The sequence below is a fragment of the Protopterus annectens genome, chromosome 9.part0 (assembly GCF_019279795.1).
Source record: "Protopterus annectens isolate FY-2018-M chromosome 9.part0, PAN1.0, whole genome shotgun sequence".
In the NCBI taxonomy this organism is placed as follows: domain Eukaryota; kingdom Metazoa; phylum Chordata; order Ceratodontiformes; family Protopteridae; genus Protopterus; species Protopterus annectens.
In genome coordinates, this window is record NC_056743.1 from 1,653,743,711 (window position 1) to 1,654,032,068 (window position 288,358).

Genomic DNA, 288,358 nt, shown 5'->3' on the forward strand with positions numbered 1-288,358 from the left:
GTGTTGTACTCTTTAATGGGTCTAATGAGTGATGAGTAGAGGGGAACAATGACCTCTTTTTTTCTGGATGAGAAACCTTTTGTGATGAGGTGTGTCACATAGAAGGATTTCCTGACTACTGTGGCGATGTGATTATCAAAGGAGAGACTACTGTCCACCTGTGTCCCAAGGTCTCTTATCACACTTTCGGTGTTAAGTATACTATGTTGTAGTTCATGGGTACAGAGTTTTTACCAAAGGGGATGACAATGCATTTTTTGGCATTGAGCTTGAGGCCATGGCTTTGACACCAGTCATCTGTCTCAGTGAGGCCCTTTTGTAGGATGTCAACATCGTTAGGTGTTTCGATTATCTCTCCTAGTTTGCAGTCATCTGCGAACTTCGTTAGCCAAAGACCTTCTGGTTAGCCTGTACTTCAAAGAAGTAGATACCAAACAGGAGAGGACCCAGGACTGAACCCTGTGGTACTCCACTTGTCACTGGTCTGAAGTCGGATTTGGAGTCTGCTACTTTCACAGTGTGGATTCTGTCAGTGAGCCAGTTGGCAACCCATCTTGTGACATAGGGATTTATAATTCCAGAGTGGGGGGATGGTGTCAAAAGCCTTGGCATGATCTAGATAGGCTGTGTGAACCACCTTACCCTTGACTACGGCTTTGGTGACTGTTTCAAAGAAGTCTATCAGGTTTAGGAGACATGATCTGCCTTTTACAGACTCAAACTGGGTGAGATCCAGAGTTTGAAGATTACCAATGTCTTTGTTTATAAGTTTCATGATGATACATTCCATGGCCTTGCAGACCAGGTTCGTCAGGCTAATGGGGCAGTAGTTCCCGGGGTCCGTGGTGGCTCCCCCCTTGTGGAGTGGGATAACCGTTGCTGTGTGCCATTCAGCAGGCACAAAGCCTGAGGTGAGACTATGATTGAACATGGTACTTAGATGGGGTGCCAGTTCGTTCTGTAGTTCCTGTAGAACGCAGCGTGGGATGTTGTCTGGTCCCATGGATGCTGTGTTCTTGGCTTTGGAGAGTGTGGTTTTTACCTGTGCAGCCGTGATTACAGGAACTTTGCATTCTTCCGGTATAGAGATGGGCTCTTTAGAGGGTGAGAGGGGGGTAAAGTTAGCACTCAACCTATCTGCCAGGATGTTGGCAATATCAGTTGGGTCTGTATATTCAGTGCCATTGTGCTGTAACTCAGAGCAGATCTGAGTGTTGCCATTGAGATTCTTGACATAGCTATAGAATGCTTTGTGGTTGTCTTTAGAATCAGTGGCGATTTTGTTTTCGTAACTAGCTTTGGAGGATTTTGTCAGGGATCGCAGCTTCTTACTGTGGCTGCCCAGGGAGCTCCTCCACTCATGGGATTTTACTCTCTTTTGCAAGAGTTTCTTTCTTCTGTTGTACAGTTTGTTTATGGCAGGGGACCACCAGATTGGCTTCCTTTTTTTGGAGGATAGCGTCTTGGTTCTGTTTGGGATAGCACGATCCATGCACTCATGTAAGTGCTTATAAAGTGCGATTGTGTAGGATTCAGTAGTCGTATCTGTATTGTCCATCTGCATGGGTGTCATGAAGTTCACCACTTCTGTCTTAAGAAGCATGAAGTTGGCTTTGGAGAAATTTTTTACCATGGTTTCCTTAATGGGGGGTGGAGGCAGGTTGTAGATATCTAGGGTAATTAGCTTATGGTCGGATAGGACCAATGAGGCGTTGACTTCAGGTGTGGAACACCGGTCACTCATATTGGTAATGACTACATCTAGGATATTGTTGCCCCTGGTGGGGGTGTGGAAAAGGTGATCCAGGGCATTGGAGTTTATGAATTCCAGAAAGCGTTAAGCGAAGGAGTTAGTACATGAGTAGTTTTCCCAGTTAATGGTGGGGTAGTTGAAATCGCCCATTATTAGGGTGTTTGGTTGAACCCTTATATTTTCCAGTACATCAAGAAAAGAGGAGTGGGAATCCTGGGGCATGGTGGGTGATCTGTAGCAAGCTACAATTTGGATTGCAGTTTTGCCCAGAGTTAGTTGTACTTGGATAACCTCGGCTGCATTATGCTGAGCAACTAGCTTGGAGGTGTGGATATCCTTAACGAATATGGACACACCTCCGCCTTTGGTGTTCCGGTCCAGGTTACATGGCCGAAAAGTGTGGTATGAGTTATAGCCTGGTAGTGCAGGGGTGCTCTCTGGAGCCTTGAACCAGGTCTCAGTCACTGCACAGATATTGATGTTCTCCATTTTAAGGAGTGTCTCGAGTGAGTGCATTTTGAGATTTAGACTTCTAGCATTGAGTAGCATCACCCTCAATTTTTGCTTGCCTGTTCCTGTTACGGTGGTGAATTTGTCATTTGAACCTTGCCTGAAAAAGGCACTATAGGGGCGGCAAGAACCTTAGCCAGTATCTAGAATCCCAGGGGTGACAGGTGCAGGCCATCTCTGGCCATCTTCCTATGCTAATGATCCATGAGGGTATTCAGATGCCTAGCCTTACTTTCCCAATAAGTTACTAGCCCTAGTATTTCAATATAATTATCCCAGTGCCCCTTGTATTGTTATTATTATTATTATTATTATTATTATTAATTATTATTATTATTATTATTATTATTATTATTATTACTATGAATAACCCAGGTGCAGAAAGACATTTATGAATTACAACTGTCCATAAGGAACAAGGGTACTAATCTAGCTATAAATTCCATCCATGTTTCCCATTTATCCCCAGTATTCTGCCTTTGTTGTGAGTCTGGCAGTGACAATTCTAATGTAGAAATTGTATTCTTTAATTCTACAAAGGTATACCATGAGGGTGGGAGAGCAGTTTTCCGGTGCTTAGTAATACATGTTTTTGTTATAAGCAGTAGCAACTTCAATAGCCTAAAGTAAAGGGAACCATACAGCTTATCAATAAAGCTTACCCACAAAATAATCTACTTTAGTGATCATTAGCAGGTTGGTCACATCTTGTCAGATCTACCCTGCAAAGCCTTCTTACAGCCTATAAATGAGAGGCAATCTCAAAATACATGGAGCCACTCAACTAATTTGCCTGAGAAATACCTCCAACAGATGAGTGACATGTTAGGATATACCCTAGTTAATTTTGTAGCTGTATAAACACACTTAAACACACACTGCCCACTGAACAATTTAATTTTTTTGCAATCGAGTGGGGTTCCTCAGAATCATCGGACATTTATTTCTATTTCAGTATTCAAATGATGTCCCCATGAAAGTGTCTCTCTCTCTCTATATATATATATCCTGGAGGTAATATGGATTTTGCAAATCAGAGTATTAGACCCCTTACTACAATATCATGGGTCTCAAAAGTTTATGGCCCAGTTGACCCATTTTGGCCAAATTTGGTCTGCCACAGTATACAACTTCTTATTTCTGTGGAAAACCAAATTTGGCGCTGACATGTTTGCAAGAAAGAGATGGGCATTTGATAACTGTTCCAGTGGATGTAACCGATGCACAATTCTAGATCACTGTTAATGGATTTGACCACACTCCCCAGTGCTGAGAGCCACATATTGGAATGATGTCCACACTCAATTAATGTTTTTTTTTATAATTCTGAATCTCTCATTAACAGCCTTAAATAACTGCAGCTGTGTCTGTAAAGTAGGGTAAAAGCTTTGACTTCCTTTTTGAATTGCAACATCTCATAGATACATACTTGTGCCCAAAGGCAGTAAGCAAGAATTGTGTACCTCCTGGCCTTCTTTTTGGATTCACCAGCTTCCCAAAAACCTTCATCCTGGTGGCATAATTTTCCAAATCTGACTCCCACCACAGAGGGGAAGAATCAAATGCTGCATTGCACTCTGAGATTTTCTCAATGTCTCCCAAGCTAGATTGCATTTTACAAAAAAAAAAAAAAAATGCACAGATGCGGGTAAAAGAATAGTCAGTGTGTCAGCACATACAATGTTATGCCCATACCTCCTTGAGTAATATTGATACATGAACACCTCCAGTCACGGCAGCAACATTTTTTCTTTTCTAGCATACAGTCATTTGCACTGGATAAGGAGTCCAACAAAAAAGAACCCACGGAAATATCCAAATGTGCAATATGGTGATTATGCACTAAGAAAAGGGTCATTGATTAAACATCTCTCAGAAGGGGCATACCTCATCCTGATTTTACTAGAATGTATCTTATATATTCAGAAAGAGATCCAAAATAATGTAATTCCTGAAATAAGAGGTAAAGGGTTCTTCTGAGTTGGTATAATATACTAGTAAGTCATCTTCATACAGGGAAAATGTATATGTCATCCTATTTATCTGAAATCCTGCAATTTCTGATTGCTTAAGATGAACCACTTGCAGCTTGAAATATATAGCAAGTAATATGGGAACAGGGGCATCCATGGTCTGTACCTCTTACATATATGTCAGTTCTTACAAGAATCTGTAGACTTTCAATCTGGCTATAAAATATAGCATCTAAAACATAGAGACAAAACTTGAGGGGCATATTAAATAACACAGCAAATCCCAAAGATAGGCCCAACAAATTCAATCAAATGCATTATCAGCATCTAAACATGCCAAGAACAATGTCTGTTTAGAATAAGAGGCTCTATCTCATGTCAGATTAAACTATTAATAATAGACCTACTTTGCACAAATCTTGTCTAATCTAAATGTATGATTTTGAGGTGAAGTCTGAAAGCCTGTTGGCAAGAATTATATGGAACAACTTGGGTCAGGTTTTAATATGGAAACAGGCCTATAGGAAGAATGAGCTGATTGTTTTTTTTCTGCTTTAGGATCACAGTTATGACTACTTCCCTCCAGGAGTTTGGGGTGGGTGAGGTTAATACTGGTTACAACTTCTTCTTGATCTCCTTCAAATATTTCTAAAGGTAAGCCATTAGAGCTAGGTGCTTTCCTGGATGCCAGCTTAGATAACTCAGTGAATATTTCCTACCTAGAAACCAGTAACATTAATGAGTCTGTATCCTCCTGGCTCAAGAGAGGGCAGCACCGTGGTGCAGCAGATAGTGTTTTCGCCTCACAGCAAGAGGTTCTCCAGTTTGATTCTTGGCTGGGGTGTCTTCTGTTCAGAGTCTGTATGTCCTCTTTGTGCTTGCATGGCTGTCCTCCAGGTCCTCCAGTTTCCTCCCACATTCAAAGGACATTCAGTCAGTGGATTAGACACTCTAAATTGGCCATAGGTGTGAGTGTGTGGTGTGGAAAAACTACTGTACCAAGACTAGACAGCAGGTGGTGTAAACCTTGTCTCTCTAGATGATTGTCACTGTTGAGGTGACACCCCAACCCCATATGCAAAAATGGGGAAAAATGAATTGTGGATGGATGGATCCTCCAGGCTCAAGAGAGACAGTGGCATGGATGTAAGATAATTACTAATGGCTTCGCATTGAAGCTAGGTCTCTAACTGCTCTATGTACAGGAAGTTATAGTAATGGATGAATGCAGTAGTGATATCTGGGTGAGGAATACAATGTTTAGTAGTCTGAGGGTTCTTAACCTTCTGGATCTGCCTGTCAGCTACATGTTTATATAACCTTAGGGCTAGATATTTAGCACTGATAAGAGGCAAATCAAAGTCCTTCAACCTGGGGGCCCTTCTAGCAGAATCAGTCTTAAATAATTGTAAGGAATTTATTTGTAGCTTGATTGCCCAACATTTATCCTCAAGACATAAAGTTCCCCTGTCCACATTCCCCCGTAGTTAGTGCAACTCCTACTGGAGGTTTACCATCTTTGAATTAAAACTGTCTTAATGACCTTCCATGTAGTTTCTTGGAGAGTTAGTCAGATGGCACTTAAAATATGCCTATCTTCCTGGGTGGGTAATCTCTTAAGGGGCTCAGGTGAGTCACCTCCTCATAAAATAAGATTTTCAGCATATCAGCCAATGTATCTCCCTTACAAACCAAATTAATTAGCTTCCAGATTTTCCTGCCATTCATGCATGTACTCTGAAATCTTAACATAATAGCAGCATGATCTGAGACACATATTGGGGAGACAGATATTGTCACCAGGAAATGAGCATGCTCCTATGTAACCTTGTCTATTCTGAATGACACCTTAAAAAAGAATAACATGAGTAGGTCTGAAGGCATTTTTAATAAAGTGTGAGTGTCCACCTTGCCAAATAAGACCATGTACCTGTTAAATGGCTTGCTGGCTGGAAACAGCTAAGATTTCTTAGGTCTTGCTGAAACTTCATGAACAGACATTACCAGGTTCCAGTCCCCTGACCAAAACTTCATGGACAAACATTACCAGGTTCCAGTCCTCTGACCAAATTGTCATCCCTGTTTCATGGATAGCCAACCCATTATGAGGTAAGCCACTTCCGTCAGCTGGGTCCTTAGTGCAAATATGCATTAACTAATGAAAATTCCACACCTGTGAGCATTCATTTGATTACTATATACTGACTGTGGCCATCACTTAAGATGCCTATAAATTGTCTAGCAGTTGGCTTAGAGGATTGTAGAGCTATTAATAAGCTGTTTTCTGTGCCCAGGGGTGTAAGGTTTGATTCTCTCAATCTCCATTGCCTATCTGTGTGACTCTGAGCAAGTCCCTTAACCACACCCTGCTCCCAGGCTGAGTCTGAAAAAGGTCCATGGAGATCAATGCTCTACCCTACAAAACAAGTACAACTAAATAAGACATCATTCTTATCATCCAATGGTTAACAAGAACATTGCCCATCAGAGTATATAAGTCTAAAGACTGCATAGTCATCTTCAGGTAAATTTCTTGTATACAAATAAAATTATTGTAATATTATGTATATAAGTACAATCTCAGCTCTTCTTCTGTTTATTTACCAGCCTATTTACATTCCAAGAAATATTTCAGACAAAACAAAATAAGAAAGCACTAATGAAAAGCACTGCATATTTATGACTTACCCTTTGTATTAATAAGCATACAATAATAAGAAGACTGCTGCTAAATAGGACATCAAAAGGATATAGATCTATTCCCTCCTGCAGCACTGACCTGCTTGCCCAAGGAAAATAAAGAAGAAAAATAATTTAACCTGAACTTACAGGTCATACCCATATTAATGAACTATGTTTGCATTTAATTAGAGATTCTTAAGACAGAGGGCAATGTACACCACACTTAAAAGTATGAAAAGGAAACACACTTTATATCTGTACAACAATAATCAACTGAGTAACCCCGAGAACCCCTGTCAAAGCTCACCTGTAATATATTACTGAAAATAAATAAATAAATAAATCATCATCATCATCATCATCTTTCGGCTTTTCCCGTTAGGGGTCGCCACAGCGGATCATCTCTTTCCATTTCTTCCTATCCTCTGCATCTTGCTCTGTCACACCAACCACCTGCATGTCTTCTCTACCACGTCCATAAACCTTAGCTTAGGCCTTCCTCTTTTCCTCTTACCTGGCAGCTCCATCCTTAGCATCTTTTTCCCAATATACCCATCATCCCTCCTCAGCACATGTCCAAACTAACGCAATCTCGTCTCTCTTGCTTTGTCTCCAAACTGTCCAACATGAGCTGACCCTCTAATATACTGATTCCTAATCCTATCAATCCTAGTCACACCGAGTGCAAATCTTAACATCTTTAACTCTGCCACATCCAGCTCTGACTCCTGCCTTTTGGTCAATGCCACTGTCTCCAACCCATATAACATAGCTGGTCTCACTACCCTCTTGTACAATCTTACTGGTACCCGTCTGTCACAAATCACTCCTGACACTCTTCTCCACCCGTTCCACCCTGCCTGTACTCTCTTCTTCACCTCTCTTCCACATTCACCATTACTCTGAACTGTTGATCCCAAGTACTTAAATTCGTCCAACTTTACCAACCCTACTCCCTGCATCCTCACCATTCCTCTACCCTCCCTCTCATTTACACACATATATTCTGTCTTAGCCCTGCTGACCTTCATTCCTCTGCTCTCTAGAGCATATCTCCACCTCTCCAGAGTCTCCTCAACCTGATTCCTACTCTCACTACAGATCACAATGTCATCTGCAAACATCATAGTCCACGGGGCCTCCTGTCTGATCTCATCTGTCAACCTGTCCATCACCACTGCAAATAAGAAAGGACTCAGAGCTGATCCTTGATGTAATCCCACCTCCACCTTAAATGGATCTGTCACTCCCACTGCAGTTCTCACCACTGTCACACTACCCTCGTACATATCATGTACCACTCTTACATACTTCTCTGCCACTCCCGACTTCCTCATACAATACCACAACTCTTCTCTAGGCATCCTGTTATATGCTTTCTCCAAGTCTACAAAGACACAATGCAACTCCTTCTGACCTTCTCTGTATTTCTCCAATAACACTCTCAGAGCAAACATCGCATCTGTAGTGCTCTTGCCTGGCATGAAACCATACTGCTGATCACTAATCATCACCTCCCTTATTAACCTAGCTTCTACTACTCTTTCCCATAACTTCAAGCTGTGACTGATCAATTTTATCCTTCTGTAGTTACAGCAGCTCTGCACATCACCCTTATTCTTAAAGATAGGTACCAAAACACTTTTTCTCCACTCCTCAGGCATCCTCTGACTTTCCAAAATGTCATTAAACAATCTAGTTAAAAATTCCACTGCCATTTCTCCTAAGCACCTCCATGCTTCCATTGGGATGTCATCTGGGCCAACAGCCTTTCCATTCTTCATCCTCTTCATAGCTGTCCTTACTTCCTCCTTGCTAATCTGTTTCACTTCCTGATTCACTATCCCCACATCATCCAACCTTTTCTCTCTCTCATTCTCTTCATTCATCAGCCTCTCAAAATACTCTTTCCATCTACTCAACACACTCTCCTCTCTTGTGAGTATCTTTCCCTCACTATCCTTTATTACCCTTACTTGCTGCACATCTTTCCCAGCTCTGTCCTATGTCTAGCCAATTGGTACAGGTCCTTTTCTCCCTCTTTAGTGTCCAATCTCTCATACAACTCTCCATACGCCTTATCCTTAGCTTTCGCCACCTCTCTCTTTGCCATACGCCTCATCTCCTTATACTCATGTCTACTTTCTTCATCTCTTTGACAATCCCACTTCTTCTTCATCAGCCTCTTCCTCTGTATATTCTCCTGTACTTCCTCATTCCACCACCAGGTCTCCTTGTCCTCCTTCCTCTGTCCAGATATCACACCAAGCACCTTTCTAGCAGTCTCCCTTACTAGTTCTGCTGTAGTTACCCAGCTATTCGGTAACTCTCCACTGCCTCCCAGTGCCTGTCTTAACTCTTCCCTAAACTCCACTTCACAATCACCCTTTTTTAACTTCTACCATTTAATCCTTGGCACTGCGTTCACACTCCTCCTCCTCTTCTTGATCACCAACGTCATCCTGCAGACCACCATTCTATGCTGCTTAACTACACTTTCCCCTGCCACCACTTTACAGTCTCCAATCTCCTTCAGTCTGGCACTCCTACATAGGATATAATCCACCTGTGTGCATCTTCCTCCACTCTTGTATGTCACCCTATACTCCTCCGTCTTCTTAAAATACATATTCACCACAGCCATGTCCATCCTTTTCGCAAAATCCACAATCATCTGACCTTCTGCATTCCTCTCCTTAACACCATACCTACCCATCACTTCCTCATCCCCTCTGTTCACTTCACCAACATGCCCATTAAAGTCCACTCCAATCACTAGTCTCTCACCCTTGGGTACACTGACCACAACTTCATCCAACTCACTCCAAAATTTCTCTTTCTCATCAATCGCACACCCAACTTGTGGAGCATATGCACTAACAACATTCATCATTACACCATCAGTTTCGAGCTTCATAAACATCACTCTGTCAGACACTCTCTTCACGTCTAAAACACTCTTGGCATATTGTTCCTTTAGTATAACCCCTACCCCATTTCTCCTGCCATCCACACCATGATAGAACAATTTGAACCCGTTTCCTAAACACCTGGCCTTACTTCCCTTCCATCTGGTCTCTTGCACGCACAATATATCAACCTTCCTTCTCTCCATCATATCAGCTAGCTCTCTTCCTATACCAGTCATACTGCCAACATTCAAAGTTCCTACCCTCACTGCTACACTCCTAACCTTCCTCCTCTCTTCCTGCCTTCGGGCATGCCTTTGCCCTACTCTTCTCCTTCGGCCAACAGTAGCCCAATTTCCACCAGCACCCTGTTGGCTAACAGTACTGGTGGCGGTCGTTGTTAACCCAGGCCTCGACCGATCCGGTATGGAAATATGAAATTTTTGCACCATAAGTGGTGTGGCAGAATCTTTATGCCGGATGCCCTTCCTGACGCAACCCTCTCCATTTATCCGGGCTTGGGACGGCACAAAGAAATGCACTGGCTTGTGCATCCCCAGTGGCTGGGTTAAATAAATAAATAAATACATAACTCACCTTATTACAGACACTAAAAGTTAACAGACTAATATGTCAACAATCTTGTGACCCAGTAGTAAATATAATGCTGAAACATTTAATCCTATGACTTAAACATAAATAGAGAAAATGGCCCAGAGTCATGAATGGTTACACAAAGTGCAGCTATTGTGTATGGCAAACTGCACACATGAAAGCAAACTATTTGGGAGCTGGACAGTTTGACCCCAATGCAATTGGATACACTTTCATGTCAAAATTCACGTTTATTGTCTATTAGAGTATTTATTGGACAGTTTGACCCTGGACTATTTGACCCCAATTAAATTTAATAACACTATTTTAATACGTAATATTTTAATTGAGGATTTTAGATAGGAATTTAATCCATTATTTAACATTTTAATATGCAAATGTTAATTTATTTAACATATTATTTAATATCTAAATATAATTAATTTAATTAACAATAGTTTTTAACATGTTAACAATGAAATCAATCATGAATTTTACGTAGAAAGTTAACATATTGAACTAGTGTATTTGAAAACTTACTCAGTGTATCTGACATTTTATTCAGTTTTATGCATCTAATTGTTATTAAAGCTGGTTTTATTCTCCAGAGTGTTTCATTTTTTTTTACTTTGCTAATGTGAGTTCTATATGATTGTATCAGGTTATAAACCAATAATGTGAATAATATTTTATTCTGTCTAATGACGGGTTATTTTCTGCACACTTGTGTATGATTGTCATATGTTTTCACTATTCTTCGTGAGTGTTACTGTTATAAAGCCTTGTTAACTAGGGTATAACAGTAGTATCAAACTGTATTCAAAGTGTTACAGATCTAGATATAGAATGTGTTAATGTTGGGGTCAAAACTTCCTGTACCCGGCTCTACACTAATTATAGAGCTGCTTACAGCTGTGTATTTAATGTAGAGCCTCAAAACAAGGTCAAACAGCAGAATATCCTTATGAAAGCATAAATAGATGAATTACATGATAATTAACCAATTCAACAAAACAGAGTTATTGGGTCTATATTAGAACACCGAACTTTCAAAATTTTGAGTGTTCTAATATCGAACCCTATTAATTGAAAATTTAAAACATCGAACATACAGAACAGCAATTTTTTTCCTAGGGAAAACATTTGCTGTTCCAAAACACATACACACAACACAAGCACACCAAATAAACAGAAATCCACACACATACACCTAAACTCTTACACCTAACCCTACACTAAACTATACATACACCACTAACTATCCACTTACCTTAACCCAAACCCTAACCCTAAGGTCCGTCACTATCGCACAGTCACCTCTCCCACGCCCTAACTCACCTACCCCGTCCTAACCCTCACTTCCACACAATTGCACACTTACCTGACCCACGCCCTAACCCTAACTCACCTAAATCACCCTAACCCTCACGTCCACACAATCGCACACTTACCTGAACCCAACCCATAACTTTCCACCACAGCGCTGAAAATACTGAAGCAACAGAAACAGACAAACAAATTCTTTCCCTAGGAAAAAATGTGTTTTTCTGTTTCTTCAATATTTTCAGCATTCGCTGAAACAGGTCGATATTAGATCACTCGAAATTTTGAAAGTTCGGTGTAATAATATAGACCCGAGTTATTCAGGAACCTAGAAAGCAGTTGTGTGCACTCCTTGGATTACAACCAAGATTACAAAACAAATGTTAGGGGTTGCTGCTGCTGCCATCATTAGCCTGTATGCACAACAGGCTTTAATTCAAGGTGCTGCTGCAGCTGCCAGACCTCACCAAAGAAGAAAAAAGGTGTTTAGACCCTATGTGACTTACCATGGACTGCATGACACAGAAACTATAGAGTGGTACCAGGTGGACAGGGAAATACTAGTGGAAATATGCAACCACTGCCACCCTCACCTGATGTCCTAGGGAAATCGTGAAGAGCCCATCCCAGTAGGAACAAAGGTATGTGTAGTTTTACATATACCAGCTGAAGATACTTTCCACAGACCCACATTAGTATATTATGGGTGTCACAGACCTCAGCTACCAGAATATTAAATCAGTTTCTAATCGAAATGCTACAACATGCAGGGGAACATATCTGTTTCCCATGAAAACCAGAGGAGAGAGCAAGAACCATGCAGGAGTTTTATGAACTAGCACACTTCCCTGAAGCTTTGGTGGTCATAGTTTACACACACATAGTAATGAAACTCCTCAGACAGTGAACAGGGAAGGACATACAATTACAGGAAATGATACCATGCTATAAACATTCAAATTGTTTGTAATGGCCAAGGGATGATCTACAACGTCTGTGCAGTTATCCCAGGCAGGTTTCATAACTCACAGATGTGGCACACGTGTGAAATAGACACAAGGTTTGCTAGGGGTGACCTTCCACAAAGACATCTAGTGGGGGATGCAGGTTATGGCTCATGACACCTGTAAGAAACCCACACAACCCCAGAAAGCAAGGATACAATGATGCCTGTGCTCAAAACTAAGAAAACTAAGAATATCCTAGAATGTGTATTTGGTTTGATCCAATCAAGGTTCAGGTGTCTTGACACCCCAGGATGTGCCCTGCAATGTGATCCAGCAGCATCTGCAGAAATATTCACAGTTTGTTCCATGTTGCACAATATCATTCTCAGTAAACAGCTTCCACAAGGACAACTAGGGACAGGACCACAGTTCCCAAAACAACAAGCATGGCCAGCAGTTCCAGCATATACAGATGAGAGATCTGAGGGAGAAACACCAGTCACATATGTTGCAAGCAGTTGCAGACATGCACAATATGCCATGGCTCTAGCTAAGAGGCAAATGATAGAATATACACACACACAATGACTACCAAATGAAAAACTATGAACCTAACTGCATACTCATATTAAAACTGGTGCCTGCAAAACTTTACAACCTTCACTTAGTCATTTTATGATTGTGTTCTGCTAGCATCAAACAGAGACAACTCCCAAAGACACACTTTATATATGCAGTATTAACAAGGTAAGTCTGGAATCTGTATAGGAAAAAAAAAATAGAGTTCTATACTGTAACTGATTACTGCACTAATCAAATTCTCATATGTCCCTAAGGTGATATGTGCCTCAGATATACAATAATCTCAGTAATAATTTATGAGTAATGTTTTCATATACAACCGCATTAATAAGAGCAGTACCAGAAATGCACTGATGGTCCACAATTACAGCAGCAATCATTCACAACTGATTATTAAAGATGATTAAAAACATTTATTCTACAATAATGTTTCATTAAAAGAATGTTCTGAGCAGCCATTACCTGTCCACTCTGTGCATTAGATATATATGCAACCCAAAGTTGTAAAGAAATGGGTGGGGGAATATAAGGGCAAATCTGACACCAAAGAGGTGAGTGTGCACAAGTAAAACAAAAATGTATTACTTAAGTATCCAGTTTGCAGGCTCGTAGTGAGATATGTGCAGCAGTCAACTGCACTGCTTAGATAAGTAGTATGTGTGTGTGTGTGTGTGTTTGTGTGTGTGTGTGTGTGTGTGTGTGTGTGTGTGTGTGTGTGTGTGTGTGTGTGTGTGTGTGTGTGTGTGTGTGTGTGTGTGTGTGTGTGTGTGTGTGTGTGTGTGTGTGTGTGTGTGTGTGTGTGTGTGTGCACGTGTGTGAGGTGGAATGGGTATTTGTTGAATGTATGTGTGTCTGCATGAGTACAATCAAACAATGTGCTAGCACTATATCCTGGCATCTTGGGCAAGTGTGAACTGTGTATGGTAGACTAATCGTTCCAGTGTCATTGTCCATGATCATGAGAACTACCTCTGCCAAGAATTGTACTGCTAATTCCATGTCCCTGGCTAGAATTTGGGGTTCTACCTGAATATGAGTGGTATCTGCTGGAGGAGTTGTCATTACAACTACATCTTGGACCATAACCATGTGGTCTACTATATCTGGTTGTGTATGCTGCAATCACTGATTGAGCAGTAGTAGTAGTACCACTGCAGAAGTGGGATCTTGCATGGCCACACCAGCTAACACTGGATGATGTGTTGGCTCTATGGCAACATGGATGCCAATCCTCATCCAGCAGACATTCCATTACAGACACTGCCCGATCCAGTGCATCACTCATCCTGCCCAAAGTGTCACCCACACAGTTCAGATAGTCCAGCATGCCAGAATGCACAGGGTTTAGTACTTGCATCGTCTCTTCTGAGACCCTTGTGGAACATGCCTGTGCCTCCATGATGGCCTTACTTGTATGTCGTGTTGCACCTACTATGCACCAAAATCAGGAGGAGGGTAGACAGCTGGCCTCCTCTCTGCACCTGTACCAGCCTGTCTGTTTGGCATTTCTTCCTCGTGATGGCTATGGGGAGAATCAACAGGTTCTGCAACTAGAGTACCCACACTATGCTGATCAACTGTGTCACCCTCAAATTGTCCTATATCTGAGGTTTTTGTGTCAGTGGTATGTGTAGGCATACTGACTGTGTCTGAAATAGGGGCAGAAGATGTTGGATGCACAACGTCAATGTCAGACTGAACCTCTGTACCCTTAAACTGTGCCTGTTCATCACTGCCATCATCATCACAGGCCACTAATACTCTGACATCAAGCATTAAGTGTTCCACAGTGTCATCGGCAGGCTCATCTATGATAATAAGTAAGCAACAAAACAAAGAGAGAAATAGAATAAACAATGATCAAAACTATATTATATTAATCAATGAAAACAAATGTCTTTCAGCTACACCTACATCTACCTTTTCTATAATAATAAGATTACAGAAGATATGCTTACCATATGCAAGTGGTCACAAAAAAAGAGAACCAGATGTGCCTAAATATAAAAAAAGGAGTTGAAACTCTGTTTATGAGCATCACAAAGCAAACGACACAAAAAAAACAGAAAACTATTCCCTTTACTGTTGCAAAATAGACATTTCCCATACAAAACTTTACTGTCCAGTTGACTTTTCCACCCCATACTCTCCTTCTTTTATCCCATTCTTCTCTCTTACTCTCTCTATTTATATACATATAACATATGACATACATATCTAAAATGACAATTATTTAATTATGTTGCATATCTGAAAGTTCTGCTGTTGACAAACTTGGGTTGTCTTCCACATCAGCTCAGACATCAATGATTCTGTGTGAACCCTGTGCTGATCTGCCTGGCTCTCTGACAGAGGACAGGAACTCCTCTGTTTCAGTCAGTGGTGGCTCGGTAACAGTACCACTCCACCATACCAATACATTTGTGGGCAACTGGAGATGCCCGACATCTGGCTGCTGCGATGATCCTATGTCTTAAGTTGTAATACAAAGGTCTATGACCCCCAACCACATTAACATTATTGAACACATGCTCCCAGATATAGTCACAGGTGGACTTGTCACCCTTGCCTCTCTCTAAGAGGAGTGGCCTATGGTGACATAGTGTCGGAATGATCACATAATTTTCAGCATCAGTATATGATAGTTTTTGGGTTCTGGTGTCTTGGTTGCCATAGCCCCGTATGAGAGGAATCATAAAAGTAAAAAAAAATACATACATAAACTAAAAATGATTGTTAATAAATCAAAAATATCTATCAATATATCCATCCATCATACACAAAATACATGGAAAAAGTAAGGCTCCATACCCGTACACACAACTTAATACAGATCCCCCCAACCACAAAACAAAGAAAGGAATTGATAATAAATTGCTAAGAGACAAACATTTCTGTAAGTCTGTATTAAATTGCAGAATTAACAAAAATAATGCACACCTGTCAAGGAAAAATGGATAACAATGTTGTATGATATTGACTTCTGTGGACGACAGCCAGGTATACATCACAGACTTAACACAATTCTATGTAATAATAATGATGCAGATACCCGTGACCTTGCCAGTAAGTAATACAACTGTTTTCTGCATTAACTGTTCAGCTTCCCAGATTAAAAAAATATAAACAAACAAACAAATTAAATTAAATTAAATAAATAAATAAATAAATAAATAAATAAATAAATAAATAAGGGTCAAGAAGTTACTGATATCCATGAGTATGTCAACAGCAAACAAGAATAATGAACAGTAAACCAATAGCTGTTTTGTGAAATGCAATCTATCATTATGGATAAAATATATCAAGTTGTTAAAAACATCAACCTGCCTTTGCAGCAAGTCATTTGATAAAGTTTTGAAAGTGAGCAGCAGTACCAAGCTCTCTGTATTCAAGCAGTCTCCCCTACTACAAGTTTGTTCCCTACATGATTACCTTTTAATGGTGCTGATTCAGTCCTCTCATCGCTGTGAGCATGTAAATGAGGTGTGAGCTCATAAGCATTTATGAATTCCACAATCTGCACTTAGTGAATGGCAGATAAACAAGATATAAGGACATACCCTGGCAGTGTAAGGATGAGAACTGAGAAGTTTTACCTGCAAAGGGCTTGAAAGTGTGAATGATTAGTCTGACAGCAGGAACAATCAAGAGTTCACAGTCAGTTCACTTTGATGTACACATACATAGGGTGTGTCAAGGAGAAGGGACTTATAAGAAAGTCTGTGAGTACATAGAGTGACCTAAGAGAGCAGCATTCCTAACATGTCTGAATTGTTTATGACCACAGTTTGTAGCTCTGAATTCATTGTATCCACAGTTCTAAGAAATTATATTACTCATTGAAACGTATATCAACTGCAAGGTAAATCACATAGCAGTTTTGTTAGAGAAGCACAGATAAGGAATGATGTTCACAAAATAAAGAGGAGAAAAGAGCAGCAATGTTGTAATGTTTTTGTATTGTGTGAGGAAAGATTACCTTAAATGTTGTCAATATCATAGATATCCACATAAGTGACTGCACATTTCACAGGATAGTTTTCAGAACTTGCTTCTGTTGCACCTGTAATTTCAATTGATATTATTTTACATTGTGAGTTTATGTAACTTCATTTTTTCTTCAGAATACCTGTACGTGTCTGTGGCACATACGGATAATAATCTCAACTATGTTGTGGAGTCCTGGGGTTCATATCTACAGGGGGTGCTGTTTCTGTGAACAAAATAAAGTTTAAGGAGCAAGTGTTCATGTTGCAAGACAACAAAGTTGAGAAAAACTTCAGAACTGTACATTTTAACTACTTATTTCATAGTATTTACTGTATTTAAGTTTTTTTTTTCTTTTCATTGTTTGCATGACATTTGCCATTGTGCACTCTTTTTTTTTTCAAAATATTTTATTAAGTTTTCCAAGAAAAGTAAAAGACAACAAATGACAGAGGTCCATAGCAATGAGCTAGAGTTCACTTCCCAAGGAAAAACGTAAACATTTTAATTTGGTTTGCCTTCCATAGCGGAAAGGAGCCTGGTGCCATCAGCAGTCTGCATAGTGCTCAGTGAAGAAAATGCACCTGTCAGGTAACTTGCTCTTTGGAACAAGTTGTAAGTGAAGAGAGTTTAGACAAAGAAGACAAGTGATGCAGAGTACGGATCCGTTTAAGTGAGTATTTTACATAGGGGGTCTGAATACATATTTATTTTGTTATATTATTGTTGTATTGTTTGAAAGTCGACTATGCCCACTATTACTAACATGTGAGCTGTTGTTTGTCCCCTTTTCCTTTATCTGGAATTACCTACAGTCCTGTACCAGAAATTAAAGTTCTGATTTTGCAAGGAGATGTGAGAAGGATAAATATGTCACTGACACAAAGACTAACTCTCCTCAGAGAGCATGCGGTAAATATGCATCAGGTCTGAGTGCAAGGCCAGTAAGAATTGTCAGTCCATCACTGTATATCATTTTAAGCAGGCATAACTTAACTTTGATGTTGTTGTTGTTGTATCTTTCGGCTTTTCCCGGTAAGGGGTTGCCACACCAGAACTCTGGTCCACTAATGATTGACAGTAGATTTTTATGTACCGAGTTGCCAGCCCTGATGCACAACCTTCAATGAAGGTACACCCATTCATGCATGTCTCCACACAGAAAATGCTTTAGCTGAGAATCGAACAGAAAAACTGTAGATCAGTTGGTTTAATGATCTGGTTATGCTATGTATGTGTTGGTTGGCCATAGCAACTGCAGGTGGGCGTGTTCTACTCACTGCAGTTAACACAGCGTTGTAACATTCCAGTGGCAGTTAATAAAGAAGCTGTTAAACTGAAAACAGGTCTCCTCGCTCATTTCAACATGGTGTCAGAAGTTGCTCGCCAATGAGCATTTTTTCATCATTTTTTCTCGTTCAAGAAAAAAAAAAAAAAAAAAAAAAGAGGTACGCGTTACAAGTGGCTAATGGGCTAACAGAGCATGGCGGAAGGATTTCGCAGACCAGACCCACTCGTCTTCGATGGAGACGTTGCTGAAAATTGGCGCATATTTGAAAGGGAGTATGACATCTTTATTGAGGTGGCCCACTCAGATAAACCAGACAAAACGAAAGCTTATATCCTCCTCAATCTAGCAGGGGCAGAAGCCATCGAAAGGGAATGCTCGTTTGTCTATGCCACAGAAATTAGGGTGCCACCCGCAAGAGATGGGCAGGACGGAGCCATTATTCATCCAGCAGAGTCCAGAGAGGACCCCAACTGTTTAAAAAAGAAATTTCGGGAAATGTGCAACCCACAATATAATAAAATAATGGAGAGACACAAGTGTCATTCCCGAAATCTGAGACAAGGTGAGACTACTGAGTCTTTTATTAGTGATTTAAAGATTAAAGCCAAAAGTTGTCATTTTGGAGATTTAACAGATGAGTTAATCTGTGACAGGATTGTTTGTGGCATAAATAATGACAGTATAAGGAAAGCCCTTTTACGTGACAGTGACTTGACCCTATCCAAAGCCATTTCTATCTGTCGTGTTTATGAAATGACTGAGGAGAATACTAGGGCTCTTGCCAAACAGCCAGCCGCAACGGTGGATGCACTGCAGCCAGGCTCCACAGATGGCGTCCCAGGACAAATTATAAGCCTGTAAGTGGGCAGGATGTAAAACTCATCAGGAACTGCAACAATTGTGGAGGCAACCACGCTGCACAGCGAGACAAATGTCCTGCGTTTGGCCAGCAATGCCACAAATGTCAAAAATGGAACCACTACAAAAAATGTTGCAGATCCAAGCCTCAACATGAACATCCTAAAAGGAAAAGTTTTGTTAAAGAATACCATAACAAACAACCTGTGCATCAGCTAGAGCTGGAGCCGGACATCAACACTGATGACACGTTCTATGTAGATGGTGTCGAGCCCATTGCAGTTGTGGACAATGTAAATACCCAAGTAGAGTACCAGGATGAAGGATTTGTCACCCTGTATGTACGAGATAAGCCTATTAAAATGAAAATCGACATGGGGGCAAAATGTAATGTGATGGCAAAAAGCACTTTTCTCCAGCTGTATGAGGGACAGATTTTGACATGCAATAAAACAATAAACCTAGTGGCCTACGGAGGCAGCAAGATTGAAACAGCCGGTTCTGCTACACTTTCTCTGTCACTGGATGGACAACAACACTTACTACCGTTCTTCCTTGTGGATCATGATGTTGTGCCACTGCTGGGGTTTCGAGCATGTGTACATCTAGGACTTGTCACACTGAGCCCTCATGTCCACCAGGTCAGTACAGAGCCTGACACTGATTTTACAAAAAAATGTCCGTGAACAGTATGATGATGTGGTCAACAACGAGCTTGGAGAATTTCCAATAATATATTCCATGACTCTAGATCCTGAGGTGCAGCCCGTCATCCGGCCAGCGCACCGCATTCCTATAGCTATGCAAGCCCGTGTTAAGTCAGAACTTGAAAACATGGCCAACAAAGGAGTCATTACAGCGGTCTCTGAGCCCACAGACTGGGTTTCATCAATGGTGGTAGCACACAAGAAAGACAAAGAGGAGATAAGGCTGTGCATTAATCCTAAAGACTTAAACACGGCTTTAAAGAGACCCCATTACCCAATGAGCAGTGTTGAGGAAGTTGCCACCCAAATGGCAGGTGCGACTCTGTTCTCAGTGCTTGATGCGAAGAGCTTGTTTTGGCAGATAAAGCTTGACCATAAGTCATCAATGCTAACTACATTTAGCACACCCTTTGGGAGCTACAGGTTTCTATGCATGCCTTTTGGTATCAATTCAGCAAGTGAGGTTTTCCAACGCTCAATGGAGCAACTATTCGCTGACTACCCTTGTGCCATCATAGTTGACGACATCATTGTGGGAGGTTGTGATGCTGCAGAACACGACACGAACCTAAGAGAGATCAGACTCCGACTAAACCCCCACAAATGTAAGTTCCGTCTGGATCAAGTTTGTTACGTGGGACACATGTTCACAAAAGAAGGTCTCAGGGCCGACCCCACAAAGACGGAAGCTATCACAAATATGCGAGTTCCCCAAAATTCCCTGGCTGTACAGCATTTCCTTGGTATGGTAAATTACCTGGGAAAATTTATCCCAAATCTCAGCAGCATTGCAGCACTGCTAAGGCACCTAATACACAAGGATACCATCTGGTGTTGGCTCCCACAACATCAACATAGGTTCATAGGTTCATAGGTTCATACTAGGCTATCTGCCCAAGGGCATTTATAAGCCTAGCCCATAGTTATGTGGCTTTCGCCACCCCTTTAGTTTGAATAAAAACTATGCCTATCATTTTGCTGTGCCTCTGTCAAGCAGTGACACTGAAGTAATCCCTGGGGTATATCTGCAATCTCCCATCCATTGGTCAGGATTCCTCTTGAACAAGGCCAGAGAGGTGCTCTGCCTCACATGTACCGGGATTTTGTTCCACAGCATAGGGAGTCTCTGGGTGATGAATCTGTCCCTCCAGCACGTTCTATTTATAACCGTGTCAAGGTTTAAGTCTCCCGCCCTTGTGGTTCTGAGGGATCTAGATTTTTTGAGGTGAAGCATATTCATCAAATCTGGGTTTGACATGGCCTTATATGTCAGGCACAGGTCACCTTTGAGCAAGCGGTATGAGACTGAATAGAGCTGGAGTTCTTACAGTCGGGCAGCATAAGACATATTTTTGAGACCCTTTATCCTTTTGGTGAGGAACTTTTGGGGCCTTTCAAGCTGCAGCAGGTGTCTGGTCAGATACATTCCGAACGGGGCATTGTACTCAATCATAGGTCTAATGAGTGATGAGTACAGGGGGACGATGACCTCCCTTGATCTAGATGTGAATCCCTTCATGATCAGGTGGGTGATATAGAAGGTTTTCCTAACTACTTTAGCAACATGAGTGTCAAACGAAAGGCTACTGTCAACCTGGGTCCCCAGATCCCTGATGACTTTTTCTGTGCTCAGTGGATTGCCACCTATATGGTAGCTAGGGGTAACCTTGTTTTTCCCGAAGGGTATGACTATGCATTTTTTGGCGTTTAACTTCAGGTCATGGCTCTGGCACCAGTTATCCATTTCTGTGAGGCCCTTCTGGAGGATATCTGTGTCAGATGTGTTTTCGACTATGGCGCCCAGTTTGCAGTCATCTGCAAACTTTGTCAGCCATAATCCTCCTGTGTTTGCTTGTACTTCAGAAAAGTAGATGCCGAACAAGAGTGGACCCAGGACAGAGCCCTGTGGGACAACACTTGTGACAGGCTTTGAGTCTGACATGGCTCCAGCAACTCTGACCCTGTGGGTTCTGTCACTTAGCCAGTTTGCAACCCATCTTGTGATGTATGGGTTTACATTCAAGCTGATGAGTTTTTCGATGATACCTGAGTGGGGTATTGTGTCGAAGGCCTTTGCCATGTCGAGGTAGGCTGTATGGACTGCCTTTCCCTCATCAATGGCCTTGGTGACTGTCTCAAAAAAGTCAACCAAGTTTAAGAGGCAGGATCTGCCTTTGACAAAGCCAAACTGGGTTGGATCCAAAGTCTGCAAGTTCCCTATGTCTTTATTTATGAGTTCCATTATGATCCTCTCCATGGCTTTGCAGATAAGGCTTGTCAAGCTAATGGGGTGGTAATTTCCAGGGTCTGTGGCGGCACCGCCCTTATGAAGTGGGACCACAGTCGCCGTGCGCCACTCCTTGGGTACGTATCCTGAGGTGAGGCTAAGATTAAACAGCTGTCCTAACTGTGGGTTTAATTCCTCATTGAGTTTGTGAAGCACACAGCCGGGGACACCATCCGGTCCCATGGATGCTGTGTTTTTTGCCTTAGTGAGGGCAGTTCTCACCTGGGCGTTGGAGATGTTTGGGGGGCTACAATCCTCTGGAATAGATATCTCTCCTTTTGGGGGGGGGAGAAGTTTGCACTGAACCTGTCAGCCAGTATGTTGGCAATGTGTGTAGGTTCAGTAATTTTCACATCATTTTGAACTAATTCTGAGCATATCTGGGAGTTTCCTCCTAGGTTTCTAACATAGCTAAAGAAGGCCTTATGATTCCCTTTAGAGTCCTTGGCGATTTTTCTCTCAAAATTTGCCTTGGATGATTTTATGAGAGCTCTTAGTTTTTTACTTATAATGATCAAAGGTGTCTTGCCTTTCAAGGATTTTGCTCTATCTTGTAGTAGCTTCCTACTTTTGTTGTAGAGCTTGTTTATGGCTGGGGTCCACCAGACTGGACGCTTGCCTTTGGTACAGAGAGTCTTAGTTTTGTTTGGGATTGCCTGATCCATGCAGTCCTGTAGGTGCTGGTAGAAGGCATTTGTAAGTGATTCAGCGGTTTGAGTAATGTTTACCACTGGCTCAGGGGCCTTAAAGGAGACCACACTAGTTTTTAGAAGTGTGAAATCGGCTTTTGAGAAGTTTTTCACTGTGGTCTTTTTTGTTTCAGGTGGGGGCGGGATGAGGACCTCCAGCGAGATTAGTTTATGATCTGATCTCACCAGTGAGGGGTATACTTCGGTGTTGAACATTTTGATCCCATGTTCGTGATGATGAGATCAAGTATGTTTTCTCCTCTTGTGGGGATGGTGACTAGTTGTTCCATGGCATTTGAGTTTATGAACTCCAGGAATCTTTGGGTTAGAGTGTTCGGGCTTGAGTAGTGTTCCCAGTCTATATTAGGGTAGTTGAAGTCACCTAGTATGATGGTGTTTGGAGAAACATTTATCCCCTCCAATGTTTTCAGGAAGGCCATGTGAGGTTCCTGAGTTTGACAGGGTGGCCTGTAACATGCTACAAATTGCAGAGCAGTCTTGCCTATGGTTAATTGCACCTGGATGGTCTCCGATGCATCGTGCGTTGCCACCAACCTTGAGGTGTGGGTGTCCTTTATCAATATGGACACCCCCCCTATTTTCTTGGTGTTGTCCGGATTTTGGGGCCAGAACGCATGATATGAGGTGAAACCTGTTAGTGCTGGGGTGCTCTCAGGAGTCTTGAACCAGGTTTCTGTCACAGCACAGACATCGATGTTCTCCATATTGAGAAGGGCCTCGAGTGCGTGCATCTTGAGATTGAGACTTCTGGCATTGAGCAGCATTACCCTTAGTTTTTTTTCCTTTTTGGTGTTCTAGGGTGGTAGGTTTAGAATTTGAGCCTTGCCTAAAAAAGGCACTATGGGGGTGGCAAGAGCCTTTGCCAATATCCGGAAGCCCAGGGGTGACAGGTGCAAGCCGTCCCTTGCGAAGCAGCGTGGCTTGTCCAGTATGTCATCCCAGGCAGACAGACATTGATCCCCTTTGAATGACACCAGAATTTAAGCCAATTATTAAAGCTGATCATCTTATCACTGTATTGTGGCATCATTCTAGGTGAAGGTAGGATACTGCTCAAGGTCAGGGTCATACCTGCCTGGGCTACATAATCAGAGAGCTCCTCGATGTCCCTTTTCATGTAGTCCAAGGAGGTACGCCTCAGGTCGCTGACACCAGCGTGGACAATGACTGAGTCGTACTTGTACCTGCTGTTGAGAGACCTGAGTGCTTGCGTTATGTGGCGGATTCTAGCGCCCGACAGGCAGCTTACTGTGACCTTCTCTTTACTCAGTCTGGTGAGCGGGACGTCAGTGTGTCTGACTATGGAATCACCAATGACAAGTGTGTCTGGCATTTTGTTTGGCCTTAAGGGCTGTGACTGTTTGACACTCTGACTGTGTGGTCTATGTGTTGCATGTGTTGGGTCGTGAGGTGGTAGTTATTTGGGTGTCTGCTTTGGTGGCCTCTGCTGTTTTGGTAAATTTTTGATCAGAGCCTCCGAGTATGTCTTTGTGTGAGTATGTGTATGATTTGAAGTTGTGATGGTACCATGTGTGACTGGGTATGTATTGTGTGTGGTTACCTTCTCCTCCTGTCTGGTCTTGCCAGTCCTATGTTGAGAGAGCTCAGCCTCCAGTTTGGCCGTATAGTTGCATCTCTCGCATGTATTTGTGTTTTGTGGGAGAAGGAGAGGATTGTCTGTGTACATGAGGCAATTGTAACATTGCCTCAATATTCCCAGGTTCACCAGTTGAGCTGGAAACAAGCATTCGAACATCTCAAATCATGCCTAGCCAGCTCACCAGTCCTGTCGTATTTTGATGTAAAGAAGACAGTGACATTAACCTGTGATGCTTCACGTTATGGACTGGGGGCTGCATGTCTGCAAAGTGGTAAGCCAGTAGCATACGCATCTCGCATGCTCACCGATACCGAGACACGCTATGCACAAATCGAGAAAGAATTGTTGTCAGTTGTGTTTGCGTGTACCAAGTTTAGAGACTACATATATGGAAAACCCATGGTAATTGAAACAGACCATCAGCCCCTTGTTACAATCCTAAAGTAGCCAATCCACACTGCCCCAGCTCACCTACAGAGGATGTTACTGCAATTACAAGCTTATGACCTAACGCTTGTTTACAAGAGGGGTAAGCACATGTACCTTGCGGATACTCTGTCACGAGCCCCAAGCAACAGTGTTTCCCAAACTCAAAGTGCAAATAACAACTTCGAGGTGATGTCTGTCAGCTACATCTCTACAGCCAGGCTGGAGGAGCTACGAGCCCACACGGCAAGGGACCAGGTCCTGTAAACTCTAAGCACAGCGATTCAGTATGGCTGGCCCAACAAAGACTGCCAGGTTCCACCGTCTGTGCGTCCATTCTTCCCATATAGAGAAGAGTTGATAGTGGAGAATGGTGTTGTCATTAAAGGTCACAGGACGGTCATCCCCGACTCCCTACAACAAGAATATATTAATATTATGCACAGAGGTCACCCAGGCTTAGAAGCCACAAAGCGCAGAGCAAGAGGCACTGTATTTTGGCCAGCAATGAACAAAGACATCGAAAGAGAGCTGCTCTCCTGCTCTGTATGTTACAGTACCCGACCACACCAACAGAAGGAACCTCTACAACTACATCCGGTTCCTGCCCTGCCTTGGTCTATGGTCGCCAGGGATATGTTTGAATGGCATGGACAACAATACATGGTGCTGGTTGACTCCTATTCAGGGTGGTTTGAAATTGACCTTCTCCGGGACACATCTTCAGCAGCGGTGATCACAAAACTGAAAAGACATTTCTCCATCCACGGAGTACCTCACACCCTGATTTCTGACAATGCAAGACAATACACCAGTCAGCGTATTAAAGTGTTTGCCCAGCGGTGGGACTTTGTCCACATAACCAGCAGCCTAGAGTACCCCCAGTCCAACAGATTGGCTGAAAGGGCTGTCCGCAGTGCCAAGCTACTGATGGAAAGGTCTCACAGAGACGGGACAGACGTTTTCCTCAACCTACTGAACATCAGAAATGTCCCACGTGACAAAACGCTGGGATCACCCGCAGAACGTCTAATGTCCAGGCAGACTCACTCAACTTTTCCTGTCAGCACCCATCTGCTGGAACCGGCCCCAAAGGATGTGGAACAGGTCAATGTGCAACTTAAAAAGAAAAGGCTCATTCAGAAGCAGTACTACGACTCAACAAGCCGCCCATTATCACCACTCAGAGAGGGTCAAGTGGTCAGGTTGCAGGCAATTAAGGGACACAACCGCCTGGGCACAGTGAAGGAGGTATGCAGTGAGCCACGCTCATACGTCATCAAATCTAATGGTGGCATCTACAGGAGAAATCGTCGCCACATCCTACCTGTTGGTGAACCGCCACCACCTCGACAGATCGATCCTGACGATGGTTGTTCCCATCCAGCTGACCGTGCAACACCAGACACTCCTTCCCTCGCTCCACAGCCCCGGCAGGCACTTCAACCAATGCCTGCGCATACTCAGCATTCCAGTGTGCAGCAAGTTCCTGTAGCTTGCTCTCCCACCAAGAAGACACACAGTGATACCCCCTATGTGACACGCTCAGGTCACATTTGTAAGCCTAACCCCAAATACTGTTCTTAAGAGAAGAAAAAAAAAAAAAAAAAAAAAAGGGATGTGATGTATTAATGCATTGTATTTTGGTTCTTACTTATCTAGTATTCAGTTGCCATGTTAGATAGCCAGTGGTGAAAGCTGAACGTTTTGTTCCATACTGTCTGTTTTACTAGCTCATCATTCATTATTTAAGTTTGAGTCATTGTGGTTCAACTTTGCAATTCACAGCATAAGTTGGTTTTCATACAAAGGAGTAACTAAAAGGAGAGGATGTAGATCAGTTGGTTTAATGATCTGGTTATGCTATGTATGTGTTGGTTGGCCATAGCAACTGCAGGTGGGCGTGTTCTACTCACTGCAGTTAACACAGCGTTGTAACATTCCAGTGGGCAGTTAATAAAGAAGCTGTTAAACTGAAAACAGGTCTCCCCGCTCATTTCAACAAAAACGTCTTACTGTGAGGCGACAATGCTACCGCAGCACCACCACCTCAGTATCATAACTTAACTTTGATATGAAGCATATATGCCTACAACAATAGTTTTGGTTATTGCATTAGGTAATAAGTACATAAGCATGATGATTTATGTAGTGAAATAAAATAGCAATAAAACATGCCATTTATCTAATTCTCTTTTTTGTCTCCTCCACAACATCTCTTTTTCTCTCTTTTTCATATATATATATATATATTTTAATACATCAGCATAGGGAGGTAGATGAATCAAACCACCACAGGTAGCTGCAATGGCAGAGCCACAGGCTGCACCGGCAACCAGCAGATCTGCATTACAACCTATCAGTGTTGCCTCCACAACTCCAGCACTACCTGCTGCTCTTGTTGCAGTGCAGCCTTCAGGAGCAGTAGTGGTGTAGGTGGCAGATTTTTCACCTCTTAGGAGGGCAGGGCTGGTGAAGGACATAATGAAGAGGGTATCTGTGCCCATATTGGTAGGGCTGTAAAGCTCCTGCTCCATATTGCCAAAATGATACCACTTCCGGCACGGACCCAGGCAGCTGACACAGAAGATGGTGATGACAGTTCTGAGGGTGAAGACTAGAGTCTCACTGTTCATAAGTTGGATGTGGATGTGTCTCCAAGTCCTCTACCTATCCCTAATCATGGTGTTCCTAAACCCTTTGTGACCATTACCATCCCTGACTGTCTTGTATGTCCTGTATATCTACACCAGCTACTTAAGCTACCCAAACTACCTGACCCTCTCATTCCTAATCACCTTCCCCAACATTCCTCTCTCTCCAAGAAAAAAAAAAGTTCCATACATAGCTCTCCACTTTGCCTGTGTGCCTTCATGACCCACTTAATTTGATCTCACAACATGATTCTGGAGTGGTGAATCTCCATAGTCATGAAATAGTCTGTACAATACTACATTTATGTTCTGAAGAAGTAGACAGCTATGGTGTTCTCTCACATACTCCTGCAAATTCCTGTATTCTTTCCCCTGTGTCTTACCATCTGCTTCCACAGCCATTTTCACCACTTTCCCATCAATCCCTGGTCAAAAAATAGAATCACACACATCACACATGGCCAGAAATGGCCCATCAAAAAGTCTGCACTTCAGCATTTACACAGAAGTTGTCATCAAGCATCACTAATTAGTGATGGTGAATACCGTTTAACTTCGATTTTAATTTTAATTGCACTAGCAATATTCACTTTGCACAATAGGAATGCAAAGTTAAGACACTACTTTGAAACAGTTACTCTAGCAGTGCTGGATGCCCATAGGGAAGTACTAAGCTAACTGTATTGCAGGGTCATTTCAAGCATAGCCAATAACCCAAGGTCATAATCAGACCCCATACTTCTGTCTGTGAGGTGAAAACCTTAACCACATTGTCAAATGATGTAATAAACTGGCAGTTTCTGAGTGGTGTGGTGAGATAATTACCTTGCCTGTAGAATGATGTTTGTGCATAGTGCAATAGGTTTCATTGCAGTGGTATGCCAAATTATTATTTCCTGGCATTGTATATGCCTATCATATGTTTACCTTAAAATGTGTGCATTTATCTCCACTTACAACAATTCATTAACATACCACATGAATAGTGCAGCAAGAAAATATTTGTAAAAACATTCCATCATCAGCAGGGAGACTGAGTAACACATCCATATCTTACTTATGTAGACAGAATCATGTTGTAAATCCTGTTTCTACTCTCCTGTGTTTCACCCTATAGCAAGCACTTCATTGCACAGAGCATGATATATAAATAATGAGGGAAAAATTAAGAGTAACATACCATAATGATTCTCCTAAATATACCATAAACAAACCCTTTGCTGTTTCTTTCTCTCCATTTCTCTCTCTCTCTCTCTCTCTATCGCTCTGTTCACCTGCTTCAGTACGTTTTCACTGTGCCTTTAAGTGTGTGATTTAAAGTGGGTGAATTAAGAGTTCATTTGTGGTGTGATGAGATAATGCTCAGATCTACATGCTGATTTTTGCATATTTTAACCATCCAATCCACACATAAATTATTGACTGTTTTTAATACACTGTTTTATGTGTAGCTGTTGCCTACATATTGTTTACAGTAACTATTATCATGCTTCTGTCATAATTTACTTAGTCCTAGACTCCCTCTCCTCCCTCTGTGTCTCTTCCCCCTTCCGTGTCATCAGTCTGTCTCATCAGTATTTGTGTAATGCCTGGCACTTGTAACTTAGGGTGAATGAAGGTGCACAGCTTTTGGCCTAATCTAGTGAGTTTTTGCCTTCAGCCACCTTGCCATAGTGCCATTTATGCTGCTGTGCTTGGCTATGTACAGTCTGGCTAATTTTCTCTTTAACAGGCTGAAGAGTTGAATTTATACTAAATATGATGTTCTAATTACAACTATTGTTAGGAAATATTCTGCCCAAATATACCTACCTTCATGACAGATGTGTAAATGATGACACATAACACTGTAACATTACACATTTCTGCTCTGCATTGCATAATTTATGATGCTGCTGCCAGTTATATAAATTTTATGTAATGTTAAAATTGTCATTACTGTGATCACTGCCTCCATGTTTCTATCTGTTCCCACTCCTGCATCATCACTTTTTACAGTTTCTTATTTATTATGCTAATGGATGTAATATACACATTACAGGATTTTGCAATAGTTATAGCTGTACGTTGTGAAAGAGCAGTGCCTATGGGGCTTGGTCAGATAATACTCAGGTCTGCAGATTTGTTTTGGAATACTGTCAGGGTTCAAATTCAGATGTCTGCCAAAGTGATTTTTAAATGTTTTGCATGACTCTTTTGGATGTTAGTGTTGGCTACACATTTTCTTAACTCACCATTATCCTGCTGTTGTATAAATGTACTTGCTCCTTATTGGGAATACTGTCTTGTACAGTTCTTGCCTGAATAATTATGATAATAGACCAAACAGTAACACTAAACAAATATGTGCAGAAATAAACCACAAACTAATCTCTTAGCATGTCTGTATGTGTATTCTTGTCACCAGCTCTCCACCTCTTCTCACGCTTCTGTGTCATCAAATAAACCTCTTTGATTCAAAAGTGTTGCCATTAGCCATGTTTCCACCAACAATGACATGGTTTCTTAAATCATTATATGAATTCTATGGGTGTGTCAAGTGTTTCACGAGGCACAGTGGGACACAGGTTTGGGCAAAATGTAGGTTCACTTGCAACACTACCTTCATTGTTTATTTAGCTACATGAAAAACATGCAATTGTTTCTATGCAGGTAAGAAAGTTCTCAAAAAGAATTTATGAACATGTGTCGGCCATCAAAAGAAGGATCCCACAAATGCCTTAGGTAAACATTCAATGACTTGTCTTAATTTTAAGAATTTTTTTTGTTGTTGATTATGTTATACCCAGTGATTTTTGTGGAGATATTAATTGTCTCTCAGAGGTGAGGTAATTAAACTGGCAGATATTTTGCAGGCTTACAAATTATCAAGTTTAAATGGGAACATTAATATAAAGTGTTTGCTTAAATTTAAGCAATAGTTTTTAGATTTATAAATATTTAATTTGTCATTTGTTGCTCATATTATATGTGGATTAATTAGGTATTGTTTTCAACATGCACAGTTCGTAAAACATTTTATTTCACAGATATAACTTTAGCAATTATGGCTGTTTAAATCATGTCACATGATTAGTGATAGATTTAAGGGACGTTCTCCATTTTGTTTTTCTCTCTAATGAAATTCATGATTTAATTTCAATGAAAGCACTCTGCTGAAACTTTAGTCCCAAATTGTTTGTTCTTTGATTACTTTTTCTTTTGGTGCCACTTCAGCTGATTGTAGTTTCTTCAAGCTCATAATTTCAGTAATCAGAATATCTGCTTATATAAAAGGAAAATAAATAAAAGGTTTCAAACTCTAGATCCTTTCTGAACTGAATCTGTACTTAGAAACAAATAACACCATTGGGGTTAATATAGTTATGATCTGAAACTCTTTGAAAGTTTATATTTTTAGTAAAATTCTAGTTTGGGATAAGCAGAAAACAAAAGAATGGGAATTGGAACTATTAAACATTCAATCAAAACTTCAAGAGACTAAAGCTAAATGAGGTTTGGAACAGACCATTTTGTCCTGGTACAACTTCAAGTGGGGCTAGATACATAGATTAGCAGGAATTAAAAGAATAAGGGGAGGATATGGTTAAATGGGATGGAGGGATGTTTAGGAGGAAATGAGGTAAAGGTAGGGAGGGGCTTAGAGGGTTTCTGTCAAGTGTAACTGAGGTAGGAGTCAGGTTTTTGGTGTGAACTTGCTGTAGCAAGTAATATGTCCAAGACGACCAGTAGGGTTTTTGGATCATCAGGTAGGCTTTGGGTTAAGTTTGTGGGCACTGAGGAGCTAGTGGTGGGTATGTATAGGGTTGGAGGTCCATGTATCTGTGTTATGGTTGCTATAGGATGTTAAGGGCTTAAAAGCTGTGGGTAAATGCCTTAGGGTGTGCATGGATATCTATCTAACTTTATACATATGTATTAAAATATAAACTAAAAAAAAAAAAACTTTGTGGTTTGTTGGCTGCTTTCATTTTTCCTGTTTTTTTGTCACAAGCTGGTTGAGGGTCATAGTTTTTTCCCATGAACAGGTCACCAGACAAGAGGAATTGGTTGTTTGCACTAAGTACATAAGATGGTGACTGGAGGTTTTCTCATTGTGTGACCTGCTGTTGGGGTTGTTGCAAGTGAGCCTTGGCTGTTAAGGGTACGTTTTGAGTTGTTTGCCTTGGGGGGTTGGGGACTTGGGTAGATGCCTCGTGGCCGGGCCAAATGGGCACCCTTTTCACAGTTCAGCATCGTGTGGTCAGTGGGGTATGGTCTGGGACTGCAGGACACTCTATTGCATGTGTATATGGTGATTGGTAGCACTGGGTGAGGAGTGGAGATGTTTACTGGCCGTAATTCTTGCTGTTAATCTGGAGATGTGTGTTCTTAAGTAAAAGTAACAAGTGAACATCTAACCCTGTAAGTTAAATGGGAGACTGCAATTATGCTGAGGTTCTTAATGCATGTTCTGGCATGGATCTTCTGTAACCCAGTGTTGTTCTGGATTGTTTTTTGCGTTGCCACCTTTTTGGATACCTGCAGTAAGGTTTGAGATGTGCACAAAGAATGGAGGAGTCCGTACATGCAATAAATTGACAGATGTTGTGTGTCTGAAGGGAATGATGCAGGGCAGGTTCTTGCTTGGGCTATTCAACTGTGTGATTTATGTGGGGTATACAGATGTTGACTCATGGTGTGCTGGAACAGGGAAAGTTACTTTGCGACCCACGAATGCTGTTTCTGGAGCATGCGCTCTTAGGAGCAGAGGAGCTGGTATAGCGTTGCTTTCAATTTACACTGATTTCACAATCCCGTCCCTTTGTGGTAGTGACAGATAATTTATAACTTCATTTTCTTCTGTTGAACTGGAGTGGGTTCTCACTTCTAAGTATGCCCAGAATACACTTGAAGAGGGGTTCCGTGGGCATAATTTCGAACAGACTGTTATTGAATATGTTTTCAACTGTACATAGATTTTGTAGAGTGGGTAGGACTGCTCTTAGACGTATGTTATCAATTTTTAAGATGGTATGTCAACATTCCTCGGGAAACCAAAAGTGGGAACAGGCATGTGCAGTTTCAACTAATAGCTACAGCTACAGTCTGCCTTGTCCTGGGAAGTATATCTTGGTAAACGGTCATCAGCACCACATACTAACTAGGTAATGACACAACACCCATTTCTGAGGCAACCTAGGAGCGCTAATATTTACAAAATAACTAGGAAAGAAACATGGAGTACCAGGTGGAAGTTTCTTTCTCAAGGCCCCATCCTTAATTCCTGTACAATTGGTGAATATCATTGGTTCATTAGTGTATGTTGTGAGTATACTGTCTGATCATATTTTATATGCTGTATTGGCTTTGTACTTTGAATTGATTTCTATTGCCATGTCATTTTTTACTTTATATGGATGTCTTATACATCTGTACTGTTCAAAAAAAAAAATTGAGACGGAGACAGAGAAAAGGGCTTGACTACAGCCGGAGTGGGGAGGGCATTTCTTAGTGCAGCCATTGGTGGTAGACAGTCGTTATCTCAGCTCCTGTTCTTAATCATGATTTCTCCACAGAGTGGAGGGAATGCTCAGTGACTATTGAGCTTGCTTCTTTATTAACTTTCTTAGTACTTGAAGCAATATTTGACAGTTTCCTTATTTATAGCCATCTATCTCAGTTTTGTTGGTGACTTTCCCCTTTTTTCTTGCAGCAACATTTGACGGGGAGGCTTAAGGTTGTGGGCTGCACTGCAGCATCGTATGAGTATGGGTTCATGGACAGATTGTCCACGCTGTTAATTTAAAGGGCCATTTGCTGGTATTTATTAGGTGTGGGAGGAGATTCTGAGCAGGTGAGTTTGCAGTGTGTTTTGTTTTAGCCAGGGCTGCTGTTTTTTTTTTTTTTTTTTTTTTTTTTCAGGACTGAGCACATTTGCGAGGAAGAGCATGGCATTTGAGTAACAGCATTACCATGTAGGTGAGTAGGGCATTTCATGGTTGGGAGGAGCTTTATTATTCATGATGGCAATACGAGGACTGAGTTGACTGCATGAGGATTGGCATTTCAGTTTCAGACTTCATGGGTGGTGTTACTTTAGAAAATGTGTAGTATCTGAAGCACACCTCTCAACTACCCAGATTTTTGCAGAATGTTCAGATTGTTGGCTCACATTGTTGGTCTGTTCCTCATAAAAATTGTATTTTTCTTTTAAATCAATGGGATGATCTGAGGATTTATGACAGTAAATAATGATATACATTTCAGTTTCAGACTTCATATCCTTCAGGAAAGGTACGCTAAAACAAACCATGTTAGTCTAGCAACTTTCTAAGTTTATAAGAGCAATATTTAAAATATGTCCCTATTTTTGGTCCATTGTCCCCCCATTTTGGCAGGCTTTGTCCAGATTTCTTGCACTAAGAGTTTGAGAGGAATGATCTGAAAAGTATTCTGTTCATACAACAAAGATGCAGATTTTGGTGGCAGCCTCTTGTAGTAACAGACCTTTTGTATAACATCTGGTATGTGGACTGGTAGGCCTAGTGCTAGGAAGCTAGGATGCAATGTAACTTTACTTTGAAATGGTTTTGTTAGGGAGTGAATTACAGTGGGAGTACAGTGGGTATGGGGTGGGTTTATAATGTCTTGGTACCATAAGGTTAATACAAAACAGGTTGCATCTTTTAGTTTATTTCCCTGGTGTGTGGTAAAGTAAAGGATGGTGGAGGGGCGCTGTGCAGTGATACACCTTCATTGTGTATAAAATATTAATCTAGCACAGCTGTATTATGTTTTTGGCTTAATGTTTACTGCTATATGACTGGTGGGCATGTAGTGTGGTTAAACGGAGTCTGCCTTTTTTAGCACCAGTGTATGTCATTGTAGCCAGAATCAGGATTTCAATTATCTAAATCGATTCACAGATGGGTTGTGGGTATTTCCATATTATTTTGTTTATAAAAGCCATAGGGATTTTCAGGTTTTAAAATGATGCCAGGAGCCTTGCTCCAGCTTTTGTCTCATGTTTGGGTTCATTTTCATGATGTTCTGATTGGCAGGGAAATTACTGGCAAATCATGAAGGATTAAGATTTGAGGGTGGTTGCAGATGTGTGAGGCTTCCTACTCCTTTAAGTTGGTGCAATTGTTGAAGAAGTACATGGTCACTTTTGTTTGGATGTTTGTATGGGGAGGGTGATATACCATTAGGAAACCTACGTAGAATATTCTATAGGTATGAAAAGTGTACTAGTTGGTTTTCCAACAGAGTAGCTGATGCATGGAACAGACTATCGAGGTACATTAAGCAAGTACCTGTTTAAGTATTTCAAATACAGCATGGATACTTATGGGAACAAGGTTTGGTATATTGGCAAGGTAGGAGGGCTGAATTGCCTGTGCTTGAGCAATCGTAGGTATGTATGGCTCATGCACTCTTTCCCTCTACTTATGGTGAGCAAACATTTCAACTGCCAGAGGTGTCCGAATTGATGAGTGGTTGGGTGGGCACAAGGAGGTCAGAGTTGGGCGAGCAGTGGTCAGTGCCTTGATGAAGTGGTTTTGAAAGGTATGTATTTTATTGCATGGTTTTGACTGTTGGAGTGGTGCACCATGGGGTGTAAGGGGGAGTATGTTTGGGGCTAGATGATGTGGGGGGTTGTTTATAATGATTTTTGGGTTTACAGGTTAGGTAGAATTCTAACAATCATAGGAGCATAGAAAGCTATGAGGTTAATGGTGTAGGATGGTGTAGGTTAGCCAAGATTGATAGTTGTTTCCATGTACTGCTCTTATTGTCCTTTGAGGGATGTGGGTAGTACTCCAGGGTGAGCTTAGTCACTCAGCCAGTTTGTTTGGTACTGGGATAAGGAGGTGTTTGTTATTATTGTATATACAAAGTAATGTTGTGTCAAGGTCTTTGGGGGTAGAGGGATAGGGTTGGTCATGGGGATTAGCATTTTGTGCCACACTTTGTGGTTTTAACTTTCTCTGTCCCAATTACTGGGTAACAATTTTGTTGAGAAACCTCATGGGATGGTTAAAGTGTTAAGTTTATTTATAGAAGAGGCCTTTTGAGGACATGAATTGTTTTATTTCACATGGGTATCAGTCGTATTATGAAAAGTTTGTGCTAGGAAGAAACTTTATGATTTTTTTTTTTTTTTTTTTGCTAAGACATCGTTAAGTTGCATGGGGGGTTTTGCATTCAGTAATGCAAGCATTTCAGACAGTTGATGGAAGAGCTATGCCTTTGGTGGTACATGATGTCATTAAATAATGATTTTTTTGTGTGTGGAGTATTTACAGTTTTTCTTTACAGATCACACAGAGGTCGCAGATGAGGGAGTGCTGAGCGGGTATTATTTGGTGGTCTGAAGGAATGTGCACTTGACAGGTGAGGGCAGATGCTGAGGAATGTATCAGCTGATGGAGCATTCGGAAATGAGGTCGTGGATTTCTAGCAGTGCGGTTGTATATGGTGTTTCTTTTGTTCATTGTTGTGTTTTTTCTTTCCCACAGCTATAAGGTAATGTGTGTTGTGGGAAATGTTTTTGTTATCTTATCTTGTGCAGGAAGCATCAGGGTTGAATTTCACACTGTCTTATTGGTATTTGGTGTTTTCCTTTGAATGGGTCAGGTGGGCAGATTACCATGGCAGCATACCATGGTTACTGTTGAAGGAGATATTAGATGAGCGGAGGCATGTCAGATGATGGTTAGGATTACATGATTGTGACAGGATTAAGGGTATTATTATAGGACAGTTTTGGGTAAAGGGGATTTTATCTTAGTCGGGATTAACGGGTTGCATTGAATAATTTGAAGTAGGCTGGTGAGCTAGGTGGTGCATTGTCGACAGATGGACTTAGCTTTGAGTTACTACAGTTTTACGGGAGGTAGGGTTGGATTATTTTACCCCATTTTGGACAGGGAGGGCTAGTCACTGACCTGGTGTGTCTGGTGCCAGTGGGTATTTCAAGTTGGTGTACATTGTATTTGGTTAGTTTTGTTGGCTTGTTTTATGGTTTGTGGTGCATTTGGGGTCATAAAGGTAAAGGCCTTGTATGGTGGTGTAAGCAGTTTGTCTACATGGGTATTGGTGTGTCAGTTAGATTACTATTAAAGGGGATTTTAATGTATTTTTAGGTGGCTATTATTTCATTGGGCAGTAAACGTGCTGCAATACATCGTGATGGTATGCTACTACCTTTACATGGTTTCAAGTGAAAATGGGCTTAGAGTTTGCTTGTTTAGTTTGGGTATGGATTCTGAGAGTAATTAAAAAAATGTTAGTGGTATGGTAATTGGGTTACAAGAGTATGGGTATTTTAGACTTTGAGTTTGTGGTTATTTTAGCATTGGAGATGGATCGATGGTTTGTTAACTGCTTAGGTAACTGAATATTTTGTTGGTGATGGGGATTGAGGGGTGACGGCATGGAGACAGTCTGGTTAGGCAAGACTGGGTGCATCAAATGATGTTTGGCTTTATGCCTTTAATGGGGTTTAGGTTGTGGGAAATTTGGTTGGTGAGAGGGGGAACAGCCTGGTCAGGTTGGTGGGTAGAGAAGAGGGGCAGGTTTGCCCTCTTCTGTTCCCTCTCTGGTGTTGGATGTGCAATTCAGTAAGTTGGGAAGGAAAGTGAGCAGTTGCTCTTTTGAATAAGCTAATAAGCAAGCAGAGCTGCTTATCTGCATGGTGGTGTAGTTCAATAAATTGAAACTGACCAGGGTTACACTGCCTTGTTGATGCAAAGATAAGTAAGCAAGTGGGGGATGCTGCTTATCAAGGTTGAGTGGTCACACTGCCCTTATGGTTATTTTATGTTTTCCTTTCATGAATGTTATTACCACCTGTGTCTTGGTTTTGGTTGAAATTTATAATTATTGATTAACAATCATGTTTATGGAAGTTTAAATAAGGTCGTCAAATGTTATTCGGTGTTGTGTGTTTATTGAAATGGACCAAGACAAATATAAAACAAATGATAAGTCTGTAGCAAAAGTAATAATAAATCTAAATAAGAGATACATGGATATTTTATCACATAAAACAACCATAGCTTTGGGAAAATTAAAAGTAGTCTTTTATGCTATGACTCCCAAACATATGTACAAGTTAACTAAAAGAGGCAAAACACAAGAAAAAAATACATCTTAGAAATAAAAGATATTAATAACAAAAAGTCATACACAGACATTGAGAACATCTTTGATGTTTTCAGAAATCATCACATATCTTTAAATCAAAAATCTGAAAATGAAGACATTGTCCCAAATCTAGATTTTTATTTTTCTTATTTTTAAAGATGTCCTCTGAACTAAAAAGAAATTGCACAAGGAGATTCATTTTAAAAAAATCTTGGACAAAATCAAACAATTTAAACTTAATAAAGCTCCAAGTCTGGATGGACTAATAATAGAAACATTTAAACTATTCCCCCAATCTATTATCTATCTTTTCCATGAAACCCTTTTAGAAGTTCATGTGCATGAGATAACCCCCCCCTCATGAAAATATTCACTGATCACAGTCAAACTAAAATAAAATGAAAATCCTTAACTCTGTTCTTCATACAGACTCATATCACTTCTAAATGTTGATTATGACTTTTTCATGTTTGTCCTTTCAGGTAGATTAAAAAAAAAACAATATTGTGAATCATTAATTTAGGCCAAACTGTATTTGTATATTAAAGACAAACTCATAACAATATTAAATGTTTATTAACCCTTACAGATTTTGTAAATAACAAAAACAAAGATGTTCTTATTAATCTAGACATTGAAAAAAGTTTGATTTTTTTAATTGCAATTATTTATTTAAAGGCTTAGAATAATTTGATTTTCCTTTTCAATTAATCTCTCTTATTAAACATATTTATGAAGATAACAAAGCTACACCAAATTAGGGCCTTTCACATCTGAATCCATTTCACTGACTAAGGTTACTAAATAGGGTTGTTACCTTGCTCCTATTTTATTTGCTATAGCCATTGAATTTCTAGCAATTTTAATTTTAAACAACAAAATATCAAATGTATAGACATGTTGGAAAATTATACTTCAAAATTATTCTATTTGCCATTGCTGTCCTACTAACTCTTCTCAATTCAAGATCAACTCTTGAAGGCTTAGATTTTATCATGAATCTATTGCAGTCATACTTAGGTCTACACTTTAATAATCTAAAATCAAATGATATATTTCTAAACAAAAAAGGATATTACAAACACAAAAATATATCATAGGTGAACAAGTCACTTCTTTTTAATATTTGGGAATAACTATAATAAATACCATTGAAATAATAAGAACTACAGATTATAAAGCATTTTAAAACTAATCCCAAGCCTAACTAATAAATGGAACAAAACTAGACTATCCTAGGATGATAGATTGCAATTTAAAAAAATTATTCTCTCTCCTAAACTATTATATATATAATACAGGCTTTAACCTTATATTCTAATAAGTTGCTTTCTAAAGATATTAATAAACAATTATTAAAATTCCTGAGGTTTCCAAACAAACCTAGGGTAGCCCTGAAACATCATATTAAACCTTGGAAATTAAGAGGTATTGACTTTCTTGATGTAGATACCTATGTTATAACAACAATTTTTAAAACTATCTAAAATTGGATTGATCTTAATTATAACTCAAATCAAAAAAATATTAAATTTTTACTTACTTAATATTAATGATGACTTAACATGAACTAATAGTATAAATCAAGGAAATTGTTGGCATTATCTTTGTAACAACATACAATATAAGTCTCTATCCCTGTCATCCTTTTGTTTTATGAACCATATCTTAATTTTTTTTAGAAATATCATACTTGCGCAAAATAGACTTGAAACTTTGAAATGAGACTATAATTACATTTAGTTTAACCACATCTTTCTTTAATAAAGTTTCAACACATAAATTTGACTTCTGAGAGACCAACGATTTTTCTTCCTGGCATCAGTGTTTTAAAAGTTCAAAAGTAAAAGATTTTCAACAGCTTTTAAATTATTATGTTTTGGATCCTCAAGTTTTGTTACTTTTACAGAATATTAAAAATACAAATCAAGACAAATGCTTATTTCTTGCTCATTCATGTCATAAAGGAAACCAAAAATTAATTAAAAATGTCTATAATATATTATACAACAAATCTGAGGTAGAAATCATTATATCCAAATTATATAAACTTATGTTAGAGTACAAAATTAATTTAAATGAAAAACGTTGGCAACATATAACATTGGATCTTAACTCTTTGATTAATAAAGAGCAGAAATCCCAAATATTAAATTATATTAAAATACACCTTGGTCTTAATATTGACATATCTTTACTGTGAAATTATTTATACAGATCTTTCTTAACTCCAAACAGAATGACCACAATAAATAAAAACAGCATCCTTAAATATTGAGATGTACCAAGATTTGTAATGCAGAATAGATGCATATAATTTTTGATTGTCCTTTGAAACATTTTTGGAATTCCATACATTTTCACGATAGCTTTATGGTTTGATTCTTTTCTTTAACTAGGTTTTCAGTTTTATTTAACTCATTCACTCCTGTGGAGCTCGGAAATTTGTACTGTAACTTCCAATGGATGGAGCCTAAGTTTTTTCATAGAATCAAATTATGTCCTCACATTTCAAACAAATGTTCCTATCTCTGGAACCATAAGGATTACAAAAGAAGTATAAATTTCAAACTCTTCAACACAAACTATTTTTATAGTGTTAGTATTCTTTAGGTTCTGGGTCTTAAAACAAAGTTTATAAGTCTCAGTAAACACAGTAACTATTAAATTTGTAATATTTTGTAAGCAACTTACAATATCTCAGCAACCACTCAAGTTGCACACATACTGTCAGCATAATTTTATTCATTTACCAGAGAGCTTTCATATAAGGATAAGGATTTCTGTCTGTGTAACATGGTTGTTGAGATATTTAAAACGTGAAAATTATATCTATATAAATTAATACAATAAAACCAAAAGTTAATATTTTTTGAAGAAAGCCATGTGACAACATCATTCTAAAAACATGTTTTCTTCTCTCTCTCTCTCTTGATATATATATATATATATATATATATATATATATATATATATATATATATATATATATATGGGTCTACTGTATAAGTTCAAAAATACACTTCTTTGAACTCACACAGTAGACTCTGGGTTTTGCAAAAGTGCACTTAATTGAAAGTGCACGTTTGCAAAACCGGTTTCAGCGAATGGGCTACTACTGACTTTAGTGCAGTTGTTACGGACTTTAGGGTTAGGGTGTGGGTCATGGTAAGGGGATAGCTAGTAGGGCTATCCCCTTACCCATGCCCTAACCCTAAGGTCCGTGACTACTGCACCACAATGGAGGATAGCCCTCCACTGTGGTGCGAACACGACCTTAGGTTAGGTGGGTCATGGTAAGGGGATAGCCCTACTAGCTATCCCCTTACCATGACCCACGCCCTAACCCTAAGGTCAGTAACTACCACACTACAGTGGAGGACATAGCATGTTTTCCTGCTGTCCTCCACTGTGGTGCGATCTGTTCATTGAAGCTGAGTTCACAAAAGTGCACTTTTGAATAAGTGCACTTTCGAGTAACTGAGCTGTCTACTGTTCTTTTTGGAATACATGGTATTTGATGAAAAGCAGTAGACCCATATATGGGTCTACTGTATAATTTGAAAATACACTTCTTCGAACTCACACAGTAGACCCTGGGTTACGCGAAAGTGCACTTAATCGAAAGTGCACTTTTGCAAAACCCACTTCAGCGAGTGGGCTACTACTGACTATAGTGCAGTAGTTATGGTCCTTAGGGTTAGGGTGCAGGTCATGGTAAGGGGATAGCTATTAGGGCTATCCCCTTACCATGACCCGTGCCCTAACCCTAAGGTCCGTGACTACCGCACCAGAGTGGAGGATAGCCCTCCACTGTGATGTGTTAGTCATGGACCTTAGGGTTAGGGCATGGGTCATGGTAAGGGGATAGCCCTACTAGCTATCCCCTTCGCATGACCCATGCCCTAACCCTAAGGTCCATAACTACTGCACCACAGTGGAGGACATAGCATGTTTTCCTGCTGTCCTCCACTGTGGTGCGATCCATTCATTGAAACTGAGTTCGCAAAAGTGCACTTTTGAATAAGTGCACTTTCGTGTAACTGAGCGGTCTACTGCTCTTTTTCGAATATGTGGTATTCAATGAAAAGCAGTAGTCCCATATATATATATATATATATATATATATATATATATATATATATATATTAGGAATAGAATACTAAAAGAAACAATGTAAACAATATTTGTAAATTTTGCATTTTATCATGTATAAGATGAAAAGTTATAATTTTGCAGCTCACAGCTTCAATACACTAGATATCGATATATTGTCATTAAATCCTATGGGGTAGGAAGGCAGGGTCTAACTATGACATTGTCCAGCACAAAAAAAAAAACTAAAAACCTAAAGTCTCACATATCAGGCAATATGTATGAAATATGTGTTCTATCTTTTTTTTTTTATAGCAGTGTCATGTGTGAGCTTATACATTCACCTCCTTAGTGTTCTTTTAGTTTTTCCTGTGTAAAAGGAGGTATACAACAAATAGTTAGCCACTTGTATAAAAACAGTACTTCCACAATTAAAATGTTTAATAGAGGTGTATGTTTTCTTTTTGGGAGCAATAGTAATTTTGCTGCCTTCTAAAATATACTTGCACTACTGGCAAAATATGCATTTGTATGTTCCTTGCTTTTTCAGTTGTAATGATATGTTCTACCCCTTTTTCAAAGACTTGGCCTCTTCTATATTAAAAGTGGTCAATCACTCAAATGTCCGGCCACCTCTGGAAATTAGGAAAGTATGTTACAATTTTAACCAGAATGTGTTTTTTATCCATCCATGGTCAGATTAGTATTTTAATATCATGGTCTTCTCATAATTTGCATCCTAAGTCTTTTCAGGAAAAGCATATTTCTTCCCTTGTCCAAAGCTGGTATATATTTTGGGCCTCATGCAGAAGGTTTCTAAAAGGCAGGATAATCATGATCTAAAAACATAACATATACTTTATTGCTTTTTTCGATAAAGGTACCCTAATCAGAAGTCATATGTGGCAGTGTAACATACTGGCCCTTCACCAAATGTCTTTTTTGAAAGTGTTAAGTGGTTACTGTCAAAATGAATAATTAGAGAAAGTTGGCTTAGAGTACAGATTGGAATATTCATTTGGGAATTATTCCATTGGTAATGGCTTATGAGTGCCACATCCTACATTCTGACACAACAGTGGCACTGTTTGCCTGTTTGCCTGCTCCTTAAGATACCTCTGAACTGCTTCACATTTCGTTGCATGTTCCAACTTTAGCTTCCCAAATAAATATGCTCCACTTATACGAGCTGAGTTAAGAGAGTTATGAATTGTTTTTATTCATTGTCACAGTTATAGAGCCAGTGAAAGTGAAAGACACTTCATGCAGCTTGTCATGATCAAATCAGATCAACAGCAGATGCATCTTTATGATTACAGAGCTGTCTATTTTTTTTTTCATTTGCATATTGTTTTTGATAAATATTGATTCACGATTGATTCTTTTGATTTGGAAAGATGTAGCACTAGTAATACTGTTTCTAAAGTTATCTGAATACAAATGACAGAAAGAATAAAATAGGACTCTTAGGAAAGGCACATTGTCTACAGTGTCATCAGATCAGGCTGAAAAAGATCTGAGCTCAAACCAATATGGTATGTCACACGAAGAGTTATGTTCAGCTTTGTATTATCATTAAGATATCATGTCCATAAGTTACTGACATTAGTAAAAATCTTGCCAGGTATGCTGAAGTGACTTAATCCTCTTTTGTGGTATCAGTGCAAAAACTGATACACAGAGATGAATTTATACTGATTAAAATTGTAAGCCTTTGAACTTCAGGTTGCATTGAAAAGCAGTGACATTAATTTTCCATGTGTCTGAAAAACTACTAGCAAATCACAAATTTAGATTCTTTGAGAATTAAAAAATGTTTTTTCACAGAATTTGCCATTTTATGCCAGGCATCCAATTCTTTTGAGAAATATTTCTGCTCATATTTATTATGTATATTATCAGCTTTGATTATTGACTGCACTTTGCATATAATCTGTTTCAGTTTTCAATGTATATTGATACAGGAAGAAATTGTAATTAAATCACCTTAATGGTTGGAAATTACATTTAAAAACACATCTATAATTATTGGATTTCATCTCTTGAAAATGGAATTTCATTTTTTTGAAAACTGAAAATCAGTGATCATGTGGAAAATTTATGAAAGTTAAGAGAAAAACAGGATTCTGACATTTTGCATTATAATACATTGCAGAATTGATGTTAACATTGTGAATGCCCTAACTAGTATTACTGTTAACATGATTTTTTCCCTGAATACATTGTGTCATCTTCATGTTCATAGAATTCACTGTTCATTGGATATTTTAATTTATTTAGCTTATGGATACTTAACTTCATTTTTTTAACAAGATATCCAGGAACCTAAAGATTTGTAGGCTAATTAAGTGTAGCACATTCCATACTACCTATATCTGAATAATGCTTATTGTGTAACACAGTCAAAAGTGTCTATCAGAATTTTGTATATTAAAGGGAAAATACACAAAGACTTTTTTTTTTATCAGCAATGCCTGTAGTGATCCCAATGGTTACTGCTTCTATTTGTGAGACATGTTATTGCAAGTCCTGCAGTTATATCAACTAGACAGCAAATCAGGAGTACAGCAAATCTTGAAACTTGACATACTCCTTTTTAAAATGTGATGACTGTTTTGTTGTGTTAAGCATGAAAATGTGCAAATAGAACTTGTGGCAGTGTAGTAAGCATATACGTCTGGTGCAACTTTTTCTTTCTGCATTGCTAGTACCTTACAAAGTTCTTAATTGTATAGATTGAGCACCCTAAAAGAACAAACGTATGCATTATACACCCAATGGCATGAGTGCTATGATTCTGGACCCGCTGCTAGGATTGTTGTTGGTTCCCTGATATGATGTTGAAAGTTGAGAAGTTGAAGGGGATGCTTATTAATGTGTAAGGTTTCTTTTCAAACCATTTCAATTTATAATAAATTTCATACCCAAATTACTTCAATCCTGTCATTTATTTTTTCTCAGACTTTCTGAACAAGAAAACAAACATAGCCAGCATTCTTTTATGCACAAAGTTCCTATGAATCAAGTCCCTACCACAGGATGCTGACCCTTTAAATGACTTAAGGCATAGACATGGGATAATTCACTTTTAAATTATTTTTTTTTTACAAAGAACATACCATAAAACAGTTGTTTAGTTTATATTTACTGTTAATTCATTTGTTACCTATTCACATTTAAACAACAAACTTTAAAATAGTTAGCCCTTTGCAGACAAATGCTAGCTATGTGAACCAAGGTCCAGTTAATAATATGTAAGCATTTGCACTGAGTTATTTATTTCTGTTTGAACATACTCAAAGGTTGATGCTTAACTGAAACTTGCTTTAAATTCAGCCTGCCTTTATTATACCTAGAATGTTTTCACTTTGCAATCCCTGAAAAAAAGAAATATGTAAAATTTTACTTTGCTATGAATAAATATCTTACCCCATACCCTAAGTCTCAGTTAATGAAATTCAGTCATATAGAGAGAGCAATGATACATCATTATTCTTTGCATCTCTTAAATAAAGAACTTCAGACATCAAGGTTGCCTTTGATTTTCGGGTCCAACTGTTATTAGAATGTAGGTGCTTCTACATACAAACAAACATAAAAAGTGAAATTTTGATCCCTATAAACCCAGTATATCTAAGTTGCTCTGTGATTTTTTATCTTTAATATAGTGTCATGAATTTGCAAAATATCATGAGTTTAAATGTGTAAACTAATCAAACAGAGTAGCAAAGCCATGTTCATGAGAGGCAACAGCTGTTCCTGAAAGACTCAGCTTTATGTTGCAACATCCAAATGCCACCAAAGGGAAACCTCAAATTTACAGCTCATTATAAAACTTGGAGAATATTCTTGTTATTGCATCACATCTTCCCTCTCACTATCTGCATGCATGAACATCAGCCAGGATAGATCCACTTAGACATGGGTAAACCAGTAAAATGATGTCTAAGCCCTTATGACATAGATGGACATGAAAACTGACGAAGGTCTAAGAAGTGCCAGGTTTTCACCCATCATTATAACATGGTCTCAAGAAGACAGTTGAAAGGCAAAAAAAATCAAGAGAATCTAAAAGCATTTCCTCTACCTATTTTGCTAACTCAGGTAAAATAAGGGAATACGTGAATAACAACTGGAGAATTATACTTTGAAGTAAAGGTTTTTCTTCTGTAATTGGCACAAAACCAAAGTTTATATATAAAACAACTTATAATCTTAAGAATGTATTTGAGAGGGCACAAATAACAGATATTAAAAGTAGGTGTGGAATGTTTAAATGCCATAACTGCAAATACTTTAGATATATAAATGAAGGATCGAGTGTAGTTCTGAAACACCCACAACAGCAGATTTGGGGGAAAAAAAATTACCTGTAATTCATATTTAGTAGTTTACCTTGCAACATGTTAGTCATTTGACAATTTTTATATAGGAAAAACAACTAGAAAAATATCAAAGAGGATTTATAAGCATACTTTAGCCATCAAAAGTAAAGATTTTAGTAATGTATTAGGAAAACATGCTTTTTCTTGTCCAAATTTTTGAAAATTCTCTTTTTTTATTGACCATGTTGCCTACAAAGTAGGTATCTAAAGAACAGCTTGAAGTAAAGGAAGTCAACTGGCAAATAATGCTGGAAGCAGATACAAGTCCAGCCCAGGATTTAATAAAATCTAAATAGGCACAGTGTAGCACCTACATGGAATGTATCCATGTACACGGCCACTGTTCCCCTCAGCAGCACGCCACGATAGTGATGATGTACTGCCATGGGAGAGAGAGAAGGAACATGGATATTGAATCAGTGTAGAGAGAGGTGTAACAGCTACCTATGGCTGCTGATGAGTGTGAGATTCCCAGTAATGCTCCCCACCAGTGTTGTAATGTTGTAAAGTATGTCAACTGTCTAATAAGTCATTTTTATGATGTGTTATTTTTTTTTTATATTTTTATCATTTTTTTTCTAATGCATGTTTGTGCACCACGTGTGGAGCACAGCAATGCCAAGCTGTGCTCACATATAGGCAGCTGATACCTGGAAGACATCTAAAAATAGAAAACAGATGTCATTAATTATCATAATTAAATTTATTCTTTTTTGTTTTTCATTTGCATTTGCATGGCTCTGCGTGGAGCACAGTAGAGCTGAGCAGAGCTCATACATACATGACAGACAACTGCCAGACATCTAAAAGTAAAAACCTGATATAATTAATTATTTATTTATAGCTGTGTTTACGTATTTTGAGCAGCGTGGTGCTCAGCAATGCTAACAGGTAATCTAGTAGTATAGATGATGGTCTACTAGTTTTGATCGCATCCAACTGGCTCCATGGGTAGAATTACAATTTTATGTGTAGTAGGCCCTGGGTATGAGACCATAACAAGCAAAATATGTCTGTAAATGAATGTACAGTATTGTGAATTTTGGCACTACTGTGCTATGCTACACACTGCTCATTCAAGAAAAGCCGTGCATAAACATGCTAACTGCTGCCAATGTTTGTGCGGTGCTAAGCCTTGCTAAAATCATGGTTCTGTGAGTTTTCATACTATTTTGGCTTTGCTTAACTGGTTTGCATGCTGCTAAGTGATGCAGTGCTTTTTTGAAGATTGCTGAATGACATGTAAGGGCGGGAAAACAGCATATATTAAGGACAATAGGCGGGAAGTCTGCAACAGTCATTGAAGTTCAATCAACTATTGGTATGGCAGGCGATGTTGGCAAAGGTATGCACTTTCAGGTGCAGAGGTGGTGGATTCAGGAGTCCAGTGTCATTGTTGGAATCCTTATTAAAAAACATGCACCCCAGCTGATGCAGGGCAGATTCCAGGGTGGAGGCCTGAGACCATTTGGCCAGGGAAATCACCAGTGTTACTGGTATCCCCTGCACAGGTGAGCAGTGTCATCACCATTTGGATGACCTCAAAAGGAGGATGGACAGCAGGGTCCAGAAAGTTTGAGCTGGGATTGCTGCACAAGAATGTAAGTATATATTTCTCTGTCTAACCAAAATGCAATCTGAATGTCTGCAAAACAGGTATGCATAATGGTGTGCTTCTCTCCCAACAGCTGCAGCTGACAGGGTTCCCAATGTTAACTCCCATGCAAGGTTCCTGGCCAAGTTGCACCTTGAGCATGGAAGTACAGATTTAGTATGCCAACTGAGTGCAATAAGCAAGAAAGGGTAAAGCATTTACTGCAATAAAGTATACACAAGAAAAAAACTGTACTGCAATAAATGGGAATGTAGAACTGTAGTGCAATAAATAGGCAACTGGAGCTGTAGAGCTGTAGTGCAATAAATGAACAATAAAATTGTATTTCAATAATGCATTAGCAATACCAATCACAGTAAGCAAAATGGTGTTCAGCAGGATTGTGTTGTCCAAACCATTGCAGTACAGCTGTATGCATTGATTGTCTATTGTAAGGTTGCTGCAGTCAAGTGTTACACTGTAATAGCTGAAGACAACAAATCTAATGGCCTGTAAAATGTATTGCTCAACTCAGAACTGTCCATGGCTGTCTGCAGGCCAATATCCATCACATAGTGCCCTCTCTTTCTCAGAGATCAGGTAATAAAGATATATGCTATATTTACAAATAATCTTCACAAAGCCACTCCTCTAGCAAACCTGGTTCAATATGCTGACGACTCCACTTTAATCTACTCTGCTCCTGCCCTCCAACAACTTCACATCAAGACCTAAGAAGCTTTTACATCCATCAAAACCTGGCTAACAAACTCCCAGCTAATACTGAATCCTAAAAAGACCCAACTTATGCTCTTCTATCCTTCCAAAGCAGCAGTGCCTGCTCCCCATTCTCTATTTCTGCATCAGATAATACCCCTATCTCCCCCTGTCACACAAACAAAATTACTAGGGGTCATTATTGACAATAATATGAAATTTGACAAACACACAGCTCATAAAATAACCAAAGTCAACAAAAAATCTAGGTACTCTTTGCAGATGTAAAAACTTCCTAACAAGCAACATTAAAGCTACTCTAGCTCATACCCATCTTCTCTCTACCTTACTGTATGCTTCTCCTGTCCTACTTAATCTAAACAAGAGTGATTTAAACAAGCTATCAGTATGCTACAAGAAAATAGCAAAATTTGCCACACGGTCCTCCTACCCCATGCACCACTGCCAAGCCCTAAAATAGCTTTACTGACTAGAAATCTCTAACACCTTAGCTCTAAACAAACTTCTTCTAGCTCACCAAATACTGTACCAACTTGGCAAAACTCCAGCCTTACAAGACCTGATCACCCTCTACTCCAATAACCGAGAACATAGATCCACTAACAAGACACTAATTGCAATATCCAAAAACCATTACAGCTGTGGTGATTCCCTGTATTTTAGAAACATTGCCAAGACTAGGAACTCCCTACCACTGCAAATCAGGGTACAACCTAACAAAACCATCTTCAGAAAACAACTTTTTTCCCACCTAAATATTTCCTGGAAATGCAAACGCCTAGCATATGGCGGACATATTTTAACACCTTTCTCCTACCCACTATCCAACCTTTTCTTTAAAACTTCCACAGATGCACTGTATTTATTATTGCATGTTACCTAACAACTCATGGCCACCTACTCCCCACTGTCCCATTTATACCCACTAACTGTCCCCTAGACTAAGTTGAAAAGCTTTCCCTTAAAATGTCAATGAACCTCATATAAACTGGTTAGTATTTTGAGTTTTTCCTTTCTTCTCTTATCTTCATTACATCTTCAAGATTATCTCTACTAAACATACCGTATGAACAACAATAATATGTTACTGCCTGCTATACTTTTAATTTCATGTCTAAACCACTATACCTATGTAAAATTCTTATGCAATCATATGTTATTATCTGCTATACTTTATAACTGCATCTGTAAACCACAATGCTCATGTGAATATTTCATGTATAGTATGTTAGCAGTTGTTTCTGGAGCTTTTGTCCCAGGGCCTACACTGAAATGCATGCATGTATTTCTGTCACTGCATCTGTTATAACACTGTATTAGTACTAGAATGCCAGAGGAATGTTCTGCAATTTGTATTGCTCAATTCATACTATAGTTCCAGGTGATCTCCAGGTAAGTATTTGTCACTCAATAGTCAGCATTTCTGCAGTAAGGTGCTGCAGTCAATTATTACATTATTTACATATGTTACCTGCAGTCACAGCTATTGGGTTCTACTCCCATGCCTGCCAACTAAGGCATGACAGCTGTCTAGTTTACTTACTGTACACAAACATGCCACTCAAGTGTCAAGATTTCTTGTAATGTAAATAAAACTGCCTAGTCCATCTGTCACATGATTAGCAGAACAATTGGAATCCAATGTATTACCAAATCCATTTACAAAACACTTGGGTAATTATTTAAGTCTACATTATGTGAAACTGTTCTGTGTAGTGGTGTACCTGCATTTGTTACTGCTTGCCCCATACTGACCCATGCTAAAAAGCTAGAGAGGTATGTACATGCTACATCAGTTATAGGAGAATTGTAGTAACTGTACTCAAATTCAGACCTGACACTACACACCTGTAGAGTATATACTTCAGTGTATTGAGGGATATAATCTGCAATGTCAGTAATGGATTTTTTCTCTCTCTCTCCCTGCCCCTTAGCTTCATTTATTTATTACTGTAATTTATCATTATGATTTAACTCATTCACTCCAAATGAGCTCAGAAAGTGTGCACTGTTAACTTCCAGTGGGCGGAGCCTAAGATTTTGTCAGAATCAAATTATGTTCTCATATTTCAAACAAATGTTCATATCTCTGGAACCATACGGGTTATGAAAGAAGTATAAATGGTAAACCCTTCAGCCCAAACTATTTTTATAGTGGTAGCATTCTTTAGGTTATAGGTCTTAAACTGAATGTTATAAGTCACAGTAAACACAGTAACTGTTATGTTTCAATAGTTTGTAAACAACTTACAATATCTCAGCAACCACTCAAGTTACACACATACTGTCAGCATCATTTTATTCATCTAGCTGAGAGCTTTCACATGAGGCTAAGGAGCTCTGTCTATTTTACTTGGATGGTCAGATATTTAGAAAATTGTGAAAATGATATCTATATAAATTAATACCATAAAAACAACAGGTAATCTCTCTTTACTTGCACTAGACAGAGGTCAAATATTAAGGCATTTGAGTTTGTCATTGTGTAAGCTTTAAGATGAAATATTTTAAAACCATGTACATAGCATGATCTTGGAATTGTAGATGTAAATATGAACAAGCAATATTTGACGCCTAGATAGCCAGTAGGAGTGAACTACAGATGCACCTGGAGGCATCATTAAGATGCAATGAGTTAATATAAACATATTTTGTTACACTAACTATATTTTGGAAAAATCTGTTTCATTATTGATATGTTTTATTATGATCTAATAATAACATATTTTGTTAAACTAACAATATATTGGAAAATGTGGTTGATTATTACTATGTTTTATTATGATGCAATATTAACATATTTGTTAAGCTAACTGTTTTGTTGGCCCTGTGGTTTACTATTTATTGGCATGCTGTTACCATACTAACTGTTATGCTACATAATGTTGTATTGCATATGTTATACATTAATATGTATTTGGATGAATATATATGGTGTCCGGATTTGCTAATACTAACATTGGTTTGCTTATTACTAACAGTAACATATTGATATACCTTATTTCCCAAAGCACTTTAAGAAAGGCAGGTTCCAGCTGATCCTGATAACTTTCATCAACTGGCCATGTCACTGGGTCCCAGCACATCTTGGACCCAGACCAGTGGTGCGCCCTCTGCTGCTCCTGCACTTCCTGTGGTGTTGGGTAGAGCCACCTCAGGGGATGGGCCCTGGCCCCACTCTGGAATCAGTGGCAGAGGGAGTGTTGCCACCCATGCAGAGCTGCTGGTCTTGATGTGCAGGATAATCCACAGTGGCTTGACAAACCAGTTATGTTGTCCTCACCCCTCTTTCTGGGGTTTGATGATCCAAATTCATCTACAAATTCTGTCAAAGTAATAGTTGTTGCTGAACAGGAAATGGATAGGTATGGTTCTTTTCTACACCCTTCCTGCACATCCCTGCCTGCCTTTTAGTATCTCCCCTTTTTTATTTTCTTTTTAATTTTTTAGTGCAGAGCTACGAGATGCACACAGCTTTGCTAAGCTCAGCTTAACAAAGTGTTTCCAACATTGTAAGACACAGGTACAAAGTAAATGCATCTGCCATGTTTCAAACCTGAGCCCGTCACACCTGCAACACATTGCATTAACCCACAATGCCCCACAACTCTTACTTAAAACAGGTAGTTTAAACAAAACATAGTGATTGCCAGTTACAATCATTAGGTATGTTTCAGGAGAGCTGCATGCTGTGCTGCACCATGCAAAGTGGAATAAAAAGTAATGGAAAAAATGGGAGTGTACCTTGGACTCTTGTGGAATATTACACCACTAAACAGCCAAACACATGATAGTGGGAGGATGTAACTGAGAAGCATGATGCCAGGTAAATGGGCCCTTTTATCAGCAACATGTGGAAAGTCACCTGCTAAGGCATTCATGGCAAAATACATATTCAGCTGGGACTCTGGTGCAGAAATACATCCATATAAAGCCATGCACATATCGATGGCTGTAGTAAATGTATGTCACACCCTGTATCTGTGCACATATATCTTGCAAATACACCCAATATAGAAAAGACTCAGTAGCTCAGTTGGTTAAATGCCTTCCATATAGTACATTTTGCCACACACAGTCTTGGGTTCAAATCCAATGTTGCGTTACATTTCAATTACATTATTGTGAAGACAGCAATTAAAGAAGGACTCGTGCACTCATGATCCACACAAATAATTGCAAAATAAATAACTGCTTTTCTCTGCTGGAAGTCACAAGCCTGCAGGTAGGGACACACATCCCATATCCATATAGCATTAGTATATGTCTCCTAGTACTCTGTTATTGACACAGTTGCCTAACATACGTACCTTAAACACATGCAGTAAATGGAGTGCTAGGGGTACTCTCACCCTGGCTCTGCTTCTACAACAAGGCTGACCCAGCTGACACAGATACACCTATAGCTTGTTGTCCACCAAAGTGTTCACATTGACTGCCTATGTCTATTACCTGCATCAGCAGTTGCACCCTGTGGTACACACAGCTCTATGTAAAGATTTCTGCTACAGACCTACCTTCTGTGACGATATAGTCTCCTCATCTCAATAATGTCTATTTCACCAGCAAGGAAAGGGGAAGTGCTCTACACGAAGACCTTATATAATGCACAGTGGTTGCATGTCATTGGCTAATGATACTGGAACTCAACTGTTTTGGCTGCAATTAGCACATCAGAGTGACAGATTGGATCAGAGGCTACCTGCTAATGAGCAGCATGTTAAAATGCAAGCAGCTGACAAATGGCACTCATTTTCTATGAGACTTCCTTCACACAGAATGCACCTTTGTGAAACATAGTACACATTTCAACAGAGGAGTACTGCACTCCACCAGGTATGTAACTGTTTTTTTTGTGTAACAGGATTCAGATGGGATGATAAATGTATGGAGAATAGCGAGTACAGCAGTAAGCCTGTCTTAGACCTGTGGTAATGATGTCATTGGTATGCTGCTGTCTTACACATACAGGGGGCATACAATATATCAGTCGCATTGTCTTTTGTCATTGTGGCACACTGGTGTTGTTGGGCATCTCAATATAGTGGTCATAACTGCACATGGCTATTTGTCTTCACTGGTCTTCTGGCATATTAATGGGTTGCTGGCCTTAGGGGACACACCATAGTGGACCAGAGTTTTGATTATATGATCATACAGCAGAATCGCTCATGGCATACAGGGAACTATCTCAGTAATGATACTATCTTGGTTGTATTCACACACATAGTATGTTGTCACACTGTGGGGTATGACATGTGTAAGCAAGCAGTGGATAGTGCCAGAAATTTTGTTATGGCTGTATCTGTACATAGTTGACCTCCCATGTATTTGATTCTATAATGAGTTTTCCTTGAGGTGTGTGTCAGGACTAATGTATTTCAGAAGGCTTGCCCCATTCTCAGGTGCAGTGAATGAACTTATACTTTAAAGACTACAGCAACATCATCACATTCTCCTATCCAGGGGGAGGCATAACAGGGAACAGGGGGCTGCACTGTGGGCAGACCTTTCAAGGGATGTGAATGAGACTGGTGACCAGGACAGGACACATGAGCAGGATTGACACCGTGCTATGGACATGGCAAATGCTGCACAATGAAGGGCAGCTGATTTAGCCAGTGATCATGCCATCACCGGTGGAAGGCCTGCAATGGAACAACTCATGGCCACTGAGGAATTCCTGGCAAACCTTGGGACACCCGACAGCTCCCAGGCATCTATCACACCATACATTGTGGAGGTGGGTGCCACAGTGTCCATAGCAGAGGAGAGTGCAGGTATGCTTACTGTGATCACCATTGTTATACTGTAGCAGTCATTCTGTCAGGCTGTGCATATCTTTACGTGGGTGTCAGGTCTTATGTGCTGTGGGGGATTAGCCCAGTTGTACACTCATAGTCAGAATGTCAGCAATATATCAAGTAACACAGTAGCTACTGTACATGTGAGATATACACAGGTATTACCTTGTTGTGCTTCAACATGTTGTGGTACTGAAATTACCTCACCCTCACCTTTTACATGTCTGTCAGGAGTTGTCCTACTTCTGGTAAGCTTGATAGTGTTTTGTTATGGGATAAGCATATACTATTAAAAGTAAGGGCCAGGATAATACCCTGTGTACTGTAATGTTGTGTATAACCAGAGTAGAATGTTTGTATGTTCCAGTCTGGAACAGTTACCTAAATTTCCTAGTATGGGTAATCACAGGAGTGTAGTTGAATGAGCAGAAACTTTTTTTCAGTTGTAGATCAGAGTGAATAAGCCTCCTGGTGTACATGAGGCAATCAATCCAACATGCCTTGTACATACCCGAAGGTCAATGGTACATACCTTAGGCAATGAAACCTGTATTTGTATATATTTATTAAGATAGGTGTACTGGGTTTTATGTGCTGTGTTATCAGGTATAGTGCCATATTGCATACCTAAAAGGTACATTGTACTGGCCAAGTGTCATGTGTTTTTACCTGATGTGCTTGTTATAAAGGCCTTGAGTCAAATGTGTATTTTGTTATGAGTAAGTCTGTTGTGCATAAAAATGGAGGTGAGAGAATGTGAGAGTAGTAATGCAGTTGTGGATCCTCATTATTATTACTCTTTTTGGATTTTCCATATATAATAGTGGAAGTAGTAATGTACTGCTTTTGTCTTAGTTTTCACAGGTGACTGGAGGGTTAGAGTCTCTTCCCCACAACACCTGATATCAGTGTCTCTTCAGACTCTGATGATGATGGAGGCCACAGTGAGGCACAGGTGGGGCTGTCAGAGGCTAAATCTGACCCAGAGGTTGACATCGCTCTTTTGTCCCCATTATCACCGCACACAGTCAGTATGCACACACATACCCAGTCCCCAAAGGCCTCATATATGGGACAGTCAAAAAGTGGAGACATTGAATAGACCAGTGTTGCAGCTATGGCATCAGTGAGTGTAGAAACTGACCATAGACAGAGTTCTGGAGAGGTCCCACAGAGGCAGATTGACAGGAGTGCTCATAGGAGGACTGTGGTCTGTCCACCACCTGTTGACGGTGTCACATCACCGGCCATTCAGCACATGTTTCAGACCATCATGGAGGCACAGGCATGTTCTGAATGGAACACCAGATGTAGGGTTAGTGTTATGGATGCAGCACAAGCTAACATCTGTGACTGCCTCCCCTGCATTGTGGACACCCTGGATTGATTCACTGATGCAGTGCACAGAGATTGGGCTAATACAGTGTCTGTTTTGGACCACATATTCTCTTTGCTGGAACATGTGGTTTGAGTTGGACATTTGACTCGTGGACATAGGCCAGCAACACCATCTGCTGTGAGTCCATGATGTTGTGCACAGTTATGATCCTGTAGTGGCAGTACATCCAGTGCTACATAGGGACTGTGCTGTCCACACCACAATGTGGCAGGCCATGGGCATGTGGATCTGGGCAGTCCTGTGGGGGACAAAGTCCCAGCAGATGCAGTCACTGTCAGATACTAGCAGCACATCTGACCTTGGGCATGATGGTGCCAGTGCAACTCCTGGCAGAGCAAGTTCCCAAGTTCCTGGTCAGAGATTTTGAGCTGTCAACTCTACCATGTATGGTGCATTGCTGTCCAACATACACACATGTAGGACTAGCACTGAACTTGACCATGTACATGCACACACTCACACACCACTGTCACACGCAGGTCACATACAGACACACATGGCACATCTCCATGCCCCATCTATCTCACCCCCTTCCTGACTTACATGCATGCTGTCAACCATTTGGGCCAGCCTCGGCCTCTGGCACCCCCCACACATCACAGTGTGCAAATAATTGCAAGAGCTGTATGCCACATCCCTGTCATCTCTCCCACAAATGCAAGGGAATGAAGCTATGTGTCTGATGCACAGGGGGACTATATTACTTGACATGTACCTGCGTAATGCAATATTGTTTTACATTCTACTTATAGTGGTCACCAACATATACTGTATGCTGGCATGTGTCATGAGTACACAACATACTTTTGTGGACCTTATGTTGTATGATGTTGCACTGGTGGTATTGTTACACAGTGACAGGTATGTCACAGACCTGTGTATGTTTCTGTTGCAGGAGTCTGAGGGGATAACCTATAGACATATGGCAGCAGGAAAGCTGCACAGCATAGCATGTCAGCACAGCTGAAATATGACTTCAGCAAGGTACAGCAGTATATGTGCATGGCTCCATAGGTTTACATTTGTATGACAGTTTAGCAAAGACAATGGCAGTGGTCAGTGTATTCAAGCATTCATAATTTGTGATAAGGTCTGCTACAGGGCAAGGTGTGAACTTTCTGTAGTGCATATGCTGCCTATCAGTAGGGAGCATAGTAGATGGATTACTGACTATAACAACATTAACCTACTATGTGATGTTAGTACTACATGCTTGAGGGAAACATTTGTCTAGCAGACATAAACACACCCTTGAAATAGATCCTGCCTAATGGTACACAGTGCACCTCAGTGCACCTCAGCACATGCTGTCTGTTTGATTGGGTGGGCGTCTGTCATCTCAACACACAGCATCTGCCTGAGTCCCTATTGGACTGGGGCAATATGTGCTGGCCTTTTACCGAGGGGTATTCAGATATATCTGATTGCAAGAGCTGTATGGCAATTATGCTAGATTAAGTTCACATTTGCTATGCCCCAATAAAATGATGTATACTGCTGTAACAGCCTAACACACAAATATGGTCACATTCAGGTTAGCACCACTTCCACTCACTTATATACAGGACATGCCAAGGCACACACATACTGCAAGTTGACTGTATGTAGATTAGAACACTTACCTATGTACTGGTACACAATATATATCACAGTACCCGATGCATGCAGCACAACTCATGTCTGCTAGTACTATCATATAATGCTTGTTGATATAAGCAAGCCTTGTTGTGGTCAGTCATTTTGGGAACCACATCATCTGCTACAAATAAAATGATACAAAACCCTACTAATGTCTACTTTAAATAGGTTATAATAGATATGCCATATGGATACACACATGCACCATGTTGGGCATAGTCAGATAAGAAGCCCTACCTATCTAGGCTTAAACACTATAGATCACATGCACCATGACTTAAGTCTTGTTGCTACATTGTCAGCTGGTAGACGTAAGGTGGCTGACATCATCAGACCTTGTAGAATAGGTTTAGGCTTATACACTATAGATCACACTACTTAACACACGCGCCATGGATTAGGTCTTGTTACTACACTGTCAGCTGGTAGTCTTAAGAAGGCTGACATCATTAGGCCTTGTAGTATAGGACAGTGTAGATGCCAGCTGCATGTTATGCGCCCAAAAAGTGCATAACCATTGTAGATGGATAGCTCTTAAGGGCATTTCTATTATTTTACAGGGGTATACACACACCCAACACATGTACCAAGTAGCCTGCAGTGAGATTAGAACCCCTAGCTATCTAGTATTATGCACTACAAATCACAGTATTTATCGCACATGCCACAGCTGAACATTTGTCAGGTGGTAGTCTTAAGGTGGCTGACATCATCAGGCCTTGTAGAATAGGGCAGTGTAGAGGCCAGCTGCAAATTACTGATGCATAACAATTGTAAGTGGCTAGCTATGTCCTTTGTTTTGCAGGGTATATATATATATATATATATATATATATATATATATATATATATATATATATACATATATATATATATATATATATATATATATATATATATATATATATATACATATATATATATATATATATATATATATATATATATATACATATACATATATATATATATATATATATATATATATGTATATATATGTATATATACACATATCCATACACACACACATGCACCTCACACACACACACACATACACACACACACACACACACACACACACACACGCACACAGGCACGCACACACACACACACACACACACACACACACACACACACACACACACACACACACACACACACACACACACCAAGTGGGCTGAGATTAGAACCCCTACTTATCCAGGCTTTTACACTATAGATCATGCTACTTATCGCACAAGCCACAGATTTAGTCTATTATCTATGTGATTGCAAGCACAGTAATTGTGCATTACACAAACTAAGCTTGTGATGAACAGCATATGTGGAATGCAGAGTGTTATAGGTATGTACTGTTATCTGCATCTAGTATCCTGGCAGTGAGATAACTCTAGTTATGTGTGTGCAGTTGCCAGTATGGCCATATGTGGCTGCTTGCAGTTAGATAGGTAACACTGTGGGCATGGACAATGTGCCCTGTCCATACTTACATTGATACAATTATACACTACACCACCTGCTCACCTGTGTCTGTCTCTGTTGTGTCATCCAGCAGGCATAGGGGTCTGTAGGTAAGTGGATTATGTACTGTCACTCCCTTATTTTGGGTCCTTTGCACAACATTGTGGCATTGTGATAGTGCAGTTTACTGACCATTATTAGAATATGTCAGACAATGCAGACATCCACACACATATTTCTGTATATAACAAGGATGTTTACATAAATTTAGGTGTGTGTGTGTGAGTGTGTGTGTGTGTGGGTGTGTGTGTGCGTGTGATATGTATATATGTTCTGTAGATATATGTATATGGGGGGAGTCTATGTATCATTTTGCTATATATATATATATATATATATATATATATATATATATTTGACACTATATAATAATAGATATACTATGCATGTGAAAGACAGTTACTGACAGATGGATATGTATACGTTTGTGTCTGTATGTATAGGCATTTATACATAATAGGTCATTTCAATGAAGGGCCAACAGAATTGTACTCATTTTTACTAAGTGTATGGGCATGCCTAGTGGGACTGTCAGTGCTTATAATGTGATTCCAGGCCACATCTACCTGTAATTCAGTCAGTGTGTTACATATATTAGCATCCACCCCTGTTTCTGAAGTACTGCACTTCACTCAAAATGTCCACAGCATTCTTTAGCTGTCTGCTGTACTAAATATGTGACTGGGGGTTGGTAATGTTACACCACCAACAGACTGACAGTCTACATACCTCTTAACTGTCCTGATTTTCACATAATGTCCAAAGTTTTGTCTCATATATTTGGTCTGTTCCTCACACATTTGTGGATTTCTGGTGCTATACTGAATGTTGGCATCAATACATTCTACTAACTACAAACACACAGTTGTGTGTCAGTCTTTGTATCCATAGGAATATATGTACTACTGCAACACCTTTACTTCCAGCAAGGTTTATGTGACCAATATTTAGACTCTGTCCCTATGTTTGGGCCTTTGTCCCCCCAATCCTTTTGGTTTGTCCAAATTTCTTGCACTACGAGGTTGGAAGGTATGGCATTCTGTGAAAACACCAACATACTATTACCTCACATGGAAAAGATATGAGCAATTCAAGGTTAGAGCCATAGATATCATCACCCATGCTAGCTTTCCTAGTCCAATAAGCCTGGTATCCAGGAACTGGTAGAGCATCCTGGATGTGGATGCCTGTGAGACCCCCATCATGTCTCCAGTTGGTCTTTGGAAGGTACCTGTAGCTATTATCCTAAGGGCTACACATACCTTTATTTCCACTGGGATGGGTTTCCTTCTGTTAACTCTGGGCCAGTGAGTTTTTGTAGTATGTCCCTGTCCACTTTTTAGCACTCTACAATCTCCAGCTCATGTAGCTCTTGGAAGGTTGCCCATGGCCTGAACACTCTCCTCCTTCTCTGCCTAGCCCTAGTGTTAGCAGGAGCAGCAGCAGCACTGACTTCAGCATCTAACACATATACATGTACCAGACCTGCAGCAGCCCGTAACATTCTCTCAGTTAACATTCCCAAGTCTGTACTCCAGTGCAGAGTATGGGGGTAAAATCAGATTGTAGGGTGTATGCATACTTTATATTGCTCTACTGTAAGTACTGCCTGTGCGATTGGCTACATATGATGCAGTGCACCTGCCTAATATATCATTGACATCAATTAATGGCCCTAGTCGATGTTAAGCAACAATCAAAACTAATTAATACATCATTGGCCTTTTTGGATACTCTGAACACTGCAGAGCACCATGCAAACACAAGCCTCATAAATATACACTGCTAAGAAATCTGCACCACCCCCAAACTTCCACACTCAGAACAGCAGTGCACCACACAAACAAGTGGAAACACGTGCCTCATAGGTAAACAAAGCTTAGATGTCAGTGCACATACCCCCCTAGACTTCCACACTCAATATGATGTTGCACCACGCAAACAGACACAGCTAAACTCCAATCAGCTTAGAAGTTTAATGGACACAGCCTCTCTTGATGTCAGCTACCTCCTCTGTGGACATCAACATAGCTCTTTGCCTACGTGGAGGGGATATTCAGTATCTCCACCTCATTTGAATAGGGATCCATGCTCACAACCTAGATACTACACGCTTCCATGCCCTTCCTTGCCAGCAACAGCACCAGTGCCCCATTGTAGTTACTGCACACAGGGTCATGTAATACATTTCTATCTCTTGATATTAATATTTGATTTTTCCATTTTTTGTTTTTGTTTTTTTTTTTAATAAGGCATGTTTGCACACTGTGGCATGCTGGGCATACATGGTAAGATTATTAAAAAAATAATTTAGTGTAACTTTTGGAATACACAGAGGATAGTTTTGCTCATATCTGTGTGTGCTATGCCAGTCTGACTATCTACTTACATTTTTACAGCCCCTTTTGTCTGTCTACAGTGCACACTGACACTGGGTCTGCAAAGCTGCCTATCTGTTTGCTGCATCACTCTACCTTCCTCATTTACATGAGATCACCTGCTTATTGAGGTGATTGGTATGCCATGGAAGCTTCCATGTTGGTGCGCTCGTGCTCGATGCTCAGCAACACTTAATGAATCTAAGCATGTTCATGCCCATGTTAGCAACAGGGAGCGATACCTACAAAGAAAAAAATGTGTAGGCTTTATTAACCCCCCCCCCCCGGTTTAAATGAAAACATTAATATCAAATATTTATTAAAATCACAAAGAATTTAATAGAATTAACAGTCTGTGTGTCACAAAATTTTATCATATGGTTTTAAAACTTATAAATAAAAGGTTTGTTTATTATGTAGTGTTTTTAAGTGCTGGAGTTAATTGATTAAATTGATCACATGTTCAAAATTTAGAGTATATACATTGTTTTTTTAAACATGTATTAGCTCTGATGAAGTTCTATTAAAAGAATGAAAGGGCTTACTCTATAAATGTTTCTGTGTATTTTTAGAGTACAAATTAGCCATGATAGTGCTTAAATGACTATTAAGTCCACGCATTTTCTTTTAAAGTTTTTTTTATCTTCACTATTGTAACTGCTGTCTTGGACTCTTTGTTAATCAACCAGTATGTCCTCTTAACTTGGTCCATCTTTTCTATTTCAATGGTAAAAATCCTGAAAATGACACCATGACAAAAATGTTAAAATATAAACCGAGCTTTAATCATAAAAAACAAAAACAAAAACAAATAAAACAAGTAGGCCTAAGTACAATTAGCGCTTTCAGCAGAACTCACCTTCTTCAGATCTTAGTGTAGAAAGGTCTCTATTGGTTAAAATAGAAATAATTAACCAATCCCTTTTTTCACTGGTAGACACACTTAAAAGTTTAGCAAATGATACATGAATATCCCTCGGATTTATTAAACTTCCGTTCAGGACTAGCTTATTCCTGCATGGTAGCAACCATTTAGGAGCAGGACGGCAGCTCACCATGCATATTAATAAGGCATGCTGCCCGAGCTCCTAGGCTTACACGGAGCATGTAAAAGTGCAGGGGGCATGTCTGAGAGCAGCACTCTCAGAAGAAACATGCCCCTGCAATGTAGAACAGTAAAAAGGGGTATGCAATGAGGAAGACCGCTCATAGGTGTCCGCATATCTCCACCAACAGTCCCCCATGTGTATAACAGCAACAGAATGTAGTAATAAAATGAAGAAACCCTAATTTTTTTTTTAATCTGATTGAAGCTAACCGTAGGTGTGCAGGTGTGTCCATCGCGTAGTTACAGTTAAAGCAGCTTTAAAGGCTGAAGAAGATAACAAGGAAGATATATGCAAATGAAGCAACACAGCAATATTGTAGTGGCAGAGCATTTGCCTAACGAGCAGGCATTCCCAGTTCGAGTCCCACTGCAGCACATTCTATTTTACATGGCAAAGCATGTTCTGACCAATATTTTTGTTGCATAACCCACTAAATAACATATATTTATGAACTGGAGTACTGCAGTAAATGCACATGTGAGGTGACAGTATCATAATGAATAAGGCACTAGTAAGCAGGTCTAAGCACAAATAAGCAGTAGTAAGCATAATTAAGCATTAGTTAGCGGACGTAAGCCCATTTGCACGGCAGTAAGCAATGCCTACACTGGCTAAGCAATTATAAAGCTAATTCTCTGTAAGCAGATGTAACGGCAGGTTAGCAGTGCTTACCATTGTGCAAACCCACTTACAACTGCTCAAAAGAGCCTTAATCACTCTATATCCAATGGCCCTTGTTCTTCCCTTCAACAAAATAAACAGCCAAGCAGGTACTGAACACAGCACCCTATACACCATAGTCCCAGTAGTTATCCACCAAGCCATCACAGAAGTACAGAAGAATGAGGTAGTAGTAAACATGTCCTCACCATAGTATAACCAAACTGAATCTGTGAAAGGCATCAGTATACAGTCATATATGTCATAACCCACTACATAACATAAATATGCAAACTGGAGTACAGCAGTAAGCCCAGAAGTGAGGTATAATAGTTATAGAGTGTTGAAGTTCCCAATAAAATATAAGGACCCCACAGAGTTTAAGTACACATCAATCAGGGATACCAGGCATACATATAATGTGTAATGAATAATAACACAATGCCAAAAAGGCAATATAATCAAGGTCTAATGTAAGCAATGCTAAACATTGCATGGGCCAGCATAGGAGGTATGAGCAATGTGTACACCAGCAAACTCTTTGTGCTCAGTGGTATACCCCTTTAAACAATGCCAACCTTAGGTAAGCAGGTTTGCCCATAGCGTAGCCTTTTCAAAACTGACCAATCACAGGAAAGTGTGGGAAATCAGCCCAACTTCAACCCAAGAGGCAGTAATATATCTCATAACTGGTTCTAGCTTCCCCTTGCAGGCAATATGGCAGTAAGAGGAGAAGGAGTGCGCTTCCATTCACAGTTCTGATGCATCCATGCACAGAGACTGCTGCAGTGCCAGTACCAGGGTTCCCAATATAAGGTAGAGGCCTGGGACCATCTCAGCCACAACCTCACCAGTGCTACTGGCATACCCCAAACTGGGGAGCAGGTCAGGCACCACTATGCTGACCTGAAGCAGTGGAAGGGGGACCTCTTGGAGGAGTGGCTCCAAGAGGCAAGAGCATCAAGGGATATACCAGATGTGTGTAAGTATCACCCCAGTATGTGTGTCATAAGTGCCAGCTCAGGCATATCATGAATAGGTACGGCTAAATATGCCTCTTATGTCCCCCACAGCTGTAACGGAGTGGGTCACGAACCAGGAGGTCCACATCTGCCACCTGGCGCGGTTGCGATGCAAGGCAGGTCAGTAATACTCATGCTTTTGCTGTCATATGAAATAAAAATAAAAGTAGTAGTAAATTAATTGCTAGTATAAAACCTGTATTGTTCAAGGCAAGTAATGAATACACTAGAGAATATGGCAGGAAGAGTCTCATATTGTTTGTATGGCAATAAAGGTGTAATATCCTGACAAAACAAGTCTAACTGCTGGACTGCATGTGTATATTCTGGTATCATATGGTAAAGGAGATTTGCAATCATGTAAAAGTACTGTAGTGTTAAGCACTGTTACCCACACCATGCCCCATAAATTGAATGTATATGACAGGTGTAATCCTCAGAGGCCATTAAGTACAACTGAGAGACACATGTGAACTGTTGAGTTTTTAGCACACACAGCCTTGGTTCAAATCCTGCCAGTGGTAGTAGTCTGCATACAGAATCATACCCCACAACTGTACAGATATGTCCAGAATGTCTATTAAAGTGTCCCGTATCTATTGCCTATCAAATTGTCCCCCTGGGAAATCAGTGGGATGATCCAGATGTATAGGCAGCAAACAGGAAATACAACTGATTGACACACATCTATGACAACAAACATGGCAAACTAGCAACTCCCCAATACCTTATGTGACTAAGAAGCTACGTATATCGCATTTACACCTCAACTTGTTAAGCTGCGGTCAGAATGTGTACAGCAACAGAGTGAGATGTATGTGCATAATAGTAATGTGGAACCTGGTACTGTGTGTGGGAACATTCAGGTAGTGCTAATAAACATTCATCCCACAGGTCCTTCAGATACCAACACTGTGCCCAGAAATACAAGAATGATATCCAGTTGCTCTGAATAATGAGGTATTACACATCACTGCCACTCACACTGTCCTACAACATATAACTGTCTAGGAAATCTGTATAAGAGTGTTGTTATACATGGTCAGAATGCATAAGCAAAGGGGATCAATAAGACAGAAAGCAGATTGGAGATATACAGCAATATCAATATAGCAGGCACAACTGTGATGGACAGAGTGTAAGTAGTAGCAGATACAGCCATGATCTGAATCCTGGGAGTGGAATGAGTCTGCATACAGATTCATACCCCACAACTGTACACACGATGCCAGAATGTCCAGTATATGTGCACATATCTGCTGCCCATCCCCCTGTCACCCTGGTAAGTATGTGGGATGATCTCAGATGTGCAGCCAGCAAACAGGGAATGCAAGTGATTGTCAACCACTATGAGAACACACCTGTCATTGTAGCAACTCCCAAAACTGTTAGGAAAGTAATATTTCAAGTATGTCCTATCTACACTCCCATGTTGTCAAGCTGTGACCAGAGTGTGTACAGTAACAGAGTGAGATGTATGTGCATAATACTAATGTGTAATCTGGAACCTTGAGTGGCAACAGTCTGGTAGTGCTAACAAAGATTGCTCCCACAGGTACGTTGGATAGGAACACTGTGCTGAGAAATACAGACCGATATAACCTGTACTGGTACTGTCCACCCTGGTATTGTAGGGGATTGTGAGTGTTGCAGTTTCTCTGAATAATAAAGTATCACTGGTCACAGTCACCCACACTGTGCTACATAATATAACTGTGTAGGAAAGAATGTATATGTGTATGTCAGGTCACTTAAGGTGAAAGAGGGCAATAGTCTAGATATGTCCAGGCACACCAGCATGTGGTCAACACAAGGCCAGAGTCTGTGCAGAAAGAGTTGGATAGCATAGTGCAAAACTTCAACCCAGAATCCGGGCGTATGTGTACAAACAGTTAGTCAGTGTTAACAATCATTCCCTCCACAAGTATAACAGGTAAGACGTGTATACTGCAGGTAAAATCGGTTCATGTGTAATGATGTCAACAGCCATATCAGTGTCCAATATAAGTCTATAGGGTACTGTAGTAAGACTTGTAAGGTACAGATAACAGCACTGACTAGGAAATAAATGTGGAGTACAGGAATATACTACTTGTTAATTGACATCTTTCTCTCCCCTCACCTTATCTCCAACAATAATCAACATACCCACCCCATCTGGTATGTACTGACTAATTGTTTGATAAATATTTTAATGGTTCCCATGCATGTGCCATATTGAATTAGTCCAACATCGTTGGCATGGGCCATCAACATACCTCCATGCTGTTCTTATTTCCACTGTGGTCCCATATATGCACGTGTTTTGTTTGCTATGCATCTGTTCCGTATCTGGTGTCTGGGTTAATGGGGATATCTATGCATGCTTTTATACCTAACCCTGGATGTGTTGACTATTACTAACCCATATATGATGTTGAAATCTAAACACTATAGCACGCTTGGGAAGGGTGGTCCCAGCAGACCCACCTGTCCCACCTCAGCTGGCCAAGGCACCGGGCACCAGCATGTCTGGGGCCCAACCCCGGAACTCCATGTTTATTGGCCCTGCACCCCTTTGAGTGGAACCCCCTCAGAGGATGGTGCTTGCCTCCCCCTGTGAGTGGGCATGGACAGGCACCTGTCACCCTCTGCCAGGTCTGGGTCATGGTGCGTAGAGCGATCAACGAGCAGTTCAATGATCTTCTACACCAGCTCAAGGGCCAGCTGTCACGATTAGAGAGTCAGCCTGGCTCTGCGGCTCAGCCCCCAGCACAGCCAGCTTTGGGGCTGTGAAGGTGCAGTGGTGACTGCCCATGAGGGGGGACCTCAGTCCCACTGTTACCACTAGGGGGCTTGTGGGCTTCCGATATGGCAACATTCCTCCCCATGAAGGTGTTTACCACCCACATGTGTCATATACCGCCCCTGTATGAGTCTTGTGTGTCTTGACTGTTAACCTACCTAACCTACCTCCCGAAATATACCAACTACCCCTCCTCAATGTCCCACTCTCACCTGAAAAAAAAAAGAAAAAGGGCAATCTGTTCCCACAAAAAAATCATGCCCCATACATAGCTGTCCATTTCGCACACATGTCCACTGGACACATGTAATCTGGTCTAACTGGCATCACAACTTATCATTGTTGTCCTCACTTTTCTCCCAGGTGTTTGAGTGTCTAAATCTACCTCCAAATTCAGTATATATGCACAGCTGTTGCTGTAGAAGAAATGGGCAGCTATGGACCTTCCCTACACCCTTCCTGCACATGCCTAGCTATTTCTCCCTACTGTCTTTCCCTCTTTGTGCCCCTTTTTTCACCACTTTCCTATCAACTCCTTTTTCTTTTCTTTTAAAGAAATTAGCATGGGAGTAAGCGTCAGTAAGCACTTTTAAGTAGCAGTAAGCAGGTGTAAGCCTGTTTGCACAGAGATAAGCAATACCTGCACACGTTAAGCAATTTAGAAGCTAATTGAATATTAAAAACTGTAACCGGAAGTTAGCAGTGCTTACCTCCATGCAAACATGTGCAAACCCGCTTACAACTGCTTTAAAGTGCTTTAATCACTCTGTATCTAACGGCCTGTGTTCTGCCCAGCAAGAAAACAAAAAGCTTCTGCAAGGCTCAAACCCAGAACCTTGCATACCATTAACAAAGCAATTTATCACTAAGCCATGCCAAATATACAAAAGTCTGATGTTTTCAGAAACATATCATGCAGCCCAATCATGCAACAGTACAAAGAATGTATACCAACATTTAGATGAATGTGTGATTGTAAATATATTAATATCTAAACAGATACAAGATATCTATATATTATCTGCTCTGCCACATCCATTCCAGTACTCCAAAAACTCACACAAGATGCATTCTCTAGCACTGAACAATGGATGAAAACAAACCATCTAGCATTAAATGCCTCAAAAACCAAATTAATGTTTTTTACTCCCTCTAAACACATCTCTGCCAACACAAACTCCTTCTTAATCACCAGTAACAATAACACATCCTTGGAATTGGTGCCAGAGACTAAGTTACTTGGGGTTCAAATTGACAGTCAGTTGAAATTCCATTCCCACATACAACTAAATATCAAAAAAACTCATCAAAAACTAGGTATGCTCTACCGACAAAATCATTTCCTTACACCCACTACTAAAAGCACTCTCTCTTCCTCATTCCTTGTTCCCTCTCTTCTGTATGGTGCCCCACTCCTGACTAACTTACAATCTTCCCTCAAAACACAACTCTCCTTATGCTACAATAAAATAGCCAAATTCGCTAATGGCCACAAAGCATCTACTCACCATTGTTTTTCTCTCCACAAACTAGCATGGTTAGAACTACACAACCAACTCATATATTCTCAACTCACTCTTGCCCACAAGCTCATCTTTAAACCCTTGCTTTGTCCATCTCTTTCCAATACCTTTAAAATGCAACAGACAACTCAGAACCAATAACCAGAACCTACTTGAACTAGACATACCATTACGCCCCCCAGGTAAAAAACTTCTATCTTATAGTTTAGCACGTCTCTGGAACTCCCTATCTCCAGCTATTCGTACCACCTTCAACCACTTTACATTCAAAAATATCTTTACTCTCATCTACTAACCCAGTGGGAATGCTCTTGCACCCACCCTTCATAATTTCAATGCTCTTTCATCCACCATCATAATTTCAAAACTGCCTTACTTTCTTCCTCCTCCTGCTAATAAGTTCCCTGCATCTGCCTCTCCTATTGTAGTAACTGGCATCCTTCTATCGAGCTTCCTAATCTCAAATCAGTCATTTTGTATGCCTTACCTAGCAATCTCATCTGAAATGTCACTTGAAATAAAGTCTCTTAATGTGGACATACTGAAACAGGTTTTATTTTTGCAGTAGATACCACTTGTAAAGTTACATTGATTCTGTATCTTTAAACAGTAATTCTGTATAATTCTACAAATACTGCAATATGACTCACTTTATAGTATGTACCATCTACAAACTGTAATTTGTACAATTCTGTAAATACTGCAATTTGAACTCTGTATATAATGCAATCTGAATCACTTCTATAGGAAGTACCATCTGCAACAGTCAACACCAGTATGATGCTCTAACTGTGTAATTTTATTGATAACTTGATTGCTAATATTATATTACATTTGTAAAACTATGTAACCTTGTTAATGGAGCTTTTCTCCCCAGGACTCCATTGAAAACGGGTTCATCTTGGCCCAATGGACTATCCTGGTAAACCAACTGCAAATAAATAAATATATATATATATATATATATATATATATATATATATATATATATATATATAGTTAGAAATATATACATATAAATATATATAAGTGCAAATGCCTACACTGACGCACACACACACGCACTCACACAAACACACACACACGCACACACACACACACACACATACACACATATATATATATATATATGTCTACACCTATATGTCTACATATACACAGCAAGTTACATATATGTGCGCAGATATACATCTATGTAGGTTTATGCGGACATAGTGTATATATATATATATATATATATATATATTTTTTTTTTTTTTTGTTTTTTTATATATATATATATATATATATCTATCTATATATATATATATATATATATATATATATATATATATATGTGTGTGTGTGTGTGTGTGTGTGTGTATAGGTATATATGGCCATACATCTGTAGTAAGCAATGATAGATTAACAAAAACATATATGTCCGCATGCACTGTTAATGGGGTTGAGAGGCCCCAAACAATATATTTCTTGTACGAATTGTCATACCCCCCCCCCACAGCCAAATATGTCCGGCCTGCAATACACTACCAAGTGTGGCAGATCCCATAAGCAGGACCTGGCATGACATGGGCACAAGATGTTAGCAGTACTACATCCCACCTGTATGATGTCAGGCTGGTATTGATAACATATCATGCAGTACAGTCTGGCCCCCATAGGAAATCTAAAATGTGGAAGCTATCATCATCCCCAGGATACATATACACAGACACATATATGCAGATACAGATATACATATATATATATATATATATATATATATATATATATATATATATATATATATATATATATATATATATATATATACATGTGACTACACATACACATGCAGAGATATGTATAGTAAGATACTTATGTAGTAGGCTTACACAATATGGTACAGCCACTATGTCTACAGTTAACACTCTAACAACTGGACACTGGATGAGCCACCCATACAAATGACATTTGTTGCCTGCAACATATACCCACAGAGAGGTCATAGGATAAACACCACACACAGGTTTGCAGAAATGGTATACCTTTATTTGTGTACTATTACAGATTTATATGCCATGTGTTATAGCTGTTCAGACACTGACATCCATATCAACAGAGTAATGCAACTGTGAAACAGTTATACTAATACAGTAGTCTGGAAAGGTCCATAACTGTTGCTGCCCAGGCCAAGCCCTTCAAATTGTGTAATAGTAAAGACAGACTGGGCCACAGGATACCACACAATCAACAGTAAGCGATGCAGGTGTATAGTCCAGCAGCCTCTATCTACACTCTATACACAATTACTTTGTGGTAAAGACTTAAGTTGACCAAATAGGATGTAACTTTTACATAACAAGGCATAACTGACACCATCACAGGCACACTGGCAAACAGAACAGTCTGTATGGCAGGAGGCAGCAGGCCTGCAGTAACCTACTTTATGTAAGTAATGTCAAGATAGATGACATGTATGATATTGTACATGCAGATACCTTAAGGCAGCTCACCCCCGATACCCCCACATTTTGTAACAGCCTAGGTCATGTATGGTGCATCCCCCCTCCTAGACTCAATAATGCAGGGTCATATACCACTGTTTCATACACTGGTCTCTGGAGTGCATATGGGCACACATGTAGTGTGTAGGTGAAGCCTTCACATATATGGCCCCAGCCCCACCATATGTGTGGGGGATACAACAGCAGTGGACTTCTGGCAGGCATGGCAGCATTGTATACATATATGTGCATATGTATGTATTTATTTATTTTACATTTGTTGTCCATTTTCAGCAGAGGCCCGGGGAGAAAAGCTCCAACTAACACATATCATAGTTATTTTACATGACTGATTTTAAAAATACAGGTACATCTTTTAACAATTCTTTACATTTCTTTACATTGTTGGTTTAAGATTCTTTATACATGTAATAATTTAGGGAATAATACAGGAAAATGTAAGAAATGACATGAGGTTAATATATGATGATTTATGGAATAATACATGAAAATGTTAGGAATGACATGAGGTTAATATATGAAAACACACTCCCCTGGATTCTCAAACGCTTGCACAGTGTGCATGATTAGTGTTATATGAAATTGTGCCAATATGATGGTCGAGCAATTCACGTACGTGCACGTTTGATGTGCGTGAGCGCTGTAGCACTAGTGCTGCACATCCCCAGCCCCCGTATGCAAATCACCTCATTTACAGGTGAAAACCTTGCAAATGAGGTAAATTTGCCATCTGGGAAGCAGGAATCAGGGCGTGTAGGACTAGTGTAATATGCAGAAATGTACTCGGTTAGTAACCTAGTACTGCACTGCAAACTGCAAAACAGAGCTATGACAGCTCCAAATAAAGGCTGCATAGCATTGAGAAAGCATGCAAATGGCCAAGTAGATCACTGGCATTGCAAACAATGCCAAATGTACAAAATACAACTTTTATGATATGTCCGCTGATCACGTCCGTTGAAGCATAGGACAGCAGCGAGCAAATGGGACCGGTGGGGAAATAAGAAAATGACCCTAAAAACAACAGTCTAACTAAAATCGATATTCCACCATGCAAGTCATTGGCAGGCAAAAGACAACCTGGCCAGTGAATAGTGGTTGCTAAGGGGGGAGGCACAGTGTGATACATGCAACTATGCATTAGCAGACAATTCTTTGCAAATGAGGGGAAGGATAGTGAATCCCGGTTTTCTCCAGCATGTGAGAGATGTCAGAACAGTGTATGACTATGGATAGCTGAATGCAAGACTAGGAGGTAGGTGACATCATGTGTGGGACTGTCAGGCATGCTGTCAGTGGATTAGAGCCCTGTGGCTTGGGGTTGCATCCAGCTTAGCACAGCAAAGCCAGGATGTGTGTCTAGAACTGCCCCACACGTATGACACAGTGTAAGCGGGTGTGCATGCTGCACAATGGGATCAACAGGAAGATAAAGGAAGTGAACCCAGGAAATAGTAGCAGTGTGCACATTGCAGTACACCAATTGCACGGCACATCCCTGGGATGAATCAGAAGGGCAGTGGGAAGGGAAAGCAGCAGTAGGAAGTTAATCAAGGGGTACTAGGTTCGCTGCCAGGTGAAATGGATCGGAACCAGCCAATTGCACAGGCAGCAGACCAGCCCAGCCCAGAATGCCATTCTAAACTATGCAAACACCTACCCTTCCAGTTTTTCCCACACCCTACAACAACAGTGTAAACAACCGGAGAATGTTTAACACTGACAACAGCAAAATGTTAGGGGCTGCAATAGCTATCATACAACTTGTGGAAGAGGCTGAGGGTGTCGAGGATAGAAATGCTGCCAAACAACCACAGTGAGGAGATGGAGAAGAGTGTACAGACCCAGGGTCACCTACCAAGGACTACATGAGCTGGTGATAGTGAAGCACTATAGGGTGGACAGGGACCTCCTACAGCAGATTGTTGACCTGTGCCAGCCATGCCCGACACATGGAACTAACAGAAGTGAACCTATCCCAGTGGAAATGAAGGTATGTGTAGGCCTAAGAATACTAGCTACAGGTACCTTCCAAAGGCCAACTGGGGATATGATGGGGATCTCACAGGCATCAGCATCAAGGGTACTCCACCAGTTCCTAGATGCCATGGCAGCATATCGGTGAGCACATATATTTCCCCCTCACCTTTGAGGTGTTGGCCAGCAGTATGCATCTCTTCCACCAAATAGCAGAATACCCTGACGTAGTGGGTGCAATAGACTGCATGCACATATGCATCAAAGCACCACCCGGTGAGCAGGGTAGGGTGTACATCAACCGCAAGGGCTTCCCCTCCATCAACTGCCAGGTTGTGTGCGATGCTCGGGCCATAATACTGAACATGTGTGCTGGCTGCCCTGGAAGTTATCACAATTCCCACATCTGACATCTGACGGAGCTGTACCAAAAATTTGCCAATTGGGACATCCCACATGGTCACCTAGTGAGGGAAGCTGGATACACACTGGCGTCGTGGCTGATGACATACATCAGAAATGCATACAAGTCGAACAAGAACTCCATAATGAGGCACACGCACAAACAAGAATCATAAGAGAGTGTGTGTTTGGGATTCTCAAGTCACAGTTCCAGTGCTTGGAAACATCCAGTGGAGCCTTGCAGTACTCACCAACTACATGTACCCAAAACATCCTTGTATGTGCCATGCTACACAATATAATTCTGCGTAAACAGCTGCAGCAGGAGCAGCAAGGGGCAGGGCCATATAGCCCCCCACCAATGCCAAGGCCTGCACAGGCACAGAGAGACTCGGAAGAGGAATAACCTGAACCTGCCCCAGTAGGCAGAAGGAGGCATGCCCAGTATGCCCTGACCCTGGCAAAGAGACAATGCATAGCACATACACTGACATGGGAGTTTCAAGGGAATAGCACCTTTCTCTAACTTTCACATACAGTAAAAGGGATGCCAAACATTACACTACCTGTGCCTAACCATGCATAGGCAGTGTAGTACGTACATCTGACATAGGCAGCACTGCAGCACTACCCAGAATACAAGGACAACCACAGGATAAGTGACTCACACATGCCAGTCAGGAGGGGGTTCACATATCCAACAACAGTCACAGCCAGCAGGACAGGTGTAGACAAACACAAACAAATGCCATACTTTGGACTCTGAATGAGGGGTATGGCTGACCCCCTACCCAGGCCTACATGGACAGATCACAGCAGGCCAGGTCGTGGGATGTCAGTTGTGACAGCTAGGAAGTCTGAAACCAATGTGTATGGAAAAAAAAGATAGAAACGGAAGTACACTGGCATGGCATAGCCAGCATGATGGGTAAGACCACTAACAGAATCGGACGGCAGGTCATACCAGTACAGTCCTTGCAAATGTGTACAACTGTCAGGTGGGGCCCCCCACTTCACATAGAAATACAGTAACAGTCAGATGTGCCCCCCCACTCCTGTATAGAAACATAGAAATAGTCAGGTGTACCCCCCGCTATGCAGACATGTTGCACCAGTCAATGCCAAATGATCGGTGGATACCCTTCCGACACAGCATGCTACCTGTCTGTGTACAACACAAAGGTCAGCTGTGCAGTACAAACCACCAGACATGCTCCACACATGTATAACAGATGGCCTTGCTAGGAATGCTCACACTCTTAGAGTAATGAAGGCAATGTCAGTCATCAACATGGTGAAAGGTCATACTGGGCATACTCACACACTTAAACACATGAAGGCCATGTATGCAAGCACCAGTGGACCAGACATAGCCAGCGGTTGCAATAGTTACTGCAGACACATGTCAGTATGCACCACTCATGCTTTGCACACACAGTGGATAGGAATACAGACATATATATATATAAGGACAATACACCATAATACGCCAAAGCTAGATGGATATAGATGTGTGGAAGAGGATGACCATGACAAGGAGCCATCCAAGCCTGACCCACCAAGCACACAGCCAAAGGGCCTCAAACACATCAGTTGTAGATGTCACACACAACAGTTACTAGCAACCAGTATCTGTCAGCACCACAGACTATGTGGTCTATGTGCCAGCTGTGCAACATGGCTGTACAAGGACATAGTCAGCTAGTTGCCCTAGACATGCACCTGTGACATATGACCCTGTGTGTGGAAACCTGTGGTGTGTCACCCCTACATGAATGGTGTATGGGCCATGCACACACAACCCCATAGAGGTACACTGACAAGCCTGCTGAGGATATTCAGTGTGTAATACACCTTTGGGAGACCTGTAGGCCAGTTATCTCTGTGATGTGTCCCATAACTGTGTACTGCTGTAGTGTGATAGACTAGTTAGGTAGGAGTTCTTACCCCAGCCATGGCAACTGTGTGTGTGAGTGTTTGTCATTGCTTGTGTTTGTGTCAATCTCTCATTGACTGTCTAGTGAGCAATGCTTTTAGGTTACTCACACCCCTTACACTTCACATACCCAACTTTGGCAAGGCTGCTGATGTCACCCACCTAGAAATACTCATTTAAGAGAACTGTAGTGTGATAATGTAGTTCGGTAGGGGGTTGAACCCCAGATGTGGCAACTGTGCGTGTGTGTCGGTCTGTCACTGACTGTGTAGAGAACAATGCTTTTTAGGCCATTCACACCCCTTACAAGTCAAATACTCTCCTTTGGCAAGGCTTATGATGTCACGCAACTTGACATACACCTCTGGGACGATAATAGTCGAGTAATCTCCGTAGCACATCCCGTAACATCATATGGCCATAGTGTGATTAAGGAGTTAGTTTGGAGTTCTAGCCCCCAACCTGCTGACTGTTTGCGTATGCGTGCATGTCTGACTGTGATGAGAGCAATGCTTTTAGGTAACTCACACCCTGTACATTTCACATACCCACCTTTGGCAAGGCTACTGACTTCACCCACCTAGAAATACTCCCCTGGGAGAACTGCAGCCCAGTAATCTCAGTAGTACATGCTGAAACTTCATACTGTTGTAGTGTGATAATGTAGTTAGGTAGGAGGTCGAACCCCAGATGTGGCAACTGTTTATCTGTGTGTGCGTCTGTCTTGTCACTGACTGTGTAAAGAGCAATGCTTTTTTGACCACTCACACCCCTTACAAGTCGAATACTCTCCTTTGGTAAGGCTGCTGATATCACCCACCTAGAAATACTCACCTGGGAGAGCTGGAGCCCAGTAATGCTGAAACTGTGTACTGCTGTAGTGTGAATTAGATGAGTGGTTGGGTTCCATTCCCACACATGGCAGTTCCGGTTGCATTGTGTATGTGTCACTGTCTGTGTAGGGAGCAATGCATTTTAGGGTAGTCTCTCACAGTCATTTCAAAGTCCTACTTTGGCAATCCTGCTGATGTCAGTCAGCGTGAAATACACTTATGGGCAAGGACTAACCCAGTAATATCCGCGGTGCTTACTATAACTGTATAGTGCTGTAGTGCCATACACTAGGTAGGTAGGGGTTCTACTCCCAAACATGACAGGTGTGTGTGTGAGAGTGAGAGTGTGTGAGTGTGGTTGTGACTGTGTGACACCTGTGGCCAATGTGGAGCGGGTTTTGCATTTATCACAATGTCCACTGTCCAGGAATAACACATGTGATATGACTGAGAGGCAGGGGTGCAGAGCCATGCCCAGACATGTGACATCAAGGCCAGGCAAACACAGGTAGCAATCCCAGTATTACTCAGAGTACACTCACCCCATGTGTCATACATACACATGCCTCGGTAACAGCCAATATGTGTGTAGTTCACTGCACATTGGCCACCGATAGTTACAATGAAGTGAGAGTGGTGGGCCACCGAGGGCATGACACCCAGTCCATCTGTCCAATATGCACATACGTACAGACAGTGGACCCCATGTTCTCCAATTGACAACTGCACCACCTGGGGTACCATCACGTGACCCACAGTGGACATCCCATGCCTGACAACATGCCTGTATGGACAGATGCCACTTACACCAAGGAATGCTGATAGCATGCACATCATGTAGGTGCAGGAGTAAAGCTGCTGGCCATTACCAGCCCCTGCCACAGGTGGGCAGGACTGGCACATCTGATGATAATCTGCGTTCACAACATGGGCCGGACACCCCAGGTACAGTTCCACATGTCACTGTACATGCATATGGGAGGTGTGCACATTCCAGACATAGTCCATGTCATAGATGAAGGAACACAGACATGGCAAGTGATGCGCAGCAATGCCCACACACACTAGTCACCCAGGTGACCGGATGGGGGATACAATACCCATCTGTGTGGGTAAATGCAGACACTACATCCCTGAGCCACAATGCAGACCATCGTCATGTGGCCAGATGCCAAGGTACACCCATCACCTAGCCATGGACAGCTGCCTGGTGCAGTCAAACATGACACACCTGTGCAGACATGCACACATGCATGTCAGTAGTGGCACCCTGTGTGTTTGTGAGTGTGTGTGTGTGTGTGTGTGTGTGTGTGTGTGTGTGTGTGTGTGTGTGTGTTGCATGCTGCAGATGTTCACATCCACATTCCGTATAACCCCCATGGGCATACTGCAGCATGCTGTCTGATGTCAGACACCTTCCCATACCCTTCACCCATACAGCCCTCGTATGACCTGTGTGATGCATGGGATACCTGCACAGTGATGTGATGTGGCAATCCCACAACTGATGAGTTGTACACCTGGCCCTGCTGCATGTGTCAATGTATTTGTGTCCTTGTGAGAGTGCGGCTGTGTTGATGCTGGCACTTGTTCATGCAGACAGGCATGTGCATGTCGCTTACCATACAGCTATTGTATCCCTATTGCAGATGTCACTCCCCATCACATGTATGTTATGAGTGCGCCACAACATGTAACCCAAGTGGTGCATCCAATAATTGCAGCAGGCTGTGCTAGCACTACATAGTATTCAGGGGTGTGATACCCTGTGCTGCTAGGTGTGTGACACAACCATGCCTCAGTTTTACCCTCCCACCCCCTAACATGTATTAGCCTCTGACTGTGTCTGCCACCCCCTCTCAGGTGGACATGGAGACCTACACCTGCCTTGCTTAGGCAGCAGCATGTGTAATGTAGGTAATGCTCATGATCAGCTGATGGCCTCTGCACGAATCACAGCCCTCCCCTAGCTGATTGCATGTGAAACAGCTGTGGTAACATCCCCATTGCCAATTGTTGGGAAACACACTCCAATACTCAGGAACATCATGGTGGTGAGCAGGAACTAGATCTGGTGTGTGCCAAACAGCACCCCAGGTGGATTACGGTGTACCTCTAACAACATACAGTGTGGAAACAGTGCATCAAATGGAAGGTGGATGTGCCTGACCTGACTACAGTCTGTAGGTGCAGCTATACTGCATTTGGAGTAATGTTGCTTTCACAGTGTTTGTGTGGATATGGCTAATGTACATGTCCCAATACCTGCCATGTCAGTTCCATGTTGATGGGGAATCACCATCTGCAGGGTCATCTGCAGCCTGGGCAGTGTTGTGTCTGTGGCTGCATGTGCCACCCATGGAGCATCTAGCTGTCGACTGCTGAAGGTAGTGTGAGGATTGCAATCAGTAGATGGAGAAAGCTGTGGTATTCACAGACGTCAAATCCCTAAAAGGACATATGTTACAACAACCCTGTAACAACAGTAAATGTATGTGGTCATCACAGCAGCATGTCCATATTGGTCCTGTGCATGTTGTCCCAGGCACACCTCTGTCAACCTTTGTACATATGTCGTGCATGAAGTGGTGCATATGTGCTGTACACCATACCCTGTAGCATCATATCTGAGAACAAGCCACAGATATATCTGACTGCTACACATGTTATGTACAGTAGGGGTTACATTACATTTCATTACCTGCACATTTTGAGGATGTTCGTTCAGTACTGAGGTCTGTGTACATATACTGACCTGCTACACAGTTTGGTCTATGGTAAATGTCGACAGTGTGTGTGTACTGTTGATATGTACCTTAGCCTGTGTACCGACTGTGGTAGATGTCATTGTTCTAGTTTCCCTACTTGCAGATTTTACATGCTGCCCCACTGTATGGTACTGTAGTGGTGTACATGTTTATAGGGCCATAAATACATGTGTCCCATACCACAGACACGCACCAGACCAAACTGTGTAGCAGGTCAGTATATGTAGGGAAATCTGTGAGTGGCACATATAAGGATGGTGTTGAACACATAGTCCATATACTGTCATACCAAGCTAGCTAACCATATGTGGCCATGGCTGTGTTCACAGTGGTTGTGGTTTTGCACTGTCACACAGGTGTATCCTACCCTGTGCTGTGACATGGCTGTGGAGCTTGCTGTATATGCAGGTACATGTGCATTCCCCCTTGAGAGGTGTAGGCCAGTGTTGAGCCAGTCTGCCCGCAGCCTGTACAGTGTATTGTGACATACCTAGCAGCTGAGTGTAGCTACCCAGTGGGATGTCATGTGCAGATACTAGCCAGATGTCCCACTGCCAGGCCTCCCCTAACAGTCATGAATGTCAGACAGGGCAGTGGAATGCAAAGCAGATGTATGTCAATACCCATTGTGTAGTATGTGGCCATGGCACCCCTGTACCAGCAGTCATACCATTACAGGCCAGGCAGGGGTGTGTGAATGCATGACTTATGGTGGACATTATATACTTGTCATTATGTGTTATACCCATCTACATGGCCATCCACATCCATATTGTGAGGCATGATACACATATGTAGCACTAAGGGTGTATGTGTATACTCTGGAATGCACAGACTGTGTCAGACCCCCACATATACTGACCAATATCTTTTCTGCAGTCCACAGAGGAATTACATGCTAGCAGCAGTACTGTACACTGATGTCCTTTGGATGTTTTTCTGTAACCAATGGCCTACATGTTATATGCATTGTACAGTACTGGTGTTACAGGGTCTGGGTGTACATACTAGTTTGCCATGGAATGCAGTCCATCTGCATAGCACACAACTGCGGGCCTACCCTCATGCCTGCTGGAGCTGTGCCTATCATGTCTTGTCTGTCCACCACACAGGTCTTGTGTCAGATAATACACTGGCAGTGTGTGTGTTGCATGTTACCAGTACAAGGCTACATCCATGGCTGTCCATACCAGCAATTCTCTGACTCAGGGTATGTTATGAGCTATCCTGTAACACCTGCACCTTGTGTAGTGTATGACAATAGTTGTCCACATATGCGCCTGTAGTCCAGCCTCTGTCCATCACCTACATACCAAGCTGTGCACATATGTCATGTTGTTGACAGTTGATCCATAGGGGGCTGGTAGTATAACACACTGCCATGTCTGCCATCAGTCCACTGCCATTGCAACCTCCACACATATGGTAGGGCTGGGGCCATATATGTGTGGGTGCCACCTACACAATAAATGTGTGCCCTCATGCACTGCAGATCCCAGTGTATGTAACAGTGGCATATGACCCTGTATTATTGATTCCAGGAGAGAGCACCAGAAAAGGCCTAGGCTGCTACAAAATGTGGGGTATCACGGCTGAGCTGCCTTAAGGTATCTGGGTGTACAGTACCACATACTTCACCTATATACATATTACTGTTATGGATCTGAGTACTACAGGACTACTGCCCCCTGCCATACAGACTGTTCTGTGTGTTGGTGTGCATGTGATGGTGTCAGTTATGCCAAGTTATGTAACAGTTACAGCCCATGTGGTCATAAGACATCCATACCACCTACGTTGTTTATACAGTGTGTAGATAGAGGCTGCTGAACTACACATCTGGAGTACATACTGTCACTTGTTAGGTATCCTGTGGCCCAGTGTGTCTTTCCTATTGTACAATGTGAATGGCTTGGCCTGGACAGCTGCAGCTGTGAACCTTTCCAGCCTACTGTATGAGTGTAACCGGTCCACTGTAGCATCAATCCATTGATATAGTTGTCAGTGTCTGAACAGCTAACTGGCATGGCATGTAGAACTGTAATAGTACACGATGACAGGTTACCATGTCAGCAAACCTATGGGTGTTGCTTTACCTATGACCTCTCTGTGGGTGTATGTTACAGGCAATGATTGTCATTTGTATGGGTGGCACATACAGTGTCCAGTCATTCAGGGGTTAATGTTCCATATTGTGTGCACCTACCGCTTATGTTTCGTACTGTATATATAACTGCGTGTGCATGTGTAGTCACATGTATATGTACATATATATATATATATATATATATATATATATATATATATATATAAAATCATGTATATGTATACCTGTATCTGTATATCTGTGTCTGTGTATCTGAAGCCTGCTAATGTTGATGGCATCCACATAATACATTCCCCATGGGAGGCAGAACGTACTGCATGATATGTTACCAATAACAGCCTGACATCATACAGGTGGAATATAGTACATGTAACATCATGTGCCCATGTTGCCACTGGCCCTGGTTATGGGATTGCCAACACTTGGTAGTTTATTGCAGGGCGGACGTGTTTGGCTGGGGGTGATACCTATTTGTACGACCCATATAGTGTATGGTGTCTCTCAACCCCATTAACGTAACATGTAGCCTGTTACACTCCACTCCCTAACAGCTACATGTGCCTTGCAGTACCAGCACAACAGTGTTGCACCAATGGATCAGTACTCATGAGAATCCCATTGAGGTCTGCCACGTGTGTCTATATGTGCATGTGTGCATATCTGTAGGGTATACGGGTCCGAGTCCACATACTCCTATTACAATACACATTGCCACACAGTAGTACAGATAATGTTGTCACCCATAGGTGTGGTAACACAAAGCAACACCCTACTATGCCTGTGGCATGTGCATCACATGCATATCCTGTGGTACCATTGTTGTGATATGCAATGGGTTGTATTTGCATCATGACCACTGTGTGATAGTGGGGATGTCAGAGTATCTAGATGGGTTCTAGTGTGTACAATACCCAGTGGGGTATGTGGGTGCTGTGTACACTGTCTTTACATCATGGTACACCTGGTATATGGCCCACATATCACTCTCAGGTGGCCAATGTCACCATCACCCATACAGGTAACAAAACACAGGATACGGCCCAGTTGCACATGTGCTGTGTGCAGCTTACCTGTAACACATTGGACACATGGACTAGTTAGTTATCAACTATACAAACAGGTCTCTAAGATGTGTCTACCCATTATGTGTTGGTCAATTTGTATATTATAGTATGACACACTATGTATTCAACATATACAAACATTACATCCCCCATTACCATATCATATGTGTCTGCATGTAGCACATGACCTGGTACACACCTCACCCTACAGATTGTGTCATGTGTGCAATGACAGCCACATTGTTTAGTAGCACTACATACCTGGGTTGGGGTCTAGACACAGTGTCGCCAAGTCAGGATGTGTGTGTATGTGGATGGGTTGACATAAGGGTGCAGATCATACCTGTACCAGCTTGCCACCCATCATGTGTGCATGGCCAATAGCTGTTATACATACCTGTGGCATGTGTGCAACTGTACACCACATCTGTCAAGGCCATGGTGTCACCACACTGACCTACCCCTGTGGAATATGACTGCGGACCATCCTCCTGCTGACACATGTATGCCTACAGCACAAATGGATGACAGTAAGTGGATATCAATTGGTGTTACCAACAGCTGGGATGCTTCCTAGCTACATGGCTACACTACCTGACATGTATGTGGTACACATTACCCCTGACTACATTCTACACTGTACATTGCGGCACTCTATCACAGTCACTGTGTGCATCAGAACCATGTTAGCCTGTTCCTGCATCAATGTTAGTGATAGCAGGGATGTGGCACAGGTATCATCATATGCACAGGGTGTGTGAATGTCCCCCTAGCTGCATGGCTACACTACCTGACATGTATGCAGCACACATTACCCCTGACTACATTCTACACTGTGGTACATTGTGGCACTCTATCACAGTCACTGTGTGCATCAGAACAATGTTAGCCTGTCCCTGCATCGATGTTATGGATGGCAGGGATATGGCACAAGTATCATCATATGCACAGGGTATGTTGCAGGTGTGCCAGAGGCCAAGGGTGGTCCAAACAAGTGTCACCATGCGTGTGGGTGAGGGGTGTGGTTCCTTGATTGGGGTGTGGTGATGTGGTGTGTGCCGGTATGGGGACGACCTAGGTGTGGTTGCATAATGTGTGGGTATGCATGCACACAGTTCTGCCATGTGGCTGCCCCACATGGGTAATGTTGGACAGCTGCAGAACATACCTGACAGGGTGTGCAGTTCAGTGCCTCTGACCATGGACACCCCGACTGTGCCTGCCAGGTGACCCATGGGCACGTGCCGGTACAGACCTTGAGGTGCTACTCTCCCCTGATGATGACATATGTCCACTGGAACCATGTCCCACCTGGGCCTGGGCAGGGCCACATGCATGTGGCCTGCTGTGGTGTGGTGTAGTGTGGACAGCAGACTCTGTGGTGTGCTGGGGCTGGTACTGCAACTACAGGAGCAGCTGTGCATCCTGGCATGTCCACGTTGACTGCCAGCTGCAGGTGTCTCTGGCCTACGTCCACGCGGACATTGCACCACTCCCACCACACGTTCTAGCACAGATATCCCATGGTTGAGGAGGCCAACCATCTATCCATGACCTCAGTATATTCATTGAAGGCAACAGCGGAGTTCATGGAGGTTGCCACTTACAACTGCGAAAGCAGACCTCTGCAGCCTCAGGACCTGTCTGGAGTGCATTTCCATATGTACCTGTGTCTCCATTACAGCCTGAAGCATGCTCGTGGTGGTGCCAGTTGTGGCATCTCTGCCAGGGGCAGGATGACCTGCGGTCCTCCCAAGAGCACCACGGTACATTTGCCGATATGGTGGCCTTCCGGACATCTGGCTATGCTGACTGTGACACCACACTTTCATGGCCATTTCCACCAAGTGTCAACTGTCCCTCTGCTATGGCCACATGCGATGGGGTTTGTAGGGGCACTGTAACTGTGTGTGGGCTTGGGGTGGCTAGGCGGGTGATGACACATGTTGGCGCAGTGTCAGTCTCTGAAAACCCCACCTCTGCCTCACCTGTACCTTCATCATCATCGGAGTCTGGAGGGACACCTACCTCAGAATATGAGCAGGAGGGACCCTGACTGACCTCACCACCTGTGGGGGAAACAAATACACACATTAAGACCTGTACAGCAGTGCATAACAGTACACACACTCACATACACTCACATTGACAGCCGCCTTACAACCTCACCTTCCCTGTGTTTGCAGACAGTCCCACAGTCAGTTACATATGTTCCCCTTCCTGCATGGCACTTGCTAATACTCACACATCACTACAGCCCATTAACATGTAATCCCTCTTCATGTCTATATGTGTGGTTACCACACCTGACCTGTTACTCCATTGCCTCCCTAACCTGGGTGGAGTAGATTGTACATGGCCTCACAGCTGTCACCCTGTATTACCCTGTGTATGGGCAGTAATGGTGTATGAGGCCCTTATATGGTTGGGGCTGCTACATTCACTACATGTCAAACACCAGAGCCTCATACTACAGTCTTGCTCAGTCCATGCCACATCTGCTGCACAAGCGACCCATCATGCGGATGACAATACTACCTGGATACACTCACTGATGTGCTGTAGTAATTCCCCATTGCATTTGTAGTGCTGCATATCTGGGTAGACAGTTACCTATCTGCTGCTGGGAATATGATGTGTATACTTGGTATGTTCTGCACCTCCCAATGCATACTCTATGCTACAGCCCTTGTTATGCTATCACTGTGTTCACATACCTGACAGGTTGTCCTGGTGTCCCATGTCTCTCCATGTATGGCACAATCCTAAGGGGAAGGGTCAATCCCACTATCACCTGTGCATACATGGACACACACACACACACACACACACACACACACACACACACACACACACACACACACACACACACACACACACACACACACACACACATACACCCCTGACATGCATCATCCACACTCCACTAGATTGCACCTACAAACACAACCAAGTCTCACACACACACACACACACACACACACACACACACACACACACACACACACACACACACACACACACACACACACACACACCACACTCCTACATGTGTAATTGCACAACATTTGTACACACAGTCCACCCATTAGCCTTTTATCAATATGCATTACACATGGAGCTCAACAGCATGCTGTGCAACTGTAGTGACATCATACTAGTGGCAGTATATATGTGTGTAAGGCATGGGCTTTGTTGGTAGGTGATGGCCCTTCCCCGTGTTAACACCGCACCCATGTACAATGTATTACTGTGGCCTATTCCGCACCCTGCCTAATACTGTGCACCATACCTTGCGGGTGTAGACACCATTGATGCATCTGTAGTACTGTGTCTGTTATATCAGCTCCACTGCTCACTGCCCCTGTGTGTTGTAGCCACTCATACCTGGGATGCTATGTGAACAGCTATCAGTTGTGGATGCCTGATGTCTGCGTTACAGATCACAACATCAGCAGTGCATGTATGACCAGTACATGACTATTACACTGACAACCATGGCTATGAGGGGTGCCCTACACATGTCCCAGACCTCTGCATGGTTGCAAGGTCTACTCATGTGCACATCCCTTGGAGTGCACACACTGCTCTGATGAGTGCTGCGGGGTCAGGGTTATGTCTGCAATGTTTACTTAACCTGCTTGTGTACAGCTGCAGCCATGGTGGTGTTGAGTCCCACATGTCCATGCTGTAGGCTGTGTGTCCTACCACATCACATCCCTGTGGACCCATTGCACATTCACAGGATGTTAGTTATCTTGCATGTGTCTGTTGCACCTTTCTGATACCCCAGCATGGTCTCTAATGTGATGCAGTGCATTTCTCAGCAACAAAACATGAACATGTACAGCATGCAGTATGGGTAGGTGTGTTAGACGTGTGCATGGGGGATAGCCCATAGCTATTACATGCTCAGATAATCATCATGCATGAACACGAACCATACTCACCGGCTATGGGCTGCTGCTGTGGTTGTATCCTGGAGGGACCTACACAGGACTGCGAGAAAGCTGATGTCAGTGGCCACAGCTGTGGCATTCATAACAGGTGAGTGCAGTATTATGTTACATCAGCAGTAGAATTACACAATATTACAGCTTCTACACAACTGTTTATTACTACTACACAGCAGCAGACAAAGTATATGTCATCTCAGTTCTGCATGATGTACCTGTACAGCTGCAGGTACATACACATGAGTGGTGTACCAATGTGCACTGGGGCGTTACCTGCATGCTCCTCAGCTGGTGCATCATTGGCACCCACCTCCAAGATGTGCCCTGCCAGGTGTTGATGTTGCGGGCAGACAGGTGGCACTAGGCTGCTGAAAAGCTCCTCCACACGGTTGAGGGGTGGATGGGCAGGTTGCCCCCCCATTGCAAGGTGGTCCCCCCTTATGGTAGCTGTACGCTGACGTACATGGCGAAGCAGGTCAGTGCAATGATGCCGGACCTGCTCTTAGCTGCGGTTCTGCAGTCCGACATCATTGACCCTGTGGACTAGCTCGTTCCACAGGGTGGTCCTCTCCTGCTGGTTGCGGGATCTCTGGCCAAAAAGAAGTACATAGTGCTATACCAGGTGGTCAATGATGATGGTCATTTCTGCGGCGCTGTACATGGAAAGTGACAATGGGACTTGATTCCTGGAAGACATAAAGATGGAACCTGGTAAGAGCCACCCATACAGCAGAGTTACCATAGTTCTTAATACACATATATGTCTCCCCCCACCATATCAGCTACAACAACACATTCCCAGACTGTAATTGCTGTGTCAGCTGCTTACCTACCATTGGGACATATGTTGTATTGTACCAAGCTTTGTGCTATGTGTATGTGCCATGCTTTGAGCTATGTGTTTGTAGCCATGCTCCCTGTGGGGATACTTATCTTTGCTGGCCTGTTACAGACTATTGCACCTGCATGCCATTGTCAGTGCCACTATATATATGTGCATGAATATACATCTATGTACATATATGTGTAGATATATGTTGTACATTGTTGATATACCTATGTCTAAATGAGTGTATGCATCTGTACACATACACGTCACAGTCCATATCACACAGATATGTGGAGTGCATACAGACATCCGGTCTGCATTCTGTAACTGTCTTTCATTCACAGCTCCACTGTTCTGCCTTGCTGCAACACATACAGGTGCGACATGTGAACATTAGGGTGGTAACTATGGAGTGAGATTGCTGGTACACCTATTACATACCTATGGCATTTGTGCATGCTACATTACACATTCACATGACTGTCCTGCAAGTGCTGTGGACTGACACACATGTCTATCATGACGGCAGTACATCTACCAGCTATTCTCCACACTAACATAACATACACAGATATTATGGCTGACGTCTTTGTCATTCTTTGCTGATCTGCACAGTTGGCAGGTATGTCCCACTGCTTACAGGGACAGACAGTGTTGTCTAGAGCAGTTGTTCAGCGGGACATCATTACAGGGACAACTACAGATGGCACATATCAAACATTCAACAACATACATTCTATTAATCTATAACACATCCTACATTAAATTACATACAGTTGTGTTTTACATACCTTTTAGTGTTTGGATGGATGTGACGCCTTCCCGTTTGTGGCTTGTAGTACTGTGTTCCTCACTGTGTAATTTCTGTGGTATATGTATGTTTTCAATATCCTTTTTTCTTTGGTTGGTTTCCTCTTTTTTTTTTTTTTGCTCTCTCTCTCTCTCTCTCTCTCTCTCTCTCTCCTCCTGTTCAGTAGAGCAAATGAGTTGGTTTGAATGGATTACAGCATGGCTTTTGTAGGTGATGCACATGATCAGGTGATGGGCTCTGCACCAATCAGTGTGCAACAGTTGTTGACTGCATGCAGCCTGCTGTGTAATGATTTTGTTAACCATCACCATGGCAACCCAGTACTATAAAATTCTTACTCATGTGGGCATTGTCCCTTCACCTTTCCAGTATGGAGGACATCCTTCCTGTATGCTGGCAGCAGTGTTACAGACAGTAGGTTGTGGTACCTACTGCAGCGGGGCTTGCAGTCACAGGACAACTACACATTCTTAGGTTGTTTCAGACCTACAGACAGAGTGAGTGATGTTGTTATGTGCTTTGTATATTGCTGGTCTTGCAGTGTTTGTGTGCACATAGTATATTAGGATGGAATGCAGGCTTTCTGCATAGCTCTCAACAGTGGGTCTATCCACATGATGGCCAGTTGATTATCTGTTTGCTTTTGCCTGTGCACCACACAGGGCTTGTCCTAGATATATCCTTGGCAATCTGTCTGTTGCATGCTATCAGTACATGGCTACTTCCAGTTCTGTTACTGATGTGTTATTCCTGCATAAGGGCATGTTGCATCAAATCCTGTAACACCAGCAATGTGCAGGGTGTGTAACTGCAATATTACGGGTATGGCCCTGTGTTCTAACCTCCGTCCTCCACATATATGGCTGGCTTTGTCCTGCTGTGATACGGTTAGGGGTTGTTCGGTATTGGCCTATCATAATATACTGCTGGCATTCCTGCTATCATCCCAGTCATATCGTGGATGCCCACAACATTTGTTGGTCAGGGTCCATACATGTAACAGATACATAGACATTATCAAAGGTAATAATTGTCCCCCTAAGCTTTGACTACAGGGTGTAACTGGTGGCTGCTGACCTAAATCAGTTATTGTTTATTGTTACCTATCTTGATGGCAAATTCTTTGGCCACAGTAGTATGAATGGACAGGCCTGTCCTGGACAGCATAGCATGTTATATATCTGCACTATCTGCATCTACTTTTCTGTGTGGGCCTTGCATTCCTCAATGATTGCATAAGTGCAGATCTATGTGCTGTCGGTAATGGCATACATTATTGTAAAATACACTATTACAAGTTGTCTGTGTATAAATATCTGTGTGTCATCTCATGTCCTATGAATAGTGAGTGGGCTATGTGTAGTTCCATACTCCTGTTCAAGTGTAAATGTCATTTAGTAGGTTATACAGCAAAATGATTATGTTATACAGATTTCACGCTGGAAATGGAATGTGCTGCAGTGGGACCGAACCGAGAATGTGTGCGCGATAGGCGGATGCTCTACCCACTACTATTGCAGTTCTGCATAAGTTGAATATTCCTACATTAATGTCATACCCATGCTCCCTTTCACTGGCCCCCAAGCTCCACGTACTCAGCATCCATCCACTCTGCAGTTGCTAGCCCTGCCATACCACACCTCCCCACATTTCCCTCTCTGCACGTCTCGGTATTCCTCCTTATTACTATCTTGATGCAACCTTCTGCATGCTTTTCATCAGTTTAGTCCATGTACATTCGAGCTTTCCCTTCATCCACCTCCGATAATTGTGGGAACATTATTGTGACTCATAACGTCTGGTGCGTCCCGGCAGGGACGGACCTGTTGTTGTGTCATGAGTACACTTTGCTTGTCTACACTGTTTCTCCCACTGGTAGCATCCTGCCAGGGTTTTCAGATGCAGTGGTTTGTTCACACACCAGACAAGCCTCATCTCCCGCTTCTGCGGATGAAACACGCCCCTACACCATGACCCGTTTTCCATTCCTCTATTCAGTATTATACAACACTACTGTTATCACAGTATGCATGGACAGGCACTGTTCATTGGTACTCATAGACTGCTTGGAATACTGTAACTGAGCACTGTTCGCATGTTTGCTGGTATTAATGTACATACTTACATACATTTCCTATACTGTTGACTGACTGTGCCAGATGATATGTTTGTGATAACAGCAGCTGATTGCATATCTGCCATGCCTTCATGGTAACTCACTTGGACTCTAGTGTGCTGGGAGGGAGGGGGGGCCTGGGAATGCTGATTATGTTGTTACTGGCCACGATGAGGGCTGTGGGCTACAGTGTGTCTAAGGCACTGTGGGGGAAGTGTAGGCAGGTATGCGCTAGTGTGCACTAGGCTCAGACTTGCTGACCTCTGGTTATGGTGTTTTACATTGGGTTGGCCTCCACATTGCTTAACCAGTGTGGGCATTGATTACCACCACCCACACAGGGGTACTCCCACTTGCTGCTGCATACCCCCACGCTACTTCATGTACATGTCATTATTATACATGCTTACGTCAGGTGTACATGTCAGGTATGACTGTTCATGAAGGTCAGTGTAAGGTTAAGTGGAATTACAGTTTAGCATTTCTGGTTAGGCTACACTCAGGTATTCGGGTCAGGTTTAGGTTTGCCATACCTGTGTTGTAGAGTAGATGTGAATAGTGGAGGTGTAGGTGGGTAAGTGGAGGGGGGGACATTTTAAATGAATAGTAGGCTGTTCGACTGATTGGTGGAGGAGTGGTAGGGCAGGTTTGCAGGGTGTTGGGATATGTATGCGAGGCAGGACAGGAGGTGTCAGTGTCAGTAGTTGGTGTAGGGGTCTGAAGTGTTGGGGTGTTGTGGACTTTGCAAGGTGGTGATCCAAGTGTGCTTGGGTTTTCCCTTCATGTGTTATTTGCATGTGTAGTCTGGGACAGCTGCGGTAATACATCTGGGTTGGGGGTTCCAGATTCTGCAAATATAGTTGTGTGGAGGATGTTAACTACCTGCGACTGTGAACATTACTATGAATGCAACAGGGATTGATAGGTAAGTGGTATTACTGGGCCACACAGAGGGGCTGATAGTGGGGACATGTCCAGGGATGTGCAGCACAGCTGATGGGAAGGTCCACAGCTGGCCATTTTTTCTACAGCAACAGCTGTGTATATATATATATATATATATATATATATATATATATATATATATATATATATATATATATATATATATATATATATATCCTGCATTTGGGGGTAGGTCTGGACAATCACACCCCTGGGTGAGGGTGAGGACAGCAACATAGCTCTCAACCGAGACAAATCTCAACAGACTCAGGGACAAATCCTGAAATAATCAAGGACAATCAGGGACAATCTTTAAATATTTGTACTATTAGCTTGAAACTTTTGCAGATTAAAAGACTGTGGTGTAATATAGATATTCTGACGTAAAATGTCTATAACTCTGGATTACTATCATTATTTATTAAGGGCAAATCACCACCTTTTCTTCAGCAGACATCAGTTTTAAGAGGGATTAAGAGGGACAGACCTACAATCGGAGTCTATATCAGGGACATCCCTGAAGATCGGGGACAGTTGAGAGGTCTGGACAGCAATCATACTTTGTGATGCCAATTAGTTTGGCTTACATGCTTACAGTGGAGTGCTGTGACCATGTGTTCTTTGATGTCATTTAGTGGGTTTAAAACAACACATCTGGTTATACTGTCTATTGCCATGTAAACTAGACTTTGCTGTAGTGGGACTTGTACTGGGTGTGGCTGCTCGTTAGGCGTCAGCTCTGCCCAATGTACACTATTGCTTACATCCCTGGGGTGGTCCACATAGAACCGCTCCAGCCAACACCTGCACAGCTAGCCCATAATATCATACTCATAGTTCCCAGACTGCACTTCCTCTTCAGCAGTCTTCCTTACTCAGGATGCAGGTTGAGTCTAAACACACCACTACACACTGCCAACTCTCCACTTCTCGGGACCCATCACATATGTTGTCTCGCCCCATGGGTCATCAGGCTTCCCCACCCTTGTAGTCCGGGAACATGCATGCCCTGCTGTAGGTTATCCATGTAATGGCTGGAAGCCCAAATAGCCATTACATTTTTGGCTTGTCCCGGAAGGGACATTCTTGTCTTTGTTTCAAGATTAGACTTGGTGGGTCTCTCCCACTGGTAGTATCCTGCCTGTAGTCTGGAATGCAGTGGTTGTTTACTTTTATTGTGTGTCTGTATGTTTCACTTGGCTAGCTGGGGGGGGTGGATTGATGTTACGTGTTACACGATTGTTGATTGGGCCCCTCACCCCCATTGGCACGGCCTGTGAACACATGTAATTCTTAACTGCTGTATCATATCCTATCTATATATATGTGTATATCAGGTCGGGTCTAAACACACCACTAAATACTGCCCACTCTCCACTTCACGGGACTCATCTTGTATGTTGTCTCGATTCATGGGTCATCAGGCTTTCCCACCCTTGTATTCTGGGTATGTACACACCCCGCCTTGATAGTTCATCACACGGGCTTCCTCCTATAACAAGATATTTTTGGGGTGTCTCGCAAGGGACGTGCCTGTCTCTGTTACAAGATTAGACTTGTCAGGTCCGCTGTGCCCCCCCCCCATTGTATCCTGTCTGTGGTGTTGGGAGCAGTGAATCATTTACATTGTTTGTGGGTTTTTTTGTATGTTTCCCCTATCTGGCTGGGGGGGGGGGTCATGCTACATGTTACACGTTTCTTGCTTGGGTGCCTCACCTCCATTGACATGGCCTGTGAACATTCTTAAGTGCTGTATCTTATAGCTGTATATCTGTGTATATCTACACACACACACGCACACACACACACGTATATATATATATATATATATATATATATATATATATAAATATATATATATATATATATATATATATATATATATATATATATATATATATATATATATATATATATATATATATATATATATATTGCTGTATATATATCTGATGACATGCGGATGTATGGGTGTCTGCACATGTGTATATATGTATATGTGGGTATTTATTTCTATGTCTATTATTTATACTAACACATATACCTGTAAATCTTTAGCTACATATCCGGTAATGTTGATTGGTAGTGCTGGATACTGTGTTTCATGTGCATACCAGCCAACCTTGTGTGCCATGTATGCTTTGCGATACCTACCACTGCATCCGTTGGTCTACACAGAGCCACACGTGACATCTATTGCTAGTACCAGGAATACATTCGACCCATGCGGGACAACCCAAACAATGGGTATTCAACCTTCATCTACACCCAGGGTTACATAGATACCCCTGGCTATGTGCATGGTCTCTGGCGTGTGCCACACCTGGGATATTTGGGTCGGGACATCATACAGGATGGGTCCTGAGCGGGGGCAATGTGTGGCGGTGTGGCAGTTATGGGTTGGTAACCAGGGTAGGGGTGGTGGCTGCATTTGGGTGGAAGCAGAACCGTGGGTTATGCATGTATGGGTTGGGAATGGCCTGAGTTGGATGGGCCTGTACTGCTCAGCTCGCCTAGTGGATAGGGGAGAAGGGTATGTGATGTCGACATGTGATGCATAACAGAGGTCTGATTTAATTCCCTAGTTCAATGACATGCATACAGTACTATGAGCTTGGTAGTGTATTGCAGGGTGGACATGTTTGGCTGGGCGGGGGAGCTATGCAAATTCATATGTGACGTATACTGCTTGGAGCCTTTCAGGCCCATTGACGTTGCATGTGGACATATATGTTTCTGTAAATCTACGATTGGTATCTACAGATGTCTGGCCATGTATACCTCTGTGGGTATATATATTTGCTTACATATGTCTAACTATGTCGGAATATACCTACGGAGACATATATCTGCGTACATATGTCACTTGATGTGTATATGTGGACATATAGATGTTGACATATATATGTGTAGTTGTCAGCATTTGCATGTATATCTGTTCATATATTTGTATTTATATGTGTATATATGTGGATATTTATATATATATGTGTATATATACACATATATATATATATATATATATATATATATATATATATATATATATATTTATATATGTGTGTGTGTGTGTGTGTGTGTGTGACTATATCTGTAGATATGTTGTATCCATTTAGATAGTGATATATTTGCAGACACACGCCCATCTAGCTGTAGGTATACATTCTCTGTACTGTTGCATGACTGGGCTGGGGTTATGTTTCTGACAACATACAGTTTCTGCATATCTGGCATGGCTTAGTGGTAAATTGTATGGTGTGCATGGTCCTGGGTTCTGGACTTGTGGAAGCTGTTTGTTTTGTTGCTGGGCAGAACACTGGCCATTGGATACGTTGTGTTAAGGTACTTTCAAGCAGTTGTTAGCAGGTTTGCACAGAGGTAAGCACTGCTGACTTCCAGCACAGAGTCTTACACATAGTTAGCTTCTCCTTTGCTTAATCTGTGTCGGCGGTGCTTCACCTCACCCACACGCACTTGCACATGCTCACTAGTGCTCACATATGCCTACTACTGCTTATCTGTGCTTACGCCTGCTTACTGCTGACTTATTCATTATGGCACTGACTCTTCACATGTGCATTTAATGCAGTACTCCCATTCACATTTAAATGTTATTTAGCAGGTTATACAGCAATAAAATGTAAATATATGTTCGTATACAGATTTCACATGGAAAATGATATGTGCTGCAATGGGACTCGAACCGGGAATGCCTGCTCATAAGGCGGATGCTCTGGCCACTACACTACTGCTGTGCTGTTTCATTTGCATATATCTTCCTTGTTATCCTCTTCAACCTTTTAAGCTGCTTTATCCGTAGTTAAGCAATGGGCACATCCGCGCACCTTTGGTTAGCTGTACTCGGAGTTTTAGAGATAAATGCTGGGGTTACTTATAGGTTCATAGTTTCATGGGTAGGTACTAGGCTATCAGCCCAAGGGCCTATGTAAGCCTAGCCAACAAGGTTCCCTGGCTTATGCCACCCAAGAAAGTTATTTTCTTGTGCCACTGTTGAGCAGAGACACAGATGTGATTTTTGTCCTGTTGCTGTTGTACACATGGGGGACTGCTGGTGGGGATATGCGGAAACATATCAGTGGTCTCGCTCATTTCTTTACAGTTTCTGCTGTTCTACTTTGCAGGATATGCTTATTCTGAGAGCTCTGCTCTAAGACACTCCCCTTCGTCCACGCTCCATGTAGGATTGTGAGGTCAGGCAGCGCACCTTCATTAATATGATTGGTGCGCTGCTGTCCTCCTCCTAAACAGCCACTTCCATGCGGGACTAGTCTAGTCCTGCACAGAAGATTAGTGAATCCAGGGGACTCTCTTTAAAGATTAACAGAGAAACACCTACTTGCTACAGAAAGAGTACTATATACCTGGTGATAAGTGACGAAGTTAGTCAGGGTTAGCACAAGGGCATAACCAATGTGTTTTGAGGTATAGTTTCAGTTTGTTTTTAAAAGGTTTTATTGAGGAAAGCAAGGTCAGGTCACTAGGGAGTTCCCGGTTTTGCCAACAGTGTTAGAGAACGAGGAGTCATCAGCCATATTGTTGGTTTTGCTTAGTTGTACAAGTAGTTTGTTTGATGAGCGTAGGGTCTTAAGATTATTGTAGGGGATGATAAGTTTAGCAAGTATTGGAGTATTAGTAGGTTGCTACAGGATCTTGTGTGCAACTGTTATTTGGTCATATAGTAGTTGGTTTGGTAACTCTAGCCAACCTAGTTGTTCTAGATTATGACAGTGATGGGTTCTGAAAGCAGAGCCAGCTCAATACTGGCCTACATCTCCCATGGGGGAATGCACATGTACCTGCATACATAGCAGGCTCTACAGGCATGTCACAGCACAGGGTAAGATAGACCTGTATGAAAGTGCATAACCACAACCAATGTGAACACAGCCACAGCCACATATGGTAAGCTAACATATTACAGTATATGGACTATCTGTTCAACACCATCCTCATATGTGCCACTCACACACTAACCCTACATACACTGAGCCGCTATGCAGGTTGTCTGATGTCTGTCTGTGGTATGGGGCATGTGTGTGTATGGCCCTACAAACATGTAAGCCAATACAGTAACATACAGTGGAGCAGCATGTAACATCAGATAGGACTGGACCTAGGACAATGACATCTACCACAGACTGTACACAGACCAAGGTACACATTAACAAAACACACACTGCCGACATTCACCATAAGTACAAAGACCTCAGTACTGTACAAACAACCACAGAATGTCCAGGTTGTTCCATCAAATATAACCCCTATTGTGTAGCAGTCTGATATCTCACTGACCTGTTATCAGATATGATGATACTAATTATGGTGTACAGCACATATGCACCTCTTAATGCATGACATACGTACAAAGGTGAGATGTGGCTGGAAGCACATAACATACAGAGGGCCAGTATTGACATGTTGCTGTGATAACATCATACATTTACTGTTTTAACATTGTTTGTTGCAACATATGTCCTATGAGGGATTTGAAGTCAGTAACTGTCACGGCTTTCACCATCTGCAAACTGCAATCTTCTCACTACCATCTGCAGGTCACAGATACATGCTCTGTGAGCAACACATGAAACCAAAGACACCACATACTGACCAGACTGCAGATGACCCTACAGATGGGGAGTCCTCATCAACATATAATTGACATGTTAGATATTAATACATGTAGGACAGCCACATCCACACACACCCTGTTAAACCAACATTACTCCAAATGCAGTATAGCAGCACTTACAGTCTGCAGTCATGTCAGGCACATCCCCCTCCTGTGTGTTGGCCTGTTTCCACAGTGTATGTTGTCAGAGGTAAATCCCGATTCCATCTGAGATGCTGTTTGCCAAACAACAGATCGAGTTCCTGTTCACAGTGAATGAAAAGGCCCAACATCAACATGATGTTCTTAGATATTGGAATGTGTTCCCATGCAATTGGCTATGAGAATGTTACCACAGCTGTTCCACATGCAATCAGCTATGGGAGGTCTGCAATTCATGCAGAAGCTATCAGCTGATCATGAGCATTACCTAAAATGCACATACTGCTGCCTAAGCAAAGCAGGTGTAGGTTTTCACATCCACCAGTGAGGGAGTGAGAGAGGTAGACAGAGGCTAGGTGATGGGTATACCTTGGCATCAGGCCAAACAGCAATGGTCTGCATTGTGGCTCAGGGCTGTAGTTTCTGCATTTGCCCACACAGGTGGGTACTGTAACCACCACCCAGTCACCTGGGTGACTATTGAGTGTGGCCAATGCTGTGCATTGCTTGCCATGTATGTGTTCCTTAGTCCAGGACATGGATGGTGGCTGGGATGTGCACACCTCCCACATGCATGTACAGTGACATGTGGAACTGTACCTGGGCTATCTGGCCCATGTTGTGTACACAGATTATAATCAGATGTGCCAGTCTTGGCCATCTGTGGTGTGAACTGGTAATGGACAGCAGGTTTACCCTGCACCTACATTGATAGCATTCTAACAGCATTCCCTAGTGTCAGTGGCATCTGTCCATACAGGGCATGTTTTCAGACATGGTATGTCCTTTGTGGGTCACATGTGATGGCACCACAGGTGTTGCAGGTATCCAGTAGGGAATATGGAGAAGGTGCACTGTCTGCATGCTCGTGCTTATTGGACAGGGTGCCATGCCCTACTGTAGCCCACTGCAGTCACTCCATTGTTACTATTGGCTTTTGCCTAGGCATGTGTGTATGTATGTATGAGACATGTGTTGAGAGTGTGCTCTGGGTAATACTGGGGCTGCTAACTTTTATTGCCTGCCCTTGATATCACATGCATGGGTATGGGTTTGCACCCCAGCATCTCAGCTATTTCATATCTGTTATTCCTGTATAGAGGACATTGTGATATTTACTAGGGTCACCTAATAAGAGATTTGCAAAACCCACTCCACATTGGGCCCAGGTGTCACACACTCACACCCCCCCCACCTCCACACAGGATATGAGTTACAAATGCACACACACATCATGTCTAGGAGTAGAACCTCTACCTAGCTAGTTTACTACACTACAGCACTACGCAGTTATAGTACACACCATGGAGATTACCAGAGTACTCCTTCCACAAAGGGGTATTTCACATTGGATGACATCAGCAGGATTGCCAAAGTAGGACAGTTGAATTGTAGTGAATGTGGCTAGGCTAAAATGCATTGCTCCCTACACAGACAGTGACACACACACAAAACATCCACAACCGACAAGTGGAGGTATAGAACCCCTAACAGAGGTCTATATCATACTACAGCATGGAGCTGTTATATGACACACCATGGGGATTACTGGATAACTTCTTCCCTAAAGTTGTATTTCACAATGAATGACATCAGCAGGATTTCCAAAGTAGGGCATTTGAATTGTACTGAGTGTGACTAGCTTATAATGCATTGCTCCGTACACAGACATTGAAACTCACAAAAAACATTGAGAACTTCCATGTGTGGGAATAGAACCCTATTAGAGTTCTATATCACACCACAGCAGCACACAGTTAGAGGACATGCTACAGAGATTACCTGGCTACACCTTTCCCAGAGGTGTATTTCTAGGTGGATGACATCAGCAGCCTTGCCAAAGTTGAGCATTTGAATTGTAGGGAGTGTGACTACCCTAAAAAGCATTGCTCTATACACAGACAGGGTCAGACAGAAACACACACACTTGCCACGTCTGGGATTAGAACAACTACAAAACGAATGTATCACACTACAGCAGTACACAATTACAGGACACGCTACAGAGATTACTGGGTTACAGACTTCCCAGAGGTGTATTTCTAGGTGGATGACATCAGCAGCCTTGCCAAAGTTGAGCATTTGAATTGTAGGGAGTGTGACTACCCTAAAAAACATTGCTCTCTACACAGACAGCCACACACACAGTTGCCATGCCTGTGATTTGAACTCCTACCTATTTTATCATACTATAGTAGTACAGTGTTGTGGGATGCATCACAGAGATTACTGGGCTGCATGTTTCCCAAAGATGTATTTTACAGTGGATGACCTTAGCAGGCTTTTCATAGTAGGGCTATGGGGAGGGCAGTGTGTGTGCATGAGCCATAACCCATTCATCTAGAGGTTGACACACCACATGCGGGCACACATGGGGTCATATTTCACAGGTATGTGTATACAGCTGCTAGATGACTACTTCCTTTTACAGTCATGTTGCACAGCTGGCACATGTACCACATAGTCTGTAATGTTGTCAGATACTGGTGGTTAGTATCTGCAGTGAGTGACATCTGACCCTCATGTGGTTGGGGCCCTTTGGCTGTGTGCTGGATGGCACAGGCCTGGATGGCTCCTTGTCACAGTCACCCTCTTCCACACATCTATGTACATCTACCTTTGGCTTATTATAGTGTGTTGTCCTTATATATATGCCTGTATTCCTATCCACTGTGTGTGCATGGCATGAATGGTGCATACTGATGAGTGTCTGCACTAACAACTGCAACTGCCAGATATGTCTGGTCCACTGGTGTTTGCAGGCGTGGCCTTCATGTGTTTAAGTGTGTGAGCATGCCCAGTATGCCCATCTATATTTAATGTGTGGATCGAGTCCAGGTAGTTAGTACTGCAGTGCTGACCTTTGTGTTGTACACCAACAGGTGGCATGCTGTTTCTGCAGGGTATCCATCAAGCATTTGGCATTGACTGTTCCTACATTTCTGCATAGGATGGTGGATGGTGGCGCTTATCTGGCTATTTCTACATTTCTACACAGGATTGGGGGGACACACCTGACTGTTACTACATTTCTACATTGGATGGGGGGCACACCTGACTATTTCTACATTTCTACACATGATTGGGGGGCACACCTGACTGTTCTTACATTACTACATAGGAGGGGCACACCTGTCTATTTCTACATTTCTGCACAGGGGTGGGGGGGCACACCTGACTGTTATTACATTGCTACATAGGGTCGGGGGCTCACCTGACTATTTCTACATTTCTACACAGGATGGGGGGCACACCTGACTGTTATTACATTACTGCATAGGATGGGGTGAGGCACATCTGTCTATTTCTACATTTCTACACAGGATTGGGGGGGCACACCTGACTGTTATTACATTACTGTATAGGATGGTGGGGCACACCTGACACTTGTACACATTTGCTATGACTGTACTGGTATGTCAGGTACTCCATTTTATTCTGTATTCTTACCTGTCATGTTGACTAGAGGCATACCAGTGTACTACAGATAGTAGCTTTGGATGCCCTACATATTAGTGTCTGACTTCCTACCCTTCAGAAATAACATCTCACTGCATGACCTGCTGTAGTCTGTCTGACTGTGTAGGCCTGGGGGGAGGCTAACCATAGCCATAATTCAGAGGCCATAGCACAGGCTCTGTTTGGGTTTGTCTACACCTGTCCTGCTGGCTGAGACTGCTGTTGGGTATGTGAACCACCCTGACTGGCATGTGTGGGTCATATGGACACACATGTCACTCAGCACATTTTCTGCAATGGGTTTTGTCACCCTGTGTAGTACTGGCTATTATGGTGACTCCAGTATGTGTTACAGATGTCATGGTGCCACTATGGGTGTCTACTGTCTGCTGCCATAACATTCAGCCACAATATTCCCTTGTATGCTCACATCCATACCATAGATACAGATAACGACACATTCTACTCCATTTGGCAATTGGTAGGGTGATTGACTTACCTTGAGGGTGTGCTATACTTGCAGATGGTTCTGGAGGGCTGCATATGTTGGATGCACATAGTACACTCCCTATACATGGTTGAGCACAGGTAGTGTCATGTTTGGCATCCCTTTTACTGTATGTGCAAGTCAGAGAGAGGTGTCATCCCCTGGGTCCCTACTGTGTCTGTGTATGTGCTATGTGTTATCTCCTTGCAGCAGCCTTGGCATACTGGGCACGCCTCCATCTGTCTACTGGGGCAGGCTCAGGTTGTTCCTCCTCCGAGTCACTCTGTACCTGTGCAGGCCTTGTCATTGGTGGTGGGCTGTGTGGCCCTGTTCCTGCGGCAGCTGTTTCCACAGGATCATATTGTGTAGCATGGCACATGCCATAGCAATTTGGGTACATGTAGCTGGTGAGTACTGCAAGGCTCCACTGGATGTGTCCAGACACTGGAACCGTGACCTGAGCATCCCAAACACATGCTCTATTTTAAGTCTTGTCTCTGTATGTGTCTCATTATGGCGTTCTTGTTCAAGTGTGTGTGCATTTCTGATGTGTGTCATCAGCCATGGCTCCAGTGTGTAACCAGCATCCACCACTAGGTGTCCGTAATGGATGTCCCCACTGGCAAATCTCTTCGTACAGCTGCATCAGATGCCATATATGGGTTTGTCATAGCTTCCAGGGCAGCAGCACACACATCCATTATAATGCCCTGGGCATCACATACAATCTAGCAGTTGATGGAGGGGATGCCCCTGCAGTTGATGTAGGCCCTACCCTGATCACCAGGTGATGCTTTGATGCATATGCACATGCAGTCTATAGCACCCACTACCTCAGGGTATTCTGCTATTTGGTGGAAGAGATGCATATTGCTGGCCAACACCTCAGGGGTGCTCACTGGCATGTGCTGAGATGGCATCCAGGAACTGGTTGAATACTCAGGATGCTGATGCCTGTGAGAGCCCCATGATATCCCCAGTTGAGTTTTGGGAGGTACCTGTGGCTAGTATTCCTAGGCCTGCACATACCTTGGTATCCACTGGGATGGGTTCCCCTCGGTCAATTTGGTGTGTCAGATGTGGCCAGCACAGCTCAACAATTTGCTGTAGGAGGTCTCTGTCCAGCCTATAGCACTCCACTATCTCCAGCTCATGTAGCCCCTGGTAGGTTACCTTGGTTCTGTACACTCTTCTCCATCTCCTCACTGTGAGTTGATCAGCAGCATTCACATCCTTACCACCCTCAGCCTCTTGCACATGTTGTTCTATGTTACCTGCTGCAGCCCTTCTCATTTTGTAGGTTTGTTTGTTAAAATTTCCCCACTTGTATACACCAGTGGTGTAGAGTGTGGGAAAAACCAGAGGTGAAGGTGTCTGCATAGTTTATAGTAGTGTTCTGGGCTGGGCTGGTCTGCTGCCTGTGTAATTGGCTGATTCTGATACATTTCACCAGACAGCTAAGCTAGTGATTACCTTCCTACTACTGTTTTCCCTTCCCACTACCTTCCTGTTTAAGCCCGGGTGCACGCCACGCAAACACAGTGCTCAAATGTGCACAGTGCTGCTATTTCCTAGTTTAACTTCTTTTTTCTTCCTTAAAACCTGCTGCATGGCATGCACACCCGCATAGGCTTTGTAAAGAGTGCTAGGCAGGTTTGGACACACCCCCTAGCTTAGCTGTGCTAAGCTGGGAGTACGCCAAAGCCACAGGGCTCCAATCCACTTACAGTATGCCTGACACACACCCCATTGATGTCACCTAACTCCTAGGCTTGCACCAAGCTATTCCTACTCTTACACTGTTGGGACCTGGCTCACATGCTTGGGAAAACTGAGATTCACTATGCTTCCCCTCATTTGCATAGGATTGCCTGTTAATGCATAGTTACATGTCTCACACTGAGCCTCCTCCCTTAGCAACCACTACTCACTGACCATGTTGTCTTCTGCCTGCCATTAACTTGCATGTCAGAATACTGATTTTAGTTAGAATGCTTAATTTAGGTTCATTTTGTTATTTTCCCCCTGATCCCGTTTGCGCACCGCTGCCCTATGCTTAAACAGCAGAGATTGGCTAAAAAAAATAAAAGTTGATTTTTGTATGTTTTTTTACTTTTGCAATGCCAATGGCCCTATAATTGGCCATTGGCATGCTTACTACTTGATATGCAGCCTTTATTTGGAGCTGTCACAGCTCCATTTTGGATTTTGCAGAAATGTACTAGTTTACTAATCGAGTACATTTCTGCAGATAGCACTAGTCCTGCACAGATGGTTGCAAGCTTCCTGGATTGCAACATCATCTCATTTGCACAGATTTCTCCTGCAGATGGGGTGATTTGCATACGAGGGCTTCGTCCTTGCAGAATTAGTGCAGGAGCGTTTGTGCACTCCCCTGCAGGCTGTTCCTGGATCGCACAGCAGACATATTGCGTGCTTGAGCTCCTGCACTGATCTTGCACGCCATGCAAACTTTCAAGGGTTCAGGGGTATATGTAAAACCAGGAAATAGGAAGATACAAAATGTATATAGCCAATCATATGTTTAAGATAAGTTCCTCAGCCAATCGACTAAAACTAATATAATACATTATATTAGCAGTGAATATCCAACCCTTTCTCTATTTGGTAGACACACCTATGAATTTAACAAATCATAGATGACTATATGTGAAGCCAGGAAATAGAAAATTACAAAATATAAATCACCAATCATATTTCTATCTCCCACTTTTTCTTGCACTCCTTACTTTGGATGACTGTCTCGACTTCTACATTCCACCAAGAACTTTCCTTACGTACCTTATTTCTATACCTGGCTAAGCCACATATCTGTTCTATAGTCTTCAAACATGCTGTTTTGAGGTCCTGCCATACTTCTTCAACTCTACCTATTTCCCCTTCTTTTGGAGGTGATAGAGCCCTGAGTTTTTCCTTGAACTCTTGTACTTTTTCCCCAGATAGCTTCCAGGTCTTCAGCCTAGTCTCTGTTGACCTCAGAGCCTTCTCTGCCTACTGCTTGCAGTTGATTTTTACTTGGGATGACTTGGCATTCACTGATTCTAACTCAGCACCTTACTGAGTTGTGAGTTGGCCGCTATTATATGTGATCTTGTGACTGTCTCCCTTTCTGAACCATGTGTTGGCCACCATTAAGTAATTTGCCAGATACAAGTTTAAGAATGACCTCTCCTTCTTTATTCTTCTTACCCCATCATGTGGACCCAGGCAGTTCTAATATCCAGTTCTGTCTTTCTGCCTGTCCCAATTTGTTCATAGGTTCATAGGTTTATACTAGGCTATCTGCCCTAAGGCATTTATAAGCCTAGCCCAGAGTTTTTGTGGCCTACGCCACCCCTTATGTTAAAAAATACTGTGCCCATTAGTTTGTTGTGCCTCTGTCCAGCAGTGACACAGCAATGATTCCCAGGGTAAACCTAGGATCTCCCATCCACCGGTCAAGATTTCTCTTGAACAGAGCCAGCGAGGTGCTCTGCCTCACATGGACCGGGATTTTATTCCACAACATAGGGAGTCTCTGGGTGACAAATCTATCCCTTCAGCATGTCCTATTTATATCCGTGCTAAGGTTTAAGTCGCTTGCTCTAGTGGATCTGGTAGATTTGGATTTTTTGAGGTGGAGCATGTCCATTAATTCCGGGTTGGACATGGCCTTGTATGTCAGGCACAGGTCACCTCTGAGCAGACGGAATGCGACTGAATAGAGCTGGAGTTTCTTCAGTCTGGCAGCATATGACAGATTTTGGAGTCCCTTTATCCTTTTGGTGAGGAACTTTTGGGGTCTCTCCAATTGCTGCAGGTGTCAGGTGAGATACATCCCGAATGGGGCATTGTACTCGATCATTGGTCTGATAAGTGAAGAGTACAGGGGAACAATGACCTCACTTGATCTGGATGTGAATCCCTTCATGATCAGGTGGGCAATTCAGGTGCATTCAGGTCCCACATTATTAACAGCATCTTATGTTGTCCTGCTTTATGTAGTAATCCCAGTAACTTCTGCTTGAATGTACTCTTATTTCTCCCTATCACAACCCTGCTGTGGGGCATAGGCTGAGATTATTAATACTGCCATATCCTCACAGAAGTGTCTGATTGCCATGAGTCTGTCACTGATTCTGAAGACATCCCTCACTGTCTTCTGAAGCCTCTCTCTCAGAATTCCCACACTATTCCACGTGCATCCACCTCTTGAGCAGTAGACTCTGGAACCCAGGTCAAATAGCTTTGTTGCACTGTCCTTTCATTGTGTCTCCTGAATAAAGTGGATATCCAGCCCCTTTCTTACTATCATGTCATTCACTTCCAAGCCCTGTCCTTTCAGTGATCCTATACTAAATGCGACAATCCTTAGTTCTATCTATCTATCTATCTATCTATCTATCTATCTATCTATCTATCTATCTATCTATCTATCTATCATAGGTTCATAGGTAGGTACTAGGCTATCGGTCCTGGGGCCTATACAAGCCCAGCCAAAAAGGTACCCTGGCTTTTGCCACCCAAGAAAATTATTTTCCTGTGCCACTGTCCAGCAGAGCCACAGAGGTGACCCCGTGGTGAATTTCCTATTTCCCATCCAATCATCAAGATTTTTCTGGAAGAGTGCTAATGAGGAGCTTTGTTTGGTATAGATAGGTAGTTTGTTCCAGAGTATGGGAAGTCTCTGGGACAGGAATCTATCCCTCCGGCATGTTCTGTTTATTGTGGTGACAAGGTTTAGGTCCCTAGCACGTGTAGCTCGGAGGGATTGGGATTTCTTTAAATGGAGCATGTCCAACAGCTCTGGGTTTGACATAGCTTTGTATGTTAGGCAGACATTACCTCTGAGTAGGCGATATGCGATGGAGTAAAGCTGCAGTTTTTTTAGATGGTCTGCGTAGGGCATCTGTTTGAGGCCAGTAATCCTCTTTGCAAGGTATTTCTGTGGCCTTTCCAGTTGTTGTAGATGTGATGTGAGGTACATATTGTACTCTATAATGGGTCTAATGAGTAATGAGTAGAGGGGAACAATGACCTCTTTTTTTCTGGATGAGAAACCTTTTGTGATGAGGTGTGCCATGTAGAAGGATTTCCTGACTACTGTGGCGATGTGATTATCAAAGGAGACACTAGTGTCCACCTGTGTCCCAAGGTCTTTTATCACACTTTCGGTGTTAAGTATACTGCCACCTATGTGGTAGTTCATGGGTACAGTGTTTTTACCAAAGGGGATGACAATGCACTTTTTGGCAATGAGCTTGAGGGCATGGCTTTGACAACAGGCATCTGTCTCAGTGAGGCCCTTTTGTAGGATGTCCACATCATTAGGAATTTTGATTACGGCTCCTAGTTTGCAGTCATCTGCAAACTTCATTAGCCAAAGACCTTCTATGTTAGCCTGTACTTCAGAGAAGTAGATACCAAACAGGAGAGGACCCAGGACTTAACCCTGTGGTACTCCACCTGTCACTGGTCTGAAGTCGGATTTGGAGTCTGCTACTTTCACAGTGTGGGTTCTGTCAGTGAGCCAGTTGGCAACCCATCTTGTAACATAGGGATTTATACCTAGTTTAGTGAGCTTATCTGTAATTCCAGAGTGGGGGATGGTGTTGAAAGCCTTGGCAAGATCTAGATAGGCTGTGTGAACCACCTTATCCTTGTCTACGTCTTTGGTGACTACTTCAAAGAAGTCTATCAGATTTAAGAGACATGATCTGGCTTTTACAAACCCGAACTGGGTGGGATCCAGAGTTTGGAGATTACCAATGTCTTTGTTTATAAGTTCCATGATGATACGTTCCATGACCTTGCAGACCAGGCTCGTCAGGCTAATGGGGTGGTAGTTCCCGGGGTCCATGGTGGCTCCCCCCTTGTAAAGTGGGATAACCATTGCTGTGCGCCATTCAGCAGGCACAAAGCCTGAGGTGAGACTATGATTGAACATGGTACTTAGGTGGGGTGCCAGTTCATTCTGTAGTTCGTGTAGAACGCAGCCTGGGATGTTGTCTGGTCCCATGGATGCTGTGTCCTTGGCTTTGGAGAGTGTGTTTTTTAGCTGTGCAGCCATGATTACAGGAACTTTGCATTCTTCCCGTATAGAGATGGGCTCTTTAGGGTGTGAGAGGGGGGTAAAGTTAGCACTGAACATATCTGCCAGGATGTTGGCAATATCAGTAGGTTCTGCATATTTAGTGCCATTGTGTTGTAACTCAGAGCAGATCTGAGTGTTGCCATTGAGATTCTTGACATAGCTATAAAATGCTTTGTGGTTGTCTTTAGAATCAGTGGCAATTTTGTTTTCGTAACTAGCTTTGGAGGATTTTATCAAGGATCACAGCTTCTTACTGAGGCTGACCGGGAGCTCCTCCACTCGTGGGATTTTACTCTCTTTTGCAAGAGTTTCTTCCTTCTCTTGTACAGTATGTTTATGGCAGGGGATCAACAGACCGGCTTCTTTTTTTTGAAGGATAGCGTCTTGGTTCTGTTTGGGAGAGCACGATCCATGCACTCATGTAAGTGCTTATAAAGTGCAATTGTGTAGGATTCAGTAGTTGGAACTGTATTGTCCATCTGCATGGGTGTCATGAAGTTCACCACTTCTGTCTTAAGAAGCATGAAGTTGCCTTTGTAGAAATGTTTTACCATGGTTTCCTTAATGGGGGGGGGGGTTGATGCAGGATGTGGATATCTAGGATAATTAGCTTATGGTCGGATTGGACCAATGGGACGTTGACTTCAGGTGTGGAACACTGGTCACTCATATTGGTAATGACTAGATCTAGGATATTGTTGCCCCTGGTGGGGGTGTGGATAAGTTGATCCAGGGCATTGGAGTTTAAGAATTCCAGAAAGCGTTGAGCAAAGGAGTTGGTACATGAGTAGTTTTGCCAGTTAATGGTGGGGGTAGTTGAAATTGCCCATTATTAGGGTGTTTGGGTGAACCCTAATATTTTCCAGTACATCAAAAAAAGAGGAGTGGGAATCCTGGGGCATGGTGGGTGATCTGTAGCAAGCTACAATTTGGATTGCAGTTTTGCCCAGAGTTAGTTGCACTTGGATAACCTCGGCTGCATTATGCTGAGCAACTAGCCTGGAAGTGTGGATATCCTTAATGAATATGGACACACCTCCGCCTTTGGTGTTCCGGTCCAGGTTACATGGTCGAAAGTGTGGTATGAGTTATAGCCTGGTAGTGCAGGGGTGCTCTCTGGAGCCTTGAACCAGGTCTCAGTCACTGCACAGATATCTATGTTCTCCATTTTAAGGAGTGCTTCAAGTGAGTGCTTTTTGAGATTTAGACTTCTAGCATTGAGTAGCATCACTCTCAATTTTTGCTTGCCTGTTCCTGTTACGGTGGTGAATTTGTCATTTGAACCTTGCCTAAAAAAGGCACTATAGGGGCAGAAAAAACCTTAGCCAGTATCTGGAATCCCAGGGGTGACAGGTGCAGGCCATCTCTGGCAAAGCATCATGGTCTGTCGACCATGTCATCCCAGGCAGACAGATACTGGAACCCTTTATAATGGCACCAGAAGCTTATCCAATTGTTGAAGTCAATAATTTTGTCCTTGTACTGCGACATCATTCTGGGTGATGGCAGAATGCTACTCAGGGCTAGGGTCATACCTGCCTGGGCTACAAGATCGGAGAGCTCTTCCATGTCTCTTTTCATGTAGTCCAGCGAGATATGTCTCAGGTCATTCACACCAACATGCACAATGACAGTCATATTTGTACTTGTTGTGGAGTGACCTGAGTGGGTGGGTTATGTGGCGGATCCTGGCACCCGACAGGCAGCTGACAGTAACCTTCTCCTTGTTTATCCTGGTGAGTGGGACATTAGTGTGCTTGACTATAGAGTCGCCTATGACTAGTGTGTTGGGGACGTTGTTTTGCCTTATTGGCTGTGGTTGAATGGCACACTGAGTCTGCGGGCTATGTGTCATTTGGGTTGTGTTGGGGGTGGAGGTTACTTGCATTTCTGCTTTGGAGGTCTCTGTTGCTTGAGCAGATTATTATTGAGAGCATCCTTGAATGTTTTTGTGTTTCTATGTATGGATTTTAGTGGTGTAGATTTAGTGAGACTATGTGATGAGTGTGGTGTAGTGCAAGTGTTTACCTTCTCCTCTTGACTGTCAAGTTCAGTCTTGATTGGAGAGAGCTTTACCTCCAGTTTGGCTAGATAAGTGCATCTCTCACAGGTTGTAGTGTTGAGTTGTAGGAGGAGAGGGTTGTCTGTGTACATGAGGCAATTTCTACATTGCCCCAAGATGCTCAGATTCATCAGATAGACAGGAGAGAACACTGTGAGCTGACCCTTGGACATGCCTGAATATAAAAACGACTTTCCTCTAGATAAGTGAGGAAAGTGAGTACAAGAGCTGATTTTCTCTAAGCAAGTGAGGAAAGTAAGTACCAAAACTGTTTTCCTCTAGGTAATGAGGAAGGTTGAATGTTGTAGTAATTAGTAGGTTATTTAGTGCTTACAAGTTCTGAACAAGTACTGATCACGAATAAGCAAATTCAAGTGCTAAAAGTAAGAATCTGTATCTGGACTAAACTAGTTACAGGAAATGGGGGAAACAAATGCAAATGTGGGCTTTTAAATCAGAAAGTTGAGAGAGATGGAAAAACTGCCCAAACGGCCAATAACTACAATTTCTGGGCCAGAACCACTCCTTATGTGGTAGATAGGTTACCTAGTGCTTACCACTCCCACTGATAATCTAGAAGGCTTCCCTCCAACACAGAAAGCTTGTGGGGGGGGGGGGTGCTTAGAAGCTTACATACAGTCCTGGATACAGCAAATCTGAATCTGGACTACACTAGTTACAGGAAAGGTATATATATATATATATATATATATATATATATATATATATATATATATATATATATATATAGATATACAGAAAAGTAGCTAAAACAGCAGTCTAAACAATTCAAATGCAGTGCAAGCTAGCACACTTGAGTATGTAGCAATATTAGACCAAACAGTTTAAAAATGCAATTAAATTAAAAATGACTAAAAACAATGCAGAAGGAGTCTGTTAGGTAGAATGAGGTAAAGAGATGGGACTGAGGGGGGGGGTGTCCCAGATCAACTCTACAGTGGGGTTGGGCAACTGCAAAAACCTCCAAATTTAAACAACACAGAAATAGGAGGGTGGGTATGGGAAAACCAACACCTTCAGCAGAGATCTGAAAAACTATACAGTGAAGCAAAAATAACAGTGCACAACTCTGAAGTCAGCCAGCAATGATATAAAATTAGTGAAACAACAATTACCAGTATACAACTCTGAAGTGCCAGAAAACATACTCAGCTTTGTATATCTCCAGATAGTTTGAAGAGCAGTCTTTCAGGACACAGGAAGGCTCCAGCAATGATATGCAGACTTTTTTACTAAGAGGGTCTAATTTTATGCAAGTAATCCTTGAGATGGTCAGATAACACACAGGATGTAAAACCAGTTATACCAACTTAAGATACAGAGAAATAGGGGGAAGGGGGAAAAACACCTTCAGTAGAGATCTGAAAAACTATACAGCGAAGCAAAAATAACAGTGCAAAACTCTGAAGTCAGCCAGCAATGATATAAAATTAGTCAAACAATTACTAGTACACAACTCTGAAGTGCCAGAAAAATATACTCAGCTCTGTATATCTCCAGATAGTTTGAAGAGCACTTTTTCAGGACACAGGAAGGCTCCAGCATCTCCTTACATACACACATGCAGTTACACAACACACTCACACACACTCACACACACACACACACACACACACACACACACACACACACACACACACACACACACACACACACACACACACACACACACACACACACACACACACACACACACACACACACAGGCATGAGCGGTTGTCTATATTTATCTGTCTACACACACCCACCCATACAAACACACATACACACACACATGCACACACATTAAAGGTATGCAAAAATGTTTGTATCTATCACTCTGTCTATCTATCTGTCAAACTGTCTCTGTCTATTTATCTATTTACACAGACACACTAAGTACACACACACACACACGCGTGCACACATGAACACATGCACACATGCACACATGAACACATGCACACATGCACACATACACACAAATACACTCCTCACTACAGCACATACACACACACACACACACACACACACACACACACACACACACACACACACACACACACACAAACATACACACACACACACACACACACACACACACACACACACACACATACACACACGCACACATGCACACATATGCGAAAATGTATCTAGTATTGTATTTATCTTTCTGCCTGTCTCTGTCTATTTACACAGACACACACACACGTGTATATGTATATATATATATATATATATATATATATATATATATATATATATATAGATATATATATATATATATGTTTGCATGCAATTTTCTTTTTAACTTTAGATTTTACATAACACTGTTCCATAAGTATTTTCAAGTATTTTAAGACTCTTTCTCAAAACTGTGCTCATGTTGGAATGCCAAGACAAAAATCGCACTACAGCATTTCCATATGGAAGTTTAAGTGAAATGAAGTTGGCTTAATATGTATAAAAAACATTCTGCAAGTACATATAGTGATATATTTGGTAAACAGAGGGGTATCAGTGATTTGTTGTACAATTCTAATTGTATTTTAATAGGAGCATAGAGTTTTATAACTTCACAACAGCAGGCCAATAAAATACAAAGATAACACTTGTCATGAGTAGTGGTTCTGTAACATCAGCTCTTAAAGACAAAGCATAATTAGTTTGATTTATCACTAATTTGAGATATCATTCTTATTAATTAAAATTAGAGCTTGACATTTGATTCACATTATGCACATCTTGACTCTAAACTAAGAACTGAAAGAAGGCACCAAAATGCATATTTCTGTCATTTGATGTACTTTTTAAACAAAATGTATGAATTATCATTTCCTTAACAGACAGAAGTGGTGATGTTACTGTTATGGTTGTAATCTGATAATTATATCATATTCATAAGTCACTACTCTTCTCTTTAAGCCATGCCATTTACTGGTAGTTAAAATTTATTTACTACAGTACTGTGTGACATTCATTTATTCTTCATTTTATCACTGCCTTGTGCTAGCTTGCTGGATAATAAATGTATTTTTTTTTTTTTTTTTTATTCAAAACATCAATTAACAAACTGTACAGTCATATGCTCTCTGCTGTGTGATTAAGAGCCAGTAATTCTGCTCAAAAACATCAGCAGTCAGTATAGTTATATGTAAGTATGATTTTATATTTTACAATGAGTGTTTATGATTCTTTTCAATAACATTAACACTAGATATATTAATACTGAAACAATAATAAATGTATATTCTAATTATAATGCATTTATTTTGTTGTTTATTTTGTATATTTCCAGTCCAATCCACCCTTGACAAGTTAACAATTCAGCCTTCCTAGGTACCTCAAAAAGCCTTTCTTCCATTCTGTCCTGTTCAGCCTTTTATCATTCCACAATGCCTATCTTGGGGAGGAGAATTTTCACTTTCTCTGGAAAGGTGCCTTTCTGGAGCCATTTATCTTTTGGGAAGTGTAATCTGGAGTACAGGTTGATAATCTGCTAAATTATCATCTGTGGTTGAATCAGTTTAATTTAATTTGCTTGCCTTACTCCATTCATGTTATGGATCACATCAGAATGGTCACTTATAATGCCAGATCCAGAAATATGCATATTCATTCTTACTCAGTTTTACCTCTCTTATATAAATCATGCACATTCTATAACAGGGTATACCCACACAGTCCCTGTATCATGGATTCTAGAACTTGGTCATCAGCTAGGTATATCTAAAGGAGTAGGACTTGAATCCCTGAATGAGCTGACATTAGCCTCTAATTCCTACTCTCTATGGGAATGACTTCTGGCTCCTGGGCCCCCACTACAAGAAAATGTGTTGGTGAGGTTTTATCCTTCCACACATTGAAAAAAAAAAACTGATGTAGCATTTTTCTTTTGCTCAAGTTACTTAAATGTTCTGTAAGTATTAATTACATAAAGCTTCTTGTAATTAAGATAATTAAGTACTTCGGTGGTGGTGCTGCAGTAGCGTTGTCGCCTCACAGTAATATGTCCTGTTTGATTCTCAGCTAGAGCGTCTTCTGTGTGGAGACATGCGTGAATGGGCGTACCTTCATTGAAGGTTGTGCATCAGGGCCAGCAAATCGGCACGTAAAAATCTACTGCCAATCATTAGTGGACCGGAGTTCCACTGTGGTGACCCCAAACCAGGAAAAGCTGAAAGACACAAATCATTTAAAAAAGGCATGTATTTTCAGTAGATTCCCATGGATGACAATTGTCACATGATAGACATGTAAAAAGTTACTGAAGTCATGTAGATGAAGTCATGATTCAGGTTTAAAAATTTCAAAGTAGCACAAAAGATGCTTATTCTTTGGTTTTCTGTTAAGTAAGGTATAAGATAAAGAAAAAAAATACTATTAATTTATTGTGCTTATAGATTCATAGATTCATAGACTGTTACTAAATTAATGATCTGGGGGCCTTTCTAAGCCTAGCCAAATTTTCCTGAAAGAATAATGATGTCCTTTATCCAAATAAGACATTGAGGCCCAGGCATTTATAAGCCACCTCTGTCCGTAAGGCACCCGGGTGTAAACATCCAATTCCCCATGCACTTGTCTAGGTTGTGCTTATAGAGTTCTTATCAGGATATCATGACAGCTTCATGAGCATCCTTCCCTTTCCATTAGTAAGGATCACATATTGGAGATATATATGCTATATGATGCCTGTGACTGAGCTGTTTTGTGCACTTCACAAATCTCATCCTTTGTCTTGATATCCTTTGTTACCTCACAAATACTCCATGCTCCTTCAGAAATATAAGCATAGATGGCAGATGCCCCTGAATTGTACCTCAACTTAACAAAAGTTATTTTTTAACATAATTACAGTGGGTCTTTTCAAATTGCCTTGATTGGTAATTGAATCCTCCTTGATCAAATCTTCATTGTCCACCTCATATTCCATGGGGCAGAGAATTCTGCTTCTCTTCCTATTCCAAAATCATAATTTGATCACTCCAGTAGTGTACATAGTCTGGTTCTACACATCACAGAATTGCCACCTATAGTTGCATTCTTTAGAATCCCAACTTTACAAAAAGTATCAGAGGGTTATAAATAATTTCGTACATTCCCCTTTCATAACTCACACTAATATAATCTGGTATAGGAATATGTTTGTTTATAAATAAGTTGTATGAGGAGAAGGTCAGAATGACATGGAAAGCCAGCTATCAATACAAAATAAATAAACCTCTATGGGTTCTACCCATTAATAATTGGAATATTGCTTTAAAATGATTATTTATTTGTTTCTTAACTGTGTAGCTGAGCTGATCTGATTATCCTTATTAGCAATGATTTTGTCCAAAATCAAGAGTAACACTAACACAAGTTCCAAAAATGCTTTCCAACAAAAGTCAGAATAACCAAACACTTTAAAAAAGATGACAGAGAGTTTGTGGGTATACTATAGCAATAACTCACACCTGGGTGTGGGTAATGCTGGATTTACTCACGGATGGTGTGGTTTGGTCATGAGGGCGAAGCCCGAGTGGCCAAACAAAGCCAACCGTGGGTAAATCCAGCATTATCCACACCCAGAAGTGGGTTATTGCTATTATAAAATGACATTATTTAAGAAAAAAAAATAATTACTTTTCTTAAGTAATGGCATTGTATAATGCCTCCTTGCTGCCCTTCCCCAGCTGTCTGGGTATTCTGCGGCAGTTCTGATGTACTGCACATGCGTATATGTACGCAGTACATCACAGCTGTGGGCAAAAGCAACGGAGAAAGCAAGATCTCTGTTGCTTTTTACAGCCTGTCTTGCTATGTTAAACGAGTTTAACATAGTGAGACAGCTTTAAAAAAAGCATAAGAGAATCTCTGTTGCTTTTTTTAAAGCTGTCTCACTAGGTTAAACCCATTTAACATAGCGAGACAGTTTTGAAAAAAGCAATGGAGAAAGCAAGATCTCTGTTGCTTTTTAAAGTGTCTCGCTATGTTAAATGGGTTTAACATAGCGAGACAACTTTAAAAAAAGCAACGGAGATGCTCCGTTGCTTTTTGTAAAAGCTGTCTTGCCATGTTAAACTTGTTTAACATGGCGAGACAGGTTGTAACAAGCAACGGAGATTTTGCGTTCTCCGTTGCTGTTAAAAAAAAATAAAATAAAGAGTTATACTAATGGAAAAAGTCAGGACGACCGGACCTTTTTCCATTACTATAACTCTGATTTACAATGTGCACGCTGACCAATCAGCATGCATGTTTTGGAATATTAATGGGGGTTGTTGTATAATTAAATTTTTAGCATAGTACACAACTGTGTGATAGAAAGATACAATTAAAACAGTGCAGTAATTAGTAACATCATTTTAGTTCTTTTGATGTATAAGGGGGAGGGTATAGGTTTTGTGACAATTCATAAAAAAAAAAAAAACTTTTCATCAATATTTCATATTCTAAGGAATTGGAAAATAATAAAGTTCGTAAATAAAGAATAACAGTCATATGGGTCTGTTTGTCATTTATTTTTAATTGTATAGGTTGGTCCATCTCTTAATTCTTGTAGTAGTATGTTTCATTTAGCCAGGCCAGTTTTACCAAAGCTTGCTTCCCATTTCTTAAGCCAAAGGCTTATCTTTTTGTGAAGGAAATATTCTCTGAATTCTTTGAATAAAGGAGATATTCACAAGTCCAACACTCAGTCTTCTTGCTAGCTGTCAAAGTTCTTTGAATGCCACCAATGATCTCATTGTCTGCAACATCTTCCTGGAGGCAAGAAGGTAAAAAACGTCACATCAGTGATAATTTTGAGAGTAAAATGAATCAGTGCCAGTTTGTACTTCAGTAAATAATTACATGGTCAGAATCTTGCTTCTAAATATGCCACATGGTATAGCAAGTGATGGACTGAAACTGTGCAGTCTCAAATTATGAAACAAGGCATTGATTAGGAGTTAAAGTAAATCATTAGGAGTAGCATAAAATGGCTCCAATACTGGGCATAATTTATCTCACTAATATGTTTTATAGCTACAAATACTTTTGTTAATGAAGAAATTGTGACTTTTATTTTTTCCTTCCCATACCTCTCAACTGGCCAGAATTTTGAAGGATATTTGGATTTTTGCCTCATTTCTTTAGTGTGTTCCCCATAAAATTTAAAGTTTTATAGGAAATCATTGAGGATTTAAGTCACTAAATAATAATAGGCATTTATGTCTCAGATTTCATATTCTTCAGAAAATTTATACCAATGGAAAACCAATTGTTCTATCAACTTTCTAAATTTAAAAGTGCAATATTTAAAATCTGTGTCTGATTTTGTGCCATTGTCCCTTAATTAGTTTTGTTTTTCCAAACTTTTTGCACTATGTGGTTAAAAGGTATATCCCTTTCTATTATTTGACAATCTTAAATATCAAGTACTGTCAGTATAATGCTGTAGCTAACAAGTAATGCTAATATATTTTCAAGCTAGATTAGTTATTTCATGCAATGCATGTATATTCTGAGCATGAAAAAGACAATTTTCCAAATGCAAAAAAATGGTAAGTGAGGTATTAGTTATACTGTTTTGATAACAGAGGACAATGTATATCCTGCTCATGAATGTTGACATAACATTTGCCCCAAGCCTGTGTTGTTATGAAATACTAGAAGGGCAAGTCATATATTTTTATGAAAAGGATTGAAATATATTTTGGAGGTGCTGGTGTTTTTTTCAGAAGGAGCTGAAAGTTATATCATCACCATTTCATTGACCTTCAATGGAGGAAGTAAGATTGCTCACAAAGATCAAGACCCTATCAGAGAGGAATATGGGGATAGACCTTGGTGGTTCTGAATTTCACATAGATAGTAGGTTATGTTAATCATTAGGTAAATCAACTTTAAATGTGATAAACAGAGAATTTGAGACAATCTGCAATATACACAATGTAAAACAACTCTTAATAAATATAGACATGTCATATTGGTGATGATATTGGTCATGGATAGCTACCGATTTTTTGGAGACAGATTTCCCTCCATGAGAAGCACAACAGGCATCCTTTTCTGGCTTCTACATAGACTTGAGCTGAACCTTCAATTTCTTATATGAGTACCACCCAATCCTACAGCATCATTTTCTAAACAATTCACCTTTTGCAACAGTAAATGACAATAGTATGTTGAATTAGGCAAACAGTGTCCCTGAAAGCAAGCTGAGAAGATATTAGCACAGCAGCTTAGCAGAGATTTTAGGCAACAAACCATAGGCATATATATAGGGTGTGCTTTGGGGAAGATAACCACTCATTAATATTAATATGATTAAAGAGAGGAGAAAGCAACCCTTATCCCAAAGTACATAACTTGTTTAGGGATCAGTGACCCTTGTATTAAAAATCCAGTTAACTGTTGGCAAGCACTGATGCAGGAAACCAGAATGGAGTCCTGTTAAAATCATCACCATTTAAAAAATACATAATAATATGGTATATATTAAGAAAAAAAAAGTAAAATCAATGTTGAAAAGCACAAACTTTCAGATATCTGACAGTTATTAGAAATCAAAGGTTTTAAACTGTTTTTAAGTAATGCATGATTAGTTTCATAGGTTCATAGGTGTGTACTAGGCTAATGGCCCTGGAGCTTTTACAAGCTTAGCCCATAGGATTACCCTGGCATAGTGCCACCCGACCTTTGTTCCCAGTGCCTCTGTCTCATAGAGCCACTGGAGTGATCCTCGGGGTGAATTTTTTATTTCTCATCCACTCTTCAAGATTTCTCTTGAAGAGGGCCAGTGAGGTGCTCTGTTTGACATCTATGGGAAGTCTATTCCATACCATGTGCAGTCTCTGTGTTATGAACCTGTCCCTCCAGCAGGTTCTGTTGATTGTGGTAATGAGGTTGAGGTCTCTGGAGCATGTGGTGTGGAGGGATTGGGATTTCTTTAGATGTAGCATTTCTAACAGAGCTGGGTTAGATGTGGCTTTGTAAGTTAAGCAGAGATCACCTCTAAGTAGGCAATATGAGACAGAGAATAGTTGGAGTTTTTTGAGACTGTCCATATAGGACAAGTGTTTAAGGCATAGGATCTTCTTTGTGAGGTACTTTTGCAGCCCCACCAGTTGTTGCAGGTGTCTAGTGAGGTACATGCCAAATAGGGCATTGTACTCGATGATTGGCCTAATGAGAGAAGAGTAGAGGGAGACAATGACCTCTTTCTTCCTGGATGCAAAACCCTTAGTAATGAGATGTGCCACATGGAAGTACTTTCGGACCGCAGTGCCAATGCGGTGGTCAAAAGAGAGGTTGCTGTTAACCTGTGTTCCCAGATCTTGTATTTATTTATTTTATTTTATTTTAAATTTGTTGACCGGGATTATCTGACTGAGCTGAAGAGCCCTTTTTCAGCAGAGGCTCGGGGAGAAAAGCTCCAACATAGTATACAATTTTCATTATAAATTAGCATTAACCAGCAATGTTACAGGATTATTACAAGGCATTAAGTAGCAATACAGTGTTATACAGTGTCAGTAAACAGGAGTATAGCATAAATATTTCAAGATGCATAAAAATAAATATGTCATTAAGATGAGTATAGTTTTGGGGGTAACTGGTTAAAAAAACCCAGTTTTATCATGATGTAATTGCATGAAGGCAAGACTGCCTTCTGTGTTCAGTGGACTACCATCAATGTGATAATTCATGGGAGCTGGGTTTTTCCCAGAGGGAATAATAACACATTTTTTGGCATCAATCTCAGTGAGGCCTTTCTGTAGGATGTCAACATCACTTGGAGAGTTAATAATGGCTCCCAACTTGCAATCATCTGTGAAGTTTGTCAGCCAGAATCCCTTCGTGTTGGCCTGGACATCTGAGAAGTAGATACCAAACAGGAGAGGACCCAGGACCAATCTCTATGGGACTCCACTCATGACTGGTTGGCAGTCTGACTTGGAGTCAGCTTCTTTCACACTGTGGGTTCTATCTGTGAGCCAGTTTGCAACCCACCTAGTGATATTGGGGTTGATGCCTAGCTTAGTGAGTTTTTCTATGATTCCTGAGAGAGGAATGGTATCAAAGCCCTTGGCCAGATCAAGGTAGGCTGTATGAACCACTTTGCCTTCATCCACAGCTCTGGTGACTGACTCGAACAAGTTGACCAATTTGAGCAGGCATGATCTACCCTTCACAAAATCAAACTGTGTGGGATCCAGAGTTTGGAGAGTCCCTATATCCTTGTTTACTAGGTCCATGATGAGGTGTTCCATAGCTTTGCATATCAGACTTGTCAGGCTAATAAGGCAATCATTCCCAGGGTCTGTAGTCACTCCTTCTTTGTGGAGAGAGATGACTGTAGAAGTGCGCCATTTGGTAGGGACAAAACCTGTGGTGAGGCTGTGATTGAACAGGGAACACATACGAGGTGCCAGTTCACTCTGTACTTCATGTAGAACACAGCCATGGATATTGTCATGTCCTATATAAGCTGCATTTTTGGCCTTGGACAGTGCTGTTTTAACTCATTCACTCCAGAGCAGCTCAGGAAAAGCTGCCTGCTGAATTCCACCATAGGAACAACAGAGCAGCCTGAGCTCATTTTCAGAAAATCCATTTGTAATACTATACAGAAAACAAATGCTCATAACTCTTTAACTATAAGAGCTACACTAAAAATGTGAACGTGAAAGTTGTTCAGCAGACACTGACCTTTCCAACAGTGTAAATGTTGATAGTGCATATCAAAGTCATAATGAAATATTTGGCAAGGAATGCTGATATTGTGCATTTTTTTTAATTTTTTGGAAAAGCAAAGCACAATATCTTGGTCTATCTACCATGCAGACCCATACAATTTGAATTTAATTTGTTAGTATGAATGTCAGCTTTAAAATGATACTTTAACCATAACTGTGTGACACTCCTTTCATGAGATATTCACAGAAATATGATTAGTATATTATTTCTCATAATTGATAAATAAACAAAGCATAATATCTCATCACCTGTAACAGACAGAGCCTACATATCAGTGTAGAAGTTGTGCATCTGAATGTCAGCTTCAAAATGAAGCATCATTTGTGTGATTACTATGCTCCCTCGCAAAGATATGGGCATAATAATGAGAAGTATTGTAAATGTATAATTTTCATATTCGTACAAGACTAAACAAACTGTGATATCTGTGTGTGTACGGTGCACAGACACCGTTCTTTTACCATGATGTAAGCAGTAACACTGTCTTCAAAATGATGCATTATTTCACACAATGTGGTGCTCCCTTGCAAAGTTATTTACCAAAATATGAAAAAAATCATAATTTCCATAACCTAAGTCGGAAACAAACTTTGATATCTGCCTATGAGTACAACATACAGGTACCATTCTTTTACCATGTTAGAACCAGCAATACTGTCTTCAAAATGAGATATTACTTGGCACATTCAGATGCTCCCTTGCAAAGTTATTTACCAAAATATGAAAAAAATAATAATTTCCATAACCATAAGTTTCAAACAAACTTTGATATCTGCACATGTGTCCAACATACAGGCACAATTCTTTTACCATGTTGGAACCAGCAATACTGTCTTCAAAATGAGATATTACTTGGCATATTCAGATGCTCCCTTGCAAAGTTATTTACCAAAATATGAAAAAAATAATAATTTCCATAACCATAAGTCTCAGACAAACTTTGATATCTGCACATGTGTCAAACATACTGGCACAATTCTTTTACCATATTAGAACCAGCAATACTGTCTTCAAAATGAGATATTACTTGGCACATTCAGATGCTCCCTTGCAAAGTTATTAACCAAAATATGAAAAAAATCATAATTTCCATAACCTAAGTCCGAAACAAACAGATATCTGCACATGTGTACAACATACAGGCCCAATTCTTTTATATGTTGGAACTATCAATATTATACATATACACATACAATACATATCCGATTGTACATGCTAGCACTCTCCTGAAACAGTTCTTTCTCAGCATCTTCACCAGCATCTTACCACAGTTATTTGCCAAACTCATAAAAATATATTTTACACAACACATTTCATAATAGAGTTGTACTTACCATACTGGTCCCTACTTGGTCATGGGTGTTTTCCATTCTTCTCACAAGCTGCATATTTCCAATCCTGCATAGCTCTCCTCACACCATTGTGGATGTCAGTCAATAACAAGGCAATGCCTTCCTCAGTTAGGTGAACGCCATCCCTTCTGAACAGGTGAACATCTTTTGTGGTGATGCTGTCAGGACAGATTGTAGATCCACCGACCACATAAAATGACAACGTGGCCACCACAACTGCAGGTGTTCAAAAATTGCTCTGATTTGAAACCGCAGCCTTCCCAGTGGTTGACTGATGACAGTGTCAGAATGTGGACAAACCTGTACAGCAAAGAAAATGCAAACTGTTTACTACTGATGTTTGACAGATCTATTGGAAAAGTACATATATATGTATATCATAATGCATTACCTGGTTAGACCATCCAAATCTTCACTCCTATCCACAGGGGCATTATTATTCTTTTCATAAGGTATATAAGTGGTGATGACGCTGCGGAGGTACATACCTACCACCCGTTAAAACACAAAATTACACACAACGACTGACAAGGGGGCACAGAAAGGAAGATAAAAAACAGAGTAAGGACTGCAACTCCACTAATATGCCTAGGACAGGCACGGGACTTTGGGCCGTGGGCGTCTGAAGTGTCCCATACCTGTGCTGGCTACCCACTCAGACTGCTGGTAGCAGCAATGACTCCTGATTGCATGCAGTGCCAGCACTCTGCCTTACCTCTACCTTTTCCATGTACATGTGTCCTTTCGGCAATGGTCATAAGGACTGAAAGGAGGAAACACTGCATCACACTAGCAATCTAGGTCGATCACAAGATCCATGGATGGCTGGGTATGCCCCCCGTGATGCACCCACTAACACATGAGAAGTTGGCATAAATCTCTGAAGAGGAACCTTCCTGACCATACTGATATTCATGTGTATGTGTATATGTGCAAGTACATTATGTACATACATATATATCGATATACACACATATGCACAGATATATATATATATATATATATAAAACATCAGAGGTTTTGGAGGATAGCTAGTTGATGAAGAATGGAGGGGGTGGGTTGCAATGACTACAAATACAGAAAAAACACAATCTGGCTTGTGCATTCATCAAAGTGATAACGACTTCTACTAAAAGTGATAACTCACTGCTGTATTGTAACTGCACTTATTGCTAATGTGATAATGACCTTCCTTTCAGTACTGCAAAGTTATGCATGCTCAGACAAAGGTGATAACTGCTGCACATAACCTGTTGACTAGGCATTCATTATATTACCTTGTGCAGTTGTTGTGTAACACAGACTCATTATCAGTAAAGAGAACACCTGAGTAATTCAGTAAAATAGTATAACACTTACATATTACTGAGCCCTTCCTCCCACCTAAATTCCACACATGACTGACAAAGCCAGGAAAAATGCACAAAAAATATGGTAGCTCCATGCTGGCAGTTGTCAGCAAGTGATGACTTATCTCACTCATGCAACTACTAATCACAAATAGAATAATACAAGCAGAAGTGATTTCTTGTCTGCTTATTTTACATTATTTAATTAGTCAGTGGTGTGTGTGATGTCTTATATGCTGGCATATTACACTATAATTACATTTCTGTGCTGTATTCTAAGTAATGTAACCATATTTAAATTTCAGACTTAATTTCTATGTTTCCCCACTAACCCCTCCAGTTGTTTGCATTGTGTATGCACAAGCACCAAAATGGCACAATCAACTATTTTGCTCAGTGGTCACATCAGCAGTCAGACCATGTACTTCCCCGATACACAATTAATTATTTCCCCAAGCAACATCCTCATTAGTATGTCCAGGTATACATGCATCTAAATAAAATGTTTTACCAAACAAGCCTTCAGTAACATTTCCTAGTATGTACTACCACCAGCATGAACACTTCACCCAAGCAACCCCCTTTAGTAGAATGTTGAGGAATGCACAATCACCAAACCTAAACGCTTACCCAAACGAAACGCATGTAACATTTCCTAGTATGTACAGCCACCAAAATGAAGAATTCACCCAAGTGAGCCCTTTAATATAATATATGCACAGGCACCAGAATGAAAGATTTTCCCTAAACAACTATTCAGTAAAATTTCCTCCTATGTACAAGCACCAACAGGAAAATCAACCAAAATATAATTTTTCTTGGATGGTTGAAGGGTATGTGCAGTCATCAGTAAAATTATAAAAAATGGACGTAGGACATGTACCATTCCTTTCTTCAAAATTTTAAGTCACCCCAATTCATATCTCATTTATGACAGATTTGCTGTAGTAATCACCACTGGTGCAAAAAAAACATTTGGTGGGGTTGCTGCCCGTCACCTGACTCACAAGATATTCCCATTCACAACAGCAACATGGATTTCTCACTCTGCTTAGACGTTTCTAAAAATTGTTGAATACTAAGACATGTTACCTAGTCTAGATAGCTTGTCTTCTGATAGAAGACATACTTTACCAGTGATTCAGTACAACACAGCCAGCTCCCAGGATGACAAAATGGCCAGATGGATTAGCCAACCATGCAACATCTTTTCTGTGACACTAAAATGTTGATGTATGCACAAGCACCAACATGAAGCATTTCCCTGAACTACCCTTCAGCAATAGCTCCTAGTGTCTGCAATCACCAACATGAAGCATTCACACAAGCGACCCCATGTTGCATAAGCAATACAATGCATCTATGAGAAACACCATCTTGGTTACCTGTCTAGAGGTTAAAAAAAAAAAGACAAAAAATAAATAATAAATAAAAACATACACAGAATTTGCCAGGCCAAATAAATGAGGCAAAGAAATCTCAACATTCTGCGAAAATATGTACAGCTGAGATGCCTCCAGCTCTCACGCACAGCAAATGCTTCTCAAAGCAAGAAGGATTTGATGCCAATATCGCATCCAACTGACAACATCCGCTGGATAATGAAGAAAAACAAGAGTGCAAGAAAATATAATAAATATATATATAAAACATTGGACTGTGTCAACTAAAAAGAGCTGTGGGTAGTCTCTTAGAAGCCAGGTCACAATATATGCCTTGAATCTTGAAAGTGCCATAAGCCAAATCCCATAGCACTTACTTGCAAGACATAGGTCCCCCTCTGTGACCCAGGAAACCCATGTATTATTGGACACACTGACCATGCAACCCAACAGCTAAACCAAAATAAATAACAGCCACCCTTGGTGGAATCACAACATCAATAGGCTCTGTAACAGAAGGATGGCCAAAAGTAGGAGGTGCAGCACCCAGCAAGATAAAAGCCATCTAAAACTAAACACGTCTGAAGACAAATAAAATCTAGCAAATGACAGCTTTAAAATTCACACAAGAAGCTCTGAACAAATGTCTATACTGTAAATTTCTGACACATTATTGAAAACTTCCAAGGTTATATGACACCATATCAAATGCAAGCACTAAACCATAGTGGTTTTCACAAGTTTACATTGGAATATAATCCTGTTTTGTTTCTTTTAAACATGCATCATGAACTGTGTGTGTATATATATATATATATATATATATATATATATATATATATATATATATATATATATATATGTGAACTGTTTTAACTTTTCCCAGGAAAGTGAGGTCATTCATTCCCTACAAAACTACATTACGAGTAAATGTAGAATATTATTGTTATAAATTACGACACAGAATTTCACAGGTATAATGTAAGGGAACATATTTAAAAAAATGCTGCATTGTCACACTGAATACGACATAAAGTTCTAGATTGATGTATAAACAGATATGGAGAAAATAATACTCTAGGCTCTGAAAGGTGAAAGGAATTATCTCCCTCAGAAGAATATATAGAGCTACGACTCTTCTACTGTCCCTGGCACTGTGATGCCAGTGTTACATTTTTACAGTTCAAGCAGTGTTATGCTTAAGCAGATTTGATTATAAGGAGAACGGATCCTTATAAAAATGCCCAGATTCACCATAAAGTGGTTATGCTGAGCATGTCATTCTGCCAGCTCTATTTTTCACTAAAGAGATACAGGATTTGATCAAGTCTCAAACCAAGCAATGCTACACATGAATATGGACTTCCTATGGAAGTTTACAAGTTCCTTTTACCTCAAACAAAGTCTTTCCTAATGTATATCTTTACCTTTTTATCTAACAGCTCTTTCAGGTTCTCGTATGATTGCAAAGGCTTGTAGAGATCCTTCAGACCCATTCTTTCTACTGTAGATTTACCTTACAAAGTCATAATATAACTTTTTAAAGATATTTTGGTCAAGGTGGGTTAAGAATATGTTAAAATTCACCCCTACACTCAGTTACATGAATGGAGTCTACTACCGGCAATATGAAGACCAGTTGCTACAGCTCAAAAAATGAGCAGTAGTAACTACAAATAGGTTTATAGATTACTATGTAAGAATCAAACCCTGCATCTTGTGTGAATAATGAAAACATTTTAAACCATTATACCAATCTCCCAGAACTTTGCCCAGTTCTAATTTTCACAATACTAGATTTGGATATAATTTCCTTCCCAAATGATATTCTGCAAGATCAAGTAAAATATCTAAAACACATGCTGACAATTCACAGATATTGTTCACATCACAAACATCTCAAGTCTGGTCATGTATCAAGCATAGGGTGACCACCTGTCCCACTTTGAGGGACAGTCCCTCTTTGGGCAGTTGTGTTCTGACCAAAAATTGTAAAAATGGCAAATGTCCTGAGATTTTAGGACAAAATTATTTCCTATATTTTATGTAATAGTTGCATAAAACAGTTATTCTGTATCTAAAATACCTAAATGTTATAAGAAACAGAATAAGCAACTAAAATGCTACAAGAATAAGCTTTTATTTAGGCAGAAAATTTAAGTTCTAACTTTTGTACTGACCACGGATATGTGTCGGCCTGTAAAATCTGATGTTTATACAAAAAATGTCCCACTTTGGCCATTTGAAATGGTAGTGAACCCTAATCAAGCATGTTGTAATAATAGCAATACTCAAAGAAACTTTAAGACTGTGCTACAACATGTTGATGCTTGTCAGCACTACTACACTCTCAAACTGGTGCAATACCATAAACATTACAAATAGTATTAAGAGATAAATCATGGTATATGAAAAAACACTTTGCACAAATTCACCCACTAAAAAGTGAATATTGCATTATGCAAAGGGTAACCAAAAAAAAAAAGTACATATCAAATGGGTTACTAGACTTGAATAATCAAAAGTAACCCCAATTCCAAACAGGGCAGCCCACACCGCTGCAGAATAGTAAAACCACAACATGCACTAGTAATGTACCACAGCGTTTACTACAAGCTAGTTCAGTTTATACAACATTAGTGTGCACCCACTATTGTGCATACTGAAAAACTACGACAGAAAGTCAACCAAAACACACAAATACAATAATGCGTACTGCTTGTGTCGAGGAGTAGTTTCCAACATGCCCGACGCATGATTGCCGAGATCCAGGATATTGACAGCAGCCATCAATTAACTATGGGACTCTGAACTAACATCAATTTAACAAAATTACATAGTGTGTTCTTTCAAAAGTTAAATTACACAATGGGGTTGAGAACAAACTACAAATCTCACCAAATATGCAATACATGCTTCTGAAAACAAAACCGGCACTCGAACTCAGATTTGCGTGATGTTTACTTGCGACTACATAACTGTCTAAAAAAGTCAACGTAAGGGACAAGTGAGAGCACTTTACAAGCTTTTGCTTCAGGAATTCCATAACAAAGTAGACAAAGAAACAACCTGTGGTCTCCAAAAAAGCATGCCAGCGAAAACACAGCAGTGGCAGTATAGTTAAACAGATTGTGTTCCAATTGCAAACTGAAAATCTACATGGCTCATCAAAAAAAAAAGGCTGGCTTCCCTACGACCAGACAAACTTAAAACTGTATTTTTCTTTCAGGCCAAACCATTGTTAATTAACATGAATAAATTGTCGCCCTGCAGTACCCCTTATTCCTACCTGTATCGGTGATCCGTGGTTTTTTTTTTTTGCCAACAGATTTTACAAGCAACTGCATATTTTTTCTGCCAAACTGACATACGAGTTAAACGTGCATACAGATGTGCACAGTTTTAGCCTCCTTTGTGGCTAAAATAACAAAACAGTAATATGAAAATATTATGACACAACGAGTGTTCAGTTACATAACTTATCAGCTTCTTTGCTCAGTAATTATGGGCAAAGGCAAATTAACTGAGGGACAAAGTTCCAAAACCCGGTACTAAAAATACACGTTACTCTGATTAATTAGTTAACACCAGATTTTGCATTAAGTTACCAATCTTGTTCACAGTAAAGCACTGACAGTCTGATGCTTGGTTTGCTTACTTTCATGCTAAATTAAAAACGGACAGCTCACGAAAAGGAGAGAAATTAAGTTGGGAGTGGAGGTGTTACGCAAGTGGAGGCTTGGATTGCAAGAATCCGATTGGCTGCCTCCACTTGCTTTCTCATTAAGTTTTTAAGCAGATTTTCTACGAAAAGTTTAATGTGACCTTAATGTAAAAACACGCTGAATTGTAACTACATAAGGTAAATTACAAGTTCAGTTACAATTCAGCATGTTTTACATTAAGCTCAACTACAACTCGGCACTGCAGTTTCTCGCACTTGTGGAAGGCACTCGGGGCTAACAGCTTCCAATTTGTATCTTCTCATGGCGCGCTCGGTGTTAAGCACAGAGGCGCCATGAGTTGTGCAGCAGTAATACTGGGTGCCTGGCAATCTATTGGTATTGTGATTGGTCCTTTGGGGGGGGGTGTAAAGTTTCCACTGAATCTGTCGGCCAGTATAGTGGCAATATCTGTTGGCTCAGTATAGAAGGTACCATTGCGCAGTATCTCAGAGCAAATCTGGGTGTTGCCATGGAGATTCTTTACATAACTATAGAAGGCCTTGTGGTTATCTTTACTATCTGCTGCAATTCTGTTTTCATAGCTAGCTTTAGAGGATTTGATGAGGGATGTCAACATTTTGTTTAGGCTGATAAGGGAGTTTTTCCAGTCTTAGGACTTCACCTTATTCTGCATCAATTTCCTACTTCTGTTGTAGAGTTTATTTATGGCAGGGGACCATCAGATTGGCTTCTTTTTTTTTTTTGGAGGATAGCGTCTTGGTTCTATTGGGTATGGTGAGATCCATGTATTTGTGCACGTGTTCGCTCAGTGCATTGGTGTATGATTCAGCGGTCATGCAACTATTCTCCATTTGCATGGGTGCCATGAAGTTAGCCACCTCTGTTTTTAGGAGCCCAAAGTTAGCTTTGGAAAAGTTTTTCATGGTGGTTACCTTTGCGGGGGGTGGGGGTGGGGGGGTGGAAGAGATGTGGTTTTGCAAGGTGATTAGTTTAAGGTCGGATCTAACCCAGGAAGAGTTGACTATTGGTGTAGAGCAACAGTCACCCATGTTAGTAATGACCAGGTTAAGGATGATGCTAGCTCTAGTGGGGGTAAGAACAAGCTGGTCCAGGGCATTGGAATTAATGAATTCCGGGAAACATTGGGCAAGTGTATTAGTGCACAAGTAGTTTTCCCGGTTAATGAAGGGGTAGTTGAATTTGCCCAGTATGAGAGTATTAGGTTGGACCCTACTTTTCTCCAGGGTGCTTAGGAACATGGAGTGTGAGTCTTGGGACATGATTGGGGACCTATAACAGGCTTCGATCTGAATCGCTGTCTTACCCAATGTTTGCTGCACCTGAAGTATCTCTGACATGTTATGTTGACCTACCAGTCTAGAGGTGTATGCATTCTTTATGAATATGGGAACACCACTGCCTTTGGAGCTTCAGTCCAAGTTCTGGGGCTGAAAGGTGTGGATTGAGTTATAGCCTGGTAGTGTAGGGGTACCTTCTGCTGCCTTGAACCAGTCTCTGTTACAGCACAAATGTTGATGTTCTCCATTTTAAGGAGTGCTTTGAGCGAGTGCATTTTGAGATTTAGACTTCTAGCGTTGAGCAGCATGACCCTCAGATTGCATTTGTTCATAGCTGATACAGTGGTAATTTGGTCTTTTGGAACATCGCCTAAAAAAGGCAGTATAGGGGTGGCAAGAGTCTTGGTCAGTATCCGGAAGAGCAGGGGTGACAGATGCAGGCCATCTCTGGCAAAACATCGAGGTTTGTCAATCATATCATCCCAGGCAGGCAGATACTGGATCCCCTTAGAATGACACCAGAAACTTAGCCAATTGTTGAAATTAATCATTTTATGCTTATACTGTGGTATCATCCTTGGTGATGGTAGGATGCTGCTCAGGGCTAGGGTCATACCCACCTGGTCTACATAATCCGAGAGCTCCTCCATGTCTCTTTTCATGTAGTCCAGGGAGGTATGTCTCAGGTCATTCACACCCACATGTACAATGACAGAGTCATATTTGTACCTATTGTTGAGGGATCTGAGTGCGTGCGTTATGCAGCAGATCCTGGTAGCTGACAGGCAGCTGACTGTTACTTTCTCCTTATTCAACCTAGTGAGTGGGACATCAGTGCACCTCACTATTGAATCACCTATGACTAGTGTGCTGGGCATGTTGTTTTGCCTTAGGGACTTTGGTTGAGTGGCACACTGTTTAGGATGTGTCTCCTGATTAGTGTTGTGTTGTGGTGGTCAAGTGCATTTCTGCCTTGGAGGTCTCTGCTGTTTGGGTAGATGTTTACTGAGATCCTTCACAAAGGTGGGTGTGTGTTTTGTGTTTTTTGTGAAGGCAGTGCTGGTGAGTGTTCTGGAGAGCTACGTGTTCCATATGGTGTGGTGCAAGAGTTGACCTTCTCCTCTTGACCAGCTATTCTGATCTTGGCTGAAGAGTGCGTGGCTTCCACTTTGAATATATAAGTGCATCTCTTGCAAGTCTGAGTGTTGGGGGGTATGAAGAGAGGGTTGTCGGTGTACATGAGTCAGTTGCTACATTGCCTCAGGATGCCCAAGTTCACCAGGTTACTAGGGGAAAGCACAGGGAACTGACCTTTAGACATGCCTGGAGCAGTTTCCTTGTAGAACTTTTAGTGCTGGTAGCACTTTTGTGTGCTACAATAATTGCTACAAGAAGTCTGGTATGGTAAAGTATGATTAATACATAAGCTTCAGCTTCATCCTTGCTATGCCATTAAATGAGGAAGCATACAACTTCAAATAGCAGTCATTTATTTACCAAAAATGCTCCATGTTTATCTTTATTAACAGGTTGCAGAATCTGAGATATGAACTTTCATTGATGATTACCATCTCTCTTACATTAATAAAGAGTATTTGTAGAATCACCTCTTCTTGTATTACTGAGATATTCCCAAATTTAAACATGCCAATTAATTTGGTTTTAGTACCTTAAAACCAGGCACTGTCAGAAACAGCTATATACATCGTCTGCACTTTTTGTCAACCAGTGGACAAGAACATGCTGTGGAACAATTCATGTTTGTTGATGAATGCTTTTAAAAAGAAGTACATAGTCTTTTCAAAGAACCCATTAACTGTAACCAAATCCATTTTTTGGATCCAATGCCAACCCATGGAAGGGAAGAAAGTGCATGCAAAAATAACAGAAGAGGTGATAAACATAGTTTACAGAAGTTCAAAACAGCTATGCCAGGGGACAAAATACTTATCATGTCGAATAATGTTAATAAGAGTAGAATTGCACTTTCAGGACTTGATAAGAAAAAAGTTAATTATCAAGTTCATGCTACAAAAAAACATTGAATACAGTCAAACTTGAGCACACAATAACAGAACTAGAGGAGGGAAAATAGATGATGTAAAGAATAGCTGAAAGAAGAAAAATATAAGACTATAAACATACCAGAAAATATTCCATGGAATAAACAATGGACTTTGTTCTTAGACTTACATATAAGATAATTCATTTACTCCCTCAATGGTCTTCAGAAACTGAAAGCATCCATTGCAGCCACTTAATCCACAGCAAACAAATACTAACAGATTTGACTTCTTTTAGAACCCAGGAATGACTGACTAATATAGTAAAATATACAGTGGAGCTTGGTGAAGATGCTCAAAAATTGTGCTGATGGAACATTACTCATCGCGGTGGTGCAGTGGTAGCATTGTCGCCTCACAGCAAGAGGTTCTCCCATTCGATTCTCGGATGGAGCACCTTCTGTGTGGAGTCTGCATGTCCTCCCCATGGTCAAGTAGCATTTGAACGACATGCGTGAATGGGCGTGCCTTCGTTGAAGGTTGGGTATCGAGCTGGCACCTCGGCACCATAAAAATCTACTGCCAATCATAAGTGGACCAGAGTTCCGCTGTGGTGACCCCTAACTGGGAAAAGCCGAAAGAACAACAACAATGACAACCACAGGAAAACACAGACTGAAAACAAGGCAGTCGTTGTCAAGTAACCTTTCTCTACCCTGCCACATTGGTTGTAAAGATGGGAGGAACCTCTTCGCACTCTCAAAATAAATGTAAAACATGGGGATTCCTAAGGAATCATGTTCAGCAGAAGAACTAGAATGTAAAAGGTGGTTAATAGGGATAATTTCAGCTAAGGAAATGAAATAAAATGGAAATCCAGTAAACAGAAAAGAAGAGTAGATGAAAGCAACCCACAGATCTAAGGATGTTCTTGAGTTTATCCAGCAATTTGTAACAGAGATAGAAATGGCTCTGTACTTATTTTCTCAAACACATTCTTGTAAAAAAAGAAAGCAGCTCTGCTACCAGAAATAACATTGTTGGAATCAGTCACACAGCATGCCAACAAACACAAAAGTTATAATGATGCCATAGTGTGTACGCGTAAGTCCAAACATGTAATTAATCCTATTGTAACAACATTATTGAGCACATTACATGTGCTCTATGAAAAATTAGATGAACTGGAACAAGCTATTGGTAACATTACTCAAATGCAGTCAACTATTTAGGCCATGGAAGAAAATTAGATGGCACATGCCTCTAAAATGCAGTGTTCTGTCAGATACAATTAAGTAGAAAGGACAAACTTCCAAGCAAATCAGGATCATAGGACTTGAAGGTGTTCCTGAACACTGGGATACTAAAAAAGGTCTTGGGAATGCTGTATAGCTTATTTTCAAATATTTAATTCCAACAAGTGATGTCTCATCAAGCGCTGACAGTGGCAGGTACCATAGAACTTTGTGTATTAGAAGAACAGTCATGTCACCTACTGGTCTAGAATATATAGTTGCAAAATTCAGAAAGAATAGAGATAAATAGATTTTAATTGCTGCAATTAGAAAAAAAGTGATTTTGTTTCTATTTTGTCCAACCACCTTTAACAGACTGTGAAGCACCATCAATCATTTACTGTCAGTGCATAAGTTGTGGCTGCAACAAATTAAGAACAAATTGTGCATCCTGCTAAATTGTGAGCTGCTTGAAATTCCACCCCATTCTTATTGTCTATTGAACCTGCAGATGGGCATGAACTCTCAGTATCTGGAATCATTTAGCTCTGCCCATTATGTGTTTCTTCTGTGTAATACATACATTTGGACTTTATAGCTTTTATTTTGGATATTTTTTACTTCTTTCTTTCATTTCCCATAATGAGTGCTCTATATTCTTTCCTTCTGCGTATGTGATTGTTGGTTACCCCCCTAGTTTTCTGCTGATAATCTGATGAGAGCTATGGCATGTATTTTTCTTTTCTGTTCTGCTGAATGTCATTGTAAATTAAGATGAGTATTATCATTAATGGTGCTCATTCTTTTACCAGGGTAAGATGTACATTTAATTTCACAGAGAATTGTACAAATTATATATATATATATATATATATATATATATATATATATATATATATTTTTTTTTTAACTTTAAGAGACACGTTTCTGATAAACAATGTGCTTACATACACAGAAGAGGTACAACTTGTACAGATAGACTAAAGCTATTCATAATAATTTTAGTAATTCAAGGTGTGCAGGTGATATGATTATGGTTAAACATCTAGTAATGATATTATTTGGAATGCATTTTATGGTCTGAATGTGTGTGTGTTAGCTATTTCCCCTTAAAATAGATGCTGTTAAAATGTAGCAGGCTCAGTATCTGGCCCATTTACTGAATAGCAATATTTTTAGGTAGTATTGGTAAGGCATTTTTTGAGCTAGATAACACTTCTATTATTATTGGGGCAAATTAGAACACATTAGTAAATCCCTTGCTTAATAATCTCTCAAATAAAAATGTAATTCTTGGCAACATGGGAAGTTACTGTTTTTTTTTCTCTTTCTTATTTTTGGAAGGGTTATATGATAAATGAGGAAAGAGAATTTACACATTTCCCACATTACTAAACTATGCACAAGAATGTATTATTTTGTGATATCACTAATACATGATAAAGTTTATCAAGAATATATCTTGCCCTTTTTCTGATCATGTCACTATTAGATTTGTTCTCTTTTTATGGCAGTTAAAATATTATTTTAGGAGGATTTGTACCAACTGAAACAAAAGTAGTCAAATATATCTTAATTCATTTGCAACAACTTCCTTTAGAAATATTTGGAATGTACTTAACACTACCTTATACTGCGGTGGTGGTGCTGCGGTAGCATTGTTGCTTCACAGTAAGACGCTGTCCGGTTCAATTCTCAGCTAGAGCATCTTCTGCATGGAGACGTGCATGAATGGGCATACCTTCATTGAAGGTTGTGCGTCAGGGCTGGTAACTCGGCATGTAAAAATCAACTACCAATCATTAGCGGACCAGAGTTCTGCTGTGGCGACCCCTAACCGGGAAAAGCCAAAAGATGCAAAGACTTAACACTACCTTATATGACCATATATGTGTTTATCAAATCAATAATAGGCAGACTTTGTGTCATAAGATTAAAATGCCTGATGACTAGAATGATACTGTCTGAGAATTATGCCAAATATATTGCTTTGTGTTAAACATTCAGAGGAGAAGAATAGAAGTGAAACTGAACTGCAGAATCTTAGGATTGCTGAACAATTTAGTTGTAGCTACTGGTATAATGGTAAAGTAGTAAAGATGCTTGCATCTCAATATAGGAAAGATTTCTTTAACAAAGTAATCACAACAATAAAAAATATTTAAGGAAGTGTGTACACTTCACAAGAAGACAGCAGCAAAGGAATAGCTTACCTGTACAGGGTACTATATAATTCTACATGGGTACAAGGCGTTCAACAAATTGAAGGATGGATTGCTATTTCACAAATAAAAACCTTTAACACCATTAATTAATTAATTTGACTTTTTTTACTAGGAAAGTCCAACTGTGCAGAGCACATTTTCAGCGGAGGCCAGGGGAGAAAGGTTTTACCACAGTACACTTATATTAACAAGTGAACTTCAGACAGTTCTCAGAAAAACAACAATTACATTTCTCATGAAATAAGCATAAGTACAAGATCAGTATATATACATTAAAGTACTTACATCAACAATTACAAGTCTATATAGTTGTTCCAGCTGTAAAATCTTGCAGAAGTAAATGGATTGATACTGCAGAATGGAAACAGTATTGTAAAGAAGTTAAATGTTCCTAAATTTCACTAAAGAAAGGTTTGCAAGGAGTTCAGGATATGTAATGAAGTTAGTTATAAAATTATGTAGGAAGGGACATTTTCGTATTGTATAGGCTTATGAAGAGTTCAAGAGATATACTGAAGTAAGTTATAAAATTATGTGTAACTTGATAGAAGATATTAATATCGTACAGGAGGACAGTGGTAATAACATATGACTGAGAGAACATAGTATGGGATTATTTCTATTCAGGCTGCCTTTTCCAAATTGGTATATCTAGAAGGTTTATAACTTAAGTATTCAGGACATCCATGAGAGGGATAGAGTGGTGAATGGGGGCTGTTCAAAAAGAGCAGGATGAGAAGTATTGTTTAATGGGGGTGTGATTAGGGATGTATTAATTCAAGTGCAGGAGCGAAAGTTGCAAGGGGTATAATGATTCAAGAAGAGTAGGTCAACAAGTTTATGATAAGCAATAGGAAGTTTGTGCTTTTAATGTGACATTACAAGACACAAAAGATAGCATTTATTGAAAAGAAATAAGGGGACATGGCCTGATGGGTTTATAGCAGAATTCTATATGACATTTAAGGATAAACTTACCCCCATCCACATCTTTTGGAATGAGTACATTTTCTGACAATTTCCATTTGGAAATGTTCATTTCTAAGCTGCAAGCAGAAATAATATTGACCAGAGAAGAGGTACATTACTAGAATATTGTCATTGTATTTCAATTTTAAACATTCAAAATTGACTATGTAATTATAACTAATGTGATAAAAATAGCAGTTCAACTTAGAAATGTATTTTTAACTAATATATCAGTCAAAGTAAACTTCATAGTCAAAGTAAACTTTTTTGTCTATCAGATATACACAGCAGTGCAAGCTGAATGAAATTACATTGCTTTGGTCCCCATGCAAGACATAACAATGAAGACATAGCTTGAATGACAGTAAAACTAATGCACATACAGTAATAATTAAAATACTAACAGCACAATAAATTACCACAACTAGACAGGAAGACCTTAGACAATATTATACCAGTGAGTACTGAAAGACTATGAATTCACATTGTGGTTGCTTAGAGTTTTGCACATTATCAGCTGTAGCATGATATATTCTGATGTTCATACTACATATATATGGAGTGGTGACTCACTCCTGACTATTGCACATTCAGGAAGTAATACCATAAGAAACCATGCTAACTTTAATAGTTATTGAAGCAATTTGCCAGAGTGATTACTATTGCTGATACTTTATAGCAAGTGGCATATTGATCTGATTGTTTACTGTTATGCCTGGCATTCAAGTTCAGTAGCCTTATGGACAGAGAGAAGAAGCTCCTGTTCTGTCTAGATGTTTTGCAGTGTAAGCTGCAATACCACCTGCCCAAGGAAAGGTGGAAGTACTTGCCATGGGCAGGATGAGTGGGATTGCTGATCATCTTCCTAGCCCTTCCCACACACAGAGTCTTATGCAGATCATCCATTGAGGGGATCAAGGAATCAATGACTTTTTCCACTGTCCTCACTATCCTCAGGAGAGCCTTGCAGTCAGATCCTTTGCAGTTACCATACCCAACTATAATGTTATTTCAGAGGATGATCTCAATGTCCCCTTTGTAGAAGGCTTTGAGGATGGACTGAGATGGGTTTGCTTTCCTCAGTTTCCATAGGAAGTGCAGATAGTGTTGTGCCTTCTTCACTGTGTGGCTAATATGAGTCAACCAGGACAGATCATCTGAGATGTGCACCCCCAGGAACTTGGTGTTTTTAACTCTTTCCACTGCCACCCCCTTAATTTCCTGAGGTTGATGTATCTTCTGATTCCTCCTGAATTCCACTATTAATTCTTTGGCTTTGCTTACATTTAAGGCTAGATTTTGCTGTTGTACCAGCCTATTATATGCTCCACTTCATCCCTGTAGGCTGTTTCCTCACCATTTCTGACAAGACCTACAACAGTGGTATCATCACAAACTTGATGAGTTTGTTGGATTCATGCTTGGTCATGCAGTCATGTGTCAACAAGGTGAAGAGCAGAGGACTCAGAACACAGTCCTGAGGGACACCCATGATCAATATAATACTGATTGAACTGTTATTTCCCACACATACTTTTTGGGTCTGTTCATGAAAAAGTCCAGTATCCAGTTACAAAGATATATATTATATTATATTATATTATATTATATTATATTATATTATATTATATTATATATATTAGAAGTATATTAGATAGATAATATATTAGAACTATATTAATAGACATACAGCTTGGCGTTTGCCCAGATAAATCAATGTACAAAGTCAGCCGATAGCGTCAAACAATGATTCATAAGATTTCTACCACAAAGAATGATCCTACTAAAATTAAGTTGGTAAATAGGACTTATATTTTGCATGTTCTCTAATATTATTACCTTTGTCAGACAACAATGACTGTGATTTGTAGGATAGAGGAATGGTGAGGATGCAGGGAGTAGAGTTGGTAAAGGTGGATGAGTTTATGTACTTGGGATCAACAGTTCAGAGTAATGGTGACTGTGGAAGAGAGGTGAAGATGAGAGTACAGGCAGGATGGAATGGGTAGAGAAGAGTGTCAGGAGTGATTTGTGACAGAAGGGTACCAGTAAGAGTGAAAGGAAAGGTCTACAAGAGGGTAGTGAGACTAGCTATGTTATATGGGTTGGAGTCGGTGGCATTGACAAAAAGGCAAGAGTCTAGAGCTGGACATGGCAGAGTTAAAGATGTTAAGAGTTGCAATGGGAGTTACAAGGATGGACAGGATTAGAAATCAGTATATTAGAGGGTCAGCTCAGGTTGGATGGTTTGGAGACAAAGCCAGAGAGGTGAGATTGTGTTGGTTTGGACATGTGCTGAGGAGGGATGTTGGGTATATTGGGAAACGGATGCTAAGGATGGAGCTGCCAGATAAGAGGAAAAGAGGAAGGCCTAAGATAAGGTTTATGGATACAGTGAGAGAGGACATGCAGGTGGTTGGTGTGACAGAGCAAGATACAGAGGACAGAAAGAAATGGAAACAGATGTTCCACTGTGGCGACCCCTAATGATAACAGCAAAAAGAGAAGAAGACTTATTCTCATTTTAAAATATTTGGAGACAAATCTGAAGAATTTGTTATGTCTACTGATGTTAAACACGGTTGTCTACTTTCCACATTCTTGCTTATGCAAATTCTATTAAAACAGATTTTTTGAAATTAAACCTATCAAAATACATTTTTTACCATCTTTAAAGACATAGTAGGCTACATTATTAACTATGGGAAATCTGAAAGACTTTTACTTCATACAGAACAATTCATTGTAATGAATGCTAATGAAGAAATAAGTTTTATCTCTTAATGTCATATAGTAGGAGTATCACATGATTCAAACTATGGCACAATTTCACTTGTTACTTATATGAGGTATATGATAAGTTTGAGGCTAAGTAAGTTAGAGTAAAATCACAGTTTTTTTTTCTTCACTTGGCTATGTGAATATTGTGAAGATGCTGATACTCTCTCTGATTTTATCTCCTCTGCATAATGTGATAACCCCTTCCTGATCTTTGGTTTAATATAAAAGAGACATGTTTAATTTATAAATATATATGGAGGGAGAATGTCTTTGCATATTATGGATTGTAGTTTGTGCACCTACATCTCAGTGCTGTTATCCAAGCCATGCTTTCATTAATATATTATGGGGAATGCATGTGTAAATGTAATAAATATACAATTCACTGATAACTTTGTTAATAAGAGAATTAATAAACTAATGAATAAATCAGACTGGATACTGCGATGGATGCCAAGTATACACACCAATACAAATCCTTTTATACAATATTTAAAACCTTATTCTCATAAAATAAGTGTTATAATCCAGTAATTTGACATCCTTTGGGAATCATGAAGAATTGTGAACTTTTTCCCTTTGTTCACTTTTATGGTTGATGTGAACAAAGTAACTTGATTCAAATATAAAAATGGGATAACTTCCACTAAGATTATAAATAAACTTCCTGAGGAAGCATAAAGGTTTTTCATGCTTATTTACATATAAAGATCAAATATATAACAATAGACAAGCAAAAGACAAATGCCACTTGCATACAAGACTTTCATTGTTAGCTATTTTCATAAGATTTACCCAGGCAAATCCAATGTGTTTACCCATGCCTTGTATAAAAGCAAAGTTCTCCAGTTTAAAATCATCTATAGGAAATGCTCTGCATACTCTCCCACTGTTCACAGCTGCTCAAAGAGCTGCAGGTTTGCACAGAAGGCAGCACCACTGCAGGTCATCCTGTAGTATACTACTACACACTCTAACTTAGACCTTTAAGTGACTCTCCCCTACTCCTTTCCATCTGCTAAAGATCTGTTATAATGGATAGGAACTTTCCTGTCATCTCTGTTTCTGGCCCAGTGGATATGGGCATCCAGAGGCAGTTTAGTAACTGCCTCATGTTCATTAGCAGCCATTTAATTTTAGAACAGACAAACACAGTGTGTAAGAGATGTAGATACATAATGTCATTGGAGGAGACGATCTCACATATGCACACAAAGAATGCAAACCAGGTTGTCATTGTTACATACTGCCAACACTAAGGAACAAACACACAGACCCACATATGCAGAGGTACTAACTTGTAATCTACCCAAACCTCCAAGACCTCCTAAAAGCATCTCTCAGTGGCCCCATGCACACTCAAAAAAGACAGCACCACACATAACACATAACTCTAAAAATTATAGTAATTCCACTTTGAAGCCCATAAGACAACACACTACAGAGCCAAATATTGTAGTTATTGGGGATTCCATTGTAAGACATACTGCTGTCCCTCTTACCAGGCAAAGCATGAAGAAGATCACAGTGAGCTGTCTGTCTAGAGTCAGGATCTGCCAGGTCATGCATGCACTTAGGTCTTTAAACCACAAGTACCAGTATGACACAGACATAGTCCATGGAAGAGCAAATAACGTAAGACATGCCTCACTGGATTATATGAAGAGAGACATGATGGAGCTCCCTGAATATGTGCCCCTGACGGGTATAAATCTAGCCTTGAGTAGCATCCTACTTTCATTAATGATGATGCCACAGTACCAGCAAAAAATGATTGACTTGAACAATTGGCTTAGTTTCTGGTGTCACCACAAGGGACTTCAATATCTGTTAGCTTGGAGAGACATAGTCAACAAACCATGTTGCTTTGCCAGAGATGGTTTGCACTTGTCATCACTTGGTGCCGCATACTGGGAAAAACTTTATCTGTCTCCATAGTGCCTTTTTAAGCCATGTCAAGTTGTTGGAAAAAGATAGCCTCTCAGGTGAAAGATAGCCATAAGTCTTTTTTTGAATTTATGTTTATAGCCTCAGAGGAAATGCAATGCATGGAGTTAATCATGAATGGCAACACTTACACCTGGTCTGAAACTATAGCAAATCTGGTGGCTGACAAGTTCAGTTCATACTCCGCTCCCATCACCTCTTACCACACTCAAAGAGATACCTACAACCATTTCCATACCGGTCATTATGAGGGAACAGGTCCTTTCTTTGTATGCTAAAACCTAATACATAGCATCCATGGGTATCAACAAGATTCCGGGATGCTTCTTAAATAGCTTAAACAGTATCTATCATGGCCACCAGAAATGTTCTTTAACCACAGCCTCTAGACAGACTTTGTCCCAGAAGAATGGAGGACTGCAATAGTCAGCCTTCTGTGCAAAGGAGACCAATCAACTGACCCAGGAAACTACAGGGCCGTAAGCTTGACCAGTCTTATATGCAAGGCCATGGAGAAAATTATCAAGGACCTGATCAACAGCAGCACATGAACTCTCCAAACACTGGACCAGACCAACTTTTGTTTTGGTAAAGGGAGGTCTTGCTTGCTGAATCTGGTGGACTTCTTTGAGAAAGGCACCAGGGCCATGGATGAGGGTAAAATGGTACACACTGCATATCTAGACCTGGCCAAAGCTTTCAACACAATCCCCTACTCAGGGATCATATATAAACTTACTGAGTTAGGCATAAGCCCCTACATCATCAGATGGATAGCCAACTGGCTCACTGATATAAACATGTTGTTTGGGTAGTTGAATACACTTCTGATAAGAAACCTGTTACTAGCAGTGTCTCACAGGGCATGGTATTGGGACCCCTCTTGTTTGGTATATACTTCTCTAAAGTGAAGGCCGATATTGGGGGCATCTAGCTGACTAAGTTTGCCAATGATTGTAAGCTGGGAGCAATCATTGAATCCCCAATGCTGACATCCAACAAACTGGCCTAAAAATGACAAACATCTGGTGCCAAAATCATGGTCTGAGACTTAATGCTAAAAAAATGCATAATCATAGCCTTCAGTAAACAAATGTCGCTGCAAATTATAATATTGATAGCACACAATTAAAGGTAGACCCAGTTGTGAGGGACATATAAGCACAGAATGATAGTAACCTAAACTTTGACCACCAGGTAGCTATGGTAGTGAGGAAATCCTTCTGCGTGACTCAACTTATAAGTAAAGGCATGGCATCAAGATCAAAAGAAGTCATAGTTCCATGATAATCAGCCCTCATCAGGCCCATAAGTGAGTACAGTGCCCCCTTCTGCTTACACCTAACCAGACACATACACCAAATGGAGCAGCCCCAGAGGTTTCACACTAAAAAATGCAAATTGCAAGACACATGTCTTATGCAGACTGACGAAAGACCATATCCCCTTACTCCAGAGCATATCTTTTATTGATTGGATACTTAAGCCTGACCTACAAGGCTTTCTGTGATCCAGCCCTGATGAGAATGTTACATATTCGCAAGAAAAAGTATACGAGAGTTACACATTGCATGGACCTAAACCTTAAATGTGATGCTAACAGAACTTGCAGAAGAGAAAGATTTGTATCCCAAAGGCTACCTTATCTATGGAATAAATTTCCCAAATTTAGAAAACAAAGCCCTTGGCTCACTCTCTTCAAAAAGAATTTGGATAAATGTATGAGGAACCATAAATTCATTCTTGGGGTACTGCCCATGGCCCTTATGGACAGATCCAGTCTGTAAAATGACACACTACTCTGATACTACCCCATCCCATATCTGGGGAATTAAGAAATAATATTGTCATATCCTGAGTCTTATTGGCTAGGCCTGTAAAGGATGTTGTGCCATTAGTCACACATCACTTGTGAACCTATGAAATGGGAAACTGCATTAAATATAACATTTCAGACAGATTTTTGGGAAAACTATTTCATCATATATTTTTTTCATTATTTAAATCAACTTCAGATACATCAACTCCATACAAAATATGATATGCTATTCATATTACCCTGCATATTTTGTTTCTTATGAATTATAGTAATGATTTGAAATACTGGTGCTGTGTATTAGAAGATGCTACTTTTTTAACAATACCACCAAAACCACTCTTCTCACTGTTTAATTTCTCCCATCTCTCCTATGTGGTGTACCTATCCTAACCAGCCATCAGGCTATATAAAATAATAAGCTGGAGGTGTGTTGTAATAAGGCTGCAAAATTTGCCACCAACAAGTAATAATCCAGCCTCCACTGTGTTGCTCTTAAGCCTTTGAATTGTTTTGAACTACCTCACCACTTCGATTATATACAGCTTATCTCCACATACAACATTATTCACAAAGCCATTGACTACCCTGTTTTTACTGCTATTTACCATTCATATCACCCTAATAAACTACTTCAACTTAATAAAAAATATGTTATCAGCATACAGAAACTCAACAAATCCTCTAATCAAGCTCTGTACTCATACTCTGTAGCTAAAAATAGAAATCTATCCCTGTGCAAATTAGATCTACTAATAATCTCTCTATCTTCAAACTACTATTAAAAGACTACCTAAATAAAACCCTGCTCTGGTTCTGCACTATCCTCACAGTAAACTAGTCTCTCCCTCTTCCCACCACTAGCATACTTTGACTATGTTCAAGAGAAGGAATTAGTAAAATCTATTTCTTAGACAAAGATTATATATATTTTGCCTGGGGTATATTATCTAGTCATCTCTGCTAAAAGCCATCTCTGTGAATTGTACTTAGGAACACTTTATCTATTGACAATGTTCTTTTTCAACTTGTTATAACTTTCCAAATATTTACAGTATGTATGTATAGCTGAAATTGGATTTTTACTTAGTTAATTTGTCATCCTTCTGTATTAGGCTTTGCAACAATTTAACCCTAACCATATTATGTCAATGTGGAGCTTTTTTCTCCAAACCTCTGATAAAAATGGCATATTATCCTAGTCGGACTTTGCTAGTAAAAAGATCTCAGATAAAAATAAATAAATAAACTGTTAGTGGGAATGACTACAAGTGTAATAATATTAAAAAAATGAATGGATTTCAATATTATTGTAATTTGTGATCTCTATGATGCCTGATTTATTTCTCTTAGATATGTTAGGAAAGTTGCAGAAAAATACTGGATAAAGGTTCCCCTAACAACTATTGTTACAAAACAATTTATATTAGAAAATTGAGCACGAAAAGCAGCAGACGTACATGAGTTGAAACTGAATAATTGCTTTTCTTTCTATTTTAAGTTAATACATTCTCAAGGGTTTATGAAATATTGATTTTCTTTTTTACTAATATGCTTTCTTTCCTCTTCTTTCTTATTCCTCCTCTCTTTTCCTCTTTATTCTTTCTTTTTTGTATTTGTTTGTTGTTTTTTTTTTCCATTTGTGTCATGTTGCTTTATATTGTATACTAGATATGATTGGTAAAAAATGTTTCTGTACTGATGCTGCCTCTCAAAAGCCCTAATAGTCAATCATTCAATAAAACGCAAGTGTCTTGAACTGGTTTTCATATTACTTAAACCTTAATAGCACTGAATGTTTAAGGGAGTAGCCTTGGTAAAAACATCAATGATATCTCTAATATTATGTCAGTAAAATGAATAAAATAATTCAGAGTTTCATTTGACTCTATGTTAGAGCATAGTTGTTATGCAATCTTTGGAATTTAGTGAGTTATGTCCTTTTCATTCTCAGCTATAGTTAGACTTACAAATCACAGACAGAAATAATTAAACTGAAGTTCTGAAATAGTTAATTTTCAGAAGGACATTGTAGATTCATAGGATAGTTTGTTGAACTGGCTGTGTTGTTTAGGTCATGAAGGTTAGTGAGCTGACTGGAGGGAAAATGTCATTGATATGGAAAAAAAAATAAATTACCTCCAAAGCAAATGTTTTATGGGAGTAGAAAAAGTTATAATCTCTGTTTTATCTTTGTAGAAACCATCTAACAACCAAGAAGAAATTTTAGAATTCTGCAGTGTCAGCAACATTCTGGGGTAGCAACTGCACCTGTGAATTCCCTCACATTTTACTGCACATGAGCATTTGATGGGAGATTTTGTCCATTTTAACTGAATGTACTAAAAACAGAGCAAATAAAAGAGTTGAAAGGTTATAGGTAGAGAGAGTTGTGCTAACATACAGTTTGCGTGCACTCAGTAATAAGCAACATACAATTTTACTCTTCTTTCATTAAAAAAGGTTGCATTGGTGTAAACAGAGAGAATAGTAGCAACAGGAATTGTAAGAAAACTATGATGTCAGTACTAAAAATGAAGCTCAGTTTAGAGGAAAAAATGCAGAACACAAAATACATTTCATACATTTAGACATCCCAGAAATCTCACTAAGGACTACATTAAAACTGATATATACATTTATTATTTTTAATCCTATATAAGCACAAAAAAACGCAAGACTTTTTTGGTCATCACTAAACAAACAAAAATATCCTGGCCAAACCAACAGATGTTCTAATTTTAAAACAATTGATTCAATATCACCTCAGTTCATCTCCTGCTTTAAACATGCAAAACATTCTCTCATTAATAATAATAATAGGAATTCATCCTCCCCTCATTCTACCCCCCCTCTTTCTGTCCAGTCATTTATATTCTCCTTCCTCATAGTCTCTGCCTCTACTATAAGAAGATTTCTACTGAAACTATAGTCAATCTCTTTAGCTGCCAACCAACTTCTAACAGAATATTTAAAAATATCAGCTAATGCCATGGATTTCTCTGTATCCGTACTGATAAACCAACCTATATCTGAGAGATATGTCCTAGCCACATGGAAAAAATCTTGCATAACAGTATTCTACAAAGGTAGCACATCAACAGACTTTTCCAACTATAAATATATTACCATCATATCCCCTCTCTCAAAAATAGTACTAAAATACATCCACAAGTGACATATGCAGTGCATTAACTCTAATACCCTTCTCTCCAAAGCCCAGCATAGTTTTAGACATCATCATAGCACTACCACTGCTGTCTTCGACTTCAACAATATCACAAATCAGCATAGGAATGAAGACAGCCTGATATCTTTATGTTTTTACAGAACTTCCTTCCCTCTGCCTTATCCAGCCCATTGTACCTCATTGTTCCATAGTTATCTGATTGCCAGGCAGCAAGTATTCAAATGGAAATAAAATCACTCCTACTTTCTAGCAGTGATTGTCAGTGCCCAGAGAGATCAATATTAAGCCTCATTTTATTCATCATTTTCATAAACAAACCATACTGCTGCCTACTTCACTAGCATAGTTCAGTATGCTAATGCCCTTATATGTAAAGCTCCATCCCTACCAACACTTTAAGATATCAAAATTCTTTCACTGCTATCAGACTTGCCTAAAAGATGAATATCTATGTTTAAATCTTAGAAAAAACAAAAAGTATAATCCTCACATTTAGCTATTCTTACAAACCTAAGTACTACACATAAAGCTACTCTCTTCACTTGTTAGAATAATGTAGCCAAAATTTGTTGCCAACCTTACTTAAATGATACATCATAGAAGAGACGTAAAACTACCAAACTGGGTTAAGCTACATGAGTATTTAACATCTACCACTCTACACAACTATATACATGTACCAGAAAACTGTCCTGCACTTCAACATACTCTGCAGCTTTACTCTCCATGATGGGACTTTTACTCAACCAGTAAACTCTTAATAATCACAACAAATTCTAATAACTCAGCAGGTGACTCACTGCACTCCCATTATGCATCAAAACTTTGGAACATCATTGCAAAATACCTAAAACAAAATATGAAACGTTCCACCTTTAAGCCCAAACTGATGCAACACATCACCTGAATGTCTCCATCTTCCTTTGTTGGCTCACATCCCCTGTTCCTTTATGACCTCTCCTCTTGTGCTACAAACTTTTGTAAAACTCCTCCTCAAATATTTTTCTATCTTAATCCCCAATTAATGTTTCTTTCTGGCCTTCCCACTTTATCCCCATCAATATCTGAGATAGTTACTGTTATTTCAAAAGTGTAAAGAGAAAATGTGGACATTGTAATTTTTAGTAAATTTTAGACCCATATCATTTATCCACTTCAGTATTAAAGGTCTGAGTACATGGAACATTGCTGGCAAATTAAGTCAGATGTAACACCAGCACAGACCAAGGATGAATGATAATTTGTCTGTTAGCAACATACTTAAAAAGAGGGCTGAGTAATTATAAAGTGAAAACTATTTTCATTATGAAATAAAGTTGTTATACTTTACTTATTTGTGTATCATAGTCTCAGTTTATTTTGCATTTAATTATTAATTATGTTTGGTATGAAGAATCACCTGACTTGTTAATATGATTTTTATATATTTAAACAATTCATACAGAGCATTTAATTTTAATATTAGTGAAATATGTTCAATGAAAATTTTTGAAAATTAAACAGTCATAGATCAGTAATTGTTGAAGCTGATGTTTTTTTTTTTGGTTAAATGATTGGGACATTATTAGTAATATACATTCAAAGTCAATGGAAAAAACACAAATGAGCCTGATTAAAGGAGGGTACATTATAAGATATAGGGAAGTGGACTTACCCATGATAGAAACAGATGTGGATAATCCATAGATGGTACCTAACAGGAAGGAAACACTTATAGCGACGGTAGAAAAAAAGAATGACTTGTGCTGGTGATGTAGGGAAGAAACTGTTGAACTTACAAATATATTCTCGTCTGTCTCTGACACACACACACACACACACACACACACACACACACACACACACACACACACACACACATACTGTAAATGAAATCAGATCTTTGACGGTCACTTGCAATTATCAGTGAGAAGATTTTTATTTGGTATGGTTTGTAACAGAGAAAAAGGAAATATAGATTTAGATGGTTCCAAGTAGTATAACCGAAAAAACAATATTAAAGAAAGATAGAAAAGCAAAGAGTCACTCAATTGCATAGGTCATCATCTTTTTACTATTTTAAATTAGTGTTGAAAATGCTACTAGCATTGAACAGAAGTGGTGTTAAAATGTCTAATAAAAGTGAATGGAAACATGCTTTTCAGTATTTTAATAGTCAGGTAACAGTTAAGTACGTAATTGATAACAAATACTAAGAATATTACTGCTGATGGTTTGATTTCAAAACACTATGAAAATAGATGTTTCCGGATCTGTGCTTATCCATTTGTATACATTTCTACATATGCTTCTAGGCAGCACAGCTATAGTAATGTTGTTTTCATATTTGCTGATTAATATATTCATGCTTTTTATTAAAAAATATAAAATAAAAAGAAGTAAAATAGACAAAGAGATATTAAATACTGGGGGACTCCTGGCATGAAGGTGGGACAGCAAGCAATTGAAATTAGAGCTCTGGGCCCAACTTTGCTAAATATATGGGGGAAATGGTAGGCAATGTAAACTCATGGAAAACTGTCCCTCTCAAATCTCAATGTCACCTGGAAACTATACATTTAAGAAGAAGACAGCACGGAAGATAGAACAAACTGGACACTAGATAATGCATTTAAAAAGTCAAGAAACATGGTTCCAGGCTGGGAAGTTTAATCAGCAATGGTAAATTACAGGAAGATGTTTCAGCTTCATTACAGATTAGAATAAATCAGATCCATGCTGAGATATTTAAAATAAATGGCATACTTTCAGATTACATAGACTCTAATAACAAACATTTGCAGGTGATGGAAGAGACACTTTTGACCCATTTGAATGTCATAAACTACCTGTAATCTTCTGAGAGAGAAAAAAAGAAAAGATAGTAGAAACAGAAGCATGTCAAGAAGTGGCGATGCAAAAGATCCTGAGAAAGAGGATAAATCCAGAAGGGACAATAAATGGTTTTCACATATCCAGGAAAGAATGTAGGGTAGGAATTCTGCTGAAGCTTTGAAAAAAATGCCTTGGGGATTTGACAGATTTAGCAGAAGGGGAACTAAGAATATCAAGTAAATGTGCAGCCAAGTACATAAGGAAAACAGCCCAGACCAGAGATAGTTAAATTTACTTCTTACCTTCAGAAAGAAAATTGTATCTATTATGTAAAAAAAATGAACAATTTATAAAGTAAGGCACTCCAGAATATATGCAGATAACGGTTACTTCATGCAGGTTTGGTCTGCGAGAAGAGAAGAGTTATTATTCTAATCATAAATAAATGTACAGGAAGGAATCTTCATCTCAGACTGCTTTAACCAGCCTTTCTTCATGTGTTCCACCCTCTTGGACCATAGAATTACTCATAGCCAAATCAAGCAAAGATTTATCAAACTGAAGTATTGAGGTAGGAAATATAACCCCAGTGGAAAGAAAGGTAGTACAAGCAGAAAAGCAACCAGCAGCATGAATTATAACAAAGATACAGTGCTGACAAAGCAATTCCCTCTATTCAAAAGGATGATTATTGAGAAAACAAGGCAAATTAAAGAATGTTTCAAATAAATAAATAAATAAATAAACAAATACATAAATAAATAAGAGACCAAGGTGCAGTTCAGTGCATTGAAGAGACAGAAGAGATCATGGAGTAAACATTGTAATGAGTCATATAATTTATTGTTCATAACTGCTTCCCCTTTGCATATATATAGCTATAGGTTTTCTAAAACTGTAACGTTTACAATTAATATACTATATCATATCCCCAAGGGGTAAAACATTTAAAATTGAATATGACTTTTTCTTTTTTTCTCAGTTACTCACTTAATATAACAGGATTAAATAGCAGGATTAAGAATGGGAAATAAAAAAAAGAAAAATAGTATTATTTGCAAATGGAATTATTATATACCTTGTGGAGTAATACAAAAGACTTGCATCAGTTATTTGAGGAATTGTACATATTCACTAAAATTCCTGAATACAAACTGAATGAGATGAAGAGCAATGCAATAGTGACAAATTATATACCAAATCATAGATGCATGTAGTCAAATCTGGTCTAGCATAACGGTTAAGGTTTTCACCTTACTAATACAAGGTGCAGGGTTTGATTCTTACTTTGAATTATTGGGTAGACATAAAATGGCCCTTCATGGCAGTTAGCTTGGTATTTAGCTGTAAATCTATGAATTTCTATGGAGATATGAGAGAATGAGGTATTTGGGTGTATGGATAAGAAGGGATCTCCAGCTGGCAGTTAGTGAATTGTGAAAAAGCTGTTATCAAAAATTACATCAATGGAGGAAGACTGTAAAATTACAGCAGTCAAAATATTTCTGGTATTGTTTATTCTATAAGCAGGCCAGGCGTATCTCTATTAGCCAAATTAAAATGCGTGGAAAAAAACTTAAATATTAATAGACTTTTATCAGATAATTAAAAAAGAGGGAAAGTATGGCTAGGTATGCTACACCATGAGGCATATTGTAAGGCAATATGACTTAGATTCATATACCTAGTACAGATGGGTTCCTATATGCCCAAATGGAAGATAATGATGTTTCACAAGCAGGGACAAAACCAAGACCACCAGGATGACAAGACAAGAACTATGAAAGAAAACCTGGACAACACATCTGGACTCTTCTAATACAACGGAGATTCCATCAGAAAAATATCAAATGGAAAACTGGTTAAGCCATAGTAAAAATGCTTAATACCAGTATGGTACAATTTAACTTGGCTAAAAGAAGGGGCAAAGGAAATATCTTTGAACAAATGGAGAAATAATTTTAATAACCTTAAATATTGAGAGCAATTAATGAAGTGAATAAAATAAATGGTGGAACAAGGTAAGGGAAAAATGTATATGAAAGGAATAGTACACATTGCATAAGACTAAGAGTAGAACTGGAGAAAACAGTGAGGGAAACCATGCGACCAATTGATGCAGCAGTAGCAACAGATTTTATCATAGAGTGATAATCAGATATTATATTAAAAAACAAAGTAGTAAGGAGGGTTTACAATATTTTCTTGGAATTGAAAAACAAACTATTAAAAAAGGTAGAAGTGACAGATGTGAGAGAATAGGGCAACAACTAGTGGATGAAGATTGCAGACAAATATTAAAAACAATACATGACCAAATCTAGAAGATTTGTGATATTTGCATGGGGGGTGTTTCCATACATACTTTTACACACTTGAGTAAATAGCTATCCTGCATACAGTACCCATAATATTTAAACATCTTTCCTTTTCTATAAAACAATTAAACTCTAGAAAGCACCATTTTCTCTCTCTCTCTCTCCTGAAAATTTCTAGATTTTCTTGATAAAATTAAAGATATTCCAGTTAACAATTTTACTATCCTAGAAACAATAGATGAGGAAGCACTTCATACAGATTTTCCACACAGCTACTGTACTCAAGCTAAAATGAGTCATATGCAAATGACAGGAATGCATTACAAGGGGGGCAGAAGTTCTAAGGTCATCGGACCTAATCATCAGAAACAACTACTTCATGTTCAAAAAGTTTTATAAGCAGACTACTAGAATAGCTTTGGGGGCATCCATTGCCCCAAGTCTGACCAATGTGGCTCTGGGACAGTGGGAGGAGGAGGCAGTATACCAAAGCCCCTATTTTGCATTGATGATAACACTGATCAAATTCTTCTTTTTGTAATAGCTTGCAGTATATCCTGAATTGTGATCAGTTTTGAAATGAAAAAGTCTATAGCTGTGGTGGGATCTGTCATGTCATACAAAGTGGACTAATAAGTAAGATGGTTAGATTTGGTAACATTCTTAAGTAAAATATTCCTTCAATAATGTGACTTGATTTTTCACGTGTTTTGAATGATCAGGGGTATTTAGTTTTGTCATGATAGCCTTATGAAAGCAGGCATTTTCAATGTTCAAAGTGTAAACCACTCTATTAGATGGACCTGATGAAGCTTAGGCAGAAGCATTTTCTTAAATATAGCTTAAAATGTGTTGTCATGTTTTGTTTCCAAGAAGTTTAAAATAAAAAAAAATTCTTTTAACTAAGAATGAGGTTCCACAGGCTGCTGAGCTGGTAAACACTCACAGGTCCTTCAGGAATATTCATATAAGAGACTAACATCTAAGCTTTAGGATTGGCTCCTCATTTTTCCATCTCCAAATTTTCCTTCAATCAGCTTCCATGGTCCCTCCCACCATTGTCTGTAACTGCCTTTAAATAACTGACCTGTTGAATGTAATATTTTAGAAAAGGAGCACTCACCTATCTACCTACTTAACTGAATAAACTACTGGAAACTTCAACAAGTTTTCTTTATTCCACACAGAGGGCTGGTATCAGAGGGAGAGAGTCTCTTAGATCTGCCAGGTAAAGTGATTTTATCTGGACTTATCCTTTATCCTCTGTTTCTTATCAATGGAGAATAAGGACCTCCATTCCTCACTTTATACCCTCTCGCCTCTTATGCAGCAACCTTTCACTTCTCAGAAATTTCAGTAAAACAGACCAGGTTCCTTCTACTCATATTTAACAATTCAGGATCTAAATGAAGCAGACGTCACTATACCTTCATAAGGCTTGCATCTGGAAAAAAAATCATTAGCCCCATATTCATATCTTTAACCTCTCGCTTTCTCTCCCCTTAAGTACTCGCCCACCGGCATTCAAGCATGGATTTATAATCCCACTGCCTGAAGTTACTTCCCATAATTGGCTAAAGGATTACAGACTTATTTCTAACCTGTTACCTATTACTAAACTGTTTGGAAACTATTTAAACAAATACTGACTTAACCACTTTAACAGCTTGGTGTTTTATGTGAAGCACAGCATGGCTCTTGCAATAGCTTCAGTTCCTTCACTACCCTGGTAATGGCCATTGATACCATTTATTCCTACCTGAATGAGGACTGCATTACTGCATGTCTCTTTGATGACGTGCCTAGGGTTTTGAGAATGTCAGCTATAGCCTTCTTGAAAATAAACTCAAAATACACAACTTGTATAATAACATATTTTTCTGGTTTCACAACTATCTTAAAGACATATTCTTCCAAATCAAAAATAAGGTTGCACCTTGTAGTGCTAGTACACCTACCACAGGTATACCATAAGAGTCTGTGTTAGGCCCTTTACCCTTCTACCTCTTTGTCATTGATGCTCTCCCAGCACTACCAGATCTTAAATTAATAGTGTATGCAAATTATATGCCAGTTTTGCAATCTAATGCCTGCTGATATGTCCTGTAAGGTAAATTACAAGACACCTGCACTCAGTTATTCACCTGGACTACCTCTAGCAAACTACTCATTATCCCTGAGAAAACCAATGTGATGGTCTTTACCTCAGCCAAGAAATTTCATACTGTCCCTCCTATTACCTTAACAGCTCTTAATGAGAACATGAAACTTGACATCACTGAACAAAGATACCTGGACCTTATACCTGACCCCATTCTCCTTTGTGATACATACAGAGGTTTTAACTAATAAAGTCCTTGTTAAATTAAAACTGTGTTCAAGACCACACACCTTCTCTTATCCACTGTTAACAGGGCCATTGCCAAAATAATTTAATACCCAAACTGGAACGTGGATTTCCCTTAAATGCATTCAGCCCACAATACTCACAAAATACAGACTGCTGAGAATAAAATGTTATGACTGATTCTATTAGTTGACCCACAGATCCACTATTGCAATTTGCAAAAAAAAAAAAAAAAAGACTTTCAGTGCCCCTAGAGCCACTCTTCTTCTAAGTACTCTAATTTACAAGGTTTTTAACATGGTCATTGCTGCCTTTTAAAAAGTAAAACTAATTTTACAAGACAACTGTAATGAACTCAGAAGTACAAAGGATTTAATTTTCTCTCTGGTATACCCTTCATTTCAAACTGCTGTAGATAAGAGAACTTTATCTAGATTAGAACCTGTTACCTAGAACTACCTGTCTTGTGACATTAAAAACCCAGAAACCACTAAAAGCTCCAATGATGCACATAAGGAACATCTCTTTACAGAACATTCCTGCAACTGCTGCCACTACAATGATTGCATAACTTGTGACTCCATATCACAGATAATAAAATACATTTAAGAAACTTTTGTCAGCCTTGTACAATTGTATTTTTATGTATAAAGTTTATATGTATATAGGAGTATATGTGCATGTATTGTTATAACTTATTGTTGATTAGTAAGATCCTAATGTATTGTCAGCTCTTTGATCTTGGATCATGGCTAAAAAGTATCAATAGGCCATCTCTCTTACCCGGTGAACAAAAATAATAGATCGGTAAGTACAATACTTTATTATTATTATTATTATTATTACTATTATTGGTATTATTATTAAATTCCATTCTTTCATTATAATTTGAAGCTAACATATGACTTCTCAGTGCCAGCACTTATCTCCTGTTTCATTTTCAGCTGTAATCTGATTAACCTACTTGGAAGAATTATTATCTTAAACAATATGTCTTCAGCTGTAAATATTTTGAATTTCAGTAAAGTTCACATATAAAATAGCATATTAATGTAATGAAATTCTAAAAACTTTAATATGTAGTCCACAATTTAATTCTACAATTTGTCTAGCTCAAACATTGCATTTTAGACTTGAGAAAGTCATGCATATCATGGTTGAAGAAACTTCATTAAAGAAAAGGAGTACTTGTAGTTTCCCCTTGTTTACTTAAAAAATAAGTGAAGGAGAAAAATGCTCCTCAATTCAGAACCAGGGACAGTGGTTTGGATCTGTTAAAATCTTACTTACCAAAGTTGAACATATGCAACCCATTCATTTCACACTTGTTTTGACCAACAGTAATCTTTCTGGATGCAGGTTATCTTGCACATGTATGACACTGCAAACTGCTGCTTGTTAACTGCATATGATCCTATTCAATACCTGGTCCCTTTACTTTTAATGGCTTCAGCTGCAACCAGAATGAACAGCTCCAACTGGTGTGAATTCCATACCTACATGAAAATAAGTGTACTTTATTGAGGTTTTTCTCCTTAATGCCAACAAAGGTTGACATCTATTTATAGGACATAGTTACTGGGACAGTAAGGTGAAAATCCAGCCTAATGATTTTTAGGACTAAAACTGACTGTCTTAAGTTGTCTTAAACTGCATTGTTGCAGTTTTATTCAGGTTTTGACTTTATAAGGAAATGTAATTTAGCATCAGGACCCAGCTGATGATTCCAACACTGTCAAGATGAACATACCAGAAAAAATGATTGTTATGACTAGAACTGACTCTTAAGCTGTAATGGAATACATTGTTAGATTTCATCTTTTTGTGGTATGACATCAAGCATTTCACATTATCTGTAACATTATTAAGTATGATGCTGTGACATGTGGAAAAAGAAATTCACTGCTATCACATCCAAGGACCAGCTATAAAGTCTTGCCCATAAATTACCATTCCTTATCTTACAATAACCCAATGGTTGCCTATTTAGCCATCCAATATTTGCAATGCAGCACCACCTAGTAATTCAATTTTCACCTTTCCAGCCTAGAATAGAGTGCTGTGAACCAATAATTCTGGATTAACTTATAACATTTAAGGAAGCTCATTGAACAAGAGAGAGAGGAGGGTATGCACCTAGCACAGAGCCTTGTGGTGCAACTGTGATGAGTGTACTAGCACTACAGGATGAGATTTCTTATTTTAAGGAAAGTTGCAAGAAACTTCAGGTTAACCCCTTATAGGCTACAATTAGCTTTCAAAGTGCCGGTTTTCCTTAATTGTCCTGCATTTATATGATTAGTTAATGTTGCCTGATATGGTCAGAGATGCGACAGCCCAGCTGAGTACTTTCTTAGTAATTTACAAAATATTCTGACACTTTCTGTGGAGCAGATAGAATTAACTCTGACAGCTATCTCAAAGGCAAAGATGCCTTTGCATCTTAATCTACCTGCTGTCCCCTTTCCACCTTACACGTGCATTCTCATCTCTCACATCTCACAATTATACTTCTCCTCAAACTTTTATAAATTGCTCTGACAATAGTATTTCACTGAACATGTACAAAAAAAAACAGCAAAAAAAACTATTGTATATATCTTTTCTGATGTGATTTACCTTACTAATTATTTATTGTCCTACACTGTGAGTTTCTATGTATTTGTATTGTAAACTGAACTTTTATGTATTATAAACTGAATTTTTACAGATTGTAAACTGAATTTCTATGTATTGCAAACTGTTTGTAACTGCAGCTTTTCTCCTTGGGTCTCCACTGAAAATGGGTCTCTGGCCCAGTTAGACAAACGCGGCTAACAAATGTCAATAAATAAATAAATAAATAAAAATAAATTATTCAGTCGGCAACACAGCTAATAGATGATCTAGCTAAGGAGGGATGTGAGCTTATTACCATTGTTGGCCACAATTAATGGTAAAGGGTGTTGGCCCCATCTTGCTGCTAGTGGATAACGAGGGTTTGGCTCAGCTGTGTTGGAGGCACTTGAGCTAACAAGGAAGTCGTAACTACTTTAATGGACTAGGAAATGACAGAACCACAAACAGTGTGGAAATGAAGGTCTTGATTCAGCAGGGATTTGGTAATGTCAGAAAATCCTACTGATCAGCAAAGGTGATGCCACGCAATTTCTATCCTCAGTTCTTTACTTTACAGTCTAGCAAAATATTATCCTGTATCTCAGGCATATTTAAGCAGTTACTGAAGCCTAGTTAAGAAAAAATGCACATGTCATACAGACAACATACACACATAAGGTAAAAATAAAACAAAACATCCTATTGAGATAACAATTTCACTGTTCAGTATAGGTTCATAGGTTCATAGGATAATACTAGGCTAGGGGCCCAGAGGCCCTTATAAGCCTAGCTAAAAATTTCACCCATGTTCCCTCAAAGTCAGCACCCGTTTCTCCTGTCCAGCAGGGACACAGGTGGGATCCTAGGGGTATATTTTCTTTTCCCCATCCACTCATCCAGATTCCTCTTAAAGAGGGCTAGAGAGATACTCTACTTGACATGGAGAGGGAGTCTATTCCACAACCAGGGGGAGTCTTTGGGACACAACTATATCCTGCCAACAAGTTCTATTAATGTCACAGACAAGGTTAAGGCCTTGCATGCAGGTTGCACGAGTGGTGTTTGTCTTATAGATATGCAGCAACTCCATCAAAGCTGGGTCTGAAATGGCCTTGTATGCCAGACACAGTTCACCTCTGAGCAGTCTGTATGAGGCAGAGTAGAGGGACAGGCTTTTTAGCCTATCTGTATAGGATAGTTGCTTGAGACCCTGGATTTTCCTGGTTAGGAACCTCTGTAGTCTCTCCAACTTCTGCATGTGCTTGGCAAGGTACATGCAGAAGGGGGCATTGTACTTGATAATAGGTCTGATAAGGGAGGAGTACAGGGATGTTATGACCTCCTTGCTGGATGAAATGCCCTTATTTATGAGGTGGGACATGTAGAAAGCCTTCCGTACAATGCAGGCAACATGGGGTCAAAAGTCAGGTTGCTGTCAACCTGGGTGCCCAAGTCCCTCATGAGTGATTGCATGCTTAGTACATTGCTATTAATGTGATATTTATTGGGGATGACATTTTCCCCAAAGGGGAAAATGATGCATTTCTTGGCATTCAGTTTGAGGCCATGCTTCTGGCACCAGTCATTAGTTTGGGTAAGACCCCCCTTGGTGGATGTTCACATCACTAGGGGAATTTTTAGACAGTGCCCAGCTTGCAGTCATCTGCAAACTTGGTCAGCCATAGACCACTGGTTTTGGCTTGCACATCAGAAAAGTATATCCCAAACAGTAGAGGCCCCAAGACTGATCCTTGGGGTACACAACTCATTACAGGTTTACTACTAGAGGTGGCTTTTCCTACTTTGACTGAGTGGGGTTCTATCAGTGAGCCATCTGTTAACATACGGGTTGATGCCTAGCTGGGAGAATTTATCTATTATGTCCAAGTGGGGAATAGTGTCAAAGGCTTTGGCAAGATCAAGGCAGGCAGTGTGCACCATCTTCTCCTCGCCCATAGCTTTGGAGACTGTTTCAAAGAAGTCGAACAAGTTTAACAGGCATGATCTCCCTTTGACAAAACCAAACTGTGTGGGGTCAAGCGTTTGCAGGTTGCCAATGTACTTGTTTATAAGGTCCATGATAATGCATTCCATGGCCTTGCAGATCAGGCTAGTTAGGCTGATGGGCCTATAACTGCCTGGGTCAGTGGACACTCTATCTTTGTGTAGAGGGATGACAGTGGCTGTCCTCCTTTCAGCTGGGATGAAGCCGCTGCTCAGGCTTTGGTTAAATAGGGTGTCCAATGGAGCTGAGAGCTTATGCCTGAGTTCATGTAGGATACAGCCAGGATGTTATCGGGTCCCATGGAGACTGTATTTTTTGCCTTTGAGAGGGCATTAAGGACCTGCTCCCTGGTGATGAGGGGAGGGGGGCAGGTGATGGGGATGTCCTGGTTTACTGATGGGGGATGGGGGGTGGCGTTTTCACTGAAACTGTCTGTCATAGGTTTATAGATGCTAATAAATAAAATAACAGTTAAATCCATGATGATATTTATTAAAAATACAGCAATATTTTTGGATTTGTGGATTTAGCTGTTATTTTATTTATTAACATATAGGTAAGGTGTAATGCATTTATGTGACATCAATTGCAGTACCTCCAAAAGCAGAGCTTTCAGTTAAGTGATAACTTTAATGCATTTAATTGATACCTGCATAAAATCAGCTAGTTGAATGCACCATATGGCAATTTAGGCATGGTAGGATTATGTAAAATTTACGTATGAGATTTGTTCTAATGTTTAAATCATATGAGTAGATGTGGAGATATTTATCCAAGAACTGAAAGCATTGAGGTTCTTCATTTCTAAATGAAAACTCTAAAAATACTTTGCTTTTGATTAAACAATGGAGACTGTTTTGAGGAAATGAGTAGCAAATCATAGTCAATGCATATTATACATGTGACATATTAAATTTGACTAGTTTTAAAATAATAATAATAGTAACTAACAACTGCAACTGGAACTGTCATTTTGTTCTTATCATGATTAAGCACATCACAGGAAAATAATAATTTTCTACTTTGAAAGCAGTTTATTATTTTAAAACATGTATGTATTGTATTGGACAAATGCAGTTGCTTAGAGACACACACTTTGAGAATTTTAAACTCCTGATCTATCCACAGGTCAGCAGACTTTTTTTTCCTCTGCTGCATGGCTTAGCCTTAATTCTCATATGTTCCCTTTCAAATTATTTAAAGCACAGAGCAGTTTCCCACTTCCACATTACTTGATTCTCTCTCCAGAGAACTACAGGCTTGCTGTGTTGGCCTGTATGCATTTTCATTTTGTGAGAAATTTACAAAGACTTAAGAAGGGATTTATGGCACTTCATCCACTGTCTGCTGAACTGCCCAGCTGCTAGTGCAGAAGATGTGTTTTAGGATTAAGAAAACTCAACAGATGTTTGCTGAGTTAATTTCAAAGAAATTCCACTAGTATGCCCTCTGGGCTCTGTAATAAATTTAGATGCGTGATTGTTTGCACAGAATAAATATCTCTTGTTGAGCAGCTGAAGGCGTAATAAACATCCTATCGAATCACCACCACGACAGACATGCGCATATATCTCATGCTTGTGGGTGCTCTGACAGTGCTGATAAAACAGAACTTAATTCCATGTGCTTAATGCAACAGCGGCTTAAACAGTGTAAGATCATAAATAGCACTTCCGTATTTGTGTGTAAGAATTTCTGGATGACATTACATCTTTCACTTGTAGGGAAAAAAGTGTGTGACTTTATAGTACAATTTTGTCTTTTAAAATTAATTGATAGTATACTGTGTCACTAACGAATAAACCAATAAACTCCACAAAACCACGAACCAGCCAGCAGGAACACTATCAGAGACAGCTTTATGGTATAAAATGGTTTTAATAAATCCAAGTAAAGTTAGCGCTTTCGGCCAAACCAATGTTCAGCCTTCATCAGACAAACAGCAGAATGCTTAATGAAAGAACTTTTTATATTGTTAACATGTACTTAGTACCAATCAGAGACAAGTGCATTCATTAGTTAAATATAGCTATGGTAACCTTAAAGAGGTGCATCACATAGCTTGTATGAAACACTAAATAGTGTTTCTTAAAACAATTACTTGATACAATAATAAATCTTGGAAATTACTTGAACTTGAATTTTAAAATAAAAAGTGTGCTAAGAAGCACATCGGATATTATTTAGTAATAAACGTAAACTGTACATAAAACATTTAAAATGCAAGTTAACATTAAGCCTTGCATTACACTTCACATTCATTTAACAACAATCGGACCCCTAGGATGTTAACTTCTCAATATGTCATATACAGCGAGCATTACCGGAAAAACAATAAACCTAAATATACATACCTATTAAAAATAGGGTTCATATTACCAATTCTATTCAAAAAGTAGATCACATGTGAATACATCAAATCTTAAAAAGTCATAGAAATGTATATTTATGTTACATAGGTGTTTTGACATGTAGTTCCTACAGACCCCCTACTGATCACCTTTAAGTAAATATATGAAGGTGATAGTAAATGAATGATGATAAACCCAAAATTGATGATGTAATCCATCATGTTACCTCTTTAGTGAAAGGGTCTATTTAGGTAATAATTTAGTATTAACTATTAACAAACCTACTTGTAAGCTGTTTGATTTAATTACCTATTGTAGGATAACCACTTAAGAACACATTTTATAGAGAGATTATCATTAATTCCTGGCGTGAGATGGGCTCTAGTTCGAATCTGCCACATGAGTTCGTCAATTTCTAATCTTATTTGCCATGGGCCCCCTCTTATGTCTGGGGTTCTTTGTTGCAATACAACAAAACTGAACGCATGCCCACAATTGTGTAGAATGTGCTTAGCTAAGGCATTATAGATTCATAGGTTCATAGGTTCATACTAGGCTATCTGCCCGAGGGCATTTACAAGCCTAGCCCATAGTTTTGTGGCTTACGCCACCCCTTTAGTATGGGGAACTATACCCATTATTTTGCTGTGCCTCTGTCGAGCAGTGACACTGAGGTAATCCCTGGGGTATATCTGCGATCTCCCATCCATTGGTCAAGATTTCTCTTGAACAAGGCCAGCGAGGTGCTCTGCCTCACATATACCGGGATTTTATTCCACAGCATAGGGAGTCTTTGGGTGATGAATCTATCCCTCCAGCACGTCCTATTAATAGCCGTGTCGAGGTTTAAGTCTCTCGCCCTTGTGGCTCTGATGGATCTAGATTTTTTGAGGTGAAGCATATTCATCAAATCTGGGTTTGTCATGGCCTTGTATGTTAGGCAAAGGTCACCTCTGAGCAAGCGCTAGGCGACTGAATAGAGCTGGAGTTCTTTCAGTCGGGCAGCATAGGACAGATGTTTGAGACCCTTTATCCTTTTGGTGAGGAACTTTTGTGGCCTCTCCAGCTGCTGCAAGTGTCGGGTCAGATACATTCCGAATGGGGCATTGTACTCAATCATTGGTCTGATGAGTGATGAGTATAGGGAGACTATGACCTCCCTTGATCTAGATGAGAATTCCTTCATGATAAGGTGGGCAATGTAGAAGGTCTTCCTAACTACTTTAGCTACATGGGTGTCGAATGACAGACTACTATCAACCTGGGTCCCCAGGTCCCTGATAACTTCTTCTGTGCTCAGTGGATTGCCACCTATTTGGTAGCTAGGGGTAACCTTGTTTTTCCCGAAGGGTATGACTATGCATTTTTGGCATTTAACTTTAGGCCATGGCTCTGGCACCAGTTATCCATTTCTGTGAGACCCTTCTGAAGGATATCTGTGTCAGATGTGTTTTCTACTATGGCCCAGTTTGCAGTCATCTGCAAACTTTGTCAGCCATAACCCTCCTGTGTTTGCTTGTACTTCGGAAAAGTAGATGCCAAACAAGAGTGGGCCCAGGACTGAGCCCTGTGGTACACCACTTGTGACAGGCTTTGAGTCTGACATGGTGCCAGCAACTCTGACCCTGTGGGTTCTGTCACTCAGCCAGTTTGCAACCCATCTTGTGATGTATGGGTTAACATTTAAGCTGATGAGTTTTTCAATGATACCTGAGTGGGGTATTGTATCGAAGGCCTTCGCCAGATCGAGGTAGGCTGTATGGACTGCCTTTCCCTCATCAATGGCTTTGGTGACTGTTTCGAAAAAGTCAACCAAGTTTAGAAGGCATGATCTGCCTTTGACAAAGCCAAACTGGGATGGATCCAAAGTCTGCAAATTTCCTATGTCTTTATTTATGAGGTCCATTATGATTCTCCCCATGGCTTTGCAGATAAGGCTTGTCAAGCTAATGGGCCGGTAATTTCCAGGGTCGGTGGAGGCACCGCCTTTGTGAAGTGGGACCACAGTTGCAGTGCGCCACTCCTGGGTGCGTATCCAGAGGTAAGACTATGATTAAACAGCTGTCCTAGCTGTGGGTTTAATTCCTCATTGAGTTCATGGAGCACACAGCCGGGGACACCATCAGGTCCCATGGATGCTGTGTTTTTTGCTTTGGAGAGAGCAGTTCTCACTTGGGCGTTGGAGATGTTTGGGGGGCTGCAATCGCGGTATAGATATCTCTCCTTTTGGGGAGGGGAGAAGTTTGCACTGAACCTGTCAGCCAGTATGTTGGCAATGTCTGTAGGATCAGTAATCTTCACATCATTTTGAACTAGTTCTGAGCATATCTGGGAGTTTCCTCCCAGGTTTCTAACATAGCTAAAGAAGGCCTTATGATTGTCTTTTGAGTCTTTAGCTATTTTTCTCTCAAAATTTGCTTTGGATGATTTTATGAGAGCTCTTAGTTTTTTACTTATAGTGATCAAGGGTGTCTTACCTTTTAAGGATTTTGCTCTATCTTGTAGTAGCTTCCTCCTTTTATTGTAGAGTTTGTTTATGGCTGGGGTCCACCAGACTGGACGCTTGCCTTTGGTACAAAGAGTCTTTGTTTTGCTTGGGATTGCCTTATCCATGCAGTCCTGCAGGTGCTGGTAGAAGGCATTTGTAAGTGATTCAGCGGCTTGAGTACTGTTTTCCGCCAGCTCGGGGCCTTAAAGGAGACCACACTAGTCTTTAGAAGTGTGAAGTCGGCTTTGAGAAGTTCTTTACTGTGGTCTTTTTATTTCAGGTGGGGTGGGATGAGGACCTCCAGTGAGATTAGTTTGTGATCTGATCTCACCAGTGAGGGGTATACTTCCGGTGTTGAACATTGTGCTCCCATGTTCGTGATGATGAGATCAAGTATGTTTTCTCCTCTTGTGGGGATGGTGACTAGTTGTTCCATGGCATTTGAGTTTATGAATTCCAGGAACTTTTGGGCTAGGGTGTTTGGGCTTGAGTAGTGTTCCCAGTCTATATTAGGGTAATTGAAGTCACCTAGTATGATGGTGTTTGGTGATACATTTATCCCCTCTAGTGTTTTCAGGAAGGCCATGTGAGGTTCCTGAGTTTGTGAGGGTGGCCTGTAACATTTTCATCATGTCTACTAACAGCGTACATGTGTTCATAAATCCTGGTTTTTATCCTACGCTCCGTTTTGCCAATGTTGAAGGCTTTACAGTGGTTACACAGAGCGGCATAAACCACTGATTTAGAATCGCAGTTGAAATGATTATTCACTTTATATGCCTTATCATTGATAGTAAATTGTGTTCCAACTTTAAGGTACTTGCACTGTGCACATGCACCACACTTGTACATGCCGTGTGGCCGATTAGAGATAGTTTTTTTCTTTGGTCTCTCTAAAATGGCTTTTAGATTTTGTCCCCTCCTATAAGTTAATTTTGGTTTTTCACCCAATATGTTAGAAAGAGTACTGTCGTGTTTTATCACATCCCAGTTTTTATTGACAGTTTCTCTAATTTTGTAAAAGTCCAATGAAAAGGTATGTAGAAAAGAAATACAATAATTATTGTTTTCCGATCTATTGGCCCTAGAGAGCCCTATTGATGTTGATGAGTTTTCTGTGTTTACATATGCTTCATTATTGTTGTTGGTAGAAAGTAGGGGGACGAAATGACCTTCTTTACGTTTGCTAGATACCTCCAAAATAATATTATTGATTAAGTTAAGTGGGTACCCTCTAGATGAAAACATATTTTTTAATTTGTTACATTCAATTTGAAAGTCGTAGTCATCAGTGACCATACGTGCCGCCCTTACAATTTGACCTTTTATAACAGATCTTTTTTGGTAGTAAGGGTGGCTACTGGAAAAATGTAACAAACAATTTGAGTACGTGGGTTTTCTATAAATAGTACTTTTAAATCTTTGGTTATTCATATCTTTTGTAAGAAGTATGTCAAGATAGTTTATCTCTGTATCAGCTATATTGAAGGTGAACTGTAAAAAGTCCGTCATATTAGTCATTCTTTCAATAAGTGAGGGGATCAATTCCTTCCCACCCTTCCAGATACAAAAAATGTCATCCTGGTACCTAGTGTACCAGGAAACATGTTGTTGAAATAACTCGTCCTTAAATAACAGTTCAGCTTCCCAATATGCCAGTACGGCGTTTGCAAATGAACCACCACAGGGAGAACCCATGGCAACACCTGATGTCTGGAGGTAAAAACTATTCTCAAAGGTGAAGAAGTTATTTGATAATACTAACTCCAGAAGTGTTTCAATTAGGTAAATAGTGTTTTCTTCCACTTTTTTGGCAACCAAAAATTCTCTCACCCAGGTGAGTCCTATCCCTTGTGGTATGACAGTATAGAGATCTTTGATGTCTATTGTTAGAAACACTGAATCAATAGTGTATCCTACTTTACTAATGTCCTTCAAGAAGGACCAGGAATCTTTGCAAATGTGCACCTCTTGTTCTAAAAGAGGTTTTATAATGCTGTCTACAAGTTTAGCACATGCATAGGTGACCGAACCTCTCCCGTCCACAATTGGTCTAAATGGCGGTGCATGTAATCGTTTGTGCAACTTGGGTGTACCAAAGAAGGCCGAAATTCTTGGGGCTGCCATCTGTAAATATTTATATGTATCAGAGTCAATAAAACCCTCTATGAGAAGGTCATACAAAATATTGTTGATCCTTCTATAGGCACCATGTATTTCGTTAAGAGATACTTCTTTGTATACTGATGTGTTCAAATGCTCCATCATGTATTCTACATATTTATAATGATCCATCAAAACCACCCCCCCACCCTTGTCCGGTTTCATAACCCGGATATTACAATCCTTCAACAACCGGAGAAAATCCCATTCTAGCATAGTGATGTTATTAGAATGTCTTTGGTTGCTATACGTAACTTGATTCTTTATTGCCCAAAGATCAATCTCACACATTTTCTCAAAAACAGCCAGGATGGGGTGAAGGGGTGGGTTATATGCACTAGAAACCCTTAAGGTGTTAAGTATTGGGGTATCATTACCAAGTAAAGAATTCAAATTAAGTTTCCTGACATATACTTTTAAGTCAATGAGCGTCCTCCCTATGTCCATGTGTTGCCCTGGGACAAAAGAAAGGTCCTTAGCGAAAAAATCAACAATATCTTGGTGTATATCAATGAGTGTATAGTTATAAATGGTAAAGTCACTGTAAGAACTAACTAATATTCTTGGTTCGAGGCCAAAATTAGGGATTTGGATCATCTCTTCCTTCCCCGTCTCTTGTTCCTCGTGTTGTTCGCTGTCTGGACCCGGGGACGATTGTTGACTCGAGAGTTGTTGGCCTGGTGAAAATCCTGGCCTTCCTGTTGATTCATGTTACCTGTGGTGTAACTTTGTATTTGGATATTGTCCCTGGGTATAAACCCTGGTGCGTTTCCCTGGTCTAAATTACTAGCACCAACATTATTATTGTTAAGCCTTGGGCTCCTTCTTGTGCCCTGTCTTTGTTCCGTGAAATTATTTTGGTTACTACAATTACTGTTGTTGTTCATGGAATTGATTTCATTAGTTGATTCAACATGGTTGTTATCCTCACTATGAGGTGTTTGTGCTTTACGAGAAGGCCTAGGGTAAGCACATTTGTTAGAATAGTCTGTTAAATCCCTGTTAAGTTTCTTTTTCTTTGTAAATAACAATTTTTCCATGCTCGCCTCTATGCTAGAAAAAATTCGACAATAATCGTATTTGTAACGAAACAGTTCTTTATCAGATGTGATGACCTTTTCCAGGGACTCCAATTCAGCCGACAGGGTTGCTATGTCCTTGGAATAAAAAGCAATAAGAGCTTGCAAAAACTCTATACCCTGTCGGTCGAATAAATCAATCAATTCCTGGTAAAAGGGGGAATTGTCCAATAGACCAGCTGGAAACCGCCACTGGCGCAGTCCTTTTGGGACTATCTTGTTTTTTACACATTCGCTTAGATACGCAACTTCTAGTTGCAATTTCTTGCACTTGTATAATTTATTGTCGAATTCTTCAATTTTATCACCTAGGGTACTGTTACCATCAATTTGTGAAGTAATAGGTTCAGCATGTAAGTTGAACCCCTGGCTAAAAAAATTGTTATTCACTAAAAAATTAGCCATAGTTGGAATCCCCTGGTTGTTGGGGGTCCCATCATTGTTTACACATGTCCGAGAATTAGCAGAGATGTTACCTGTTTGTGATGTTCCGGACACTGAAGGAACAGGGCAGTGTTGTTCCGTCACAGTCGTTGATACTGTGTCCCCTGCTGCAAATCCGGTAACTGTTCTCTCAGCTGCAGGAAGTTGTTGCCCGTTAGGTATTGAAAAATCACTGTCATTATGCTGAGAAAACATCGGTATTGAAGGTCCGCTTCTCTGTGTTAAAGGTGGAGCTGACATTGCGTCAACTTTCTGAGTAAGAGCATCCACTCTTCCCAAAAGTAATTCCACCAAAGCTGTTAAATTAGCATTCGAATTGTTCATTACTTCATCGCTACCATTCTGCTGTATGAAAAGAACAGGTGAAGCCTCTCCGGTTCCGCTCGCCATCTACAACCACGACACACTAACGAATAAACCAATAAACTCCACAAAACCACGAACCAGCCAGCAGGAACACTATCAGAGACAGCTTTATGGTATAAAATGGTTTTAATAAATCCAAGTAAAGTTAAGCCAAACCAATGTTCAGCCTTCATCAGACAAACAGTAGAATGCTTAATGAAAGAACTTTTTATATTGTTAACATGTACTTAGTACCAATCAGAGACAAGTGCATTCATTAGTTAAATATAGCTATGGTAACCTTAAAGAGGTGCATCACATAGCTTGTATGAAACACTAAATAGTGTTTCTTAAAACAATTACTTGATACAATAATAAATCTTGGAAATTACTTGAACTTGAATTTTAAAATAAAATGTGCTAAGCACATCGATATTATTTAGTAATACGTAAACTGTCCATAAAACATTTAAAATGCAAGTTAACATTAAGCCTTGCATTACACTTCACATTCATTTAACAACAATGGGACCCTAGGATGTTAACTTCTCAATATGTCATATACAGCGATTACGGAAAAACAATAAACCTAAATATACATACCTATTAAAAATAGGGTTCATATTACCAATTCTATTCAAAAGTAGATCACATGTGAATACATCAAATAGACCCTTTCACTTTCAAAGAGGTAACATGATGGATTACATCATCAATTTTGGGTTTATCATCATTCATTTACTATCACCTTCATATATTTACTTAAAGGTGATCAGTAGGGGGTAGGAACTACACCATATCAAAACACCTATGTAACATAAATATACATTTCTATGACTTTTAAGATTTGATGTATTCACATGTGATCTACTTTTGAATAGAATTGGTAATATGAACCCTATTTTTAATAGGTATGTATATTTAGGTTTATTGTTTTTCCGGTAATGCTCGCTGTATATGACATATTGAGAAGTTAACATCCTAGGGGTCCGATTGTTGTTAAATGAATGTGAAGTGTAATGCAAGGCTTAATGTTAACTTGCATTTTAAATGTTTTATGGACAGTTTACGTTTATTACTAAATAATATCCGATGTGCTTCTTAGCACACTTTTTATTTTAAAATTCAAGTTCAAGTAATTTCCAAGATTTATTATTGTATCAAGTAATTGTTTTAAGAAACACTATTTAGTGTTTCATACAAGCTATGTGATGCACCTCTTTAAGGTTACCATAGCTATATTTAACTAATGAATGCACTTGTCTCTGATTGGTACTAAGTACATGTTAACAATATAAAAAGTTCTTTCATTAAGCATTCTGCTGTTTGTCTGATGAAGGCTGAGCATTGGTTTGTCCGAAAGCGCTAAGTATACTGTGTCAGTTGTACACAGCAAGTTGTGGAATCAGTAACTTTGCATTATGACACAGCTGTATCAAGCTATACTGTCATAAGCACTATCAACACATCTGACAATATAATCAGAAACGTCTTTTACATTATATTAGCAAAATTCCTCAGGAAGACTGCAAAATAATGTGTTTTTTTTTAAATAATAATTTAGTATTGGTTGGTTTCATGTCCTTGTTCATCACATAGATACAAAAATAGCTTCTAATGAAGGTACACACTCAGAGACACAGCATAAGTGGTTGAAGAATGAAAATGTAAAGAAATATTTTTATTGTTATCATCATCCTCATCATCATCATCTGCTAAGTTTGTATCAAAATAAAACTCTCCTGAAATGCATGTTCTGTTTTAACTATAGACCTGTAATGAAGATAAGTGGTGGATTACAGCAGGAGTGACCTAAACATAATGCTGAAGAATGAGGAGTAAGATAACCAAAGTGAGCACCATGCCATATCCTGAATTATCTAACAGGTGTCTGCCCTAAATAACTACAGGTCTGTCATCATACCCCACTGTTTTACACTGTAGTATAAAAAAGTAGTATGCAGTGGGAATGACAACTGGTAACTGGCACTTTCTTCAGTTATATAGAAATTACCTAATAATGTAAGTGGGGCTGGAAGATTTGTGTGTGTGTCTGCGTCTATGTGTGTGTGTGTGTGTGTGTGTGTGTGTGTGTGTGTGTGTGTGTGTGTGTGTGTGTGTGTGTGTGTCCATGATTGTGAGCATACACACATGCATGGTTATGTGTTTAAGTTCTTTAGCTTGCAACACCAGGGTCTACAGTTCAGCCCTACTGACCACTCACTGACATGGCTTTTCTGCAGATATTTGAATTTCCTGTTAAAAACATGCTAGTAGTGTATTGACTATTCTGAACTGTTCATATATGTTGTATTTATCCTTGTCCTTGTGACTTTGGTTATAGGTAATGGGATCTGAAAACCAGTTTCACTTATCTGGTGAACAAATGACTGAATATATTTATCAATATTTGTTAACCAGGTGAACTTATTCAAGTACTGATTTCAAATATGATCAAAGCCAATGGGCAAGGACAATTTATAGCAACCACCTTCCTGGTAGCTAATACACCTTGTTACGTACCTTTTTCTGCTCTTAAGCTGTAGTATTTTGCTAGACAATTTGCTAGACCATTAATGTCAGCCACCATAGAACAGTGTCTGAAGCATGTTCATTGTCTTAAAGTAGATGTGGCAATAGTAGATGATTATTAAATACAGAGACTTACAAACTGTGGGAGATATGTTTCTTTTGTTTCAAAACCTGATACTGGGTACTAGGGAATGCAAAATAGATTTTTAAGGCATAGCTTCTGCTTGCCATTTACAGTGGATGGATATTTACATTTAATGGAATGGGCAGTAAACCCACACTGTGAAAGTAGCAGATTCCAAATCCGACATCAGACCAGTGACAAGTGGAGTACCACAGGGTTCAGTCCCCCCTCCCTTTGGTATCTACTTGAAGTGCAGGCCAGCACAGAAGGTCTTTATTAACAGTTGGCTAACAAAGTTTGCAGATGAGCCATAATCTAAAGTCATAATGAGAAACTCAAACTACAAACAAACTACAAAGAGGCTTCATACCTGTGTCAAAGCCATGTCTGGCTCAATGCCCCGAAAACAAATGCCAAAAAATTGGTAAAACCCCCCCCCATGAAAGCTCACAGCCACAATAGCTCCATTTAATACCTAAAATGTGATAGTAAGAAATCGGACAGGTGGAGGACACACTTACTGGACAATCTTCTCATCAAGAGACATTCAGGAAACCACTGTCAAGTCATCCATCTCAAGGATCCTTCACATCAAAAAAAGAGTCATCATCCAAAAGAAACATCATCATCATTTCCCATACATCAGTCTCACGCAGAAAACATGAGAAGACTTCCCCCCTTTTGGTATGTACCTCACACAACAAATACAACATTAAAGACACACCTAAGCCTCAAACATATGATTACTGATATGTCTTATGCAGACTTGGCTCCCAAGAGTACAGCAACAATTCAAACATATTCCCCATGCTACTCCCCAGACATCAGTGATCAGTGCACAAACTAATTTCAAATTTCAAGCCCAAGGACATGCTCCACTTAAAAACATCCCAATCCCTCCGAGCCCTCCAGGAGCTGACCTTTAACCAACTTACCACAATAAACAGACAATGCTGGAGGGATATGAGAGATAGATTCCTGTTCAGAGACTTCCCATACTCTGGAACAGACTACCTCTATCTTCCCACTCATTAGCTCTTTATAACTCTATCTTGAGAATGGATTCTTAAAGGCTTTAGTACACCTTTAGCTGTCAGGAAAAAAAAAGAAGAAAAGTGCAGATAGAACAAATGTTTAAGATCGTTCACTTGAGGAACACTTTGTCCTGCCTACTGTCTATTTAGCAGTGCTAAGTATGTTCCAGCTTACAAAGCTGTAAAACACTTTCCAGTTCTTTTTTTCTTGCAGTACATTGAGACAGCTACATTTAAATGTACTATAAAGAGTTATGATCAGGTTGTTAAGCATAACTATTTGTAACTTTGTTATGTAATCCATTTCCAGAACACATTAACACATAGTTATGACTGGCAACTAGCACATCTGAATGCAAATCGTTATGTTGTGCAGTGGCTAGCTAACTGGTTGTTTGATAGAACCCATGCAGTTTGAGTCACAGGTGCCACTTCTGAAAGCAAAACAATTAAGAGTGGTGTACAACAGCCTATGTGTTGGGCCTGACCCTTGTTGGCATCTATTTATCAGACCTTCAGATCAAGCACTCCTGACCTATGGTTATATAAAAGTTTGCAGTCAATTGGAATTGGATGTTGTTATTTGATCTTTCCCTCACTATCAATCGATCCAGCAAGGGTTAGACAATGTTAATAATTGTTGTGAGGACAATGACCTCAAATTAAATGCAACATAGTTAATTTTGGGAAACTAAACATTCACAGTCGTACAGAAAGCCTTCTAGCTAGCTCATCTGATTTCCAAAGGCATCGCTACCGGATCGAGAGAAGTTCCAATTTCCCATACTCTTATCTCACCAGACTTATCATTGAATATAATGCACCTTTTCACATGCATCTTTGTCTAACTATATCACTCATCTTAAGAGACCCAAGAGTTTCATGACTGAAATAATCAGAGCCTTCAAAAATCTTGGTGATAAGGACAGACTGGCTGCCCGTTCTGTTTATGCAGTCTCCTATAAATTCATCCATAGAGATCTGTGTCTAGAAAGCTATGAAAGATTCAACATTCATTTTGTCCTTATACTATGGTATCATTCTGTGCGAAGGCAGGATGTTACTCAGGTCTAAGGTCATACCTGCCTTGGCTACATGATCCGAGAGCTCTTCCATGTTTCTTTTCATGTAGTCCAGGGAGGTACGTCTCAAGTCATTCACTCCAACATGGACAATGACAGAGTCATATTTGTACTTGTTGTGGAGTGACAAGTGCATGCGTTATGTGGCAGACCCTGGCACCCGACAGGCAGCTGACTGTAATTTTCTCCTTGCTCAGCCTGGTGAGTGGGACATCAGTGTGCCTGACTATAGAGTCACCTATAACTAAAGTATTGGGTACGTTGTCTTGCCTTAGGGGCTGTTATTGGGTGGCACACTGGTGTTTTGAGCTATGTGCCACTTTGGTTGTGACTGGTGTTTGTTTGCATTTCAGCTTCAAAGGTCCTTGTTGCTTGGTCAGGTTAATGTTAAGGGCCTCCGTATATGTGAGTTTAGTGTTGCTATGTGTGGGTGTTGATGGTGTGGGTTTTGAAGGGCTATGTATTGCTTGAGATGTAGTGCAGGTGTTAACCTACTCCTCTTGACTGTCTAGCACAATCTTGGCCGGAGAGAGCATTGCTTCCATTTTGACTATATAAGTGCATCTCTCACAGGTTGAAGTGTTGGGTGGCCGGAGGACAGGGTTGTCTGTGTACATGAGGCAGTTGCTGCATTGCCCCAGTATGCCCAGATTCACCGGGTGGACAGAAGAAATCACTGGAAGCTGACCCTTGGACATGCCTGTTTAGGTGCTTTTTTTGTAAAGTACAAAGCTGTTTTCCCTTATCTTAGCAAGGTACTTTGCAACTATAGGCTGTTTAATGTCTATGATTAATTTCTCCTTTTTAACAAAGAGAGTTGCTTGTATCAGTTTAAGGCTTCCTGGAGCTTTCCAGCAGGTTCTAGAGCAAGTGCTGGTCACAGGGGTTCAGATTTTAGTGCTACTACTGAGAAACCAGCTAGTTCTAAGGGAAAATTTGAAGAGCAGTCATTCTGGCACCTGGAATAGTTTAACTGTAGCTCCGGGTGCTGCACAATGCAAAAAATGTGCAAACACACATGTTTTTAAGCCAGAAAGTTGAAAGGGATAGAAATCAGCCCAAAATAGCTAATAAACTTACAATTTCAGAGCTGGAAACCACTCCTCTAGTGTTAGATAGGCAGTACAATGTTCACCACTCCCACTGGTAAGCAGTAGGACTTCCCTCTACCACAGCAAGGTCTGGATAGCTCTGAACACAGAAAATAAAGTCCTGAAACCAGTAAAGCCAGGGATCTGGACTATACTAGCTCAGAAAGGTGGGAAACGAACAAACAAGATAGTATTTTTTGTGGGGGTTTATTAAAACAGGCGAAACAATGCAATAATACAGTAAATAAACACAGAAAAGGCTAACAAACTTGAGTGTGTAGCCCTAAACAGTAAATGCAATTAAAACTCTACAAAATTAGCAATTTAAAACTTTTTGAATGACGCAAGGCAAGTGCATAACTGAAAAATGATTTAAGAGGCAGTAATACAGTAGAATAAGTAGCTAGTCTACATATACAGAAAAGTCTATCCCCCGGATTCACGAATCCTCCGTGTAAGACTTAATAAGTCTTACTCGAAGGCTGCAGTTGAACGGTATGATGTCAGTGTTCCATGAATATTCATGAGGGCACGCTGACTCAACCATAAGTCTTACACGGACCGGGTAGGAAAGCAGGGGGAGTGTCCGACTGCCGAGCAGTCTAAATGGCCACGCCCCTGCAAGGTTTGGAAAAGGAAAATGAAAGTACACAAGAGCGAGTCCGCTCAAATGTCCTTGCACCCAACACCACACTCCCTGACATTGTAAACCCCCATCACAGTTATGAAAAGTAAAAAATTAATTTTATTTTTTTTTAATTCCCGAAATAGCTGCCCGTATTTGTGCGTGTGTGCGCGGGTGTGCCCATTGCTTAGCTGTAGTTAGCAATTCCGACATGGAAGAGCATAAGAAAGAATGTTTATGCAAATGAAACCCAACAGCAATAGCGTAATGGTAGAGCGTTCACACAAAGAAGAGGCATTTACGGTTCGAGTCCCACCACGCCCCTTCTTATCTATGTTTTAAATCAGTACATGGAATAATACCTGACACGTATGATTAAAATATCAGTAAAAAGCAGTGAAATGGCAAATGTATCAGTGAAAAAAATATTACATTTTTAAAGGATCCCGATATATAATTGCTTGCAGTTAAGTAGCGCTTTACCAAGTGCAATAGAGTTGCCCACAGTTTAATAGCGCTTTACCCAGTGCAATAGAGGTGCCCATAGTTTAATAGCACTTTACCCAGTGCAATAGAGTTGCCCAAAGTTTAAGAGCACTTTACCCAGCGCAATAGAGGTGCCCATAGTGAAATAGCACTTTAACCAGAGCAAGGTGTTTGTGCGGACATGAGCACCGTGCCAACCAGGGTACCATAGGGCACCATGGAGCAACGCAGAGCAAAGTTACTTAAATGCAGCCACACCCCCTAGCCTGTCTGGACAGTATTAAAATAAAATGAATGACAAGGTTCGAACCCATGACTCTGTGCATCATAATCAAAGCACAAAACCACTAAGCCATGACAACGCAGGCAAAACAGCCACTGTTAACATACATATACTTAGTAATGGTAGATTAACCATTACTAAGCAGGTCTGCAGTCAGCCGAGAATTTTCAAAAATGGCCAATCACAAAAAAGTGCGGGAAATGCGACATATTTCAGCCCCATAGGCGGGAATACTCACCATAACTGATTGTAGCTCACATCTGCAGTTAGAATGGCTGGTACTGGAGAGGGTGCACGCTTCCAAGCACAACGTTGGGGCATCGAGGAGTCAAAATACATGGTTTGGCTCCTTGTCCACTGTCATGAGTCAAGACTCCTGCAGGGCCAGTTCCAAGGGACGGAGTACAAGGCAGAGGCTTGGAACCGGTTAGCTTATGACCTCACCAGTGTCACAGGCATTCCTCGGACTACTGAGCAGGTCCGTCACCACCATGCAGACCTGAAGAGATGGAAGCAGGACCGCCTGAACCAATGGATACAGGACGCCCGTGGGATGCAGGATGCCCCACAACTGAGTAGGTAGCCATGGAATGCAGTATGTAGGAACTGATAATTGATTCTGTATAACGGATAGGTATGTCTCAATATCCCTTAATTTACTTTACAGCTGCAGGTGACCGTGCTGAGAATCAGCAAGCCTATGCAGATAGGCTGCTAAGGCTGCACCACCATTCAGGTTAGTGATTATTGTGTATGTATTGTTATATAAAATAGGGGAGAGAGCATGAAATAAAGTATTGTAGTCCAATAATACAGCCATAAAGGGCCTGAATAAGTCCTCTGCATGTACTGTCAGATAAAAAAGCCAGAGAGCCAGAAAGAGAGTGTAGTAACCCATTAAGAAAGGTAACATAAGTCGTATGTCCAGAATAATATCTCTGCAGGTACTGTCATATAAAATAAGTGTAATATAAAATAAGTGAGTGAGCCTGAAAAAGAGTGTTCTAACCTATTAAAAAAGGTATAATATGTCTTGAATATGTCTTCCTTATGCACTGTTATAACAAATAAATGAGTGAACCTGTGGAAAAGTGTGTAATGTCATTAATAAAGGTCTAAAACCCAGAGTGTGTCTGTGTCACTTAGTTTGAAATGTTGTTGAACCCTTGCATTATACAAATAGTACTGTTTTAAAAAGTGCTGGCAACCCAGAGTTGTGTAGTCCCATGTAAAGTGGGTGATGGAAGTGCTAGTAGCTGTGAAGCATATATACAGTCCTCAACAGTCAGTTACTGGCTGGCATGCATAAGTAAATCTGGCACACAAGTAGCAAGTTAATTTGTTCCCCAGAAATGTGAGTGTGTGTCAAGAAATGCAGGATTCTGTACAAATAGAAGTGAAAATGTCGTGTGAAAACATCCAGATATGTAGATAAAGAAATATAAATGCAATCAAGGAATATGTAGCAGTAACATCTGCATCATGGACAGTTAGTATGTCAGATATAGGTCAGGCATATATTGAACTAGCCAAACCCATTACACAACCTAATGCATGGTGGCAAGTGTAAAAATACATGTAGGGGATATACACTTGCAGTCACTAGGAATGTAGTGTAGACTAAAAGTAATTATAAGATGTTAATCAAGGTTTTTTTCTACACCCTACTGTATATGCATAAACCATGCAATTCCACACCTCAATGGGTATGTGTAATCTTAAATATTTGTTGGGACATATGTCCTATTGTTCAATAAATATTTGCATTCACGTTGATGCATGTGCCCTGTTCAAACACCACAATCATGGTGGCCTGTTGCTACGAAACATCCCTGCATGGTGTTGGAATATCCACTGTCGTTCAATATATGCATGTGTTATTCTTGCTGTTCAACTGTTGGAACCTTGGTGTGTTGGGTTAATGGGAATATTACTGCATGCTGTTACAACTAATCTGGAATGTTGTTGTTTATGTTGTAATTAAACACACCTAATCACAGAACGTATGGGAAGGCCGGTCCCAGTGGACCCACCTGTCCCACTTCAGCTGGCGAGTGCACCTGGCACCATCAGGTCCAGTGCCCCTCCTCCGTTGGTCCTGTGCCACCTTCAGGTGGAAGCGCTGCAGGGGTCCGGGCTGCGGTGCGTAGGGAGATCCAGCGTTCAGTCACTGATCCCCTATGCCAGCTCGAGGCGAGAGTGGCGCGTCTCATGGGTGAGCCTGCCTGTCCTACGCAGCCCCTAGCACAGCCACCCTCGGGGCTGTGAAGGTGCAGTGGTGACTGCCCATGGGTGGGGATCTCAGTTCCACTGTTACCATCTGTGGGCTCATGGGTTTGCGATTTCCAAACATCCGTGCCTCTCTGTGCCCCCTTTTTCACCACTTTCCAATCTCTCCATTTTCTTTTCTTTAAAACTAATTAGCGCGGGGGTTAGCGGGAGTAAGCACTTTTAAGCAGTAGTAAGCGGGTTTAAGCGGTGTGCGCTTGTGTGCGCTTAGCTAAGCATCACTAGGCATTGCACAAACCCACGCAAACCCGCTTACAACTGCTTAAAAGTGCCTTAGTCACTCTATGGAAGGGCCCTTGTTCTGCTCAGCAGCAAAAGAAACAACCTCTGCCAGTCTCAAACCCCAGACCATTGACACAATAGACTGCATAAATTATCACTAAGCACAGCAGATATACAAATAACTTGGTGATGACATAAATATATCATGCATTACAATGAGGGAATGTAAATGGAAACTAGGAATGGTATAACATAAATCCTGTTCTGTGGGTATTTACCAGCAGTTGTTGTGGAATTGCATGACATGACTGTGAAAAGAGAACCAGCCATCCAAGCAGGGAATAATGTTACAGTAGCACCTTACAAACACCACATAGTATCAGACCAGGATAAATACTGGCAAAGTTGATTAGGGCAGAGGCCAGACACCCCAACTGTGACTGCTTTACAGGGATGTCCCTGATTTGTAAACACATGTTAGCTGTGCCCCACTGAATCACTCTGGAAAGTACTAACTTTAGGCAGACAAGTGTGGAATCACACGTAATGAATAATCGCATTAGGTGAGAGTAGACACTGCTTGCATGTCAGAAAAGGTGTAGGTATAGATATGCTCTGATTCCCAAGAAAGTCTCAACTGCAATATGTCTGTAATATATTGCAGGTGTATCTAACGTATATGTACCTTTCACTGAGGCTGTTCAAATACATACCTGAGAGTATCTGAGGCCTGGCAGAGGCAGAAACACACAGGCATATCAGCATTGCTGCTGTTACACACTCTGCAAATAGCTTTGGAAGGAGTTCCACAAGCATGCCCTTATGTAAGAGTACAACACAGAAATATCACAGGATGTAGCCATGTACTGCTAGCAACCAACCGTGACAATGCCAATGTGCCAGTGCTGAAAAGACTGGTGTGGTGCACAGACAAAGTATAATAGGCTAACCTCTAGCTACCATCTGGATATGTCCACAGGTGGGAGCTACGTAGACAGACTACTTGCCTTGATAGACTAACAGGTACACAGCAATCCTGTATGTTCTGCAAGATAAACCTCACATGATAATAAAAAATGCTCTTTGCAGTTCTGCACCCCTACTCAAAGGTACAACACACCTGTGTATTCAGGCAAAAAACAGGGTGCAGGTAGGCATACTCACTACTGAAATATGTCCAGTTGTGTTGAACAGCCTGTGCTAATATCAACACAAACAAACCACAAACTGTTCAGGGGTGAATAAAGTAATAATTACAGTATAGCAGTTTACAAACACTGCATGTGCCACAGGAATACAGTGCACTAACCACATTTGTATGGCAGTTAAATGTCTAATTCAGAAAGAAAGTACATACTCCCATGTATCCTGTGTTAGCATTTGGAGGGGTGAGTACATGTCTACACTAAGAAGTGTGTACTGGAAGCAGAAACATTCAGGTTTGAGTACAACATGCATATCACTGGCTACAACCCTAGCTTCAGATAAGAGACATATATCAACCTTCTGACTGACACAACGGTGTCCAGAGCAAACAAGCATGGGCCCCACCTTGGAAAGCTGAAAGGGCTACGCCTACCTAACCTAGCATTTTATAGCAGTGGGCTGCAATCACAGTGAGTAATGCAATCAGCACACAGCAGGCTGCATGCAATTACTGAATGGTGGGCAGAAATTGGTGCAGAGGCTGTCACATGCACAAGTGCAGATACCTAGAAAAGCAGGCTGTACCTGCTGTCCACACATGCAATAATATCATTGCAGGTACAGGGAGATAGAGAGCGAGAGAGAGACACAGACAGAGACAAAGACAACAGAGAGAGAAACTGAGACAGAAACAGAAACAGAGGGAGAAAACCCAAAACAAACAACCAACCAAAAAAAAAAAACCTACAAAACTGCAACAGACGGGGGCAGGGAAATACAAAGGTAAGGTATGTAACTCATATGTATGTGTTGGCATGTAGTAGATGCTCCTGAAGAGTACTCTACACATTGCAAATCATCCATGTGTGACAGCAGTACGTATCTATCTGTATCTGCATATGTGCATAGGACAAGGGACATACTGCAACTGTTAGTGAAGGGTGGACAGATATCTGTCGTTGAAGGTTGTTATGTGCAAATATCTATGTAGGTCGTAGTGTGTGTCATAGAAAACAGCATGCAGTGCTGATATATGTCATGTGCTGGTTAAACGCTGTGGGACTGATTTGCCAGATCTGCTGTGTTACAGCCAGTGAGGCCTGCTAAAGCTACATGGGTGGAGGACACTCACATGCATTCTGCACAACACTGTGTAATATAATCACATAACTGTACATCCCACAACTGTCGCATAACTGATATCCCCACCATTAAAGGTGGACTGTACATGTGCCTATATGTACATCTATGTGTACAGCAACGGATGTGTACATGTATGTGTATAGATATGTATATGTATATATATATATATATATATATATATATATATATATATATATACACATATATATATAGATAGATATATATATATATATATATATATATATATATATACATATACATATATATGTACATCTATGTGTACAGCAATGGATGTGTACATGTATGTGTACAGATATGTATATGTATATATATATATATATATATATATATATATATATATATATATATATATATATATATATATATATATATATATATATATATATATATATATATATATATACATATATAGAGAGAGAGAGACACATGGGGCCATATGTACTACAACAGATGTGTGGTGACCAAGGCATGGACTGTAGACAAGTGTTGATACTGCAGTGCCATTCCTCCTTTCCAAAACACTGTGCCCATTAACTACCACATAGGTAGAGATCTACCGAACACCGAAGGTGTGATAAGGGAACATGGGACACAGGTGGACAGTAGCCACCTCTTTGATAAAGACAATGCCACACTAGACCTGTAATCTGTCTGTGTGGAATGTGTCATGACAACAGGTGTGTCATCTAGGGAAATATAGGTCAGTGTTCCCCGCTACTCATCACAATGCCCTGTGTGGTATGTACCTCACATGACAACTACAGCAGGTGGAAAGGCCACAGACATACCTCACAAAGGGTAATACTGGCGGCAAACAGATGCCCTATGCAGACTGACTCACAAAACCACATCTAGACTGTATTGCATACCGGCCACACAGAGGTGATCTCTGCCGGACATACAGAGGTATGTCACACCCATAGCTGGGTGACAACCACCATGGCAACATATCACAATCCCTCCGGGATACACGCTCTAGGGCACTAAACCTCATCAGCACACTAAACAGCACATGCTGGAGGGATAGGTTCCTATCTCAGAGATATGACATACACTGGAATAGACCACCTAGCAATAGCAAACAAGGCTCCTCATTAGCAGTTGTCATAAATACCCTTGATGATTGTTTAGGAGATTGGTAATACACCCCAGGAACCCCCTCAGTGGTTCTGGTTGGCAGGGGCAAGTGAAATCAAAGTACATGTGTGTCAAAGTCCAGGGTAGCATATGGCTAGGCTGCCGTAGGCCCTAGGGCAAATAGCATATAACCTACCCTTGACACTATGCACTCACACATGTACTCAATGCAATACCTGCTATGTGAGGTTGAATAAGTGTAACGCTGAATGTGTGCAAGGTCTGTAAAGGTGTGAAAGGTTAGTGTGAAGTTGTATCTGACATGGTAGTGTCTATCCTAGCTGTGACACCAGGAAAAGATGTGTATTGTACTGTTAGGCAGACATAGTAGTATGGCATATGATGTGATGTAGCTCCTTGTTAACGACCGTGGTGTCTCATTGTAGGCTAAAGCAATACATGTATGCTTAGTGAGTGGTACTGCTGGTGAATCCAACTCCCATAGGAACTGTAGTACTACTACCTGAAGCTGTAGGCCTAAACAGCACAGTATGGTGTGTGTTCACATTGCTTGGAAACACTGTCTTGTGTGTTTCCTGTAGTCTGCGCAGAGGACAAAACTCAGGCATAAGGGTGTGTAAGTAGTGGCACATAGTACTGTATGGTACACAGGTAATGCTCATTTGTGTTGGCATACAGTGGTGCATTGTATGTTTGTCTGATGTGTGTGTAATTATGCCTGTACCATGGCTGCAATCATATGTGTGTTACAGGGTATAAGTGTGTATCCAGCAACATATATACTCTGTTACAGCAGTATGCCACCTATAGTAACAATTGTACACATATGTTAGGCAGGGCTATGGCATCAGTGACTAGGGTGGTTGACTGGTACTACTGTAACTGTACTTTACATTCATTGCAATGGATGACATCTCTGTTCGTGCATTGGCGTGATATATACCCCTGTGTCGAGGTTGCGCATTGTGTCACAAACAGTGTGCCGGGTACTGTTGTATAGTGGTGTGATATATAGAGTGTGCCAGGCACTGTTTCTCAGTTGTGGCCTGAGAACCAATAAGTGGTAGTGAACGTGTGAAACCCCTGGCAGACAAATGGATGGTATATATGTCAGTAAAGTGATATCTTTGGTTAAAGGTTTAAAGGGTGCTACAGGACTCGCTCACATATATTGTTCATATCTTTTTTCAGCCAGATGGCCCACCAACGCAACCCATTGTATACAGCAGCGGAGGAAGATGAAATTGTCCAAAGCCTGGTGCAGCAGTACACAATGCTGTTTTCCTGAAGCAGTCAGCACCAGCAGGAGTGGACTGCACTGTGGCAGGATCTTGTTTGTCTGGTAAATGACATAGGCATGCATAACTGGACATATGAGCAGGTACACCATCACTGCAGTGATTTGATTAGACATGTCCAGCGGCATGCATCTGATATCCAAAGACAACAGCTTGCCACAGGTGGTGGGGTGGCCATTCACCCCCCCTCACCAGAGTGGAGGAGCTAATCCTAAGTGTGGTGGCTCCTGGACAACAGCAGCAACAACCTGTGACGTGTTGTCATGGAGGCCGGAGCCACCCAGCATGTTCACATGGAGTGAGCAGGTAACATGCCCTATCTGCAGACTACAGTTAACTGTATTGTTAGATTATGTCTACATGAGATGTGTACTGTGTGTTTAGCAGTTGTGCTGCCTAGTGTTATGCAATACTGGTATTTGGAATATTATCTCTACATCTGTGACTGTTGACTGTTCCACTGTAGTTTAGCATACCCACTGTAGCAATGCCACGGTTGTGGCCACTGACGAACTCTCTCATATTCTCGTAGGTCCCTCTGGTGTGACAGCAGGGCAGACGATCCATGCTGGTGAGTGTGGTATAACTGCAATGTTGGTAATGAAATGTGCATGTCATAGGTGAGATGTAGGCCATGTACACGTAACACACCTACGCATAATGCATGCCGTGCATGTTTGCTGTAAGACATTGCACAGCTCAGTAATGTCAGTAGCTGCCTCAATAACATGCAATACACAGAGCATCAGACACAGTTGTGACAACAACATACTGCACATTGGATAGGCATAGTTGCTACAGCTGTACACAACATAACACGTTTATCATATGCAGTACACAAAAACATGCTACATATGGCGTTACCACACACTCGCTGTAAGGTCACACTTCAGTATCCCACATGTCATCCACACACACATGATGTACCTCAGGGGCAGAGGCCTATCATGGGGCTGTGCAACACTCTTCAACACATAACACAGTTGTGTTAGGCAATGCTCATATTGGGCACCTCAGACACCGATGTACAAAGTGGCTGTGTAATTGTGAATGTAGCCATGGCACTGCAGTTCAGCTACAGCATGCTAGGTGGTGGTCTGTCACACATTAGTAGCCATGAGTGACCACAAGATGCATGCTGATGATGGCACATGGTACTACACCCCATCCAGTTGCAGTGACCACAGTACAACACATAGCAGCCATTGCTTTGCACCTCAATGTTGTGTGTGTGCAAACATATGCACCTATACACAATATGCATAGCATGTTGTGTGTGTGCTTACATATGCTAGTATACACAATATGCACAGCAGTTGCCATCTGTACAAAGTGTCACATATATGTCCTGGAATGCTATTGGGTGTATAGGTCACATGACACACTTTGGGTATGTGTGGTGTTTAATGTTGCAGTCGTGTAGCATGCCATGTTTTGGCTGGCACCGACATATCTGCAATATGTCCCACACTCACCATAACCACTGTACAAGTGCCATGTTGAGCATTGGGATTCCTTCACGTCTACATGCACCACTCATCCCATGTGTGTACATAGCATGCATGTGCTACACCTGTGCCCACTATTATCTGCTATGGACACAGACACTGTAATCACACATGGCAATCTATGTGTCACGCAGATAATACATGGAGCCATGGTATGTATACCTGTGATTGATGGTGCACAGGACATTGCAGAGCTGATAATACATGCACAGCAATGTTGTGTCCATGTACACATTGTGTTCCAGGGTGTAGCCAATCACTGAACAACTACACACATGCATCAAAGCCATGTATAATGTCATTAAATAGGGCCATCTACACTTGCACTGCATGGTCTTGAGTAACACATATTCTGCATGCTGACACGTGTGAGGTGACTGTTTGCCTTGTGATACTGGCACCCACCTTCACCCATTATTGAGTATGTGTTGGATTGCTGGTGTGTGTGTGTGTGTGTGTGTGTGTGTGTGTGTGTGTGTGTGTGTGTGTGTGTGTGTGTGTGTATGTGTGTATGTGTGCATGTGTGCATGTGTGCATGTGTTCATGTGTGCATGTGTTCATGTGTTCATGTGTGCATGTGTTCATGTGTTCATGTGTTCATGTGTGCATGTGTGCATGTGTGCATGTGTTCATGTGTGCATGTGTTCATGTGTGCATGTGTGCATGTGTGCATGTGTGCTAACATCATGAACAGCTTGTAAAGTGTGTTACCTCTCTTTCTCTCACAGGTGCTGAGTTTGGAGTGGCTGAAAACAGCAGGGAACCTGAAGTCACTGCCACTAATTATGGAGATGATGAGACATGTATTTTGGCACAGGAAGGTTTGACAGGGTCTGTCGTTGATCCACCAGTCAACAGTACACAGTGTTCAACCCCATCTATGCACACACTCATACTGCCGATACATCCCTCATCACCAATGGCCTTAGCCGAGGGACAGCATACCATTGGCATTGACCAGGAGAGTGTGGTACCCATGGCACTTGCATCCTCTCACAGCAGCCATAGCCATATTCCTGGAATGGTACCACATAGGCGGATGCCCAGGGGTTCTCGGGGGAGCACCACTGGTCATATTGCCCCTGGCAGATGTGTCCTCAGAGGTATTACAACCTCCAGTATGTTCCGGGCTGTAATGCAGGCACAGGCACGTATGGAACGGTACATCAGACAGGGACTAAGGGCACAGAGGGCCCATTACACCGCTATCAATGACAGCATCCATGACCTTGCCGGTGTCATCTGGAATTACACCGAGGTCATTGATAGACATTGGGGGGAGACAATAGATGCCCTCCACAATGTGTCTTCCATGAGCCAGGACCATGCAGAATGGGTGAGACTTCAATGCGGACTAATGCCAGCAACAGCAACAGCTGGCAGTCGACACGGGTGGCACACAGATCACAGCCACTCCTGTAGTGGCAGTACCAGCCACAGCAATGCTGGGGCTGGCCTGTCTATTGACCATCCTAGTACACCACGTGCACATGGCTCTAGCCAGTCTCAGCAGGGACATGGGTCCAGTCATCATACCTCTGCCTCTGATGATATTACCCAGTCAGGGTTGGTACCCGATACTGCCTGTAGCACCCCTGCCAGGCACAGGTACCATGTCCATGCCCAGAGACAGTGATCTGTACAGTCTAGCAGGTACAGTCTGTGGTTGTCCCACAACCTCCCGTATATGGCAGCCACATGGTAGAGCTGTGTGCATGCAGACACACACACATTAACCAAACAACTAGGGCTCACACATACACACACACACATTACATCAACATTGGCCCATGCTGTACTGTTGTCCCACACACACACACACACACACACACACACACACACACACACACACACACAGAGACATGTCGATTGGATGGGTCAATGTCGGGCTCTGGCAAACCAACAACACACCCTGTGTATATGATGACACCTGTGCCACCTCCTGTCATCTGTAACATTGATGCAGGAACAGGCTAACATGGTTCTGATGCACAGGGTGACATTATAGCAGTGCAGCAATATTAGCAAGTTGTCAACAGGAACGTGTAATGATATCCTTGTAGGTATATCTGAGCAGGCATTATGCATCACAGCTCAGATTGTCAATGTAGCATTGTTTACACCAGTGTTAGGTCTAAGTATGTATTGTCCACCCATGTGCCACTTGGCTGAAGTGTACAGTGTTGCCAGCATGTGTTAGTGAGTGAACAGTACGTGTGTGGTGTGCGCTTTATAGATTAGCATGTGTACATTTGTGAACATGGTGGGTGCGCACTGTCTACATGTATGTGTATAGTGGACACATGAGACGTGTGACATACCCTGTTGTACACAATAGCATTTCATAGTATCTTTCGATGGCCAGTATGCATTCTACTACAGATATGTACTAACATGGGTGCACATGTGTGTATGACATGGATTGACAGTATGCTGTGGGTGATACTGTTGATACCTGTCAATGATTTGCAGTCTGGTAGTATACACAACCTCAACAGCATGACTATAACCAATCATTAGATGATGTCCTGCCAAATGACACACAGTTGTAGGGAACTCAGTAACAGTTGGATCCTTCCGGTACTATACTATAACAGTGACCAGTGGTATTGACCGCCATCCATTCCTGAGACCACACCTGTTTGGCATATAGCCCTCTTAAGGTACATGCAAACACACTAGAGATATGTCCATCCACATCTGGAAATGCATGCATTGGCCTACAATGCATTCCCTGGATGGGACGCATATCCTACACAAGGGTATCATACAGACAGATACCTGTTGTCCAATACATGCTGTATAGCAGTAAGCCGACTATGGCATAGTCATCCACATTTACTATACATACTATCCTGACAGTACCACATAGGTGGTAGCCCTCAACATGTATGTTGGGTAACAATGTGTACATACAGCCACATGTTATGTCATCTGTCCCTTGGTATCCATATATCCATAGGTATTGTGGAGTCCCTCGGTGTGTCACATAAGACATTAGGGGCCTGAATGCATATCCACAGGGCTGTTGTACACCTATAATGAGTGTCCATTATTGCCAGTAATTGTTGTGTATGAACATGTCTGACATATACCCCAGGCATGTACCCTCACTCACAGTACTCTATAGTAACTGTCATGGGTGTGTGTGGCACAAATGACCTTGGACACAGATCACTACAGTGGCCGGGCTTATCACATACATACATATGTGACCTACAAACTGAGAAGCAGTGGCACAATCTGTCAAAGGAAATAAATGTATTCATGTAGTATGCAGGCTTCACACCTATGTAATGATTGAGGTCACATGTACACATATTTATTTGCCACACAGATACCTGATGTGTGCAATGCACATACTGTTTTAATCATGATATGTCATACCATAGTAAAAGCAAAACCCACACTGCATTGACCAGCTGTGTCATACACACGCACTCTGCAATTGCAAGATTCAAACCCCTACCTAACTATGGTATGATACTAGAGACATATGCATTAACACTGCACACTATAAGCTTTGGTAGGTGGTTTCTCTACTCCTGCTGTATTTGTAGGATGCTGACATCATCAGACTTTCCAAAGAGGAATGTACCTCTTTTAATTTGTTTTCCCAGTCTCCAAACAGGGAACTCCTCTCAAAGGAAATCACACACATACCTCCATACTGTCAGCGTTTGCAGGATTCAAACCACTACCTAATTATGTTATGATACTAAAGACAAACGCATTAACACAGCATGCTATATGCTTTACTGGGTGATTTCTGTTCTCCTGCTATATTTGTAGGATGCTGACATCATCCGACTTTCCAAAGAGGAATGTACCTCTTTTAATGTGTTTTCCCAGTCTCCAAAAAGGGAACTTCTCTCATAGGTAGGATTCAAACCCCTACTTAACTATGTTATGATACTAAAGACATACGCATTAACATGGAGCACTATATGCTTTACTGAACAGCATTTATTCTACTGCTATATTTGTAGGATGCTGACATCATCAGACTTTCCAATGAGGAATGTACCTCTTTTAATGTGCTTTCCCAGTCTCCAAAAAGGGAACTCCTCTGACAGGAAATCACACACATACAGTCAGCGTTTGCAGGATTCATACCCCTACCTACCTATGTTCAGATACTAGAGACATATGCATTAACACAGCACGCTACATGCTTTATTGTGTGGTTTCTTTTCTCCTGCTATATTTGTAGGATGCTGACATCATCAGACTGGACATAGTAATGTGTGTACACTTTGTTTTATGCAATCCCAGGAATGAGCCATGTGGGTCGGCAGGTGTCAACAGCTTGAACAGGACCCCATAATTCTTACCTTGTGTGATCTATCTGTGGACACATTGATGTTCCTTCATATGTCAACACATATTTTTGCACAGATTGTTGGTTTTGTGGATACGACATGTGTCAGGGGTGTTGATAAAGGGCTATTCAAAGTCTATGTGGGACATGTGTAGCTCTGTTCAGTGATGTATGTCCTGGGTGTCTACCTTGCAAACAGTCTAGCATGTTTGGGAACCATGATCTGCACATGAACATACCACAGTTGGTTGGGTTGTGTGTTTGTCAGCTTCCAATAGCTCTGTGTATGACTTCAACCATGATGGACTCCATGGCCTTGCAGATCAGACTTCATAGGCTTACTGGACTATACTTCCCATGGTGTGTTGTGCACCTACACTTGAGGGGAGTGCCATATGTTGCTGTAACACATTCAATGGTTCCAGATCCAGTGGAGAGGGTGAGGCTCAACACATGGTTCAGATGCAGGGTCGGTTTGTTCTGTAGTTCATGCATGACACATATTGGGAAACAATGTAATCCAATTGCTGCCATGCTTTTGGCTTTGGGGGGAGCTGTTCAGCCATTCTACATGTGATATCTCCTGGTATGATGACTGGGACTATGGTCAGTGGGAGGTGGGTATGTCTATATGGGCCTGTCTGACAGGATGTCGGCATTGTCAGTCAGGTACAGTTGGCCCTGACTCAGGATATATATGAGTGTACATTGTTATTTATGACATAGCTGAAGGAGGTGTCATGATTCAGTCTGGAATCCTTCTCAGCTACTCTTTACAAAACACCAACAATCCTGAGCACTAATACCTGTTATACTCTTTTACACACTTAACACCCTACTGATCCTTTGCGATCAGGCTACGGAGTATGTCATAATAATATCCTGGCATGTCCAGGGGTCGGCTTTGTGTGTACTCTCCAGTCCAGCTAGTGAATATTGTGGTTTTGACACAATGTCACATCTGCCTCATGTACACAGACAACCTTCTCCTCCTCCCAACAAACTCTGATATATGTGAGAGATGCAACAATATTGACATACAGGAGGCTGAGCTCTCTCGACCCATGACTGGTATAGTCTATCAGGTGGTGAAGGTAACCACACACACCACATATCAGTCTCACATAAACCTATAGCGACAGCAACCAAACCACATTATCACACATAAACATAGTCGGAGGCTCTACATAAACTCTGCCTAAGCAGCAGAGACCTCCAAAGCAGACACACAAACAACTGCTACCCCACTACAATACCCACATATCACATAGTTCACAATGTCAGTGTGCCACACAGTCACTGCTCTTCGGGCTAAACAACACACCTAATACACTTGTAATAGGTGACACTTATTGTCAGACACACTGACGTCCCACTCACCAGGCCAAACAAGGGAATAGTCACTTTGAGCTGTCTCTTGGGTGGCAGGATCCACAACATAACACATGCACTCAGGTCACTCCAAAACAAGTGCAGGACTGGCTCCATCATTGTCCATGCTGGTGTGTGCACCCTCAGATGTCCCTCCCTGGACCACATGACATGATATATAGAGGAACACTCTGATCATGTAGCCAAGGCCAGTATGACCCTGACCTTGTCTAGCATCTTACCCTCACCAAGTATGATGTCACAGTATACCAATAAACTGACCACGTTTAACAGTTGGCTAACATATTGGTGTCATTCACAGGGGATACAGTGTCTGTCAGCCTGGGGTGACATGCTCAACATGCCACATAGCTTCCCTATGGACAGCTTGCACCTGTCACCCTTGGACTTTCGAATACTGGCTAAGGCAGTTACTATCACCATACTGCCTTTTTTAAGCGGGGCTCAAAAGACAGACCCACCTCCATAGACATTACAGAGTACATGACACTGAGGGTAATGCTGCTCAACACCAGATGTGTTACCCTCAAATTGCGACCACTCAGGAATCTCCTCAGTATGGACAACAGTGATATCTGTGCACTAACAGACACCTAGTTCAGGCTCCCAAATGCACACCAGCACTACCAGGTTATATTTCATACCATGCTTTCTGACCACAAAACTCGGAATGGCCAACACAAATAGGGGGAGTATCCATATACATCACAGATACACATACATCCGGGTTGGTAGCACTGCACAAAGCATCACAGACCATACATATGCACCTAACATTGTGCATATCTGCCTTTTGGTTTGATGCCTGCTACAGACCACCCTCCCAATCTCATGAACCACACTCGGCTTTCCTGGGAACACTGGACAATATGAAGGTCTCCCCAAACACCATTATATCGGGTGACTTCAAATACCCACACATTGACTGGGGATAGTATTCAGGCCCTAACACCCTCGCACAACAGTTGCTACTATTTGTACACTCATATGCTATGGCACAACCGGTCACCAAACCCACAAGAGGGGACAACATACTGGACATGATCATCACCAACATGGGGACTCTATGTTCCACACCTGTGATATCCCCTCATTGGTAAGGTCAGAACATACATTTATCTCACTGGACATCCATATCCTGTCCAACCACCCATCCTGGGTAATCTTGGTGAACTTCTCAAAAGCAAACATCACACTTCTCCAAACCAAGGTGGTATCCTTCAGAGACCCTGGGACAGTGGTAAGTATGGCTCTGACTGCTGAATCCTTTACATACACATTCTATGGACACCTAGTGGACTGCATGGATCGTGCTATCCCAAATAACAACTGGACTCACTCCTCCAATGGCAGGGGACCTGTCTGGTAGACCCCGGCCATTAATAAGCTATACAATGAAAGGAGGATGCTACTACATGATAGAGCACAATCCCAGACAGGGAAGGCATCTGTGATCTGTACTAGCAGACAGCTACAATCACTTATGTATTCATGTCAGGCCCGCTTCTAACGGACAATTGCACCAGACACGTAGGACACTCACAAGGCCTTCTTAAGTTAATTCAGGTACGTGGGTGGACACTCACTGATATGCTGTGAGTTACTGCATACTGACTAAATATACCCTGAACCCACAGACATTGCCAACATCCTGGCAAACAGATTCAGTGCAGATGTCTCCCTCCCATCCCCCCTAAGGAGCTACTGTCCATCCCAACAGAGTGTAACCTCCCTGACATCACAAATAAACAGGTGAGTGCTGCCCTCCCCACAGTGGACAACACAGCATCAATGGGACCAGACGGTGTCCCGGCCTGCGTCTTACACGGGCTTCATGACAGATGTAACCTTCACATTACATCACTGTTCAATATCAGAGTTACTGCAGGATATGTACCCACGGAATGGCGTACAGTTATAGTGGTCCTGCTCCACAGAGTTGCTGCCACAATGGACCACAGACAATATCGGCCTATAAGGCTAACTAGCCTGTTCTGCAAAGCTATGGATCGTATTGTAATGGGACTCATGCACATAGACATTGGGTACCTACAGACACCGGGTCCTACACATTTCAGCATTGTTGTGGGCAGATCTTGACTCCTGGACCTGTTCGTATTCTTTAAACAGTTACCAGGTCCATCAGTGTAGGGACAGTTGTCCACACAGCCTGCCTGGACCTTGCACAACCCTTCGACACAATACCCCACTCGGCCATTATGCATAGGCTCACCGGCGTCAATATCGACACATATCTCACACAATGGATTGCTACCTGGATCAAGGATAGCACCCACATGCTCAGTATTGCAGGTGCCATGTCTGACTATACACCAGTTACACATGGCATCAAACAAGGCTCATTCCTGGGACCTCTCTTGTTCAGTATATATTTGTGTGACGTATGGCTAACACAGGAGGAATATGGCTGACCATGTTCGCAGATGACTGCAAACTGGGTGCCATAATCCACTCTCCAGCTGGTACATGCATATTCAAACGGGGTCTCACAGAGATAGGATGACTGGTGCCTGAGCCATGGACTACAGCTAAATGCCATTAGTTGCATAGTCAATCCCTTTGGGAATAACAACTTGCCCACACATTACCACATAGGTAGTAATCCATTACACACGGTAGTAGTTGTTAGGGGTTTGGGGACACAACTTGTTTGTACTCTCGCCTTTGACAATCATGTTGCCACAGTGGTTAGACAGAACGTCTATATAGCCCACCTTATCCCATATGGTTTCACATGTTGATCAAGTGAGGTCATTGTGTCTCTATACTCATCACGACCATGCTTGGTTACAATGCCACATTTGGGATGTACCTTGCCCGACACCTGCAGCAACTGTAATGGCCACAAATGTTCCTCAACAAGCAGATGTAGGGACTCACTTGGATGCCCTGCACAGTTCAGATACAGTAACTCCAGCTCTACTCAGTCGCTTTCCACCTACACGGATGTCTTGTGTGCCTGTAGTTTAAGGAAATATCCGACCCAGATTTAATGGACATGCTCCACCTCAGGATATCCGACTCCCTTGGAGTTACACACTCCAGGGACATATACCTCAGCACAGATGTTAATAGGACATACTGGAGGGACAGATTCTTATCCCAGAGGCTCCACTCAGTCCGGATTGTAATCCCGGTATTGCATGGGCAGAGCCTCCCACAGACCACCTACAGGAGACATCTTGACAAGTGGATGGGTGATCATATGTTTACCCATGGGATATCTTCTGGGTCCCTGCTAGACAGAGGCACAATACACTAAACGTAAATGGGCTATCTTGTGTGACCTACTACTTTGACAGGGTTTGCGAAAGCCAAACACACTCTGGCTAGGCTTGTACATGCCCTAGGGCGGATAGGCTAGTATCAACCTTTGAACCTATGCTAATGTTCAGGATGCACAATGTTTATTGCTGATACTGTTTGCAGGTTTTATCGTCTTTGCTTTCCCACTTTCTATGAACAACTTAGGTATCTGCAGAACATATTTGATTATGACAGGGTTCCACTATATTATATATGTGTCTGTTGTCTTATAACTGTGTGCACAGGGCAGATTGCTGGATAGTGAGAGGTTCCTGGGTTAACACATGCAACTGCCTGATATGTGTGGCCCACTGCTGTACTCCGACATGGCCTAAGTGTGTGAGCATACCCAGTTCAGTCTGTCAGTGTTCTGTTGCCTGACATGGGTCTCATTTATTCGTGTGTGTGCATGCCCAGTGTGACCTTTCAGTATGTTGCTGTCTGAGGTCCACTACATCTGTTGATGTATCTGTACATGTCCAATATTAACATTTCTACTGTGTGTGTTGAAAGTCAGGTTCTATTCTTACTGCGGGACTCAACTTTGTGTCATAACTCAACAAGGATTATGCTGTGCCTGCAGGGTTTCCATGGAATACTTAGCATAGACTTATCAACATTTCTTCATAAAAGTTGACCACTGCAATACTGTCATGGCTTAGTGGTTCAGTACTATGACTGTAGTGCACAGTATCCTGGGTTAGAGGCCCATCACTGCTTTATATTTTCATACTGAGTAGACCAGACTGCTTAAGGGCCAGTAGAGCAAATATGAACATGTTGCCTTTGTTCAGCTATGCCCTACTTAGGTTCATAGGTTCATACTAGGCTATCTGCCCTAAGGCATTTACAAGCCTAGCCAGAGTGTGTTTGGCTTTTGCCACCCTCTGAACTGATTTTACTGTGCCCTTTTTAAGGTTAGTTTACTGTGCCTCTGTCTAGTAGTGACACTGAAGTAATCCCCGTGGTCAACCTATGATCTCCCATCCACTCGTCAAGATTCCTCTTGAAGAGAGTCAGTGAGGGGCTCTGCCTAACGTGGATTGGGATTCTATTCCAGAGTGAAGGGAGCCTCTGGGTTAGGAATCTGTCCCTCCAGCATATCCAATTTATTTCTGTGCTCAGGTTCAAGTCCCTCGAGTGTGTAGCTCTATGGGATTTGGATTTTCTGAGGTGGAGCATGCTCATTAATTCCAGGTTGGACATGGCTTTATACGTCAGGCATAGATCGCCTCTAAGTAGGCGGTATGCAACTGAGTAGAGCTGTAGTTTCTTTAACCGAGCAGCATATGGCATCTGTTTGAGTCCCATGATCCTCTTTGTGAGGTACTTTTGGGGTCTTTCTAATTGCTGCAGGTGTCAGGTAAGGTACATCCCAAATGGGGCATTGTATTAAATTATGGGCCTGATGAGGGATGAATAAAGGGACACAATGACCTCCCTCGATGTAGATGTGAATCCTTTCATGATAAGGTGGGCTATATAGAAGGTCTTTCTAACCACTTTGGAAATGTGGTTGTCAAAGGGGAAATTACTGTCAACTTGGGTCCCCAGGTCCCTAATTACTTCTTCCATACTTAATGGATTCCCGCCTATGTGGTAATTTGTGGGCACTTTGTTATTGCCAAAGGGTATGACTATACAATTTTTAGTGTTTAGTTTTAGGCCATGGCTCTGGCACCTGTTATCCGTCTCTATGAGACCCTTTTGAAGGATGCTGGTGTCAGCTGGAGAGTCAATTATGGCGCATCTGCAAACCTGTTCAGCCACAGTCCTCCGGTGTTAGCCTGTACCTCCGAGAAATATATGCCGAACACAAGAGGTCCCAGGACTGAGCCTTGTAGGATGCCACTTGTAAATGGTTTAGAGTCTGATATGGCTCTAGCAATTCTGACTATGTGGGTTCTGTCCTTGAGCCAGTTTGCAACCCATCTTATGACATAGGGGTTTATATTTAAGCTGGAGAGCTTATCTATGATGCCCAAGTGGGGTATTGTGTCGAAGGCTTTTGTGAGGTCCAGGTAGTCTGTGTGGACTACCTTCCCCTCATCAATGGCCTTGGTGACTGTTTCAAAGAAATCAACCAGGTTTAAGAGGCAAGATCTGCCCTTAACAAAGCCAAATTGGGCAGGATCCAGTGTCTGTAGGTCCCCAATGTCTTTGTTTATGAGTTCCATGATGATCCTCTCCATAGCTTTGCAGACCGGGCTAGTCAGGCGATAGTTTCCAGGGTCTGTAGAGGCACCACCTTTGTGGAGTGGGACCACTGTTGCTGTATGCCATTCTTTGGGTACATATCCTGTAGTAAGGCTGAGATTGAACAGCAGCTTTATGTGGGGGTTTAGCTCTTCTTGGAGTTCATGTAGAATGCAGCCCGGGACACCATCTGGTCCCATTGATGCTGTGTTTTTTGCTTTGGAGGGGGCGGCTCACACCTGAGCATCTGAGATGTCAGGGAGGCAGCACTCTGCTGGGATAGATATTTGCTCTTTAGGGGGAAGGGGGGAGAAGTTTGCACTGAACCTGTCTGCCAGGATGTTGGCAATGTCTGTGGGTTCAGTGTATTTATTGTCATTTTGGACCAACTCTGAGCATATCTGAGAGTTGCCACCCAGGTTCCTAACATAACTAAAGAAGGCCGTGTGATTATCTTTAGTGTCCTGTGCAATTTTTCTCTCGAAGCTGGCCTTGTATGATTTTATGAGGGATCGTAGTTTTTTCTAGTACTGATCAGAGATGCGTTCCCTTTTAGGGATTTTGCTCTATCATGTAGTAGCATCCTCCTTCTGTTGTACAGCTTATTTATGGCTGGGGTCCACCAGGCAGGACACCTGCCTTTGGATGATTGGGTCTTGGTTTTGTTTGGGATAGCATGATCCATGCATTCCTGAAGGTGTCCATAGAATGCATTTATAAAGGATTCTGAAGTTTTAGCCGCACTTTCCACTGGCCCAGGGTCCTTGAAGGATTCCACCTCATTTTTGAGAAGTGTGACATTAGCTTTTGAGAAGTTTTTCACTGTGGTTTTCTGGGCTGTGGGTGGGATCGAGATGTGGATATCCAGTGGAATTGATTTATGGTCTGATCTTACCAATGAGGGGAATACCTCTGGTATGGAGCATAGAGTCCCCATGTTGGTGATGACCAGGTCCAGTATGTTATCCCCTCTTGTGGGGGTGGTGACTAGCTGTTCCATAGCATCTGAGTTTATAAATTCTAGGAACCTTTGGGCTAGGGTGTTGGGCCTTGAGTACTGCTCCCAGTCAATGTTTGGGTAGTTGAAGTCACCCAATATAATGGTGTTTGGAGAGACCTTCATTTACTTAGACCCAGCTTGTCCAACATTGCTCAGTATTAACCAACATTGCTGGACGTTGCCCAATATTACTCAACATTGACCACAGTTGTGCTAATTGGTGTGTGCGATTTTCTTTACATATACTACATGGTGGTAAATACTGTTTAGCACTGCTTTATATTGCTTAACACATGGCAATCATGCCTCAGGTGGTGCTGCAGGGTTGGCTATGTTGGATGCACATACTACACTCCCTATACATGTTTGGAAGTAGGTGGTGTCAACTTAGGCATCACTTATACTATATGTGCGAGTCAGAGAGAGGTATCATATCCAGGGTTCCTACTGAGCCAGTGTATGTGCTATACGTTGCCTCTTTGCCAAGGCAAAAACATACTGGGCACGCCTCCTTCTGCCTACTGGGGCAGGCTCAGGTTGTTCCTTCTCCGAGTCACGCTCTGCCTGTGATGGCCTTGGCAATGGTGGGGGGGCTGTTTGGCCCAGGCCTATGCTGGTCCTGCTGCAGCTGTTTTCGCAGGATCATATTATGTAATATAGCACATACCATGACAATATGGGTACATGTAGTTGGTGAGTACTGCAAGGCTCCACCAGATGTGTCCAGGCACTGGAACCATGACTTGAGCAGCCCAAACACACACGCTCAATTACATTTTGTGTTTGTGCGTGTGCCTCATTATGGCGTTCCTGTTCAGGTGTGTGTGCATTTCCGATGGGTGTCATCAGCCATGGCTCCAGTGCATAGCCAGCATCCCTCACTAGGTGACCATGTGGGATGTTCCCACTGGCAAATGTCTGGTACAGCTGCATCAGATGCCAGATATGGGAATCATGGCAGCTTCCAGGGTAGCCAGCACACACATTCAGGATTATGCCCTGGGCATCACACACGACCTGGCAGTTGATGGAGGGGAAGCCCTTGCGGTGGAAGTAGACCCTACCCCGCTCACCGGCTGGTGCTTTGATACGTATGTGCATGCAGTCTATTGTACCCACTACCTCAGGGTATTCTGCTATTTGCTGGAAGAGATGCATATTGCTGGCCAATTCCTCATGGGAATTGGGGAAATATACATGATCACCGACATGTGCTGACATGGCATCCAGGAACTGGTGCAGTGCCCTGGATGCTGATGCCTGTGATATCCCCATCATATCACCAGTTGGTCTCTGGAAGGTACCTGTTGCTAATATTCTTAGGCCAGCACATACCTTGGTTTCCAATGGAATGGGTTCCCCTCTGTTGATTCTGTGTGTGAGGCGTGGCCTGCACAGCTCAACAATTTGATGCAAGAGGTCTCTGTCCACTCTATAGTGCTCCACTATCTCCAGCTCATGTAGCCCCTGGTAGGTTACCCTGGGCCTGTACACTCTTCTCCATCTCCTCACTGTGGGTTGCCCAGCAGCATTTGCATTATCACCACCCTCAGCATGTTGCATATGTCGCCTTATAACAGCAATGGCAGCCCCTAACATTTCTTTGTCTCAGTAAAGCTTTTTTTCAGTTTTCACTGATAATTAGCTTACTGCAGTGTTGCAGTGTCTCTTGAGAGAAACATAATGGACTGTTGTTTGCAGAGTTTTAAGTGCTGGGATGGGCTGGGCTAGTGTACTGCCTGTGTAATTGCCTGATTCTGATTGTTTTCACCTGCTAGCTCTGCTAGTACTCCCTGGTAACGTCCTACTATTTGGTGTGCTTCCTTTTTCCTTTCTGTTTCCTCAGGGGGGAGCACCATGCACACAAGTGCAAACATGCGCACAGCAGCTAACACGTGTGCACACATGCTTACATGGACTAAAACTTGCTTATTCTTGTTAAAACATGCGCACACTGGCGCAAACGCACTTACAACTGTTTACACAGCCTTACGTATGCTTACTCCGGCTTACACATGCGCACACATGCTAACATGCACGCACACTGTCTTTCTTGGGATTACTGGTGCGCACACGTGCGCATGCACACTCAGCAAGAAACTTTGGTGTTATCCACGGCATACACCTTCAATTTCTTTACTTTACCTAGCCTACATGTTGACACACCTCTTTCAATGATATGTAAATGCCACCTGACACATGCCACTCAGCTCCAATGAGCTTCACTTCTTTCATACATGCCCCCCCTCATGATGTCACCTATCTTCTACTCTGTTACTCCCCTTATCCTACTCCTACACTCCACTGACTGTGCTCATTTGCTATGTAAACTTGCGATTCACTATCCTAACCCTCATTTGAATAGGATTGCCTACTAAAGCTTGGTTAATTCTCTTAGACTGAGCTTCCCCCTTAGCAATCTCTACTCGGTGGCCATGTTGTCTTCAGCCTTCCATTCACTTGCATTGTAAATTCATATCAGCAATAAAATCCACATTTGTGGATCTTAATTATTGATTTTCTGTTTTTTAGGGCGCAGCGTGTTTGCGCGGCGCTGCACTATGCTTAAACTCCGGAGATCGGGATGAAAAAAAAAGTTATTTTATTTTTATTTTGCATCACTTCACATTGCCAATGGCCATATTTTTGCCCATTGGCATGCTTCCTCCTGTAAATGCATCCTTTTTTTGGAGCTGTCACGGCTCCGTTTTGCTATTTGCAGAACCGTACTCAGTTGTCAACTGAGTACATTTCTGCAAATAACACTACTCCTACTCAGACAGGTTCGGGTTTCCTGGATCGCAAATTTACCTCATTTGCATAGTTTCGCCTGTAATTAAGGTAATTTGCATATGCAAGCCCTGTCCGTGTAGGATTAGTTTTGAGAGCTCTGTTACACGCCCCTACCGGCTCTTCCTGGATCGCTCGGTAGACATGTTGGCTGCATGGAGTCTTACTCTACTCTTAGACTCCGTGCAAGCCTTCATGAATCCAGCCCTATATATACAGAAAAGCAGCTAAAACACAATAAAACAACTCAGATGCAGTGCAACCTAGAACACTTGAGTGCTAGCAATATTAAGGCAAATACAGTTTTAATAAATGCACTAAAATATACTCTATATTTCCAAAATATTTGAGAAGCACAGTCAGAACACAAGGAGATTCAGGCAATTTTTTTTTTTAGAAGCATTGGGGTTGATTGTAACCAAAGTCAGTTAGTAATGATGAAGACAGGCTTAGGGTAGATAGAGAAGAGATATCAGTGAGGGTTGTTACAGTGGCATGCCCATTGCTCTTTAGATGAGATTTTAGAACAGCTTTGAAGTAAGTGCATGATGATATAGAGGATATAGAGTGAGGGAGGGTATTCCATAATTTTGCTATGGAGTAGGAGAAGAGTGCTTCTCCAGCAGAGGTCTTGGCTCAAGTTACCTGTAGTTGATTTGTGTTGCTAGAGCATTGTGGTGTGATAGGGAGGTTTATATTAGAAGACTGAACATTTAAAATATCGAGTGTTCTAATATTGAATCCTAGCAATCGAACAAAAAACATCAAACATTCGGAACAGCAAATTTTTTCCTAGGGAAAAAAGTTGCTGTTCCAAAACACATGCACACAACACAAGCAAACCAAACAAACAGCAATCCACACACATACACCTAAACTCTAACTTAGATGTGTCCAACCTGCGGCCCGCGGGCCGCATGCGGCCCTCAGAGTTCTGCCATGCGGCCCTCTACCTCTAACTCCAACATCGATGTACGCATGCCCCAAAACACTTTTTTGATGTGTTTTTCGTGCCCGTGATCTGTAACTCTAACATCGGTGTGCGCATGCACCAAAGCATCCTTCTAGTTTTGATTTTTTTGCGCCAAAGATGGGTCTGTGTGTTCGCTCCAAATAATCAATGTGTGTGTTCTTGCTGAAGAGGGACTTGTCTATGGATTTGCTGCCATTGCCTTTTAAAGAGACAGCACTTAACCCGTGTCAATAGATAAGTATGGTGTGAGTGAGTGCATGCATGAAAGCAGAATGTTTGTGTGCGTGAAAGTAGAAGTGTGTGTGTGTGTGTGTGTGTGTGTGTGTGTGTGTGTGTGTGTGTGTGTGTGTGTGTGTATGTGTGCATGACAGAGAGACATAGAGAGAGACACATGCACAAAGAGACTAACGTACAAACAAGTTAGCTCACAAATGCATCCTACATTAAAAGTACACTTTCATTAAATTGCAGCTTTTCTGACAGGGAGAGTGTTGTATTGAATATGAAATCATACCTCTCAACTGTATGGATTTTCGAAGAATGTCTGGATTTTTGCCTCATCTTCCAATCTGTGACTTTTGCTTAGGAAATAAAAGTAGTCATCCAAGGTAATGCATTCCCAGGGAGTAAGAATGAGACAGCACTCTAGGGTTAATGGGTCAGTAATGGATTGACTAATGTGGGACTCTAGCATATAAAGTTTATTGTTTTTTTTTTTGACAAACAAAAAAATCACCCAATACTGTCTTATCATTGGTGGGTTCTAAGCAGTGGTAGATTGGACAACAGTAACCATATCTTTGGTGGATCATCAATACTGGCAAATCAGCTGGGCACAATGTCATTTTTTAAATGTTGGGGGTTTTAGTGTGTATGTGTGTGTATTGGGAGTGCTGCAATAGTAGATGATTATTAAATACAGAGACTTACAAACTGTGGAGAATATGTTTCTTTGTTTCAAAACCTGATACTTGGGTACTAGGAATGCCAAAAATAGATTTTTTTAAGGCATAGCTTCTTGCCATTTACAGTGGATGGATATTTACATTTAATGGACAATGTCGGCAGTATGAGTGTGGTCCTGTAGGGATCTGGAGGATGCTAAGTCTACCACTGCCAATGTCTTGTAAAGTGACCTGGAAATGGATATTGGGATGTTACTGAAAAAATACAGCAAGTGGGCTATGAAATGTAGTTTAATTAAACAAAGTGCACTTGCAATTTACAGGCCATAATTTAATTTATTTCAGGTAGTCTAGATCCTGGTAGATTGTATACCATTAGACTTAATTAGCGAGAGGTGCCATTCTGTGTAAATAAGCAGACCTAGTTTCAGTGAAAGCTCTGTGGTTGTTTGCAGGTAGGAAGTTGCAGGATGTGGAGCCAATGTGTTTTATTATTTTTAATGGATTTGTCATTTCAAAGTATGGTTTTCTTTGCTGCAAAAGAAGGCAATATTGAATGAGCCATATAATGCTTAACTGACAGTAATGGGATAGAAACATTATACGTGATGTATAATGTCTGCAGCTACACTTGTTTCAATGATGTCTGTGATGCATAACTATTTTTGGGCCTGTGTCCTAATTTTATTTTTCGCTTTGTCCAGAATTCTTGCTCTAAGGTTGAGAGGTATGGTTCCATGCTAAATCAGAAGGTTGTATTTACCTTGGAAGACTTTTCAGCATAATTATGAGAAACAGAGCGTTTTTAATATCTCCACTTATTTCCAGTATAAACTGCCATGTAACCTTGCAAATAACTTTCTTATTACGCTACTTTAATTCTTTTGGAATTGACAGGTATGCTTCATTGGTTCGGACGTAAGCATAGTGTGCTGTGACTGATTTCTTGCAGCAGTCTGTGGTTTACTTATCACAATAACTTTTCTGTGTTTCTGAGTGTGTGATCATTTTAACAGTTTTAAAGATGTTTCCCAAAATTAAATAAATACATAATAAATAAAAAAAGTAATCCTTTCTTCACTTTGAGCTATTGACAAAGTGTGGGAATTTGTTTTTTTCAAAAGCGATGGTCAGCATTACAGCTTAGTAAACGGTCAGTCTGTGAATAACTTCTGCACAAATTAAAATGCCTGAATGTCAAATGGCTTTAGATTGGAGGGAAGTTATATGTTTACTCCAGTATGTAGTATGATCTTAGAGAGTTTATAGATTTCTTATTGATTTAATTTTTGCTGAGCAGTTGTTTGTTGATTATTTGATGGTCCTTTTGGTGGTGGGAAATTGCATGGATGAATCCATCTCTATTATGATTTTTTTTCAGATATTTTGACTTCCAGACAATTTCAATCAGTGAGACTGTGTCATGTGATTACTGAGGTTGCCTATTTTACAAGTAGGGGTTCCTTTTCTGTGTGTGTGTGTGTGTGTGTGTGTGTGTGTGTGTGTGTGTGTGTGTGTGTGTGTGTGTGTGTGTGTGTATAAAAGAGAGAGAGATATAATATGCATACTGAATATATTTTTGCAAATGGAATTCTTAGTTAAATAGGCCCCTCTTTTTAGACAATAGACTTGAGTAACCAATATAAGAATCTAAATGGGAACACTCAGATCTGCTCTGAGTTACAGCATAATGGCACTAAATATACAGAACCAACTGATATTGCCAACATCCTAGCAGATAGGTTCAGTGTTAACTTTACCCCCCTCTCACCCCCTAGAGGGCCCATCTCTATACCTGAAAAATGCAAAGTTCCTATAATCACGGCTGCACAGGTAAAAAACACACTCTCCAAAGCCAAGAACACAGCATCCATGGGACCTGACAATATCCCAGGCTGCGTTCTACACGAACTACAAAATGAACTGGCACCCTACCTAAGTACCATGTTCAATCATAGCCTCACCTCAGGCTTTGTACCCACTGAATGGCGCACCGCGACAGTTATCCCACTCCACAAAGGGGGAGCCACTTCGGACCCTGGGAACTACTGCCCCATTAGCCTGATGAGCCTGGTCTGCAAGGCCATGGAACGTATCATCATGGAACTCACAAACAAAGACATTGGTAATCTCCAAACTCTGGACCCTACACAGTTTGGATGTGTAAAAGGCAGATCATGTCTCCTGAACCTGATTGACTTCTTTGAAGCAGTCACCAAAGCCTTAGATCAGGGTAAAATGGTTCACACAGCTTATCTAGATCTCGCCAAGGTTTTTGACACCACCCCCCACTCTGGAGTTATAGATAAGCTCACTAAACTAGGTATAAATCCCTATGTCACAAGATGGGTTGCCAACTGGCTCATGGACAGAACCCACACTGTGAAAGTAGCAGATTCCAAATCCGACATCAGACCAGTGACAAGTGGAGTACCACAGGGTTCAGTCCTGGGTCCTCTCCTGTTTGGTATCTACTTCTCTGAAGTGCAGGCCAACACAGAAGGTCTTTGGCTAACAAAGTTTGCAGATGACTGCAAACTAGGAGCCATAATCGAAACTCCTAACGATGTGGACAAACTACAAAAGGGCTTCAATGAGACAAATACCTGGTGTCAAAGCCATGGCCTGAAGCTCAATGCCAAAAAGTGTATTGTCACCCCCTTTGGTAAAAACTCTGTACCCATGAACTACCACATAGCTGGTAGTCTACTTAATACCGAAAATGTGATAAGAGACCTTCGGACACAGGTGGACAGTAATCTCTCCTTTGATATTCACATCGCCACAGTGGTCAGGAAATCCTTCTACGTGGCTCATCTCATCACAAAAGGATTCTCATCCAGAAAAAAAGAGGTCATTGTTCCCCTCTACTCATCACTCATTGGACCCATTATAGAGTACAACGCCCCTTTTGGTATGTACCTCACAAGACATCTACAACAGCTGGAAAGACCACAGAAATACCTCACAAAGAGGATTACTGGCCTCAAACATATGCCCTATGATATGCCCTATGCAGACCGTCTCAAAAAACTACAGCTTTACTCCATCGCATATCACCTACTCAGGGGCGATCAGTGCCTAACATACAAAGCTATTTCAAACCCAGAGCTGTTGGACATGCTCCACTTAAAGAAATCCCAATCCCTCCGAGCTACATGCTCTAGGGACCTTAACCTTGTCACCACAATAAACAGAACATGCTGGAGGGATAGATTCCTGTTCCAGAGACTTCCCATACTCTGGAACAGACTACCTATCTATGTCAAACAGAGCTCCTCATTAGCACTCTTCAAGAAAAATCTTGATTGGATGGGAAATGGGAAATTCACCCCAGGGATCACTTCCTTGGCTCTGCTCGACAGGGGCACAGGAAAATAATTTTCTTGGGTGGCGAAAGCCAGGGTACATTTTTTGGCTAGGCTTGTATGGGCCCTAGGGCTGATAGCCTAGTACCTACCTATGAACCTATTAGATCTTAGCCATCCAGCTGGGAAAGTTTAGTATGTGTATTTTCCTTCCGGTTTGATGAAGGCTATGCTACTTACTTAAGAGTACATTCATGGCTATCCGTCCAGTTGTTGTGTTGTTGAACTACATTGTTTGATAATGAGAGGAGCTTTTTACAGAAGTTGAAAGGTTTTGCATCAAGAACCTGTCCATACAAAGTGGCTTGTTTATGTTGCAGTGAAGGCCGAGGTCTTTGTAGTGAGCGTTTTAGATATAACCAGTATTTCTGAGGTGGAGGAAGTCTCTTAAGGCAGGATCTTTCTTGGCCTGGAAAGCAAGCCAGTGATGACATTTATAGGGGCCAGTGAGAGACAGAGGAAAGCAAGAAGCTTTGTTGTCTGTTTGGATAACTAAGTGAATTCAGTCCTTTGACCTTTTTTTGTCAGAAATGGTTGTAGTCTTTCTTTTGGCATGGTGTTTTGCTGAGGAACATGCCAAAAGGGGTGTTGCACTCAATAATTGCTATTATAAAGGAAGAATACAGGGATATTATGACCTCCTTGTCCCTGGATGAGATACCCTTACTAATGAGGTGGGCCATGTAAAAAGCTTTCCGTACAACGGAGACAACATGGTGGTCAAAAGTCAGGTTTCTATCAACCTGGGTGCCCGAGCACCTCACGACTGATTTCTTGCTTACAACATTGTTATTAATGTGATAATTTGTGGGGACATCAATCTACTCAAAGGGGATGATTGTGCATTTTTTGGCATTTAGCTTGAGGTCATGTTTCTGGCACCAGTCATTTGTTTGGGTGAGACCCTCTTGTAGCTTATTCAGAATTGTTTTATTAAGTCAGTAATGTGAATTCTTTAATTTATTGCAAATTTGTTGGCTTATGTTTGTGGATTATGGTATTGTAGGACTGCTAATGTTGACGTTGTATGTAGATGGACTTCTGGAGTGGTTTTCCCAGTGAGAAATGCTAGTGCTGTAGTGAATATCTGTTTATTTGTAAAAAAAAAATCTATATATTAACTAAGATGTTAGAGTTAACTGTTAGATTAGAGAATTAAAATCAGAATGAAAATTAGAATTTTAAGGCAAATATTAGGCATTTATTAATTGTTTGAATGCACCTACAGTACAGCCAGGAGGTCGACTTTGGTCTTCCGTGGCAGTGCAAGAGTTAACTATATGATATATTTTATATGCGGCCCCAAGACAATTTCTGTTCACTCAATGCGGCCCCGGCAAACCAAAAGGTTAGACACCCCGAACCTTACACTAAACTATACAAACACCACTAACTATCCACTTACCTTAACCCAAACCCTAACTCTAAGGTCCATCACTAACGCACAGTCTCCTCACCCGCGCCCTAACCCTGACTCACTTAACCCATCCTAACCCACATGTCCACACAATCACACACTTACCTGAACCTGACCCGTAACTTTCCACCAGAGTGCTGAAAATACCGAAGCAATAGAAATGGACAATCGAATTCTTTCCCTAGGAAAGAATTCGTTTTTCTGTTACTTTGATATTTTCAGCGTTCGCTGAAAACGGGTCAATATTAGAACACCCAACATTTCAAATGTTCGGTATCCTAACATAGACCCTGATAGGGCTGGAGTAGATTTTTGAGGGATGGGACTTTTAGAGGATGATTTATTAGCTTGTGGGTGAGTGAGAGTTGATACAATTGAAGGAGGTGAGGGAGTTCTAGCCAGCCAAGTTCAGTAAGTGAGGTGCAGTGGTGACTACGGTAGGCTGCACCAGTGGCAAACTTGGCTATTTTGTTGTAGCAAGTCAAAAGTTTACTTAATTCACTTTGCCTTAGGCTGGTAAATATTGGAGAGGCATAGAGTAGGTTAGAGATAAGGTGAGTATTTGCATCTGAAATCCTGACTGTTTTGGTGAGTAATTGCTTATTTCTGTATAAAGCTCCCAGTTTTGTGTGCACTTTTGTATGATTAATGAAATGTGAATGTCAAACTTGAAATTATTATCAGTCTCAACTCCTAGTAGTTTGGTGTGGTCTGTTGGGAGTATAATGGTGTTATATTTGGCTGTAATATTAAATTGGGAGATGTGTTGATTGTGTTTGATTGGTTGGAAGATGAGGAGTTTAGTTTTGTTTGGATTAAGTATTAACTGTGCATCAGAAAGCTAAGTTTCAACTGAGGGAAAGGCTTCCTGTGTGGTCTTTTGAAGTTCAGGTAGGGAATGGGTGAGCAGATGATGATGGAATCATCTGTGTACTGTATGAGAGTGGCCTGTTTGATAGCAGAGGCTAGATTATTTGTGAATATGGAGAAGAGTAAGGGTCCAAGGATGGATCCTTGGGGAACCCCAACTGAGACAGGGAGTTGGGGGCATGTATCATTATGCCAAACAATGGATTTATGGCAGTCAGTCAGGTAGCTCTGGAACCAGTTTGCGACAGATTGAGAAAAGGATAGATTACTGAGAACAGAGATGAGATGTTTATGTGAGACCATGTTAAATGCTTTAGATAGGTCTAGGAAAGTTGCAGAGGAGAAACACCCATTGTTTTTATGATAAAGGGTAGTGTTAGTAAAAGCAAGTAGGGCAGTGGTCATGCTGTGGTATGGCCGGAAACCATGTTGAGTGTTAGATAGGAGGTTGTTAGTAAGGAGGTAGTCTATAACTTGAAAGTGAATATATCTGTCAAGTATTTTGGAGAGAGGAGAGAGAATTGCTATGGGCCAGTAGTTGGTGAGTTCTGTGGAGGGGCCATCTTTGTGGAGAGGAATGATGTGTGATATTTTCCATAGTGAAGGGACATAGCATTCAGATAAAGATTGGTTGATCAGGACTGAGACTGGGTTGGCTAGGGCTTCAGCTGCAGTTTTTAGGTATTCACTTGAGAGGTTGTTGTGCACTAGTTTAGTGGGCTTTAGTAATATCATAATGCCCAGAGTGTCCCAGACAAAGTGAAAAACCTGCTTAGTGAAATGATAACATTTGTTATATTCATAATTCTGTCAGGAAATATAAATATTCAAATGATAGTTTATTTTACAGATTATCTGAAGCTAACAGAGAAGCACATATGATATTTGACAAAATGTGTTCCATGCAATACATTTGTGTCTCTTTGCAGGTTTGGCAGTTTTTTACTTTTGTAATAAGGCAGATGGATGGGTCTGAAGACCCTTTTCAGCTATGACCTAAGCTATAATACAGAAGCCAGGATATAGACATAGGTCTAGCCATGAGCAGCATAGGTTCATCGGTTCAGAGGTGATTACTAAGGCTAGCGGCTTAAAAATCCATACAAGCCTAGCCATCATTATCTGAATTTTACCCAGTTTTTGATCGCTAAGGCCTAGTGGATTGCTTAGGTTTGTGCCTATGTCTTTGAGTATTTTACATTTTGCCCCTGTCCATAAGGGATATGGGCACTGCCCCAGGAGTGAGTTTATGTTTTCTCATCCATTTATCCAAACTACATTTGAAGAGGGTCAGGGAAAGGCTCTGCTTTACATGAATAAGAAGCCTGCTTCAGAGAAGGGTTAATCTCTAAGACAAATATCTGTCTCGCCAAGATGTTTTGTTTGTGTCACAGACCAGGTTTAGATCCATAGATCTGGTGACTGTCATGCAGTTTGTCTTACGAATGCATAACAAGAAATGCCATCAGGGCTGGATTTCTGACTGCTATGAAGGTTAGGCATAGCTCACCCCTTAATAGCCAGTGAGAGGCAGATTAAAGGAATAGGACTTTTAGTCTGTCCAGCAGGACATGCTATTTATACCCTATATATTTTTTTTTTTTTGTAAGGAACCTCTGAAGCCACTGCAGCTGTTGTAAGTGCCTTGTCAAGTGAATGCCAGAAAGTGTATTGCATTCGATTATTGGTTGAAGAGGGCTTAGTACAGTGGGGCTCTAACTTCCTTGGATCTGGATGACATGCCTTTACTTATAAGCTGTGCCCCACATAAAAGGACTTCCTCACCACTGTGGACACATGGTGTTCAAAGTTCAAGCTACTATCTATCTCTGCACCTAGATCTCTCACCTGTGAGTCCACTTTTAGGGGTATGCTATTAATGTTGTTATTTGCAAGGGTATTTGAAATCATAAAGGGTATGACTATGCATTTTTCATTTAGTTTTAGGCCCTGGCTCTGGCACCGATCATTTGTTTGAGTCAGACACTTCTGAAGGATATCTGCATCATTGGAGGATTCACTGATTGCCCCCAACTTCCAGTCATCAGAAAACTTTGTCAGAGAAGTATAGTCCAAACAAGAGAGGTCCTAGCACTGAGCCCTGTGGCACACCACTAGTAAATGGCCTCTTGCTGCATCTGGATTCACCCACTCTAACATTTCCTGTACATGAGCCATTTGGCTATTCATCTGGTGATGTAGGGACTTTTGCCCAGTTTTATACATTTATCTATAATATCCAAGTGGAGAATTATGTCAAGTGACTTAGCCAGGTCAAGGTAGGCAGTATGCACTGTTTTTACCCATATATATATATATATATATATGGCCCTAGTGACTGACAAGAACTGGGTTGAGTCTAGAATTTGGAGGTTTCTTATGTTGTTATTTATCAGGTCCATGATTATTTTTTCCATAGCCTTGCATATAAGACTAGTCAAACTTATGGGTCTGTAATTTCTCAGGTCTGTTGATGGTCTCCATTTATGCAGAGGGATGACAGTTGCTGTCCTCCACACCACATGGGCAAAGCCATTCTGGAGGTTATGGTTAAATAGAGACCCTAGTGGGCCTGATAGGTCCTGTTACAAGCTATTTAAGAGACATCCTAGGATATGTTGAAGACCCATTAAAGTTGTGTTTTTAGCTTTAGAGATCACAGTGGTAACCTGTTTTTTTGGTGATAACTGGCAGAGGAATGGTGGAAGGTATTTCTTGGGGGTAATCAGAGGTGATGCGGAGGTGAAATGTGAGCTGAATTTGTTGGCCAGCAGATTTTCTATATCTTCTGGCTGAGTATAAGGGATGCCATCTACAACTAATTCTGCACATTGTTAGGTGTTGCCCTTAAGACTGTAGACATAAGTGAAACATTTCTTATGGTTATACTTGGCATGGAAGGCTATTTTTGCCTCTAAATTTGCTTTTGAAGACTTGACTAGTCCCTTGATTTGTTTGGTTATACTAATGAGGGAGTTTTTGATCTGTTGTGCACATTCTCTCTTACTTCTAGATGAGATTTTCTTTCTTTTGTTCATAGGTTCATAGATAGGTACTAGGCTATCTGCCCAAAGGCATTTATAAGCCTAGCCGGAATGTGTTGGCTTTCACCACCCCCTTAGATTTGTTCCCTGTGCCTCTGTCCAGCAGAGCCATTGAAATGATCCCCGGGGTAAACTTTCTGTTTCCCATCCACTCGTCAAGGGTTTTTCTTGAAGAGTGTTAGTGAGGAGCTCTGCCTAATATAGATTGGAATCTTGTTCCAGAGCATGGGAAGTCTCTGGGACAGGAATCTATCCCTCCAGCAAATCCTATTTATTGTTGTGGTGAGGTTTAGATCCCTAGAGTGTGTGGCTCGAGGGGATATGGTTTTCTTTAGGTGGAGCATATCCATCAATTCTGGGTTGGACATGGCCTTGTATGTCAGGTAGAGATCACCTCTGAGTAGGCGGTATGCAACTGAGTACAGCTGGAATTTCTTCAGTCGAGCTGCATAGGGCATCTATCTGAGGCCAGTGATCATCTTGGTGAGGTACTTCTGTGGTCTTCCCAGCTATAGCAGGTGTCTTGTAAGGTACATCCCAAATGGGACATTGTACTCTATGATGGGTCTGATGAGTGATGCGTAGAGGGGCACAATGACCTCTTTTGATCTGGTTGCAAACCCTTTTGTGATTAGGTGGGCCACATAGAAGGATTTTCTAACCACTTTGGCAATGTGATTATCAAAGGAGAGATTACTATCTACAGGTCCTCAGATCCCTTATTTCATCTTCCTTGTTTAGGGAGATAGCACCTATGTGGTAATATGTGGGTACTTTTTTTTTCCAAAGGGCATAATCTATTTATACCTACTTATTAAGTTATATTATAATCTATTTATATTTTTATAGGACTGTAGTAAAAAGGGTCTTTTAGTAAGATCACAAAACTATTGATTAAGAAACACAGTAACTGCAATGAGAAAATACATAATCATTATCAGCTAATATGCATATCAATGATTTGCTTAGTGATCACTGCGAGCACTAATAGGTCCTATTCTTCTTCCTTTCTTGTAATAACTTTTGATGGCCAATGGATTCTGTTAGCATAGATAAGCCCCAATTCATCCTCTCTTAAAGACACACACACACACGCACACACACACACACACACACACACACACACACACACACACACACACACACACACACACACACACACACACACACACACACACACACACACACACACACACATGCACAAATTTGCGGACACACACACATGCACAAATGCACGGACACACACACACACACACACACACACACACACACACACACACACACACACACACACACACACACACAGGCAGACACACCAACATCCCTTTTGTCTGTGACTGATGTAAAAGAATATCTCTGATGTTGCCTCTTGTTTTTCTCCATTGCATATACTTCCCCAATTACTGTAGTTAGTAAATACTGCCAGACATTAGAGTTTCACTCTTCTTATTGTTCAGGACATTCACTGAGATGCAAGGTCTGTTGCTCTATTGATCTTTTAAGTTGGTTACAGTAAGATCTTGAAAGACTCTTTGATGTTGGCTAGTTTCTCACCCCCACCCCCCACCCCACTGGCTTGATCCAGAAGTCTTGAGCATGGCCCTCAGAAGTCATGGACCTATACATTCAATCAGTAATACCAGACATTAGAGATTAATGTGTCTCCAGTCTCATTTTTATCTTCTTACTACACACAGTCAGACTGAACACTGTCATTTATTTATTTATTTGTCATTTGTTAACCAGGTTAGTCTAGCTGGGCCAAGAAAGACCTTTTCAGTGGAGACCTATGGAAAAAAGCTCTAAATATGGCAAAAATTACATAGCTTCAGAACAGTACAAATCAAGTTTAACAATTGCATAACTACAGAACTGTACAAGTAAAAATTCACAATTGCTTAAAAGGTTAAATCTATACAGAGGGTCACAATTACATAAAAGGTTTATGCAAAAAGCATTGGTATAGATTCACAGTTACATGAAAGGTTTATACAAAATGCATTGGTGCATTATAAATAAGGGTACCTTATAAATAAGGGTATTTCATCCAGGAACAAGGAGGTCATAACATCCCTGTACTCCTCCCTTATCAGACCCATTATTGAGTACAATGCCCCCTTTGGCATGTACCCTGCCAAGCACACGCAGCAGCTAGAGAGACCAAAGATGTTCCTGACAAGGAAAGTTCAGTGTCTCAAACACCTATCCTATACAGATAGGCTAAAAGCCCTGTCCCTCTAGTCAGTCTCATACAGAGTGCTCAGAGGTGACCTGTGTCTGGCATATAAGGCCATCTCAGACCCAGCTTTGATGGAGTTGTTGCATATCCATAAGTCAAACTCCACTCATCCAACCTATATGCAAGGCCTCAACCTGGTCTGTGACATTAATAGAACTTGTTGGTGAGATAGATTTGTGTCCCAAAGACTCCCCCCATCTGTGGAATAGACTCCCTCTCCATGTCAAGCAGAGTACCTCTCTAGCCCTATTTAAGAGGAACCTGGATGACTGGATGGAAAACAGAAAGTACACCCCGGGATCCCTCCTGTGTCCCTGCTGGACAGAGGAAACAGGTGCTGACTTTTTGGGAACATGGGTGAAATTCTTGGCTAGGCTTATAAGGGCCTCCAGGCCAATAGCCTTGTATCATCCTATGAACCTATAAGCAACAGATACAGACTTAGCAAAACAGCAGAAGTTGAAATTCCTATGTCTGTGAAGCACAAGTGCGTTACCTTTCATTACAGAAAACAGGTCTAGAGCAAAAGCATTACCTTGGAATATTGAAGAACAAATGCAATGGCAGAAGAGAGGTTGGTATTTACATTACATTTATTTACAGGACAGCTAAAGATAGCTTTTCATTGGCCTGCAAGAGTTTAATTCTATCTATAGAGCACAGAGATCTAAGTTTTTGGGTGTAGTGAGGAGGAGAGAGGTGGATGATTAGGTTGAATTCTGGCAAGGGCAGGAGCTAGTGTTTGCAAGGAAGGTTTTCAGTTCTAGTTTGAAGCTGTTAGTGTGTTTGATATGACAACATTTTGAGGGTAGCCTGTTCCAGCCTTGAGCATTTGTGCTTTTGTAAAGTAGTTTGCTTGTGTTTTTATTAGGTTTGTAGATGTTGAGAAGGAGTTGATCTGAGCTGCAGAGAGTGCAATTTTGAGTATAGATGGATACTAGACAGGAGAGTGAAGGGTGGGCTGAAGATTTATTGATTAAGGAGTGAGTGAATTGAAGCTGGGATACACACAAGAGTTGGGGGAATTCAAGTCATTGGAGTTGTTTTAGAGCAAGGCAGTGTTGAAAACTTTATGGTTAGTTGTGGGCAAATCTAGCAATTTTGTTGTATGTTTGCTCATGTTTGGTAATTAGGTTGGATTGTAGATGTGTAAGAATTGCAGAGGTGCAGAAAAGGCATGGAAGGAGGAATGTCTGTGTTAGTGAAGGTTTGTATTTGGAAGTCAGGATTTTTTTTTTGTTTCCAGACTATTAACGGAAATTCAGGAGATATAACACAAGTAAGTAAGATATATTACTATGTGGCAAACTTAATAACAGATAAAGTCTTACCACAAAAATACAAAGCAAGAAGCAAAAGGAAGGAAAGAAATCAGAAACTATCATGAAATCATCTAACTGAGAATACTATATAGTAGTTAAGAAAAGAAGTGTCACTGTTAGATGAGTATAGATGTGGAAACAGATCAGCAAAAATATTTCGAAAAATAGACATGATAAAAGCAATGTGCTGTAGTTCAACAGACCAGGCTTTATCATGCACTATTGTAAATACTAAACCAAAGATATTCAGAAAAAAATTAGAAGATATGCTGATAAATATAAAAGAAAAGTACAAAATAAGCAGCTCAATGACGATCCAAAAAGGTTTTGTAGAGAATTGGGAACCAAAACAAAAGGAAGAGAAACACTACCAAAACAAGAAGAAATAAAGACATTTTGGAGGACTATCTATGTAGACCCTGTGGAACATAATAAAGATGCTGAATGGATGGAAGAAGTAAAAGAACCAGTAAGAAGTACAAATGTACAAGATATGAAATGGGATAAAGTAACAGCCAGAAAAACTGAAACAATAATTAGGAAAATCTAAATAGAAAACCCCAGGCCCAGATGCAGTACCTAACTTCTAGCTAAAAGTATTAGCATCATTACACGAAGATTTAGTCCTTAGTAAGAACCACTTATATGCACATCCTGAACAAACAACCTCGTTAACAACAGGAAAAATGATACTCCTCCTTAAGAGTGAACCTGCAAACTATCCTAAAAACTATTGGCCAATAACATGCCTTCTGACAATGTATAAACGATACACTGGAATTGATGATGACAGAGTTTATTGTGATTTAAAAGAAAGCTCAATCATTGCAGTAGAGCAAAAGAGTAACAAAGTAAAGTCATATAGGCCAAATGATCATTTGATATTATATAAATTTGTAATGGAGAATTATACTAAAGAGAAGAATCTAAGTGTGACATGGATAGATTACAAAGACACATTCAACAGCATCCCACTTTCACGGATAAAGGAATGCTTACAGGTGTATAAAATACACACTACATTGATCAATTACATTATAGTGACCATGAAACAGTAGCAAACCACTTTGCAGCTAAGTCATGATAAAGTGCTAATTATTATCCTTGCAATAAAAATTCAAAGGGGGATATTATAGGGTGACTCTTTGTTTTCACTGCTCTTTTGTCTTGTTCTTAACACACTTAGCTGTCTACTCAACAGATTAGGTCATGGTTACAATTTGGCTTACATACATCAACAAAGTATAAAGACATCATATCTTCTTTTTGTGGATAATTTAAAACTCCATAGTTCATCAGATGAGTAGCTGAAAGTACAACTGCAAGTGGTCAAAACATTTTCAGATGATACAAGAATGCAAGAAAGCAACATTTAAATCAGGAAAGCTGCAGTACCAAGAAAATATCAAACTGGGACAGGAATGTGATATAAAGGAATTTGAGCAGGAGAGAGTGTATAAATATTTAGGAATTGATGAAGGATCAACAATAAAACATGAACAAATGCAAACAAAACTCAGTAGAAAATATTTTAGAAGATTAAAATTTATACTGAAAGTAGCCCTGACATCTAGAAACCAATTCCAAGGTATAAGCAGATATACTCCTCCTATTCTTACTATCAGTTTTGGGGTGATTGAGTGGCCATAAAAGGCACTGGATCAGTTGGACAGGAAAACAAGAAAAATCCTTCACGCTTATCATATGACATATAAAAATCATTGTATACAAACATTATATAGTCCTTATTCTGAACGAGGTATCGGCCTCCTCAAGATTGATTACATGTATAGATCTGCAATTGTAGGACTGCATACATATTTGCTGACCTCATTAGATCCAAACATAGTGAATGTTTTAAAACATTTGGAGAACAAGTCTAAGATGATTTCCCTGTTTTTATGGTAGAAGGATATCAGTGTTAAATGAGGAAATCAAACCAGAAGTAGTCAAAAATCAGGCAGCAACTAAATGTGCCAAAACACAAAGGAAAGAATATAAGGAGAAGGATCAGTTGAGCAGGCAAGAAATGTGGAAAGGCATAAATATAGTTGTAAGTCCAGAAAAGGCCTAGAACAACCTCTTGTTGTATAGGACCTGACACAGGAATTGTTAAGGAGAGGTGACTTTAGTCCAAAAGATGAATGGTTAATATTGGCAGGCCAGGATAGTAGGCTATGTGCACATTGATTTACAAAGTCCATTGAACATGTGGGAGAAACAGACCAATACAGGTACTGTAAAACAGAACTGGAACTAATTGCACATCCTATTGCTGGGTGTGACACACTATTGGAAGAGGGCCTGTATACTGAAAGACATAATAATTTGGCAGACTGTTGTACTGGGGATTGTGCAAACATTACAATATTAAATAGCTAAGAATCCCAGTAAATATACGCTACAAAGCATTATACAGAATGATGAAGCTTATATCATGTGGGATCACCCATTACCAACAGTTCAAAAATAGATGCAAGAAAATCCGATCTAGTAATCCACTGAAAGAAGATAAAAGTAGCATCGATCATTGAAATTGCCACATCCTGTGATTACAGTGTCTTGTGTACAGAGAAACACAAAGTCATAAAATACCAGGATCTGTAGACAAAAATGAGGGCAATATGAAAGAAGGATACGATACAGTTCCAATAGTTTTAGGAGCAATGGGTGTCATAATGAAGAATCTACAATCGCAGTTAGATATGCTACCGATAAATGTAACTCCTTATGAATTACAGGAGTCAGTTCTGGGCACATTGCAAGTGCTATGAAGAGCAATTTTGGCTAGCATCAAAGATTGAAGCAATACTAATTTCACAATCTTTAATTATACTTTGATATCGGAATGGAGTCTATTCCCAACATGGTATTAGAAACCCCAAAGACTCGGAAACAGTTAATTTTTTCAGCAAGTTCACTATTATTGAAAATGTTTTCCAGGTGTCTAGTTCTCCTCCCCATATTTCATCCAATGGTTGGTAATCTAGGAGGAGTTGAGAAATACAGCAGGCACCCACCCCCCCACACATACATTTACACACACAAAATTGCTGCACCTGTGAAAGCAGATCATATCTGTCAAGATATTTAAAAATATAATTATGGACTATTTTGTCCAGATCCACTTCATAATAGAAGTGATTACCTGTATGCCAGCAATCCCCTTTTGAGAACTCCGTATGTTTTTAAGCAGTCAGAGTCCCCATGGTCAAAGTGAGACAAGAAATAAGTGAAAATATTTGGCTCTTACAGGCCCAGTTACCTTAAGCAAGTTAGGTTGAAGAAGATAGAGGGAATAATTGATAGCAGGATCTATTCTGAAGCTTGAAGAGAAATTTTCAATGATTCGGATGATCTTTCAAGAAACAAATGGCTGGATATGAAGAAAACTCTAAGAATAGGGGATATTTTATTTAATTATGCATTTATTTGACATTGTTAACCAGGTTAGTCTAAATGGGCTGCAGAGCCCTTTTTCAGTGGAGACTCGAGGAGAAAAGCTTCACACATACAAAAACAAAACATCATACAATATTAACATACAAGTATATATAAATAGGAGAAACAGAATACAACTTATAAATGAATATGTTAGATTACAAGAGTAATATTGAGGGTTTAAACAGCCATGGTGCATATTAAGTACATAAAATATAGTATAAAAAGTTGGAATCAATCTAACAATTATTATCAGAGAGAAATTCAAGGATGGAAGAATATCATAAAAGCCTTAAATGAGTAGTTATTGTAAAGTGTGAGAGCTGAAAGGGGAAAGTGGAAGAGGACAGGTAGTAGTTTAGGTGGGAGTGGGATTTGTATGTCAGTTTTCACTGTGACATACTTAAAGAATGGAAATAAGTGGCAGTGCCCTCACATTATGGGGTACAGGTGCCAGATCATCCCTGTAAAATGCACAGATACATAATATATAATCACACCATCTCTCAGCCAGCAGGATAACGAATGTGGGCAAATGCTGTAGTGCAAGCAACTTTTGTTTATGTTAATATCTCCCCTCTGTTGAAGTAACACACTGATTCCAATAAATTAAATTATTTAATTAAGTGCGGGACTGTCTAGTAGTGGACAGCAGTCAGACTATGTTACTTTTTATAGTGACCTGTAATATCTCATTACAAATCCTTACCTTATATACATAATTCTGGCTTACAGACCATAGTGATATGACATCCAAGAAATGCCCTGTTAAACTTAATAGATATATGCCAAGATATGTTATTGTATGAAATCACTTATTAAAGGCCATAAACAGCTTTAGATAATGGTCAGTGAAGTTCATATACCAAGTTCTTTAATGTTGGTTAATTAACATGTACAGCTTTGCATTTGATATCTTCAATACTAAACTAACACATCTTTGGTATAAACTCATCTTTATATTTTGTGACATTATTTATACATCACATTACATGTTAGAATTGCCATAGGCCCCATTTCTCACCTGCTATATATGCTACCTTAAGACAACAAAATCTCAGAAGAAATTAATCTACTCATTTAGATTTTTTTCTGTTAAAATGCTTTTGTAGTTTATTCCATATTGCATGTTAGTATGATGAATACCATTATTAAAAGAGGTTTGCCACTGAATTAAAGATGTTTTTCTTTGTATAGATACTTAGATACATCAATTAATAATATTATGAGCTTTTGCATGTCATGTGGAAGTCCAGCATGAAGGTTACAACCTGCAAGATGAATTACTTTGTTCAGGCAAGGGAGACATCAAACTTCAGAGGCTGAGCTACAGACAGACTGAGTCATCTGTTCATTGTTATGAATTATATTAGACCCCAATGTTATCAAAAAACTTAAATAACCCCTATTTGTAATTTCTGTCTTCCAAATTAAGTTTTCATAGTTTTCTTCAGTCACCTGGAGAGGAGCTTTATCCTATGCCTAAAGAAGGCTTCTTTTTTAGTGTTGGAAGACACTGCCACATGCAAAATTCCACAACAGTTATATCTTGTCCTCTCAAGATCATTCGGCTTGGAAAATCACTAATTACTATTACAGTGATTAAAATTAAAGGAATGGGAGATATGCAAGTTGACTTGGTTCAAAACTATTTATTAAATTGTGCTAAGTCAAAAAATGCAACAGTATCACAGTCTGTCACTTTAGCAGGTAAAGACAAGAGGTCCCCAGGTGCCAGTACTGGGACTATATTTACTGTCTAGATTTACCAAGAATACTAAAGCTGACTCCACAATGATTCCACAAAGCAAGACTGCATGTAGGACAATTCTCTGGCTTAAGTACCATATAACTGAGAGCACATGCACATCTGAAATACATGTACCTGAGCCTGTAAATTTGCAGGCAAATAGACAATGCAATAAAATTCCAAAAAAAAATTTTAAAGGAGGGGCAAGATCTCGGTACACCAATACATTAGATTCTTCATCTCACAAGCCCCTGAATTTTATTCTTCTCAGCATGATGTTGTACCTTACAGAAAGATGTAGTGGTTAAAAATAAAGGACAATTGTCTCAACTTTTTACAGTAAGGCTGTGATTTCGTATAAACAAAATTACACAGACATACAGAGAAAAGGGCATCACTTCAGTTTGAACAAAGTAAACAAAAATGTGTGAGAAGTACCCCAAGCAATGAATATTGAGAAAGTGTCTCTTGTTCTGTGAAACATGACCCATGTTATTGAAATGCAAAGAAATCTACCTAGTTTTATAACAGATTACTCAAATCTTATCATTAATCTAAAATATTAATCAGGTTTAAGTTTGCATTTTAAGTAGTTAAATAACAGCAGACTGATTCTCTATGAGAATAATAGTACAGTTGTATTATTTATTAAATACTTTCAGTGGTAAACTGCTCGCTAACATGTGCAAAATATTAGGTATGGGGTACTATAACTGATGTCATTGAAACCTTACAATGCCATCATAGTGAAAAAAAATGAACAAAAATCTGGTTGTGTTGTATCAGATCAAGTGTAGCCTTGCTACTAAACCTAAAATATCTATCACAGTCATTTTAGGTTCTAAAATTAACCCATTGCCTGATTAGTAAGTGATTTCTGGAATTGTGATTCAGTGGATAGTTGGCTACTATAACAGAATTGTACTGCACTTATTATAATACAATACTGTCAACATTTATTATTGCAGTGGTGGTGCTGCGGTAGCGTTGTCGCCTCACAGTAAGACGTTGTCCTGTTCGATACTCAGCTTAAGTGTCTTCTGTGTGGAGACATGCGTGAATGGGTGTACCTTCATTGAAGGTTGTGCATCAGGGCTGAAAACTTGGTACGTAAAAATCTACTGCCAATCATTAGCGGACGGGAGTTCCACTGTGGTGACCCCTAACCGGAAAAAGCCAAAAGATACAACAACAACTGTCAACATTTATTTTGTTGCAGAATTTTCTATAAGAGCTGCACATTGATTTAGTTTGGTTAGTAATCTGTGTAACATATAACTAAGTACATGAAACTGTACCAGCTTAAAGTTCCAAAAGCATTAAATAAAACTGGAATTTTATCACAGAGTCATATGCTACCCACCGGGTGGAATACTCTTCCTGTAGAAGCTTGCTATACTGAAAACACTTCAAGCTCTTCTTATTTTCTAAGGCATTGATTTATGGGCAAAGCATAAATATATAATCTCTGGTTTTACTCAAGTTTCTGTCAGACAAGATTTAGAATCTAGTTTTTATGGGAATGCACATAAGTAGCTTATTTCCTAATGTTCATTTTTAGTATACTGATTTCATTGACCATAAATAAACTCCTGATTATCTAGAAAGTTGAATAAGTACTTTGAAAAAGATACACAGGATTCAGAAACAAATAGTACAATGCATAAAATAAAATTATGTGATGAGCTGCGGCATGCAGTGTTGGAACATTTTTTTAAGAAATAGGTAGCGTGGTTACTTACAGAAGGAAAATACTGCATACATCATGTTAGACAAATGACCAAATAATAAAATGATAATGTGCATCATTATGATTATGATGACTGCAAATGAGGGAAACACCATGATGAAGTAATCTTAGAAGTGTATAAAAATGTATGGTGAGGTGAAATTGCCATTGTAGCTGTACGCCACAATTTTCTAGTCAACAGTGAAACACATCAAGCTACGTTAGGTCTAGTAGCAGGATTAGATCAGCCTCACAAACAGTAGACATGACAATATGTGTGTCATTGCCTCCAGATCCCTGAAGTATATGACTATCATGTTGAAAGGTCTGTAGGGATGATATGACTGTATGCAACAGATGAGAACTCTTGGGTGTGGCTTCAAGCATTACATTACGCATAAACAAGGTTATAACTTCCTGAGGCATCAACAACAGAAACCTCAGGTGGTAGATAAAGTTCTTGTCTGTATGTCCATTTCAACACTGCATAGGAAGGATCAGGCTATCACACCAGACAGAAATGCCAGGATGTCTTCTATGTATGTTACCATGGCTTGAGTTGGCAAACCCAACTTCTGCCCATCATCTCCTGTGCAACTGGTATTTACTTGTTGTAGCCATGGTGGTTCCTGTCAGTGAACTCACAGCATACTTGTAGTGCAGAACTATTATGACTCCTAACAGTACTGACATCTGCAAGACATCCTCCCATAAACACTCAGAGAAGACCCACTTGTTTTTCTTGCTCTCAGAAAGATCTGCCAGACATTTATATGGAATGCCTGTATCAAGATATTCATCTCTGCCTGGGAGAACTTCTCCACATGCTTTAGCTCTTTAAGAGCCATCTCATTCTGTAACTACGAACCTACAACTATGACCAGTGAGACAGCATTGATATCTGTTACATCAGCACTATGGTTTCCCATGCCCTATGTCTAAAATGAGCACAGATTGCACAACACATGACTTAACACAATGGTAAAGGCTAGCTCCACTGACTGTTACCTTAGAGCAGATATGTCTACTTGGACATGGGTGTGCCTTCATCACACTGTACTATCCAATATGTACCAGAGTTACCTTCTGTAGCGGTGTAAGTAGCTGTACTGCAACACTGCATGTGGACTGTGTACCACACCATCTATGGTATTCTATGTCTGGCCTCCACCATACATGCGGATAGCTTCCACTGTCTGCATCTGTACCCTGTTCATCCCAATTCAACATTGCTGTGAAACAGAACTGTAGCTAGGTTACCTTCTGCTCTGTCCATTTCCTTGATATGGCTGACATCTAAAGAAGCTCTTTTACTTGTTCAGAAAATATAGAAAATCACTTGCTGCAGTTAATAGTTATATATATATATATATATATATATATATATATACATATATATATATATATATAGAGAGAGAGAGAGAGAGATATCTGTAGCTAGTAGAAAGTCTTTGTGTTGCTGAGTAATGTGTGTGTTGAGTTTATGTCTTAGTAGCTATATGCTTAGGAAGAGATTTCTTAAGTACTTTAGCATTAGAAGGCTTATTTGTTCATGAGTGACATACTAATGTGAAGTGGGTGTGGGAACTGATAACCCAGTGGGAGCTGAAGATATGTTTTTATGAGAGGCTAGCCTCCAGATATATTAGGTAATTATATATCTCAGGAGTAGATTCAGTGTTTACTAAATGAAAGTGATTGTCAGAAAGCATGAGATAATTAGTGCCTTGTGCTAACAAGCTAGCAACAGACAATGTAAGGGTATGCAGTTAACTCTTGGTTTCAGAAACTGATATGCAGTAGGCAAAGTGATGCATAATACTGTTAAGGCAGGTTTCATAATGGAAATAAGTAATAGAAGGATTAGCATTGATCATACGATCCTAGGAGATTGCTAGGCTATTGACCTGGAGGTCATTTTAAGCCTAGCCTTTTCAACCTAATGTACTATCATAGGAGTCCTAGACAATACTCAAGATTGCATTTAGTGATGACTGCCCATATCCAGGAGGGTTGTGGTGCTAATCCCAAGAAGTATTTACAGTGTCCCATCCACTCATCCAGGTATCCTTTGAACAGTGTCATAGAGTTGCTCTGTTTCACATGAATTGGTGTCCTGTTCCAAAGATGTGGCAGTTGCTGCGAGATAAATCAGTCCCTCCAGCATATCCTATTTAAGTCACAGGCCACATTTAAGTCCCTGGAATGGGTAGGCCTAGACGTATTTGATTTATGGATATGCAGTAAGTTCATTAGGTTTGGGTCTGGAATTGCTCTGTAGGACAGACATAAGTCTTCCCTAAGAAGTCTATACGATACAGAGTATAGTGACCTGGATTTTAATTGCTCTGTGTAAGGCACATGCTGGAGGCCCTTGATCTTTCTTGTTAGAAACCTCTGAGGTCTCTCTAATTGCTGCAGGTGCTTCATACTGTATATGCTGAATGGGGTGTTATACTCAATTATAGGCTGCATAAGTGCCGAGTATAGGGAACATAACCTCTTTTACTCTCAAGGTGATACCTTTACTAATCAAGTGTGCTATGTGTAAAGCATTTCTTACTATGGTAGAAATGTGGTGGTCAAAGTTAAGGTTGAAATCATTTGTGATCCCAAGTCCCTTACCACTTCATGAGTACAAAGGGTATTGCTGTTGATTTGATATTGTGAAGGGAAATTGTTTGCACCGAAGGGAATCATGATGTATTTCTTTGTATTCAGTTTTGCGACTGTGACTAGTACACCAGTTGTTGACCTACAAGAGACCATCCTGGAGTATACTAACATCATTTGGGGATTCAATGATTGCACCTAGTATGCAGTTGTTTGCAAACTTGGTCAGCCACAGCTGCTTAGTTTTGTCCTGAACTTCTGAGAAGTATATACCAAACAGTAGGAGGACCAGTACAGACCCCTGTGGCACCCCTCTGGTAATAGATATGCTGGCTGATATGGAGTCACGCATTTTGATACTGTGTGTCTAGTTTGTGAGCCAGTTGGCAACCCATCTTACAATGAAGGGGTTTACATTCACTTTACTAAGTTTATCAATAATGCTTGAATATGGGTTGTGCCAAAAGCCTTTGCCAAGTTGATGTATGCTGTGTGTACAGATTTGCCCTCATCAATGGCCTTGGTCACACTTTTAAAGAAATCCACCAAATTTAACAAGCAGGATCTGCCCTTCACAAAGCCAAACTGGATAAGATTCAGGGTTTGGAGGTCACCTATGTCTTTATTTATGAGGTTCATAATGACACCTTCCATAGCCATACAGATAAGGCTGGTCAGGCGTAGGGTCTATAATTCCCTGAGTCTGCTACTAGGTCACCTTTGTGGAGGGGAATAACTGTAGCTGTTCTCCATTCTGCAAGAACAAAGCCTGTGGTTAGGCTAGGATTAAAAGGGTACTTAGTGGTGATGCTAATTCATGTTTTAGCCTGTTTAGAAGACAGAATGGAATATCATCTGGTCCCATAGAGGATATACTTTTTGCCTTGGACAAGGCTTTGAGGACTTGTTCTTCAGATATGTAAGGTGGTGGTGAAGTTTGAGGGAGGGCTTGTTGTAAGATGGAAGGGATAAGGGAGTGAAATGTTCTCCAAACCTATCCGCTAGCAGGTTTGATATCTCTGTGGGGGTCAGTGTGTGTGATACCACTGGCCACTAGTTCTACACATGCTTGGGTCCTACTATTTAGGTTGTGTACATATCTGTAAAAGACCATATGGTTATCCTTGGCAGTACTTGCTAGGTTTCTGTCAAATTGGCTCTCCGAGGATTTGACAAGTTGTCTTATTTGGGAAGTTTGAGGGAGGTCTTGTTGTAAGTTAATAGGGAATAAGGGAGTGAAATGTTCTCCAAATCTGTCTGCTAGCAGGTTTGGTATCTCTGTGTGTGTTAGTGTATGTAATACCATTGGCCACTAGTTTTGCACATGCTTGGGTCCTACCCTTTAGGAAACATACGTAGCTGTAAAATGCCATATGGTTATCATTGGCAGTACTTGCTAGGTTTCTGTCAAAGGAGTGCTCAGAGGATTTGACAAGTTGTCTTATTTGCCTGTTGAGGCTGAGGAAGGTGCTTTTCCATTGTTGGAGCCTTGCCTTTGTTTTCTTGGACAGCATCTTTTTGCATTTAGTGTTGTTGTTGCATCTTTTGGCTTTTCCCAGTTAGGGGTTGCCACAGTGGAACTCCGGTCCACTAATGATTGGCAGTAGATTTTTAATTACCGAGTTGCCAGCTCTGATGCACCACCTTCAACAAAGGTACGCCCATTCACGCATGTCTCCACACAGAAGACGCTTTAGCTGAGAATCGAACAGGACAACATCATACTGTGAGGCGACAACGTTTCCGCAGCACCACCATCGCAGTTTAATGTAGAGTTTGTTTATGCTGGATTCATGAGTTCTTAGCAGAATAGTGAAAAGAGTGATTATTGCTAGAAAAAATAAAGTCAGCTTTCTCTATTGGCATATTCTGAAAATAGCCCAGACTTTACTTTAGCATCCCAACTGAGAATAAAGTGATTATGCCTTATGAGAGATCCCTCTGTCATTTTGGGAGCAATAGAAATGCTGTTTAAAGGCAGTTTGTTGGGCAGTTAGAGAAAGCAACAAACAGCCATTTACTATCGGTTCATGCTACATTAGGTGGCTGATACCTCATGCAATCTGAATGAAACCTAAAGTAAACTTGATGAGCAGCATAGTTAGTTACTGTTTATATTGAACTGAGAGCACAGTGTGCAAAAAAGATAGTACATCTTTAACTATTTTATTAATCATATTTTGTAGTCTTGTGAAATCTCTGCAGTTGTCCTAGGTCTAGGCTTGAAGGCTTCAGACAAAAAAAAAATACTTTGAACTTCAGCAGCCCAGTACAGCTGCAAGGGACACATTTACTTTCAGTGCAATGCCATTTTAAGTTAGAGAGTAACCTAGGGAAAGGGAAATTTCCAATCCTGTGTGGTACAAGTAATAGCCTCTGACTAAAAAAAAAAAAAAAACAAGACTGACTACATAACATCAGGAAGCAGTACTTTTAATTTGGTGTAAGATTGTCATAAAGAAACATTTAGATGAATTTATGCTGTTATAAGAGGGGGTGGAGAGGGGGCGCAGAATATGAGGACTGTGTATATGTGTGTGTGCATTTGTATTTCTGTACTGAGGAGGTTTTAAGGGTATTGCACTGCATGCATTTCTATCATTATTTATTTATTCATTCATATTTGTTTATGTATGTCGGGGGTTATGTAAGGGGTTACTGTGGGCTGCACCATTATACTGTATGCACCTAGAAGTAAAAACCTGAAATATAATAGTGTGGCCATTACTTTTAAATTTGTTCATCCATTTGACCACAGTCAGACATCTGAGGCCTTCAGAGTTAATAAAGTGTATATAATTGCTGGACATATCGGTGTCTACATATATGTGTGTATATGTGTTTAATTAAGTAGAGGAGCTTGCAGTAGATTGTCCCACTTTAGACAAACAGCAATATGAAATACATTTTTGTCACCATTCATTTTTATTCATGTATTTAATAACAGTTAAGTATATTTAAGGCCTACGGAGTAAATAAAGAGGTTGCAACTCATAAGTGCATCTTTGCATGTATATATGCGTGGGGGGGCATTCTTTCTTTCTTTATTTATCATATCATTTGATTACATTCGCACATATGTAAGTTACAGAATTAGCAAAGTGGATGTATTTGAAGGACACATTTGTGTGTGTGAGCATGTGTGTGTGTGTGTGTGTGTGTGTGTGTGTGTGTGTGTGTGTGTGTGTGTGTGTGTGTGTGTGTGTGTGTGTGTGCATGTGTCTGTGAGCACATGTGGGAGTTGCAATAGGTTGTACTGCATATACATATATATATATATATATATATATATATATATATATATATATATATATATATATATATATCTATATCTGGGAAAGTGAGTTGAAATGCATTTCTTTGACTATTACTTATGTATGTATTCATTAATATGTTCTCTTGATCTCATTCAGAAATATGAGGTGCACAGAGTCAAAAGAGTTTCAATAATTGTTGAGCAAATCAGTGAGTTTATAGGTTAGAATGGGCTACTCTATATGTGACATACAACAGTGAACTAAAATACATCAATGTGATCATTATTTCTGTATTAATTCATCCATATGATCACGATCAGAGGTGTGTTCATGTGTGTTTGTGTGTGTGTGTGTGTGTGTGTGTGTGTGTGTGTGTGTGTGTGTGTGTGTGTGTGTGTGTGTGTGTATGTGTGTGTGTGACATGTGTGTGTGTGTGTGTGTGTGTGTGTGTGTGTGTGTGTGTGTGTGTGTGTGTGTGTGTGTGTATGTGTGTGTGTGACATGTGTGTGTGTGTGCGCGCGTGCACTTATGTTTATGAAGGGGTTATAGTTTACACCATTACCCTGCATTTACCTGATGACAACAACCTGGAATGCAAACGTCTTCAAATTTAATAAAGTGTCTCTAAATGATGGACACATCTGTGAATGCATATTTGTGCTTGTAACTTCAGAGGGTTTGTAGAGGGTTGCATTGTATGATTCAGACAAAAAAGCTGAAATTCATTTCCATCATCATTATTTATTTCTTCATGTGTTAAATTGCAGTCAAAGATGTCCATGTAACATGTACAGAGTCAAGAAAAGCAGTTGCAACTTAATGGTGTGTGTGTGTGTGTGTGTGTGTGTGTGTGTGTGTGTGTGTGTGTGTGTGTGTGTGTGTGTGTGTGTGTGTAAGTGTGTATTTGTGTGTTTTTCCATGTTTATGTGTGTCCACGCATATGTGTGTATGGGAGGCAGTTGCAATAGATTACAATGTATGGACACCAAAACAAATGTAGACAGGCACAGGATACGGCACGGTATCAAAAAAAAAAGTCAACTAAAAACAAATAAGGTACCAAACCTGCAAGGCTAGAAAGCAAAGTATAATTTATTAAACAAAACAAAGGTACAGGTAAGCGCTTTCACAATCTGCTAATTGCTTCATCAGACAAACTTGTTAAAAGATAACCATCATTTATACACTGCATCAACCAAGCCATGCTTGAAACCAATTAAGCAGTTCTTAAAAAGACATTAGTTCATCATATATAAAACCTATACAAAAAAGTCTAAAATAACTAAAAATATGTACTGGATAAATAACATATAAAAATGTATAAAATATACATAAAAGTGTGTGATGACACTTGTTAAAATTCTTGTTTATGTGTTTATAAACAACATCCACATTCAGTGTTTCAAAGAGTGTGACTTCAAAATAGGCTTTAGTGTGAAAGCCCCATTTTAAGCCTGGTGTTTTTCCAGCACTAAAAAACAAAATCTATTTCTTTTCTGCCCCTTCAGTCCAATTAACCAAATCACCACCTCTCATGCTAACATTTAGAACTTGTAATTCCATAAACCTGAAATTATGTTAAGGACCATAACACATAACATGTTGTGCTAGAGCATTTGTATCTTTCTTATTGTTAATGTCTCTATAATGCTCAAGTATTCTGTATTTTAGACATCTGTTCATCTTACCTATATAGAAAGCATGACACACATGGCAGAAAGCAAAGTAAACTGTATTCATTGATCTACAATCAGCATACAAGTCCAATTCTGTTTTAAACTCTAGAATAGGATGGACATAAACCTGTGCAGAATTAATATGCTTACAAGCAGAACATGTCCTGCATGAGAACATGCCCAGTCTACTAGATTCAAACTCAGTCATATACTGCTGGGTGTTGTAACAAAGATGTTTCCTAAGAGATTTGTTATGTCTAAATGAGAAATGTGGTGCTTTACCAGTAACTTCTTTTAGCCCATCTATAGTATGCAATATGCCCCAGTTCCATTTAATAATATCACAATACCTATTAATGTCACTGGAATATTGCAAAGAAGCCCTGAAAGTATCAGTGTTCAATGTAGAAGTGTTAGTACTTGTGCTAACCACCCACTCAGTGAAATAAGGCTTACATCTACATGCCCTCTCATTCCAAGCATCAGATATACAAAACTCAGTTTCAGCGTCTTTATAATCCCTACTAACAAAGTCCTTCTTAAGGAATTCTAAAGCCAGTTGTAAGTTTAAATCATTGTTGCGCAACTTCATCAGATGATAAACTTGGCCTCGAAGTACATTTCGTGGAACATGGCTGGGGTGCATGCTGTTCTTATATAAATAACTGTTTTTTTTTTTTCTTTTTTACAGGACTGATTAAATGGCAATGATTGTTCAGTGTGTCTATGTGTCAGTGGATTGCAATGAATTGTTCTGCATGTTTCTTACAACAGTGAGCAGAACTACATTACTTTGACAATTTTTTGTGTAACTGTTCATTTGTTTGATGATTTTTAGACATCTGACATGTACAAAGTCATTTAAATAGTTGTAACAATTTGTTGTATTGTATCTGACATGAACAACCTGAAATACACTATTGTGTTCATTATTTAGGATTGTTTTAATTCATTTGATCACAATCAAACTTTTAAGGTGTAGGCAGGTAAATAAAATGGCTACAATTGATGGGAATGGAAACAACCTATCATTTAAGTGATTGTTACCTGATATCAGTTTAAACAACCATTGAGCTGGCTTGACATGCTAATATGTTTGAATAAAACAAGCTGCAAGACATTACCATGACTATTATTATTGTTTTATTTCATCACAGTCATACGTCTGAGGAGTGCACAGTCAATAAAGTGCCTATAATGAGTGAGTCCTGATGCAGTCTATTAATGAAAATTGCTGCTTAATGATGCTGTTTGATCTCATTTAAATACTTAACATATACAAATCTGGTTAGCCCCAGTAATTCAATTGCTTCCTGCAGCTGCCAATTGCTTTGAAGTCACCTGCTGCCATGGGAGTTGGTGTAAAACTCCAAGAAAGGGATGCAGTTCACTGTAAGGGGAGATAGTCTAAGGATCCACAGAGGCTAGATTTAAAACCAACAACTTGCTGCAATGGTGTGCACTGTGCTCCATAATTGTATGATGCACACCTGAGAATGGCCCAGCCAAATTAAGAGCAAAGGTGTGCAAAGAAAAGTAGTTTAGCAGCCAAATAAATATCTAACAGCTAATCAGAAAATTAGATAATTGTATAACTGGCATGAATAGACACACAGAACACCTGCAACTGTGCCTTTTCTTACAGGCAGAAGTAATTTAGTGTCTCAATTTAAAGATAAAAATAGTCTGGATGGTTAGCGGTATGAAATCATCAAAATCATCAAAGTAGTAAGTCTAGATGGATAATAATTCTGTGGTCATGAGGGGGTCGTGTTTTGGTTAAATGTAGTAAAACAATGGGCAAGAAGGGAATGCTTTTAGGTAAATTTTGGTAAAGTAAGTCACATTCAGGAGTGACTGTAGTAACAATGCACAGTTCAATTCTGTCCATACAAATACTATTTAATTGTATGCAAAGTAGAGTAGTACATCAACCACAGAAAATGGAAAATAGTTAATCTATATCAGCCATAGAAAATGGATAAAAGTCAATCATAAAGCTACTTACTTGCATACTTGGCATGAATATACACCTGAAAAAACAGCACAGATTCACCCACTCAAAGATGAATTGAATTATGGAGTTCCAACCTGGAAAAATTGCTGTAAGGAGTTAAGAGTATCAGATCAGGAAAATTACCAATTAGATGCTAAACAAAAATTAAATATCTACTTCACTGGTCAAATTGGTCAAAGTAATTCACAATGCATGTTAACAGTAAATCTCTTGCATAGCTCAGAGCAGCCCAGATAGGATAAAAAACATATTTAACATTAAGCTGCAGAATGACACTATAAATGTATGTGAGCAATCTTTACAGCATCTTGATTCTGTATCTTTAACTTGTAGCCAGCTATTGAGACAAAAGGGAAATCATTTTGTAACCTTACGCCTATATTGTCTATTTCTTTTTTTTTAAAACAAATTTATTGAATATATTGTCTATTTCTGACTGCATCAGTATCTTGAACACTTGTATTTTTTACACAAATTGTATCATGAAGTATTGAATTGTATACTATACTGCATCCTAAAATCAGACTCATAGAATAACTTTAGTGCATAGAAAGCCAACTTCAAAGCTATGTAAACTGGCTATAGTTGACAAGTCATTAGTAAATACGATGATTCATTAAATATCTTATTCAACCTAATAAATATGACTACTTTTTCTCAAAGATATATGCAAGAAAAGAGTTTAGAATTAACCACTGAAATGACTTAATGTTATGTTACTTTGAAAATGACTAAAAATAATTTGTTAAAGTAGATAATGCTAAGCAAAATGGTTTCTTTTTTAATTGTGAATGTGGTCTTTGTTTTAGAAGCTGTTATCTTGACATATACAATGAAATCCATGGAAAATCAGTTTATAGGATTACTATGCTAATTAGTTTGAGGATATGTGATCACTATCACCAAGAAATTGGCTGCCTCTGTTGTTTAATCCTAAGTGGAAGGTGTAATCCTGTTTATCACAGCTCATTGTCATGTAAATTATTATTACATTATAAATTGAGTTTTCTGATTTAAGTAGATTAGCCAGCATGTAAAAATCAGCCACAGAAGTAAAACAAGAATAAATAAGAAAGAAAAGAAAAAAAATAGAACAAGGCATTTTAGAAGCTGATTTAATTTATATTTAATAATTAAGGTTAATTGCAAATTTTTTTTTAAATGATAGCGTAGATTCCAACTATCATGCTTTTATACTTTCTTTAAGCAAAGATCTGTAATATTAAATGTATGTGTGTATGTGTGTTGGTATCTGCGTGTGTGTGTGTGTGTGTGTGTGTGTGTGTGTGTGTGTGTGTGTGTGTGTGTGTGTGTGTGTGTGTGTGTGTCTGTGACCTTGTGTCTGTGTGCGTGCACGCGCACATGTGTGTGTTGTTGGAGCAGTGGACACTACAGTTGACACCATGAATTCTTTCACCTAAGGTGATGTTTCACATAGTACCAGCCCTAACTGTGTCATATTCTAATTCATCAGACATTACTGCTAATCAGTGGGGAAAAATCCCCTGACTATGTTGTGTTGTCATTTGCCAGACATTACTGTTACACAGCAGAAAACATACAATTTTGTATGTTTGAAGTAGATGCGTTTTTCATTCTAGAGAATGTTCATCACTGATAAAAAAGTGAAGCATCACATTGCTACGTCTGAGAACATGATGAGTGATGACAATTTATAAGATACTGCTGTTATAAAGTATTACAATGTATACAGGTATTTGTGAGTAAGACAAAAGGTTCATTTTGAAATAGGAAATTCCAGATAATAGGAAAACACTCAGGGTGTAAAATAAGGGTTTTTGATTAATTCTGTTTGGGAAAATGTGTAATTGTTTGCATCTTTACACTGAATAAAGGATATCAATGTCCCTAATACTGAATCAAATAGCATGCATTAGATAGATTTGTCTGACAAACCAGTGGGAAGCAGTTAGCATAAACAGCAAATTAGTATTTATTTCAGGGAGGGATTCTAGATTTTATTTCCCCATGAGGTATATTGTGTTCTTCTTTTTCTAACTATTATTATCAAAGTTGCTGATAGCATTCTATTACTGCTATCATCATCATCATCATTAAAATGAATAACCAACATTTCCAGTTTATGGGACATTTTGTTAAAAGATCTAAAAATAATTCTTTAACTATTTTGTAGGGGATACTACATTCCAGTTTAGATACAGCTAGTGACTACCTGTTTGCATTGTCTGATAGTGATGATGTATATAATGCAGAAGCCATGTAAGGAACAGCTCCTTGCAACAGCAGATGGTGTTTTAAAGAACTTGAGGAGTAATGGAATGAGAGAAAAAAGTTATGAACTGCTGTGTCCCCTATTTTATTGAGACTTCTGCTATCAAAGGAACTTTAAATAAAACTACTCTACATGCAAACATGTAATTTTTAGAGAAGGATAAAAAGAGAATTTATTTACCTTTTTTATTTATTTATTACATTTGCTTATTGGGATTGTCTGACTTGGCCATGCAAGACCTCCTTTCAGTGGAGACCTAGGGAGAAAAAAACCCATAAACATAAAATATTTATACATACATCATAGTTGAGGTAGGATGATAATTAGACAACTGTGACTTTGTGCAGTATACTAGCTGAAGATTGTGTTGCATTGCATTGGTACATATGTGGAACTCTAACAGAAGATTTGTAATTACATGGAGGATGTGGGACATTTCATGAGAAATATGCAAAGATGGAAATACTGGAAAATATGAGTCATGTAGAGGCAGTTCATTAACATCAGGGGAAGTAATAACCAAAATATGTCTGTTGTCAGTAATTATGACAACTGCTGCATTCACCCTGTGTCATATGTGTTTTTAGGGTAAAGCATAAGTAGATTATGTATGCAGTTCCTGATGCCCACACATACAGAAGTCACTGCACTCTGACAAACAACATCTCTGAAAATAGTGTAATAACATGTCAGGAACAAATATGCTTTCACATTGCCAGTTGAACAATGTGCAACGCATCTGTAATGCCTGGATCACAACAGGTAACATACCTCACAGACAGTTACAACTGAAGCAGCAGGTAGTAAGTGACTGCACAAACTGCTAGAGGATACATACAACAGATGTACACAATGTTAGTGTCCTCCATGCTTTGGCCACTACCTCCAGTCTTAGACTGTCAGCAGAACTGTACTGCCAGAAGTAAAAATTGTCTCAGATTTTTGCCACAAAACAAATGACAAGTATTTCACAGCACTGATTAACACATTATGTTAAATTTCTTGCAATGAAATGCATCATTATACTGGGCATGCTCGTAAGGAAGTACAGCAATTACTGAGTGAAGCTCAGCTATTCTTCCCAAAACCATAACAAACTATCATAACAAAGGTCCTATTATACTGTGTGCCCACTATATAGCATGACATTCATCGATAGCTGTTGTGTAAGCCTTTCTAGCCTTCGACCAATGTAATGTAAAAAATAAAGAAAGGCATACACCCCTGAATTATAATATATGCAATGTAGGCCAAGCTCCTCTTGACATGTGCACTAACTGAAGATACCACCCAGAGTTGATATCACACTTGTCAGACTACACACACTTGAAGGGATAACTTGAGTATTGGTTTTGAATGCATATGGCTTCCATTAAAGGAGCTACAAAATTTGGCCTGTCTCTTTCCAATTGTAAAAGTGCAGAGCAAGTAAAATTGTAATCAGCAATTGCTTTTGAGAAAGCAATACTGAGTGCTACCAATCCATTTCACACAAAGTATTTCCATCATGACAGACTTGAACACAGTTCTGTATATCAACTCCTGAGGCCACAGACAGAGCTGCATCTGAAGTATCATGAAGTATACACTTGAAGGGCTTACGTCAGCAATTGACTGTAAAGGTTATGCTTCCTATAAAATGTATTATGTGGCTCAAAACCCATTAAACCTGTTAGTTTTCACAGTACTGTGTGCCTTCATGTCAGCTTCTGTTACGTAAACCGGTCCTGACTGTCACTATTGTCTTCCACTATTACCTTACCACATTCAAACCTCTGCCTATCTAGGACTACAATCTAGAGAACCAAATATTAAATGCTGATGTTCAGGAAGAGATCAGTATTACAGCTTTCATAAAGTACAAACTTGAATGTGTGACTTCAGTGGTATGTTTCAAGCCACTTGACTTACATAAAATGTGTTTGACTTATCAAAATGATGTAACCTTGCAACTCGTCACCCTATGCTGATTTATCCACATCAGATCTTTTGATGAATCTGCTGTTACAGAGGGAAGATCATCTGTTATAGAACCACAGAAGGTAAGAATAACTTGATTTGAACTGCTAATATGTCCACAGTTTAATGAGCTGTGTACTAACCAAGTCTGCCACAGGAGACTATAAATGATGGGTGTGAGAAAGCAAATACCTTAAGGTCTGACTTAGCCATTGTTTGGGAATGGTCATGTATCTCCTTAAATGTATTTTGAAGAATCAAAATCCTTTATTACGAATGCATTACTTTCACCTTGCCAGATTTGCACCCTGCCTATCCAAGTCCTCACTCTAAAGAAATATGCATTAGCCATTTACACCACAGAGAACTCTTATCACAGCTGTGAGACTAAACATATTTGAAAGTATGACTTCATTCTGTTCCAAGACAAATATCTGACTTAAAAGTGAGTGAAAGATTTGTGGAAGACCTCACTCCATGTACAAATTTCCACTGAAGAAAATGTTTACACAGAATCTCTCAGATAAGCCACACCTCACTAGCATTATAGGCATGCACACACACACACACACACACACACACACACACACACACACACACACACACACACACACACACACACATTAGTCACTGCCAGATTTGAACATGTGTCTAAGTTTACAACCTAGAGAAAATGATATCAGCTGTAGATGCCACAGGAGAAGTCTTACTGCAAGTGTATCAGACAGAAAATATTTGAAGAATGACCTCACAAGTGTGTTGCAAAGCAGATATTTAGGCTAAAATTATTATTATTATTTATTATTATTTTATTATTTTACATTTGTTGACCGGGCTAGTCTAGCTGGATACATGTCCATTTTCAGTAGAGGCCTGGGGAGATAAGCTCCAATACAGATAAATGAAAAACTTAGTACTCAATATACAAAATATGACTAAATAAAAATATTCATATTAAACAAGCAGATTTCAGGTACATCAAGAGAAAAATAAAAGAAAAAAAATGACTAAATAGCAGCATTAGTTGTAAACAATGAATATTACAGGTTACAACATAAAATACTGTGAGGACAAAAAAAAAACTTGTAGTGCAAGAATGCTTATACTATACAATATGCAGGTCTAAAATGTAGATAAACAGAAAGACTAAGGTCAAAAGAGGAGACAGGTTAATTATATACAAGTGTAATGTAAAAGAAAAAAATATTCTTCAGTAGAAAGTGTATAGAGTGACTGGGCACAGTGTAGTTTAGGAGGAAATCTATATTTATAGGTAAAATAATATGTATTGGTTTATGATTGGTGAGGGATAGGCAGAGCTAAGTTTAATTAGGTGGATAGAAGCCTAGTCAGGTTTAGTACAGGGGCACAACCAGTGTGTTCTAACATAGAGGTTTAGTCTATTTTTGAAGGGTGATAGAGAGGTAAGAGAGGAAAGGTCGTTGGGGACAAGATTCCAGGTTTTTCCAACAGCATTAGAGAAGAGAGATTCACCAGCCTTGTTGTTAGGTTTAGAGGTATATAGGAGATTTTTGTGTGAGGAACGTAGTGATTTCAGATTTGTGTATGGGGTGATGAGGGTAGATGGAATAGGAGTACAGGAAGGTTTATAAAGAGTTTAATGGGCAATAGTTAGTTGATGGAATTTAATCATGTTTTGTAGTTCAAGCCATCCAAGCTGCTTTATATTTATGCAATGGTGGGTTCTGTAAGGGTTTCCTGTTGCAAATCTAGTGATGTTATTGTAGGAAGTTTCCAGTTTGCTGAGGTCATTTTTAGAAAGGTTAGTAAAAATAGGTGAGGCATAGAGGATGGTAGAGATTAGATGAGTATGAGCTATCGTTGTTCTAGCTGTGGGAGAAAGGTAAGATTTAATTCTATAGAGGGAGCCAAGTTTTTTGTTGACAATTTTTATTGTATTGTTGATATGGATGTCAAAGTTCATATTGTTATCAATGGTGATACCCAATAGTTTGGTGCTTGTGTTGGGTGATATAATGGTGCCATTAGTGGATATAATTGAGAAATCAAGTGGAGAGGACTTGTGAGTTGGATTAAAGAGGAGGAGTTTTTTTTTTAGTGTTCAAAAGAAGGCAACGCTGTGTAAACCATTGTTCAACTGTGTTAAATGCCTTCTGGGTAAGAGAGAAAAGTTCAGTTGTGGATTTGGCTGAGCATATAAGTGTGGAGTCATCAGCATATTGTATGCATGTGGCTTGGGGGATGGCTAAATGAAGGTCATTAATAAATATTGAGAAGAGGAGAGGTCCTAGTATGGGCCCTTGAGGGACACCTATGGTAACTGGTTGGAGGGTAGAAACAGTCTTATGCCAAATTACTGCCTGTTGTCTTTTACATAGGTAGGACTGGAACCATTTTATAGAAGGTGCATCTAATAATAGGGATTCTAGTATGTTTAAGAGACTCTGATGATTGACCATGTCAAATGCTTTGGACAGGTCAATGAATAGTGCTGAAGAAAGGTTATTAATGGTACGTTTTTTGTTTATGCAATCTGTAAAGGAAAGGAGGGCAGTGGTAGTGCTGTGTGAAGGTCTGAAACCATGTTGACAGCTGGAAAGTAAGTTATTTTGGGTTAAGTGGTCAAGTAATTGCCAATGGATACATTTCTCCATGATCTTTGCTAGGGGTGAGAGAAGAGCAATTGGGCGGTAGTTGGAGAGCTCATTTGAGTGTCCGCCTTTATGGAGGGGGATAATATGAGAGACTTTCCATAGGCTGGGTATATGACCTTTGGTAATAGTCCTACTGATCAAAATGGAAATAGGATAAGTTATAGCTTTGGCTGATAGCTGTAGAAAATCGGCAGGTAGTTGATCTGTTGAGGGAGAGCATGGTTTTAGTTTTTGTATGAGGCTTAGAATGTATGTAGTTAAGACAGGTTGTAAATGAAAAGGAGGGGGTGAGGTAGAGTTATAGGAAGCTATAGTGAAGTTATTAGGTGATAGCTGACTAGCCAGTGTTTGGATAGTATTAGTAAAGAAGGTATTGAATGTATTGGCTGTATTCATGGGATTAGTATGGTCAGTATTTTGAGGGTCAGGTGTGGAGAATTGACCTGGGTGGAGTAATTGGTTAATGCTAGACCAGAATTTATGAGCTAAAAGTAGCTGTAATTGTTGGGGAAGCCATTCCCTGGTGTAAATGTTTCTCCTAAGTAGAAATGTACACACCAGATCAGTTGGAAATGCCATTTCTACCTGTCAGTACAGACACGCACATTCACACTAGTTAATCATTGTTGGATTAGATTGCCTACCTAAGTATAAAATTTATAGAAACATGCATTAGCCAATCACACCACAGAAGAAGTCTTACTATAGGTATGTTTTTGAAAGGATGACCTCACCAATGTGTTGAAATAAAATGTTTACGAGATGACCTCACCATTGTGTTGAAAGAAAATGTTTAGGCTAAATGGCACTGACATTGTTGGTGGACGCATCTACAGATACAAATGTTTCTTCTTAGTGGAAGTATAATCACCAGATCAGTTGGATATGTCAGTCTTAATTGTCACTGCTGTCATATGCATTCACACTAGTTAGTCATTGTAGCATTCAAATATCTACTTATATAAGGTATATTGTCTAGAGAACCAAGTATTAGCCATTCATGTCACAGAAGTTTTACTATAGTTGTGATACAGAACATATTTGAAGGGATCACCTCAACATTGTGTCACGGAGGTGATGTTTGGACTAAAAGGGACAGAAATTGCTGAAGAAAGCGCTCACCCTGTGTAAATGTCTCTTTTCAGTGGAGGCATACACACCAGATCAGTTGCACATGCCAGTCTTACATAGCACTAAGGGCACACACACACTTACACCAGTCAGATATTGCTGGATTTAAACACCTGCCTGCCAAGTACACAATCTAGCAAATACTGCATGAACAACTGATGCCACAGGAGACGTCTTATAACAATTGTTAAACAGAACTTGCTTGTTGGGTACATTACATGTTTTGGTAAATAGGAAATGTTTTGACAGGCAACCAAAACAGCAATGTGTTGATAAAAATTCAGTACATACTACAACAGTAAGTCATACATCACTTCATACATACTGCAACAGTAAATCATACATCACTTCATACATACTGCAACATCAGTCATACATCACTTCATACATAGTGCAACAGTAAGTCATACATCACCTCATATATACTGCAACAGTAAGTCATACATCACTTCATACATACTGCAACAGTAGTCATACATCACTTCATACATACTGCAACAGTAGTCGTACATCATTTCATACATACTGCAACAGTAGTCATACATCACTTCATACATACTGCAACAGTAAATCATACATTACTTCATACATACTGCAACAGTAAGTCATACATCACTTCATACATACTGCAACAGTAGTCATACATCACTTCATACATACTGCAACAGTAAATCATACATTACTTCATACATACTGCAACAGTAAGTCATACATCACTTCATACATACTGCAACAGTAGTTATACATCACTTCATGCGTACTGCAACAGTAAATCATACATTACTTCATACGTACTGCAACTGTAAGTCATACATCACTTCATACATACTGCAACAGTAGTCATACATCACTTCATACATACTGCAACAGTAGTCATACATTACTTCATACATACTGCAATAGTAAGTCATAAATCACTTCATACATTCTGCAACAGTAGTCATACATCACTTCATACATACTGCAATAGTAAGTCATACATCACTTCATACATACTGCAAAAGTAAATCATACATTACTTCATACATACTGCAACAGTAAGTCATACATCACTTCATACATACTGCAACAGTAAGTCATAAATCACTTGATACATACTGCAACAGTAGTCATACATCACTTCATACATACTGCAACAGTAAGTCATACATCACTTCATACATACTACAACGGTAAGTCATACATCACTTCATACATACTGCAACCGTAGTCATACATCACATCATACATACTGCAACAGTAAGTCATACATCACTTCATACATACTGCAACATCAGTCATACATCACTTCATACATACTGCAACAGTAAGTCATACATCACTTCATACATACTGCAACAGCAGTCATACATCACTTCATATATGCTGCAACACTAAGTCATACATCACTTCATACATACTGCAACAGTAAGTCATACATCACTTCATACATACTGCAACAGTAAGTCATATATCACTTCAAACATACTGCAACTGTAAGTCATACATCACTTCATGCATACTGAAACAGTAAGTCATACATCACTACACAGACATTGCTGCAATACGAATTATATCTTTGTGTGTCACATTAAGGTGTATTGACCATTTATTTGATGAATGATAAATACAGTTGTCAATCAGTGGAGTGGCAATCATGCATTCATCACTGTTCATCTGAAGAACATTTTATACAATTCTCATTTAGTGTGTCATTGCACAAACTTAGTGATGCATGTACATTGTGCAAAACAACTAAAACACATACATGTCAATCACATAAAGTTACACTCATTACTACTACAATGGAACTTTGTATACAAAGTTCTGAGTTCATTGGTACATATTTGGAAGGGTAATGTGTTTCTGTGCAAAAATCATTTACATTAGGTACTAATTATCATAGTGAACTTGTGATATTTTCACTACAATGCGCCAATTAACCATACTCAAGAATAAAGGAATGTGCATGATAGTGGTGAGAGAGACTTCTTCACAACTGGAGCTATTGGCCTTGTCAGTGCTTACTTGCTCTGACCCTAATTATAACATACACACACAACACACATACACACACACACACACACACACACACACACACACACACACACACACACACACACACACACACACATACACTCACACACACTAATTAATCACTGCCAGATTTGAACATGTGTCTAAGTTTACAATCTAGAGAAAATTATATCAGCTGTAGATGCCACAGGAGAAGTCTCTTCTGCAAGTGTGTCAGACAGAAAATATTTGAAGGATGACCTCACAAGTGTGTTGTAAATCAGATATTTAGGCTAAATGTAGCTGTAATTGTTGGGGAAGCCATTCCCTGGGGTAAATGTTTCTCCTAAGTAGAAGTGTACACACCAGATCAGTTGGAAATGCCATTTCTACCTGTCAGTACAGACACGCACATTCACACTAGTTAATCATTGTTGGAATAGATTGCCTACCTAAGTATAAAATTTATCGAAACATGCATTAGCCAATCACACCACAAAAAAAGTCTTACTATAGGTATGCTTTTGAATGGATGACCTCACCATTTTGTTGAAATAAAATGGTTACAAGATGACGTCACTATTGTGTTGAAAGAAACTGTTTGGGCTAAATGGCACTGACATTGTTGGTGGACGCATCTCCAGATACAAATGTTTTTTCTCAGTGTAAGTATAATCACTAGATCAGTCAGATATGTCAGTCTTATTTGTCACTGCAGTCATATGCATTCACACTAGTTAGTCATTCTTGGATTCAAACATCTACTTACATAAGGTATATTGTCTAGAGAACCATGTATTAGCCATTCATGCCACAGACGTTTTACTACAGTTGTGATACAGGACATATTTGAAGGGATCACCTCAACATTGTTTTACAGAGGTGATGTTTGGACTAAAAGGGATAGAAATTGCTGAGGGAAGCACTCACCCTGTGTAAATGTCTCTTTTCAGTGTAGGCATACACACCAGATCAGTTGTACATGCCAGTCTTACATAGCACTAAGGACACACACACACACACACACACACACACTTACACTAGTTAGATATTGCTGGATTTAAACACCTGCCTGCCAAGTACACAATCTAGCAAATACTGCATGAACAACTGATGCCACAGGAGACGTCTTATAACAACTGTTAAACAGCACTTGCATGTTGGGTACATTACATGTTTGGGTAAATAGTAAAATGTTTTGACAGGCAGCCAAAACAGCAACGTGTTGATAAAAATTCAGTACATACTACAACAGTAAGTCATACATCATGTCATACATACTGCAACAGTAAATCATACATCACTTCATACATACTGCAACAGCAGTCATACATCACTTCCTACATAGTGCAACAGTAAGTTATGCATCACTTCATACATACTGCAACAGTAAGTCATACATCACTTCATACATACTGCAACAGTAAGTCATACATCACTTCATATATACTGCAACAGTAAATCATACATCACTTCATACATAGTGCAACAGTAAGTCATACATCACTTCATACATAGTGCAACAGTAAGTCATACATCACTTCATACATACTGCAACAGTAGTCATACATCACTTCATACATACTGTAACAGTAAGTCATACATCACTTCATGCATACTGCAACAGTAAGTCATACATCACTTCATACATACTGCAACAGTAGTCATACATCACTTCATACATACTGCAACAGTAAGTCATACATCACTTCATACATCCTGCAACAGTAAATCATACATCACTTCATACATACTGCAACTGTAAGTGATACATCACTTCATACAAACTGAAACAGTAAGTCATACATCACTTCATATATACTGCAACAGTAAGTCATACATAACTTTATATATACTGCAACAGCAGTCATACATCACTGCATACATACTGCAACAGTAAGTCATACATCACTTCATACATACTGCAACAGTAAGTCATACATCACTTCATACATACTGCAACAGTAGTCATACATCACTTCATACATACTGCAACAGTAAGTCATACATCACTTCATATATACTGCAACAGCAGTCATACATCACTTCATACATAGTGCAACAGTAAGTCATTCATCACTTCATACATACTGCAAAAGTAAGTCATACATCACTTCATATTTACTGCAACAGCAGTCATACATCACTTCATACATAGTGCAACTGTAAGTAATACATCACTTCATACATACTGAAACAGTAAGTCAAACATCACTTCATAGACATTGTTGTAACACACATTATATCTTTGTGTGTCACATTAAGGTGTATTGACCATTTATTTGATGAATGATAAATACAGCTGCCAATCAGTGGAGTGGCAATAATGCATTAATCACTGTTCATCTGAAGAACATTGTATACAATTCTCATTTAGTGTATCATTGCACAAACTTAGTGATGCATGTACATTGTGCAGAACAACTAAAACACATACATGTCAATCACATAAAGGTGCACTCATTACTACTACTCTGGAGCTTTGTATCCAAATTTCTGAGTTCATTTGTACATATTTGGAAGGGTAATGTGTTTTTGTGCAAAAGTCATTTACATTAAGTACTAATTATCACAGTGAACTGCTGATCAACACTTCAAGATCCAATAACTCATCAGGTGACTCCCTGTACTCTAACTCTGTATGAAAGCTATGGAAATTACTACCCACTGAACTCACAACTCAGATTTCTCTTTCACTCTTTAAAAAGAATCTTAAGCTATTTCTTAAGACACATTGGCTATGCTCCTGTACTAACCCTGACTAACTTTTTTCCTTTTAAACTAATAATTACTCTGAAACTTTATAATTTTTACCCTAAAGAAGTAAAATACCATATTATTGCAAACAAAATGTATGTATATATTGGATATCGCACCATCTCTTCTACATTACCCATTGATGCTTACTGCTAATGTTATCCTCACTGACTATTGTATTTGTACAAAAAAAAATTATATTTTCTTGTTACAATTGTATTTTTTTAGTTTGATCTGTTATGACTTTTATACTTATTTTTGTATGTTTTTCTTGGAGCTTTTCTCCCCGGGCCTCTACTGAAAATGGACATGTATCCAGCTAGACTAGCCCCGTCAACAAATGTAAAATAAATAAATAAAAAATATATTTTCACTACAATGAGCCAATAAACCATACTCAAGAATAAAGGAATGTGCATGATAGTGGTGAGAGAGACTTCTTTACAAGTGGATCTATTGCCCTTGACAGTGCTTACTTGCTCTGACCCTAATTATAACATACACACACAAACACACATGCACACACACACACACACACACACACACACACACACACACACACACACACACACACACACACACACACACACACACACACACAAACTTCATTTTGTCAGACTTGCCCTCCTGTCAGCCTCAAACCCTGTGCTAGTGATGATGACTGTGCCCTACCATGTGCCTTGTTACTTATGGTTTACTACTTCTGATGTAACGAGTGGACAGCAATTGCCTGCTTAGTCCAATGTCTGTTTTTGTTGAGATTTGTACTTGGTTTCAGTTTGTTTTATTAGAATCTTCTTTGGAAGCTCAAGCTTTCAAAACTGAACTTCATATGGTCGAGACCATAACATTGAAGCTTTGAAAGTTCGAAACTTTAATAAAATAAAAAGTAAAAACATTCTTTTTTATGTTTATGCAGAGGAACAAGCCTCCCGGCCTGCACCCCCCACACCCCCTGCTAATTAAATATACCCACTCCGAGATCACACTAAAGTGAAGAGAATGGTAAATTTCCCATCCTGCACTGTACTGTACAGTGGTCACCATTTAAACTGTTTGAAGTTTCAAAACTTCGATCTTATGGTCTCGACCATATGAAGTTCAACGTTTGGAAACTTTAAGCTTCCACAGAAGTCCCATTTTATTCTGCTTAAGGTCAGCAGTGTTAGTAATTGTAATGTTCATGCTTGTAGTAATAGTAGTAGTAGTGGAAGTACAGTATTATTACTTATGAATTACTGCTTGTTCATCCCTTTGTGCAGATCATGCCAAGACTGCCCTGGTCACTGTTGAGATTTCTGACTTAGGCTACTTATATCTAATGCACAATAATGAGCAGGTAGAGCATGTTTTTTTTGTGAAATAACTTTTCTATCAAGTGTTGGATTGCAACTCCCTCTGTGTGTTATACACATGCTGATCATTTTCCCAATAATATCTGTTCTTCCTAATGTCACTGTGCTAACTAATGTAAATATCATACATGGTGATTTATGCTGACTACCTTCATAAATAAATTTTATATTGTACATAAACTATACCTTTGTTTTTTGTGTGCTCTTTTATTTTATAAATTTGTATTTTTAGCTCTTGATGTGTGTTCACATTAAGTGCTGAGACTGAAATTGGTGCAATGGGATCAGTGCTCCACCACAGTTAACAAACTATAGAACTAACTAACTAACTAAATAAACAAAATTACTTATCCTTTTATTTTCTGTTTTTGAGCTTCTATAATTATGCTCCATCACCTATCAAAGCAGATGATGGTGACATCACCCTGCACCCTTTGGTTTGTCTGATGCAGATCTTCTTTGTTTTGATACATTGTGTGTGTGTGTGTGTGTGTGTGTGTGTGTGTGTGTGTGTGTGTGTGTGTGTGTGTGTGTGTGTGTATGTCTGTATGCAGGGAAATTTCATTTTATATGTTTAGCAGCTTCATAGTTGATTTTGGTTTGTCTGTGTTGCATATATCACTCATACAAGTTACTGCTGACATTCCTGTATACTTAAATAGCATATAAAGGTAAGCCTTTTCATTAAAGGTTCATCATTCACCTGTGTTACTGCTGCTGATAATGTTGTAGTGTGGAGTTACTTATGTCTGATGTTCACAGTAGTTAGCCAGTAAATGGATAAGTAATAGATGATAAGTTTGCATGCATCACTGTTATTTTTTGTATGTGTTTAGCTCCTTTTATTGTTTAACTTAGTGCTGAATATGTTTTCTGTTTGCTAACTGAAAGCCTCACCTCCTTCTGGCAAGATCATCCACAGCTGTGGGTTCCTCATCTGACTCCTCATCTATGTCTGCTGGCCCTATGTGGTGCTATGAACTGTGGTCTGTGTCCTGCATCTTCCTGCTGCAACTGTTTCCTGAAAATGATTTTATATAACTTGGTATAGACTGTCAGTATTTTGGCAGCGCTGGTAGGGTAATAATGCAGGGCATCTCCAGATATATCTAGACCTTAGAAATGTGACTTGAGGATGCCAAAATAATGCTCTATTACATTTCTAGCCTGACCATTTGCTTTCTTGTAACTTTCCTCCATGGCATTGTGTGGGTTTTCCATGGGAACCATGAGCCCAGGCTCTCATTTATATCCTGCATCTCTGGGAAATCAGTCTTAGAAAACCTTAGGTACAGGTTACAGGTGTGTCATATGTGGGAGTTGTGGAAACTGCCAAGGTTACCTGCACACATATTATATATGGTACCTTGTGCATTACATTCCACCTGTCAGTTAATAGAGTGATAGCCTTTTCTGTTTATGTACCTCCTTTCCAGTTCACCAAGTAGAGCTTTTATTTCAATGTGGGTGCAGTCTATGGCCTCCAGAACCTCAGGAAAATGTGCTATGGCATAGACATTTTGCATGGTGATAGCTCTCTCCTCTGGGGTAGTTAGAAACCATGTAGGCCCCCACTTGTTGAAGCATTACATTGAGAAAATGACAGAGTCCTTTGACACCCTCACTCTGTCCTCTGTAGGCCTCTGAAAAGTTCCTGTAGTTGTCATATGTAATGCTACACATACTTTGGTTTTCTGTGGGAAGGGTTCCCTGTGATTCCCACGAGGCCTCCTGTGCGGATGACAGAAGCTCATAATTTGTGCTGTGATATCCTTGTCCACCCTGTAATGCACTATTATATCTATATCATAAATTCCATGGTAGGACATATGAGGTCTGCACACTCTTTGCCTTCTAGGCTATGGTTTGGCAACAGTACCAGCAAGAAACTGCATATTACAGCCCATTTCACATACAGATATATAATGGCTACAGCAATACCTTCTTCTTCTTTCGGTTTTCCCGGTTAGGGGTCGCCACAGCGGATCACCTGTCCGCTCATGATTGGCAGTGGAGTTTTACAGTGTCGAGTTGCCAGCCCAGCACACAACCTTCCACAGAAGGCACACACATGCACACACTCACACCTAGGGCCAATTTAGAGTGTCCAATCCACCTACAGCATGTCTTTGAGATGTGGAAGGAAACCGGAGCACCCGGAGGAAACCCACGGGACCACAGGGAGGACATGCAGACTCCCCACAGAAGGCACCCCAGCCGAGGATCGAACTGGAGAACCTCTTGCTGTGAGGTGGCAATGCTAACCGCTGGTAAAAAAAATCACGAACAGAAAAGCAGTGAAAGGACCAAACAGCAATAGCGTATAACTAGTTTTAATTTCACTTCCTCAGAATGCAACACAAGGTACAATACCAGACACTTAAGTACTATCATACAAATTGATAATTAAAATACCAATAATTAATTAAAAAACAAATAAAATACTTATTTCAATAACAAACTAATGTTATAGGCTTTATTAATATGTAATTTCCTATATTTTAAAAAACATTTAATATTAATGGCATCGTTAAGACCTGGAAATTTATCAGAATTTAATCTGATCTGCCATATAGTTTCACGCTGTTCCAGGTAATTCTTAAAATCACCCTTCCTTAAATCAGGATGCACAGTTTCTAGTACAGAAAATAAAAATTATATTGTCGTTTCATAGATGATTTATTTTTTATTGTTGAGGGTGATGGCAACACTATTGATTGTTTCATATCAGAAATCAATTCATCTTCTGACTACTTAAAATTCACCAAAGGTAGTTTTGGAACATATGTTAATTTCTTAGATGTTGTCTTGTATTGGGACACAGTTGAATCACGGTTCCATAGTAAAATCTTTCGTAAAGAGACTTTCACTAATGGTTACTTACATGTTCTTAGTAACCATCCTAAGCACATTGTTAAAAATATCCCCAGAGGTCAATTCATTAGGGCTAGCCGGATGACTAGTAAGTACAAGGATTTAGTTAATGAGTTTGACATCATAGTTTCTCTATTCAGCAGAAGGGGTTATAATGTTAAAGATTTGAACATTATCAAAGACGAGATTTTGAGTAAACGTGCCTTGTCTTTTAGACCTTTGTTAGATTATCCACTATCACTTAATTTAAGTAATGATGGGGTAAAGCAGAGAAACAACATAGATAACAACATTTTATGCTCACTAGATATGAGCACTGATGGGGGGCAGATTAAAAGGATCATTGCCAATAATTGGAAAATTATTAGTGGCAATAAGGATATTCAACAAGTTCTGGGAAATTTTCCGCCTTTTGTTTTTAAGAAACATAATAATCTGAAAAAGATTCTGGAGTTCAATAACCCAGTTTGCTGTCATGCACCTTTAAACAAAACAGGTATGCACAGATGTCATTTTTGTAACATGTGCAGATATATCTCTGAGGGTCCCTATATCTTAGTAGAAACGATGAATAAGACATTTAAGGTTGATGGTTATGCTGACTGTAATTCCACTGGAGTGGTTTACATTGCCTTATGTTCAACATGTCCGGCTTTTTATGTCGGCATGACCACTCGTAGTCTCAAGACGAGGATTAGGGAACACCTCTATAGTATTAAAACTAGGGACGAAAATAATGCCCTGTTTAAACACACAGTAACTTGTTCATCTTGTGTTTTTAAAAAATTTTTATTTTCTGTACTAGAAACTGTGCATCCTGATTTAAGGAAGGGTGATTTTAAGAATTACCTGGAACAGCGTGAAACTATATGGCAGATCAGATTAAATTCTGATAAATTTCCAGGTCTTAACGATGCCATTAATATTAAATGTTTTTTAAAATATAGGAAATTACATATTAATAAAGCCTATAACATTAGTTTGTTATTGAAATAAGTATTTTATTTGTTTTTTAATTAATTATTGGTATTTTAATTATCAATTTGTATGATAGTACTTAAGTGTCTGGTATTGTACCTTGTGTTGCATTCTGAGGAAGTCGAGTGACGAAAGCGGAAATTAAAACTAGTTATACGCTATTGCTGTTTGGTCCTTTCACTGCTTTTCTGTTCGTGATTTTTTTTTACTAGTGGTTTTTGGTGCTATTTTGTTAAAATGCTAACCGCTGCACCAAAGCCTAACATTTTTAAAGTTTCCTCATGCTGTATACCAGCATGTTTGAATTCACACCTAAAATTAGCTCAACAAATAAACACTCTTTGTGCATCATGAGTCACTTCACCATAATTACTTGCTTAATTAGCATGTAATTGAGCTCTCTATTCACTCATTAGTATATTTGTTCAGTAAACCTAGTCTTGCTGCCAGGCACATTGTATACTGTTTGCCCATCATTGCTCATCTTTCAAACAGGCTTAACATGACATGTAGGCATTCTTGAATCCAGGCCATAATCTTACATATAGGAGTATGGAGGAATTTAATGTTGAAAATAGGAAGAAATGAATGGATTGTTCCGCAATAAAAGAAATAGATCTTTATTTTACCTTTTGGGTGTAGCTTTTGTAAGTACATATCCAACAAAGAACAGCACTAAAACAGGCAAAGTTGATAAGCGTGAATATAGATATTTGTAATACTGGGTTGTCGGTTTTCATAGCTTTATGTAAAGGATGTTTTTAAAAACAATAAGGAAAGTGAGAGAACAAATAACCTAACATGTTAGGTCTATAAAAAAGTCAAAGGATAATAATGCATACCACAATGTGCGCTCAATAAAAAAACTTTGAATTTTATGTAACAGAGCAAGTGGTAGAAGATAGAAAGAGGGGAGTGTAGGAAATGCAAAACATATTATTGTAGAATAAGGAATTATATTAGCAATTATTATTTCAAATAATAAACTCCCTAGTTTGAATTATAACCTTAATATAAAATTTAAAGTCTAGGTTACTGATATATTAATTACACCAAGTGTCTTTTATGGCTATAGATATACTGTAGATAGCTAGATAGATACAGTAATGGTGATTCAGGATGATTTAAGATTCAAGCGAAGATAATAATAATGAAAGTGTGCCTTCTTAAACCAGGTCATATATGAAAAGGGTCTTTAGACACATCCAGTTAAATCAATCAATCAATCAATCAATCAATCAATCAATCAATCAATCAATAAATAAGATCCAACTGATATTGCAAGTTTTCTTTTTTTAATTATTTAAATTCTTTATTTATTTTATGTTAATGCTAAATTACTACAAGTTGCAACATTTTAACAAGATAGTATAGTTAGTTATTTTCTTAATTAGGAACTATAACTGGGCTATCAAGAAGTCATATAATGTGATTTTAGAAGTAAAATGTTTTGATTTAATGGGATGTATATTAGATGTTTTAATTAATTCATATTAAGTTTTTAAAGAATAGGAATAAGATAATCTGGTGTTTAAAGAAGTTTTATATGAGAATGAAGGTGTTTAGACCAGTTATTATCTTTAGTAATAAAGTCTGACAGATTTTTAAATTTTTTTGTAATTACCTTGTGAATTCACTGTTTAACTGCTTTATCAGTTTGTATTTAGTCTACGAACTTTCTTAGGTCTGTACCTATTAAATTCTACATCAGGTACACTTGAGACTAAGAGACACAATCATTCTTTTATGGGATTTGCACAGTAAAATGATCAATTGGCTAACAGTTTCCCTTACCATTTCAGTTTTATTTTTGGTGGTCTCCTGTGGAATACCAAGACCCCTATTTGTCACTGGATTCATTCACAAACTGCAATTTGTTGCAGAGGTTCTGGTTGAAAGTAGAGAGGTACTCATTTAAACACAACAGAAATAAGAGCAAGTTATATGCCTGATGGTCAATAAATAAGAAAACTACATAGAACATACCAAAAATGTGTCACTGATATCCGTGACTAAAACAGACATGACATGACATGACATCTAGCTTTGTTAGAGATAAGTCGTATAATTTTGCAAGCATCTTATTGCACGTTACTAGGACACCCATTTAAAAGAAACACATGATGGTGGAAAAGTGTTGACATTTATACTTCTGGATATGTAAGCATCCACAAATGTATAAGAAAATTTAGTCACTATTCCACAAGTGATGTATAAGTATACCCTTATCAATGTGACAGATCAGTTAAATGTTTTGTTCATTTGTATACCTGGACTTTTAAACAGATCAATATAATAATAATACTTATTTCTGAGCAAAAGTTCTATGTATTATCAAGTATTTTACCAAAAAGTAGTTTTAACAGGACCTAATCTTCAAACATTAAAAAGGTTGTTATTCCTTGTCTTTTTGCTATTAAACCATGCATTGGGTGAGGTAGGGCTAATAATGTGTCTTGCTGTGGTAAATTTGTGAAAGAAAAATGAGTAATTAATGTAGAGATATTAACAGTTGCATGTATTGTTCAATTAAGAATAGAATAGTCATTAGACATTGACACACCACACTATTTGTAAAACATTAAAGTGCAGATTCTGTAAAGTCTACGTGGTCGGTTAAGACCATTTGCACATTGTGGCACAATGTGCACATGTTAGTGCACCATTTTGTATTCAGTAAGTGACTCTACATGCCATGTAGAGATGTGCAAACATGTTAAACATTGTGGCATGCTAATTACAGCATAAGCAGCTGAATTGTATGGTAATCAACCAATCCAAGATGGTGGAGCTATTCAACAAGCTATAAAACAATCACGTAGACTCGGTGTAGGTTTTCCCTGTTAATTCCTAAACCTATTGGAATACAGCCACAGAAGGTACTCTACACAAAAATAATGTCTGGAGCTGCAGTTGCTGTTATACATATGTATGTGCAACAAGCACAAGTCTATGTTGCTTTTGCTGTAAATAAATCCCAGCAAAGAAGGAGAAAAGAATTCAGACCCCTGCTAACTTACCACAGTTTGCATGATATGGAAATTGTAGAGTGCTACACATGGATAAAGACACAGTACAGGAACTCTGCAACCTCTGTCATCCACAAGTGAGAACAAGAGCAAAATGAAGGAACCAATACTTGTGGAGACTAAGCTATATGTAGCACATAACAGTTTTAGCTACAGGAACCTTTCAGAGGCCAACAGGGCATATGCTGAGGCTATCACAGGCATCAGCATCCAGGATCCTACATAAATTCCTGAATGCTCTGCAATTATATGCTACTGATAACATACAAGTTTCCCATTGTAGACATGGGAAAACCAGGATAACTACACAATTGCAAGAGCAAAAATCTTGAAACCCAAGTTGTGATGTGAAAACACACAAACAGTACTTGGCTCCCCAACCCTAAAAAGAACAGGAAAATGACAGTTTGTAGAATCCAGTGAATAAGACATAATTCACCTGTTGTGAATGCTTTCCACCCAATTTTCACAAAATGTGTAAACATGAACAGCACGGAAGTAAATTGTATACGATTGCTAGACACCTCTCACTGTGGCCAGCACTCCCATGGTGCTGTCTATGGGCTATCTTAGAAGCATAACACCCCTGTGCTGTTAACAATATTGTACTTTTCATTGCCATGGAGTAAGATGGAAAAGACCATAAGGTAACCAGTTTTAACAATAACACTTGTAATGACAGTTAATAAGCCTGTTTATCTGTGAAAGTCAATACATGGCAAACATGCCTATGCCAGTCGTGAAGTATAAGAAGTGCATACAAAAGTTTAATCCCCTAATGCATAGAAATAACAGTTCTCATCATAACATGCAAACAAATCTATCATGTACTTGAAAAATATAAGCATACTTTAGCAACATCAGAAGCCTTCTGTGCAGATAAATGCAAAGGAATGTCAATAATCCTGTGTTCTACAGATACACAAGTCCTCTTACCTTCACGTGCCCTAGCTACACTGTTACCTCATTATGGTGTAGACTCATGCCTCTGAGCAATTCAAGATGCTAATGAGGTGTCAACTCATTAGAATTCCTGAATCCCAAACTTCTGATTTCTTGTAGCAGGTGTAAATATAGTGTAGGCACTACCTTCCTGTTAGTTGCTAATGGATTGTATCTGTGAATGGTTAGTGGGAAGCAGAAGGATGAGACAACAGCAACTTAGGCTCCCTTACCTGCAGTGAATGTGCCACTCAGGCTACACTTACAAAGTGCAAATGTAATTGTACCATGCTTTGTAGGTTCATAGGTTCATACTAGGCTATCTGCCCTAGGGCATTTATAAGCCTAGCCAGAGTGTGTTTGGCTTTCACCACCCATTTTAAATTAATTTTGCTATGTCCTTTTTTGAGGTTAGTATACTGTGCCTCTGTCTAACAGTGACACAGAAGTGATACCCGGGGTAAACCTATGATCTCCCATCCACTCATCAAGATTCCTCTTGAAGAGAGTCAATGAAGGACTCTGCCTAACCTGGACTGGGATTTTATTCCAGAGTGAAGGGAGCCTCTGGGTTATGAATCTGTCCCTCCAGCATGTCCTATTTATTTCAGTGCTGAGGTTCAAGTCTCTCGAGCGTAGCTCGATGGGATTTGGATTTTCTGAGGTGCAGCATGTCCATTAATTCCGGGTTGGACATGGCTTTATACATAAGGCACAGATCGCCTCTGAGCAGGCGGTATGCCACTGAGTAGAGCTGGAGTTTCTTTAACCGGGCAGCATATGGCATCTGTTTGAGCCCTTTGATCCTCTTGGTGAGGTACTTTTGGGGTCTTTCCAGTTGCTGCAGGTGTCTGGTAAGGTACATCCCAAAAGGGGCATTGTACTCAATTATGGGACTGATGAGGGATGATTAAAGAGGCACGATGACCTCCCCTGATCTAGATGTGAATCCCTTCATGATTAGGTGGGCTATATAAAATGTTTTTCTAACCACTTTGGCCACGTGGTTGTCAAATGAGAGATTGCTATCAACTTGGGTACCCAGGTCACTAATTATTTCTTCTGTACTTAATGGATTACCACCTATGTGGTAACTTGTGGGCACTTTGTTTTTGCCAAAGGGGATGACTATACACTTTTTGGTGTTTAGCTTGAGGCCATGGCTCTGGCACCAGTTGTCTGTTTCTATGAGGCCCTTTTGGAGGATGCTTGTGTCGGCTGGAGAGTCGATTATGGCACCCAGTTTGCAGTCATCTGCGAACTTAGTCAGCCACATTCCTTCCGTGTTGGCCTGTACCTCCGAGAAATATATACCGAACAAGAGAGGTCCCAGGACTGAGCCTTGTGGGATGCCACTTGTAACTGGTTTGGAGTCTGACATGGCTCCAGCAATTCTAACCATGTGGGTTCTGTCCTTGAGCCAGTTTGCAACCCATCTAGTGACATAGGGGTTTATATTTAAGCTGGTGAGCTTATCTATAATGTCCGAGTGGGGTATTGTATCGAAGGCTTTTGGGAGGTCCAGGTAGGCTGTGTGGACCACCTTCCCCTTAACAATGGCCTTGGTGACTGTTTCAAAGAAATCGACCAGGTGTAAGAGGCAGGATCTGCCCTTAACAAAGCCAAACTGGGTAGGATCCAGTGTCTGTAGGTCCCCAATATCTTTATTTATGAGGTCCATGATGATCCTTTCCATAGCTTTGCAGGGCAAGCTAGTCAGGCTTATGGGGCAATAGTTTCCAGGATCCGTTGAGGCACCACCTTTGTGGAGAGGGACCACTGTTGCTGTACACCACTCTTTGGGTACATATCCTATAGTAAGGCTGAAAATGAACAGTAGTTTTATGTTTGGGTTTAACTCTTCTTAGAGTTCATGTAGGATGCAGCCCAGGACACCGTCTGGTCCCATTGATGCTGTGTTTTTTGCTTTGGAGAGGGCGGCTCTTACTTGAGCATCTGAGATGTCAGGGGGGAAGCACACTGCTGGGATAGATATTTGCCCTTTTGGTAGGGAAGGGGGGGGAGTTTGCGCTGAACCTGTCAGCTAGGATGTTGGCAATGTCTGTGGGTTTGGTGTATTTTTTGTAATTTTGGACTAATTCTGAGCATATCTGGGAACTCCCACCCAGGTTCCTAACATAACTAAAGAAAGCCTTGTGATTATCCTTAGTGTCCTGTGCAATTTTTCTCTCGAAGCTGGCCTTAGATGATTTTATGAGTGCCCGTAGTTTTTTGCTAATACTGATCAGAGATGTCTTCCCTTTTTGGGATTTTGCTCTATCATGTAGTAGCTTCCTCCTTCTATTGTATAGTTTGTTTATGGATGGGGTCCATCAGACAGGATGTCTGCCTTTGGAGGATTGGGTCTTGGTTTTATTTGGGATTGCATGATCCATGCATTCCTGAAGGTGTTCATAGAATGCATTTATAAAGGATTCTGCGGTCTGGGCCGTATTTTCCACAGGCCCGGGGGCTTTGAAGGATTCCACCTTGGTTTTGAGGAGTGTGAAATTTGCTTTAGAGAAGTTTTTCACTTTGGTTTTCTGGGCAGGGGGTGGGGTCGGGATGTGAATATCCAGTGAGATTAGTTTATGGTCTGATCTTACCAGTGAGGATACACTTCTGGTCTGGAGCATAGAGTCCCCATGTTGGTGATGATCAGGTCCAGTATGTTTTCCCCTCTTGTGGGAGTGGTAACAAGTTGTTCCATAGCATTTGAGTTTATAAATTCTAGGAACCTTTGGGCTAGGGTGTTGGAGCTAGAGTAATGCTCCCAGTCTATGTTTGGGTAGTTGAAGTCGCCCAATATAATGGTGTTTGGAGAGACCTTCATATTTTCCAGTGCTCTTAGGAAGGCCGAGTGGGGTTCCTGGGTTTGGGAGGGTGGTCTATAGCAGGCTATAAACTGAAAGGCAGTTTTACCCACTGTTAGTTGCACATGGATAGTCTCTGATGCTTCGTGCTGTGCCACCAACCTGGAGGTGTGGGTATCTTTGAAGAATATTGATACTCCCCCTCCTTTTGTGGTTCAGTCCAAGTTTTGGGGCCGAAAAGCATGGCATGAGGTATAACCTGGTAGTGCTGGGGTGCTCTCGGGAGCCTTGAACCAGGTTTCTGTTACTGCACAGATATCGATGTTCTCCATGCTAAAGAGAGTTCCGAGTGCGTGCATCTTGAGGTTTAGACTTCTGGCATTGAGTAGCATTACTCTTAGCTTCTTATCCCTTGTGATACCTATGGAGGTGGGTTTGTCTTTTGAGCCTTGCCTAAAAAAGGCACTATGGGTGTAGCAAGAGCCTTTGCCAATATCCGAAAGCCCAGGGGTGACAGGTGCAAGCCATCCCTAGCGAAGCATCATGGCTTGTCGAGCATGTCATCCCAGGCTGACAGGCATTGGATCCCCTTTGAATGACACCAATACTTAAGCCAATTGATCATCTTGTCTTCATATTGTGGCATCATTCTTGGTGAGGGTAAGATGTTACTCAAGGTCAGGGTCATACCGGCCTGGGCTACATGCTCAGAGAGCTCCTCTATGTCTCTTTTCATGTAGTCCAGGGAGGTACGTCTCAGGTCATTCACATTAGCATGGACAATGACTGAGTCATATTTCTACTTGCCTTGGAGTGACCTGAGTGCTTGTGTTATGTGGCGGATCCTAGTGCCCGACAGGCAGCTCACCGTGACCTTCTCCTTCTTCAGCCTGGTGAGCGGGACGTCAGTGTACCTGATGATAGAGTCACCTATTACAAGTGTATCAGGTGTGTTGTTTAGCCTTAAGGGCTGTGACTGTTTGGCACACTGGCTTTGTGAGCTATGTGTTGCATGTGTTTTGTTTTGGGGTAGCGGTTGCTTGGGTGTCTGCTTTGGAGGTCTCTGCTGCTTAGGCAGATTTTTATTTAGAGCCTCCGAGTATGTTTTTGTGTGTTTATGTGTTTGGTTTGCTGTCGTGGTAGGTCTATGTGAGACTGGAATTGTAGTAAGTGTGGTTTCCTTCTCCTCCTGACTGGTTATGCCAGTACTGAGTTGAGATAGCTTAGCCTCCAGTTTGGTTATATGGTTGCATCTCTCACATGTGTTGGAATTTGTTGGGAGGAGGAGAGGGTTGTCTGTGTACATGAGGCAGTTGTAACATTGCCTCAAGATTCCCAGATTCACCAGCTGGACCGGAGAGGAGATTGACAACTGACCTTTGGACATGCTAGAATAGTATTGGGAATTCCTTTATAATTGAAAAAAAGGGCCAATGGGGAACAAGGTACTCAAGGGGAGTTTGTGAGGGTGTAGTGCTTTTAATTTTTTATTGCTGATTTATATAATTGCTTTAGTTAGCAAGTGCCAGGTAACTTAAATGCAATGTGTTACAGGTAACTTAAATGCAAAACCGACAAACAGTAACTTTCTTTCAAGTGAAACAAGGAAATAAGTACAGTAAGCAATGCAGATATCACTAGGGATCCACAGAAGCGCTGAAAAGCCACGTTTTAGGTGGAATTAGAGTTTCAGGGAAATAACAAGCAAACAAACAAACAAAGCTAGATTCAGCAGGCCTGGATCTAGTCTATGCTACAGCAAACAAGGTGTACCAATTTCAGTAAGAAACAGTTCAAATATGCAGGCACTATAAGCCTTTAACCAGAAATTCCCAGCTCAGAAGGGCAAAGTCCAGCTTCTCTTCCTACAAGAGTGCAGACCACAAACCTTCTTAATGTAAAATAACTGGCCTGAAGCCCAAGTGCTTAAACCAGAACTAATACACTTTTAGAATAACATACACTGAGCCCTCAGTCAGCAGTTCCCAACTTAGAAGGATGTAAGCTACCTGTCCTGCCACCACAGTGCAGGCCACAAACCTTCCTAATGTAAAACAACTGGTCTGAAGCCCAAGTGCTTAATCCAAAAGACTTAGAATGATAGCTACACTTTAATCAAGTTACTACCAAGCAGTAATAAATACAATTGAATACTTTAAAGAATGCCTGGATTAGTGCTCAAGTTATACAAACAAAGCTAGATTCAGCAGGCCTGGATCTAGTCTATGCTACAGCAAACAAGGTGTACCAATTTCAGTAAGAAGCAGTTCAAATATGCAGGCACTATAAGCCATTAACGAGAAATTCCCAGCTCAGAAGGGCAGAGTCCTGCCTCTCCTCCCACAAGAGTGCAGACCACGAACCCTCTTAATGTAAAATAACTGGCCTGAAGCCCAAGTGCTTAATCCAGAATTAATACACTTTTAGAATAACAGACACTGAGCCCTCAATCAGCAGTTCCCAACTTAGAAGGATGTAAGCTACCTGTTCTGCCACTACAGTGCAGACCACAAACCTTCTTAATGTAAAACAACTGGTCTGAAGCCCAAGTGCTTAAACTAAAAGGCTTAGAATGAGTTACACCAAGCAGTAATAAATACAATTGAGTACTTTTAAGATGATGCAAAAGCAAAATAAAGTAGGAAGAAACATAAATACAGTAAAAGCAGATAGTTTTTTTTTTTTTTTTTTTTTTTTCACAACTGAACTTCTTAGGTAAGAGAAGGTTGAAACCTGAGACAGCTTTTAAGAAAGAAATCTCAAAAGAACCAATGAGATGCTTAGTCTAAGCTGTAGTCCAGGTGACTTCAGTCAGCCAATGACCTCAAACAATTCTCTCTCACTGAAATGCCTGATGGCTTTGGCTAAACCAAGAAGTCCCTGAATATGTGCTCAGACACACAGCCTCCACAAACATTAGGCCCAAATACAAGCCTGAATATGGAAATGCTACAAATATCCCCACTACTTAGAACAAACTGCAGAAATGTTTCTCACAGCTGAAAAGCAGCAGTGAGCCTTTAAATGAAAGTTTTAAACAGCTAAAGGAGCCTCTAGAAAAAAGAGTTTAACTGCAACAAGTTATCAGAAACAAACAACCCAACAGATGCTTAATAAAAGTGGACAATTTCCAGTTAATACCTCACACACAGTGAAACTAGCTAGAAAAATACACAGTACACAAAGTGCTATAAATAACAAAGAAATAAAGAACAAAATAAACAAAAAATAGGATATTTAATGTTATATATTATAGCTCCGAGTTTCCTCAGTGTCCTTCCTTCGATTAGCTTTGAAATGGAAGTGAGCAGAACACATTTCACAGTTTCTGTTCACTGATATCCAAACTCCCCTGTCTTTGTTAGAAACTGTACATTATTGTCATATAATACTCTTAAACATCTTAAGGACAATGATACACAATGCCTTATAGACTAGACTGCACGTCTAAGATCACTTCTCAGATAAGAGAAGAATGAACATAAGGCAAAGAAAGGCAGAGCTGCATTTCTGCAAACAATACTCAAAAATGGTCGTGTGACTCGTGTGATCAGTCATTGCAATAAATTTGTAAGCAACACATGTACAAACAACTGAGAGTGTACAAGTGTATATGTCTTGTTAATACTGTGGATGAAATAGGACTTGCTTGTATGTACAATGGTTTTCATTCCTGCTGCAAAGCTGTTTCTGTGGCAAAGAGGGATAAGGCACCTTTACTGTGTTTTCGTGTGAGATTACACATCTAGACTTTTGTAAAAATCTTTCACAAATACTAGCTTTTGTTTTGTAATGCTGTTATATATATATATATATATATATATATATATATATATATATATATATATAATGTGTGTGTGTATATGTGTGTGTGTGTGTGTGTGTGTGTGTGTGTGTGTCTTCTGTGATAAACAATACATAAACTGTACCTGTGAATCATGTGTGCATGTAGTACACATGATAAACATGGAAGTCCGCACAGTGCATACTATCTGTAGATCATGGTTCAAGTCCTGCATCTGTCCTTTAAAGGAGGAAACCTAATAAATACTGCTCACAAAGATAAAACAAGGTAAACTTTGCTTGTCACTTAACATAAATTTGGACTAATGGCCCACACACAAAGCAGACAGGATGTAGATATTCTCAATTTCAAAAAATTTGCATTGATGCATCTTTGCTTTCCATTGCACAAACCGCTAAGTGCAGCAGTGAGCACACTAACTTAATAATGAATATGAAAGTATACAGCTGTTTCTTAACTGCTCCTGTCACAGCAGGTGTAAGTAAACAGCTACAATACAGGTGAATCTGGGCTCTAATCTAACACGTTCCTAATTTAATTAATGCTTGTCCATTCAATTAAAAAAAAATATATACAAAAAATTCAAACATAATTATAAATAGCCATAAGTATGCATAATAGTTCAGCTCATATGAATTATATATGTCACAGAGGGTATACTGAATATTATGTTTCCGTAATTATAATTGTCTTCTCTGGTCTAGGATGGCCTTCAGACCTCAATGATACTCATACACAAGTGAATGTATGAACCAGGACCTTGTCAGGTTACACACATACCTGGTTAACTCCTCAGTCTGTCATGTATGTATATGTTTATATGGTTCCACTTCTAAATCTCAAAATACTGAAATGTCGAATTTCAGTATTTCGGAACCAGAATGTCAACACCACACAAAACTGAAACTACAAAACAACGAAACTGAAAATATCGTAAACATAAATAAAATCCAATCCTGCCCAAAATAAACACAAATACACTACATAACTCAAACAAACTAACATTACCATACATTTTTGCAGGGGGCAAGCACCCCTGCACCCCACACCCCTGCTACTTCTATATGCCAACTCCAAGGTCACACTAAATCGAAAAAAATAAAATAAACATAAATGTACTATTACCTACCCTACACTCCTATTCCAATCATATTTACACTCACTAACACCCAAACACACTACACATGTACTAAAATCACCACATAAAACACTCACACACATACACTCTGAACTGCGTACCCCAACCTACCCCTAAAACTCCCCACAAAAGCTAAAAACAAACAAATTTCTACTCAAAACCCTTCAAAATTAAACACCTATCTGAATTTCCATACATAAACTTACATCAGTCACCATAACAAAATGCTCTTAAAGAGAGATTACACAATAACATACATACCAGACTACACCTAAACTGCATTTGAGAAATGCAGATTCGACAAAGTGCAGTTTCAAAAAACTGCACTTTCGACATTCTGGTCTTGAAATACTGAAATTCAAGATTTCAGTATTTCGAGATATAAAAGTGGACCCGTTTATATAGGTTTACTATGGCTTAACTGAAGTACAGCCAGTCAATGTCCCGAAGGTTGAATTCATGGTTTCTAAGGGGCGGATAATAGAACCAACAGAAGTCAACCACAAATGATTGAGATGAATTGTGCACTTGATCATTTGACAAGTGATGTACTGACACTGGAAAGGGAGGTCGCTCTTCAGTGAGGAATGGGGAATTAGCCCATTTCCTCACTGAAGTGCAATCTCAGAGTTGGTATATTTAATAAGCAGGAGCACCCCCTACATGGGGGGTGCAAGGGGCCAAGCCCCCATGCAAAACAGTAGAACTGAAGTACCATTGACTGTAGAGTTCAACGGTACATTAATGTGCATAGCAGGATGTGAGTGACGTCACCTTCTGCTATGTCGAATACTTCGAACCACGGTGGGCAAAATATTAATTTTCTCTTTGGTTTACTATTCGGAATTTCAAATTCAGCATTTCAGGTCGACATTTTACATTTTGAAGTTTGTGTAGAAAACCATATCTATCTACCTATACATATATATATATATATATATATATATATATATATATATATATATATATATATATCATTAATTCTTCCAAAATACATCAACTACACTACAGAAATAAAAAAAAGTCATCCTCGTATACCATTTATATCTTTATACAGACAATACACATTTGGATTTTCCAAATTATTGTAGTAATGTGGACAGCTGTTTGCATATGGTTTGCAAAGCTGTCTTTTTAATGTATACATGCACATTGAAAATACAACAGGAAATGCTACATTTTGCACACTCATCAATCTGGTAACATGCAGATCTTTAATATCTTGAGAGATGTACATGGCTAGCCATCCATTTCAGACAGGCCTCCCAACATCTGCTCTCAAATATCCAGTGCTTATGTAATCCACTATAAATTGTCTTGCAGCATTTTTAAAGTCAGATGTATGCCATTCTGCTTGTGTTAACTATGTTAACTACTGAGTTCTCTAGTCAGTATACTTAGGTAGGGGTTCTAATATCACTGCAATCAACTGGTGTTTGTATTTGTCTGTGTAGACAGAAGAGCACAGCTATGTATCCTGCAGTCATCAGTACAATACCATGGCATAACAATATTTTCACAGCTGTACATGCCTACACATTCATTTCATAAAGGCCTCATAACATCTTCTCTCAAACATCCAATGTTGATGTCTTCAACTATGAATTGTCCTGCAGTATGTTAAACATCAGACTTTTGCTGGGCTGCTTGTGTTAAGTTCTGTATCTTTGTAAATAGGTTAGTATGGGTTCTATTCTCGCTGTGATCAATTGCTGTATGTGTTCACTTGGTTGGCATTCGAGAAAGCATTTTACACCAGCATATCAGACACTGCTATTATCATCTTCTTCTCACCAGACACTGTTCATGTCATCAGCTATAAAGTGTTGCCATTCATAACAAAAGCCAACATTGTTTTGTGGCACTTGCTTTAAGTATTGTATTTTGTAAATAGGTAGGTAGGGGTTCTATTCTCACTACAGTGAACTGTGTGTGCATTCAGCACTCATTATGGTGACAGTTTTTGAACAATATGTGAGTCAGACCCTACTCTGAACATCTCATTTTAGCATACAATGATGATGTCATCCTGTATATAATGCACTCTAACAGCATTCAAAACAAACCTGGGTGTGGCAGTAACATTAACTACTGTTAAGAGAAACTGGCCAATCTTGGCACCTGATGACATGTGTAAAATGTTACTAGGTGATGCCCCTCAGTTTTGTTTTAGAAATAGTTTGTCCCTAAAAAAAAGAATCTGTTATAATTTTAATGTAAAGAAATGTGTTTGTTCTGATAGGCAGGGCACCTTTGCATGCAGATCATGTAATATGTTTAGGCTTATTTGTAATGATTCTAGCTATGTTCATCCAACCACTAATTATGTGCATCAATTTCAATTTTATGCTGACTGCAAAAGCAGTAATTTGATATATCTTGCTACATGTAAAATATGTAAAAGTTTTTATGTTGGGAAAACAAATAGAATGATTAAAGATCATATTAGAGGAACATATAAATGATATCAGGAAATATAAATTGAAGAATGCTTTATACAAAGATATGAATGCTGCTGGAAATGATCATATGGTTTTGCAGTTGTATTCATATCAGGGAGTAAGATATTAAAATTTATACAGAATATATGCAAGTGGATTGGATATTAGAACTTCAAGCTAATAAGGGACTAGGGCTTAATGACTCTGTTTCTTTAAAGCCTAAATTGAAATCACATCCTTTCTTCAGCCAAAATTACAATTAAGTGTATATAAATGTTGCTTGTAATCTTGTTTTTACTATTGGTCTGAAGAAGCAGCTGTTGCTGTGAAAAAGCTTACTGTTTCTTGGACAATAAAAGGATTTGTTTCTATCTTCTGACCATGTTTCACTAGATCTATTTTTATTTGCGCTACTGTTATGTGTATTTATCAGCCTTTATCAGCTACTACAGTTTCTTTCACAACAGTAAGTACTGTGTTTGTAAACTACTTTACCTAAACATATAGGAGTTCTAATTTCACAGCAGGCGACTATACATACACATATCACTTTTGAGACAATTTTACACAGGGAACGTGACTCCACATCCATATTCTACACTCCTCCCAGTACGTTCTCCTCAGCATACAATGATGCTATAATACTCCATAAAGTGCAACTTGACAGCGGTGCAGTCAGCATATGTGATGCTGCTACTATGACATTGCATGGCATTCATATTGTATACCTACACAGGTGTAATGTTCAAATCAGTCCCAGTCTACTGATGTGTGTGTGGTTGGTGGTATGTTATGGCCATTGTATGATCTTTGGAATTATTCTTCATTGCACTACCACTTGGAAAACCTTTCTTGTAGCCCCATGAATGCACCATCCTTCTTTTTCCACTGGCCACATTACATCTTTCCTGCAGAGGAGCAGAGGATGTCCATATGTCAAATATGTTAACAATCTTCATGAAGCAGAGTCCTGCCGTGAGTCTCTGCAAGCCATCTCAAGACCACTGCATGTGTGATTGTTAATTCCATCTTGGTGTGATACACATGTCCCTTATGGACAGTGGCAGGATGTAATGCAATCAAACAAGTATACTCATATGCACAATAGTCTTACTATCTTCCATAATATAGATATAGGGAGTTTGTTTACAAGGTATAATAACAGCTAAGATTTCATATGATGTTGACCATTAGCCTAATAGTATTCTATGACCCTGTGAACAGTTGACATGGTAATGTTGCTGTCACTGACATGATATATTGAGATGTGGATGTACAGTATGGCTACAGAAGAGTCTTACAATCTGTAATATGAGCTAATGTATTTACAGCCACTGATTCCATTGCAGTATATGCTCCTTCTGTAACTACTTTAGTAATTTGCCTCCTGAGAGATGTTGACATGGTATGCTACATCGTTATCTATATTGTTGCCTTATTATGACATGTGTTGTTGTAGTGGAGCAGAACAACCTTCTACACAGTTCACATTCACCATCACAATGACACTTGCAGTATGGCACAGGTGTACATGTGCCTACATATCATCATTAAATGTTCTGTGACTGACATCATTATCAGTTCATATTGATTGCATGAAATAATTATTGTCTCTTACCCATGGTTGTTGTGATATACACAACCAATGTATCACATGTTTTGATGCAGTTGCAGCCTTGTGGAATTCATTGTATGTGCGGTTGTGTTGCTACACCCAAGGATTATTGAGGCAGTCAGCAGCACCATTGTGTTTCTATTAGCATTTGTATCAGGAAATATTCTGCATGAGTCACAAACAACTGATCTCTAATGTGTCCTGATATGACATCAGGTGCTCAAACACAGCTTACCCATGAAAATATTAGCTTGTGTTGTGCAAGTGATGTAGGTATGTGACATTGGTACCATTGTACTACTCTGTGCATAGCAACAGTGTGTGGAATGGGATGAATGACCAAGGCTGTATGGAGGCCTTGTCACAAATCATTTATTCCAATACATATGAAATTGTAAGTGGAATACACAACTAATCACAGATGTGTGTGTGGATGTCACCAGACATACCTACCCAGAGGACATCTGCTAGCTGATGGTTTATTTCACGTCTCACATATCCCCACTTTGTCACCACTGGCCATCAGCCAAAGTATACATGCAAACATTACTCAGTTTTTATTCTCAGTAGGGCAGCACATCTGTGCACTATATACGACCAATAAAACAGAAGTAATGACAACATCACAAGATGCTTATAGGGTGACTTAAAAACCTTACCTACCAGACACAGTTGGATCCGTATGTCAACACAGCCTTCAAATAGCCAATGTTCCCATAGAAGGGTGCACAGAAACAAGCATCCTTCTAATGCTGGGGGACCATCACCTGATGAATGAATTATAGACCCATCCTGACTCTCCCCATCTGCGAAGTAGGCCAAGGAGTCATCATGGACTTTCTCTTAAAGGACACAGGTAATAACCCAACTGGGTACTAAACCTAGATTTGATTTGTTCAGGCTAAATCATGTCTGTAACATCTGTTCACTGTCTTCAAGAAGGTTAACAAGGGCATGCATGATGAAAACACTATCATCATGTGTGACTTGACCTTGGCAAAAATCAGTAGTCAGGAATTACAGAGAGACTGTCACAAATGGGCATAAATACCTACATCACCAAGTGGGTAGACAAGTGGAACAGATACGTGACAGATAAATATGTTGCAGTGTGTAAAGTCACCTCAGTCTAGAATCCAGCGCCAGGTCTGTACCTCAGGGCTCTGTGGTAGGTCCTTTCCAGTCCATTGTCTAAGTGTCAGACATCAAAACTAACTTACACATCCAGTCTACAACCAGCTTTTTGGTGGACTGCAAATTGTGGACAATCACTGAATCCAAGTGTAGCACTGGTATAATGCATACAGTATCAACACATATAAAAGAATTGATGCCACAGCCATGGGGAAATAGTAGATGAAGAAAACTCATTGGGGGATTAGTTCCATTATGATCAGCAATACAGAAGATAATTACAATATGGACAACACATCCCTATGAGTAAATCAAGTGGTATGCATCCCTGTCAAATAGCCAGAATTGCTTGCTATTTCTAATACAGGTATAACAGTGGCCCTTCAAACACCTCTGGCAAAAAATCTGAAAAACTAAGGTATGCCATTCAACCGAAGGCATATTATTTACAGTGAGTCTGGAAACTTTTAAGGGACAATCCCCTCTCAGACCAAACAAAAAAAAACACAAAAGAAACAGTGTGAAACAGTAATGGGTCACGTAGTTCTGATGAGGATCAAAGGACAGTTATTGAACACAAACTACTATCTGACACACCCCCTGTTTTAAATGAAAACTAGTGTTTCGTAGATGTTACTTTGATTTAAATTTAAATTATGACCCTTTTGTACATTCTGGGCAATTGCAAACAGTGCATTTACTTAAATATAAATGCAGGAAGATGTTGACAGAATTGGAAAGGAGCTTAAAGAAGTTTTATGCAATGTCAATCGAAAATAAATATTTTGAAGACTGTATCAAACTGGGCATTGTTCCAAAGGAACTTCGTTTTTTAAATTTCCCAATGGTATTACTGTTAATGACCCTTTTTATTCCTAGTTAACTAAATTTTTAACAATATCAAACTCAAGTTTTTAAAGTTACTCATTAAGAATAATTCTAGCCAGATGATGTAGTCTAGAAAAAACATTGTTAAGGTGGATACACAGATTAATACTATGTTAAAAGACATGAAGGAAATGCAGTGTGAATGCAACATTATTTTGTTAACAATGGAAAGGTTTGAGAAGACCGTTGTCCTTAGTAAAGAGAAAAAAATCAGAAAGAGATTGATTGGCTTATGATATGAAATCTGCCTATTCATTTCTTGATCCTAGTTTTAAAAAGAGTAAGGTGCTTACTCTCTCCAAGAGTAGTTCCACCTTTAAAAGTGAGTCTACTGCTGGTGATCCCTCTGCCATTGGTTTAGGTACTTCCAATGTTTCTAGTCCCTCCCCTGCTGGTGATGTCACTGAAGATGTTCTATCAAAGGTGATTTCTTTAGAAGAACAGGAAGTACAGCCATGGATATTGAGTGACAATGTGATGGCGGACTTTTTTGAACTCCCCTTTATATTCTCCTGGACACAATTCTCCTTTGGGTACTAATTTTTTGGATGTGAGACCAAAGAATTTGTTTCATGGGAAAGGAAGAAGACAGTTACAGAATCGAAGAGGGAAATTTCAAGGACAGAAGCAAATGGACTTGTTAATGGACAGAAAGTGAGTTGTCACACCAAAATATTTAATTTGTCTGAGTTTGCGTTCAGTCCTCCTCACATTTGAGTCTTGGAATTAGGTCTTAACTTTGTACCTACATATAGGGCTAATTTAATTAAAATGATTTTTGAGTTAAACATTTTTTATAAGAAAGCTAAATTTAAAGTATGTGTTAAATATATTGGATTACATGAGGTCTTAATAAGACTGTCAGTATTTAATCCTATGTTAAATAACACTAAGTTTTTAAGCAAATCTGTAAGAATGAAATCAGAGATATTTTAAGCAGTAAAAGCAAGACTAATTAGTACAATTTAAGTATAGAAGAAAGGCAGCATTAAATTAATTAGTTTAGATTTATGAATGCCGACACAGGTGGGGGGTTGATCATTATGGGCACTGAGGCTTATTTTATAGCAATGGAAAACATGTTGAACAATATAGAAGAATATTTGTTGGTATTGTTAAATTATGTTTTCAGAAGCTATATGTTTATTTATACAATTTTGTATGAATGTGTTATGAATAATGCTATTGATTTTGATTTATATAATTTTTTAAAAGTTGAAAATCCGACAATAGGAGTTCTATTCAGAATTCCTAAGAGCCATAAAAGTTCTAGTATCCCACCCTTCAGATCTATTACTTTGGCTCCAAATAGCATCACTGAAGGCATTTCTTTATTTCTAGATTCAATATTCAACCCATTAGAATAGAAGTTGCCTTCCTATATAAGGGATCCCAGGGACTTTCTTGACAAACTAGGTGATTTTAATTGCACCTATGAACACAAAGATGAAAACAATTCTATGGTCACTGAGGATATTTGCTCCCTTTTACTAGTATCCCTCTGGATGTAGGGATATAATATGTTAAACTTTATATGACTAAATTCACGTATATTTCTAATGAAATAATTATACTTTATTGTATGTTGTCAGAAGTTTTGTTGGAAAGTAATTACGTTCTGTTTAACAAAAAGTAATATAATCAGGTCAATGGAGTAGCAATGGGGTCTGCTGTGGCCCCTGCTTTTGCCAATTTTGTTTTAGGATGGTGGGAAGCTCACACTTTAAGCTCCATTATTGCAAGTAATTAGATAATTTATTATAAAAGATTTATCGACAACTTGTTTTCCATTATTAATGGAGCATACAATGAATGTTCATTATTTGTTGAGCATCTTAATATGCAATCTGATTTTTTTTAAAGTTCACCTTACGGGAGATATGCTTAAAAGTTTACTTCCCAGATGTTACTACTGGATGGAATCCATATGATAATAAATCTGACAGCTGTATTTATAGAAGAAATATATTCTCTAATGGTTATCTGTGTTACTAGAGCAATCACCCATATTTTTTTTAAAAGAGCATTCCTAGAGGACAGTTTATTAGAGCCCCTAGAATGATTACCAATCACATCAAGTTTATTGAAGAAGTCAGCTTTATTGCCTCCTTATTTTTACATAGAGGCTATAACAGAGAGTTTTTATTAAAAACAGCAGAATAAGTTATTTCTAAGAGAAAGGCACTATTTCAGCCTATCCTAGTTAAACCTTTTACTAAGGCCAAAGAACACAATACAGAAAGGGTGCCTACTTTAGATAGGACAATCCTTAGACATGTCTGTTGACAGTCATGTCATTCTTGAAGTTATTAACACCAAATGGAAGATACCGGAAGGCAATAGTGAGTTAAGGTAATTGGCGGTTCCCCTAGATTTGATATAGGAAAACCAACAGCTTTAAGTTTGTGTTACATGAAGATAGTACTAAGATTTGTCCACCACCAACAGATAAACATAAAGGAACATATAAGTGTGTTTTTTGTTGAGTGTGTAGGTCTATTTTTGAAGGACCTTATATTTCTTTGGATCATACTCAATTTATCATTGCATTTCCAGGGAGATTTACTTGCAACTCCAAGGGGGCAGTTTACATTAGTTTGTCTTATGAGTGCAATGCATTTTATGTGGGAATGACCACCAAAAGTTTAGATAAAAGAATAAAAGAAGACTTGTATTTCATTAAAGTGAAAGACAAATGAGTGCTTTGTTTAAACATTCAAAAACGTGATAAATATGATAAGTTTTTATTTTCAGTATTAGAACAAGTCCCATTGGACTTGAGGAGAGGCAACTATAAAAACAAGGTTGAAATGAAAGAAGCCGAATGGCAAATTAAACTTCAGGCTGATAAATACCATGATTTAAATGATATGGTTAACATAAAATGTTTTTTAAAAGAAAGAAAATTAAAGATAAATAAGCGATGCTATTATTATTTATTATTGTCAACAAAATATTCATTTTAAGGTTTTATCTAACCATTTCTGTGCTAGTTAGCTAATTGTGTATTTTTTAATTAATTCCTGTTTTTTATTGGTTTGGTTAAATTTATTTAAGCTTGTATTTTTTGAAGGTAAATGTTTCTAAAGAAGTCTTGTGATGAAAGCAGTTAATAAAGATTTTTATGCTAATTCGTTTGTGCTCCTGCTGCATCTTAATGGCAGTCTTGCTTTTAGTTTGGTTCTACCACTTCTTAATTGATCTTATTTCTAATTCCCTATCCCCGTATTCTGTCTCCTACAGGCTGTTGAGGGGATCTATGCCTGGCATAAAGGATATTGTTAGACTCCACTCTGATGGACCTCCTGCATATGAACAAAACAAATAGCACCAAAATTACCTGTTCTAAAGGCTAAAACCTTGCCTGTGATATAAATAAGACCTTCTGGAGAGACAGGTATGTATCTCAGAGAGTACCCATTCTCTGGTACAGGCTGCCCATCCATGTGAAGCAGAGTTCCTCCCTAATCCAATTTAATTGTAACTTGTACAATTGGATGGGGAACAGAAAATGTGTCCCTGGATTGGGACCTATGACTCTAATGGACACAGTCAACCTGTAAATAGTTCATTTCCAAGGCCCCTGCTTGTAAACATTTCATCTCCTAAGCCTCTACTTACACTTATTAAAGACACCAGAACTTGTCAGAGATTTGGGATTCATGACTAGGCTTAACAAAGGCCCTTGTGGTTGTTATCCTAGTAAACATCTGTGAACCTATGAAACGTGAGATTCCTGGACTGACTTATTAATAAGGATTAAGACAAGACAGACAATGCTATTGGATGCTATTTTAAGGTACTCATTTGGAATGTCATCAATTGAAGTAGAGCTTGGTCTGAGTTTGTTTAAGAGCAGTTTTATATAGGATGTGGGCACAGGTTTTAAGTGAATGTGGATGTGGTGACATGTAGCTATTGAGAAGAGTTGGGATTAGAAACTGGTGAATCCTTGGTTAGGGATGTTATACTATTTATGAAGTAAGAGTTGAATGGTATTGCAGTTTTGAGTGGTGAGCTATTGAGAGAGGGTTTAGGATTGAATTTTTTTCTGTGATGCAAGATTTCTTTAATGACCGACCAGAATTTTTTAGAGTTGTTTATTATTGTCCTGAAAGCTGTTACAGTATAATTTTTTTGTCTTCATTTATTTGTTTTTTTTTTTTTTGTTTTGTTTTTAGTAGAGATGTAGAGCATTCTGAAGTTTTTTGAGACATTGTACTGTTTTACATTTTTTTCAGCCATTCTTTACAAGCTTTTTCTCTGTCTTTTATTAGCATTCTTGTCTTGTTGGATAGTCAAGTTGCATTATTTGTTTTTAGCCTCTTACTTCTAGGGATGCAAGGTTATTTAGGATATTTAGGAAAGTTGCATTGAATTCATACTTTATAATTCTGAGCAAATCCCTAAAGCAGACAAATGATCTCATGAGATACCTACAAAGGAAACTTACTCCATGTACATTTGCTTGTTTAACAAGTAAACAAAAATAAGTTACTTAAGAATTAAAACTCTGGTGGCAGTCAAACTGCATGGATTCCTACTTTTCTATAAGTTAAAACATAGAGGCCTACAACACTGATATTACAAGTAAAGAAAATGTTGAGTTCAATATAACGATTCCTGGCAAATAACAATTCTTGGTAAATAATATTTTATCTCTTCTAATGAGTCAGCCAGGCATGCTTTTCCTAGGAAATGTATCAGCTACTAACTCTGTTTTAGTTTTCACAAGAAGCCCAACAATGACAATATACATTACTTGAATATTACATTCCAGATTTACCATTAGTCAACAGTGTGTAATATGTCCATCTGAGGAATTCTTCGATTTGTTTTAACTTCAGAGGCTTCTGTTTGCTAATACACTGGTTCTTTGTCTAGTTTCCATATTCCCAGACTTCCTTTCCACATAAATAGCAAAATAAATGCACATGGACTAATGCTACAAATGTTATCATTATCAACTGAAATAAAACAATGACAAAAAGAAAGATATGATGACAAATTCCAGAAAGCCCTAAAGGTAAGCTCCTGGTCCTAAAGGAATACTCCTGGTCTAGCTGGATTATCCAAAGCTCTATACATTATCCTTCAAAAATGTATTATCATATGTAGTTTTATTCATTTTGTTAACTAGGTAAGCTCCCTGGACATGTGTATCCTTTTTAGGTATGGGGAGGAGCACTGACTGGTTAACTGATTTGCTCAGCCTCACAAAGTAGGAAAACAGAGGTGGAAGGAATCAAACCCTCTACCCCTGACTATAAGAATTAGCTCATTAATAGTTAAGAACCATAGTACACTCTGTTGCTTACATTCACTACATCCATAAAAGTGGCCAAATGCTTTCTCATGCTACATGTACTGTCATTGCAGTCATGCCAGTTCCTGATTAGCCACTTGACACACTCACAAATTGCAGACCTATATTCATTATCGCAGATGATACTGACTGTTCTCAAAACTACTAGTGAAATAGCTTATACATTTAATGCCAAAACTCATACATAAGGATCAAGATGAGTTTATTACTTCATTACTCTTAAATATGCAGTGCTGGTGGCAAAACAAAGTCACACACATATTTGATGCAGAAGGCTGTAGGTTCTATTCACACACCAAATAGATTGATTGTTGACACTGTAGTGCATCATAAAGGGGGTGATGCACTTTTGAGTATGTTGCCATTTGGACGGAACATTAAACAGAGGTCCCATTTTCTTGAGTTGGTAATAGCTTAAGTATATGTAAAAGATGCCACAACATCTCTCAAAAAGAGTTGGGCAAGTTCTCCAATGCCCTGGGCAAATTTCCCCTTGTAGTATAAATACTGCCTCAGGTCTCCAGTGAAAAGAGGCAAACAACCCAGTGAGACTATCTTGGTCAATAAAGGAAAAATATATGAATGTGTGATTTATATGTATTTATTTATTGTTTGCGGATGTGTGCTGCACCAACCAGGGTACCGTAGGGCACCGAGGAGCAAGGTAGAGCAAAGTTGCTTAAATGCAGCCACACCCCCTAGCCTGTATGGACAGTATGAAAATAAAATGAATGACAAAGTTCGAACCCAGGACTATGTGCATCACAAGCAAAGTACAGAACCACTAAGCCATGATAGCTTAGGGGAAACAGCCACTGTTAACAGACATATACTTACTAATGGTAGTTTAACCATTACTAAGCAGGTCTCCAGTCAGCCGAGAATTTAAAATAATGGCCAATCACAAAAAAGTGCAGAAAATGCGTCATATTTAAGCCCCATAGGCGGGAATACAAGCCATAACTGATTGTAGCTCACATCTGCAGTTAGAATGGCTGGTGTCAGAGAGGGAACATGCTTCCGAGCTCAACATTGGGGCATCGCGGAGTTGAAATACATGGTTTGGCTCCTTGTCCAATGTCATGAGTCAAGACTCCTGCAGGGCCAGTTGCAAGGGATGGAGTACAAGGCAGAGGCTTGGAACCGGTTAGCTCATGACCTCACCAGTGCCACAGATGTTCCTCGGACTGGTGAGCAGGTCCGTCACCACCATGCAGACCTGAAGAGATGGAAGCAGGACCACCTGAACCAATGAAAACAGGAGGCCTGTGTGATGCAGAATGCCCCACAACTGAGTATGTAGCCATGGAATGCAGTATGTAAGAATTGATAATTGAGTATGTATAACAGATAGGTATGTCTCAATATCCCTTCATTTACTTTACAGCTGCAGGTGACCGTGCTGCGAATCAGCAAGCCTATGCTGATAGGCTGCTAAGACTGCACCAGCAGGCAGGTTAGTGATTATTCTGCATGTATTGTTATATAAAATATGGGAGAGAGCATGAAAGAAAGTGTTGTAGTTCAATAATACAGCTATAAAATTGCCTGTATAAGTCCTCTGCATGTACTGTCAAATAGAAACGTCAGACAGGCAGAAAAAGAGTGTAGTAACCCATTAAGAAAGGTAACATATGTTTGGAATACTATCTCTGCAGACACTGTCATATAAAATAAGTGAGTTAGCCTGAAACAAAGAGTGTTCTAACCTATTAATAAAGGTATAACATGTCTTGAACATGTCTGCCATATGCACCGTTAAAACAAATAAAGGAGTGAGCTTGTGGAAAAGTGTGTAATGCCATTAATAAAGGTCTAAAGCCCGGAGTGTGTCTGTGTCACAGAGTTTGAAGTATTGTTGTACCCCTGCATTATACAAATAGTACTGTTTGAAAAAGTGATGGCAACCCAGAGTTGTGCAGTCCCATATAAAGTGGGTGATTGAAGTGCTAGTAGCTGTGAAGCATATATACAGTGCACAACAGTCAGTTACTGGCTGGCATGCATAAGTAAATCTAGCACATGTGTAGCATGTTAGTTTATCCCCAGAAATGTGAGTGTGTGTCAAGAAATGCAGGGTTCTGTACAAATCAAAGTGAAAATGTCATGTGAAAACATCCCAGATATGTAGATAAAGAAACAGAAATGCAATCAAGAAATATGTAGCAGTAACATCTGCATCCTGGACAGTTAGTATGTCAGATATAGGTCAGGCATATATTGGACTAGCCAAACCCATTACACAACCTAATGTATGGCGGCAAGTGTAATAATACATGTAGGAGATAGACACCTGCAGTCACTAGGAATGTAGTGTAGACTAAAAGGTAATTATAAGATGTTAACCAAGGTTTTTTTCTACACCCTACTGTATGTGCATAAACCATGCAATTCCACACCTCAATGGGTATGTGTAATCTTAAAATTTGTTGGGACATATGTCTTATTGTTCGATAAATATTTGCATTCATGTTGATGCATGTGCCCTGTTTAAACACCACAATCCTGGTGGCCTGTTGCTACCAAACATCCCTGCATGCTGCTGGAATATCCACTGTAGTTCAATATATGCATGTGTTATGCTTGCTGTTCAACCGTTGGAACCTTGGTGTGTTGGGTTAATGGGAATATTACTGCATGCTGTTACAACTAATCTGGAATGCCGTTGTTTATGTTGTAATTAAACACACCTAATCACAGACGTACAGGAAGGCCGGTCCCAGCGAACCCACCTGTCCCTCCTCAGCTGGTGAGTGCTCCTGGCACCAGCAGATCCGGTGCCCAGCCTTGGCTCCCCTCCTCTGTTGGTCCTGTGCCACCTTCAGGTGGAAGCGCTGCAGGGGATGGGGCTCATCCCCCCCGTGCAAGCGTGGGCAAAGAAGGGCCACCTGTCACCCTTTGAAGGGTCCGGGTTTTGGTGCGTAGGGAGAGCCAGCGTTCAGTTGTTGATCCCCTATGCCAGCTCGAGGCGAGAGTGGCGCGTCTCACGGGTGAGCCTGCCCGTCCTACGCAGCCCCCAGCACAGCCACCCTCGGGCTGTGAAGGTGCAGTGGTGATTGCCCATGAGTGGGGATCTCAGTTCCACTGTAACCATCTGTGGGCTCATGGACTTGCGATTTCCAAACATCCGACCCCGTCAATTGTGTTCACCCACCCCATGTGTCATATACCGCCCCTGTATGCGTCTTGTCTGTCTTGTCTGTTTACCTCCCCAACCTACCTCCCTGGACATACCTACTTCCTCTACCTCACTTCCCACTCTCACCTGAAAAAAAAAAATGGGCAATCTGTACCCACAAAAAAATTACGCCCCATACATAGCTGCCCATTTCGCACACATGTCCATTGGACATGTAAACTGATAATTATAATTGGCAGTACAACATACTTTGTTGTCCTCACCCCTCTCCCAGGATGGGAAGGTTTCAAATATCACTCCAAATTTATTGCATATGCACAGCTGTTGCTGGTAAAGAAATGGGCAGCTATGGACCTTCCCTACACCTGTCCTGCTCATCCTGAGCTTGTTTACCTACTGTCTGTCCCTCTTTGTGCCCCCCTTTTCACCACTTTCCTATCTCCCCATTTTCTTTTCTTTAAAAGAAATTAGCATGGAGGTTAGCGGGAGTAAGCACTTTTAAGCAGTAGTAAGTGAGATTAAGCGAGTGTGCGCATGTGTGCGCTTAGCTAAGCATCATGCAAACCCGCGCAAACCCGCTTACAACTGCTTAAAGGTGCCTTAGTCACTCTATGGCAGGGCCCTTGTTCTGCTGAATGGCAAAAGAAAAAACCTCTACCAGTCTCGAACCTCAGACCATTGACACAATAGACTGCATGAATTGCCATTAAGCCACAGCAGCTATACAAATTACCTTGTTCTGAAATAAATATATCATTGATTACAATGAGGGAATGTAAATGGAAATCAGGAATGGCATAACACAAATCCTGTTCTGTGGGTCTTACCAGCAGTTGTTGTGGAATTGCATGACATGACTGTGAAATGAGAACCAGCCATCCTAGCAGGGAATAATGTTACAGTAGCACCTTACAAACACCACACAGTATCAGACCAGGATAAATACTGGCCACAGGAATACAGTGCAATAACCAAATTTGTATGGCAGTTAATTGTGTAAGTCAGAAATAAAGTACATACGCCCATGTATCCTGTGTTAGCATTTGGTGGGGTGAGTACATGTCTACACTGAGACCAACCTTATGACTGACACAACGGTGTCCAGAGCAAACAAGCATGGGCCCCACCTTGGACAGCTGAAAGGGCTACGCCTACCTAACCTAGCATTTTATAGCAGTGGGATGCAATCACAGTGAGTAATGCAATCAGCACACAGCAGGCTGCATGCAATTACTGAATGGTGGGCAGCAATTGGTGCAGAGGCTGTCACATGCACAAGTGCAGATACCTAGAAAAGCAGGCTGTACCTGCAGTCCACGCATGCAATTCTATCATTGCAGATGCTGGGAGATAGAGAGAGAGAGACACGGATACAGACACAGGCAGAGACACAGCAGACAGAGAAACTGAGACATAAACCCAAATAGAGGGGGGAACCCAAAACAACCAACCAAAAATAAATAAATAAATAAATACATAAATAAAAACCTACAAAACTGGAACACACTGAGCAGGGAAATACAAAGGTAAGGTATGTAACTCACATGTATGTGTTGGCATGTAGTAGATGTTCCTGAAGATTACTCTACACACTGCAAATCATCCATGTGTGGCAGCAGTACATATCTATCTGTACCCACAGATGTGCATAGGGCAAGGGGCATACTGCAACTGTTAGTGAAGGGTGGACAGATATCTGTCATTGAAGGTTGATATGTGCATATATCTATGTAGGTCGTAGTGTGTGGCCTAGAAAACAGCATGCAGTGCTGATATATGTCATGTGGTGGTTAAATGCTGTGGGACTGATTTGACAGATCTGCTGTGTTACAGCCAGTGAGGCCTGCTAATGCTACATGGGCTGAGGACACCCACATGCATTCTGCACAATACTGTGCAATATAATCACATAACTGTACATTCCTCAACTGTCGCATCAGTGATATCCCCACCACGAAAGGTGGACTGTACATGTCCCTGTATGTACATCCATGTGTACAGCAGTGGATGTGTACATGTATGTGTATAGATATGCATATATATATATATATATATATATATATATATATATATATATATATATATATATATATATATATATATATATATAGTGACACAGAGTCATATGTACTGCAACAGGTGTGTGGTGACCAAGGCATGGACTGTAGACAAGTGTTGATACTGCAGTACCATTCCTCCTTTCCAAAACACTGTACCCATTAACTACCACATAGATAGAGATCTACCTAACAGTGAAGGTGTGATAAGGGAACATGGGACACTGCTGGACAGTAGCCTCCGCTTTGATGAAGACAGTGCCACACTACACCTGTAATCAGTCTGTGTGTTATGTGTCATGACAACAGGTGTGTCATCTATAGAAATATAGGGCAGTGGTCCCCTCTACCCATCACAATGCTCTGTGTGGTATGTACCTCACATGACAACTACACCAGGTGAAAAGGCCACAGACATACCTCCCAAAGGGTAATACTGGCCGCAAACAGATGCCCTATGCAGACTGACTCACAAAACCACATCTACACTGTATTGCATACTGGCCACACAGAGGTGACCTCTGCCAGACATACAGAGGTATGTCACACCCATAGCTGGGTGACAACCACCATGGCAACATATCACAATCCCTCTGGGATACATGCTCTAGGGCCCTAAACATTGTCAGCTCACTAAACAACACATGCTGGAGGGATAGGTTCCCATCTCAGATTTATGCCATACACTGGAATAGACCACCTAGCAATAGTAAACAAGGCTCCTCATTAGCAGTTATCATAAATACCCCTGATGATTGTGTGGGAGATTGGTAATACACCCCAGGAAACACCTCTGTGGTTCTGGTTGGCAGGGGCAAGTGAAATCAAAGTACATGTGTGTCAAAGGCCAGGGTAGCATATGGCTAGGCTGCCGTAGGCCCTAGGGCCAACGGCATATTACCTATGACACTATGCACTCACACATGAACTCAATGCAATACCTGCTATGTGAGGTTGAATATGTGTAACGCTGAATGTGTGCAAGGTCTGTAAAGGTGTGAAAGGTTAGTGTGAAGTTGTATCTGACATGGTAGTGTCTATCCTAGCTGTGAGGACAGCAAATGATGTGTAATGTACTGTTAGGGAGACATAGTAGTACGGCATATGATGTGACATAGTTCCTTGTTGACGAATGTGGTGTCTCATTGTAGGCTAAAGCAATACATGTATGCTTAGTGAGTGGTACTGCTGGTGAATCCAACTCCCATATGAACTGTAGTACTACCAGAAGCTGTAGGCCTAAACAGCACAGTATGGTGTGTGTTCACATTGCTTGGAAACACTGTCATCTATGTTTCCTGTAGTCTGCACAGAGGACAAAACTCAGGCATAAAGGTGTGTTAGTAGTGGCACACAGTACTTTATGGTACACAGGTAATGCTCATCTGTGTTGGCATACAGTGGTGTGTTGTATGTTTGTCTGATGTGTGTGTAATCATGCCTGTACAATGGCTGCAATCATATGTGTGTTACAAGGTATACGTGTGTATCCAGAAACATATATACTCTGTTACAGCAGTATGCCACCTATAGTAACAACTGTACACATCTGTTAGGCAGGGCTATGGCATCAATGGCTAGGGTGGTTGACTGGTACTACTGTACCTGTACTTTACATCCATTGCAATGGATGACATCTCTGTTCGTGCATCGGTGTGATATACACCCCTGTCTTGAGGTTGTGCAATGTGTCACAAACAGTGTGTCGGGTACTGTTGTATAGTGGTGTGATATATAGAGTGTGCCAGGCACTGTTAGTTAGTTGTGGCATGAGAACCAATAAGCGGTATTGAACTTGTGTAACCTCTGACAGACAATAGGATGGTATATATGTCAGTAAAGTGATATCTGTGGTTAAAGGTGTAAAGTGTGCCACAGGACATGCTCACACATATTTTTCATATCTTTTTCAGCCAGATGGCCCACCAACGCAATCCATCATGAGGAAGAGGTGATACTACAAAGCCTATTGCAGCAGTACACGATGCTGTTCTTCAGAAGCAGCCAGCACCAGCAGGAGTGGACTGCATTGTGGCAGGAACTTGTTTGTTGGGTAAATGACATAGGCATGCATAACCGGATATATGAGCAGGTACGCCATCACTGCAGTGATTTAATTAGACATGTCCGGCAGCGTGTGTCTGATATCCAAAGACAACAGCATGCCACAGGTGGTGAGGTGGCCATTCATCCCCCCCTCACCAGAGTGGAGGCGCTGCTCCTAAGCGTGGTGGCTCCTGGACAAGAGCATCATCAACCTCTGACATGTGTTGTCATGGAGGCCGGAGCCACCCAGCATGTCCATCCGGAGCAAGCAGGTAACATGCCCTATCTGTAGACGACAGTTAACTGTATTGTAGATTATGTCTACGTGAGATGTATACTGTGTGTTTAGCAGTTCTGCTGCCTAGTGTTGTGCAATACTGATATTTCGAATAATATCTCTACACCTGTGACTGTTGACTGTTGTTATATTGCAGTTTAGCATACCCACTGTAGCAATGCCACAGTTGTGGCCACTGACTAACTCTCTCATATTCTCGTAGGTCCATCTGGTGTGACAGCAGGGCAGCCGATACATGCTGGTGAGTGTGTTATAACTGCAATGTTGGTAATGAAATATGCATGTCATAGGTGAGGTGTAGGCAATGTACACGTAACACACCTATGCATAATGCATGCCGTGCATGTTTGCTGTAAGACGTTGCACAGCTCAGTAATGTCAGTAGCTGCCTCACTGACATGAAATACACAGAGCATAAGACATAGTTGTGGCAACCCCGTACTGCACATTGGATAGGCATAGTTGCAACACCTGTACACAACATAACACATTTATCATAAGCAGTACACAAAGACATGCTACATATGGCGTAACCACACACCTGCTGTAAGGTCACACCTCAGTATTCCACATGTCATTCACACACACATGATGTACCTCAGGGGTAGAGGCCTATCATAGGGCTGTGCAACACTCTTCAACACATAACACAGTCATGTTAGGCAATGCTCCCTATTGGGCACCTCATACACCCATGTACAAAGTGGCTGTGTAGTAGTGACTGTAGCCATGGCACTGCAGTTCAGGTACAGCATGCTAGGATGTGGTCTGTCACACAGTATTAGCTGTGAGTGAGCATGCATGATGATGATGGCACATGGTAGTACACCCCATCCAGTTACAGTGACCACAGTACTACACATAGCGGTCTTTGCTTTGCTCCTCATTGTTGTGTTATTGCAAACATATGCACCTATACACAATATGCATAGCATGTTGTGTGTGTGCTTATATATGCCAGTATACACAATATGCACAGCTGTCACCATCTGCACAAAGAGTCACATATATGTCCTGGAATGCTATTGGGTGTATAGGTCACATGACACACATTGGGTATGTGTGGTGTTTAATGTTGCAGTCATGTAGCATGCCATGTCATGGCTGGCACCGACACATCTGCAATATGTCCCACATTCACCATAACCACTGTACAATGGCCATGTCGAGCATTGGAATTCCTTCACATCTACATGCACCACTCATCCCATGTCTGTACATTGCATGCATTTGCTACAACTGTGCCCACTATTGTTCGCTATGGACACAGACACTGTAAGCAGACATGGCAATCTATGTGTCACACAGATAACACATGCAGCCATGGTATGTATACCATTGAGTGATGGTGCACAGGACATTGCAGAGCAGATAATACTTGCACAGCAATGTTGTGCCCATGTACACATTGTGTTCCAGGGTGTAGACAATCACCGAACAACTACACACATGCATCACAGCCATGTATAATGTCATTAAATAGGGCCATCAGCACTTGCACTGCATGGTCTTGAGCAACACATATTCTGCATGCTGACACGTGTGAGGTGACTGTTTTCCCTGTGATACTGTCACCCACCTTCTCCCACTATTGTATATGTGTTGGATTGCTGGTGTGTATGTGTGTGTGTGTGTGTGTGTGTGTGTGTGTGTGTATGTGCTGTGGTGAGCAGTGTATTTGTGTTCATGTGTGCATGTGTGCATGTGTTCATGTGTGCATGTGTACATGTGTGCATGTGCTCATATGTGCATGCGTGCATGCGCTCATGTGTGCATGTGTGCATGTGTGCATGTGTGCAAGTGTTCATGTGTGCATGTGTGCATGTGTTCATGTGTTCATGTCTGTATGTGTTCATGTGTGCATGTGTGCATGTGTGCATGTGTTCATGTGTGCATGTGTTCATGTGTGCTAACATCATGTACAGATTGTGAAGTGTGTTTCCTGTCTTCCTTCCACAGGTGCTGAGTTAGGGGTGTCTGAATGCAGCAGGGAACCTGATGTCACTGCCACTAATAGTGGAGATGATGAGACATGTATTGTGGTACAGGAAGGTCTGTCAGGGTCTGTCGTCGGTCCACCAATCGACAGTACACAGCGTTCAACCCCATCTATGCGCACACTCATACTGCCAATACATCCCTCATCACCAATGGCCTTAGCTGAGGTACAGCATACAGTCGGCATTGACCAGGAGAGTGTGGTACCCATGGCACGTGCATCACCTCACAGCAGCCATAGCCGGATTATTGGAGCGGTACCACATAGGCAGATGTCCAGGGGTTCTTGGGGGAGCACCACTGGTCATATTTCCCCTGGCAGATGTACCCCCAGAGGTATTACAACCTCCAGCATGTTCCGAGCTGTAATGCAGGCACAGGCACGTATGGAACGGTACACCTGACAGGGACTAAGTGCGCAGAGGGCCCATTACACTGCTATCAATGACAGCATCCGTGACCTTGCAGGTGCCATCCAGAATTACACCGAGTTCAATGATAGCCATTGGAGGGAGACATTAGATGTCCTCCACAATGTGTTAGCCATGAGCCAGGACCATGCAGGATGGATGGGAAGCCAACACGGACGCATGCCAGCAACAGCATCAGCTGGCAGTTGTTGCGGACGGACCATGGATCAGGCTGGTCCATCCATTGACCATCCTACTAGACCATGTGCACGTGGCACTGGCCAGTCCCAGCAGGGACATGGGTCCAGTCATCATACCTCTGCCTCTGATGATAGCACCCAGTCAGGGTTGGTACCCGATACTGCCCGTAGCACCCCTGCCAGGCACAGGTACCGTGCCCGTGGCCAGAGACAGTGATCTGTACAGCCTAGCAGGTACAGTCTGTGGCTGTCCCACAACCGCCCGTATATGGCAGCCACATGGTGGAGTTGTGTGCATGCAGACATACACACATTAACCAAACAACTAGGGCTCACACATACACACACACACATTACATCAACATTGGCCCATGCTGTACTGTTGTCCCTCACATACACACACACACACACACACACACACACACACACACACACACACACACACACACACACACACACAGACATGTCGATTGGATGGGTCAATGTCGGGCTCTGGCAAACCAACAACACACCCTGTGCATATGATGACACCTGTGCCACCTCCTGTTATCTGTTACATTGATGCAGGAATAGGCTAACATGGTTCTGATGCACAGGGTGGCATTATAGCAGTGTAGCAATAGTAGCAAGTTGCCAACAGGAAAGTGTACTGATATCCTTGTAGGTATATCTGAGCAGGCATTATGCATCACAGCTCTGATAGTCATTGTAGCATTGTTTACACCAGTGTTAAGTCTGAGTATGTATTGTCCATTCATGTGCCACTTGGCTGAAGTGTACAGTGTTGCCAGCATGTGTTAGTTAGTGGACAGTACGTGTGTGATGTGTGCATCACAAATTAGCAGGTGTACATCTGTGAACATGGTGTGTGCACACTGTCAGCATGTACGTGCATAGTGGACACATGTATTTTTTTGGATTATTCTATATTATAGAGCTAAATTGTTACTTAGATATCTGTTGTCTTACTGTTCTGCAAATATACAGATATCAGTATATATTTTTTTGGTTATAATTTGCACTGTGATTCCTCATATCTATCTCTGTTGAAACTGTCTTCCCCACCCCTTCCCTCATTTTAGTTTGGATAGCTTGTGTGTTAACTCAAAGTTCCCTAATTTGCTGTTAATAGCAGCTTGCATTTAAAGTGGATTGTTGAGAGACAGCCTTACAAGACTCTCTGCAAATATATAGAGCTGAGTATATCTTTTTGTATTATTCTGTATTATAGAGCTAAATTGTTACTTAGATATCTGTTGTCTTACTGTTCTGCAAATATACAGATATCAGTATATATTTTTTTGTTATAATTTGCACTGTGATTCCTCATATCTATCTCTGTTGAAACTGTCTTCCCCACCCCCTCCCTCATTTTAGTTTCTATAGCTTGTGTGTTAACTCAAGGTTCCCTTAATTTGCTGTTAATAGCAGCCTGCATTTAAAGTGGATTGTTGAGAGACAGCCTTACAAGACTCTCTGCAAATATATAGAGCTGAGTATATTTTTTGTATTATTCTGTATTATAGATCTAAATTGTTACTTAGATATCTGTTGTCTTACTGTTCTGCAAATATACAGATATCAGTATATATATTTTTGGTTATAATTTGCACTGCGATTCCTCATATCTATCTCTGTTGAAACTGTCTTCCCCACCCCCTCCCTCATTTTAGTTTCTATAGCTTGTGTGTTAACTCAAGGTTCCCTTAATTTGCTTTTAATAGCAGCCTGCATTTAAAGTGGATTGTTGAGAGACAGCCTTACAAGACTCTCTGCAAATATATAGAGCTGAGTATATTTTTTTGTACTATTCTGTATTATAGAGCTAAATTGTTACTTAGATATCTGTTGTCTTACTGTTCTGCAAATATACAGATATCAGTATATATTTTTTTGGTTATAATTTGCACTGTGATTCCTCATATCTATCTCTGTTGAAACTGTCTTCCTCACCCCCCACCCCCGTTCTTGGTTGTAGTTTAAATTTGGTGGCTTTTGCAGTGCCCGCCCTACTGTAGATTTGATCTAGGACACTCCCCCAGTCCCATCTCTTTACCGCATTCTACCTAATAAACCCTTTCTGCACTTGCTTTTAGTCCTTTTTAATTTAATTGCATTTTTTCAAACAGTGTGTGGACTAATATTGCTACATACTCAAGTGTGCCAGCTTGCACTGCATGTGAATTGTTTTTACTACTGTTTTTGCTACTTTTCTGAAAAAAAAATTCTGTTTTTACTGTATTTGTGTTTCTTCCTACTTTATTTTGCTTTTGCGTCATCTTAAAAGTACTCAGTTGTATTTATTACTGCTTGGTGTAACTCATTCTAAGCCTTTTAGTTTAAGCACTTGGGCTTCAGACCAGTTGTTTTACATTAGGAAGGTTTGTGGTCTGCACTGTAGTGGCAGAACAGGTAGCTTACATCCTTCTAAGTTGGGAACTGCTGATTGAGGGCTCAGTGTCTGTTATTCTAAAAGTGTATTAATTCTGGTTTAAGCACTTGGGCTTCAGGCCAGTTATTTTACGTTAAAGGGTTCATGGTCTGCACTCTTGTGGAGGAGAGGCTGGACTCTGCCCTTCTGAGCTGGGAATTTCTGGTTAAAGGCTTATAGTGCCTGCATATTTGAACTGCTTCTTACTGAAATTGGTACACCTTGTTTGCTGTAGCGTAGACTAGATCCAGGCCTGCTGAATCTAGCTTTGTTTGTATAACTTGAGCACTAATCCAGGCATTCTTTAAAGTATTCAATTGTATTTACTACTGCTTGGTAGTAACTTGATTAAAGTGTAGCTATCATTCTAAGTCTTTTGGATTAAGCACTTGGGCTTCAGACCAGTTGTTTTACATTAGGAAGGTTTGTGGCCTGCACTGTGGTGGCAGAACAGATAGCTTACATCCTTCTAAGTTGGGAACTGCTGATTAAGGGCTCAGTGTTATTCTAAAAGTGTATTAGTTCTGGTTTAAGCAATTGGGCTTCAGGCCAGTTATTTTACATTAAGAAGGTTCGTGGTCTGCACTCTTGTGGGAGGAGATGCTGGACTCTGCCCTTCTGAACTGGGAATTTCTGGTTAAAGGCATATAGTGCCTGCATATTTGAACTGTTTCTTACTGAAATTGGTACACCTTGTTTGCTGTAGCATAGACTAGATCCAGGCCTGCTGAATCTAGCTTTGTTTGTATGCTTGTTGTTTGTTTGCTTGTTATTTCCCTGAAATGCTAATACCACCTAAAATGCGGCTTTTCAGCGCTTCTGTGGATCCCTAGTGATATCTGCATTGCTTACTGTACTTATTTCTTGTTTCACTTAAAAGAAAGTTAATGTTTGTCATTTTTGCATTTAAGTTACCTGTAACACATTGCATTTAAGTTACCTGGCACTTGCTCACTAAAGCAATTATATAAGTCAGCACTACAAAATTAAAAGCACTACACCCTCACAAACTTCCCTTGAGTACCTTGTTCCCCATTGGCCCTTTTTTCAATTATAAAGAAATTCTCAATACTATTCTAGCATGTCCAAAGGTCAGTTGTCAATCTCCTCTCCGGTCCAGCTGGTGAATCTGGGAATCTTGAGGCAATGTTACAACTGCCTCATGTACACAGACAACCCTCTCCTCCTCCCAACAAATTCCAACACATGTGAGAGATGTATCCATATAGCCAAACTGGAGGCTAAGCTCTCTCAACTCAGTACTGGCATAACGAGTCAGGAGGAGAAGGAAACCACACTCACTACAATTCCAGTCTCACATAAATCTACCACAACAGCAAACCAAACACATAAACACACAAAAACATACTTGGAGGCTCTAAATAAAAATCTGCCTAAGCAGCAGAGACCTCCAAAGCAGACACCCAAGCAACCGCTACCCCAAAATAAAACACATGCAACACATAGCTCACAAAGCCAGTGTGCCGAACAGTCACAGCCATTAAGGCTAAACAACACACCTGATACACTTGTAATAGGTGACTCTATCATCAGGCACACTGACGTCCCGCTCACCAGGCTGAACAAGGAGAAGGTCATGGTGAGCTGCCTGTCAGGCGCTAGGATCCGCCACATAACACAAGCACTCAGGTCACTCCAAGGCAAGTACAAATATGACTCAGTCATTGTCCATGCTGGTGTGAATTACCTGAGACGTACCTCCCTGGACTACATAAAAAGAGACATAGAGGAGCTCTGTGAACATGTGGCCCAGGCCGGTATGACCCTGACCTTCAGTAGCATCTTACCCTCACCAAGAATGAAGCCACAATATGAAGACAAGATGATCAATTTCAACAATTGGCTTAAGTATTGGTGTCATTCAAAGGGGATCCAATGCCTGTCAGCCTGGGATGACATGCTCAACAAGCCACGATGCTTCGCTAGGGACGGCTTGCACCTGTCACCCCTGGGCTTTTGGACATTGGCAAAGGCTCTTGCTACCCCCATAGTGCCTTTTTTAGGCAAGGCTCGAAAGACAAACCCACCTCCATAGGTATCACAAGGGATAAGAAACTAAGAGTAATGCTACTCAACGCCAGAAGTCTAAACCTCAAGATGCACGCACTCAAAACTCTCCTTAGCATGGAGAACATCGATATCTGTGCAGTAACAGAAACCTGGTTCAAGGCTCCCGAGAGCACCCCAGCACTACCAGGTTATACCTCATACCATGCTTTTGGCCCCAAAACTTGGACCAAACCACAAAAGGAGGGGGAGTATCAATATTCGTCAAAGGTACCCACACCTCCAGGTTGGTGGCACAGCACGCAGCATCAGAGACTATCCATGTGCAACTAACAGTGGGTAAAACTGCCTTCCAGTTTATAGCCTGCTACAGACCACCCTCCCAAACCCAGGAACCCCACTCGGCCTTCCTGAGAACACTGGAAAACATGAAGGTCTCTCCAAACACCATTATATTGGGCGACTTCAACTATCCAAACATAGACTGGGAGCATTACTCTAGCTCCAACACCCTAGCCCAAAGGTTCCTAGAATTTATAAACTCAAATGCTATGGAACAACTTGTTACCACTCCCACAAGAGGGGAAAACATACTGGACCTGATCATCACCAACATGGGGACTCTATGCTCCAGACAAGAAGTGTATCCCTCACTGGTAAGATCAGACCATAAACTAATCTCACTGGATATTCACATCCCTACCCCACCTCCTGCCCAGAAAACCACAGTGAAAAACTTCTCTAAAGCAAATTTCACACTCTTCAAAACCGAGGTGGAATCCTTCAAAGCCCGCGGGCCTGTGGAAAATACGGCCCAGACCGCAAAATCCTTTATAAATGCATTTTATGAACACCTTCAGGAATGCATGGATCATGCAATCCCAAATAAAACCAAGACCCAATCCTCCAGAGGCAGACGTCCTGTCTGGTGGATACCAGCCATAAACAAACTATACAATAGAAGGAGGAAGCTACTAAATGATAGAGCGAAATCCCAAAAAGGGACGGCATGTCTGATCAGTATTAGCAAAAAACTACGGGCACTCATAAAATCGTCTAAGGCCAGCATCGAGAGAAAAATTGCACAGGACACTAAGGATAATCACAAGGCTTTCTTTAGTTATGTTAGGAACCTGGGTGGGAATTCCCAGATATGCTCAGAATTAGTCAAAAATGACAAAAAATACACCGAACCCACAGACATTGCTAACATCCTAGCTGACAGGTTCAGCGCAAACTTCTCCCCCCCTCCCCACCAAAAGGGCAAATATCTATCCCAGCAGAGTACTGCCCCCCTGACATCTCAGATGCTCAGGTAAGAGACGCCCTCTCCAAAGCAAAAAACACAGCATCAATGGGACCAGACGGTGTCCCGGGCTGCATCCTACATGAATTCCAAGAAGAGCTAAACCTAAACATAAAACTACTGTTCAATCTCTGCCTTACTACAGGATATGTACCCAAAGAGTGGTGTACAGCAACAGTGGTCCCTCTCCACAAAGGTGGTGCCTCAACGGATCCTGGAAACTATCGCCCCATAAGCCTGACTAGCTTGGTCTGCAAAGCTATGGAAAGGATCATCATGGACCTCATAAATAAAGATATTGGGGACCTACAGACACTGGATCCTACTCAGTTCGGCTTTGTTAAGGGCAGATCCTGCCTCTTAAACCTGGTTGATTTCTTTGAAACAGTCACCAAGGCCATTGATGAGGGGAAGGTGGTCCACACAGCCTAACTGGACCTCACAAAAGCCTTCGATACAATACCCCACTCGGGCATTATAGATAAGCTCACCAGCTTAAATATAAACCCCTATGTCACTAGATGGGTTGCAAACTGGCTCAAGGACAGAACCCACATGGTTAGAATTGCTGGAGCCATGTCAGACTCCAAACCAATTATAAGTGGCATTCCACAAGGCTCAGTCCTGGGACCTCTCTTGTTCGGTATATATTTCTCGGAGGTACAGGCCAACACGGAAGGACTGTGGCTGACCAAGTTCGCAGATGACTGCAAACTGGGTGCCATAATCGACTCTCCAGCTGACACAAGCATCCTCCAAAAGGGCCTCATAGAAACAAACAACTGGTGCCAGAGCCATGGCCTCAAGCTAAACGCCAAAAAGTGTATAGTCATCCCCTTTGGCAAAAACAAAGTGCCCACAAATTACCACATAGGTGGTAATCCATTAAGTACAGAAGAAGTAATTAGGGACCTAGGGACCCAAGTTGATAGCAGTCTCTCATTTGACTACGACGTGGCCAATGTGGTTAGAAAAACATTTTATATAGCCCACCTAATCATGAAGGGATTCACATCTAGATCAGGGGAGGTCATCGTGCCTCTTTACTCATCCCTCATCAGGCCCATAATTGAGTACAATGCCCCTTTTGGGATGTACCTTTACAGACACCTGCAGCAACTGGAAAGACCCCAAAAGTACCTCACCAAGGGGATCAAAGGGCTCAAACAGATGCCATATACTGCCCGGTTAAAGAAACTCCAGCTCTACTCAGTGGCATACCGCCTGTTCAGGGGTGATATGTGCCTGACGTATAAAGCCATGTCCAACCCGAAATTAAGGGACATGCTGCACCTCAGAAAATCCAAATCCCATCGAGCTACGTGCTTGAGAGACTTGAACTTCAGCACTGAAATAAATAGGACATGCTGGAGGGACAGATTCATAACCCAGAGGCTCCCTTCTCTCTGGAATAAAATCCCAGTCCAGGTTAGGCAGAGTCCCTCATTGACTCTCTTCAAGAAGAATCTTGATGAGTGGATGGGAGATCGTAGGTTTAACCCAGGTATTACTTCTGTGTCACTGTTAGACAGAGGCACGGTATACTAGCCTCGAAAAAGGACATAGCAAAAATAATTTAAAATGGATGGCGAAAGCCAAACACATTCTGGCTAGGCTTATAAATGCCCTAGGGCAGATAGCCATTATGAACCTATGAACCTATGAACCTATGAACATGGGATGTGTGACACACCCTGTTGTACACATTGTTAACATCTCATGGTATCTTTCGATGGCCAGTATGCATTCTACTACAGATATGTACTAACATGGGTACACATGTGTGTATGACATGGGTTGACACTATGCTGTGGGTGATACTGTTGATATCTGTCAATGATCTGAAGTCTGGTAGTATACACCGCCTCAACAGCATTACTATAACCAATCATTAGATGATGTCGTGACAAATGACACACAGTTGTAGGGAACTCAGTAACAGTTGGATCCTTCCGGTACTATACTATAACAGTAACCAGTGGTATTGACCACCACACATTCCTGTGACCAAACCTGTTTGGCATATAGCCCTCTTAGGTACATGCAAACACACTAGGGATATGTCCATCCACATCTGGAAATGCATGCATTGGCCTACACTGCATTCCCTGGATGGGACGCATATCATACACAAGGGTATCATACAGACAGATACCTGTTGTCCAATACATGCTGTATAGTCCTAAGCCGACTATGGCATAGTCACCCACATTTACTAGACATACTATCCCGACACTACCACATAGGTGGTAGCCCTCAACATGTATGTTGGGTACCAATGTGTACAGACAGACACGTGTTATGTCATCTGTCCCTTGGTATCCACATATCCATAGGTATTAGGGGGTCCATCGGTGTTTCACATAACACATTAGGGGCCTGCATGCATATCCACAGGGCTGTTGTGCACCTATAATGACTGTCCATTACTGCCAGTCATTGTTGTGTATGAACATGTGTCACATATACCCCAGGCAATTACCCTCACTTACAGTACTCTATAATACGTGTCATGGGTGTGTGTGGCACAGATGACCTTGGCCACAGATCACTACAGTGGCCGGGCTTGTTGCATACATACATACATATGTGACCTATGATCTGAGAAGCAGCGTCACAATCTGTCGATGGAAACAGATGTATTCATGTAGTATGCAGGCTGCACACCTATGTACTGATTGAGGTCACGTACACATATTCATTTGCCATGCAGGTACCCAATGTGTTCAATGCACATACTGTTTTAATCATATGTCATACCGTAGTAAAAAGCAAAACCCACACTGCACTGACCACCTGTGGCACACACACACACACACACACACACACTCAGCATTTGCAGGATTCAATCCATTACCAAACTATGTTATGATACTAGAGAGATACACATTAACACAGAGCGCTATATGCTTTTCTGGGTGGTTTCTTTTCTCCTGATATATTTGTAGGATGCTGACATCATCAGACATTCCAAAGAGAGATGTACCTCTTTTATTTTGTTTTCCCAGTCTCCAAAAAGGCTACTCTTCACAAAGAAAATCACACACAACCCCCTACACACACTAACAGCGTTTGCAGGATTCAAGCTCCTACTTAACTATGTTACAATACTACAGAGATACGCATTGACACGGCACACTATATGCTTTACTGGGTGGTTTCTGTTCTCCTTGAATATTTGTAGGATGCTGACATCAGCAGACATTCCAAAGAGGGGATGTACTTCTTTTAACGTGTTTTCCCAGTCTCCAAAAAGGCTACTCCTCTCAAAGGAAATCACTCACATCTGCCCACACACACTGTCAGGATTCAAACCCCTACCTAACTAGGTTATGATACTACAAAGATATCCATTAACACATCACACTATATGCTTTCCTGGGTGTTTTTTGTTCACCTGATATATTTGTAGGATGCTGACATCATCAGACATTCCAAAGAGGGATGTGCCTCTTTTAATGTGTTTTCCCAGTCTCCAAAAAGGCTCCTCCTCTGAAAGGAAATCACACACAGTCAACGCTTGCAGGATTCAAACCCCTACCTAACTTTGTTATGATACTAGAGAGATACACATTTACACAGCGTGCTATTTGCTTTACTGGGTGGTTTTTGTTCACCTGATATATTTGTAGGATGCTGACATCAGCAGACATTCCAAAGAGGGATGTGCCTCTTTTAATGTGTTTTCCCAGTCTCCAAAAAGGCTACTCCTCTCAAAAGAAATCACACACACTGTCAGGATTCAAACCCCTACTTAACTATGTTATGATACTAGACAAATAAGCATTAACACGGCACGCTACATGCTTTACTGGGCGGTTTCTGTTCTCCTGGTATATTTGTAGGATGCTGACATCATCAGACTGGACATGGGAATGTGTGTGCACTTTCTTTCATGCAATCCCAGGAATGATCCATGTGGGTCAGCAGGTATCAACAGCTTGAACAGGACCCTGTGAGTCACACCTTGTGTGATCTATCTGTGGACACATTGACATCCCTTCATATGTCAACACATATCTATGCACAGATTGTTGGTTTTGTGGATACGACATGTGTCTGTGATGTTGATAAAGAGCTATGCAAAGTCTATGTAGGACATGTG